The 288,358-nt window shown below is 44.5% G+C and overlaps 5 protein-coding genes and 1 long non-coding RNA gene across 13 annotated transcripts; 3 read left to right on the top strand and 3 right to left on the bottom strand.

Moving 5' to 3' along the window:
• Positions 1-9,873: 9,873 nt before the first annotated feature.
• LOC128348872 (uncharacterized) lies at positions 9,874-18,723 on the top strand. The gene is made up of 4 exons (XR_008318394.1): positions 9,874-10,166; positions 15,062-15,248; positions 15,844-15,913; positions 18,564-18,723. It is a non-coding gene; the product is annotated as an uncharacterized LOC128348872 (long non-coding RNA).
• A 103,781-nt stretch (positions 18,724-122,504) lies between these two features.
• Positions 122,505-128,709, bottom strand: CRYGS (crystallin gamma S). Of its 3 annotated transcripts, none has more exons than XM_053310883.1 (3): positions 128,574-128,709; positions 125,591-125,833; positions 122,505-122,848 (listed from the first exon to the last, which is right to left on the bottom strand). In XM_053310883.1, the coding sequence occupies exons 1-3, from the start codon at positions 128,592-128,594 to the stop codon at positions 122,576-122,578; spliced, it is 537 nt and encodes a 178-aa protein (XP_053166858.1). In that variant the 5' UTR covers positions 128,595-128,709; the 3' UTR covers positions 122,505-122,575. The 3 variants fall into 3 exon arrangements, with proteins under 3 accessions (XP_053166858.1, XP_053166859.1, XP_053166857.1); XM_053310884.1 differs by lacking the exon at positions 128,574-128,709 and adding an exon at positions 128,207-128,231; XM_053310882.1 differs by lacking the exon at positions 128,574-128,709 and having other exon boundaries at positions 125,591-126,369.
• A 7,772-nt stretch (positions 128,710-136,481) lies between these two features.
• Positions 136,482-166,029, bottom strand: TBCCD1 (TBCC domain containing 1). 3 transcript variants are annotated; one of them, XM_053308046.1, is made up of 8 exons: positions 165,837-166,029; positions 163,427-163,778; positions 162,932-163,081; positions 157,077-157,443; positions 149,710-149,896; positions 149,098-149,595; positions 139,786-139,928; positions 136,482-136,955 (listed from the first exon to the last, which is right to left on the bottom strand). In XM_053308046.1, the coding sequence occupies exons 2-7, from the start codon at positions 163,760-163,762 to the stop codon at positions 139,799-139,801; spliced, it is 1,668 nt and encodes a 555-aa protein (XP_053164021.1). In that variant the 5' UTR covers positions 163,763-163,778; positions 165,837-166,029; the 3' UTR covers positions 136,482-136,955; positions 139,786-139,798. The 3 variants fall into 3 exon arrangements, with proteins under 3 accessions (XP_053164021.1, XP_053164022.1, XP_053164023.1); XM_053308047.1 differs by having other exon boundaries at positions 165,823-166,018; XM_053308048.1 differs by lacking the exon at positions 165,837-166,029 and adding an exon at positions 165,548-165,783.
• On the top strand, positions 166,011-192,965 carry DNAJB11 (DnaJ heat shock protein family (Hsp40) member B11). 2 transcript variants are annotated; one of them, XM_053308050.1, is made up of 10 exons: positions 166,011-166,142; positions 169,145-169,301; positions 171,999-172,096; positions 175,871-176,003; positions 180,989-181,131; positions 181,648-181,730; positions 185,339-185,396; positions 186,624-186,735; positions 186,931-187,090; positions 192,445-192,965. In XM_053308050.1, the coding sequence occupies exons 1-10, from the start codon at positions 166,102-166,104 to the stop codon at positions 192,507-192,509; spliced, it is 1,050 nt and encodes a 349-aa protein (XP_053164025.1). In that variant the 5' UTR covers positions 166,011-166,101; the 3' UTR covers positions 192,510-192,965. The 2 variants fall into 2 exon arrangements, with proteins under 2 accessions (XP_053164025.1, XP_053164024.1); XM_053308049.1 differs by lacking the exon at positions 166,011-166,142 and adding an exon at positions 167,869-168,062.
• Positions 192,966-194,945: 1,980 nt separating this feature from the next.
• Positions 194,946-205,455, bottom strand: PROCR (protein C receptor). 2 transcript variants are annotated; one of them, XM_053308052.1, is made up of 5 exons: positions 205,275-205,455; positions 205,056-205,185; positions 199,990-200,241; positions 197,859-198,131; positions 194,946-196,495 (listed from the first exon to the last, which is right to left on the bottom strand). In XM_053308052.1, exons 2-5 carry the CDS (start codon positions 205,114-205,116, stop codon positions 196,383-196,385), a joined length of 699 nt encoding a protein of 232 aa, XP_053164027.1. In that variant the 5' UTR covers positions 205,117-205,185; positions 205,275-205,455; the 3' UTR covers positions 194,946-196,382. The 2 variants fall into 2 exon arrangements, with proteins under 2 accessions (XP_053164027.1, XP_053164026.1); XM_053308051.1 differs by lacking the exon at positions 205,275-205,455 and having other exon boundaries at positions 205,056-205,268.
• A 13,690-nt stretch (positions 205,456-219,145) lies between these two features.
• On the top strand, positions 219,146-284,614 carry PFKL (phosphofructokinase, liver type). Of its 2 annotated transcripts, XM_053309691.1 has the most exons (22): positions 219,146-219,357; positions 231,879-231,952; positions 234,068-234,145; positions 239,616-239,805; positions 241,581-241,746; positions 243,104-243,148; positions 243,374-243,482; positions 244,491-244,586; positions 246,170-246,262; positions 248,981-249,106; positions 250,756-250,820; positions 253,358-253,421; positions 257,305-257,451; positions 257,780-257,850; positions 263,034-263,121; positions 263,890-264,042; positions 271,010-271,174; positions 276,016-276,077; positions 280,645-280,756; positions 281,494-281,593; positions 282,922-283,027; positions 283,545-284,614. In XM_053309691.1, exons 1-22 carry the CDS (start codon positions 219,252-219,254, stop codon positions 283,690-283,692), a joined length of 2,364 nt encoding a protein of 787 aa, XP_053165666.1. In that variant the 5' UTR covers positions 219,146-219,251; the 3' UTR covers positions 283,693-284,614. The 2 variants fall into 2 exon arrangements, with proteins under 2 accessions (XP_053165666.1, XP_053165667.1); XM_053309692.1 differs by lacking the exons at positions 219,146-219,357; positions 231,879-231,952; positions 234,068-234,145; positions 239,616-239,805; positions 241,581-241,746 and adding an exon at positions 242,755-242,823.
• The last annotated feature ends 3,744 nt before the right edge of the window (positions 284,615-288,358 follow it).

Here is a 288,358-nt window from a genome sequence, read left to right as displayed (position 1 = left end):
TTATGTATATTGTATTTTATAGAACTGTGTTTTTTTGTATGTTATTGCTTGTAAGCCGCCCTGAGTCCTATGGGTGTAGGGCGACATATAAATCTAAATAAATAAATAGATAAATAGATAAATAGATAGAAGAACAGGCCCTGCTGGGAGTGAACCAGCATGGCTTCCGCAAAGGTAGATCATGCCTCACAAACCTTTTGGAATTCTTTGAGAGTGTAAATAAGTGTGTGAATCAAGGTGATCCAATTGACATAGTATACCTGGACTTCCAAAAAGCTTTTGACAAAGTTCCACATCAAAGACTCCTGAGGAAACTTAGCAGTCATGGGATAAGGGGATGAGTACATGTGTAGATTGCTAACAGGTTGAAGGACAGGAAACAGAGGACAGGTATAAATGGAGAGTTTTTACAATGGAGGAAAGTAAGAAGTGGGGTCCCCCAGGGATCTGTATTGGGACTGATGCTCTTTAATTTATTCATAAATGATCTAGAAGTAGGGGTAAGCAGTGAGGTGGCCAAATTTGCTGATGATACCAAACTCTTTCAGGCAATGAAATCCAAAACAGATTGTGAGGAGCTCCAAAAGGATCTCTCCAAACTGGGGGAGCGGGCAACAAAATAGCAAATGTGGTTCAGTGTTGGCAAGTGTAAAGTGATGCACATTGGGATGAAAAACCCCAACCAAGTATACGTAGAGGGTATCTGAGCTGTCAGTGACTGACCAGGATGTTGGGAATTCTCTCTGGTAAGAGAATCCCTTTTTCATTATAGCAGAGTGCACAGAGCCACAACACAGCGGAATTTGGTTAGGCATGCGTGTATGTTGAGAGTAAAGTAACTTGGAGCCAGTTCATAGTTTCAAATCAATATATATGGCATTTATTAAAGAACTCCATTCTAGATAGGAAAGTGAGGAGTTAGGATCTCTAATCTAGCTAACTAGCTGGATGCAGATGGATTCTGCATCTCTGCACACATGGTGCAGGGAAAGGAGCTTGCATGTTGCAAGGTGGAAGGAAGAGGAAGACAAGGGAGAGAGGAAGGAAGTGGCTGGAAGGAAGGAACTCCCTAAGATTAGCAATCTACATTCCAAAGGGATAGTGTCAGAGCAGTAGAGAAGGGATGACCAATGTCTTGACCCTCTAGCCCTCTGACTCACTAGTCTGTCCTCCTATGTCACTGAGACAAGAGACAGCGCAAAGTCCTTCGAGGAATATTGGGGTCATGGTGGACAGCTCATTGAAAGTGTTGACTCAATGTGCAGCAGCTGTGAAAAAGGCCAGTTCCATGCTAGGGATAATTAGGAAGGGGATTGAAAATAAAACGGCTAATATTATAATGCCCTTATACAAAACTATGGTGCGGTCACATCTGGAGTACTGCATACAATTCTGGTCACCACATCTAAAAAAGGACATTGTAGAACTGGAAAAGGTGCAGAAGAGGGCAACCAAGATGATTAGGGGCCTAGAGCACCTTCCTTATGAGGCAAGACTACAACACATGGGGCTATTTAGTTTAGAAAAAAGATGACTGCGGGGAGATATGATAGAGGTCTATAAAATCATGCATAGTGTGGAGAAAGTGGAGAAAGAGAAATTCTTCTCCCACTCACATAACACTAGAACCAGGGGTCATCCCATGAAATTGATTGCCAGGAAATTTAGGACCAGCAAACGGAGGTACTTTTTCATACAATGCATAATCTACTTGTGGAATTCTCTGCCACAAGATGTGGTGACAGCCAACAACCTGGATGGCTTTAAGAGGGGTTTGGATAACTTCATGGAAGAGAGGTCTATCATCAGCTATTAGTCTGAGGGCTATCAGCCACCTCCAGCCTCAAAGGCAGGATGCCTCTGAGTACCAGTTGCAGGGGAGTAACAGCAGGAGAGAGGGCATGCCCTCAACTCTTGCCTGTAGGTTTCCAGCGGCATCTGGTGGGCCACTGTGCAAAACAGGATGCTGGACTAGATGGGCCTTGGGCCTGATCCAGCAGGGCTGTCCTTATGTTCTTATGTTCTAAGATATTCCCCATAGGGGATTGGGCTGTAGTTCAGTGCATGCAAAAGACCCCAAGGTTCTATTCCTGGTGTCTCCAGGTAGGGCTGGGAAGCATGTCAATGCAACATTTTCCCTTTGGTTTTTGGCACCAGCATAGAGACTCTCCAAGTAATTCCCCCATTCATATGGTTCAGCTTACAAATGTTATGGCACTCATGTTCAGCAACCTTCACATGGAAGCATTTATCAAGAGTCTTCTTGTGGGAGTGTAAGTTGTGAAACAATTTCCGATGTTATGAATTAGAAAGAGAAACCTATTAGTTTTGCTTTCAGCATTTAGGGAGTGGGAACTCTGGACCAGAATATGGTTAATGTGATGGGGGCACAGACTTCTAAGTCTTGTATAATGACTTCTCTATCTTCTACATCTGCACCTGAAGTAAGTTCTATGATAAGTTCCAAGGTAAGTTCTATGATAGGTCCCTACATATGAGGAATGATAAGTTCTGAGGTCAGTCCTATGATACGTCCCTAGGTATGAGGGATAAGTTGTACAATACATTTGAAGGTAATTTCTGTGGCGAGTTCCATGGTAAGTTCTATGATACATTCTGAGGTACTGTAAGTTACATAATAAGTTCCTAGGTATTAAGGAATGATAAGTTCTGAGGTTAGTTCTATGATAAATTGGTTGATACATTCAAAGGTAATTTCTATGCTGAGTTCTAAGTTGATTTCTATAAGTTCAATAATATGTTACAAGGTAAATTCTATGATAAGTTCCTAGGTATGAGGAATGATAAGTTCCAAGGTAAGTTCTATGATAAGTTCTAAGGTAAGTTCTATAAGTTGTACAGTTAGTGCTAAGATAATTTTTATATATTTCAAGGTATCTTCTATGATAAATTCCAAGATAAGTTCTATGATAAGTTTCTAGGTATAAGGAACAATATGTTCCAAGATAAGTTCTATGATAAATTCTATTATAAGTTCCAAGGGAAGTTCCAAGGCAGGTTATATGATAAGTTGTATGGTAAGCTCTGAGGTAAGCTCTATGATAGCTTCTGAGGTAAGTTCTATAGTAAGTTATATAATATGTTCCAATATATGTTCTATGATAAGTTCCGAGGTAAGTTCTGAGGTAAATTCTATGATAAGTTCCTTGGCATGAGGAATGATAAGTTCTGAGGTAAGTTTTATGATAAGTTCCAAGGTACATTCTATGATAAGTTCTACAATACATTCCAAGATAAGCTCTATGATAAGTTCCTAGGTAAAAGGAATACACTGCAGTGCAGCCACCTAATGGCGCAGCGGGGAAATGACTTGACTAGCAAGCCAGAGGTTGTCAGTTCTAATCGTTGCTGGTATGTTCCCCAGACTATGGGAAACACCTATATCGGGCAGCAGCGATATAGTAAGTTGCTGAAAGGCATCATCTCATACTGCGTGGGAGATGGCAATGGTAAACCCCTCCTGTATTCTACCAAAGACAACCACAGGGCTCTGTGGTTGCCAGGAGTTGATACCGACTCAATAGCACACTTTACCTTTACAAGGAATGGTAAGTTTCACAGTAAGTTCTATGATAAGTTCTGAGGTCAATTCTGAGGTGATAGGTTCTATGGTACGTTCTGTGATAAGTTCTGAATTAATTTCTATGATAAGTTCTATGATATGTTCTAAGGTAAGTTCTATGATAAGCTCCTAGGTACAAGGAATGATAAGTGCTAAGGTAAGCTCTATGGTAAGTTTTGAGGTGATTTTGAGGTTCTATGATAAGTTCTAAGATAAGTTCTATTATACGTTCTATGAGTTCTGAGGTAATCTCTATGATAATTTCTATGATACGTTCCAAGATAAATTCTATGATAAGTTCCTAGGCACAAGGAATGATAAGTTCCAAGGTAAATTCTATGATATGTTCCAAGGTAAATTCAATAATAAGTTCTGTGGTGAGTTCTATTATCAGTTCTATGATAATATCCAAAGTAAGTTCTATGATAACTTCCTTTATGGGAAATTATAAGTTATATGGTAGGTTCTATGGTAAATTCTAAGGTAAGTTCTATGATAAGTTCTGAGGTAAGTTCTATGATAAGTTGCATGGTTAGTTCTATTATAGCTTCCTAGGTATGAGAAATGATAAGTTCCAAGGTAAGTTGGTAAGTTGTGTGATAAGTTCCGAGGTGTTCTATATGTTCCATAGTCAGTGCTATGATATGCTTTGAGGTAAATTCTATGATAAGTTCTATAGTTCTGAGGTAAGTTCTATGATAATTTCCAAGGTATGTTCTATGGTAAGTTCTGAGGTAAGTTCTATGATAAGTTCCAAGGTAAGTTCTGTGATAAGTTCTGAAGTTCTATAAGTTCTATGATAATTTCCAAGATAAGTTATATGGTAAATTCTGAGGTATGTTCTATGATATGTTCCGAGGTGAGTTCTGAGGTAAGTTATATAATACGTTCTGAGGTAGATTTTATGATGATTTCCAAGGTAAGTTCTATTATAAGCTCTATAATAATTCCAAGGTAAGTTCTATGATACATTCCATGGTAAGTTCTATGGTATGTTCTATAGTTCTGAGGTAAGTTCTATGAAAAGTTCTATGGTAAGTACTACATTATCTGAGGTAAGTTCTATTATAAGTTCCAATGTACTGAACCTGATGTAAAGTTCTACATCCTTTTTGAAAATCCAAGAACTGTTTTGTAGCTGCTTTCAGACATAATGCAAAACCATGATTTGTGTAGCTATGACTGAAACCAAACTTGCAGGCAAATTGTGGTTTGCAGGATCTGAAACCATGGTTTGAAGTTGCTTTGCAAATCACTAACTTTTGTTTCAGGTCATGTCTGAATTCACAGCCTAATGATAAACCACAATTTGGGGCTGTGACTCAGCCTCAAGAGGTTTCTGCCCCATTAATTCTGAAACTGAGTCTTGAGCAAATGAAAAAACAAGCAGTTTTACATCAGAGTTTCCTTGTTGTATATTTGGAAGCTCAAACCATGGTTCTTAGTTATGATTAGAATTATTTCTGGTTTTGTGTTATGTCTGAATCCTGCCTATGAGATATTGAGCAGAATCTGAATTCAGAATAATTCATTCCAATTGTATTGATTCACCTAAAAACATGACGTGTGTATACAACAGCTGTTGGATATATATTATATCCAAAACAACATATCCATGATGGCGAAGTTTGATGTGAGTTAAGGATATAAACACTGAACTCTATTCAGTCTACTGATTTCCAAGTGCATTGACCCCCTCCATGAAGCAGTTGGGTATTTCCTTGCTACATGCTCCATGATAGCTATTATTTTGTCCATAGATTAGTCTCTCAGCAATGAATGGTTTTCCATTCTGAGATCTGTACTGAGTCTTCCTGATAGGCCTCCACTGTTTATTCTTGCTTGAGACTCTGCTTGAATGGTTTTCATTCCAAAAAGAGTATATGGCACTATTCAGCCGATCGGCAAAAATCGGACTAGGAGAGCCTAGCCCAATTTTTGCCAATCATAAGAACCACCAGGCTCGCAGCCGAGCCCAGTGGTTCTAGAGCGGGTAACCCGCTCAAGAACCCCTGCCTTAAAACAAAGTTTGCGGAGCGAGTGCTCCGCAAACCTGGTTTTAATTATCATGAGTAGCCGCAGCGCGCCTTCGTGCTGTGCCTACTCATGAGTAGACCGCCGGAGGGGAGGCAAAAAGCCGCCTCCCAGCTCCGGGGGTCTCCCCAGTATGCCCTGCATGCTCGCGAAAGGCATACTGGGGCTTCCGGAGGCCATGCGGCCCCCGAGCTCCCAAGCCGGCTCTGTCTTGGAGCCAGCAATTGCGTGGGTGGCCAATCTGGCCACCCAGGGCTCCCTTCCTGCTCACACCACCCCAAACCGGGTCTCACAGATCGTGAGACCCGGTCCAGTGTGTGTTGACAGAGGAGAGACATTTTCCATTGATTTAGACAAGAACCTTCTATTGGCATCATGCTTTTGAGCATAAATTCACTTCAAAAGAAATTGTGTGCATGGAACACATTTCATACCATACCCTCTGCAAGGTACTGAGTGCTTTTAAAAAGCAGCTACTGAAATCCACAACTAACAATGTAAATGCATGCATCTCTAGAAGAAAACCCCACTTCAACCAGGCTTACTTCCAGGTCAGTGTGCAGAGGATTGCAGCCCTCATGAGACAAAAATTTACTATAAACCAATCTTATTATTATGTAGATCTCTTCAATAAGTGTGGAAATGTTTCAAGAGTCTTAGGAGGTTGTTGTCATTTTTTGATACAAGATATATAAGAAAATCTGTATGATTTTTCAAGAACAGCGGATCTGTTGGGCAAAAATGATCATGATCCAGCCCAGAAAGGAGATGTCGGGGCCCCACCAGAACCGAGATGTCGGGGCCCCACCAGAACTGGGGAATTTACCCCTCCCCAGGGAAGACATGGCACCTGGGTCTTCTCCTTGGTTGGGGCTAGCATGCCAGGCCTGTTTGAGCCTGTTTAGGGGAGGGCTGGCCTGTGATGAGATCATTTCTCCCCAGAGCTGGGAAGGCTGAGTTCCTCCGGCAAGAGGCTCAACTGTGGAGGACACCTGGCTGGAGGAGAAACAGGGTGACTGAACCGCCTCCCCAGTAGACTCTGAGGCTAATACGGGTCAACCCAGACACTTCAATGGTGCTGGTGAGCAGAAAGACCCCAGAGCCACTGACAAGAATACAAATAAGATATATATACCACATTTCAAAAAAAGTTCTCAAAGCACTTTGCAGAGATATAAATCAATAAATAAAATGGCTCCCTGTCCCCAAAGGATTCACAATCTAAAAAGGAAACATGATAGACACCAGCAACAGCCACTGGAGGGATGCTGTGCTGAGATGGAAAGGGCCAGTGGCTCTCCCCCTGCTAAATAAAGCCCAGCAGAAGAGTGAGAAGACCATCATCTGCCCAGCAGAAGAGTGAGAAGATCATCATTTGCTTCCCCTTCAGTGCTGCTTGGGGTGAGAGAGCGAGTGTGTGCTGTTGGCTCCTTCTGCTACCACCTGCCTGCTTCCGCTTCCCCCTGTGAAACTGCAGCCTGCTGCCTCTGGGTAACATCTGGAGAGTGTGTGCAGGACTAGGGCCAGGGGTGGGTGACTCCGCAGTTCCTGGGGTCAGATGCCTAGCTCTGGGCTTTATAGGAACACTGCCTGTGGCAGTGAGCTGCCACCGGCTGGGTCACCACCAAAGGATCAACACCAAAGTGGTTTGTCCCTTTGGGGGAACCACTTCAGGGGGATAACAAGGGAGAGGGCCAGGCTGTTGGGCTCAGGAGCACTTGTGGTGTGTGAAGGTGGGTGGGTGTTTTAATTCAGCTTCTGTCCTGGGCAAGTTGAGTTTTAATGTGTCTGGCTCTATCTGGAGATGTGGAGACAGGGGATGTATCCACTGACTATGGGGCAGCTATTCCAGTGGTGGTGAGGAATTGAAGAAGTAACTTTGACAGGTCAGCAGGCCATTGTAGGGGAAGGTTGATCAGAAACATAATTGCTGTTTCCCCTTCTGGCTGTCCTGCCAGCTCTTTGACCTTGGAAAGCAATGCCAACCAACCACAGAGTCTTGTCTTGCTCATTTGTAATGGCAGGTTGGCCCAGAATAAACCTGAAATCACCCATGATCTGATTCTGGATGAAGGGGCCGATCTGGTATGTATTACAGAGACTTGGTTGTGGGAGGCTGGTGGCCTGGTCTGGTCCCAGCTTCTCCCTCCAGGGTACTCTGTTTAGGAGCAGGGGAGGGGACATGAGCAGGGAAAGGGGTGTAACTATCACTGGGCAAGAGGAGACAGTTGTCTCCCAGCCTGCCACCCCAAAAGGTCCCCCAGAGGCAAGTCACATGACCCCTCCCCAGCACCCAACCCCGACTCCTCAGCGCCCACCACTGGGCTTCTGCCAGGAGAGCTAAGCAGCCTGCTATGGCTCTTCTTTTTGCTGAGCAGCTGCTTCTTCCACTTTCTGTGCCCTAACCCCCTCACCTCCACCTCCCTCCTGACCTCACTGGCATACCCAGCCTCTTTGCCCGGCCTCCAGCTGTCACTCAGGTTTGGTCAGAGTCTCCCGCCGCAACCTCATTGGAGGAGAAGCAGGCTCTTTAAGGGACCTTTCCTATTTTCCAAGCAGCTCTTCCATTGCAGGGAATTGGTTGGAGCTCTCCTAATGCCTCGCCTTCTCCTCCTCTGATTTGGCACACTGCTAGCCTGTGAGTGTATGAGGGTGCTGAAGCCACGCTCTCTCTGGCTTCAGCGAACTCCCACAGTTTAGACAAGATGGCAGTGCGGGGTTGCCTTGTGCTTGGCGTTGGAGTCTCCCAGGCTTGTGGTGCTCAGGGACTTCAATGTCCATTTTGGGACCAATTTGTCCGGGGCAGCTCAGGAGTTCATAGCGGCCATGACAATGATGGGCCTATCCCAAGTGGTCTCGGGACTGACTCATATTGCTGGTCACACACTTTATCTGGTCATTCATTCTGAACAGGGTGGTGTTCCATGGGTGGGGACTCCGGTGATTTCCCCATTGTCATGGATGGACCACCATGTGGTTAAGGTTGGACTCACGACCACGTCCCACTTCCGCAGGGGTGGAGGGCCCATTATGAGGGTCTGTCCGAGAATGTTACTGGATCCCATAGGATTCCAGGAAGCTTTGGGAGGATTTAGTGTTGGCTCTGCTGGTGACCCTGTCGGCCCTCTGGTGGAGAATTGGAATAATCAACTCACCAGGGCAATGGATACGATCGCTCCTAAGCGTCCTCTCCAACCCGCTTCGAAATTGGCCCCTTGGTATACGGAAGAACTACAGGGGCTGAAGCGGCAAGGTAGACAACTAGAGCACAAGTGGAGGAAGACTCGACTCAAATCCAACAGATTATTACATAGAGAGCATTTGAAGGTCTATGCTCAGGTGATTCATGCGGCAAAGAAGTGATTCTTTTCTTCCCACATTGTGTCCGCTTGGAGGAAACTGATCATCTTGACCCATTTCAAACTGACTTTCTGGTGGGCTATTGAGTGGAGACTGCCTTGGTTGGCCTGATGGATGATCTACAATTGGCAATTGACAGAATGAGCATGATTCTGTCGGTCCATCTGGATCTCTCAGAGGCTTTTGATACCATTGACCATAGTATCCTTCTGCAACGTCTGAGGGGACTGGGGGTAGGAGGCACTGCTTTGCAGTGGTTCTGCTTCTACCTCACAGGCAGATTCCAGATGGTGTCTCTTGGAGACTGTTGCTCTTCAAAATCTAAACTTTCCTATAGTGTCTCTCAGAGCTCCATATTGTCTCTGATGTTGTTTAACATCTACATGAAACCACTGGGAGAGATCATCAGGAGATTTGGTGTGGGGTGTTATCAGTATGCTGATGACACCGAAATCTATTTCTCCATGTCAATATCATCGGGAGAAGGCATAACCTCACTAAATGCCTGCCTGGAGGCAGTGATGGGCTGGATGAGGGATAACAAACTGAGACTGAATCCAGACAAGACGGAAGTACTTGTTGTGCGGGGTCGTTACTCGGGAAACGATATTGACCTGCCTGTTCTAGATGGGTTCACGCTCCACCAGAAGGAACAGGTACAAAGTCTGGGGATGCTTCTGGATCCGAACCTCTCCCTGGTGTCCCAGGTTGAGGCACCGGCCAGAGGTGCTTTTTATCAGCTTTGGCTGATAGGCCTGCTGCGTCTGTTTCTTGAGATGAATGACCTGAGAACAGTAGTACCAGGCATGTAACAATGATAGGGCAAGGGGAGACAGTTGTCTGGGGGCCCCACTGCCTGGAGGGGCACCCCAGAGGCACCTCATGTGACTCCCCATTGCCCCCTGCCCAGCCCCATAGCCTCTCAGCCACTTGCCCTCTTCGCCGTCTCTCCTGCTTGTTCTGCTGGCCCGCAATCGAAGCAGCAGGCAAGCTGCAAAGAGCTCCTTTTCTCCCGCCTCTCAGCTGATCGGCGGGTGGGCGGGGCTTCCACGGAGGCCTCCGTGTAGGCCGCAGTGAAGCCTGAACTCGAGTAGGGCCCAAGCAAGCCAGGAAGGAGGAGGCAGCCAGAGTGTTCTCTGCAGCAGAAGACCCCTTGCTGCCCTGCTTAACCCAGACCAGCATTTGCCAGGTAGAGTGTGAACTTCTTTTTGTGGTTACCTTTCCGCCCTCCCCCCCCCCCCATATATAGGGATCTGCTTGCCATAGGGCTTGGCTATTGGGGGGGGGGGACCGAGAAGTCTCTGAATATTTATTTTGAAACAGCTTGGAAAATTTGCTGGCTTAAAAAAAACTGTCTAAAAAGTCCTATAAGTGGCTTGTTTCATGGCAGAAAATTGCAAAAACTTCTGGAACAGTATTTTATTAATTTTATTTATTCATTCATTCATTTATAAATGCACTTATGTTCAAGTTGTTTTGCAACCCAGAAGGTCTGAGTAAGAACTGTGAAGCATGTGTGGTGCTTTTATTTTATTTTTCTTGTGTGTGAACTGCTCCCCAATAACTTGCAGGGACTTCAGGGTAAATCTGGCCAACATGTGAATGCAGCACCTCCATTCCAGAGGAGATGTGTCTTAAAGGGCTTTAAAAGCCTCCTGTGAAAAACCTCCTGCAATCAAACTTGACTGAATTTGTTCAGAATTCTGAGAAAACAAACATAGGTTCACCCTGCATGGTTGAAAGTCTCCTTTGCTAATCTGCAGCGAGGGGCCCATTTTAATAATTCATCTTTCTAGTGTGTTCTAGGCATTAAAAGTAATACAAATGTATAGTACTCAATGTATATCACTATATATTGTGACGTGTGTGTGTGTGTGTATTCAGTGAAATGTATTTGCAGGCAGCATACTTATTTTGGAATATCAGACTTAAATCCTTGGGGGCCTGGGGTGTGCGGAGGCCCTGGACTTTGGGGGGGGGCATTTTAAAATCTTGTCTCTGGGCCCACTCCAACCTTGCTACGCCCCTGAGTAGTACATATGCTGGTAACCTCTAGGCTGGACTACTGTAATGCACTCTATGTGGGGCTGCCTTTGTATGTAGTCTGTAAACTGCAGTTGGTTCAGAATGAGGCAGCCAGGTTGGTCTCTGGGTCATCTAGGAGAGACCATATCGCTCCTGTGTTGAAAGAACTACACTGGCTGCCGATACATTCAAGAGCAAAATAAAAGGTGCTGATTATTACCTATAAAGCCATAAACAGCTTAGGCCCTGGGTATTTAAGAGAACATCTTCGCCATGAGCCCCACTGCCTGTTAAGATCATCTGGAGAGGTTCGTCTGCGGGTACTGCCAACTCGTCTGGTGGCTACTCAGGAACAGACCTTCTCTGTTGCAGCACCTGGACTTTGGAATGTGCTCCCTGTTGAGATAAGAGCCTCCCCATCTCTGGCAACTTTTAAAAAAGCACTGAAGATGCATTTATTCACCCTGGTTTTTATTTAGATCTATGGAGATAGATAGATATTATTATTATTTCTTGTTTACACAGTCAGACAGGTGTTATTGACATCGAGTCCTTCCCAGGGACCTAGGAAGGCTGAATTTTATTGTTAATGTTGTTGCTGTTATAGATATCGTCGCAGAATATAGGCTGTGCTGTTCCCAGTAAAGTTGCTTTTTGTAATTGGCTGATGGTGATTTCTGTGGCCCCTGTGGTGTTGAGGTGCTCTTCGTTTTGGAATTGCACCTAGGGTGTCAATTACCACTAGGATTACTTTGGTCTTTTTCTGCCACAGCCTTTCAATTTCAATTTGTAGATCTTTGTATTTTGTGATTTTTTTCCCATTTCTTTTTCTTCTATTCTGCTATCCCCTGGTATTGCTATGTTGATTATTCTAACTTGTTTTTCTTTCTTCTCGACTACAGTTATATCTGGTGTATTGTGTGGCAGATGTTTGTCTCTTTGTAGTCAGAAGTCCCATAATATTTTTGCATCTTTACTTTCTACCACTTTTTCAATTTTATGGTCTCACCAATTTTTGGCTACAGGTAGCTTGTATTTTTTGCAGATGTTCCAGTGTACCATCCCTGCTACCTTGTCATGCCTTTGTTTGTAGTCAGTCTGTGTGATCTTTTTACAACAGCTGATTAGGTGGTCCACTGTTTCATCTGCTTCTTTACAAAGGCGGCACTTGCTGTTTGTTGTGGATTTTTTGACTTTTGCTCTTATTGCATTTGTTCTTAGTGCCTGTTCTTGTGCAGCCAGTATTAGACCCTCTGTTTCTTTCTTCAAGTTGCCATTCTTAAGCCATTCCCAGGTCTTGGTGATGTCTGATTATTTATTTTATTATTATTATTATTATTAAATACTGGGTTTTAAACGTTCTAAAATTTTTAATGTTTAAATGATTTAAATTGTTAAGTGATTTGATGTTTTAAATTATTTTAATTGTAAACCACCCAGAGACGCATGTTTTGGGCAGTATAGAAATGTAATAAATAAACAAACAAATCAACCAACCAACCAACAAACAAATAAATAAAGAGAATCACCACTTTAAAAAGGTCCATCTTTGCTCAGCAGGGGATATAAATTACATATCAAGCATATCCTTCCTAGATACATGAGAGGGAAGATACAAATTGTTTTTAACATCTTAATGCCCTGGATCACACAATTTCTCAAATCTAGGTTTGATGTGGATTACCAACATTAGCGTGATTTGTAAACCCATGCCAAGGTGGGAATCTCAGATCAGTCTTGGGCCATACAGCACCTTGGCATGGGTTCACACATGCAGGCTATCAGTATGCCACATTAAACCTAGTTTTGAACAACTGTGCAAACCCCAGGCCATTTTATAAAGTTAACAATTAGATAATAATAATCCCTCCAAGGAAAAATAATAATTCCCTAATGTGCTAAATGAAAAGCTGTGGGTGGATGGATGGATGATCCCCTACCCCATGGTTTTGTAATGTACTAAATGAAAAGCTATGGTATTTAGTGTTGCTAGGTTGGGGGGGGAAATGTCAAAAATAAGGACTACAGAGATTAAGCATAGATTCCATTGATATCCATGGTGCTGTATTGTCCCGGCAAAAAAGGCATCTATTATTACATTCCAGAGGCTTTTGGTGTTCTTCAAAATAGAAAGCCCCCTTTAAAATAAGGGACATCTGGCAATCCCAATTATATCCCAAGTTGGCGTGATGCTCTGTGATATGTAAATCAAAACAAAGATGACCCCCTGTTCCCAGGCACAGTTAAATTTAGTGTCCCAGAAGCATTTCATTTAGGCTTAATAAAAGTTATGATGTGTTGATTAAGTACCAGCTGATGGCTGAAAGAGTGTTCAGTAAAGTTTATAGGGCTGCAGGCTGTAAATTTTGTTGCCACCTAATTATTTGGTCTGACGTTAGTATCCAATAACAGGACACAACACATGCATAAGGGGGGAAAGAACAGTGAGCGGGGAGGGTGGCCTGGAACATTTTAAATGGTGTAATGCTGTGTCTAATCAGCAAGTAAGTGATGGTGAAGCCTTCGTGCCCAGAAAGAGCACTTTGAAGCTGTATTTCTGCTTTGTTTGAATGACCAATGGGCAGGTGCAGGCAATGATTTTCCACGAATTCCTCAACAGAAGATGAAAGCTGCACTCCTATGCTCATTTACTTGGGATCAAGCCCTATTGAGCACAGTGCTACTAACTCCTGAGTAAATATGTATATAGTTGGGCTGCTCATTTCCTCCAGCATCCTACCAAGCAGCAATTGATGCCAGGGTCCAAGGCTCATGGCAATGGGTCCCCAGCTGCTTCAGCCTTTGTTGAGCTGGTCATGCGCATGTGCCAATATATGCAAGCCCAGAGTAAGGGCCCATTCAGACATAGTGTGAAACCTCGGGTAGACAAACCTGTGGTTAATCCATGAAACCAGGTATCATCCCGCACACAATCATTCAACTGCGATTTCCCAATACCTGGCTTCTGGGAGAGGACCCCTCCCTCTTCCCAGTCTGCTGAGGCTGCATCCCAGCAAGCTCCATATCATGCATATCACCAGACTGTAGGCATGGTGACAGGACATCAGTAAAGCAGCAACCATTGACCATGATCTTCAAGGGGGCATGCCCAGTGCAATTGTGCCTTTTCGGTATCAATCGCCCACCCTCAGCAGGGAAAATACATTTTAACCCTTTCCTCACACAACTTACACCACTACCCTGGCAAGAGCTCTGCAGCTATACATTCTTACATAAGCAGAATTATTCATACCAGGGGGTGGCAAGGGGCACTAGTTTTCTGTTCCTCTGGAAAGAGATCGTGATGACTTCTTAGGAGGAAATATATATATGAGGGCAGACAAACTATCCTGTGGTCCTCTGTGACAAAGGATGCTCTTGCACTCACAGACCCAAGCCAAGCAGTCCAGGAAGCCCCAACGCACTGTTGCCCCCAGGCTGACTTGTTGGCAGGGATTAGCCCTCTCATGAGAGGGTCAGTCCTCTGGAGAAAAATAGAGGCACCATGTGCTTCAGCTCTCCATTGAACTCATGAGATAGGCCATCCAACTATAGAAGGATGGCTGTAGAGCAGGCCTGCTCAACTTAGGCCCCCCAGCTGTTTTTGGACTACAACTCCCATAATCCCCAGCCACAGTGGCCAATAGCCAGGGATTATGGGAATTGTAGGCCAACATCTGCAGGAGGGCCGAAGTTGAGCAGCCCTGCTATAGAGTGATGGGAGCTGATGTGCAGTTCCAAGAGCCCCTGGTGGCGCAGTGGTAAAACTGCTGCCCTGTAACCAGAAGGTTACAAGTTCGATCCTGACCAGGGGCTCAAGGTTGACTCAGCCATCCATCCTTCCGAGCTTGGTAAAATGAGTACCCAGAATGTTGGGGGGCAATATGCTAAATCATTGTAAACTACTTAGAGAGTTTCCAGCTATAGAGTGGTATATAAATGTAAGTGCTATTGCTATTGCTATTGCTATTGCTATTGCTATTGCTATTGCTATTGCTAGTATCTCTGGTTAATAGGATTCATACTCTGTACCTTCCTCTCTCCAATTAACCCTTCCAGATTCCAAAGAAGTCCAGTCTGCTGCATGTGTCCAAGTGGTTTCGGGTAGGCAGAATTGGGAAAGACTGGGGATGGATACCAAGTCCACAGCAAACAGCCTGGGCTGGGACCAGCATTGCAGCATATGTAAATTGGACACTGCAGGGGCAACCTGGAGCAGGGCGCCTGCAGATTAGAGCAATCCCTGGTAAGCCAATTGGCTACATGGGGCAAAAAACCCCACCCCTGGATATGTGTTGTGGGGAAACCAGACTGTCAGAGGGAACACTTGGACCCGTGGTTAGTGGCAGTTGCCGGGATGGGAAAGGTGTTGCTGGGGTATCTTTCACCAGGGCTTGCATGGAACTAGCAACTGGGTTGGGCATCAACAGCCCCCCAGCCCGCTTGTATGTCTCCATGGCCAGCAGTTGTGGAGCCAGCCAAAAGGCGATCCCTCTAGTGACGCCCTGTGCACATGACATCACACGCATGGAAGCATGGCTCAGGCTACGGAGAGCCCCGAGCGAGCTCTCCAGCAAGGGTGAGAAAGGAAAATAAACAGAAATGACCAGGGGAGAGCTTGCTCAGAGCTCTCTGGAGCCCGAGCTTCACCCCTGTGTGGGCTTTAGTGGCCTTTTTTCATTGGCAGCCTGGGTTCTTAAAACCCTTTTGGCCAGTGGTGATTCTTCCCATGATGGCCAGGTAATCTCATGAGAGAGCGGTCCTTGGGAGAAGGGAATAAGCATCTATTGTATGTTCTATCATCACACAGGCTCTCAAGTTCATTCCCTTTGTCCCATCAGATGGTTCCACTCATGACTGAATGCTTGCACCCCAGGGGAAAGGACTGGGGCCCCCTTCTCCTACAAACTGGTAAGAAAAAAACCAGAAATGTTTGTTATATTGCGTGTTATTTTTTAAAAAAACTTTTAATTTGAATTCTATTTTTATATTCCATTTTAATATTTTTGTGTAATATTTATAGGGGCTGTTCTTACGATCACAAAAATCGGGCTAGGAAAATCCTAGCCCGATTTTTGTGATCGTTAGAACCACCGGGCTCACAGCCGAGCCCGGTGGTTCCAGAGCAGCTAACCCACTCCTGTAGCCCACCTCTTAACCCGGGTTTGCGGAGCGATCGCTCCGCAAACCCGGGCTAACTGCTCGTGAGTAGACGCGGTGTGGCTCTGCGCCATGGCTACTCGCAAGTAGACCCCCGGCCGGGAGGCTTAAAAGCAGCCTCCCAGCTCGGGGGTCTCCCTAGTATGCCCTGCGTGCTCACGCAGGGCATACTGGGGCTTGCGGGGGCCACGCAGCCCCTGAGGTCCCCAGCCCCCGCCGGCTCTGTCTCGGAGCTGGCCATCATGTGGGAGGCCGATTCGGCCACCCAGGGCTCCCTGCGCGCTTGTCTGCAGGGAGAGCGGGCTTAGCCCGCTCTCCCCGCAGTTTTGACAAAACCAGGTCTCACGGATCATGAGACCCGGCTCATAGTCTTATATTGTTGTAAATGTCTGTAAACCATCTTGGGATTTTATAGTGAAAGGCGGTATATAAATTTAACAATAAAACAAACAAACAAACAGGGCCACTGAAAAAACTAGGGCCTTTTATTTAACCCCAATTTAGGGTTATCCCATTCATGGCAGATTTTCCTTTGCTGGTACATATGATACCACACCAGTCTGGGGTATCTCCAAGCTGGGGGGCCAAAGCTGAATCTGTACAGCCTTCAAACCCCGCCCCCCTCTGTGTGTGTGTGTGTGCGTGTGTGTGTGTGTGTATACACACACACACACACACACACACACACACACGGGGGGGGCAGGGTTTGAAGGTAACCCTCTATACAGTTGGAGGGAGCAGTACTGTCCACAGGAACCTTAAAAATAGATACACTTTCCATGCATCCAGGGCAATCAATGGCCCAACTGGACAGCACATTAAACATCTTTGAAAGGATGCCTTGCTGAGCAGCCATGCTAGATCAGGTGTGTTATTTATTAATTAAAGGGTTTCTTGTGCATGTGCCCCTTCTCCTTCCAAAACATTCTATATGGTAATTGTAAGTAAAGGTTCTGCATGCCAGCCAATGCACCAAGGTGTGTGTTGCAGGTTGCTGAAGAAATCCAATCCAATGGACAGAGACAGACACCAGATTTGTGGGGTTACGTGTTGTCTCTTTATATGTCTGGACCACAGGGAAGTTGCCACAGCCAGGGCTTCCACACGTTTATTGCAGATGTAGCATTGATGGGAGCCCCACTGTGCACAGGGACAACACATTGGTATTTCTGCTAAGCACCATGCTACCACTCCCCCAATAGCCTGGTATGTGTGCCCTTTGTGGGGAAACAACCTAGTTGTTCATTTTTTGGTGTTCCTGGGGCTTCATGTGTCTGTGCACATATCTCTGCATTCCTAAATTGCTGGAGACCCCTCTTGTGCCCCCTCTTGTCATCTCATCCTTTTTGTGCAGAGGGACAAGGGGAGGCCCATAAGACGCAGGGGAAAGCAGGCTTTATCCAATGTGGTTCTTTCCATTTAAATGAATGAACACTAGCGGCATCTTTGTTGCCAAGCACTGGCAGGAGGAGTGCAGTTGGCGGAGGACAGAGAAACAGCTCTGAGAGGCAACCAGCAAGAAACGCAGCTGGCACAGAGCTGACCCATTTCTGCTCTGAGCCACCCTCTCTATGGTTTTGGAAGTCACTAGAGCACAAAACCCAGGTTATGGCAGAGGCAGAATTCGGACAAAACAGTGGCCCTCTGGAACCTGAGGTTTTGGTGGGGAAGCTCACTACAATCTGAAGGTTCAATTTCAGGTTTGGAGGTGAAAATGGAACCATGGTTGGATGATGAAACTGCAGCTTCACGCATTTGGATGACTTCAAACTCAAAGCTCTGCCACATTTACTCCGGTTTTGCATTATGTCCAAAGGCGGCCTCAGACTCCATTACATGACTAGTCTGGACACACAGAAAGGGGTAGGGAAGGGAGAGAGTGGCTGACATTTTGATGTCTGTATCTGATCTAAAATTGTAATAAAAAATAAATAAGCTAAAAGTGGTGACATCCAGACTAACTTACTGAATAGTACTAGTCAAAAAGAACAAAATAAATGCAATGGGACTTTTCAGGAGTACCTTAGTATCAAGTTAATCTGGAGTCTTAATCTGACTAGCAAAGCTCCACAAGTGTTGAAGACAAAAGGTGCCTTAAATTTAGAGATGGGTGAAGGCTTTGCTCCCAGCTTCCTTTCAAGCAGTGACTAGGAAAAGAAAAGAAAAACCAGTGAAAAGACTTGAACAAGAAGACTAGGTGCATATTCACAGGGCAATTGATTCAGGGGGGTTGGCTGTGACGAAGGGTTAAAGTGTTTGAAGCTATTTAGCTTAGAGAAAAAGATGATTGGGGGATATGATTGGGGTTTCTAATAATATTTGCATTCTAGAATCAGACAACTTTTTCTCCTTTTATACAATAATTCTGAGTTATCCAGTGAAAGTATTTTATTCAGAACAGGTGGGGAAGGAGAGAATATTTCTTCATGCAATGCAAATTATGGAAGTTACTGCCACAGAATGTGATGCTGGCCATGGACTTGGATGGCTTCTCAATGGAATGTTACAAATTCATGGAGGACAAGTCTAGCAATGGATATTAATCATGATAGCTAAGTGAAACTTCCAAGTACAGAGGTTGAGTTCCTCTGATTATTAGTTGCTGGGAGGCAACAATGGTGGATGCTGTTGATTTCATGTCTACCCTGGCTGGCCACAGTTGGACTAGATGGGCCCTTCATTTGATCTAGTAGGGCTCTTCTTATGAGTTCATAAGGGCACTCCCACATGAGCTCATGCTGCACTGTAGCAGTGTTAAGCCAGTGGTGATCCTCCACCCATTTATACTACAGATAGATAGCATTGTGGGCCAACATGGACAATGCAGCCCACAGCCTCCTTGTCAGCCTTGGGTCTCTAGAATATCTGCCCTGCCTTTTGGGGGTGAGGGGTCTCCTTTGTGATTTAGCGACAAAGCACCAAACTGGTAATGCAGCAAACTCCCCAATATATCTGTCCTAATGCAGAAGAGCATCTCTTTATTGATCTACTATTTTGTACTGCACCATTCTGCAACTCAAGGTCAGCAACAAGCAAGAATTATAAACCTTCACCATTACAAGCCCAGAAAATAACTAAAGTTAAATTCAAGAATATAAGAGATGCCGAAGACAATAAAGCCTTTCACATGAGCATCTTTGGTGGTTTGGTGGAAGGCGGGGAGCTCCTACCATGGCCCTGACAGATGAGCGGAGCCCCTGTTTGTCTTGCCAGCCCAGCACAAACACGAGTGATGCAGCTGCAATCTCCATTTTAGAATCTAGAAGCTGGGTCCTCCAAGGACTGAAAGAACTATCACAGGATGCATCACACTAGCTGGAGACTGGAGCTCCGCATTACAAAATCAGCTGCCTCTGACTGGCCACAAGCTACCCACATTTGAGTGAACTAAATTGGAGGGACTTTTGTGAGTTCACACAAGTCTCCAGACTTGGGCTACATACTTCCAAACTTCATTCTGATAATTGTGTGAATAGCCCCATTGTCTGAGTTAGTTGCTGAGATGTTTATATTTTAAAAGTTTAATATTAAATGAGAAGGAATTCACATATGATGTTGCTCACATGGTTGTAGTTTTTGTGTGACTGAACATGTAAAAATGCTATAGGCTGGAGAAATTATTTAATTCATCATGAGTCAATCAGAACCAAGATAGTAGGCAGACCATTTAGTACAATGACAGTGCTGATCATACAAATGCTACCAAAAAATGTCCCTTTGTGGCAGTTTTAACTAGCATGCTATGTCACTCATTACAAAAATAGGCAGATGGTTTCTAAGTTCCAAGGTTGCAAGAGGTGGAAAATTCACAGTACTCAGGAGGTACTATGGAATGCATGGGGACTCTTCTTATAAATCCAAACCCAAGAACAATCTATCAGTAGGTTCGAAGGTTCACCAGGATCACTTTTTTGTCCTCAGCTTTGGGATAGGGAGATCCAAAAAGTGAAGAAGGGAGTCATATGTACTTGAAGTGTAACTTAGTGAGAAAGGGCTCAAGAAAGCAAAATGGTTGGAGAAATTAGAGGATTGTCCCACTGATTCCCAAGTACAATCAATATATTGTATTATAGGGGTGTGCAAAATGATTTGGGTACAAAATGATTTGTACCCAAATCTGGCCGAGTCAGCTGATTTGTAGACAAAACAAATCACCCCTGTGCTCAATTGCCCAGATTCTGGTAAAAAAACAAATCACCATCAATTCAGATCCAAACAAATGCATTTATTCAGACCTCAATTTTGTGGCCAAAGTGGGTTGGTTGGTAGTGCCCAATGGCTGGATGCAACCACTCAAATTTCAAAGAAATTAGGCAAAGGAGTGATTTTTAAGGAATTCTTGAAGTTGGCATGTCTTGGGGGCAGATTCAGGACAGAAAACAGGTTTCAGGGGCAGAAGAGTGGGTCAGGTGGTAGTGCCCCAATAGATGCCTGCTGCTATCCAGATTTTAAATAAATTGGGTGAAAGGGGTGGCTTTTAAAGAATTTCTGAATTTTGTGTGTCTTTAAGCTTTTTCCCCATAGGGATTAATGACGAACATTGAATCCATTCAATGACAATCACTGAATCCACTCTCATTTCCTACCAGAGAATCTACTCTCAGAACACCTCAGAAACAACAAAACCCAGTGCCCCATGGGCTTGTGGGTTTGAGGGTGGTTGGCACCTGATATGCACTACACCACCACTCGCTCTGGGCCACCCTGGTGCCCCCCAAGTAGAGTTATGGGGCTGCTGTAATCCCCATTATTCCCTATGGCGGGAAAGCTTAAAGACACACAAAATTCAGAAATTCTTTAAAAATCACCCCTTTCACCAATTTATTTGAAATCTGGATGGTAGCAGGCACCCATTGGGGGACTACCACCTGACCCACTCTTCTGCCCCGGAAACCCCCTTTCTGCCCCAAATCTGCCTCAAAGACATGCCAAATGCAAAAATTCTTTTAAAATCACCCCTTTGCCCAATTCCTTTGAAATCTGGGTGGTAGCTTCCTTGCACCCATTGGGCACTACCACCCACCACAACTTACTCTGGGACAGCCTGGTACCACCACCCCATCCCAAGGAGTTATAACTAAGGCTGCTGAAATCCCCCATTATTCCCTATGGGGGAAAGCTTAAAGACACACCAACTTAAAAAAATTCTTTTAAAAGCACCCCTTTGCCCACTTTCTTTGAAATTTGGGTGGTAGATTCCACCCATTGGTCACTACCACCCACCCCACTTTTTTGGTCCCAGAACCCTTTTTTAAAAATCCAAATTGATTTGGATTCGGTTTCAGCAAATTTGGGTACAAATCTGGGGTGATTTGGGTGGGGGTCAGATTTGGACCCAAAACAAATTGGGGGTGTTTTGATTTGGGTACAAATAAAAACAAAAAAAAATTGATTCATGCACACCCCTATTATATTACATTGATTGGCAAACATAGGTTGCATTGCACTTTGTCTTTAGCCCAACTAAGGTGCTGGAAGTGGGAAAGGGCTGGGGACTAGGGCTGGGGGGGGGTGGAGTCAGGGGACTACCTGCCTTCCTCCCACAGGATCTGAGCCTACAGAGGGCTCTGCTGCTTGCATGCCCACATGAGCAGTGCTGTCGCAGCTGGGATATCCCTGGATGCCAGGACATTCCTTCTCCCATGCTCTCTGGTAAGTATGGCTGCTGACAGCCTGAAAGGAGCTGCTAGAAGCGCACTCACCCACATGACCAGGTAATGAACCAAGAGATATGCATGTGTCCTCCTACCTCACTTTTAGCCCAGATTTCAAACCTGGATTACCTGGTGGTGGAGTGGAGTGCTGGGATCGGGAGCAATCCCAGCACTCCTCACAACCAGCCCTACCAGGCTAGCTCTGCTCTACCTGGTCAACCATGCTGATCACACAAATAGCCTCTGCGAATGCACATGCACAGAGGCCATGTGTCTGCAGGTGTCATGCATGGGCAGCTGGGAGATGCCCTGTCAGCACCCGGGCATAGCTGGGGGAGCGCTGGGATGACGACAATGGAGGCAAGCAGAGCAGCAGCATGTATGGACCTGCTCTCCTCCAATTTAAAGGGGCTGTTTAAGCCTTTGGTTTTAAAGGGATGTGCCCCGTCATTTGACAGTTGAATTGCTAGTCCTGGCCACTGTCTGAGATGGGGGTCATGACAGAAATAGCAAAGGCTATTTGGGCAGTGGAGTCCCTTAAGTGAAAAGTGTAATGTGATCCAGTCTGCCATGTCAAGCCCTTTTTCCACAGAACTCAAAATAATTGTGCTGTTGTTTGACAGGTAGTAAAATTCATGGTGAACCATTAAATCAATGGCAGTATAATATGGAACACTGTAGATTAAAAAAAAAAAAAAGCACCAACTCATTCACAAAAGGAAGCTATTGCCAAGGATCTCTCTGGAGTGCCTAATGGGTTTGATTTGTGGTGAGGAAGGCTGATGTGTGCAAGAATGAACAGATATCAGAAAGACAAGAATGAAAGAGGGAAAGATCAGCAAAGGAGAATTAGCAGAGAGGAGAAAGAGCTGACGAAATAGGAAGAAAGAAGCTGCCAACAGCCAACGGAGTCTGCATGGATACCCAAGAACCAGCTCTTTTAGTTGCTATTCCAGTGCTGTTTATCACCACCTTGATGAAGTGCCTCTAAATCAGCAAACGGCACAGCCATTTCTATCAGTTCAGAACACCACATATCGATTATCGCATTAAAGAAGGTGAAATCTTGACCTTTTATCTTTCATTTAACCACAAGGCAAAGAAGGGCCAATCTTGGATGCTTTTCATGTTTAACCTTGCATTGTGGCTCAAGTAGACATATCCACATGTACCACCCCATTCTGAATCATAGGTTAAAACCTAGGAAGGCAGGAAGCCAAAGATTCTAGCAGTCTGGTGCGTGGGATCCCACTCCTCTGCAGGGGGAAATCATAAGGTCTGTTCATCACATATACAGTAAGTCCAATGCTGAAAATTTAAGAGGGCCTTAAGTGGTGTAGACCTTGGGCCCTCCCTCAGCTGATGGATAGATTTCATTCTGCTCCTGTTAACTCTGTACTAGGCGATTGATCACCTTGAGTGTATTTATGCATGCAGGAAATCCCCAAGGGGTTTTAGCCACCTCCCCTTTCCCACTATCTGGGGTCATTGTCAGGTCAATGCATGTTTGCTATGAACTGTGAATGCTACCCAACTCTCTAACTATCCAAGAAGAAACTGACTGTACTGTTGACTACAAAGTTAATGATGTTTGTTATTTCTCTGAAAAATGAAAAGGAGGCAAAAAAGAGGATCTGTTAGTACTCCCCCCTCCCCCTCTTTCATAGATTTAATTCATTTCAGCTTCAGATCATGCTTTGAGCTCATAAGGTAATGGTAAAGTGTGCCGTCAAGTCGATTTTGACTCCTGGCACCCACAAAGCCCTGTGGTTTTCTTTGGTAGAATACAGGAGGGGTTTACCATTGCCTCTTCCCATGTAGTATGAGATGATGCCTTTCAGCATCTTCCTGTATCGCTGCTGCCCAATATAGTACCAGCAGGGATTCGAACTGACAACCTTCTGCTTGTTAGTCAAGCATTTCCATGCTGTGCCACTTAAGTTGACTTGTAAACCAAGGGTGAATTTAAGAGGTCCTTATCTCAGGACAAGTTATCATGTAAACAATGGGAAAAAATAGTTTCCCCCATGGTTTCCAGTAGTAGAGAGAATGACTTGTGTCTTACCCTAAAAGTGATATTGTTCAGATCAGTCAGTGTCGACTTAATTATTAGAAAGTTGTTCAATCTAAACATTTAAATGTCTGAACACAGATCAGTAGTTTTACTGACTTCAAGATATTAGATAACTGTTTAACCTGGGCCGGCTCAAGATTTCAAAAACCCATTGGAAAATGCCCTTCATAGACCCTCTTCTACCTGGATGGGCCCTGAAAGGGTCACCCCACCATCACTACACAAAGGCTATGGATATAGAGGTGGTCTAAGGGATCAGCAGTGAGCAATAATTTGGGGCTTTGGGCAGCCACTGTGAATTTGGATGGTGGGAACTGTAAACCAAGAACACCTGGAAACCCATATTTGAAAACCCTGGGCTAGTGGCTTTGGTCCTGACTTTGGTTCTAAATATCAACTCCTACAGTGGCCAAGATCAACCATGGAGAAAAGAAGAAGAAAGAGATGAAGAAAATGTATTAACTCCACTGATTGAAATATAGAGACTATTAAAAGCAATAGAATGACTGCTAGGACAAGAAGAAATGAATTATCAAGAAAAACCAAAAAATCTACAGTAAGATATTAGGATCTGCAATAAAGAGAAAGGATGATGGACAGTGTGAGGAAAGATCACCCCAAAGGTTCTTGAAAGCTTTGAAGAGATCCTAAAAGATGAGGATGAATGGTACAAGACAGCAGAAGCTAAGATCTCCATCAGGCAGTGCTCTCACATGCACTATGAGGATTAAAGGAAAGAAATTTTTATTATTTATTTATTATTTATTATTTATTTATGAAGTCCAGAATCTGTCTGAGTTCCAGTTGTCCAAACTTACCAAACTACTCATGACCAGCTTCTGCTGAAAATGCATAGGCGTTTAAAAAATAACTAGCTTAACCGGTGCAGAGCATCAGCATGCTAGACTGTATTGTTTTCTTTGCCCCCCACCACAGCCCCCTCACCCCAGAGACCTCCCCACCCTCACCTGAGCCCCAGATCCCTCTGCTCCTCCTCCCCCCTCCTCCTCCTTGCAGGTCTGGAGCAGCTCCCAACTGGACCGCCAATGCTGCTGCCACCACCATCACTGCCTCTGACTGGGCTCGACACCCGCACAGCTCTGCGCTCCGGGCACCTCCAGCATGCCACACATGCATGTGTCAAGCATTGCCTTAGCATTATCTATCTATCTATCTATCTATCTATCTATCTATCTGAGAGAATGCATTTGTCATTCCAATAGTACATTCATTCTTATTACTCTGAGACAAAGTGATATTTAGGATTGTACCTTTTGTTATTGGTTTACTGCTGTTGAATGAGGGATGGAAATTCTCTTGCAAGAGGAAGAGGATAATAGAACATGGTCTACAAGAGACCTTGCTTGAGATATATTATTTTGCAGGCAGAAGGAAAGCATTATTAGTAGCCCTCCCTCCCCCCGCACTCCCGTCCATGTTTGGACGTTGGAGAGAGCGGCCTCTCTGCCATCAGCAAGACTGCAGAGGGGCAGTGGAGCTGGCTGTGCAGGCTTCCTTCTTTCCTAAAGGACAGCCCACACAGCTATTAGCAGCCAGAGCGAGGGAGGAGCTTCCTCCCTCAACTCTAGCTTGGGAGAAGGCTAACAGTGGTGCCACGTTCAAACATACGGCTGCCACTGGCAAACCGGAGGTTGGGACAATGAAACCTAAAGATAACTGAAGGTGACAAATGGAGTTTGGGAAGGGAACCCATGGGTCCATTCCCCCCTTTAATTGTAGTTCCCTGGGTTCGGATGTTAGATTAGTGAACCTGGAGGTGAAGGGACCTCCAGTCTCATATTTCATCTTAACCCAGCCATATAGAAACCTAGTGGTTTGGGCCGGTATAATCACAAACAAATGCAGTGGTAACTAGGTACTATCTAAGGCTCAGGTTATATTCTGCTCCCTCATAAGAGACATACGGGTACTCAGCATGTGACCTCAGGGTATGACTGCCATCTAGTGATTCCTTACACCCCCAGTCTATGATAAACAGGATACAGTGATTGATTTATATTATCAAACGCATCTGGAAACTTGCAGTAGAATAAATCATGTGTTTTAAGGCTGGACTGAATGGGGCTTACTTTTAGCCTATCACAAGTTGCCTCATTTAATGTCTTCATTATGCAGAAAGACAGCCAAGTGTCAGAATTCCTGGACACCAGGAGATTTATCAGAGAGACCTTCTAAATGTTCTCTAGCTACAAACAAACAGACTTATTTGTTGATGAGAGCTATCAGTCATATTGAGCGCTTGCTACCTCCTGCCTGTGCAGTTGGAGGGAAACAAGGCCTGGAGGCTTTGCTCTGATTATAGCACTCTACAGTGGGATTTAACCATAAAAAACACTGGGAAGAAAAATAGTAGACTGATTCACAGCCAAAGTCTTTTCAGTGGGAGAAGAACTCATTAAGCCTATGCAATTTTATAGAGCTTGCCATGTCCCAGTGCAGCATTTACAAGTGACAATCACCTATGTGCATTTCAGTAAACCGTGAAAACACAAATTAATATCGAAACACTCAGTATCCACCCACCTCTCTTCCCAGATGCCTCATTCTTTGTCAAGCACTTCTGTGCTTTTAATAGCTATGTGAAAGGCAAACTCAAAAGGTGCAGATTTCCCAGCATGGAGATTTATATGAAGCTGCCTTATACGGAGTCAAACCATCAGTCTATCTAGCCCAGTAGTCTCTCCTCTGATTGACAATGGCTCTCCAAGTTCTCCAGCTAAGTTCTTCTCTGGCCCTGCTATCCAAGTTGCTCCGACTGGAAACTAAACCTGGGACATTCTGCATGCAAAACATGTGCTTTAACACTGGTCTATAGGCCCTTCCTCATGGAGATATAAGCCCTTTTCACATGGCCGGCCGTATAACATGTGAAAGGGATAGACAGCAGCCTGAATATGGAGGGGTTGCAGGCAGTCCTACCACCATCATCTCATTCTATGTGTTCAATCTGCCCAGACTGGCCATGTGAAATGGTCTATAGTGATGAGAAAAGCTTCAGCTGTGTTATTTCTGCCTTCATTCAGCTATTAGAGGCACAGAAGCCACTGCCAGAAAAAATGGTGGCCATCCTAGCTCAAATCCATGCCTACATGAACTTATTTTATTACAATACAAGCTAAAGCGTTTTTCAAAAAAAGAATTTAAAAAAGAAAGAATTCCGGTTTTTGGTTCTAACATTAACAATATATAGAGGCTATTCACAAGTGCAGAGGAAACCAGGTTAAGGGAGTCCAGCCCGCTTTTCCCTATGCATGTGAACCACCAGGAACTGCACGGCTCCCGGCGGTTTGTCCACTTAATTGCACCCCAAAATGAGGTTAGTTGATCATGAGTCGACATGGCACGGCTCCATACCACTGCAACTCACAAACAGACCCCTGACTGGGAGGCTGCAGCATGCCTCCTGGCCTCGGGGGTCTCCTCAGAATGCCCTGCGCATTTGCACAGGGCATCCAGGGACTTCCAGGAGCTGGGCAGCTCCCAATCCCCGCCACCCCTGCAGGCTCCGTGACGGAGCCAGTGATTGTGTGGGTGGCCGATCTGGCCACCCAGGGCAGGCTCTGTGCTCATCTGCAGGGAGAGTGGATCAAGCCCGTTCTCCCCACAGAAGCCCTGCAGGCTCTCCCCACTGCTCATGTGGAGAGTCTCATTGTGTGACTGTTCTGTTAAGTATGGCCTCCAATTCTGAAATGGCAAAAACCTTCTGGATTGCTTTTGTTTTAGAAAAAGAAACAGAGAGCCTCTTCTCATGAGCAGTGAGAAGGGCTCCAGAGCAGGATACGGGAAAGGAGGGTTAGACTCCCCTTCCCCGCAGACAAGCAGCTCCCCCTCCTTGGGCGGGCGGGTTGCCCACCCAGATGAGCACTGGCTCCTGCCGGTAGCTCTGAGGGCCAGCGGGGGGGAGGCCGGGGCGCATTGCCTCATGTCACCCCGCCCACACGGTGCATTATTGAGGGGACACACACACCCAAGTCTACCAGCTGCAGCTGACACACGACTGGAAAAATGGGGTTAGGAGAGCGCTCACTCTCCTAGCCCTGTTTTGAGGGGAGGCTCCACAGGTGGGTTTGCCACCGTGGTGTCGCCGGGATCAGACCTGATCCTGGCAGTTCACACGTGCATGCAAAACTTGGCCGGGCTCCCTTAGCCTGGTTTTGCACATGCATGTGAACAGAGTGTCAGAATTAAAACTGTAATCACATCCTTAATTATTCAGAAATGTGAAATTTGTTAGAGATCATAGTTAATTGAATCAAGGTGATTTTCTTTTGAGCTGTGTACAGGGACAACAATCTAGTTAAAGTTAAGGCTTATTTTAATAATCAGTCAAGGCATGATCCAATCACATTTTAGCCTTTGCAAGTCCTAATAGCATGATATCCAGGCCATTCATAATGGATGTCAGGGGGGTTACATCTGCTGCTCTTTTTTTAAGCGGGGGGGGTGGCATGTTCCAGTGCTGGGGAGGAGGAGTGAGTGTCTTTCATATTACTTTAGGAGAAATAGAAGAATTCATAGTTTATGAAATAGCAATAGCAATAGCACTTACATTTATATACCGCTCTATAGCTGGAAGCTCTCTAAGCGGTTTACAATGATTTAGCATATTGCCCCCAACATTCTGGGTACTCATTTTACCGACCTCGGAAGGATGGAAGGCTGAGTCAACCTTGAGCCCCTGGTCAGGATCGAACTTGTAACCTTCTGGTTACAGGGCGGCAGTTTTTTACCACTGCGCCACCAGGGGCTCATGGCCGGGTATTGTTGTCATAAGGAGAGGATGTAGCCTTTTTTGATTTCTACAGGTGAAACTCGGAAAATTAGAATATCGTGCAAAAGTCCATTAATTTCAGTAATGCAAATTAAAAGGTGAAACTGATATATGAGACAGACACATTACATGCAAAGCGAGATAAGTCAAGCCTTAATTTGTTATAATTGTGATGATCATGGCGTACAGCTCATGAAAACCCCAAATCCACAATCTCAGAAAATTAGAATATTACATGGAACCAAGAAGACAAGGATTGTAGAATAGAACAATATCAGACCTCCGAAAAGTATACAGTGTACTGTGCTTGATTGGCCAGCAAACCTGCCTGACCTGACCCCATAGAGAATCCATGGGGCATTGCCAAGAGAAGGATGAGAGACATGAGACCAAACAATGCAGAATTGCTGAAGGCCACTAATGAAGCATCCTGGTCTTCCATAATACCTCATCAGTGCCACAGGCTGATAGCATCCATGCCACGCCGCATTGAGGCAGTAATTGCTGCAAAAGGGGCCCAAACCAAGTACTGAATACATATGCATGCTTATACTTTTCAGAGGTCCGATATTGTTCTATTCTTCAATCCTTGTCTTATTGGTTCCATGTAATATTCTAATTTTCTGAGATTGTGGATTTGGGGTTTTCATGAGCTATACGCCATGATCATCACAATTATAACAAATTAAGGCTTGACTTATCTCGCTTTGCATGTAATGCGTCTGTCTCATATATCAGTTTCACCTTTTAATTTGCATTACTGAAATTAATGGACTTTTGCATGATATTCTAATTTTCCGAGTTTCACCTGTATAAGTGCTATATCAGAGGTGGCCAACCTCGGGTTCTGTAGCTGTTGTGGGACTACAAGTCTCATTATCCACAGCTACAATTAATTATGGCTGGGGATAATGGGTGTTGTATTCCAAGCTGGGGGATTTTAATCCAAGCTGGGGAACCTCTGTTTAGCCATTTGCTGGGCTATATAAATGCTCCCACAACTGAGGACTAAATCATAATTTTAAACATCATCTTCTTTATTTGTTAACCATCCCATAACAAATTGTTCTCTGGGCAGCTCCCCAGATAGATAGATAGATAGATAGATAGATAGATAGATAGATAGATAGATAGATAGATTTCACAAAACTTAGTGACAACAACAGGGCAAACAGCAGCTGCAGAATTATCTAGATCAGGACCATGGCTAGGGCAAAGAGTTAAAGCTGACCTCAATCCACACACTATGGTCCCAATCCAGCTCTCTCGCTCTCTCGCTCGCTCTCTCTCACACAAACACACACACACACAGTTGTTGTTGAACTACAATTCCCATCATCCCCAGCCACAATAAATTGGAGATTTGGAACTGAAGATTTGAAATATTAAATGCTCCCTACAGCTATTTGTCAGGGTTGTCTCATACAATTCTTTCAGGCACATTTAACAATAGGAACATATTTGTTATTTCTGGTGTGGTGCCATCCCTTCTGCCTATTTCCATCAGGTATCTTTAACAACATGAGATGTAAAATGAAAATGTTGATTACTCACATTCCATGCACACCTGAATTGTCCCTAATTTCCTTTTTAAAGAGGAAATTAGAGCACAATAATATGCATGTGCCCTCAGCATTTCCCCTTTACAAACTAATCACATCTGACTCCCAAACTACATGTTGAACCTGGGAAGCTTAAAGAGTAGTTTGGGTTGAGAGCTCTGAAGTCACCCTCTGGGGTGTGTGTGGGGGGGGATGGATGTCTGCCAGATCACATAGCTGCCATGTTTAGAAGACAGGAGGTGAGTACTGAGATTGCATCCTGCAATAGCATTTAGTCAGAGGCATTCTTACCCCCAGACCTTGAGGTTCCTAGGTCCGGGGGGGGCTCCAAAGGACGGGGGCTCCTGCAGCCACTCTGCACTGCCCCACTGCTGCTCTCCAGCACACCTTTACCACACACACAAAAAAGCGTGGCACTATCTGGGGGGGGGACTGAGGAGGGGAGAGTTCCCCTTTAAGGAGATGTTTACGGGGGGAGGGGGTGCAGTGGTGGTGGTTGCTGGGAGGGTGGGGTAGTGAGGAGGGGAGAGTTCCCCTTACTCTCCTGGATGGGAGGCGGCGAGCTCAGTCCAGCTCCACTCCTCCCAAATGACGGCCTCTCGCGTCTCTTCTGAGCAACCTTCCTCCACGTGGAAGAAGCAGAGAGGCGAGAGGCCGTCACTTGGGAGGAGGGACCGGAGCTGGATGGAGCTCGCCGCCTCGCATCCTAGAGGGTAACATGAGGGACTCTCCCCTCCTCACCACCCCACCCTCCCTGCAACCACCACCACTGCACCCCCTCCCCCCGTAAACATCTCCTTAAAGGGGAACTCTCCCCTCCTCAGCCCCCCCCCCCCCGCTAGTGCAACTGCAACTGCAACCACAACCGCTGAGCCCCATCCCTCCCTCCCCCTGGGCAAACATCTCCTTAAAGGGGAACTCTCCCCTCCTCATTCCCCCACCCCAGGGGCATAGCTATAATTGAGAGGGTTCAAAGAACACAGGCCACCAGCTCCTGAGGGTCCTCCAGCTCCATCCCTCCCTATTATCTTCATTATCTCCCTCATTCTGGGGGGCTGCCAGAGAAAGGGATGGACACGGGGCCCCCTCTCTCCTAGCTACGCCCCTGCCCCACCTTCCTCGTAGCTAGTGCCGCCACCACACAATGGTGGGTTTTTTAAAAAACAGTGTGCAAAAAGGGGAAATTTCCCCCCCGCCCAACTCCACCATTGTGATGGGGAGGCCTCCGAAGCCCTTCAGGTTCTGGCTCCCAAATGACTTGTGTGCACCACTGCATTTAGTGATTTACCCAATGAATGCATATTCTGTCCTTCTACTGCAGCTCTGAATTACCTTGCTTAAACATTACTGTTGTCAGCTAAGAATTTGTCATCTACCTTGGGTGTCCTTTAACTACCTATAAAATATGACTCAAATAATGAACCCAGGTATTTCACTGGTAATTAAAATCCCAAAGCAATTAGCCTTTTGTTTATTTCAGTGGGGACTCTGACTCAAAGCTGAATGACGACCAAGAAACAAAATCTAAGCCTAGGCATAGGTCCAGATGATGTCTGAATCATGTCCTGATTAAGTGGTACAACGCCACAGCCAAACAGCCATCCTTATATATGTACTTTATTATGAGTTTTGCCGTACTGCCAGTCCTTGTAATTAGTTTCCAAGATCAGAACATGTGGTAATTAGGGATGAAAAACGGCTCAGGAAAAGAAAATGTGGCCTGAAACTTTGCCCAGAGCTTAGAACAAAATGAAGTCCAGTATGCAACGGTATTACACGCAGCAGTGCATCAGATGAGACCGGTGGTAAAATCCAGACACAATCATTCTTCCGAGTTTCTAGTGAATGTTTTAACTCTGCAATAGCCATCACCAGACCTGAAATTTTTGATCAGATGCTCGTAACCAAACTGTGAGTTAGACAAGCAGTCCTCAGGTGAGGAAGGTAATTCCAGATTCCACAGTTGATGCCAGAAGGAACTTATCCAGACAGAAGCATTTTTATACCAGATTTCATAAAACATCATTGATAATAAACAATTGAAATGGACCCATTTCATTCTGCCTTCTAGCCAGGTTTTGAGCTGGAAACTTCTTTAGTTGTTCTGATGGATGACCTCTTCTGGGTAATCAATAAGAAGAGTGTGTCCCTGTTGGTTCTTCTAGATCTCTTGGCTGTTTTGAGCACTACCAACTACAAGATCATTCTGAACTGTCTGGCAGATCTGAGTAGGGAGCACCATTTTCCAGTGGTTCCAATCCTTCCTGTTGGACAGGATCTAGAAGGTTACAGGACAACAGCTGCTGCATCCCTTGGGAACTAAGCTGTGGGTTGTTGCAACATTTCATCTTCTCCCTCATGGTGTTTTCAACATCTACATCAACCAATTGGGAAATGTTTGCATGGATTTGGAGTTTGGTGTTGCCATCAGTATTCTGATGACACTTAGTTATACCTCTCTTTTTCATCAAGTCTCAGTGAGCTGGTAGACTCCTTGAATCAGTGCCTGGAGTCATTGAAAGACTTATAGGAGCTGATAAACTGAATCTCAGTCTAGATAAAACTGAATTGTTGGTGAGTGATCATCACACTGATGTTGGAGTTGGTTATCATCCACTTCTAAATGGGATTACACTCCCTAAAGGATAAAGTTCACAGTTTAGGAGTATAGTACTCATGGACCCAGCCTTGTTGCTTGATTCCCTGGTGGCAGCTGCATACAGGGGTGCCTTTTTTCAGCTTTTGGTGGTATGCCAGATGTGTCTGTTCTGGAGAAATGCAGATCTAGTTATCATAATACATGCTCTGGTCCTCTCTACCTCTGGTCAGGGCTATCTCTGAAAAATGTCCAAAAACTATAGTTGGTCCAGAATGCTGTGCCTAGAGTACAGACTTCCACTAGTCATAGAGATCATATCAATTCTGTTCTCAATTGCACTGGTTATCAGTGAGTGCTCAGGCCCAATTCAAAGTCTTGCTTTTAACCTTTACTTTGTTTGTTTGTTAACATATTTGTATACCACCTAAAACATAAGTCTCTGCATTTAAAGCCCTAAGCAGTAGGTCCTGTTTATCTGAAGGAGGAGCATCTCCTCCATATATCCCTTATTTGCCTCAAGATCATTAGGTAATATCCTGTTATGGGAACTTCTGCTTTCTCGGGTGTCAAAAGTGCTAACTAGAGCAGAGGACCTTCTTGATTGTCCAAGGGAATGGTCTGAGGGCACATGATACTGTGCTGAAATTAAGCAGGCTTAAGTCTGGTCAGTACCTGGATGGTTGACCACCTGGAAACCCTATGTATGCCATTTTGAGTTCCATGATGGACATGATGGAAGAAAGGCAGGATATAAATGTAAATAGATTGTGAGCCAGGTCTCACGATCAGTGAGACCCGGTTTAGAAGGGTGAGCGGGGAGAGCGAGCTAAGCCCGCTCTCCCCACACTTGAGCAGGGAGGGAGCCCTGGGCGGCCAGATCGGCCGCCCACATGATTGCCAGCTCTGTGACTGGGGAGGCTGGGGAGCTTGGGGGCCGCGCGGCCCCTGGAAGCTCCAGTATGTCCTCTGCGAGCACACAGGGCATAGTGGGGAGACCCCCGAGCCGGGAGGCAGCTTTTCGCCTCCTCTCCAGGGGGCTACTCACGATCTTTAAAACCAGGTTTGCGGAGCGCTCGTCTGGGGGTCGTCTGATCCCCGCAGTTTCAGCGAAATTGTGAGACCCGCCTCATTGAATCCACTCTCATTTCCTACCAGAGACTCTACTCTCAGAAAACCTCAGAAACAACAAAACCCAGTGCCCCATGAGCTTTTTGGGTTTGGGGGAGGTTGGCACATGATGTGCACTACACCACAACTTGCTCTGGGCCACCCTGGCACCCCACAAGTGGAGTTATGGGGCTGCTGAAATCCCCATTATTCCCTATGGGGGAAAGCTTAAAGACACACAAAATTCAGAAATTCTTTAAAAATCACCCCTTTCACCAATTTATTTGAAATCTGGATAGTAACAGGCACCCATTGGGGGACTACCACCTGACCCACTCTTCTGCCCCGGAAACTCCCTTTCTGCCCCAAATCTGCCACAAAGACATGCCAAATGCAAAAACTCTTTAAAAGTCACCACTTTGCCCAATTCCTTTGAAATCTGGGTGGTAGCTTCCTTGCACCCGTTGGGCACTACTACCCACCACAACCTGCTATGGGCCACCCTGGTGCCACCCCCCCCATCCCAGGGAGTTATAACTAAGGCTGCTGAAATCCCCCATTATTCCCTATGGGGAAAAACTTAAACATGCGTAAACTTCAAAAATCATTTTAAAATCATCGCTTTGCCCAATTCTTTGAAATCTGGGTGGTAGCTTCCTTGCACCCATTGGGCACTACTACCCACCACAACCCACTCTGGGCCACCCTGGTGCCCCCTACATGGAGCTATAAGGTTGTTGAAATTCCCAATATTCCCTATGGGAAAAAGCTTAAAGACACACCAACTTAAAAAATTCTTTAAATATCACCCCTTTGCCCAATTTCTTTGAAATTTGGGTGGTAGCTTCCACCCATTGGTCACTACCACCCACTCCACTCTTTTGGCCCCAGGAGGACCCTTCTTTAGAAATCCAAATCAATTTGGATTTGGATTAGCAAATTTGGGTACAAATCGAATCTGGGGTGATTCGGGTGCGGCGGGTGTGTGTGTGTCAGATTTGGATCCAAAACAAATTGAGGGTGTTTTGATTTGGGTACAAATAAAAACAAATAAATCGATTCATGCACACCCCTAACAAATCCCTCTCTCCAGTTTTGATTGTTTGTTTTGGTCCAGAATATTGGGAACATCATTTTCTCACTTTATAAAGCAGTTGCACTCGAACTGTCCCCCACCTGAAATGTCCCCCATTTGCACTCGAACTGTCCCCCACCTGAAATGTTCTCTGTTTCATACCTCATTTCTGTTCCACATACAATTTGTATTTTTGTTGCTTCTCCCTCCCACAATCATGAATCTCTGCATCCTCAAGAGTGAGATGGCATGCCCTATCAGTTGCTGTCATTGGGTAAGTTTAATAGTAGCTCTGTGTCCTCTCAGCAGTTCAAAAGGTGGTTTTCCTGTAGTAGAATGAGGAGTAGTTCAATAAGCAAACAGAGTTTCATGGATTGCCTCTTTCCAGGGTTGTTGTTGCATAGTAGCCAGTTGTAAACTTTCTTTCACTAATCTATTCATTCTTTCTTCTAAGTAACTGTGTCCTATTATCACGAGTTCTTTAGGAAGACCTTCTCTCACAAAAACTGCAGCCATGAACTGGATCATCTTGTTTGTAGTAATGTTGTCAGCAATGAAACTTCAGCACAGACGACCAAGCAGGGAGCCCTGGGCGGCCGGATCAGCCACCCACACGATTGCCGGCTCTGTGACAGAGACGGCGGGGGCTGGGGGGAGCAGCCCCAGAAGCCCCAGTATGCCCTGGGCGAGTGCGCAGGGCATACTGGGGAGATCCCCAGAGCTGGGAGGCGGCTTTTCGCCTCCTGGTCGGGGGTCTACTCGCAAGTAGCCGCGGCGTGGAGCCATGGTGCAGCTACTCACGAGCAGATAGCCTGGGTTTGCTGAGCGCTCGAGCAGGCTTGCGAGCCCGGTGGTTCTTACGATTAACAAAAATCGGGCTAGGCTCTCCTAACCTGATTTTTGTTAATCGTGAGAATAGCCACAATGATTGTCATTGAATAGATTCAATGTTTGTCATTAATCCCTACAGGGAAAAGGCTTAAAGACACACAAAATTCAGAAATTCTTTAAAAATCATCCCTTTCACCAATTTATTTAAAATCTGGATGGTAGCAAGCACCTATTGGTGCACTGCCACCTGACCCACTTCTGCCCCTGAAACCCTTTTACTGCCCCAAATCTGCTCCAAAGGCATGCCAACTTCAAAAATTCTTTAAAAATCACCCATTTGCCCAATTCTTTTGAAATCTGAATGGTAGATTCCTTGCACTCATTGGGCACCACAACACGCTCTGGGCCACCCTAGTGCCACCCCACCCTGGGGAGTTGCTGAAATCTCCATTATTCCCTATGGGGTAAACTTAAAGATGTGTAAACTTCAAAAATCATTTAAAAATCACCCCTTTGCCCAATTTCTTTGAAATCTGGGTGGTAGATTCCTTGCACCCATTGGACACTACCACCCACGACAACCCACTCTGGGCCACCCTGGTGCCCCCCACGTGGAGCTTTAAGTTTGTTGAAATTCCCATTATTCCCTATGGGAAGAAGCTTAAAGACGCGTAAACTTCAAAAAATTCTTTTAATATCACCCCTTTGCCCAAATTTCTTTGAAATTTGGGTGGTAGCTTCCACCCATTGGGCACTACCAACCAACCCACTTTGGCCACAAAATTGAGGTCCAAATTAATGAATTTTTCAGATCTGAATTGATGGTGATTTGTTTTGTACCCGAATCTGGGCAATTGAGCACAGGGGTGATTTGTTTTGTCTACAAATCACCTGAATCGGCCAGATTTGGGTACAAATCATTTTGTACCCGAATCATTTTGCACACCCCTAGAATTTGTTCTTGCCTCCAGTTTTGACCTCACAGAGGAGGCTGATGAAAGTGATGCTTTTTCTTGGTACCAGAAAAAGCATCACTAACAGCACCTGTGCCAGAGAACCCAAGAATTAGAAGAAGTGTGCATGACAGGAAACACCTACAAGACTTCAAGACTTTGTCACTTAATTTTAAATTAATTCAATTCTGGTTGTCATAAAGTAGATGGATGTGTTGTATTCTATCCAGCATCTTCTATGTTTTGTTATTTAGAAGTTTGTCCCTGTGGGGATCCTGTAGAGAGTGTGCGGGGTGGAGTCAGAAAGGAAAAGGGCGGGAAAGGGAAAGGAGAAAATGGAGTTGTTGGTTAAATCTACATAAGATTACTTTTTGTTTATGAGGGAAGCAGTTATATAACAGTGAGTCAGTCCCTTGGTCCATCTAGTCCAGTGACTGCTAAAATCTTATTAGTCATTTTTGACAGCATAGGCAGAATGGACAGCATCCAGTCATGACTTAGCACCCTGAAATCAATGAGATACATTAGTCATAATTTCCAGTAGGACTTAGTCATGACTAACTTATTCTGGATGCTGTTCAGTGTTTGCTGAACTGTCTTCCTAATAAAGAGCCTCAGTGCAAAACAGGTTGGGCTTTTCAAATAAACAAAGTATTTTGCTTGCATCGCTGGTTTCTAGTTTTGGTCTTTGATTCTTTCTTTCATAACTGTATAATCCAATTATCTTCACTATATTTCAAACGAGAGCCACTTTGGCAAAAAAAACTTTCAAATGTGATAGTCATTTCCCACTGAGCTGATCTCTGCACAGTACTGCACTTTTCTCAGTGCGGAGAGGGCCATTTAAGAGAGATGGCAGCCTCTCTTAAGAGCTCTGTGAGGAAAAGACTACACTTCCCAGCACTCCATGCACACCTGACCAAGATGGTGCAGGTACTCAAGAGGCTCCATTTCCCTTAAAGGAACCTCACTGGCACTGGGCAAAGTTCAGCACTGCACAGTGTGTATGCCTCCTCCACCTCTGTAGGACTGCACAGAGTATTCAGGTTTGGCCAAAGCTTTCCACAGACCCAGCAAACTATTAGTCAGGGATCAACACTTAGGTCTGGTGGGGGCTGCCATTGGCTCCCAGACCTTACAATGAAGAACACTGGCATAATCCATACTGACACACTGTAGATGATCACTGGTCTCTGGTATCAGAATGAGGAAAGAATGTTTTGCCGAGAGACCAGATTTCTCCAGGCTGCCCAGTTCCCCCACCCCTTCCTGTGGCACTGTGCCTTCACATCCATTTCTACCACAACTAGAACTATACTTCAGGCAGAGTCTTGGTCTGAAGGTGTAACCAGATTGGGGCACTCATGTTTCCCCCTTGAGAGGTCTCATTAAGAGGCTGCAAGCGCACCTTAACCAGGTGAGCAGCTGGAATGGGGTTCAGCCATACCCCAGGGAATTGCTAAAGGCAACATAATATTCATATGCCAAGTCTTTGCTTATATCATGCTTTTTCCAAGGCTGCCTGACAGGCAGTCTGGGGTTTTCCAAGTCCTTACCCTCATATGCCAAACTACCAAATGCTGGAATTTTTGGTAAAGTTGTGGCCTCTTACTCTCCCAGTTCCTATCTGTTGGCTCCCTTATTCTCCCCATCTCCCATTCCAGACACAAAGGCCCATATAGAAGCCCCCAGACTCTGGCACACTACTTTTGCTCAAATTTTATTCTGCCATGCCCTGTCCTTTTCTATTTGCTCCAGCTTTGGGCACCCCTGAAACACTCATTTTACACTTCTCTTTGAAGAAACAACTAGTTTATCCTGTGAAAGGGATAAAGAGGGGGAAAATAAAGAAAATATAAATAAATCCATAACAAGCCAGTCTCAAATCTCCACCCTCTAGAAAGGATAAAATGATTTCAGTTTACTTGTGTTTCATTCTCTTCCCCCGCCCTTCTCTGCCCAGGTGCACAGGCAAATCTGTATAGTTATAGAGGGGTTATTTTTATTATTTAGTTAATATGAATTACAGGCCTCAAGCTCCCTCCTTTCTAAATCTAAAATGAGGAGCTTTCTCTTTTCTCTCTTCTGCCCCCCCCCCTTCTTTCCCCCTTCACCAACACGATTTACATTCTCAATGTAATGTATTAAAAAGTTGACAGGGCCGAAAGGATTCACATGATGTCGGCTAAGAAACCCAATTTCCATGATGAATTGCCCGGAGCCCCTGAATCACAAACCATTTTTTCCGCTGCTCAGAAGTTGATTTTTTTTTTTTTAAATCTTCTTAAAGCCTCTCTCCTAATCTTCGGCTAGAAGAGATGGGTGAAAGGATTTTTTTTTCCTAAACTAAGGGAAGTATTAGCATCTTGGTTGTTGTGCATCAAATTTGAAAATGCAAGGTTAGTAATATTTCAAATCGGCCTCGGTCCAAGCCACTTGATAAGTATTCTCCCCCCCCCCCCGGCTTTCTAAGTTTCTGTTGGCAAGAGTGCAGAGCCATTGCAGTGATTTTGTGTGGGGGGGGTGGGGGGTGGGGGAGGAAAGAGAGCAATTCAGATATCCAATCGTGGGCCCTCCTTATTCTTTCATAGATGCATGGTTTCAAGTATCACACACACACACAACTTTTCACTTGGATGATTAAGTGAATTTAAACTGGGCAAACTGATCCAGATTCAAGCAACACAGTTTACCTTCTAGCAACCACCTGGGAAATGTGATCTGTGCTATTTTAACTAGCCTGGCTTTAGATTTTGTTGTTCTTGATAAAACAACTATAAGGCCTGCTCCGTGTGTTTGGTTTGGGGTTTTTGTTGTTGTTGTTTGTTTGTTTGTTTGTTTGTTTGTTTGTTTGTTTGTTTCAATCTCCAGATTGCCTTATCAAGAATCACTAGCAAAATCTGCAAAAAGACTAATCATTCCTTTGGCTTGACCATCCACCAATACTTTCTTTCAGGTTAATACTAGGCTGGCTGGCTGGCTGGCTGGCTTACATCTACAATGCATCAGATGCACATAAACACAAAAACAATTGGGGCATCACACATGGATTAACATGAAGTTTTTCTTCCTTACTTCTGGAACTATTGACCCAAGACATTAGCCATCAGCCAGTCAGTTAATTCTATACCTTTACTGAAAACTCCTTTTGCCTGCTGAGATGCAGCCCAACCCATGAGATGCAGCCTACCCCAAGTAAATAAATAATCTGAAGTTCAAGCAAGTGGTCATCAGATTTGTCATTGCTCATGATGTCCTGGAGTTGGTGTGACCAACATTGATTTAGACAACACCTACCATGAAACATTGCACCATATCCAGCTACAATCTTGCATTTGTTGAATGAAGCTGCTTTCAAACACTCGGAAGTTGTCCAGGGATTAAACAAGCCCTTAATGAGTTCCAAGTAAATGATATAATGCCATCAATGTGTAACTTTAATATCTGCTTCTTCAGGGGTTCCCAGTCATGGGTCCTCAGCTGTTGCTGAGATTACAGCTCCCGTCATCCCCAGCCACAATGGCCATAGCTGGGGATGATGAGAGTTGTAGTCCAACAACATCTGTGTATCCAAGGTTGGGAACCCCTGTGTTAGTTCAATCAGATGATACGGTTGCTGACCTTCCACTATTGGCATGGAGTCTTTAGCATCGTTCTCTAGGAATGATCGAAAAGCTAAATGCTAATGATTTGATATCCTGGAAAATGTTGGGGGAAATATTAAGGGAGGAAATATTCAGAATTAGCTTCAGTCAGAATTGGCAGCCCTGCAAGATGCCAATCTACCTGCTATCAAGTGAATCCTCATTGGAATAAGGGATGGAATACATACGATGATATACGGTAGCCCCACATCGACTTCAAGAGGACTATAACCTGATATGAAGTATATTCTATTACTTTCAGTGGAACTCACTCCCAAGTTAAATCTGCTCAGGAACACCACATTAGCCATTTTAAGGGTAAATAGCTGTGTTGGCTTCACTACTTTGTGGACTGCATTGTTCACCAGATTGCCCTCTGCAAAATTTCTCTTCATTTCAGGGCAAGATAGTTGCAATGGGCTAACATATAGAGTTCCGGCACTTTTTTCACCATCTTCAAGTGACTCCATACATAAGTTGAACAATGGAAGAAACTACTGCAGCAACAGCAACCTATGAGGTGGTTGGCTGGAAGGATAAAGGCAGCCACCAATGAGCTGGCAATGAGGAGGGAGAGGACCTGACACCATTGTTGGAGGTCAGAGCCAGCCCTAAACCAAATGGCACCCCAGGCAAGGGCTGTTTAGGGCACCCCTCTCCATTTTTTCAACTTCGGAACATTTCCTAGTGCAGTTGTAGCCCCTTGAACAATGCTGATACATGATATGCACGCATGATTTATCCCCCTTGAATAGGACAATACATTTGCATGCATTGATCTGTATACAGGTAGACCTCGTAATCCTCATGTATACAGGTGGGACTCGTAATTCTCGGGGGTTCCATTCTCACTACAAGTGCAGATAACAGAACATAATCCACTTGTGGAATTCTCTGCCACAAGATGTGGTGAAAGCCAACAACCTGGATGGCTTTAAGAAGGGTTTGGATAACTTCATGGAGGAGAGGTCTGTCAACGGCTACTAGTCGGAGGCCCACATTTCTAATTTTAATTAGAATTAATGTGGGCCACCTCCAGCCTCAAAGGCAGGATGCCTCTGAGTACCAGTTGCAGGGGAGTAACAGCAGGAGAGAAGGCATGCCCTCAACTCCTGCCTGTAGGCTTCCAGTGGCCTCTGGTGGGCCACTATGCGAAACAGGATGTTGGACTACATGGGCCTTGGGCCTGATCCAGCAAGGCTGTTTTTATGTTCTTATGTTCTTAACCATGGATAATGAGAAACTGAGGCAATGGAAATTGGTTGCTTAGATTCCTGGAGGTGAAAAAAGCCTTTAAAGAGCTTTAAAAGCCAGAAATTAAAGAAATAATGTACTGTGCCATGCTGTGCAGGGCTCCAGGTGTCCAGCAATGCCCTCCAAAATTCCCAATTCTGCCATTTTCCCATGAAAAATCTGGGAGGGGACTGCTTTCAGCAAAATGGTGGCTGGAAATGACCCCAGAGGTCATTTCTAGCCACCTAGGAACTGCTGGTATGAAGATTTTATCCTTTTAAAACTGCATATATCAATGTTAGGTCTCCATTGTCCAACCATGGATACGCAAAATCGCAGGTATCGGGACCACATGTGTTGAGGTCTACCTATATCTGTACTTATTCATGAGCAAATAAAAACAAATTTTTTTCCTCTAATCTCATAGAAGCTGCTTTATTCTAGGAATACATAAAGTTCCTGGCATCCCAGCCCACTAAAGCCTAGTGCCCCTGGAGTCACATGGGATCCTTATCCCCAAATCTGACTCGGCTGGAGGAGATAATGAGGCAGCAACAGAGGCACAGGGACCTCCAAGGCAGCCTCATCTAATCTTTCTTACATGCTGATCAATCACACAGGCCTCCAGCATTCTGCTTTCTATGGCCATGATCCAGCAACAGTTGGTCATAGAGAAGAATGGAGCAAGGTAATCACAACAAACTAAAACCTCAGTGAGACACCCAGATCTACTTCTCCATATCGACCTCATCAGGAAATGGCATGCCTTACCTAAATGCCTGCCTGGAGGTGGTAAAGGGCTGGATGGGATAATAAATTGAAATTGAATTCAAATAAGACGAAGGTACTGAGTATGGGAAGTCGGGACTTGAGAGATGGTTTAGATCTGCCTGTTCTGGATGGGGTTAAGCTGAAGAGTGCTCCTGGACCCAAAGCTCTTCCTGGTTTCTCAGATTGAAGCAGTGGCCAGGAGTGATTTTATCAGCTTCATCTGATATGTCAGCTACATCCATTTCTGGAGGTAAATGACCTGAAAAAAGTGCTACATATGCTGGTAACCTCCAGGCTTGACTACTGTAATGCACTCTACATGGGGCTGCCTTTGTAAGTAGTCTAAAAACTACAATTGGTATAGAATGCAGCAGCCAGATTGGTCTCCAGGATAACACGAAGGGACCACATAACATTGATTTTTAAAAGAACAGCAGTGGCTGCCAATGTGTTTCTGGGCGAAATACAAAGTATTGGTTATTGTCAATAAAGCCCTTAATGGCTTGGGTCCAAGGTATTTAAGAGAGTACCTTTTTGTCATAAACCCTGCGGCCTGTTACGATCTTCTGGATAAATCCGCTTATGGTTGCCGCCAGCTCATCAGGTAGCGACCCAGAACCACACTTTCTCTGTGACTGCCCCGGGGCTTTGGAATATGCTCCCCGCTGAAATAAGAGCATCTCATTCTCTGTTTGTTTTCAGGAAGACCCTCAAGACTCACCTGTTCTCACAGGCTTTTAATTAGAATTAATTTTAATAATTTGTTTTAATAGTTGTTTTATGTGATTGTTATTATTGTGTTTCATGGATTTCAATCAGTGACTTTTTAATATTGTTTTAAACTTTGTACACTGCCCAGAGATGTACATATCAGGCAGTATAAAAAAAGATGGATGGATGAATGAATGAATGAATGAATGAGTAAATCATGTGTTCCTTTTGCTGGACTGGGCAGGGCCTATGCTTAAAACAGCCTCTCCCTCCCACCATCATTAAATCCCTCAAACCCTACACATCCTAAACTGGGGTGCCTCTAGAACAACTAGTTTAGGGGAGCAAAGGGGGAGCAAATAATGTTAGAGGAGCAAGGATTTTGCTATACACTAAATACTGATAGGGTAATTTATGTTGTTATTTTATTTACATTATTAACAAAGTTTGCTTGGCATTTTCAAACTTATTCAGAAAATGAGCCAGATTCCTCTTAGAAAATACAGTCTGTTTGGATTAGGCCAAACCTTCCATCCACTGTCCATGCTAGTTTTCTCTTCCTGCCCCAGACCATGTGGCAAGAAAGACTTGGGTGGAGAGAGAGATCAATACCAGGATAGCTGAAATCTGTAGGGAGATGACCCTGCACCCTGATGCATACATGGTCTTACCCAGCCCAGTTCCTGTCCAGGAAGGAAGATAAGTGGTGGGCCTGGTTCCTGGGAGGCTGGAGGAGTCTCCTTCCTATGTGGCTGCACGGGCTTCTTTTGCTTGTTCTGCTAAGAGAAGAGTAGAGAAGTGAATGAAGGAGTCTTCTTTAAACAATGGAGGCCTTTGGAAATAATTAATTCAGGCTATAAGACTATAATATATGATGGTATAATATATGATGACACTTTGCTGTAAAGTTACAAACTGGTGGGTGGGAGAGCGACAAGGGGAGCAGGAACTATTTGGGATGGGGGAGCACCCACCACCCCCTCCTACCCCTTGTAGTCATCCCTGATCCTAAAACCTACTTTTGTGTTTCAGCTTGTGCGGAGCTTCTGAAGAGTCTTCTGCATGCAATTTCCAGGCACTGGATAACAATTGCAAAGTTTAAACCCTGACTGAACAATGGTCTCCATGTTTGCAATTTTCAGCTCGTTTAATTATTTTGATGGTTTCCAGAATGCCTCCTTTATATCTCGCCATATGGTTAAGGAACATTTTTAATTTTAGTACAGTAACTGAACTAGTCCAAATAGAGGGCCAGAAGTGCAAGATCTCAATCCTATTTAATGTATTGGAGTAGCTCTCTACAGAGGATGGATGGACTCATGTTTGTAATACATATAGGAGATGTGCATTGTTGCACTGGTGTGGGGTTACATAACACAAATTTTTTATTAAAGGGTCAAGAAATTGTGAGGCATTCTTGCTGGAGAGAATGCCTCACAGCAATGAGAATGCATTGGTAACCTGGCTAGAGTTTGCTAGAGCTGCAAGTACATTTAGTGAATTCATAGTTTTTAAAAAAACAAAACTTTGATTAACTAAGATTGTTAGCTGGGCCTATAATGTAGAGGCATCACACATATGAACAGAAAGGTGCCTTACTTAATCATTGTGCATGTGAGTGTATTGTGTGAATGCACAAGTATTTATAAAAACTGTAGGTGGTACATGCCAACTTAGAAGAAGCATATGTGCATCATCTAAAAACAAAAGAGGACAAATTGTTTTCTTTAAAACAATTGTGTTTTTCTCATTTGCAGACATATGCATATTAAATCAACTGATTAATTGACTAAAACTAATATGATTAGTCAATTAAGGTTTCTTTAACTGGGTGACTACCCTGAGCTTGTGTTATTAAAGGCTGGATTAGCACGCTGGCATCTCAATACAAACAGATGTGGTCAGCCTCTAAAAAGGGCTTCAAAGAAAGAAAGAAAGAAAGAAAGAAAGAAAGAAAGAAAGAAAGAAAGAAAGAAAATAAAACTTCAGAAATTGATTGCAAAGTATAGGATGTCAGTCAGGGAGGAAGTGAGATATGGCCATGATCCAACAGCTGAATCATTCATGCCACCATATTCCACATGGCAGCAATTACCCCTATTTGTGTGCAATCTGGGGCGGGCGGTGGGACCTGCATCTCCCAAGAGGCAGAATATTGACTGACATTTTGGTGCTGAGCCTTATTTATATGATTTAAATTCCACCTTCCCAATTTCAGAAATGCAGCTGGTCAAGATGACTTAAGGTGGCCTGCAAGATTAGAAACACAGTAAACAGCAGGGAGAGAGAGAGAGAAACAAACAATATACAAAATATTGCCCTCCCATCAGAAGACCTACTTTTAGGAATCACATCTGGATCCTATGCCAAAGCTGAACAACTTTTTTGGTGGGGGGGAGACTTAACTCGAAAGGGGTTTGGGTTTGTGGTTTGTTTGTAGTCATTGTAGCTGTATATATTTTGTTGGTTCCTATAAGCTCCCCTTATCACTGATTTATACTCACTGCCATTAACCTCCTCCTTTTCCAAGTTTTATATATTGATTTTTTATTTTTTATTGCTGCTTTCATATCTTCTTTAAACCAGGGTGGCTTCTTCACCAATGCAACTTAAGCATGCATTGATCTCTTAAATTAAGTTTATAAATCCCTGATCAGTTACAAATAGTCTTCATGGGTTGCAGGTTAGCACATCATACGCAAGCACACTCGATTTATCTTGCATTTCACAAATACACTTACAGGGCATAGCATAAGTCAGCAGAACTTTGCTGTTGATGCAGCCAACTCAAACTCCAGTTCTCAATACACTTGTGCCAGAGTCGGGCTACTGAGGCCAATGGCACTACATGGAAAACTGAAGGTTGTGCAGCATGAGTGACTGACACTGCATGATTAGATTTAACAGAATTTCTGCTGCTGAATGGTATGGGGCCTGGATTGTACCCTAAGCATGTCAAGCAGGTCGTTTCAATCTCTCTGACAGCCATATACTGTCCCCAAGGGCCATGTGCTGCTGGCAGCTAAGCACTTGAATGCAAGTTTAGCCTTAACCCTTCTTTGGAATCACCATATCTCTTTAGGCGCTGGTAAATAAAATGGACCATTATCTTCTTCCTTATATCACATACAATTTGATTGCACCAATAAACACAGACAACTTTTTAAAAGTGGAGAGAGAGGACATGCAATTTATCCATGCACTTATTTTTTATTCTTAAAATTGTTGCACTGCCCTTCCACAGCAATATTCAAATACACTAGAACAATAGTACAATAAAGCAACCATAAAAATTACTCTAAAATATGTGTAAGAAGAGCAAAACAAAAAAGCTAATACCTAACCATTACAGAACTAACATATTTTAAAATAAGAAATGTTCCACTAGCCATAGCTGCAGTACCAATGAAAAGTCCCTGCTTGAAAGAGTAGATGATCTTACGGTTTTGGAGCAGTTCTTACTTTGCAGGTCCTAATGCTCAGGCAGATCTGTGCGGAGAAGGCCTTCTATAGGCTGTGGTCCAGTGCATATGATATCCTACCACGGCATGTTGCAAGCAAGCTCTCTCCTTTTTCTTTTCAGTGTGTTTCTGTGCCATTATAAGTACACCTTTAACCCCATTGCTGGGATCGTGTGTCTCATTGGGCACATAGCCTGACAAGACACAGCACCTAGAGTGCTCATCTCACAGGAGAATCCCCCAATGTACTGCACTCGTGCAGTGCATTGTGGGATTCCTCCAGAGATCCACGCTGCCAGCATCAGCGCAGATCATGTGGGCGTGCAATAGTGCACCCGAAGAGGAGGACAGGAGTCATCTGGGGGAAAGGTAAGTTTGGAACAGCCTTCTCTCCGCCTGCCCTCCCACACACCAGGTTGTGTGAATAGGCTTAGTGAATTGGAAAATAGTTATCATGCATTGGCGTCCTGAGGAGATTCTCACAATCCATGACAGTGTTTAAGCCCCCAGGCTCTCTTTTCCAAAATATCTGTAGTATATAGAGTTTGTATGGTGTAGGGGTGGAGACAAGATATCAATTCAACCACAGCAAACTCTAAGAAAACCGAGTGGGAGATAACATCTGCTGATGTCTAAGAGATCAAGATATGAATCAGGAATTCTTGAGTTCCACTCTTCCACTCTGTATCATGTACTCCCTGGGTGGTTTCTCTTAACCGCCATCTCTGCCCCATCTCCATCTACCATTCTGAGTAGTATTACTGACCTAAGTAATATAGTGATGAGAGAATATCAGAATGGGATAATTTATTTGAAGCACTTTGAATACTCAAATAGCTCTAAATAATGCTAAATATTGAAATATGGTAGAGGAAAATACTCAGAGTAGTTGGCACAACTTTGAGTAATTTACTCCATCGTGTAGGCCACTATTACTCATTTCCTGCAAGATCTTATATTTGCCTGCCCTTAATCCTATGCATTCCAAGGCGACGTGTGTCAGAAAAACTGAGCTCCAGTCCCAAAGAGAACAAGGGACACCATTGGAAGGGTTTTTGCTTCAAGCATAAAAATGTCTAACGACCAACTTCAATTGTGACAAAGGAAATATGTAATCAGATCAGATCTTGCAACATATTTTTCTTTTGGTAAGCAGCTTCAGGAGATTTGAACTGGAGCTGCAGTTCTAGGGGAAAGGGGTTGAACCCTTTTCTCCATGCTGTTTCCTAGATTTATATCACACATTTGCCAAAGCTACTATTAACTCATACTGTATATGCCATTACCCCTCCACACCTAATAGCAATTGGAACAGAATGGTCAGAGAAACAGAATGAGGAAGGGTCCTCTTCCCCCAGCACTATGGCCCTGATCCAAACGGGCCCCCGTGGCTGCTTTTAATAAAAGAAGAAAAACTGGGAGATCTGATACCCAAGTCACCCACTTCACAAGGCCAACTTTGCTTTCCCTCTTCCCTAGTGCCAGTTGAGGCTTGTGCTAGAATATACCTTCCCAATTCTACTGGGGCTACATTCATACAGCCACACAGTGGCAGCCCGTGAACGCACCGCTGGGGGCAGTGGGAGGCACCTTTCAGGGTAAATGAATTCTGTGTTTATCTCCGCAGCTGCCGCACCTGAATGCTGTTCAGAGAAGCGGCATGCAACCCAGCAGCCCCTGTGGCGGGGAATTGCCACTGCCACTCACCTGGCCGCTGGCGGGGGCTTGGCTCCATGTAAACAGAGTGAGTCGCAGTGGCGATTCCCCGCCACAGGGGCTGCTGGGCAACATGCTGATTCTCTGAGCAGCGTTCAGGTGCGGTGGCTGTGGAGGTAAGCACAGAATTCATTTCCCCTTAAAGGTGCCTCCTGCCGCCGCCCCAGCGGCGCGTTCACAGGCTGCCACTGCAGCTACAGTGATCCTGGTTAAAGAGTTAACCAGGATACTGAGCCCTGCAGAGCTGATTATAGAAACCCAGAATTTCTGGGCAATCCTTGTTAAACCACATATAACCTTGAGCATTTCCAGATGGGGCTTTTAGCTCGCTTCTCCGGAATGGAGGGTGTGCGTTCACATAGCCAGATTTACCCCAAAGTCCCAGTGAGCTGTTGGGGAGCACTCCACACACACGATTTGTGTTTTTCATTGCCCATTAGAGCATAGCCCGATCTATGTCTGGGAGAGAAACATCCATTTTTTGGTGTCGGTTTTTGAGGGCAAATTCAAACTCGCAGTAAACCCATGGTAAAGCCTGCAGCCTGGAAATGCTCCAAGTTAACTATACAGGTTAAATGGGAGTTAACCACAGCAGTTTGACCAGGATTATCCCAAAATTCTGGATTCTCACAATCAGCTCTATAGGGCTCAGCTATCCTGCTTAATTCTTTAACCAGGATCAATGTGATTGTATGAACACAACCTGGGACAGTTTCCTTTTCTAGTCCAACTTTTCATTTCACAAACCTACACCTTTGCTCCTACATAACAAATCTCCACAAGTTGACCCAGTTTCTTCTCCCCATGAACTTCTGGTTTGAGTTCTGCCTTAAAGCAGACTGTCATAACATAAGCAGGTTGTTCTGTCCTTCTGTTTCTCTTTTGGCTCTGATGGAAACAGGCAAAGGCGAATAGACCCTTTACCTCCTCTGTGTTACCTGTACAGGGCAAGCCTGTTCGAAAAGCACCTGTAACATAAGCAGTTGGTCGTTCAACAAATGCAGCAGCGGCCCCTAGCGGCCTACTGAGAAAGTGCAGCAGCTCATATCATTCTTTCGTTAAGTACTATGTGGAATTAGAATAACAAGTTTCTGTCATTTGGGCCCCAAAAGGTTTTCCGAGGGGACTTCAAGCTGGTATGGATACTTTACTAGCACTCCTTTTGGACAATGGTCAACAAAATGTGCATAAACTTCTTTACTGGATTAATTGAATAGCATTCCTTGGAGCCCTCATGCTTTGAAAATGAAACTAGCATTTTTAGAAATCCAGGCGCTATTTGGATCTTCCACTCAGTTTTCCAGAGGAAAATGATCTTCAGTGTTAATTCCCTGTAAGAGTTACCAGTTCCATTAAATGAATGAATGAATGAATGAATGAATAGTGTAATAATCCCCTACGTATATATGACTTGCCTAGTAAGCAAGAGGTTACTGGTTCAAATCCCCACTGGTATGTTTCCCTGAATATGGGAAACACCTATATCGGGCAGCAGCGATATAGGAAGATGCTGAAAGGCATCATCTCATACTGCGCAGGAAGAGACGGTAAACCCCTCCTGTATTCTACCAAAGAAAAACTGCAGGGCTCTGGTCTCCAGGAGTCGACACCAACTCGAGGGCACAACTTTAACTTTATATAGGAAGTTGCCATTTCCTACATCAGTTCTTTGGACCATCTAACTCAGTATTGTCTACTCTGGCTGGCCATGGTTCCCTAGAAGTCATTCCCAACCCTACCTGGAGATGCCAGGGATTGAACCTGGGACCTTGTGAATGCAAAGCAGATACTCTCACACTGCGCTATGGCTCCAGTTGCATTCCGAGCCTGTGTCTGCACTCTTTTCAACCTGCCGACAAAATTCCTACATTTTACATGTAAGGCCTTCTTGTCGAATTAGGGCTTTGCTTACATAGGTGGCAGACTGTACTGCATAAGGTTTGAATGGTACTGTTCATCCAATTCCAGCTACTATTTCCACAAAGTCTGTTATACACTGTTGCCGGCTTAGCTTGCACTTTTTTGTGTTGGTGGGCTTGAGTTTTGAAAACTAATCTACATGGCAACTTTAAGTCTTAGCAAAATGGAGATTTGTGTCAGTTAATATAGGATAGTAATGATGTGTCCTCAGTGGGATCCACTTAGGGCATTAGCCACTCATCAAATAGTTCTTTTTAACATTAAATCCCGACTTTGCCTTCTTTATTATTATTTTTTTAAAATGTCTATCCAGCCCACCCCTTAAGCTCAAAGTAGGTGACAACCATTTTAGAATACAAAACAAAAATACTCAACTAAAATGGACTCATGGGTGAACTAATTCAAAAAATTAATTGAATCACTCCTGTAAGAAACTACACTACTTTCAGCTCAATCCAATGTATATTTACTCAGAAGTAAGTCCCACTGTGTTCCATGGGGCTTTTTCACAGGAATATGTGTGAAAAATTGCATCCTTCCTTGGCTGGATTTTCTGTTGGACAAGAATTTCAGAATATGATGATCAGTCTATAAGAATGTGGGCTCTTCTTCTCCAAAATGTGCATTGCAGCTTGTTTCTAACAGACATGCATCTTTGCGGGCTTTTTACGCACCAGCTGCAACTGTCCAGAATATCTTCAATATTATACATCCTACACTGATAGTATGTATATTTTGAACACTTGCTATAAGAAGCCTCTACTGAAACCCCACTGTACCCCATGGACTACAGACAGAAGCCCTCAAGAAGTGAGATTTTCCCTCTTGGCCTGCAGAAGTGCTATGGTAGCCATCAGAACTACCATCCACAACTCTGTCACTGGCGGCCAAGGGATGTGACTGTTCCTGGAAAGAACCAGGACTTCTTCTTACATCATCAGTCTTGAATTTGCCATGAGTCCGGTCAGAGAAAATTTGTTTCTAGAAGTGCTGTGAAAGTACAGTGGGTACAGTGGAGCAGCAGTTCTCCAGAGAGCCTCATAAGACATTGGGTAACTTCAGTGCGACCATATCACCAAAACCTGTTGTGGGGGTATATGGAGAAAGGCTTGGAGATTTGCCCACAATGCATCCATGAGCATCCACTATATTTGTGAATGGTTTAAATGGGCTTAATTGTAATCCATTTGCACAGATTCGTCTCATAATCAGCAGATTATGCTGTCTTCCCAGGAAAACAGCCTTGATACAGCAGAGGAATTTCCCATTTCTCAACAAAAAAGTTTGTGTCCTGTTATAAACAAAGGGTAAATCTAGAAGGAGGGGCTTTCAAAATTACAAACCAGAGTCTTAAAAACAGATATCTTTGGAAATTGTTAGCAAAGCAATGTAACCAAATGGGGTAATATGTTTGTTTGTTGTTTCATTTATATACCGCCCATCCCAGAATGGCTCAGGGCGATTTACATCAAAAATCCAAACCATTTAAAATTCAACATAAAATACAAAATAAAAGCAGTTAAAATATTAATATAAAACTCATTTTTAAAATCATTTAAAACCAATTAAATGGTATGAATACAGTATATTCATTCATGCCAACTCTATGTACAGCAGCAATAAAATAACAAGGGATATCAAAAGAAAGTTTGAATGAAATTCCTTAGCTCTGCCTTTGAATGTTCAGAAACTTTCCTGTGAAATCATCACCTTTACTAAATATAAAAAGACTAGTATCAGCAGGTTGAGACATACAACTGTTTCTGATGAATTACATGCAGTTGAAAAGACAGTCAAAATTCCCTAAAACTCCTGTATATTTTGGCTGATTTCAATACAGTAGATTATACCATTCTTTCCAGCATTTGCACGCATTTATATTTTATTTGCATTGTGATATGAACAAGCCATAAACATTTCTTCCAGAGACTAAACAGGTGTTTTGCTACACCATAAAAGTAATTAATGTCCTGAGGCACTCTTTCTATTGCTAATGAGAGATAAATGCCCTATGGGGGGATGACTAGAAGGTGAGAACATTCCCATGAGTGCTTAAGAAACCTGACAAAATAATTGTCAGTTGACGTTAGTGGTTTTTAATGAATAAGACACTTCTTTACGGCCACACAAACTAGTCTATAATAAGCACTATCTGCTTTACTACAGAAAGCCCTTGAGTGTCACTTCACACATTGCATGTTTTAAATATAAACTTGAGAAGATTTAGTAAACACGTATAATTTTCAAGTAGGAATAGAACATGTGTTTGCAAACGGATGTATCATAAAGGTACATTTGTTAGGGGACCAGGACCGTAGAATTCTCTGCAGCAGGATGGGATGATGGCCACTAGCTTGGATGACTTTAGAAGGGGCTTAGACAAATTTATGGAGGACATCATAGGCTACTAGTCTGATGGCTAAAAGCCACATCCAGCCTCAGAGGCAAGATGCCTCTAAATACCAGTTGATGGGGAGCAACAGCAGAAGAGAGGGCATGCCCTCACCTCTTGCCTGTGGGCTTCTCAGGGCATTTGGTGAGCCACTGTGGGAAACAGGATCCTAGACTATATAGGCTTTGGGCTGGATCCAGCATGGCTGTTCTTTTGAAGTTCTCCATGGAGTGTATACTTGGGGGTGGGGAGCAGTAACATTGGATTTGCTGCTGTTAGATATCTGGTTTGATCGCATGGTTTAGTTGAGAGGCTGACCTGACACAAAATTCTTTCGTGGATTTATTGATGAACAAACAAGATGTGCCAACTATGGTGGCAGCCACGTGTTCCCCCCCCCCCGTACCTGTCTGCATTTATATATAAAATGGGGGTTGGTAGGGTGTTACCTACTTCAAAAGGAAAGTGTGGGTGAGGAGAGCTGACACTCTGCACCTTACTCCATGCAGTTCGTCACCTCAGACACACCACCAGACTGAGGGAGGGAAATAAGACAGGCGAGGGGAGAGGCTTCATCTTTCCTCATCCATATGTGCCTTTTGATGTCAACATGACCCTACCAGCCTGGTTTATTTGCAAAAAAGGCAGACATGTAACTGACAAATATGGTTGCTAAAGAAATAACATTTTAAATCTTTTGGGACCAATTTTACTCTCCCCCTCCCCCCGTATTCCCTCTCTTTTTTTGACTCTTTTCTATTTCCCTTTTTTCTCATTCAGACTTCCTTACTTATTTGATTGCCTCTTATTGTATGTATGGAGGAATAAATTGTGCTTGGATATGTAAAAGGCTCATTAAAAAAAAACACAGGCCCACATACTGTACAGTGTCCCACAGGCAGTTTCCAAACCGCCCACACTGCTGTGGGTGTTTAAAACAAAGTTGACTTAATTGTGCAAGAGCACTCTTAATTGTGCAAATGCTGGAAATTGTGCAACACTATGGCCATAGGAAAGAATGGCCTTAATGTTGTGCAACTGCACTGTTTTTGGCATTTGCGCATTACCACTCTCGCACAACTACATCAGTTTTGTTTTAAATGCCCAAAGCAGTGCAGGTGGTGCAAAAACTGCTCTCAGGACACTGTCGATTTGAAACTGCAAGGACTTAGTTGAAGGGAAAGGGGAGAGGAAAGGCTGGGGAATGGAAAACATAAATCTAATAATCTGTTTAAAACTAATATTGTGGGCAAAAATTAATATAATGTAATTTAGTTCAGCTATGGTTGCATTTACTTCTGCTGGAAAATGTACCTTGTCATTTAGATCCGCAGTTGCACACATTATTCAGAAACAAATTTGCCGCCAAGTATACATTCCACAAAGAGCTAAAGTCATTCATAGCTACCTGATTAGCATACCCCTGTGATTCAAGCATAGGCTTTTGCATCCACAATTTATATTTTAGGTGTCCATCTTAGGAACTCACTACGGATTAAGCACATTTATTAATTTAGTATATTTGTATACCACCCCAAACTAAGACTACCAACAGTCCCTTATTAGCAGGGATGTCCCTTATTTTAGCCCCAAATTGTCTGTCCCTTGTGAAATGCCATTTGTCTTTTATTTTCAGCTAATAGGAAGAACCTATGGCTCAGATAAAACCAGTTATTTTCACTAATGAACTAATTGATGAGCTCCAACTCCTTTCCCTTCTCCCTCTCTACCAGAGTACTCTGTGGTTCTGGTGGGCTGCAGGCTTAGGGTTGCCAACAGTCCCATACTGGGGACTTTAACAACATATTATTAACATTAACACCCATCAATGATTGGCTGACTTGGCATTATCCAGGTAACAGAATCATGAAAATCATGAAAGCAGTGACTACTAGATAGTGCTCATGTGTGAAACCTATTTTTACTGGCTAACAACACTTCTCTTTCTAGAAACAAAATTACATCACGCCCAGTTTTGCTAACCATGGTTATATCAATAAGCTGACCAGAAGCAATCTAAGGCCGCCTTCAGACATAACAGCCTCCATTCACCTTGCATGCTCCTAGATGATCATGATCTGCAGTCTGGGAGACTGCAGTCTGGCTGTGCTAGCTTCTGTCAACAAATGAAGGAAAGCCGTGGCAGCCAATCAAATATTTGTTTTGTTTTATTTATTTATTTATTAAATAGAATTTTAATTTTCAAAATAAAAAGTAGATAGATACAACAAAAGTGTTTGAAAATATCAAGCAATACAAATTATGAAAAAGGAAAAGAAACAGCAACCTCTTCCCACACTTTTCACCGCCCATATTTATTTATTTGATTTCTATACCGCCCTTCCAAAAAATGGCTCAGGGCAGTTTACACAGAGAAATAATAAATAAACAAGATGGATTCCTGTCCCCAAAGGACTTACAAACTAAAAAGAAACATAAGAGAGACACCAACAACAATCATTGGAGGTACTGTGCTGGGGGTGGACAGGGCCAGTTACTCTCCCCCTGCTAAATAAAAGAGAATCACCACTATAACAGGTGCCTCTTTGCCAAGTTATGAGGGTGTATAGCAGAGTGGGAGGAGCTTCCTACCCTCAACTTGAGTTTGTGTAGCTAGCACAATCCAGAGAATAAGATGGCAGAATCCAGACGACACAATACTGCTTTTGGACCTGAGGTTTTGGCAGCAAAACTGAATTGCAACCTAAGGTACAAATTCAGGTTTGGGGGGCTAAAACCGACCCATGGTTCAGTGACAAAACCATGGGTTTACACATTTGAACAGCCAAGACCTTCAACCCCTGGCACAGTTGCCCCCAATTTAGCGTTATGTCCAAAGGCGTTCTAAGTTGTAACTTATACCATAGTTTAAGTTGAAAGTGATAAAAACACACATCTCCGGGGTGGTCTACAACAAATATAGCATAAAATTAAAACAACAATTAATCAATTAATTGTCATATCTCTAAACCGCCTGATATGTACATCTCCAAGCAGTGTACAAAATTTAAAATTTAAAATATTTAAAAGTAACAGATTGAAATGCATGACAAAAAACACAATAGAATAAAATAGTTATTAAAACAAGTTTTTTAAATTATTGAAAATTAATTCTAATTAAAAGCCTGTGAAAACAGGAGAGTCTTGAGGTTCTTTTCTTCCTGAAACCAAAGAGAAGGACAGGCACGGAGCCAGAACACCAGCGGCCCGTGTTCGGCCACAGCGGTGGCCTCGCTCACCCTGCCCCCACGTCTGACATCAGACTCTGGGGCTAGCCATATTTTCTTTGTTTTCTTCTCTTTGTTTTCACATTCGACGTTGAACCAGTTTGGTTCGACCTTTCCAAGTTGAACTGAACCATCCCCTTGTTGATCCAACCCTGGACCAAATACCCCCAGGGATTCAGGGAGTTTGTGGACTTTTTTTTTTTACTTACCCCCTTTGGGGAGGTTCCCCCTTCCCCTCCAGCCTCCCTTCATGCCCATACAGGCCATTCAGCCTGCTCTTTGGCCAATTTGGGCCTTCCCCCTCCAGCACAGCAGCCATTTTGGAGCCCGCCACGCTGGAGGGGGAAGGCCCGAATGGGCTGAAGAGCTGGCCAAATGGCCGGTATGGACATGAAGGGAGGTCAGTGTGGGTGGAGGAACCTCCACAGACCACCACCACCCCGAGCCTCGAACAACTCCCCTGAAGGGAGTAAGTTAAAAATATATATTATTTTTAAAAAATGTTTGCAAAACCCCCCGGATCGAACCAATTCAAGGGGGTGCCGAGCTGGACTGGTCCAGTTCAAGTCCATTCTGGACTCGAACCGGAACAGACCGGCTGTTCCATGCACACCCCTACCCTAGACAACTCAGCTGGACATGAATTTGCGGAAGCAATGCGTGCAGAAAAGAACTGCTTCTTTGCTGCGCGCACTGCCAAAGCATAGGTCTTCAAATATGTTCTGTGTTGTGCCTGATCAGACTCACACCGAGTCTTCCTCCACTTGCACTCTAATCGTCTACCTCGTTGCTTCAGCTCCTGTAACTTATCCAAATACCACGGGGCTGTCTTTACAGCAAGTTGGAGAGGACACTTAGGAGCGATTATGTCTGCTACTCTAGTGAGTTTATTATTCCATCTTTGTACTAAAACATCAACAGAATCATTAGCAGAGCCAACCCTAAACCCTTCCAAAGCTTCTTGGAATCCTATTGGATCCAATAACCTCCTCGGGCAGACCAATCTAATAGGTCCTTCACCCCTGCAGAGGTGGGTCATGACTGTAAGTTCTACCCTAACCAGATGGTGATCCGCCCATGAAAATGGGGAGATGGCAGGAGTCCCCACCCACGGAACACCACCCTGATCAGAGCAGAAGACCAAATCGGCTGTGTGACCAGCATCATGTGTCAGACCAGAGACCAATTGGGATAGGCCCACAGTCTATCCCACATTATTCACAGTTAATGAGAATATTTGAACTCTATGGGAAGGAGAAAGCGCCAGAGAGTGTGTCTGATTTGGAGTGGCGGGGGGGAACAGAAGATGGAGGGGGGAAGCTAATTAGTTAATTAGCCTCCTCTGCCCACCATTTTTTTTGTTCTCAATCACTTGCTCTGAACCTGCCTTTCTAAAACAAAACAAAACAAATGACATTGGGGTTTTGAGAATCAAGTATGCATCTAGTATATAGCTAGTCCATGGAGTCCGCATGGCTACCCAAGGGAATACACTTAGGTTCTCAAACTTTTAACTATAAACCGGCTGAATATTTAGACCAGATCTTGGTACCAAAATTTAGGAGATTTCTGACCCTCGCGCAATTGAACGTTCTCCATTCAGCAGTACTTGATGGTAAATTCAAACAACTTCCTTATGATCAACGCTGTTGCCCCTGAGACTCAGGGGATATTGAGTCTATCACCCATTTTATTCTTTATTGCCAGTTTTATAAGGACACTCACACCAAATTTATTGCTCCTATTTTAGCCATTTATCCTGGTCACACAGACGAATTTTATTTGGAAATTATGCTGACCAATTTTAAACCTGTAATTTCAGATAATGTGGCAAAGTTCTGTTTTGTGGCATCGAAGCTCCATAAAGACTGTATTAGTAATATGAACAGTTTGTGATTTTGTAAACTTTGAAATTTCTTGAATTTTCTTATTAATGCTATTAATTGTGATTGTTTGTTAATCTCATCTGTGACCGCAATAAACTTACTACTACTACTACTACTACTACTACTACTACTACTACTACAGCTAGTCCCTGTAGGTTGCTCCAGAAAGAAGGACTAAAACCAGTGGGATAAAATTACAAGGAAGCAGATTTAGGCTAGACATTAGGAGCACTTTCCTAACCGTAAGAGTTGTTTGACAGTGGAACAGTCTGCCACATGCATTAGTAGGCTCTCTTTTTCTAGATGTTTTCAAACAGAATCTGGATGGCCATCTGTTAGGGATGCTAACAGATTTCCCTGGTAACTGGGCATAGAAGTAATTTTCAAAGTGGTGACTCATATTTAGCTGGTGGGAGGCAAGTGCCCAATTCAGCCCAAGCACAGTGTCCCACCAGTGTCTATTGCTGGTGTCCACCTTAGATAGTCAGCACCAGGGGTGTATCTAGGGTAGGGCAGGCAGGGCACGTGCCCTGGGTGCCACTTGAAGGGGGGGCGCAAATTCTTAAAATTATTTTTTTTAAAAAAATGGCCACCAAAAACAAAATGGCCACTGCACATGCTCAAATGGCCTCTGTGAGACCATAGGCTATGCCAAGCCTCGCAGAGGCCATTTGAGCATGCGTGCTGGCCATTTTGTTTTCAGCGGCCATTTAAAAAAACCCAATTATTTTTTAAAAATGGCCACTGCACATGCTCAAATGGTCTCTGCGAGGCCCTAGAGGCCAGCAGTGGGAGGGGTGACCTTTGCAGACCCCCCCCCCCACAGCCCATAGGAAGCACCCCGAAGGGGCTACAGGTTAAAAAATAATAATTTAATATAATATAAGTCACTGTACACATATTCAGTTTGGCACTATGTACAGAGAATCAGGGCTTGTGAATACTGAGCTGAAGCTTATGAGCTAGGATTGTATTCATTTGCTCTTACTTTGCTTCTTATGATAAGTGAGTTAAATGTGGTGTCTTAAAAATATATTTATTAATGGTGAGTGTCTTTGAATCAGTGTGAAATCCTTAGTATTAAGGCCCACTGGGAATTTCTTGCTCTCTTTCTCTCATTTTAACTGTCTTTCTGAAATACTAGAATATATTCCAAGCATATCCTTTAATTATTTTCAGAGTATCTGGGAAAAGTCAAATTCTCTATTTATTTTTAAAACTTATGTAATAGTGATGCTAGTAGATGCATAGTAGAGAATTAGACAGGCACTTCTGTTTAGTTTTCCAAGTACACCTTACATAGTATTTGGGTATTTCATGAGCCCCAGCATACTGAAATTTGTAGTTTTCCAGCATTTTTTGGTCTGGCTACGTCTACTGCTAAATAGTTTTTGAAATTTTAAAAGATTAATGAGCTTGACTTATATTTTTCAGCTGATATTATAGTAGATTTATCTGAAAGATGGGTGTCAGATGTTTGGACATGGGGTGCAATTTCAGTGCTTGCCCTAGGCGCTATTTTCCCTAGATACGCCTCTGGTCAGCACTTAGATAATCAGACAAGGAACCATCTTCTTCTCATTATTCTTTTTCTATTTGAACCACTTTGAGAACTTTTTCATTAAAAATAATATGATGAGGTTGAGGATGATGATAACTATCGCAGATTCAGGAGTTGGACTAGATAGCAGGGATGTGCACGATAAATTTTCGGCATGGCGGGGGTAGAGCTTTAAGGGCGGGGGAGAGTGTACTCCCCCCCCCCGCCGCGTTTCCCCCGCCGGCGCTCTCCAAATTTTAAGCCCCTCGGGGAGGCAGCATTCCTCCCTGCCGTTCCCCCCGTCAGCCGGAAGTGGCCGGAAATCCCGAGCGCGCGTGCGCCCGTCGCGCGCTCGGGACTTCTGGCCGAAGGGGGGAATGGGGTGGCAGGGAGGAACGCTGCCGCCCCGAGGGGCTTAAAATTTGGAGAACGCCGGCAGGGGAAACGCGGCGGGGGGGTGAGTACACTCTCCCCCGCCCTTAAAGCTCTACCCCCGCTGGCGCCGAATCAGCCCCCACACCCGAAACATTTCGGAGGCCTTTACAATGGCCTCCAAAACATTTCGGGCACAAGCCTACTAGATAGTCTCCAAAGTAGCTTCCAACTCTAAAATTCTATGATTCTGTGGTGTACATCCAAATATGCAAATGTGTGAGGTGGACCTGTTGTCAGCCTGTTTAAAGTCTCTGCCTAAACCTTTCTGCTGTCCTTAAGAGCCTAGTTTCTTCCATATCACCACTGAACTACACACACACTTGATCTTAGCCAAAATGCCAAAAAGCTATCATGCTGCCACTAAACTGTATTTGCTTTTGTTCTGAACGCCTCACCTGATTAGCAATGTTTAAAGTAAAGTGTGCCGTCAAGTCAGTTTCGACTCCTGGTGCCCACAGAGGCCTGTGGTTTTCTTTGGTAGAATATAGGCGGGGTTTACCATTGCCTCTTCCCATGCAGTATGAGATGATGCCTTTCAGATCTTCCTATATCGCTGCTGCCTGATATAGTACCAGCGGAACCAGCAACCCTCTGCTTATTAGTCAAGCATTTCCCTGCTGCACCACTTAAGGTGGCAGCAATGTTTAGGTTTTTAAAAAAACTTTACTTTCACATTTTAATAAACTAGTTCATCTGACAAATAGTATTGTCTCACTTGTTCTTGTAGTAATTTAGAGTCCAAGTGGACTTTTGGGGCAGTACATAAGAACATAAGAACAGCCCTGCTGGATCGGGCCCAAGGCTCATCTAGTCCAGCATCCTGTTTCACACAGTGGCCCACCAGATGCCGCTGGAAGCCGACAGGCAGGAGTTGAGGGCATGCGTGCTTTACATGTCTGCTTGTAATTTGTCCCTATAAAGTGGGGATGAGTGTCTCCCTTGTAGAGAGAAAAGAATGCACGGGGAGGGGAGTGAAACCCACCCTTGTTCTCTTCCTTAGCTCAAAGCACTTTTCTCCCTGCCCAGGTCATTTCCAGTTCCAGAGCCAGGCATCAGATCCTAGCAAGGTTAGGTGGGGCAGGGGCAGGATTCACTTTCTTCCCCTGCCCACTTTCCCTGCTGTAAAAAGTAGACACCCCCACCCTCACTTTATATGTGAACAGGGGAAGTGAGTTTAACAAAACTGCATTTGCCCCATTGTCTTGTTTGGTCCTAAATCTGCATTAGTTAGCTTTGGTTCCTTTGTCTTTGTCTTTTAATAGGAGTCAACCAGACGGCTTTACCAAAGCTGAGGATTGCCACAGTCTCTGGCGTGAGATGGCTACATTAGGCTGTTCACAAATACTATTGCAGCACTCTCTTGCTCTCGCTCTCTCTCACACACACACACTTATACTAGCAGCCCTAGTGAAATGAGTGGGAACTGTCTGTTTCCCTGTAGAGTTCCCATGAATATCCCTGCTGGTTTTTTTGTTGGGTTTTTTTTTAATGCTGATGCAGTCTTTAGCAGAACTGCTGATGAAACATTTTTTAAACACACACATTACACAAAAGGAGATTATATTTTAGCCTCTTTTACAGACTATAAAAATCTGATTCACCCTAATGAAACAGCAAATAAAAAGGCTTTCTCTTTTTCTCTTTCAATCTTTTGGCAGTTTTCCTCTTGTGGTTTTATTATTCTCCCTCTCCCCCCGCACCCCGCACTCACATTATCAGTGTTTCTTGCTCATTTCAACTTGGTGACATGTTGCTGGGACAACTAAGTCTGTTAACCTTCTTAACTCTGCCATTGTTATTGCCTGGTGTGTACTTAGGAGGAGTGTTTTAATTTCTTACAGAATACACTGTGTGCCAACCCCAGTGGAAAGATAGTAGAAATCAAGAGAAGGGAGACAAAAAATCTTGTAGTCTTTAATGCGTGCTATTCTAATCATCCTTTCCCCCCTGTTTCCTTTAAATCCATCATTTGTATGCTGTAGGTTACCACTTTAAACCTACTTTTCCATTGCTGAAAGGAATGCTCTATATAATGACGTCATCCACATTCAGACTGCTTTCTCCCCGCCAACTTCTAGAATGAGTGCTTGCATTCACACAGAATGACATATGCTTGATTTACATCTTCTGGGTTTCTGAAAAGTAAATGTTCATTTTAAAGGTCAAACAAGCTTCCTAAGATCTCCTTTTAAAGGTGTATTGTTTTTTTCTTTGTTTAAGTGTATTATTCAGCTAAAGATGTCTCAGCACTTACCTTTATTTTCCAGGTAATGCATTCCAAGATTACTCCATCAATAGCTATACCACTACTGTCCTGTAAGTACTTCATTCTCTCTCAAAGCACTTTGTGTTAACCTTTTAGCAGCCATGGATGAATGGCTGTCCCACACAGAGCTGTCTGAAGGAGGGCTAGGAGGACAGTCATCCAGCGCTGGTCCCACAAATACTTGTAATGGATGAGAGAAAGCAAGTCAGAGGAAAAGACCCTCTCTAGCCCAACTCTGGATCTAGGCAGAAAAAATATATAATTACGTCATCTATCTATCTATCTATTTCTCTTAAATGAACCCGTCGCTAATCCCATGTGTGGCAGCTCTCACGAGAGTTCGCAAGTAAGCTGCCGGGGGCGGGGGTGTGTGAGTGAACAAGCAGAAATGGATACACGAGCAAGAGAGCGGTGCCAGGAAAGTGAGAAGGCAGCGGCAGGGGGATGAAGGAAGTGGGGGTGGTGGGGGGGTGAAGAAAGCAGCACCGGGGAAAGCAGCCGGTTGTGTGTGTGAAGAAAGTGGCAACAGCTGGTGGGAGAAGAAAGCAGCCGGGTGGGGGGGGGCAGAAAAAGCAGTTATTAAGAAATTTCAAGCCTTCCCATATACACTATGCAACTTCAGCACTAGTTAAACAGGTCAGAGTTTATTACAGTTTGATTACACTAAGAATCTAATTATACATGTGTTGTGCATACAATCTCTAGTTATTTCAATGTCAGCTTGATGTCTCCTTGACATGCTTATTGTACCTGGATCAATCCTCTTTTTAACAACTAATTGATCTTTTATTAACATATAATAATTCACTTATTAAATGTAAATTAAAGACTTAATTGAGATGCTTAATCTGGAGTGTCTCCGTATATCATCCTTATAAGCATAATGTATAATTTAATTAATTGAAACAGCTGATAACAGCATGTCATCTGTCACTATATTCACTGACCTGGGAGCCAATTCTCAGTCTGAGGAGTTTGCCATAAATACAGGCATGAGTCCTGAAGACCCATTTATTCATGAATACCATTCTCTCTATTCCAATGGGACTTAATAGTATCAACTTGATCCACAATCAGTTAAGGTGAAGGACATGGATTTAAAGACGTTTAGCCCAATTGATTTCAGTGGAACAAAAGCAGCTTAAGACTGAATACCTACACAGGTTTCACACAAGACTCTAAAAGCAGCTTTGAACCTCTCTCACATTGTGTCATAGTGAATATTGTCAATACAAGATTGAACACGGAAGAAGAATCAAACGTGCATTCTTGCCATTGTAGGTGTTTCACTTATGTTAAAGACTACCTTACCAAAAAGTCATTTTAAGCCTCATGTGTGAAAACACCTATAGACACGGATTTGATTTAAATAGAACCATTTAAAAAGTATTTGCAGATAAAAGAAGTTGTTCTGAAACCTCACCTATATACTAGGACTATGCAAAACTTCAGAGGGCTAGTCAGGTTTGGTTTGAATTGGATCTGATTCGACCTGAATGTAACCACCATCAGGTTCAGATTGGATCAGGTTGAATCAAAAATAATTCATTCAATTTGGCCTGATTCAATCTAAATCTGATTTGGTCTCATAGCAGCCACTGAAAAGACTACAGTACCCAGAAAGCCCTGCATCTTTTCCAGGAATACATGCACACATCTCAGATGAAAAAGGGAGGAAAGGAAGCCTTTCTGAAAGGGAAACAATCACAGCTTCTGTTCCCTTGCTACAGGGAGCAAAATGTAGCATTATGTGAGACTCACAATCTGGTCATCCAGTCTGGATGTTCGGATGTCAACCATTGACACCACATTGTATACAAAAGCCAACAATATCTTGGGTCAGCAGACTTTTTTAGATTTACTCTACTCTGTCAGTGCTATATACTTATAGACCATGCAGGGGCAGTGACAACACACTGGATGGGCATGAATGTATGTGCTCACTCCTCTGTTTGATCAGCTGACCAAAATATCTTCCAGTCTGTGTCCTCATGGTGCACCTGTCACAGAAGGTGGGGGGAAGATGGAATTCATTGCATAGAAGCCATTTACAATCTGGGTTAATGGGCAGGGGCAGAATGGCTGCCATCCTAACAAATGGTGCACTTGTGCAAGGACATTGTGTTCGTGTAAGGCTACTACGCTAGCTACTGGTGCAAAGTTGGGAGCTTGTGTTTCAGAGTAGGGTTGAATTAGCACAAGCATGTTTGGGCTTGCATAACAGGGATGCGACCAGTGGCATGCCTCGCATATTTTAAGAGGAACTTCTGCATACTAGCACAATTTCAAAACTCCTCCTGCTTTCACACAGCTACATGATTTTCTTGCATTTCTCCAACCCTTGCTCATTGGGCAAGTGCACTGTTCGGATGTCAGCTACTGACACCTAAAGTCAGAACTCTCCTTCCCCAGGCTCACTTCTGTTTTCAGGAAATTCTCCACAAAGTAGGATCTTCTTTCCATTCATTCCCGAGTTGTTGAGCAACATTTAAGTGGAGCTAAGTGTTTGCCTTTGTTTCCTTTGGGATTTAATTACTCTGAGGTTACTGCAGATCACAGTACGGTTTGTGCCATGTATATACTACTCCTTCTGCAAAGCGTCATTATCTCTCACCAATGAAGTTGTCACAGCTGGCAAGGAGAATGTTTTTTGTTCTTATTCCACTGTGGCACAGATAACATTTCAATAGTTTTCTGCACCACTCCTCCTTCAGCACATTGAATATTTAAAGTATCCCAATAAAGAACCATCACCTTAAGTGGCGCAGCAGGGAAATGTTTGACTAACAAGCAGAAGGTTGCCAGTTTGAATCCCTGCTAGTATGTTTCCCAGACTATGGGAAAAACCTATTTTGGGCAGCAGCGATATAGGAAGATGCTGAAAGGCATCCTCTCACACTGTGAGGGAGGGATTAATGGCAAACCCCTCCTGTATTCTACCAAAGAAAACCACAGGGCTCTGTGGGCGCCAGGAGTTGAAATCGACTTGACTGCACACTTTACTTTACTCTAATAAAGAACCACTTTGGCTGTGAGCTGGACCATGCCTGAAATAAGGCATTCCTTCCCTAAATGCTCTGCAATTGCCCCCAGGTTACAAAGAAGCTGCACAGTGGCTATAGACTGTATAGATACCACCAACAGTACCAATATGACCGCTTATGTGGCACATGGACAGCAGCAGAGCAGTGTTGGAGACACTGGGAAATGAATTGCCATTTTCAGAAGTTACATAGATCTTATAAATGTAGAGCATTGCTGTGAGAGCAAATGGTAGAGAATGCTCCTAGCTGTCCCCAGCTCCACCAGGGCAGTGATTTGCACACCAGCTTGGGCTGATGCTGTACCTGCCGTGGGTCAAGGTAGCTGTAAGAGCAGAGAGGATATGTTTGGGGCATATATGGGAAGAAACCAATCCCCTGGCCCAGAGAGATTTTTTTTTTTTGAAGGGCAGAGTTGGCCATATTGTTGGTGGCCATATTGTATGTGAACTTGGAAACTGGGAGATGCCAGAGCATGGGCATCATTAGAGGTGGCCCATGGGGCAGGTACTCCCCCACGAATTGCTCAGAGCTCCATGGGCATCAGCCACCTCCTACCTCCATGACCTCTTCCAGAAAGGAAGTGCAGCAGTGGAGGCACTTGCAGAGAGCATGGGAAAGAGAGCTCCTAGCCTCACTTACTGTAACTCTCCTCTGTTTCCACCTTCATAGGTGCTGATGTAAGTTTGGGCGGGGTATAAATTCTATAAATAAATAAATAAATAAATAAATAATACTAAAGACTTTTTAAAAGCATACATAATTATTCTTGAGAGAGGAGGGGTACAATTGAGATTAATTATCCAACGTGGGCTGTGGGCCCAGAACCTGGAACTTTTAAGTACCTAGCAACACCCCTGTAGTGTAGTAGTGTAATGGCTAAAAGTGTGAGCTGTGACCCAGGGCATCCCCCACGGTTTCTTTCCACAGCCATGAACATACTGGATTACCCCACATGAGCCTCTGTCTTTCTACGTCACATGTCCCAAATGTGTAGTGAGGTATAATCATACTGGCCTAGCCTTCATATAGATGTAAGGTTACTGAAAAGTGAATCGCTTTGGGAAATGAGTACCCTAAGGAAAAACACTTTTTTACTCTTTTTTCTACATCAGCATTGACAGTGGTACACCCAGAGGTGCACCTAAGTAATTTTGGAGCCTGGACCTAAAGGCTTTTGGAGCCCCCACCCTCCTGACTGCAAGTTCAGCATCATCCCCCCCCCACACACACACCCCTCAACAAACATGCAGTATTTTTAACACGTGGGTTCTTGGCATAAACAGCAACTGAATTCACAAGAATGTATGAATATAAAACAGGTATATTTATGTAAATATGCATCAGCAGAAACATTTCGACAAACAACATATTCCCATCCCACATGTTTCTTTCACCACTCCCCTCTCTGTCTCTAAAGCACCAGGCACAGGTCACAATCACACTTGGGGGCCCCAGTGCAGCATGGACCAGCAGCACAGCACTATGGCCACACACCCCAGGACAGACCAAAGTGGATTGGGGGGCCCCCAGAGGGTGTGGAGGCCCTGGACTTCAGCCCCAAAGTCCAGAGGTAAGAGCACTTCTGGGTATGCCAACCGACAGTCCAAGGGTTCTCTTCAACTAATGGAAGTTCTGATGTTGGTTGGAGACCATCACTTTTCATCACCCATGTGGCTGATAAGACAATGAAAAGTAGCCTCCATTAAGGATATCAACCAATTGTGATTTAGACAGGCTCCATCTCAAATAGCCATTTGAAAAACATCAGGTTAATTGCATTTAACATATGACCAAGGCTTAGGCCAGCTTTAGGCACAAAGAATCTGCAAGACTGCACAGCAGCAGGATAAGTGCAGCGCCCCAATGGTAGCCTCCATCTGCATTCAATCTGCAATGTATATACTTTGGAGAAATTCCAGACTCTACAAAAGGACACTTGTGAGGCTACCATAGAGAAAGTGGTTTATACAGGGCCATGTGTATGGCAATTAACATAAAAAGGGAACCTGAGTATAATATAGGGAGGAGTGTTGAAAACTGGATACAGGAAGCCTGGTGATGGTTTCAGGCAATGAAGACCCCAACAGGAGCCACTGGGACTTTGCTCGGTGATCTTCATAATGAGGTTTGTGTAACTGGCTTTCAAATGATGGTGGGGGCCAACTTGTAGCAGAGAGAAATTGCTTCACGATCCAGCCAGATGAGACTCTGCAACTTCCTTATTATTTTATACTAGATAAAGTCATACCCCTGTGCCAGTGCCCGAGTATAAGAATTTCCCCTCACACCATCCATTCCTTGGCAATAAAGAATTTCATTTTAAGAACTGAAAGATTTAATTTTCAAATATAAAATAGGAAAGGGAGTGTGTTTTTAATAAAATATATATAATGGTAAAGAGATGATGTTTGGAACAAAATGTTCTTGAAGAAAGCTGTTCCCTCAGGGGTACTTTTTCTTTAAGCTTTGCATATTACAATCTGAATTTTTTGTTTAAAAAAAAAATCCCCATTTTATATTCACACCAGTTGCCTGAATTTAAATATCTCCCTCACCTGAGATTAATACAGGCTTCACCCTGAATTACTTCTCAGCTCTGAAGTACAGTTCCAGAGAGCAGAGCTCTCCACAAATTCACTTCTCTTTTAAAGGCATACAAGCTTATAAAATATATGAAATATTAAAAGTGTGTGTGTGTGTGTGTGTGTGTGTGTGTGTGTGTACATGTGTATCAAGGTGGAGAGAGTGAAGGAAAGCAGAAATGTTGAGGTGATTATTTGCCTTTGGCAGGAGGACATACTTTTACTTCAAGACAATCACATATATTATTTCAGGATTTGGTGATATTCAATTAGATTTTTCTCTTTTAAAATATGCAATTGGAGCTTGACCCTATACATATTCACCAGGAGGAAGCAAGTGCCACTCAGTGGGAGTTACTCCTATGTACATGTGCATAGGATCATGTAAAAAAAATTCAGGGCAGTGTGTATGCTCATATTGTTCCTCTGGTAAAAGAGAGACTCTCTTTTTATATAACATGAAATATTAAATTTCTCAGGAGCAAAACAAGGTATTCACAACAAGTTAGATTACAAACAAAAATGAGAATGCTATCTCCTCATTAGGCTAAATAAGTATTAACAAAACCCACCTGGTTGGGGGGAAATGTCATTTTTTAATAGTTAAGGACCATTAGTTAATTGCTATTTACACAGCACAACCTTTTAAGGTAAGTGTTTAACTCTTCTTAAAGCTGCTGTTTTGTTTTTGTTTTCATTTTATGAAAGCAAATAGATAATCCACAGATTCAAGTTGGCGCTGGAGACTGGACTGAGTTAACATCCAGACTTTGTATTTCCAAAATATGGGGGATGAGGTACAGCCGTTTTGTGATTCTTTTGTCTAAGCAGCCCTGTTTGAATGGAGGGTATTGAACCCCATCTTGCATCATTCAGCGGCTGATCCAAGTCTCCTTAAAAAACAAACCCTAAATTCCATCTTCGAACTTTGAAAACTGAAGACTGTTGGGGCTCCTGCAAAAATCAATCAATCTCTCTCTCTCTCTCTCTCACACACACACACACACACACTTTTGTTTACCATCTGCTTACTGATGAATTGTGTAGGGAAAGCTTGCATTTTATTACTTTGGATTGGCCCTACATAAGCAATTCTCTGATTTTGGATTGTAGATTTTTCTAATGGATCAACATTGGTACCTATGATTTAGTTAATCCAGAGTAATTCTCCTGCTCATACCCCTTAAGAGAGATGAACATGGGCAGGGTGCTTTCCAGATTAGCTGCCCAACCGCAGCAAAATGCTTCCGTTCAGGCAAGTTGCATTTGAAATGTAAACAGTAGGGGGAGCAGTCTCGTGGAAACAAACAACCTAAAAAACCAGCAACTTTTTACACTGCAGCGATTAAATTCGAAACAAGGCATCAGAAATGTGAACAGCACCCTGCTGTCAGCATAGGGACTGCGGTGTCACAACACAGGAAATGTGGAAGCACACTTCCAAGATCCGCCGTGACCTTGTTGCAGTGTGTAATCTGGATTATGTTTCCTGGCATTTACTGTTTAGAAACTAGAACAGTTTAGTATCATTTGACCACCCACAGGATTAACGGCTGCTTCTTGTTTATTATTCTAGAGTCTAGACTCGGAAAGATTCTGATAGACTCATGAAGGCTGCATTTTGCACTGTATCCACCATATTATTTGTTTTAATCCAGCTCTGATCACAGTGAAAACTAACATGGAATCAGAGCTGTTGGCTTCAAGTTTAATACAAACCACACAGAACACTTGGGCTCCTTTAGGATGATTCCAGAAGCTCTTTTTAAGTGGACAGAATGGCATGAAGCTATTTCCATCATTTTAGCCCATGGGTTTGTGGTGTGCTCAGTGGACTCATTAGGAAGTGACAAAGGACCAATCTACATGTTATACTCCGTGAGGTAGTTGTGGTAATCAGTCTCTGTATGGTGAATTATCTGCAACCATGGCTGTAATGTCTCAAGTGGCTTATCACATGAGCCCTGTTCAGACATAACATTCTATATGCCTATAGGTATAATATGTACACATGTCCGTGTTTTGTGTGAATGAGTATGATGCATTCATTTTTAAAATGAGTCAGGTGCTTTCCCAGACAGCAGACTTTAATGTTACTTTGGATTTACTGAGAGGCTTTAATGCACGTTCGAAGTTGCCCCAGAAAACTGACACGGAAGTGGGGGGTTTTTACCTCAGATATAAATCGGGCTACATTCTAACATGTAGTGAAAAACTCGAATTGAGTGTGAAGTGCTCCCCGATAGCTCGCAGCGACTTCGGGGTAAATCTGGCCGATATGTAAACACACACCCTCCATTCCGGAGTAGATGTGAACTAAAAGCTGGGTGTGGAAAAATTCCTGGTTACAGATCCTCTCCAATGAAGAGCACCAGTAGGAAGTGTACTACTGCACTTGGGATGAAGCATACTGTGTGAATAACTGTGCATACGTACAGGTGCATATGCGTATATGCTGTGCACAGATTATACTGGCAGTGAACATGTGAACAGAGCTATAGATCATCACCATCACTTCGAGAGTCTCCATGCCACACTCCATCCAGGAATATTCTGCAGTGGTGTGCCAATCTCACATGAGATGATGACAGCACCTTCCACATAGAAAGACTGTTCTCGTGATTATTCATTCATTCATTCATTCATTTATTTGATTTCTATACCGCCCTTCCAAAATGGCTCAGGGCGGTGAGGGCAGCCCAGCCAGGGTTAGGCTGGTCATGTGCAGCGCAGGGATCTATGCAGATCCCAGCACTGTCCACCTGCCTAACCCTGCTTTCAAGCCCGACTTTTAGCTGAGATTAAAGGTACGAGCACCCCCTTAACCTGGCTACCAGGATTGTGTGTCTCCTCAGTCTGCATGCAGCCTGGGAGACACAGAAATGGGTGCCTAGAGTGCCCGTCTCATGGGGGTATCCTCCAATGTGCCGCGCTCATCCCATGGCAGATTGTGGGATACCCAGAGTCTAGGACAAGAAGTTCTGACCTCAAACGATTTGCACTGCAGCACAGGTCATCTGGGCACACAGCAGCACACTGTCTGTGGGGAAGGTAAGTGAAGTGCAACCTTCCCCCCACCCACACCGCACCTGCCCAGTCATGAGAATGATGTCCTCAGAAAGTATTATATTCTGTGAGCATTAGGGACTTCAGATATTTGTATATAGGAACATAGGAAGCTGCCATATACTGAGTCAGATCTTTGATCCATTTATTTTTGTCTTCCCAGACTAGCAGTGGCTTCTCCAAGGTTGCGGTCAGGAGTCTCTCCCAGCCCTATCTTGGAGATGCCAGGGAGGGAACTTGGAACCTTCTGCATGCACGCATGGAGGTGCTCTTCCAAGAGCGGCCTCATCCCCTAAGGGGAATATCTTACAGTGCTCACACATATTGTCTCCCATTCAAATGCACACCAGGGTGGACCCTGCTTAGCAAAGGAGACAATTTGTGTGTGCTATATCCCAGCCTAGTTATCATGGGTGTTCGGGGGACTTTTTCCAGGGGGAGGGGGGTAATGCTGTAATCCTATAACCATTACCTGGGAGTAAGCCCCATTGAATTCAGTTGGGCTGGCTTAATGCTGTGGGGGGGGGGCACTGTCTCCCCTTCCCTGTGCCAGATAGGAACATAGGCAGCTGCCATATACCGAATCAGACCACTGGTCTATCTAGCTCAGTATTGTCTACACAGCCTGGCAGTGACTTCTCCAAAGCTGCGGGCAGGAGTATCTCTCCGCCCTATGCCAGGTAGCCCATGCTAGTTAGCAACCTATGTAAAATGTGTTTAGAACTTGAATGTTTATTGCTCGCTTTAAACCTTAACTTATTATAAATACAGCATGCCTTGAATTTTTTCCCCATCAGTTTGTACAGTTTCTGAACTATCTTGTATTCTTTGTCATTGCTGACCTAGCTTGCTTGTATTTCTTTCTGCAGCGATGGCCTATGGCTAATGCAGCTTACAAATAAACCCACGATTAAATGAACTGCGTTCAATAAACCTTTATTCAGTAAAGGCATTAAACTAAACCAACAAGTATTTACTTTCGCTAATTCTTTGATAAGACACTGACTGAACCTATCTAAAAGTATACAGGAGAACTTCCATTATGGTTTGCTAGTTGCTGAAGCATTGCCTTTGCCTGGCCAGGAAAGCAGCACAGAAGCACCTAAGGGAGAAAGGAGAAAAAGGTGGGCTCAGGGTTTAATTATCTGAATGGATTTGTGGTAGTTAATGCAAAACAATCTTGCTTTCAGGAGCTCCACCCTTCAACCCAGGCAGCAGGATAGCAGGAGAGGGATTTAAAATGATTAGGATCACAGTTAATGTAACACACTTGCGAAAAACAAACACATCAGATTCTACTCCATTAGCACAGCACGATGGCAGGAAAATGCTTCAGAAATCCTGCCCCACAGCCAGATAGGAAAGGGACTGGAATTATCATCATCATAAGCAATGCAACATGCTTCCCCCTAAAAAAAAAAATCAAAAAAATCATTCACATGAAGATTCACCCCACCAGCACACTGCCACAACAGGAAACTACTTTAGTCATTCCCACCACCCACTACATAGGCAGCTGTCACAGATAGAAGAGAATTGCCACCAATGGGCTGAAGCACCATGGGGGCTGGAAGAACTGAAGCAGCACTGAAAGACAGCTGAACAGCTATGCTGTGAGGTTAGAAAACAAGGATCAATATGACAAATCCCAAGAAAGAGTTGCCAGATCTGTGTATGGTCAGAAGTTTGGTCCTCTTGGTGGTCAGGGGGAGGATTTCCCACTTTCTCCCCACCCCCGCCACATTTATTTTATTTTATTTTATTTTATTTTATTTTATGTTGTGGAGAGTAGAAACCACTTTGACTATAGGCTCATGAAATGGATCTGCATTCATTATGCCAGCCCAAATGTGCTCTATAAACCCAGGCTTTCTCTTCTAGAATTGAGGCCTGTTTTTGCTTTGTTGGTGGAGAGCATGGCCTCAATCTTCAATTTCCTTATGCAAAGCAAATGCTACTCCTGTCCTGACCCATCAGTTTGGCAGACACAAATTCTCGTTCAGTTGTTGGGTGTTTTTTCTTTCTTCTTTTTTGCAAATGTTCTGTGCTTCTTAAGCAAGTAGTGGAATTAACTGAATCGCTGTGTCTTGTAATAATTTGTTTATGATCAATGCAGGACTTTGTCATGGTCTTTTCACTCATGCAGTTGTGTTTTATATGTAAAATATGTATATGGATATATTTATTTACTTATTTATTTATTTGCTAAAAAGGTATCTGCTGTTGAGGAAGAAGGCCATCCTGCATCTGCTCAATTCTTCTAGCTGCAATAAATTTCTTTGCTAGCACTGCTCATCTGAATCAAATACAGTTTATTTCATTTTAAAGAAGTGGGTTTTTTTCCTCCATTTCAGGAAAATGAATGTTAGAGCCAGATAAGAAACTATAGTCTGCTTTCAAGAAGGTTACAAGAAAACTGCATCTTGCATTACTAATCCTTTATCTTTCATGTTAACAAAAAGATTACTGACATATTTTTGAATCAAAGAAAAATAAAATAGCAAATGCATCTAAAGGACTGTGTAACTAAAGAACTGTGTAACTGTGTGGTTGTTAAACGTGGTTTAAAAAAAGAGAAGGGAATGAAGGGAAATTCATAATACGTTTTCCTTTGTAAAGTGAGCAAACCAACTTTGTGCAATAGCAGAAACTACTGGAGGGAGGGAGGAGGCTTCTTTCATAGGATGAATTTATTTCTAACATAGAGGTTGAGTCTGATTGCAATGGAGCTATTGTATAATTGCATGATAGGCCCTGAAAGGAATGTAGGGCCTCTCAAGAGCAGGGTTGTGTGCCTAATTCTGCCAAGAAGGGACACGATTCTCCTGAGAGTTCTCCACACGGCAGGCTTTACCACAGGTTTACTGCCAGGCTTTAATGCGAGTTTGAAGCTGCCCAAAAAACCCAATGCAAAAAGTGGATTTTTTTTACCACGGATATAAATCAGGCTGAACTCTAACGTGCAGTGAAAAACCCGAATTGTGTATGAAGCGCTCCCTGATAGCTCGCAGGGACTTCAGGGTAAATCTGTCTGATATGTGAATGCACAGCTTCCATTCTGGAGGAGATGCAAGCTAAAGAGCTTTAAAAGCCCTGTGTGGAAAACTTCCTGGCATGTGGTAGGCTTCACAAAAGAAGCATAATCACTTGTTCGTGAAAGCTGATCAATGTTTGTGTTTCCAATGTGTGATGAAATTCACACAATCAAAAATTGGGAGCAGACACAGGTCCCAAGCCCATGTAGATCACAGTTTTTGATTGTGTGAATGACTTCTTTGAATTCTTTTGCTCATCATATTATTAATTGGAAGAAGACACTGTTCCTTCATTTTCATGTGGGTTTTTTGTTTTGTTTTGTTTTTTGGTATCACTCAGTCCCTTCCTCGTGAATCTTAAAGGAAAATGTAGCCCAAGTACACTTTTCCCCAGCTTCTTCTGTGAGTTTGCCTGTCCCCATTGCTTTGGCTGACAGTAGAGCTGAGCCTACAATAATTTTTGGCACAAATTCAGGGGGAGAGGAAGGATGAAACTAGGTTTGTGCTGGGAACATCAAGCATGAGGCCAGAAATTTTCCAGTTTGGGGAAGCTGTCAATAGTTCTCAAATATTTCAAAAAGGGGTCTTCCCCAGTCGCACTGGCAGATGCCAGGGATTGAACCTGAGACTTTCTGCATGCAAAGCAGGCACTCTGTCATTTAGCTATGGCCCTGCCTCATTTGGCTTACTAGTGACTGATTGGTCAGTTTTAGTAGGTTCTAGGCAAGAGCGCTCTCAGCATCCAGACACTCACTCACTCATTTGGTTGGTTGGTTGGTTGGTTGGTTGGTTTTTTTATACCACCCTTCTGAAATGGCTCAGGGCGGTTTACAATTAAAAACAGAAACCATTAAAACCAATAACAATTAAAACAAAAATATAAATATGAACACCAATTAAAAAGCATCTTAAAAATAATTAAACTATCAGAACAATTAAAACCCTGAAAACCAGGTTAGCATTAAAACAATTAAAACTAATTAAAAACCCTGAAAGGTCAGGCCAAACAGATGGGTTTTAAGGGCTCTTTTGATGATCAGTAAGGAATTAAGATTGCGAATTTCTGCTGGGAGTGCATTCCACATCCCAGGAGCAGCTACAGAGAAGGCCTGCCTCTGAGTCGCCACCAAATGAACCAGTGGTAACTGGAGATGGACCGCCTCAGATGACCTTAACGTGCGGTGGGGATCATGTAGGAAACATAGGAAGCTGCCATATACTGAGTCAGACCATTGGTCTATCTAGCTCAGTATTGTCTTCACAGACTGGCAGCGGCTTCTCCAAGGTTGCAGGCAGGAATCTCCCTCAGCCCTATTTTGGAGAAGCCAGGGAGGGAACTTGAGACCTTCTGCTCTTCCCAGAGCAGCTTCATCCCCTGAGGGGAATATCTTGCAGTGCTCATACGTCAAGTCTCCCATTCAGATGCAACCAGGGCAGACCGAAGGTGCTCTCTAAGATATCTTGGACCCAAGCCGTTCAGGGCTTTAAAGATAATAACCTATAGATTTTCATCATTTTTTTTCAGTGGGATCTCACACGCAAGTCAAATGGCCAGCAGGAACCTCGTGTGATTTTCACAGCACCACCCAACAGCTAGCTCTTGCTTTCCAAGATTAACTAACCATTTTCAATACTACATTTCTGGTAAATTGGGGAAAGGGTTCTAGAAGACCCTTTTTTCTGCTCTGTCTCTATAGGCAGTGGCAGCAGTGCTTGTAAGTTCTGTGTCACTTCCCAGCAGCTGGCTCTAACTGGTTGCCCTTTTGTTTTGTTTTTCTCAAAATGCCCTGGTAATTACTTGGAGACTTCTGGGGCAGGGGGAATGGTAGGCCCAATGTGGCAGCTTCCAGAGCTCTCCTGAAATGGCAACACATCATGACATAGCATAATTCCTGGAACATTATGGGGGGAAATAAAATGAGAGTTGGATGGAGAGAAAAGAAAAATAGCACTTCCACCACAGCACTGCCACCCACAGAAACACATCAACATACAGTTGTTGTTGTTGTTGTTGTTGTTGTTTTTAAAAAAAGAGTGGGGGAAGGACATGTGATACTGCCAACCAGTGGTAAGCCTTCCTGACAAAATTCTCACACACTTTTGTATCCCCAAAATGCCGAACAGGCTCTGTTACCACATGTGTTCAGATGCATGTCAACGATTGTGGTCTGTGACTATGTTTTTGCTTGAATCAGGGGAATTAGCTCTGAAACTAAATCTGCAAGTGTGCAATAACAGAGGATCGTAGTCTGGGCACAGGCCAAAATCAGTGTGAGAGAACCCCTAGAGGAACAACAGAGGCCAGGCTTTGTGAAACAAGAAAAGAAGTTTATTGAAACAGAAGCACAATGCAAATGGGACTATTTGGTAACCAGAATACAAATCAGTTAAATGGACAAAACGGCAAAGAACTCAAATGCCATCAATACTGACTATGTGAGCAAACTATAAGGGGGGAGGAGCTAAGAAGCTACGGCAGTGATGTCATGAAGGGGAGGGGAGCAAGAGAGGGAGAGAGAACAGAAGAGAAAGTTTGAAGTGGACAAAATAGTTCTGTTTACCTTTCCCATTTCTGCTGTTTGGTGGTACAGTGCCTTAGGAATGTTGAAGGTGCTTCAATAGGTCTTCCCAGACAAAGGTAATGGTGGATGTTCAGGTGTAGGCACAGCACCCAAGACTGGAGCTCTGCGAAATCTCACAACCACCTGGGGGAGCTCTGAGGGTCACTAGCCATCAGGAACAAGTGCAGGACTCATGACTAGCCCACTTCATGAGAACCTCGGCCTCAAAATGGTTCTTTCTGGGTTTTTCTGCTACAGGAAGCCCTGCACTTCTCAGACGGTCAATACATGAGATAAGACCTTGTGGAAGCCTGTTACTGAGAGAGTCCCCAATGGCTGAAGTGACTGAGGACAGCCAGAGCAGTACACAGGGTTCTCTCAGTTGACTTGTTCACATTTACTATGGCCAGGTCCTCACTTTCTCTTGAAGTGAGTTACCTCAGTATGCCAGAAGCCTCATAGCAGACAAGACAAGAGCCCTAGTCAGACATTATGTGGTACAAATGTATAGATGTCTGTGTACAGGTATACATTTTTCTTTGAATGACTGCATTTCGCATTCATTTAAACAACGAACCTGGGTACAGGTCCTTCAAATGCATGTTACAAATAAGAAAGGAACCACTGTTTTTGTGTGCTACATAACGTGTGAATAACTCTATGTACAGAGTTACAGATTTGTACCTATATATACTGACAAAGTGTTGCACATCATGTGTGAAGGCCTAGTGGAGTCACCTGAGCCATTGTAGATTTCACTTTATCTTTTCTGAGCCCTCCAGAATGCTGAGGAAGTGAGGAATTGGTGGTTATATTGTTGTCCCCTCAGCATGCTTGAGGTCTCAAAGGCCTCTGTGCATGCTCAGTGGGGATTTCAAAGTCCATTCTCTTTGCTGCAATCAACTCAGCATCCAGAATATTTTGATCCACTTATCAGCACTGAAGCAGGGCTTCTCAACTGGTGGTCCTCCAGATGTTGCTGGACTACAACTACCATCATCCACAGCCACAATTTATGTGGTTCAGCAACATCTGGAGGACCACATCAGTTGAGAACCACTGCCCTAGAGAATTATCTGAGATCCATTTTGGGAATATGGTTGTGCTTGGAAGTCCTTGATAGTGTCAGCCTCTAACAGAAAGACATGTGGTTCAATCTGAAACAATCTAAGTAAAAGGCAAGAGGCAGCTGATAGACACAGCAGGTGTGGAGAGTGTACAATAACAGTGGAATACTTCGGATCTGTGATGTCCATGTGACAGCTGCCTGCGTAGTGACAAAAATTAAACAGTCATTTCAGGCTTCCTACACTGTTTCCATTTCCAAGGAGCTCCTCTTAGATGGCAGAGACAGCACCGTATTGAGTTTCTCTGTGCTAAGAACTCTAGAAACCAGAGTTGGATCTCTGAGCAGGAAACAAGAGACTCCAGAGTTTGGCCTCAAAAGGCCAAAACAGAGAGGAGGCTACAAGGTCATCAGTCACAGTCCAACAGAGCTAACCCAATCCATTGTTCCATGTTTCTCAAAGCAGCACCTTTGGTGCCAGTACAGATGCCAGCTCTCATCAGATGGAGAGCAACTCCAGTACAGCAGGAAGCAGAGGAGGGCAAGAAGCACAGCTCAGGAATACAGACGGGGGAAGCTTGAGAAGCAACTCCTCGCTTAAATTTTTTTTGCAGAGGAAGGAAAGATGTTTCAGGAAGGGGGATACAGTTACAATATTAAGTCTGATGAGGAACTCCTCAAATGCTTAGGGGGATCTGCATCACTAGCACAGGTTATTTTTGTTCCTTGTTCCTCATGCATTTGATATGCTTGCCTGTGACAATAGGCAACCCCTTTGATTTTCCTCCCACCACCATTGTCTTCTTTACTGTATCCCAGCATTACAAACCCCCACCATCATGTTTCCATTGGACACTGCACCAACTATGTGAGGGTTTTTTTAATTGATTAAGTGTTGTCAAGTTGGTGTCAGCTCTCAGCAACCACATAGATAGATTCTCTCCAGGATGATCTGCCTTCAACTTGGCCTTTAAGGTATCTCAGTGGTGCATTATGTGAGAATACTGTCTTTAAAAAGCATAACTTTTAAAAGCATAAGCAGGCATGGCATTGCCCACTCACTGCATGGAATAGCTTAGAAAAAATAAGCTATTGGTTGCCCCCAATCAATAAGATCTTTGTGGCTGCCTCTCTCCCTGTCTTTTGGAGATGACTGAAGACTGCCCTTTTTATTCAGGCCTTTGGCCAATGAGTGTTTTCCTTTTGGCTGTTTGTAGCTGTGTTGGTTGATTCTGAGTAGGTTTCTAATGAAACCTACTTATGGGTTTTTTAAATTAGGTTGGTTGTTTTGTTAGTTTGATGTTTTTAATTTGTGGTTCATCACCCTGGTGTCCCAGGACAAATGACAGTGTAGACCCGCAGTATCATCAAAAGTACATCTCACTGACCATGAGACCCGCCTCAATGAATCTTTCATAAATACTACAAAACAGAGAAAGTACAGCAAGAAATGTTTTAACAGCCCAATTCACAATCCATTTTAGGATAACTGGGCTTTAGAATTGGCTTGTTGTAATTTTTATAGAAGACCGCTATTGTAGATATTCAAATTGTTTCATGCAAACAATTGAATATCCATGGGGAAAAGTCATGCTTAAGAATATGGCATAAACCAACCTTTCAAGTAAGGTCACTAATATGTGGACTGTACCTTCAAGGTGCATTAACAATACTGCATTGTGAAGTTCAGCCCCAAACAGTTCAGAGCAGAAGCCATGGTGTCAGCAAAGGTCTAACCTATGCTGACCCTGTATGGAAGGTTTCTTTCCATACACATACACAAAAGCCTATCTATAGTATACATCCACAGCTATATCCTTCCACAAGAAATTATCCAGCACACTTCGCAAACACTGGTTCATTGGGAAATCCATAATTGAATTCCCTGGCCATTCAGTTCTTAAACCTCTTTGATCAGAATTAGTTAATTACATTGGGACCAGTGTGTTCCTTGATACACGTTTTGCCATGTCCCCCAGATATGTGACTACACACTCCATCCGTATTGTATTCTTTGAAATGCATTTATGAGCCTTTGAAGCTCTTCCCCTTTAACAATGTATTGTTCATTAATACGTTGCCTGTAACATTTCCCCATTAGGAAATAGCTGTCCGTGACTCACTTTGGGTGGAATATGTAATAATCCAAAGGTAATTGATAATGCTATAGAGTAATGGGAGAATGTATACACTGAGAATGTATTGCCCCGTTCTTCATTTCAGCCCATTACTTCTGTTACCTTTAGAACGCTTTACATGAATCTTTTTTCCCTGCCAGTGTTTGTTCACTCCATAAACACAGAGTATTCTCACATAGTCCTTGAGCACATCCCCAAACAAAAGAGAGCTTGTGCTTCACACTGGCCTTCCTCTACGCTTGCACTCCTGACAGCACACCCTTCTAATGATTGCCATCACTCTGACATTAGGAGATAACTGACAGACAAATTGGGATACTACCAGCTGTTCTTGATGGTGATGGTGTTATTAGTTATATACCACTTTTCAACAAAACATTCACAAAGTGCTTTACATAGCAGGAGAGAGAGAAAGAATGAGGAGATGGCTCCCTATCTCAAGGAGTACATTCAATTTCCAAACACATGTGCAAAGCTTTTTGTGTTTTTTTTAAGGGCACTTTTGCGTGGCTGCCGGCAAGTCTGCACATGGGGGGAATGTTAGGGATCTGTTGGGAACCAACTGAGAGTGTATGCTCCCAATGGGCAATTGGTTTGAACCTGCCCCAGTCTGGTTCCTGTGCTCACCCCCCATCATTCTCCTGACATTTTCCACCTGACTTCAAATCTTGGTTACAAAAGTTGGGTGGAGGTTGGGAGAAGGCGGGTTGGGGAGTCTCAGGAACTGAACTTGGATGGGTTCAGACATCATGCCCACCGGGAGCGCTCACTCTTGGCTCCCAACAGATCCCTAACACTTTCCCCACTTACAGACATTGGCGGTTATGTGAAGCCGCTCACAGTCTAAAGAGAAACACCCGGGGGACACCAGCAGCAGCCACTAGGAGGGAAGCTGTGCAGGGGGCGGGGGGGATACGGGCACTTGCTCTCCCCTGCCACATATGAGAGCCACTGCTTTGAAAAGGTGCCTCTTGCCCAGTTAGTAGGGGGGGGGTGGATATTAATAGCTGGTATTAGCCATACCAACCTGACCTAACCAGATCGTTATACTGAAGATAATGGTGGCGCCCTGGTGGCGCAGTGGTAAAACTGTGCCCTGGTGGTGCAGTGGTAAAACTGCCGCCCTGTAACCAGAAGGTTACAAGTTCAATCCTGACCAGGGGCTCAAGGTTGACTCAGCCTTCCATCCTTCCGAGGTCGGTAAAATGAGTACCCAGAATATTGGGGGGCAATATGCTAAATCATTGTAAACCGCTTAGAGAGCTTCCAGCTATAGAGCAGTATATAAATGTACTATAAGTGCTATTGCTATTGCTATTGCTATTGTTATCAAGGTGCTGGTATAGGGAAGAGCTGATTGGCTGATGTGTGTAGCCCTGTTCAGACATTGAAGCTCTTCTCACAATCAGTGAGAAGAGCTTCTTGGCAGTCTGGGGGAGAGCGGGTTTGCCCAACCCTCCCCCCAGATGAGCACTCACGCGTCACTCACCCATAACTGGATGGGCTGATCGGCCACCAAGGCGAGCGGTGGCTCTCGTGCCTCACCTTGTCCGGCAGCTCCAGGGGTCAGGCACAGGAAAGCACCACCACACAGCACCCTGCTCCCCGGAGCCCCAATAATGCACCGTGCAAGTACACAGTGCATTTCTGGGATCCCCCCCCCCGCCCAAGTGTGTCTGCCATGGCTGCAAGCAGCGGCAGCTGGCACATGATACGAAAAATAAGGTTAATGGAGCACTCACTCCGTTAACCTCATTTAAGGGGGTGGCTACTTAGGCAGGCTTGCCACCGTGGAGCCACTAGGCTCGCCCTTGAGCCCGTTGGTTCTCACGAGTGAGCAAAACCTGGCTGGGCCCCCTCAGCCCAGTTTTGCTCACTCGTGAGAATAGCCTCATTATATTGTTCCTGCATTCAGGTGTCTGAACACATGTGTACTTGCATTCATTTTTCAAGGGAATCTGGGAACAGGCTCCCTGAAACTCAAGATATGGATAGGAAGTATTCTGCTATACCTGCATTCAACGTAACATGAATAACTGCACCTGTGTTCACATCTGTACCTGTATAGACTGTACATAGATTGTATGTGTGTTGAGCATAACGTGTGAATAGGGCTTGTATCTCTTATTTATATATACAGCAAAAACTGATGTACTCATATGATAATGCATTTATATTCTTCTAATTAATTTGTCATTGGCCTTACCTTTATCTGAGTTAAAGACAGTGAAAGTATTCTCACGATCAGTGGAAAGTGGGCTAAGGGCAATTAGCCCGCTTTCCATGGATTGTGGGAAACACCGGGCTCGCAGGTGAGCCTGTTTCCCCCAAAGCCTGCTCAAATAACCCTTCCCTAAAACGGGGTTAGCGAAGCAAGCACTTCGCTAACCCCTTTTTTAAAATTGTGTAGGCAATTTTGTGGCTCTGTGTGGCTCTGTGCTGCGGCAACACATGAGGAGATCCTCGGCTGGGAGGCTGCAAGCAGCCTCCCGGGCTCAGGGATCTCTCCACCATGCCCCGTGCACTCACTGGGGCATCCGGGAACTTCCGGGGGCTGTGCAGCCCCTGATCCCCGCAGCCCCCCGCCAGCTCTGTGACAGAGCCGGCAGTCATGTGGGCAGCTGATCCGGCCGCCCAGGGCTGCATTAGTGATCGTCTGCTGGGAGAGCACAAACCCCCTTCTGGCAAGTCTCATTGATCATGAGACTCGCCTCAGTATATTCTTACCATGAGGTAAGCCAAGGGCACTGAAAGTGTCACCCAGCATGTATTTATTTTTCTGTGTGAACCACATTGAGCTTTTGTTGAAATGTGGCATAGAAATATTAGGAGGAGGAGGAGGAGGAGGAGGAGGAGGAGGAGGAGGAGGAGGAGGAGAAGAAGAAGAAGAAGAAGAAGAAGAAGAAGAAGAAGAAGAAGAAGAAGAAGATCCTACAATGTTGCAGAGGACTCTGGACTGCACTGAATGTGTGTGGAGAAATCAGCTATTCTGCAAAAAATGCATGCAACCATTCTGTATGCAGGGTTGGTCCAAAGTATTGTGGTGCCTGAGGCGCAGTGTCAGATGCTGCCTTGCCTCATCTCCCTGGTGGGGGCCAACTTCCTTCAAAACCGACCCTTGCAAGTTTTGAAAGTGGTGCAGAGGGGAGCGAGGAGGAAAGGATGCCAGCAGCCTTGTCTTTTCTCCTCATGCTTCTTTGCAAAGAGTGTGAGTTGAGGCTATCTTTGCAAGGTTTGCAAGGGTCAGCTCAGTCCCAAAAGAGCTGTTCTGATGGCAGCGGCCGAGGTATTTTGCTGCTGCCCCAGTAATCTGCTACCTGAGGTGACTGTCTCACCTGGCCTCATGAACGGGCCATCCTTGCTTGTGTGTTGCTCCAGGTGTGTCAGCCATTCTGTGAACAGTGCTGCAGGGTTTGCTGTATCTGTTCATGTCAGCCCTGGGAGAAAATGTAATGGCATCCAGCTTTATTGGTTACTCACTAGTGAAATAAATGTCTGCATGTGTGCATGCATACGTATGTCTAAACATGTTTAATATGCATGTTTAATCTCTTAAAATAGATCTTCCGTGCACAACGGGCTTCATGTTCTGGAACAGAATTATCCTTTTCAGGTGCATGACACCTGGCATTTCTTTTGCTAATCTGAAGTGGCAACCAAACAACATGTTGGTTTTTCCCTCTCATTCTACCTACTGGAATAAGGGGGGTGAGGGGTTCATATCTCTTCATACCATAAGATTTATTAACTCCCACTCTCTCTTTTTGAGATCACTTTAAAAAAAAAAAAAGCTAGAATGACTCATTCTCACTCATTGTCCACATGATGCAAGTTTGCCATGTGATGACTAGATGTGCCACAAAATCAGTCCCAGAGCAAACCCCATTTGGGAGTGTCCTGGGTCAAAGTATGCCATTGAAAGTTTGCAGTTAAATAGGAGCCATCTTCAGTCATTCCCCCATCCCATGTTCAGTGACCATGAACATGTGGGGTGGGGGAGAATCTGAATGTGCCAAATACCCATGCCCCCTGCTTTGACATGAAGACTAGCCAAGCCTTTGCAGACATCTTGGAAGAGTATCTAGCCAGCATGTCAACACGGTGGGTATGGCTAGCCGGCACACTTCCATTTGCTTCCCTCTGCACCTATGGCTGAATAGGGCTAGTGTCTGTCTGGAAACAAACTTGTGATCAGTAAGTTTACCAGTTCATTAATCCTGTCTTTGCTAGAAAATCAGCTGGTGGGTTAATTAAACCTGTGGGCTGATAGAGAGTAAGAAAGATGAAATCCTGGGGGATGTCTTAGTCACTTGTTCAAAACCTAAGGGCCAGTTTCAACAGTATGTATAAGCTGGCCCTCCTCACACACGAACCTGCCCCTCTCTGCTACCCTGTTTGCTTTCTCCTAATTGTGTGGTGGGGACTGTCCAAAGCACCCCCTCATGTGTGATCTAAAAATTTCAGGTGGATTCACATGACCCATGGTAAGTTGGGCTGGTAGGAAGGACCAGTTCCCACTCAGTTCTCTAGTGCGGAGTGCTCTCTCTGTGTGAGCCCAAGTTCCAACCATGTTGTGTCAGCCAAAGCTGGTTCCCAAGCAGCACCTTCCTCCAGGAACCCAGCATCTTTAACCAAGATGTGAAGTTGGTTACAGATGTCAGATTTCTGGAGAGAGGTACTGCTTGGGAACCCAGTATTGGCAGCTTTAGATGACATGGCATGGCCAAAAGCTCACACCAAAAGTACACACTCGTGGGAACCAGAGATTCCCACCAGCCAGACCTGCTGCAAGTCGTGTGAACCCGCTCTACATGTATTCAGTACAAGAGTACAGGAGGGACAGGAGCATACTTGCTAGCTCCGCTCTGCCTCAGTGCCCTTGTGATCCATGGTCATAACCCCTGGCATCCTTGGTTCAGTTTGGCTGACAAAGGGCATGCTAAACCCGGGGACATTTCCTTCATGCAATTTAAAAGCCTGGGCTTTATAGGATTCTTGGTTGTGTGGAAAACATTCCCGGGTTCAGCACACTCCCTTTTGCCCTGTATTTGCATACAATACACCTGGTTTTTGAATGAGTGAGGAACAGGGCTAAGATCACATCACTGGGGATGAAGCAGGCATAATATAGTCAGGGACTGGTTCTGGGAAGGGGAAGAGCTGAGAGGCAAAAACCAGTGATGAGCCATTTTGTTACTGTAACTATTTATTCTGGATTCTCTTATGATTTTTCCCCCCTTCTATTAAAATTTTATAAATGCCCTAACAAAATTAATGTTAAAGAAAAGAAAAGAAATGTAAGGAGGCCATACACTTGGGAGTTTATATAATGTGTAAACCTTATATAATCTATAATGGCCTAGCTATTTTTGTTGTTGTTGCTTTTAGTTAACCCTGTTAAAGCTGATAACCATCTTAGCAGCTGTTCAGAACAGAAGTGGTTTGCATTCCAGGCAGGCCCACTGCATTAACAGAGTCATGCAACCAGATAACATGACCCCTCCCTAATTTGTTTTACATTGATTAATACAAACATAAGTATTAGAAGGCCAAATGCTAAGTAAGTGCCAGTCAGCACAGTTCTTCTATTTGTGAGTACTCTTCTGTCAGCATCTTTTTGTCAATCTCCAGGTTAAGTAAAGGTAGCAGTGCCACCATGTGGAAATTTGCAGAATGAAATCACAACACAGGTTGCGGAAGTGTCACTGAAAGGAGAATGGATTGTTTCTGTGGTGTAGAATTGTATCGATCCATCGCAATATCACTTCTCAGACTGCACACCATATGACTGAGTTCTGAGACAGAAAGCAGCTTATAAGAGGGTCACCACACGGAAGCGGTTTGCCTATGCCTGTTGGCTGCTCCATGCAGAGAGCTATCTGGACCTGCTCACCAGACACATTGGCCCTCACCACATGTCCCCATGGTGCCAGGCACTCATGCTAGAAATATTGGACAGGACCATGGAGGCAAACTGTTTGTTGGGGCCAATCCACATAGAAAGCCAGTACACACGAATAGTGTACAGCAACCCTAAGGGGCAGTCGACACATTAGAAATATCACGTGGTACTTCCTAGGCTTCACTTCTCAGGTGGGTTATTGCATGTTTGCATGCCCCCACAAGTTTTTTTTTTTTTTTTTAACCCTCTTGCTGTAGAAAGCTAGCATATCAAGGAACTGATGCTAAAACTCTTCTCCCTGAAGCGGGCAGCATTCAATCATGCAATTTCCTCACCTGCAATCGGAAATGGTGGAGTCCTGGAAGGACTGTACCATGTGGTATTTCTGAAACTGCATAAATTATCTCCACTTCTCTGAGCCAAAGGTATAAACCAGTACATGCAGATAATTTTTCAAAACACCCTACAAAGAATTGTCTCAGATGATACTTGAACCAGTTCACTCTTGTAAACAACTGCCCACCCACTGCCAACACAAAAAATGGGACTTTTAAGTAGTAACGGACTTCCTTCCCACCCCCACTAGACTTAGGAAAGCCCCCCTGCTCCTTTACTGGTAAAGGGGAATCCTCACTGGATTCACCTTTATCAGTATAGCTCCAAGCCTGTTCAGTTCAAACCAGGCCCAGTTTGGTTCGAACTCAGACTGGCCAAGGATGGTCCAGTTCGATCTTGAACCAGTCAAGCCCAGCTCGAACCGAGCCAGCTCACACACCCCTAGCCAGGGGCGGAGCCACCACTGGGCCAATGGGTTCAAAGAACCCGGGCCGCGCCCAGACAGGGGTCGCGCTTCGCGGCCCTGACACACACCCTGCATCTGATGTCAGACAGGCAGTGCTGATTTAGCTCCCAAGTGGGGGCCGCACAGCCCCCGTTTGGGAGTTAAAGGGCCACTGGATTCGCGGCACGGCCAGGAGCGGGCCTCTTCCCTGCAGGGAAGAGCCACTCCGGGCCATGCCGCAAATGCAGCGCCAGCCTGAGTTTAGCTTCCGACGGGGCCACGCAGCCCCTTTGGGAGTTAAACGGCCAGCCCTGCGCCGGCCTGACTCGCTCCCTCCCAACTCCCGAACGGTGTTGCGGGGGCTCCATTCGGGAGCCAGAACACCCCCCCCTCCGCATCTGATGTCAGATGCAGGGGGCAGGGCGAGCGGGGCCACCACCGTGGCCGCACACGGGCCGCTGGCAGTCAGGCTCTGCTACTGCCCCTAGCACCATCACTGCTGCACCACCACTGCCATTATTCTAAATGGCAGCAGTCGTGGCTCTGCAGCAATTATTTCCTTGAGAACCTTGCTTCTTGTTGAAGATGGAGTTCCAGTTCATTGACCTTTTGCACCAACTATCCTAATGACCACTAGGGGCATAAGGAGCATTGGTAGTTAGTGAGGGTCTCCTTACCTGTCCCTGCTAGCCTCTGCTCTATGACCCCTGCTTTGGCTCCTCAGGTACTTCCTGTAGTGAATCAGTCCTCTTCCTTTTCTCCTAGGGAGAAGATAGAAACATCTCTCTCTCCCTACCTACCTATTCATTATGTAGCTGATGGGTAGGATAGGTCTCTCCTATACCAAATGTATTTCACTAATAAACCCATTTAGACTCTACAGAAAGGCTTCTCCCTCATCCCATCAAGTTAGATTGTTAGAATTCCTGATCTGTAGTAACTCAGACACAGATTTGCACTTGTATATACAGGTCATCCCACTACATGGCTCATTTGGTGCAGCCAAAAGTTGGTTCCACCTCCCCAGCCACCATTTTGCATCAGGCTCTGTTGGTGGACCTCAAGCATCAAATAAATAAATGTCAAGGGTCTAATAAAAGTCTGATAAAGGGCCTAATAAAAAAGGGTTAAATAAAAACTAGATTCCACCAGCCTGCAGTCTGCCTGTACTGGATGGGGATGTAGCTCTGTGATAGAGCATCTGATTTGCATGTTTAAGGTCCTCAATTTAACCCCTGGTATTTCCAAGTAAAAAGCAGCTATTTGAAAAGCCTGCTTACTTTTAACTGAATTATGCCCTTTGTTAAGTTTAGAGTTTAAAAGGCCAGAGCTAACTACCACTAGATACATGCTTTGTTACCTGTATTAATTAAAACTTGGCTACTATTAGTCTCTTTCCTTTTATTTTACTTTTCTGATGAAGAACTCTGTGAACTTTGAAGCTTTACACATTTTCCCCAGTACATGTTAATGCAATAAATGGACTAACCTTTATTAATTACTCCTCCCTTGGAGCTTATATGGCAAAAGCAATCCATTACACAAATGTTTTCAACAATGAGAATATTCATTTAGCAATCTTTACGAAGTAAATCAAGACCCCTGGGATTTTGAATGGAAGCTGTGGGCTTTTTCTTAATGTCTTTAATGAGGGGTGCAGATAACTATCAAGAAAACTTTCTCACTTGTATGTGTATGTTGCTTGTAGGGGAGGAGGGACTCAAGTATGCTTTTGGTGCCCTCTGCTGGAGATTTAAAATAGAGGTTATTCTAGAACAGAGGTTTCTCTTGATATGTGGGGGTGGGATGTGCACGCGCACACACATGCTCACACAACCTAGGCTAACTGCAACCTAGGCTAACTGAAGAAGAAGTGCCTACCTGAATAACTGTCACAGCCTCAGGGAGAAAAAAACTACAACCCCCCCCCCCAAAAAATTGCACCTTTCCCAGGACTGCAGGAGAAACATCTTCTAGGTTTCACTTTAAAAATTGCAGAAGATGCTGCACCCTCACCATGCTCTAGAAAAACATACAGGTAAGCCAGCCTGTCTTCTGCCCATGTTGATAAACACCTAGAACATAGGAACATAAAAACAGCTGTGCTGGATCAGGCCCAAGGCCCATCTAGTCCAGCATCCTTTTTCACACAGTGGCCCACCAGATGCCTCTGGGGGAGCCCACAAGCAAGAGGTATGTGCATGCCCTCTCTTCTGCTGTTGCTCCCCTGCAACTGGTATTGAGATTCATTGTGCCTCTGAGGCTGGAGATGGCCCACAGCCACCGGACTAGTAGCCATTGATAGACCTGTCCTCCATGAATCTGTCTAAATCCCTTTTAAAGCCATCCAAGCTGGTGGCCATCACCACATCCCATGGCAAGGAATTCCATAGATTAATTATATGCTGTGTGAAAAAAGAACTTCCGCTTGTCGGTCCTAAATTTCCCAACCTTCCGTTTCATGGGGTTACTCCTGGTTCTAGTGGTGTGTGTGTGTGTGTGTGTGTGTGTGTGTGTGTGTGTGAGAGAGAGAGAGAGAGAGAGAGAGAGAGAGAGAGAGAGAGAAATTTCTCTCTGCCCTCTCCACTCCACGCATAATTTTATACACTTCTATCATGTCTCCCCTTAGTCACCTCTTTTCCAAGGTAAAGAGCCCCAGATGCTATAGCCTAACATCATAAGGAAGGTGCTCCAGGCCCCTGATCATTTTGGTTCCCCTCTTCTGCACCTTTTCCAGTTCTACAATATCCTTCTTAAGATATGGTGATCAAAGCTGTACGCAGTACTCCAGATGTGGCTGAACCATAGATTTGTATAAGGGCATTATAATATTAGCATTTTTATTTTCAATCCCCCTCCTAATAATTCCTAGCATGGAATTAGCTTTTTTCATAGATGCCGTGCACTGAGATGACACTTTCAATGAACTGTACACCACGACCCCAAGATCTCTCTCCTGGTCAGTCACTGACAGTTCAGATCCCATCAGCATATATGTGAAGTTAGTGTTTTTTGCCCCAATGTGCATCATTTTACACTTGCTTACATTGAACCACATTTGCCATTTTGTCACCCAGTCCCCCAGTTTGGAGAGATGTTTTTGGAGCTCCTCACAATCCATTGTGGATTTCACTGCCCTAAATAGTTTAGTGTCATCTGCAAATTTGGCCACTTCGCTGGTCACCCCAACTGCTAGATAGTTTATGAACAAGTTAATGAACAATTCTAACTGGCCCTAACCACTCCCAGCACCAGGGCCGGATTAAGATAATAGCAAATGTAGCATTTGCTACGGGCCCCGCATTTTCTAGGGCCCCGCACGCCTGGCTTAAACGTCTGCCCCTTCTTTTGCACTCTATTTGGTGCTCTCTGCTGACTCTCCTCATTGCCTGCTGCTGCCCATTCTCTCGCCTCCCTAGAGGGCGTTCAAGCAAGGTCTTCCTGGCAGGAAAACATACACACACAGAGTAAAAGAAATAAAAGCAGTTTAGATTTAAAAACAACTAACTATTAATGCCGGGCGGAAGAAAGGAAGCTAAAGAAGATGCTAGTTGAATGTTGCCAGCGTTTTCCGACTGACTGGGTGAGGGTAAAGATAAACAATGAGAATGTGTACCTTTAAGAGGAAAAAGAAAGCCGGAAGTAACTCAGATGCACGGCAAGAGGAGTCTCAAAGTTTAGTGGATCAATTGATGGGAGCTTGGAGGGAGATTATATTATGGTCTTGTTGGGTAAGGTCACTTATATCCTCCTTTAGTATCTAGTGCTGTTGGGAGGGAATTTGTGATCATTGCTTTTCAAGGAACTGCCAAATTTAAGGTGAGCTCCTTTCCTCTCCTCTAGAACTGAAATAACTACTGCTGCGTTGCCAACTTCATTAGCTTTACATTGGGATGCTGTTGAAATTGTCCAAAGATAAACAGAGGCTGCAAACCTAAACACACTTACTAGAGAGTAAGGCTCATTGAGTTCAGTGGGACTTACTTCTGAGTAAACATGCTTAGGGTTGCACTGAATGATTTGTGCATTTCCTCCTTTTAATATTAAGCATGTTAGTGTAATTTAGATTGAAAGAGGCTGCGCCTCCTGCCAAAAGATTGTCTTTTGGATACTTCTGTTTTCATGGAAGTTGCTAATGCACCTCATCATAATCACATTCATTTGCAATGCATCAACTATTTTAAATATACATCTGCTTTCCTGTCAGGCTTGCACAAGAGGTTAAACATATAGTCTTAATATTGTCAAATGGCCCTTTTAGTGTGATGGCTGCTGGGATCCAATATGTTCTGCACACATTGGAATCAAACATCCACTGTTGTGTGCCAAAATTGCTAATAGGTTCAGATTTCTCAAAGTACAGAATTCCTGAGAACCTTTTAATTTAAACATTCAGAGTTTTGTTCCCCACCCACTTTCTCTTTGTGAAAATAACTCCAGAGGAGAACCCATGGTCAGGAGTCACAAAAGTGTGTCTGTGGGGTGTGTGTGTGTGTGTGTGTTTTGCAAAGTTTGTTGACTGGCTGGTTCAGCTGAGTGGAGGCATGAGGCGGTTGGTGGGGGCACACTAGGCAAATGAAAAAATTAAATTACTTTACTATGCAAGTAAATAATTTATGTTTCAATATTTATGTGCATTTTTTTAATTTGGGGCCCCTCATAACATATGCTACAGGCCCCACACTAGCTTAATCCGGCCCTGCCCAGCACAGTACCTCCAGTGACTCTTGCTGGTTTATGTCTTATGTTTCTTTTTAAATTGTGAGCCCATTGGGGACAGGGATCCATCTTATTTATTGTTTGTTTCTTTGTGTAAACTGCCCTGAGCCATTTTTGGAAGGGCGGTATAGAAATCTAATAAATAATAAATAATAATAGATAGAGGGCACTGGTCCCAGTACCAATCCCTAGGGGACCCCACTTCCTACCTACCTCCATTGAGAAAACTGTCCATTTATTCCTACTCTCTGTTTTCTGTCCTTCAACCAGTTACCGATCCACACATGAACCTGTCCCTTTATTCCATGACTGCTAAATTTACTCAAGAGCCTTTGGTGGGGAACTTTATCAAAAGCTTTTTAGAAGCCCAAGTATACTATGTCAACCAGATCACCTTTATCCACATGCCTGTTGACACTCTCAAAGAATTCAAAACGGTTAGTGAGGCAAGACTTTCCCTTGCAGAAGCCATGCTGGTTCTCTTTCAACAAAGCTTGTTCTTCTATATGCTTAACAATTTTGTTCTTAAGTAGGCTTTCCATCAATTTACCCAGCACCAAAGTTAAGGTGACTGGCCTGTAATTTCCTGGATCCCCACTGGATCCCTTCTTGAAAATTGGAGTCACATTGGCTACTTTCCAGTCCTCTGGTACAGAGCCTGATTGTAGGGACAAGTTATATATTTTTGCTAGGAGATCGACAATGTCACATTTGAAATTTCCTTCAGAACTCTTGGGTGGATGCCATCTGGCCCTGGCGATTTTTTTAGCTTTTCAAGACAGTTTGAAACATCTTCCCTTGTTACCTCAAATTCACCCAGTTCCTCAGCCACTTAACTGAAAAACTCAGTTCTGGAGATGGTATATGGTCAGCATCCTCCGCCTTGAAGACAGATACAAAGAACTCATTCAGCTTCTCTGCAATCTCCTTATCCTCCTTAATAATCCTTTTCACACCCTCATCATCTAAGGGTCCAACTGCCTCCCTGGCAGGTTTTCCACTTCTGATATATTGAAAGAAGTTTTTGTTATTCCCCTTGACACTTCTAGCTACATGCTCCTCAAACTCTCTCTTTGCATCCCTTATTGTATCCTTGCATTACTTTGCCAGAGTTTATGTTCCTTCCTGTTTTCTATTTCTTTTTCTTCTATTCTGCTATCACCTGGCATTGCTATGTCAATTATTTTAACTTGTTCTTCTTTCTTCTTGACTACAGTTATATCTGGTGTATTGTGTGGCAGATGTTTGTCTGTTTGTAGTCGGAAGTCCCATAATATTTTTACATCTTCATTTTCTTCAACTTTTTCAATGTTATGGTGCCACCAATTTTTGGCTACAGGTAGCTTGTATTTTTTGTGGATGTTCCATTATTATTATTATTATTTCTTGTTTACACAGTCAGACAGGTGTTATTGACTGGTTTGTTTTATCCAGACATCGAGTCCTTCCCAAGGACCTGGGATGCCAGAATTTTATTGTCAATTGTTATAGATATCGTCGCAGAATATAGGCTGTTCCCAGTAAAGCTGCTTTTTGTAATTGGCTGATGGTGATTTCTGTGGCCCCTATGGTGTTGAGGTGCTCTTCGAGGTCTTTTGGAACTGCACCCAGGGCACCAATTACCACTGGGATTATTTGGGTCTTTTTCTGCCACAGCCTTTCAATTTCAATTTGTAGATCTTTGTATTTGGTGATTTTATCTATTTCTTTTTCTTCTATTCTGCTATCCCCTGGTATTGCTATGTCGATTATTTTAACTTGTTTTTCTTTCTTTTCGACTACAGTTATATCTGGTGTATTGTGTGGCAGATGTTTGTCTGTTTGTAGTCGGAAGTCCCATAATATTTTTACATCTTCATTTTCTTCAACTTTTTCAATTTTATGGTCCCACCAATGTTTGGCTACAGATAGCTTGTATTTTTTGCAGATGTTCCAGTGAATCATCCCTGCTACTTTGTCATGCCTTTGTTTGTAGTCAGTCTGTGCGATCTTTTTACAACAGCTGATTAGGTGGTCCACTGTTTCATCTGCTTCTTTACAAAGGCAGCACTTGCTGTTTGTGGTTGATATTTCGACTTTTGCTCTTATTGCATTTGTTCTTAATGCCTGTTCTTGTGCAGCCAGTATCAAACCCTCTGTTTCTTTCTTCAAGTTGCCATTCTTAAGCCATTGCCAGGTCTTGGTGATGTCTGATTTTCCACTTATATTGTGCAAATATTGACCATGCAGTGGCTTATTTTTCCATTTTTCTGCTCGGTTCTTGGCTTGTTCTTTCTTGTAGGCCTGCTTTGTTTCATTGGTGTTGAATAGTTTCGCATTATTGACCATTTGAAGTGCATCTTCTTCACTGTCCTTGATATATTCTTCAAGGCCTCTTTTCTCCTCCTCTATTGTTTGATGGACTTGCAGCATTCCTCTTCCACCTAAGCTGCGAGGGAGGTATAGCCTATCGACATCACTGCAGGGGTGCAGAGCATGATTGATGGTCATTATTTTCCTGGTCTTACGATCTAGCGTCTCTAGCTCTGCCTGGGTCCAGTCTATTATTCCTGCACTGTATCTGATAACAGGTATAGCCCAGGTGTTTATGGCTTGTATGGTGTTCCCACCATTGAGTTTGGACTTGAGGATTTTTCTAACTCTCCTGATGTATTCACTTCCAATTTTTCTTTTAACTTCAGTGTGTGCAATGTTATCAGCCTGGAGAATGCCCAAGTATTTGTAAGGTTCTTTCTCTTCCAGGTTCTTGATGTTGCTTCCATTGGGCAGTTCTATTCCTTCTGTTTTTGTTATTTTCCCTCTGTTCATTATTAATGCAGCACACTTGTCTAGTCCAAACTCCATTGCTATATCGCTACTGAATATACGGACAGTGTTTAGCAGTGATTTGATTTCTGACTGAGACTTTCCATACAACTTCAGATCATCCATGTACAGCAGATGGTTGATTTGACTTGATGTTTTAGATGTTTGGTATCCGAGGCCTGTTTTGTTTAGTATTTGTGAAAGTGGGGTCATGGAGATTACAAACAACAGAGGGGATAGTGAGTCCTCTTGGAAAATGCATCTTCTAATGCTAACCTGTCCAAGTGTCTCGCCATTGATTGTTAACTGTGTACTCCACATGCTCATTGCTTTTTTTATAAATATCTGAATGTTTTTGCTGACACCAGTTGTTTCTAAACATTTTAGTATCCATGTGTGAGGCAATGAATCGAAGGCTTTCTTGTAGTCAATCCATGCAACACTTAGATTGGTTTTTCTTCTCTTGCAATTTTCTAAAATCATTTTTTCAATCAGCAGCTGGTCTTTTGTGCCTCTGGTGTTCGGGCAATTTCCTTTCTGTTCAACTGGAAGCTGTTTGTTAGTTAATAAGTGTTACATGACTTCATCTGCTATTATTCCAATTAATAATTTGAACATGGTTGGCAGGCAGGTTATCGGTCTATAATTACTTGTAACTGCACCTTTTGCTGGGTCTTTCATGATGAGATGTGTTTTCCCAGTTGTTAGCCATTGTTCAATATCACCTCCTTGCAAAATGTGATTGCACTGTTTTGATAGTTGTTTATGAAGGCTTGTTAGGTGTTTAGGCCAAAAGCCATGCAGTTCATCGTTGCCTGGAGCAGTCCAATTTTTAATTTTCTTTGCTCTTACACTTATTAATTATTTCTTGTTTACACAGTCAGACAGGTGTTATTGACTGGTTTGTTTTATCCAGACATCGAGTCCTTCCCAAGGACCTGGGATACCAGAATTTTATCATCAATACTGTTGGTTATTATAGATATCGTCGCAAAATATAGGCTGTTCCCAATAAAGCTGCTTTTTGTAATTGGCTGATGGTGATTTCTGTGGCCCCTATGGTGTTGAGGTGCTCTTCAAGGTCTTTTGGAACTGCACTCAGGGCACCACTGGGATTATTTGGGTCTTTTTCTGCCACAGCCTTTCAATTTCAATTTGTAGATCTTTGTATTTGGTGATTTTATCTATTTCTTTTTCTTCTATTCTGCTATCCCCTGGTATTGCTATGTCGATTATTTTGACTTGTTTTTCTTTCTTCTCAACTACAGTTATATCTGGTGTATTGTGTGGCAGAAGTTTGTCTGTTTGTAGTCGGAAGTCCCATAATATTTTTACATCTTCATTTTCTTCAACTTTTTCAATTTTATGGTCACACCAATTTTTGGCTACAGGTAGCTTGTATTTTTTGCCAATGTTCCAGTGTAATTATTATCATTATTTATTATTATTATTATTATTATTATGTTGTTGTTGTTGTTGTTGTTGTTGTTGTTGTTGTTTTGTTAAATGTCAAAATGATAACAGCAATGGGCATTTTCCTGGTAGGGTTGTGCGTTTTGTTTTGTTTTGTTTTGTTTTGTTTTTGGCCCAAATCTGAAACACCCCCATTTTGTTCTTTGTTTGAAATCAGCCAATCCGAAACACCCCAATTTTGTTCTTTGTTCGAAATTGCAAAATCCGAATCCAAAACGTTTTGGATTTTAAAAAGTGGCCCCGGGGGAAACTAGTGGGTGGGGGCGGTAGTGTCCAATGAGTGGAAACTACCACCCACATTTCAGAGGAACTGGGCAAAGGGCTGGTTTTTGGTGAATTTTTGAAGTATAGGGTTTTTCCCATAGGGAAGAATGGAGGTTTCAGCAAAAGCATAGCTTCATGTTGGGGGGAAAGGGGTGGCCCAGAGCAGAGTAGGGTGGGTGGTAGTGCCCAGTGGGGGCAAGGAAGCTGCCAGAATTATTTCAAAGGAATTGGGCAGAGGGCTGATTTTTAAAGATGTAATGGAGTTTGCGCATCTGTAAAGTTCTTCCCCATGGGAATGATGGACCTCCATAATTCCTGCCCCATAACTGCACTTGGGGGGCACCAGGTTGGCCCAGAGCGAGTGGTGGTGTAGAGCACATAGGGTGCCAACCACCCACATTGGTTGCTAACCCATGGGGTACTGGGTTCTGTTGTTTCTGAGATGTTTTGAGTGTAGATTCAGATTCTCTGGTAGCCTATGAGAGTGGATTCATGGTTTGTCATTGAAAATCTCATATGCTACCAGAAAATCTACATTCAGAACACCTCAGAAACAACAGAACCCAGCACCCCATGGGTTAGTAACCCATGGGGGAGGTTGGCACCCTATGTGCACTACACCACCACTCGCTCCCGGCCACCCCAGTGCCCCCCAGGCGGAGTTATGGGTCTGCTGAAACCTCCATTATTCCCTGGGGGGGGACCTTAAAGAAGTGTAAGCTTCAACAATTCCTAAGAAATCAGCCCTTTGCCCTATTTCTTTGGAATCTGGGTTGTAGCAGGCACCCCTTGGGGCACTGCCACCCAACCCACTGTTTTCCCCCTCAGGCCCCCTTTCTGCCCCGAATCTGCCCCAAAGACATGTCAACTTCAGAAATTCTTTAAAAATCAGCCCTTTTCCCAATTCATTTGGAATCTGGGTGGCAGCAGGCACCCATGGGGGCACTACCACCTGAACTACTCTTCTGCAACCAAATCCCCCTTTCTGCCCCAAATCCACCCCAAATAACATCACCATCAAACATTAACAACAGCAGAGCTTTGGAAAAAATCAGGCAGATTTCCAAAGGTCATGCACATCCACATCCCCCCCACCCGAAATGCAATTGATCTACACACAACAGTGTGAAAGAACAACAATGAAATGCACACTGTCCCATGCAGTATGCACACTGCCCCACTGGCCAATGAGGGTAAATTTTATCCTTAAATTACCTTAAAAGGAATAAAGAGGCAATTGCCAGCAGATCAGCCCGTTCTTTCTCTGGCCAATCTGCAGGCTCAAAGGGCCAGAAATTCAAACAGAAGTCAAAACTCAAAATGGAGACTGAAAGATAAAGACTTTTTGCAATTGCAAAATGGACTTCCAAAACAGCCGAAACAACAAAACGTTTTGTGTCCGAAACAGGGATGTTTTATTTTGGTTACAAAATTCTCTGTTTTGAGCATTGGGTGTTTTGTTTTGGCTACAAAACAGCCAAAATGGCCTGTTTTGTGCACAAAATGTTTTGTATCCAAAATGAAATGCACATCCCTATTACCTGGTTGTGAGTGTGCCAGAAATAAACCAACCAGGCAGAGACTATTTCTAAGAGCCTTATTGTTCTACAGAACAAGCAAGCTGTGATCCTGCGAAACCAACAGTTCCAGAGCAGGACCCCAACATGGAGTCCGTTCCACACCTTTATACATGGGAGTATAACTTGCAACATATCCATACAACAACCCAGACATGTAGCCCATACATACATCATCAAAGAGAGCAAGAATAAATGCACAGTAAGGTCTTTGTGCATAGAAGATCAACATAGAAGATCAAAGAGCAGCATCAGCCCTTATCAGGGCACATTCCAGCTGGGCAATATTCCTAGACTGGAAGGTATATTCTTGCATACCATGTTGCTAATTGTCAAGGCCCACATCAGGAGACTAAGCTGAGAAGCTTAAGCTAATACAAGCCTCATTGTTCTCTATGAGAAACACAGCTGCAAATACACTCAGTTTGTGCACGCATTTCCAAGATGGCATTAGTCTGGTTCACCCTTGTATCAAAAATAAAACATTAAATAAAAAATTAAAAAAAAGAACAACTTAACTGACAACTGACTCCAGTTACTGGTCCATCTGAGCCTAGGGCTTTTCCAGCTCCACACAGGCTCAGCCACTCAAACATACCTCTGCTGCAAAAGTGAAACTTTCCTCCAGTTCACTTGCATGACCTATCACATCCAAAAGTGTTGGGAATTCTCTCTGGTAAGAGAAATCCCTTTTCATTATAGCAGAGTGCACAGAGGCACAGCACAGCGGAATTTAGTTAGGCATGCGTGTATGCTGAGAGTAAAGTAACTTGGAGCCAGTTCGTAGTTTCAAATCAATGTAAGTAGTATTTATTAGAGAACTCCATTCTAGATAGGAAAGTGAGGAGTTAGAATCTCTAATCTAGCTAGCTAGCTGGATGCAGATGGATTCTGCATCTCTGCACACATGGTGCAGGGGAGAGGAGCTTGCATGTTGCAAGGTAGAAGGAACAGGAAGAGAAGGGAGAGAAAGGAAGTGGCTGGAAGGAAGGAAGTCCCTAAGATTAGCAATCTAGATTCCAAAGGGATAGTGTCAGAGCAGTAGAGAAGGGATGACCAATGTCTTGACCCTATAGCCCTCTGACTCACTAGTTTGTCCTCCCATGTCATTGAAACAAGAGACAGCGCAAAGTCCTTCACTTCCAACAAAAAGCTCCTGGGTCAATCTCTTAAAGAGGCAAAATACAACATCAGTTTTAAAACTCTTTCACTTACTTACAATTGTTTCTTACTTACAGCTGTGGCTGCCCTATACAGTGAACAATTCGTGTGTACCAGCCAGAGGCAGATCCATAATTGAACCAAGTGTGCTCTGCACACAGTCCACCAAGCGGGGCCAAAGTGGAGGAGCTACCATGCTCACCCACTGCTGGCCTCAATAGCCCCCACTTACCACCACCGTCACCACAGGCTTGCCTCCCTTTGCCAGCTACAATGCAATATAATGATGGGCCGTCATGTCTTCCACCAAAGAATATACGAATGTGACAAGTTCCCAAAGCTGTTTACATAGGTAGGTAGGTAGGTAGGTAGGTAGGTAGGTAGGTAGGTAGGTAGATAGATAGATAGATAGATAGATAGATAGATAGATAGATAGATAGATAGATAGATAGATAGATAGGCTCCCTGTCCTCAAAGGGCTCCCTGTCTCCAAAGAACAGCAGGAATTGTAGTCCACTGAGGGTCCTAACTATTTTCTGTATAAGCTCCTGGCTCTCCTCACAGAACTACAATTCCCAGGGGTTGCTGAGGAAGAGAATAATTATTAAACCAACATGAGGCTGTGATGCAGCTATGCCCTCAGGTTTTGTGATGTGGGAGGATTGTTTTCCATGTCCCTGAGTGCAGAATAAAGATATTGCTTTGTCCTCAAATCCACACTTACCTCTACAAACTCATTTCTGCATTTGGTTGCTCTCTGCACAGTGTAGCTAATACCAGAATTCTGTAAGGACAAGCATTCAGCCCACAATCATTAAAACTAGCTACTAAATAGTGTCATACTCTATTAGCCCCACTGAAGCATACAGGCAACCAGGGTCTGGTGGCTGTTAAATTTTTCTTTTTAGAAAAAAGAAAATTGTGCATGTCCTGCTGGGACTATGCAACACTATCTAAGAGCCCAGGCAGAACATCTGCGCACTGATCCCCCCTTTCAAAGATAACCGTGCCCCTTACTAAGCAGCCACCAGGCATCTCTGAAAAGTTACAAATTGACGACATTCTGAGGAATATTCTTCCTTCCCAAGCATATCACTTGCACCCCCTGGCATAAAGCGCATCCTGTCTTATTAATGTCTTCTACGTTTTCTAGTGTGGAAGCCTAGGTGCAATGCTGAATGGGGAATAGGGGGGAGGGAACAGGGCCGAGCAAGCAGTTTCCATGACATTAGAGGGAGAATGGAGCTACAGAGAATCAGTGCAATAAAGTTCATTGTAGATGCTTCTGCAAGATGCAAGTTATCCCAAATGAGAACTGCCTGAACCAAAACAGCACCCCAGAGCTGTTTATCTATCCAGACCCACAAGTACAAAGAGAATGGAGACATCATAATTAAAGGTTTTCTAGAGGCATTAAGGTCATTCACACAATCCAAAACTGTGTTCTATCTAAGTCTGGGAGCTGTGTGCGCTCCCAATTCTTGGTTGTGTGGAAGGTGGGAGGAGAGCCTGGGTAGCTTTTCCTCTTACCTTGCTGCCACACAACCAAAACACTGGGAGCGCACACAGCTCCCAAACCCGAGTAGAACACAGCGAGGCTGCTCTCATGCACAGGGGAAACTGGGCTAAGAAAGCCCAGCCCATTTTCGCCTGCACGTGAGAACCACTGGGAGCCATTCAGCTCCTGGCAGCACCATGGCCGCAAGTCCACCTCTGGAGCCTGCCTCCAAAATGAGGTTAATCTCCCTTAGCCTCATTTTTAGGATCGTGTGCCAGCCCCAGATGCTTGCAGCCAGGGCTGGGGGACTGTGGGGCTCCCAGCCAGCAGCACCACAGGGGATATCCATAACACACCGTACACTTGCACCATACATAATGGGAGTTCTGGGGGATGGGACAACACACCCCAGCGCCGGACCCTCTGCACCGCCCGAGGGGGCAGTTGCACTCTGGTCGTACAGTCTCAAGGCTTCCTCCCCACTTACCCTGTAGCCCTTTCGCACCAATCGTGAGAAAGGGCTCAGTTTTTTATTGTGTGAATGACCTCATTAGAATTTGGGAAACAATGGCTTGGATTCTCAAAGCTGTGACCCGTGTGCTGCTCATGAAACAGTGATTCCAAGCCCCTCCTTCTCTCTGTAGCTTTCAGAAAAGCTGGGGACCTGCTGGAGCAGCATTTGATATTGTGCAGGGCATGGGTGTTGCTAGGTATTTAAACGATCTAGGGCCTGGGCCCACAGCCCCGCTTTTGATAGCAACCAAAAGGCAACCAAGCAATCACACACACCCCCAAGAATAATTACATATCGAGCCTCCTCTCACAATTAGTGAGAAGGGCTCCAGAGCAGACTGTGGGGAAGGCGGGTTATACTGACTTTCCCCGCAGACAAGCAGTTCTCCCTTCTTGGGCGGGCAGATTGCCTGCCCAGATGAGCCCCAGCTCCTGCCAATAGCTACAAGGGTTGGGGTACTGGGGCGCATTGCCTCGCATCGCCTCCCCAAGAACTCCAATAATACACCATGTAAGTGCCTGGTGCATTAAGGGGTTCCCCCCTCCCTTCCCCTTCCCCTCCCCCTCCCCACCGTGTCTGCCAGCCACTGCTGCAAGCAGCCACAACTGACACACAATTAGAAAAACAGGGTCAAGAGACCACTCGCTCTCCTAACCCCAGTTTGAAGGGTGGCAAGGTAAGCAGGTTTGCCGTCATGCTGCTGTTGGGATCGAGCCCAATCCCGGCGGTTCACACGGGCATGCAGAACTGGGCTGGGCTCCCTTAACCCGGTTTTGCGCGCGTGTGTGAGAATAGCCTCCTTGTTTTTAAAGTCTCTAATATTACAGTATAGTGTGTATGAAGGTGGAGGCAGCAGAGAGCTAGCAGCAATCCCACATACTCTCTGCAGGTGCCTCCACTGCTACACTTGCTTTCTGGAAGAGGTCATGGAGGAAGGAGGGGGCTGATGAGATTTGGGGCTCTGAGCAATTCTTGGAGGGTCTGTGCCCCATGGGCCACCCCAATGATGCTTCTAGCAAGGGGGTGAGCAGAGGCGTATCTAGGGAAAATAGCGCCTAGGGCAAGCATTGAAATTGCACCCCCTGTCCAAACATCTGACACCCATCTTTCAGATAACTTTACCATAATATCAGTGGAAAAATATAAGTCTGAAGGTCACATACAAGTCACATATCTGAATATGTGTACAGTGGCTTATATTATATTATTATTTTTTAAAAAAAATTACCTGTAGCCCCTTTGGGGGGCTTCCTAAAGGCTGGGGGGTCTGCAAAGTTTCCCCCTCCCCCCCCGATGGCCTCTAGGGCCTCACAGGGACCATTTAAGCATGTGCAGTGGCCATTTTAAAAAAAAATTCAAAAAACTGCAGCTGAAAACAAAATGGCCACCACAAATGCTCAAATGGCCTCTGTGAGGCCTAGTATGGCCTAGGGCCTCACAGAGGCCATTTGAGCATGCGCGGTGGCCATTTTGTTTTCGGCAGCCTTTTAAAAAACAAAATTTTAAGAAATGGCGCCCCCTTCAAGTGGCACCCGGGGCACGTGCCCTGCCTGCCCCACACTAGATACGCCCCTGGGGGTGAGAGGGTACCCTGGTGTCCCAGGGACATTTGTCCCCCCCGCCCACTCCATTGTTCCTGCACATCTGCCAGCTCCCCATTTCTCCAATCATTCTCAGGTGTTCAAGTGTTCCATTGTTGCTGTATTGCCAAGCCAAGCTTCCCACATTCTGGAGGACTCACCAAGTCACTCCGCATTCTCCTCAATGCCCATATCAGGGTCCAGCAAACATTGCTAGCTCAGCAGCCCTGCGGTAATTGAAGGCATCCCAGCAGTACACAGTCCCAACTCCCACTGAAGCCTTTTCCAGTCCCAAGTGGTTTCTCCAAGCGTGTCAGCACTTTCCAAGGCTGGAGCTAATCAGGCAGCCTCTCTGGACTGCCAGCCTGGGCCAGCAGCATTCCTCCTTCACTTGAAGGCCTGCTCTTTTTCCTTCCTCTCCTGCTGAGCTGGGCCCAGCCTGCTCACCAATCCATTACAAGCTGCTGCGTACGTATCTCTCCTTCTACACATTGCTGTGGAAATGGTATAATTAGATATTCAAGGGCAAAAGCTAAGAGTCATTCTCTATTCTGGAAAGTCTAAAAGAGTAGAAAGGATACTTTTAACCTTTGGTTCATGGTCATACCATACATAGTGTAGTTAAGGCAGCAGGGCACTTTAAGTAGTGTAGTGCTGGTACTTAACACTATATTGGAAAAGAACAAGAGATTACCGGAGGAATAAGTGCAGAGAGAGACTGAATCTTCTACTTGACCTTCTTTTTTGATCCCATCTCTCCCTGCATGGACATTTCTAAACAGGTACCAAAAGCAAAGACAGAATCATTCTTGCAACAGAGCTAGACTAGAAAAATAGATGGATGATGGATTTCAAAGGTGTTCTCAGCAACTCCAGAAATGTGAACTTGGACAACTTAACCTCAGTCCAATAGAGATGTCAGGAGTGCAGTCCTCAATTCAGAGGCAGAAAAGCAACAGAGACAGGAAAGCATCTGCAGACTTGATGCTAAATGCAACTGACATCCTTGTTATAACAAACTAGCAGGGTTGATCAATCTGGGAAGAGCAGAAACCGGTGGAGACATGGAATTACTGGCACAATGCCTCAGAAGAGAGGATCTCAGTAATGTTCCAGCTGCAGAGAGGTTCTACTGTCAGTACTGTGCTGTGCTGGGATGAGGCCGTAGCTCCATGGTAGAGACTCTGCTTTGCCTGCAGACGGTCCCAGGTTGATAGGGCTTGGAAAGGCTGCTCTCTGGAACCTTGGAGAGCCCCTGCCAGTGACTGTAAGCAGAGTTAGATGGTCTGACTCCATATGGCAGCTTCCTATGTACGGTTCTCTGACAGACATAAGAACAGAATTCAGATGTCAGAATCCTGCTGGTAAAGCATAGTATAAGCTAGGAAGTCTCTGATTCAAATCTTGCCTCAGCCATGAATGTACTAGGGGTGCAATCATGCATATTTTCATGTGTGTAAGTCCCATTGAACTCAATTGACTGACAGACTTCTAAGTAAACATGTATAGCAGGGGTGGACAACCTGAGGCTCTAAAACTCTTGTTAAGCTACAACTTCCATCAAACCCAATCACAATAAATTGCGAAGATGGGAGTTACAATGGGAGAGCCTCAGGGTGGTCAGCCCTGATGGATAGGATCAGGCTATAGTTAGTCTTATGCAAATCACTGTCACTTGGGCAGCCCATTGGACCTCCGGACCTCAGCCAAGCGAGTGGCCTTTGGACTGATGGAGGGGGCTGAGTGAGGCTTCAACTCTGCCTCTCCTATCCTGAGTGGTCAATGGCTAGCCCTGTGAGGTGGGCCAGGGGCCATGTTGGAGATGGAGTTCCAGTGCACTGACCTTTTGCACCAACTATCCTAATGACCACTAGGGGCATTGGGAGTAGACACCATGAGTAAGGGTCTCCCTATCTGTCCCTACTCTGTGACCCCTGATCTGACTCCTCAGCACTTCCTGTACTGAGTCACAATCCTTCCTTTCCTCTTAAAGAGTAGATGGAAACATCTATCTCTCTCCTTACCTGTTCATGATGTACTCCTTTAAATTAGGATTAGGTCCTTCCTATCCAAGTGTACTTAACCAATAAATACTTAGTATTTAGTTCTACAAGAATCTCCATGTATTTGCTCTAAATAGCTGCAACAACTAAACTCTGTGCTACCTATAACTGAAGTGTGTGCTCATCCCTAGTGCTCTGCTGTTTACCTACTGGGGGGGGGGGAATTAACGACACAAAACAAAACCAAACAGGCCACACACAGCCCAGTTCCTGGGCGGCCTCCCCACCTCACCCAGCCCTCCTGGCAGGGTTGTTGGTTATTGTGGTATGGAGGGGGAAAGAGCCCTGCATGCATGCCCCCCTGTATGAGCAGAGGGAGGGACCAATAGCTAACTGCAGCTTTCGGGGGGGGGCAGCCCAGAGTAGCCTGGGTCACCAGTTTGTATGGCTTTAAAAGGGGCTTGGACAAATTCATGGAGGGCAGGCCTACCCATGGCTATTAGTCTGGTGGCTATAGGCCACTTCCAGCTTCGGAGGCAGGATGCCTGAATTCCAATTGCAGGGGAGCAACAGCAGGAAAGAGGGCATGCCTTCACCTCTTGCCTGTGCACTTCTCAGAGGCATCTGGTGGGCCACTGTGTGAAACAGGATGCTGGACTAGATGGGCCTTGGGCCTGATCCAGCAGGGCTGTTTTTCTGTTCAGTCAGCCTCAGCACTCCTCCCATATACACTGTGGGGACAATATTGCCATTCCTACCATAGAGAGCTGTCATAAGGATTGCTCAAATAAAATCTGTGAAGTATTTCTGAATGTTTACAAAGAACTCTCTCAATGTTAAGCATTGGCCATTTTTAAATCATGAACAGGAGAATGAAGAAAACAGCAGGTGTTCCTCATTATTTGAAAATCATTGTTGACAGCCCTGTGAAATTCCAACAATATGAACCATTGCTTCACTTTTCTGCCTCAGTTCTCTGAAGTTAGCACAATTTTGGCACGAGTAAAATAATCATTAAAAAACCAACAGATGGACTGATTTACATAAAATTACATACACAGAAACATTACATACACAGAGTCCTGTCATCCTGTACTATATGTGTACCAAATTTCAGAGTTCTCTGCCCATCCATTCCCAATTTAAGATTTTATTTTATTTTATTTTCCCATTTAAGTCTATGGGGAATATTTCTGATTTTTTATCGGATTTCCAGTTGGAAATCTGATAATATGATATCCAGGATTTCTAAGGGTCCCTAAGTCTGATTCCAATATTTATCCTATTAGATCAGATCCTATTAGATCAGATCCTATCTGATCCAATAACTTTGGGTGTGTGCAGACCTATAAATTCAAAAATGTTAGCCTTACAAAAGATTCTGAGTGCTAGATCACAAAATTATTTCATATTATTCTTGATATTATGTTCTATTTAATTGTATGGTTCTTTTCCAGATGTAGTTTTAGTTACAACTGCACTGCTTATCATGGTCACTTTTATTAAGGGTGAACAAACTTCCCATTGGCTCAAGCCACAACTGGCCCTATATTTACAAGCCTACTCAGTAAGTAGTTTTTTAAAAAAATCTTCTCTGTTTACGGAGAGTTTTTCCCCAGCTTGTCATGTTGGTGTATGCATCCATCATATGTCACCTAGGAAGTTCTGCTGTCTGTGACTCCCACAGGAACATAGGAGGCTGCCTTGTACCGAGTCAGACCATTGGTCCATCCAGGGGCATAAGTAATATTGGGCAAGGGGAAACAGTTGTCTCCTGGCCTGCTGCCTTGAGGGGCCCCCCAGAGGCAAGTCACGTGACATGACTCCCCAGCACCCGCCCGGGCTTGACTTCCTTCAGTATTTCCTTCCATTTCTTCCACGCTGCATTCCTCTCTCTCTCTGTCTCTTCCTCCTTCCCTCCTTTCCCCATCTCCACCCTTTTGCCTCGGCTCAGCTCCTCCTCCCTGTTCTGGCCCCGTCTGGCTCTCATTGGCTGGCAGGTGGACGCACACCTTGGCACCACATGTGCATCATCAGCTGGTGCCCCACTGCCCATCTGCTGCCTCTTCTCCTTGCCTTCCTTTCCCTCTCCTCCCACCGGGGGTCCTGCGAGGCACCCCCCCATGCTCAGGAGGGCTGGCAAAGTGAGCTTCCTTTAGACTCCAGGCATGTAGAGAGAGCTGTGAGATCACCGGGATTATAAATATCTCCGTGCCAGCGCCACGCTCTTGGATCGGACTCTCCCTCCAGTGGGCCGACTATGCCTTCCCAGCCCTGCGGATTACATGCCCAGCAGCCCCAAAGGTGCAGCAGCCACCGTAGCAGCAGCCACCACCACCTGGTCCACAAAATGCCCTGTGCATCCCTCCTGCTGGAAGAATGAGCTTGTCCTTCTTTCTCTGCCTCGTCTTCTTCAGCTACCTGAGCCTCCTCACTTTGGTGCACAGGGAGACGCTGCCCCCCCCCGAGTGCAACTTGGAGACGCGGCTCGCCCTCCCCCAGACAACAGCAGCAGCCTCGGAAGGAAGAACACCTCCTCCTCCTCTTCAGCACCTTCTTCTTATTCCACCCTTCACTTCAGGAGTTCAAGGCACTGGCTCTGAAAAGAGTAGTTTTCAGTGGAGCCCCTCTGGGCGCAGAACCAGCAGCCTCTACTGGGGGGTAGGCATCAAATTCCATCTCCAAATCCAGCCTGATGGGAAAGTCATTGGCTCCCACCAAGCCAGTCTCTTAAGTAAATGTGTTTTGCTACTTGCCGGAGTCTGGCGGGGGGGACAGGGGACAAATAGTTGTTTGCATGAAGCCCACGCTCATAGTACCCTCTCATAAATGGCAAGATTGTGCATAAAATATTAACAATATTATATTTCCCTAAGGTTTTGTCCCACCTCCCTGAAGGATAACATGTGCCTTTTACCAGTTACAAGATTTTATGGGGTAGAGATGGTCATGTGAGGGCCAGGAGGGGAGGGCGGGAACCCTTCAACTGCTGATCATGTTAAGGGGGAAACTATGTTGAAGCCCCGGGATTCTTGGGGGGAGGGAGAAGCAAAAGAAGATGGGTTTTATTACGGGTGTGTTTATTTTTAATCCACGCGATCCTCTATATCTATCCAACTTTCCTCCTCCCGTACACTCCCCCCTCTCTAGTTGATGAGTAAAATAAATAAAGTACCCTTGGCATCCCTCATCAAGTCATCAGATCTGGGAGTGGAGAAAAGGCCATACTTCCTGTTATCTCGTCTCCCCAGTGGGACACCGGACACACTCCCTGCTTTTTGCGTTTACACAGAGGGAGTGGATAGTGCTGATGCAACAACAAAAGTATTGTTTAGTAAGGGAATAATTAAAAGATGAGAGTTCAAATTTTCATAGCTTTAGAACGTATAAAAGGATTGAAGATTCTCTGATTGTTTAAGATACAACTAAATGTTCAATAACCAATATTGAGAAAGCCACATTACCAGCTTTTGTTAGTGTAGTTTTGTGATTTGTTGAGCACCTCACTAAAAATAGTGCTCCTTTCTCTTTGGTGCGCCTTTCAGTTTAAGGTATTTGAAATATGTCACTTAATTATCATACGAAGCTGAGCAATGGAAACTGCCAGTTTCTTTGCAAAAGAATAGTAGTACAGAATTCATCACTAAGCAATATCAATCTGTACTGTCTCTCTTGTCCAACCAAAGAAAACCAAGATTCTTTTAGATTTGTTCACCTATTACCTTTTTGAAAACACATTTTATTTCAGAAAAAAAATAATTAAAATGATTCACAGCATGTATTTAATTTCCAATAATATTTATAATTCTAAAAAGGACAGGGTTTATCTTAAACATGATAATATTCCAGGACCATGATAATGATTTATCTATGGGTTAATCTTGCAGAGATGTTACAAACTGCTGAACTTGTAGAAGACAGTGTGCTGAATTTGACTGTTGAAGGCGAGAAGGAAATGAGTGAGTCTGAATTACATCTATCATGATATCTTAGCACTTATCCTAGCTAAGCAGCATAAATACTCTTACCTCTAGTGTTTCTAGTGTGTTCTAGGCATTAAAAGTAGCACAAATATATAGTATTCAATGCATATCACTATATATTGTGAAGTGTGTGTGTGTGTGTGTGTGTGCGCGCGCGCATGTGTGTATTCAGTGAAATGTATTTCCGGACATCAGGCCAGGAGAAGGAGAGGAAGGCAGTGAGGGGCCCATTTTAAAATCTTGTCCCCATTTTAAAATCTCGTCTCCACTCCAGCCTTGCTATGGCCCTGGGTCCATCTAGCTCACTATTGTCTTAACTGACTGGCAGCAGCTCTCCAGACATTCAGGCAGGAATCTTTCGTAGCCCTACAGGGAGTGGACCTGGGCCTACTGCGTGAAAGCAGATGCTCTGCCAGGGAATATCTCTGCCAGAGCTACGGCCTCAGGGGAATATCTAACAAAAGGCAGTGCATTTAGTCACCCATCCAAATGCAAACCAAGGTGAACCCTGCTTAGCTAAGGGGACAATTCATGCTTGCTGCCACAAAACCAGCTCTCCCCTTCTCTCCAGCTCTTATCCAAATTGCCCACGTGGCTGTGTTTTGTTTTGTTTTGTTGGTTTTTGTTTTTGTTTTTAAAGAAAAAGACATTGGGTGTTCTAGTAGTGGAACTCCTTTGTCAAGTCTAGTTTAACATTCAAACTATATCCCAAGTTGGAAAATAACTTTTGAGGGAAATTGTGTTCAAATTGTAGCCAAGCATTATGAATTGGGCAAATTCATATACTGATGCGGGTCATTATGGATTTTGACAGCATAACAGCTTCTATCCCTGGTGGTTGCTTTCTTGCATCAAATGAGTCACCTGATTTGTTTGCTACAAATAAGTGTACATTTTGTAATCAACATTTTGAGCAAGTGGGGACAACATTTTAACTACTGCTTTTGGCAAGTATGTCAAAGGATCCATTCACCACAAGCAAGTACAACCCCTTAAGATGTTGGTTTTATATAGAGCAAGATACTTGATACTGCCCTGGAGTCCTGGCTGGCCTAGTGCAGAGATTTTCAACGTTGGGTCCCCAGATGTTATTGGACTTCAACTCCCATAATCCCCAACCAAAGGCCACTGGGGCTGGGGATTATGGGAGTTGAAGTCCAATAACATCTGGGGACTCCAACGTTGAGAACTCATGGCCTAGTGTATGTAATAAATGGTCTCACAGTCAGGGAGCCCACTGACGGTGCAGATTGTTGAACTAGGGCCAGGGGCCTGAATTCAAATCCCTATTCAGCCATGAAGCTCACTGGGCAACCTTGAGGCAGTCACTCTTTCTCTCAACCTAACCTACCTCACAGGGATGTTGTGAGGATAAAAGGGGAAGGAAGAACCATTTACACTGCCCTGAACTCCTTGGAGGAAAGGCAGGAGATACTTGTCCTAAACAAACCAGCAAACAAGTTTACCTCACTCTAGGTGTTATCACCACCCTACTCCCTGTGGATGTTCTAGCTGTGTAACAAGTAGAAAGGAATTATTGCCCGTAACGCTGTTTTCAGGCAATCATTTCCCTGGAGTAACGGGAGTGCCATCCCATTTTCTGCTATGGTGATCGTCGCCTTGAACCTGTTCCTGTAGCTTGATAGGATAATAGTGCAAACATAATAAATAAATAAATAAATAAATAAATAGATAGATAGATAGATAGATAGATAGAAGTGGGAAGCATCATTGCTACAGGGGTAATAGCTTTGCTGTTGGGGAAGGAAGATCTGTTTACTTCTTTTAATGAACCAGATGTCCATGCTGATGCAGAAGAGGGTGAATGAATGTTCTCCAAAGAAAAGTGGCTTTAAAAAAAAAAGGAAAATGTCCTTGAAGTGGCATGACATGATCGCTGTGAGGGCATGGGCACTTATATGGGATTCCCCCCCCCCCACACACACACACACCTTTTCTTTTAAAAGACTGTGTTAACATTGTGTGGATGCACCCATCCTTTCACACCATTAAAAAAAAATGCTCTAGGCCCTGTAAGAGGAAAACATATTATGTATGAAGAGCTTTATCCAACAGGCACCTGCAATGGAGAGCCCAGCATGTTCACACATCTGCACCAGCACTGATCCTTGCTTCAGGAACCCCGTTGGAGCTTCCCCAGTGTTCCAATCAAAGCCTTGTGAAAACCTCCAGAGCTGTTTTTGACCAGAGGGGATGGTGGGGCACAGAAAAGGAAGATCAGTGACAACCCTCCAGCACTGCCTCCAAGTCTTTGCAAAGTGCCTGTCTCTTCACACAGCCTATGTTGCTCCAGCCCAGTGAGTTTCAGCCCTGGAAAAGATCCCAAGCTCGAGAGCCAATATAAACAATCATTGAGACAAAGTACAGGGAACAAAGCTACATTCAGGTTTCTGCCAGACTAGAGAGCTCCCTGCTTGCCCAGTGGATTAAGGATGGTGGAGGGAAGGAATTAATTCCTTTAGTGTAATTAACAACTGGGCCAGTTCTGGAGGATCTTGGACTGGTAATGAACCATGGCACCACTTTAATTTCTTCCTTGCCCCGCCGTCTTGTTATTAAAACCAAGAATAGGTTCCATCAAATATCCCTTAAAGGGAAAAAGGAAAGAGAGAGGAAGGGAGCCGGATTTGTCTCAATGGAACATGATAAATTAGACTTTGCAGGATAAAGGGAGAAGGGGCTAAGGGGAGGGCATGGACTGTGAATTTTTATATACATTATATGTAGAGTGTGTGTGTATATCTACCTACATATATTCTCTTTCGGAATGACCTCCTTATGCCCCATCCATCAGCCTGGGGTTGGCTTATTCTAACTAGCAGATTCTTTTCTTCTGTCTAACAGGCCCATCAGACACAATCTGCATGCCAATTACTGGAACAGACCCCCTGATACTGAAAAATGGAAATTAGCTGTCAAGGCAAGGCATCAGCTGAGCAGTTCCGACTGCCTGTGCTCTGTCTGTGGCTCATATCCATATGCACTCTGTACTGCGTGCCATTCTAACCAGGGAGCCCCCACTGGAAAAAGTAATCTTAAAAAAAAAATTCCCCCTAAAACACCTACCACACTTTATTGTTATTCGTATTAGTTGCCAACATTGGGACACAATGTGAAATACACCAGAGGGCAAGAGTCGTTTGGAAGGGAGAGAAAGGAACTCTGATAATTGCATTTTGGTGCTAGGCAGATCACGCAATCCAATAAAAGTGCACTCAAAGGAAATGCTAATGTAGGACAAGTGGAACAAGCAAGCAAAATGGCTTCCGCACTCTGCTCCAGTCATATACATATACATGCCTGGCCTAGCTGTCCAACCATATATGCTGTGCAGTGTAGGGCATATGTACAGGTGTACATACAAGCACATGCATTTATTGTTACAACAGTAGCACTAAGATGAGAACTTTTGAGCGGTTAGGTTAGAAGCAATGTTCCCTCTAAGGCATGCTCATGTGTGTGTGCTCACATGTTTTTTGGTATCTGCTCAGTTAATTTTAGGTCCTGCTCAGGTTGAATCAGGACAATCCCACTCTGAATGCTCACACACTGCTTTGATACTGCTGCCCAGAACTAAACTCATTCCACACAGAGATGAAAAAAATTAGAGAGAACACTGGTTAGAAGGATGGGATCTCTCCCGGTCAAGATATAGTATTAGGTTTGTTGGGGTTCATGGGGGACTGGAAGCCTATGGGATTGGTTCCAGTGTCTTGTCTAACTGTGGGCCAGGAAGATACCAGATAAATGTGATATCTCTAGAACAAGTGTAAAATACCTCCCCACATTCAGCCAGGAGCTAGCAAGGTTGGCGTGGACCCAGAGACCAGATTTTAAAATGCCCCCCTGCCACTGAAGCTCAGCTCATGAAGTAAATAAATCTTAAATGAGGCTGAATAGTGGTAACAAGAAGCATAGTAAATATATATATTTATATATATCACCTATGTGCCACAATAGAACATCATCCTAAATTACTTTTTTAAAGGTTTTGTAAACTGTGGACGATGCAAGTCATTTAATGGTCCTAGAGAAAGACATGCTGTTCTGGTAGCTCCAGGTCTTCAAACTCACATCAATTTCGGAGGATGAATACAACTGAAGGAAGCCCGGGCGGGTGTGCGGCTGGGGGAGTCAGTCATGTGACTTGCCTCTGGGGGGCCCCCCAAGGCAGTGGGCCCCCAGTCTCCCCTTGCCCTATTATAGTTACACCCCTGCATTCAGCTATTAAAATACAAGAACCAAAGGCCAGAAATTGGCAACCATAGTCCATATCTATGCCTCTTCACTTTATCTGTGCTCAATGTCTACCCTACAATAGTTACCAGCTTCAGCTCAAACCTGTTGAACTGAACAACTGAATTGCCATGGCTCCCAACAAAGGAACCCGGAGAACTCTATCGAAGGATTCTCAGAACCCTCACAAAACTGCAGCTTCCAAGGTTATTTGTGGAAACTATGGGTAGAGACCAACACGTTATAACAAGGACACTCACAGCCATGGAGTGAGCTCCCAGCTTCTCAGCGGAAAACACAGACCTGTCTACCACGAATAGTATACTCACTCAGCTGTCACTCTTGCCCCTCTTCAATGCTTCAGGGGGCCTGTCTGCCTTTTCCATTTTTTTTTAATGCGCTGCATGTACATTTATCCATGTATCAGTTCATCTGTCACCTTATTCATGTTTTAAACTTTAACTTTTTTTGAATGCAAGATTGCTCTGAAGACTGAAATATTTCTTGGTGGCATCATGTGCCTTCCAATGAATGCTGTGCGCAGTCATCTTCCGTTGCAATGCAAACCAGGTTTGGGGAACCAGGTTTTTCATTAAACACAGCTCATTCCTGGAGAGAAATACATCGGTTGGAGCTGAACTTGGTGCTTGCAACTTGTTCCCATGACTCTCTGCATGTTATACCTGCCTCCTCCCCAGAGCGGTTAAGCCAGTGTAAGGCATCCAGAGTCTTGAACCAGGGACCCAGGCATTTGCTCCCTGCACTACCAGGGCAGGGCTCAAGAACTTACTAACCTGATCTTTCTTGTGCTGCAGCAACATCACTAAGTTGGCCACAGATTATACTGATGCTCATCAACCCTGCTAACTGAGCAGAGGCACCTTTTTAAAGTGGTGATTCTCTTTATTTAGCAGGGGGAGAGCAACTGGCCCTATCCATCCCCAGCACAGCATCCCTCCAGTGGCTGTTGCTGGTGTCTATCTTACATTTCCCTTTTAGATTGTGAGCCCTTTGGGGACAGGGCACCATTTTATTTATTTATTTATATCTATGTACACTTTTTTTGAAAAGCGGTATATAAATATTTGTCATATTCGTATTTGCATTCAACCCAGCTGGTTGACCAAAGATACCATTATTTATTTATTTATTTATTTGTGTGTTTGTGTATTTATTTATTAAATATATATACCATTCCTTCACAAAAAAACAGTCCTAAGGCAACTAACAATATCAAATGCAATGTAATTATAAATATAAATATTTATTATTAATACATTTATAAATAAATATTTATTATAAATACAATCTGCAATTTATTTTTTTAAAAATCTAAAAACACCAGTCAAAAATACAAAGATAAATCCCTCCCCCCCACACACACAAAAAACCTTGAGAGTCAACAACAGTCAGCCCACCAGATTAAAAGCTTTTAAGGGGCCAACACAGCAAAGTTCCCATTCTGCATGACTACCAAAGGAACCTCAACTAGAGGCAGCACACTGAGAAAGCCCTAGCGGTTCTTTTAAGCTGGGCAGATTTATGTGGCTGAAGGTGACCCCTCAGCTACCCTAGTCCCAAACTGCAGCTTGAATTGCACTCAGAAATGAACTGGCAACCAATGTAGCACGTGCAGGCTCAGAGTTCTATGGTTCATGAGACTCCTGGCCTGCCCGAGGGAATTTGCCCAAGGCAAAAGTTGTTCTAACTTCTGAGCCCAGTTCCTTAATCTGATCAAGTTGTTTTGCTTTGCCTTCGTGTGACCCACACTGCCTTGTGTTGCTTCCCTCTCCAGGCCCTGACCAGCCGCCCATTCTCGAGCATGCACTCCGTCTCTCCCTTTTGATTCTCGACTGTTTGACCCAGCACCTGACCATCAGCATATCCTCAACCACACCTTCCACCTGTGGCCTTCCTTGATCCTCATTTGTCTGCTCCAGAACCTGACTCAGGCCTTCCTCAACCATCTCATCAGCCATTGGCCCCTCAGCCCTTGTCTGCCTGCACCAGAATTAGATCGCTTGTTGCAGCCTGCTTTGTTGCTTGGGCCAGGTCTCACCACCAATTACAAGCCCTATTCACAAGTTATGTTCAGCACACCTACAATCTGTGATCCCTGTACGCTCATACAGCACATACAATTCTTCACACTTATGTTCAACGCACGTACAGTAGTACATTTCCCCTCTGTCCCCAGAATTTGAGGGCACCCAAGTTCACTCTTAAGATGAATGCATGTATAGCCATCCACACACACAAACATGTCCATGTGTACAGACACCTGAACGCACATAAAGTCTGAATAGGGTTTAAATTAGGTACGCAGTTTGGGAGCGTTTCTGGATCCATACCTTTCCCTGGTTCCCCAGGTTGAGGCAGTGGCCAGAAGCGCTTTCTATCAGCTTCAGTTGATACGTCAGCTGCGTCCTTTTCTTGAGGTTCATGATCTCAAAACAGTAGTACACTTGTTGGTAACCTCCAGACTTGATTACTGCAATGCGCTCTATGTGGGGCTGCCTTTGTACGTAGTCCGGAAACTGCAATTAGTACAAAATGCGGCAGCCAGGTTGGTCTCCTGGTCATCTCGAAGAGACCATATTACTCCTATATTGCAGGTGTTGCACTGGCTGCCAATAAGTTTCCGGGCAAAATACAAAGTGCTGGTTATAATCTATAAAGCCCTAAACAGCTTAGGCCCACGGTACTTAAGAGAGCATCTTCTTCTGCATGATCCTCATCATCCACTGCGTACATCAGAGGAGGTTTGTCTGTGGCTGCCTTCATGTCGTCTGGTGGCCACCCAGGGACGGGCCTTCTCGGTTGTCGCCCAGAGACTTGGGAACGCACTTCCCGTGGGAATAAGAGTCTCCCCATCTCTAGCAGCTTTTTAAAAGTGTCTAAAGACTATCTTTTTACCCAGGCCTTTTAGCTTTTTAACTTTGTAACTTTTTAAATTTTGGATTATTTATTGATTTGTTTTAAGCTGTTTTTAATATTTAAATGATTTTAAGTTTTGTTTTTATTTGTTGTGAACCGCCCAGAGACCTTGGGTTAGGGGGGTATAAAAATGAACTAAATAAATAATTAATAATTAATTAATAATGTAAGTGTGCTGCCTACCACCCATCTGATCTGTTGCTCTTTCCCCATGTAATTTGCCTACCAGGCTCTTTTCCAACCACCCCCACCTCACCTCACCTCTCAGAAGTGCTCTTGCAACATCTTGTGTGTTTTCTCATATCCCACCCGCCCCCGCCCCCACCACTGCCTGCCCCCAACAAGACTGAAGCAGAACTTCCCTTGGCCCTATCAGGGAGTGTTTCCTGCTTGGACAGTCCCTAATTAATACACTGTATTCACAGGGGCTGTATTATTGTAGCTACTGACAAGCATCACCTACCCTGCCTCATTGCTACATAATAACCTCATATATCAAACTGGAAGAGACTGCAGGGCCCTTGCTATGAAAGTGCACACTTTATACATTGAATATCATTATCCAAAGTCCCCCATTCCCTTGCTTGATATGCAAAAATTCTTAGTTTCCCTTGAGTATCTGGCAGGAAAAAAATGCCCAACAAAACGGACATTTGTTATTTTCTAAGACTTCAGGCATAACATAGTGGGGGAGGGGGGAGATATTGAAATGAGTTTACCCCAAGATTTCATCACATTGTTCTAGGGTGAGGAAAGAAGAGAAAGGCTGACACCTGGTGGCCAAGGGGTGAAGCACCACAGTTCTGAATAGAAAAGTATCAGGGATTCTGGCCACATTCACACGTAACGTGGAACCACGGGTCCAGTGCACCCACGGTTCTGCTCCCTCCTCCCCACTCTCTCCCTCCCAACCAAATTCATATGTAATGGAGAGCTCCCTCTCTGCATGGGGGGGGGGGTGGACTGGCTGCCTGGGCTTCCTTCTTGACTGAAGGACAGCCTCGGCAGCCAATAACAGCCGGAGAGAGGGAGGAGCTTCCTCCCTCAACTCCAGTTATGAAACAGACAGATTGTGGTGCTGCATTAGGAAAAGACGCTGGCACTACTAAACCAGATGGCAAAACTCACTACAAACCAAAGGTACAAATCAGACTCCGGGGAGGGAAACCACGGGTCAATTTTCTTTCAGAACTGCAGTTTATCCACTTTCGGACATCCACAAATTGTAACCAGAGGCCCCTTCAACTCCAGTTCCGTGTGATGTGTGGATGCAGCCGCTGTTTTGAGAGAGAAAGCAGGAAGGAACAAGGTGCAGTCTAGAAAACGTTGCTCTTGTCTAAGTGTTATTCCTATGGGACATCATGGCTAATGTGCTTTAATGACAAGCAGAGCAAAGAAGTTAGGTTTACAATCTTCCTTAAATAAATTGCAGGAAAATCATTTTCCAGTATGATTTGCAGCAGGAAAGCCAGACAGAGGCAGAAGTGATATCCACACTGCAAACTGATATCAGGTTTATCATAGTGTATACTAATCACGAACTCTGGTGGTCAAGGGCCTATCCATTCAGACATGGAATGAAGACACTCAAAATTAAGCTAGTGGTTTCTGCATAGTCAAGACATGGCCTAGGTGTGCAGAAATACTGTATATTCATTTGTAACAAAAAAAATTTTTTAAAAAACTCCAAAAGTGGTGCTCTGATCTTCCTGGACTTATGAGTTTCCATGACCACAACAGAATATTGAGGGAACAGAGGGTTTTAAAAAACTGCTAGAGTACCTGAGCTCATTGTCTGAAGAACTAACCTTTGGGTTCACATTGAATGCTAAAGACAAGAACTCCTGTCTCTGCTGCTATATTTTGTTGGTGGAGGGAAGGACCCTGCTGCCTATTCAGACCTATATTAAAATCCTGTTAAATTCACAGTGGCTGACATGAGGAAAATTACTCAAAGTAGTCCCACTGAAATTTAAGTTGGGCATTGCCTCATGTGCTTTTAATTTCAATGGGACAACCTTGAGTAATTTTCCTCATCCTGTCAGGCAGTTTTTTTTTAATCTGGAAAAAGGATTCTTACTCCAGAAGCAATGACTTCTTACTACATATGAAAGGCTCAAGAGTGAGACTCCTTGTTCTAAGTAAGGAAAATGGTGTATGTCACCCCTGGAGTTATCCATAGTTTTCTATGGGCTGCTGTCACTTGCATTTCAGGGAAGGAAAAAAAATGGGGGAGGGTCAAAAGCAGGCCAACTCAACTTAGGTCCCCCCAGCTGTTTTTGGACCACAACTTCCATAATCCCCAGCCACAGTGGCCAATAGCCAGGGATTATGGGAGTTGTAGGCAACATCTACAGGAGGGCCAAAGTTGAGCAGCCCTGATATAGAGTGATATTTTTGGAGGGAGGGAAGGGGAAAGGACACTTTCCCCCTTTCCCAACACCTTGTTATATAGCAATTAAGTGCTCAAGTTCAAGGCTGGCAGCCAGCCCCAAATGCAACTCCTTCAGCACTATATAGCACAGTTGGAAAGGAATAGTTGTCCTCTGTGGTCCCCAAACAGCACCACAAGTTTCTTCTTTCTATCCTAGATCAAACTCTGAGCAGAAGCACACCTGTTGGGGTGGGTGGGCAGAAGGAAAGACTGTGCAAACTCACCTTCTCCTCAGACAAGCACAAAAATGCTGCTGGGAGCGCAGACCACACACCCAGACGATCCATGCTGTGCCACACAACATGGAGCTCCAGAGGCCAGGATGACATGCCCCAGCCTCTGGATATCCCACAATGCACCACACAATGCACCAAATATCCCACAATGCACCACACTTGATGGGATCCCTCATCAGATGAGCACTCTAGGCGCCTGTCTCTGTGTCTCCTCGAGCTGCATGCACACAATCCCGGCAGATGGGTTAAGAAGCGCTTGCTCCCTTAACCTCAGCTAAGAGCCGGGCTTAGGAGTGAGGTTAGGCTGGATGGGAGCGCTGGGATCCATTGGGATCCCAGCATTCCACACAAGCAGCCTAGACTCCACACAAGCAACCTAGCAACCTGAACCCCTCCCTTCTCACACTTCCAAATCTCTCCTCCTCCATCTAGGCTGCCCTAGCCTGGGCTAGGCTGCTCATGAGAACAGCCTCTCAGGATGCCAGCCTTTGTGGAATCAGGGGGCAACTTGACTGACAGCTAAAGGGCCGGATCCCCAAAGATGGGCAATGACGATGCGGATGACACCCCAAGGTGGTGTGAGAAGGCTCTGCCCCTGAGGAGCATCAAAGCAACCTGAGGATATAACCAATCGGACCCAGATGGAGTTAGTCAGAGGACTAACACCCGCTTTCATTTGAACCTCTCCAACACAGGTTGCTTCACATGCTAGCTTCTCTGCACCCCCAACACCTCGCTCTCAAATCTTGGATTGGTAAGGAAAAGACAGAGACCTGGCCAGTCGAGGTTGTCTTGCATCAACTGAACCGAGCCCCTCCCCCTCCCCTCCCCCTCCCTTCACACCCACTTCCAACTCTCCCCCCACCCACCCTGCCCCCCTATTTTAGGATTGCATTTTATTAGGTTAGCTGGCTTGCTGCCAAGCCTCGTCTGTACTATTTTACACACTTCTCTCGGTAAAATTCACAAAAGACAAACTTGGTTTGGTTCTTGTCTCTCCCACCATAAGCACCAGGTGGAATCCTGCCTATGGAAAGAAATGGGTAAAACTGATAGACAGACTGCTGCTCTGTGGGGATTGGGAAGGATGAGGGCCAGGCCGATTAGCCTTCCTATACTGGAAGTGTGAGGGCCTGGCTTGGGGTCAGGTGAATGATCTCGCAGGGCTCCCACAAGGGAGACAAGTGACTCTGGGACCGAGCCCAGGCATTGGTCACCCACTCCATGCTGTAGCGCTCCATTTCAATTGAATGACTTCCCAGGGTTCCTAGCGGAAGCTGATAAACAGGCAAAACCCTCTTGGCACTCCTCAGGCAAGCCTCCCTCAGACAGGATAAATTAAGTCTGAGTGGCCGGAAGAGAGGGTCGAACCTGGTGTCCGTATAGCCACTGGATACAGTCTGATATCTCATTGGGAGTTGGCTCTCCGGGTGGGCAGCTATCGCCTGACAAATGGTGCAGGCCCTCTGGCAACTCACAGGCACAGACTGGTATGCAGGGGTGTTAAGTTGGCCTGCTGGTAGAGATGGATGCCTGGAGTTGCTGCCCAAGGCTGCCACCTGTTCTGTAACAACATCAGGCAGAGAGTCCCTGACCAAGCTCTGCCCCTAGACCAAATTAAGATCCGCAAGCATAGGCTGGTACATAGGGGGGTTAAGTTGGCCCACTAGTATAAACTGGTGCTTGGGATCACTGACCAAATTAGGCTAGAGGTGGGAATGGCTTGCTCTGGCAGCTCGAGGGGAACCAGCCTGCTAGGGAAGAGCACCAAAGGCTTCATAGGAACATAGGAAACTGCCACATACTGAGTCAGACCATAGGTCTATCTAGCTCAGTATTGTCTTCTCCAAGGTTGCAGGCAGGAATCTCTCTCAGCCCTATCTTGGAGAAGCCAGGGAGGGAACTTGAAACCTTCTGCTCTTCCCAGAGCGGCTCCATCTCCTGAGGGGAATATCTTGCAGTGCTCACACATCAAGTCTCCCATTCAGATGCAACCAGGGCAGACCCTGCTTAGCTATGGGGACAAGTCATGCTTGCTACCACAAGACCAGCTCTCCTCTCCCAGTGACATATCGGTGAGGACTTTGGCTACTCTTGCTTCATCCCCCCCTTGCAGGTTGTTCCTTTGCCCCCGCCCCCCACATTTTGCTCTTCTTACACCCTTGCTCTGTGCTGACACAACCCTTTATTTCCACCCACCCACCTTCCTCCTTCCAGGTTGCCTCCCTGCGCCTGGCCCTAATTCTGCATCCCCTTCTCACTTTCCCTCACTCACTTATCATCATCTGCTCACCCCATTGCTCTTCTCCACCACCCACCGCCCCAATATAAAATGCTCCAAATATTCCACCACCCATGCAAGCAACCCACACACATCCCCACACCTAGAAGTAGTAACCACTTTAAAAACAAACGCAAAAAAACTGGCCCTCTCTCTGCCCCTTGAACAGGAAAGGAGCCTGGGATGCAGAAATGTTAAGAGGTGGAGCTGTTCCCAACATTGCACATTTCCATGCCAGGAAAGCTTCGCCTGCTGAACACTTCTTTGCCTCAGGGAACCACTATTCACAAGGACATGGTCTGCAAGAAGAAGAAAGCGACAGGCCTCTCCCTTGCCACCTACTGTCGCCTCTTTTTCTGTCCCCCTCCCCTTTATTTGCTTTTAAAAAAAATATGCCCTTCGTGCCGACATCACTTTTTGAGCCTGGTATCATTTCTGCCTCCCTTCTCCTAGACTGCTTCCCAGCCCCACAATATATCCCTGAATTTTCCTCCCATTGCCCCCTAATATTCTAAAGACTTATCTTTTTACCCAGGCCTTTTAGCTTAACTTTGTAACTTTTTAAATTTTGGATTATTTATTGATTTGTTTTAAGCTGTTTTTAATGTTTTATATTTAATTGATTTTAATGTTTTGTTTTTTATTTTTATTTATTGTGAACCGCCCTGAGACCTTGGGTTAGGGCAGTATAAAAATGCACTAAATAAATAAAGTAGTAAGTAAGTAAGTAAGTAAGTAAATAAATAAATAAATAAAACCTGACCCAGCAAATACTCAGAGTAGCGACATAGCCGCCAGGGGAAGAGAGAGCCTCCCTGGGATAGCAATAGCAATAGCAATAGCACTTACATTTATATACCGCTCTATAGCCAGAGCTCTCTAAGCGGTTTACAATGATTTAGCATATTGCCCCCAACATTCTGGGTACTCATTTTACCGACCTCGGAAGGATGGAAGGCTGAGTCAACCTTGAGCCCCTGGTCAGTTTCGAACTTGTAACCTTCTGGTTACAGGGCGGCAGTTTTACCACTGCGCCACCAGGGGCTAGCCTTGGCAACAGTCTTGGCAACAGTCTTTAGACTCACTGTACCTTGCCAAGGGAATCCTCAGCAATGTTTTCGAGGTCTTTGGCTGTATTTCAGCTGCCTAGGAATTCCCTCAGGGCAGCATCTCCAAGTTAAGGTGGAATTTGGAAAATACCCACTTGGTCCGTAACAAGAATACGGGTGATATCATGCACACAATGAGATTAAGTTTTCCAAATGCAGTAAAACTTTTAACATGGGAGTGGTTTCATGCATTCTGAGGAAATACTGACCCATAAGAAGGGGCTGGTAGAGGAGAGCTGGTCTTGTGGTAGCAAGCATGACATGTCCCCTTAGTTAAGCAGGGTCCACCCTGGTTGCATATGAATGAGAGACTCGATGTGTAAGCACTGTAAGATCTTCCCTTTAGGGGGTGGAGCTGCTCTGGGAAGAGCATCAGAAGTTCCCTCCCTGGCATCTCCAAGATAGGGCTAAGAAAGATTCCTGCCTGCAAGCCCTGGAGAAGCCGCTGCCAATCTGTGCAGACAATACTGACCTAGATGGACCTATGGTCTGACTCAGTGTATGGCAGCTTCGTGTGTCCCTATTGCTATATGATGTATTGGAATTGGCTCTAGCAGGGGATTTGAAGAACATCATTACAGCACTTCCAGTCCATGCAATCCAAACCCACAGAATTCTTCAGGCAGTGTGAATTCCTATGATTCTACATCAATGACAGGGACAAGCACATGACCCACATAAGTTGTGGTGTTCCTACCGTTAGGCTCCCATAACAGAGAATGATGCTGAGGTGTTCCAGGGAAAAGGTACCTGCTATTCCCTTGTATGTTTCCCACACACCTGTTAGGAAGACAGTAAGGCCTCTTCTGGATAAGCCCTCATCTCAAAAGATTCTAGAGTTTACTCAAGGTGATTCTGCAGCCTTCAGAAGTGTTCAACCATTTCCCATAGGGGAAATGCAATTACATCTTCAGTCCTTGTCTCCAGACTCCCCCTAATCTTACCCACTATAGGGAGGGTTCCTAACCTTGAGTCCCCAGCTGTTGTTGGACTACAACTCTCATCCTTTCCAGTGTCAATGTCCTTCAGTCATTGTGGCTAAGGATTATGGAGGTTGTAGTCCAAAAAGTCCTTGAGGACCCCAAGGCTGGGAACCCCTGGCCTATAGCCTTCTAAGGATAGTGGCTGGCCTACTGTGCAACGTGGGGCATACACGCAAGTTGTGCAAATGCAAAAATTACCAAACTCATTTTTCCAGTGGGCTTACTCTTGCATAATACAAATTGCACAATGTGGGCATTCACACAACTGTGCAACTTGCATGCACGCACCATCACTAAGCTGATGTACCACTGCACAGTATGTCAGCCGGTAGCTAAAGCACTGTTACAAAGAGTAAAAGGAGGCTGAGTCCCTGTCCCAGATGTGAACACTGTACTAAAGTATCCTTGCAACAGAAATCTTGCAAGAGAGCTCCCTTACTGAAAACACTCACTCAGTGCCTTGCCTTCAGAGACACACTTACTAACAAATAACAACAGACAGCATCAAGCTCACAAGTGCTTTATTGAAGGCATCGAGTCAGCTTTCACATCAGCTGCAGGCTCCATGCTACTCATTACTCTGCAATACGGCGGAAGGACTGGACCACTGGGGATGCAGCCCCCCACTCGACAGGTTTACTGTACTCCCCTCTCTCCAGGAGGTACTGCCTGCCACGGAAATTGGGATGTTCGTAGAAAACCCAGGCCCCATCCAGGACTTTGCAGGAGTGGATTTCCCGGAAATGGAACTGCTCCATGACAGAAGGGCAGTCCTCTGTGGATTCGTGCATCTGGCCACTAAAGTCACCCTTCTCAAAGAGCTGAATCTGGTATTTGCTTCCACTGGACTAGAATAAGGAGAGAAAACACAAAGGTTACTCAGGAGCTGAACAGAGGCAGTCCAGTTCAGATGCCTCAGATTCACCAATTAGTTTTTGCTTATTTTTTAAAGATATAAAGCTTTGTGAATATACAAGTTTATAAGTGAATATATTATATGTTTGTGAATACCTACCCCAAACCACAGAATGCATATTAGTTATCTTTAATACATATTTTGTACTTGCACGCTTATAGCCCTGTTGGACGTTGCCCCTTAGTAATAAGGAAGAAGACTCGAACCATCTAGTGGGAAAATGTGTTTCTTCTGTTTCTATGTGTGGCATTCATTTCTTTTCCGATAGTTGCACTTCCATCAGTGTTCACTGATTTTTGGAGGCTGGAATGTGTAAGCTAGGAGTCAACTGGAGGGCCTTGCATTCTGGGAACCAATGAAACCTCTTGCTGTGCTGGAAGGATTGCTCTGCCACTCTTCACTCTATCTAATACTCACTTTGCACTTTTCTTCTCAGCTGCTGACTGCTGTTTGGCAGCAGCAGAGAAAGAAAAGGGTTAAAAAGCAGCCCATGCCTTCTCCCAGCAGCAGCAGCAGCCTGATTGGTCCTCCTCCTGCTGGGGCTCCATCTTATGCTCCTCCTCTACTTGGTATTTGAATGCAGTTGCATTGTGTGTTTTTCTCTTCCCCACATTTATGAACCTTGTGTGTATGTGTGAGAAGGGATGGGGGGGGGGGAGAGAAAGAGAGATGCCACCCCCCACTTGAAAGCCTCCATTAGTGTGTATGTGTTTCTTCCCCACCCCCTTGTTTGTGCTTGGGAGAGATTTTTAACTTTTTAAAAGTGTCTTTTCAAGCAGTACAAGATGGCAAGCATAAGCTAAAACTGTAGAAACTTGTAAGAAAAACTCTCCCCACCCCCACAGTACACTTTCATGAGGAAATTAGTTACTACAAAAGTATTCAACAGCTCCAAAAACAGAAAGAGAGAGAAAAGAAGAAATGCTCTAGCAAAATTGATCTCTTTTTGTTTTCTCGTTCTGCTTTTTGTTTTACCATGTGGTAGCTGCTGGGTTTGAAGATACAGGCTGTTTACTCACTCTAATGTGGCCTGTGGTTCTGTTTTTCTTGTGCCTTTGCCATTATTATTTATTAGAAATCTGTATATGCTGCTTTTTTAGCAGCAAAGTTCTCAAAATGACTTACGTATCAAAAAATATGAGCAAAATGGTTCTTTGCCCCCAGATGGTTCTTAAGATTGTTTGTCTGTGACACACACATCTATCAAAATACATTAATTTTTGGCCTACTGTAATGCACTTGCTTCAAAAAAAGACTGCAAATCAGATCATGGGGGATGTGTTTTAGAGGCTCCCTTGCTCTTGAAATGATTGTTTATCTTTAAATCCTAAGCAACTGGGGTAATTCTACATATACCATTCTGCTGTCCTGTTTAAAATCAGGGTGGTGAATATACAGGTCTACACTGATAGCAAATTGGTGGCTTTTCCTTCTGTTCAGCATGCACTATAAATGCATATGCTTTTTGCTTAAATGTCAGTTCACAGAAGGGATCAAACTGGGCTGCTTACTACTGTGATTTATTTATTTTTTTAAAATGTAGTTTTCATGGAGTTTATATGGTTAGGATTGGTGCATGTAGCTAAAAGTCAGCATAAATATGCATAGGAACATAGGAAGCTACCTTATACCAAGTCAGACCGTTGGTCCATCTAGCTCTGTGTTGTCCACACTGACTGGCAGCAGCTCTCCAAGGTTTCACACAGGAGTCTGCCTCAGCCCTACCTAGAGATGCTGCTTGGAAGTGAACCTGGGACCTTTTGCATGCAAAGTAGATAATATTCCACTGAGATACAAAGGGAATGTCTTACAGTGCTCACAACTAGTCTCCCATTCAAACGTAGACCAGAACGGCCCTCTCCCCCCCCCCCGCTGCCCACCTGCTTACAAATGAAATTAAATGCACCATTTGTCCCAATGGGATTCTGTGATCCAGAAGAGGGAGTGTGAACTGTAGAGAAGGGGGCATGTGTGGTGGCTATCATTTTTTCCCTTACATATGCACCACATTTGTCCAAATATGCAAAATGTACATATATTATGCCAATTAAAATATGCAATTTTAAATGCAAAGTGGAGAGGGTTTGTTGGTGAATAGTGCCCACTATTTCCACCTTTTTGGTGATGGATTTTGGCTGTTTTCACCATCTGGACCTGGAAACCCTACCTTTCTGTCTCCTTCAACACCTGTTCTTTCCTCCCTGTAAAACATCAGCTTCCACGAGGCTAGCAGGGTCGGTGTCTAAATCCAGATAGTCAAAACTAGAAACACTAGCCACCCACACACAATCTTAATCAACATTCAGCTACTCTTAAGGGCCATGTATGCCTCCCTGAGCACTTTGGTGGAAGGGAAGAATACAATTGTAATAAACACATAATGTTGTAATAAAAACATAAAGGGGTGGGGTGGGGGTTTTCCCCACTCTTTTGATGTATGTGGACAGAAGCAATCCTAATCCACATTAGTAACTTTTGACTACAGAAACAATTGCATGGGTGTGATCCCAAGAAAGTGAATCTGGATAAAAGAATATGATAATCTGTACACAGTGAGAAAGGAAATGGCTTTGCATCCTCTTAACTCCCAACACACTCGACTTGGTGCAAAAATATCCCATTCATCCATACAGATTTCACAGATAATCAGACGGGAAGCAAATGTCAGACTTACTAACTGAATGGATTTGCATGAGCTGATGCGGTCATTGAGGCCCATCCAGCGCTGGTATTCAGGATACTCTCCATGAGTCAGCACATACATGTTCCCTGCAAAGTTTGGCCGCTCATAAACAACCCAGGCACCTCCCTCCACACGGATGGAATTGCAGCGACTCAAGTCAGTGTGGAAATCCGAACAGTCCCTGTCACACTCATAGCGGCGCCCTTGGAAGTTCTTGCCTTCGTAGAAGGTGATCTGAAACAAGCCAAGCACAGAGGAAATGTCTTTTCCACTAGGCAGGATGTACCTTAGCTGAGCTACATAATGCATGCTCAAGGACTGCCATGTGAACATAAGCATAAGAATATAGCAAGTCAGGCCATTGAGCCATCCAGCTCCGGGGCTGTCTACATTGACTGGCGGCAGCTCTCCAGGCTTTTCAGAGATCTTTCATAGCCTGGACCTGGAAATGCCAGGGATTCAACTGGGGACCTTCTTCACGCAGAGCACGTCCTCTGCCACTGAGCTACGGCCCCATTTCCAGTTCCCAAGCTGACCAAACCCTCACACATTCCTTTTAGTCAGAGGAAGCATTGGCTATCCACATAGGCATCAACAGATGATTGTCCATAGCAAAGTAGGGTAGTGGGCAGGGAGGGATTGCCCATCAATTATGCACTCGCATCTGAACAAACTGTCCCTTGACCGCCACTTCTTTGGCACCACAATGAGCACAAAATAAACCAGTTTTCCCAGTTCCCGTTCTCAACCATATCTTCAGTGAAATGGGTTCATGGATTCCTATGGCCTTTTCACATGTGGAGTGGAGACAGGGGAACTCCAAACCATCCCAGATCTCCATCCCTTTCAGAAGATGTGCCAGCACTCATTCACACAAGCCATACTCACATATCCAAGGAAATTAATGTTTGGATTGGAGGGAGTGGAATCATGCCTGCTCCCCACTTCTCTATTCATATGGTCCTCTCTAGATGTGAACAGAGCCTATACGCATTCAAGCTGTAAACACACCGGCTACACAGTATTACCTTCCAGATCAAGAACAACTGCTTCCAGGATTGCCAACTGACCAGAAAAAACAAGCTCAGTTGGGGTGGGGTTTGCTAACTTCTGGCCCAGCTGCCAGAACCTTTTGTGTACATGTTGATAAGAATCAGGATAACAAGGGACAAAGTGAAATGTTAAGAACTGCAGCAATGGGCAGTGAAGTAACTAAACCCAAAGTTCTTGCACAGAACGGAAGCCCACTCAGACTTTATGTGCCTTTGATGCTCATGACAGTTCTTGGCTTGGTTTTGGAACTAACAACATCATAGACAATATTTTACAATTGACCGCAACTCATATGCAACCATGCTCTATGTCAGGCATCCCCAAACTGCGGCCCTCCAGATGTTGCTGAACTACAACTCCCAGCATCCCTAGACACAATTTTTTGTGGCTGGGTATGCTGGAAGTTGTAGTTCAGCAACATCTGGAGGGCCACAGTTTGGGGATGCCTGCTCTATGTCATGATCACATTAGCACTGGGTGCAACATCTGGGAAGTGTAACATTTCTCCAGGAACAAAAGATAGATCTAGTGCTAAGAAAAGAAAATATCCGGCAACATGTGCGCCGATTCAAGGGAAGACATTCAAGGGCCACACTCAGCAAAGGAATAACAAATGCACACTGATTGCACCAACAACTGAACATGTGGAAAGGCCCAAAGCGACAAAGATTAGTGTGCAAAGCCACTTAAAGTTGATCTATGCACAGAATAATCACACTGTAAGATTCTGCTGAGATTTGTACCCCTTCAGGCTCCACGTGGTGATTTCTGTTTGAATGCTCGCCCATGTAAAAACAAACACTGCCTGCATGTAAACAAAAAACTAGCACATTAGGGCAAGGGCTAGGCTAGACATTTTCTCCCTGGCATGCTTTTTAAAAACACACATATAAGCAATATTTTTTTGCAAGGAGTAGCACAAAAATACAACCCTCCATCTTCAGTCTGAACTGGTACAGTCTCACCAAGGCTATACCACAGGATTGCTCAGAATGCATATCTCAGACAACCTGATTCCGCGACTATCTACTCACAAATAAGCCCCACTAAGATCAATATGATGTACTCCTAAGTAACCGTGCACAGGATTCTAGTCTTACAAAACAATCCTATGCATGTTTACTCTAAAATATGTTTTCAACAGAATTTACTCCCTGGTAAACACGTGCATGCGACTGCAGTCTTATTGAATCAGTTACAGGCCTAGAAACACAAGCAAAGCCTTCTCATATCTTCCAATCTCCTGGTAAAATCTGGGTAATTGTGAGCTGCCTGCTGAGATTCCCGTTCTGAATTTGTCACCATCCATGGAACAACAGCAGTCTGGTTTGGCAATGTGATGTGAATTAAAGCCGTGTGTCTATGTGGCATTCCAAATCCAGCTGCTGCCTGACTATGCATCACCTATAACATAGAAATAAATACAACTGCAGAGAATGTAGAGAGGTACTTACTCCCCAAATGGTGTGTTGCACATGTCTTACTAAGACAACATGTCATCTCTGCAAGATGATTGTTCTTGGTGCAAGAACAGATCTGCATTTTAAAACTCACCCAAATAACGCCACATTTTCCTTTCCTGATTTCTCTTGTCTTCCACCGAACAAAAAAAGGAAGAATGTTTTTGTCACTGTCAAATACTAATCTTAACTTGATAAAATGTGGTGTTTTCAAAACCACTAACGCTTCTTGAACAAAGGCTAGGGGGATGCTTTGATAGCTACAGGCATTCGTTTATTCTGTAATCTGGTATGTCTTCTTCAAGAAAGGAGCCACCTGTCTCCACTGAGACAGACAGAATATGCTCCCCTCCTATTTTTCCTTAGTTCTTCCAAATTGTGCGAACCTGTCCAGTTAAGAGTTTCATCTGCTTCCCAACAGAGAAGGGAGAGACAGATCCTGAGGCTTCCAGCATACTTACCCTGCTTCCCGTTTTGGACATTATCAATGCTGGGTGTAATACCCCTGGAGGAGAAGGAGATCTAGAAGCAGCTGCAAGAGCCAGAACCTAGAAGCCTCATTTTATAGTGAACTCATTTTTAGAGCAGACATTCGCTTTGTCATGAGAATGGAATCCAAAAATTGAGTCAGTGATTCTAAGCCTATTCACCAGTTCTAGAAAAGCAAACGGGATTACAAAATAAAAGCAGGCTTCATTGCTCCCTTTATTTTTCAGCATTGACTGTTGCATTATTAGATTCTGAATGCTTTGCTGAGTCAGAACACCAATAGCCTGTCAGAAATATTCAAAATAAAAAGCTCTTGTGTCCTCAGTGGAGTGGAGCAACACGGTTCCCATCCCTAGTTTGAATATTATATAATTTTTTAAAAGTACTGGTGAGTTCAAACAATCCACAGGACAGCTCAAAATCAACACAGGATTTCTGATTTTTTTTCCATGGGTCAGAAGGCAGCCTAGGGAAGCTCGTCTTAGCAGAGAGGGAAAGATGCATGGCTGCCGTGCAAAGCATCATGTGAAAGACAACACTAGGAATCTTTGTGGGATAGGAACACTATCTGCCATTGGACAAAGCATCTCCCTTGCTTTTGCATATTAGAGATCAGCTTCATAGACTTGGAATGGGAGATCAAACTAGGGCACAGAACTGCTGTGACAGCAATAATTTGCTAATCACTTGCACTAGATCTGGCCCTTCAAAGGTATCCTTCAATGGCTCCAGAAAATATTGTTTGTGAACCTTACAATGGAGGCTCTTTCACACACAACACATTAGCAAATCTGGGGTTGCAACTGTTTAGTATTTACACACTTGATTTATGCACTGCATTTTTCGTTGGAGACCCTAAAGTGACCCAAGTTATTTATTTATTTATTTATTGTAAGATATGCAAGTAAGGCAGATCTGGCGAGTTACCGATGCCTTAGTCACATTGCTGCTGAATTACTGCAATGTGCTTTATGTATGGCTGCCCTTGAAGAATATTCAGAAACTTCTGTTTGTGCAGAACGCAGCTGCCAGGGCTCTCTCTGGAACTGCTCGCTCAGAACATATTACACCTATTTTGAAAGAGTTGCATTGGTTGCCAGTTTGTTTCTAGATCAGATTCAAGGTGCTGGTTATTACCTTTAATGCCCTTAACAGTTTGGGTCCTGAATACCTAAAGGACTGCCTGCTCCCAATGGTTTTTGCCTGCCCACCAAGGCTGTCAGAGGAGCCTTTGCTCTGTGTGCTGACATGGAGAGAGGCTAAGTTGGTGTGCACATGGAACAGGGCCTTCTTGTTGTTGGCCCCCAGGCTCTGGAATGTTATCCCCATAAATTCTACTCCTTGACATCTGTGGCTGCTTTTAAGAAACAACTAAAGTCCTTATTTGTTCAGGTGTTTACCCCTTAACTTATGAGCTGCCAGGTCTCTCAACTCTCCTGCTTCTGTCTTTTTTATGGTGATGGGTTTGTTTGGTTGGTTGGGGTGGTGGTTTGTGTGTTTTATGGTTTTAACAGTTTAATTGATTTTAAGATTTTAAATGTGATTTTTAATGAGTTCTATTGTATTTTAACTTTTGTAAGCCACTTTGGGATGCCTTGTGAAAAGCAATATCAACATCAAATAAAAAAATGAAATAATAGCAATTCAGTCATAATCGGGCATCTGAAATTCCTGTAGTTTTAAAAAAAACCTAATGATTCAAGTGGTTTGCTTGATTCACTTATCCTAGAAGAGTCAAGAAGAGAATCCGTACATATTGGCTCTTACTTCTTTGATTACTTCCCCATATCACTGGCTTAGTGGTACAGTGCAATGGATAAAAGCTTCAAAAGCTGGAGTGGAGACTCTTTTACATGAATAATGCAGGATGCCATTTTACAGGCATTATAGGTATTCTAACAAGCTCCTTTCTGTTGAGGCCAGTGTTCCAAATGCTCATTGCCCAGGGGATCTGCAAGCACACAAACCTCTACTTCAGAAACTGCCTTTCTGTAATACTCCACAGTCAACTGGCAGTAACTCCTTCCCTTGTGTGGTCTGAGTTGTTGGCAACAACATCTCAACAACATCTTGAGGCCCAAGAAACCCCTGCTCTGCCTTTTCTTTTTGGCATGGACAATGAAGGTCCAAAATGGACTCCCAAGACTGTACACAACCCTTCTCTTGCCCCTTTCATATACAGAGCTAATTTCTCAAATAGAATTTGGGAGCATACCTAGGTTTATTTTCACCAGAGTCAATGATAGTTAAATGCCAAAGCTAGACAGGAAAACCAAGGGAAATTAATATGTAACTAGCTAGGCCGCCTGCCCCACCACCACTGCCGTTTTCCCCCATCGCCATTGTTTTCTCTCCCTCTCACCCACTCCATCCATCTTCTTCCTTCTTCTGCCTGCTGGCCCGCCCCACCAGCCAGCCGCCATTGCCGCCTTCTTCCCTGGCTGCCATCACACCCACCCATCCGCCGCTATTTTGCCTACCTGCGCAGCACCGTTTTGTTCTCCCACTCATCCTGCCATCTGCCGCAGTTTTCTTCGGCTGCCGCTGCCACCGCCATTTTCCCCTCTCCCACCCAACCTGTGGCTGGCCTATCTGGCAGCTCTTTGAACTCTCACGAGAGCTGCCACACATGGGATTAGCCATGGGTATGCCTTTGAGAATTGGATAGATAGATAGATGGGGGAAGAAGGAAAGAGTACATGTAATTCCATAGCTCAAACCCAGTCCTTAAACCCTGGTTCCAGCATTGCACCTGAATGAGGCCTCAGAAGCAGTGTATATTATGTACTACCTGCTATCTAAAGACACTAAAGATTTCTCATGGCAACCATGCCACAGACAACAGGGTTGTACCATTTGCAGAGTAATACTTGATCATCAAAAGCTCCTTCCATGAGACTTGTGCTTACACGAGGGGGTCCTTACATAAACACAATTATCCTTCTGCAAGAAGCTTGGCAGACCAGCACTCTGCCAAGTGTTAGGGTTCAACTCTACATGCATACACACGTGGACAGATGTGTTGGTACTCTTCCATGGGGGAAAACCCCACAATTGTCCCTGAAATAACTTGAAACTGACAAAAGTAATTGGCATCCATCATTGTTTGTTCTGCATTTAACAAAAATCAGACTTTGCTTTAGAGTTTGGATGCAACAGAATATTTCAAATAATAACACAAATGAAAATGGCATGGACAAAAATGATGGGATCCTTAACCTAGTATTTTGTTGTACAACCATTAAAGGCAATCACTGCAAACAAGCGATTCCTGTAGCTCTCAATGAGACTTCTGCACCTGTCAACAGGTAGTTTGGCCCACTCTTCCTGAGTAAACTGTTCCAGCTGTGTCAGGTTTGAAGGGTGTCTTCTCCAGACTGCATGTTTCAGGTCCTTCCATAGATGTTCGATAGGATTTATATCAGGGCACATAGAAGGCCACTTCAGAATAGTCCAGTGTTTTGTTCTTAGCCATTCTTGGGTGCTTTTAGCTGTGTGTTTTGGGTCATTATCCTGTTGGAGGATTCATGACCTGCGAATGAGTCAGAGCTTTCTGACACTGGGCAGTACGTTTCGCTCCAGAATGTCTTGATAGTCTTGGGATTTCATTGTTCCCTGCACAGACTCAAGGCACCCTGTGCCAGACACAGCAGAGCGGCCCCAAAACATAACAGAGCCTGCTACATATTTCACAGTAGGTATGGCGTTCTTTTCTTTGAAAGCCTCATTTTTTCGTCTGTGGACACAGAGCTGATGTGACTTGCCAAAAAGCTCCAGTTTTGTCTTATCTGTCCAAACAACATTCTCCCCGAAGCATTGTGACTTGTCAAGATGCATTTTAGCAAATTCCAGTCTGGCTTTTTAATGTTTTTCTTTCAACAGTGGAGTCCTCCTTGGTCTTCTTCCATTGAGCCCACTGTCACTCAAAAAGCGACGGATGGTGCGATGAGACACTGATGGACCTTGACCTTGGAGTTCAGCTTGTATCTCTTCGGAAGTTGTCCTTGGCTTTTTGTCTACCATTCTCACTATTGTTCTGCCCATTCTGGGGTCGATTTTCCTCTTGCGGCCACGTCCAGGGAGGTTGGCTGTAGTCCCATGGACCTTGAACTTCTTAATCATATTTGCAACTGTTGTCACAGGAACATCAGACTGCTTGGAGATGGTCTTATAGCCTTTGCCTTTAACATGCTTGTCTGTAATTTTCTTTCTGATCTTCTCAGACAATTCTCTCCTTTGCTTTCTCTGGTCCATGTTCACTGTGGGACACATGATGATACCAAACAGCAGAATGACTACTTTTCTCTATTTAAATAGGCTGACTGACTAATTGCACGATTGGAGACATGTGTGATACTAATGAAAGAAAACAGCTAATTTGAAAAATCACTCTAATCCAGTTATTTATTATCTTTTCTAGGGGTACCAACCAATGTGTCCAGGCCACTTTAGAATATTTTTGTAGAATAAGCAATACTTTATCTCTTTTCACACTTGCTTTGCTTTACTCGATGACATATCAAAGGCATGCAGGTATACATGGGACAATTGCTTTTCATTTAATTGTTTTTCAGGAGGCATAAAACACTTTTTCAATGAGCTGTAAGGGTACCAACAAATTTCTCCACGTGTGTATTAAGTGCCAACAAAACATTGCTCACCTGATAAGCCTGATATAGTTAGCACAATATTTGCTAATATGCCAGTTGGCACCAGTTGAAATATGTAATAGGAGGAAGAGACCACTTGACATGCAGTAGCACACACAATTGCTCCTACATTGAATTTCAGTGTGGCACTTAGAACCAATTCACTTTCTGTATAACAATTTGAGCTTTAATTACCTCCCTTTGTGTGGAAAGATAAAAGTTTGAAATTGTGCAGCTCAAAAAATTAGCAGGAAGCTTATGACCCGCCTCATTTCAACTAGCTATCAAAATATCTTCTTCATACACTTGAGACATTATTTAATAGTGAAATCCCTAGATGATTTAAAGGAAATATGAGAATAAGAGAAAAGTATATCAAAAGAGCTGTGACTGCAAAAAAGAAAAGAGTCTGCTCTCTTAGGTAATCTAGTCCAAAGCTGCCCCTCCCTGAGCTGTTACCACTCCATAAACATTTGGGACAGAGAAAGGATACATTAAAGCTTTACCAGAATTCAGCATTCAAGGGGAGATTACTTTCTAGCTTTGGACGGGGGTGGGAGGAGGCAAAGCCATATATAAAGCTGCTACCGGAACTGGGTCTTACAATACATGTTTAGAAAGGCAAAGCATTATTGTTTTTATTCCTAGTGGACTGACTTACCTTCCCACCCCCCTCCCATTCAACCTAGAGAAAGTTTCCACTAAACTGATCCTGCAGCAATTGTCTGCTTTGCATTCTTCCCATTCCCTTGTACAGTCATTCCTTGCCAACCCTGGTTTTACCAACTGCGGTTTTGATTATATGCAAATAGGAAATTGTGACAAGTCTTGCCAACCATGACCCGAGTATCCATGGTTGGTGAAGTTTGTTGGTGATTTTTTTTTTTTTTTGCGGGGGGGAGGTTCAGCGGTCTGCTCTGCTCATTCCTCTTGGTGACCAATACCAATTTAAAATGCCTTTGAGTGATTTGGGGTGGGGGGTTCAAAAAATTTCTACAGGTTCAATCTGTTCATTCTTCTTGGTGACTCCTGGTGATATTACAGGATATTTTGTAATTTTTTTTTTAGCATTTTTATTTGGTGGCGTTTGGTGGCGACACAGAGACGGGCCTTCTTGGTCGCTGCCCCGAGATTGTGGAATGCGCTCTCTGCTGGGATGCGATCCCCCCATCTCTGGCAATTTTCAAAAAACGCCTGAAAACCCTTCTTTTCACCCAAGCTTTCTCAGCTTCCTAAATTGTGGGGGTTTTAATTTCTGGTTTATTTTAAAACTCAAAACCTGATTTCTGGGGTTTTAATCACTGTAATTGTTTAATTGTTGTTTTAAAATGTTTTTAAATTGTTAATTGTTATATTGTTTTTTAATTTGTTTTAGCTCTTTACTGTTTTAGTGGTGTGTTTTAATTGTAAACCGCCCTGAGCCATTTTGGAAGGATGGTATATAAATAAAATAAATAAATTAAATTAAATTAAATTTATTTTTCCCTTTATTTTTAGGTCTTTTTGTGGTCATGGTTCCCCTAACCCTGTTTTTCATGGACTTTAATGCCTCGCCAACCACAAATTTGCCAATGGCAAGGTTTTGCCAGGACGGACTCCTAGCCGTCGACAAGGGATGACTGTACCAAAAGAGCCATGATGCCCTTTTTACAAGACTGCATAGATTTCAAAAGGGGAAGGAGAACAACACTAATATTCCCTCTGAAACAAATGGGATTCCTTCCAACATAAGTAGTGTTGCGTTTGGGTTGTATGCCTCTTCATTCTGGCTTGGAACCAAAATCACACACTTCTATCTGGTACCTTAAGTATTTACACATCCCGAGATTATCTTTTAGTTCATCTTTTGTCTACTAGATTTTCCAACATGGAAATTCCTCTCTCTGAGTAGCAAAATGGGAAGTACCTCTTCTTGGCAGATGCATGCAGAATGGTTAGAATACTTTTGTTTGTCTCAAAGTTGTTGTAAACTTTGAGACAGGGCATAAGTTCTAAGTCTTTCAGACATAAGTTGAATGTCTATATGTCTTTGAGACAAGGTATAACAAAGGTAAATGAAATCACTGTGAATCCATCACTTCAAATCCAGAGTGCTTTGTTTCAAAGGGGTTTCAAACTTGACATAAAAATAGTAAATTTCAATCTGTTGTTGATAGGCATAGGGAATTCTAGTACATTTACTATGTGTTGGGCTTTGCATACCTGTCTTCTACATATTTAAATATTTTAAATATTTTTAAAATAAATAAAATATTTGAACTGTGTGTGTTTGTGTCACTCTCTCTGTGTGTGTGACATGACACATCTGCAACAATTTAATCTACAAAGTTGTATAAATTCTTCCTCAAATGTGAAGAATTACTCTACTAAGAAAGTGTCTGCCACTTTAAATGAATTTGACTTCATAAATGGAAAATTTTAAGATAGCCCTTGCAACACGGTGAATCCAGAGTATTAATGAGAGTTGACATTTGTTAGTATTAGACCAATTACATATGCATGCTTTGAAGTTATTATAGATGAGAAGCATAAAAACAAAGCACTTCTGGGTTTTGGTGGTTTGAAAGACATCCAAGTTAAAAGTCTACATCCCCTGGAGAGCTTTCCCCCCTCAAAATTGAGCTTAACAGTTTTTCAAATGAAAGTAAACTAACAACAGTTTCAAAAAAGGCACCATTTAATTTTGTTTAATTCATGTCATCCATCGTAGTGTCCAAATCTAGACAAGTACAGAAGTTACTTGTTTTGCTTGTATGCACAAACTAAAGCATGATGAAAGTGTAAAAAGAATGAAAAGAAGTTAATGATAAGAAGAAGTTACTCACCAAGGGTAGTGAGATATATCTTGAGACTTGGCACTAGACTTCAATGTATGCTTGCAGAGTTTTCACAAGCAAGTTTGAGTTATGCCATTTCATGTCCTTATCCTCTAGTATCCCTAGGATGAATCCTTCGCCTCACATTATTTGCCTAGACTAGACTACACTGTGTGGTCCTTCAGATAAAGCAAAGCAAGGCAATATGTCATAGGCAGGCAGGTTTCTGTCCACCAGTGAAGAGAATATTTTCCCAGCCCAGAGCAGAATCTGCGATCCTGTTCTATCTGTAAAGCACATTAAGGGGATGGGGAACTGAGCAGGATACCCATTTCTTTTAAAGAGAAACAAGTTACCCTTTTCCTGAAGTGCAAGAACAACTCTTCTCCTTCTTCATTCAATAAAGTTAGAAACATGAAATGAAAACAAATTTAATTAAATGTCATAGTTGAAGTGCTGAACAACTGGTATAAAAATACATCTAGTGGGTTTTATACAAAAGAATAATCAATGTTCAGTTAATAAAAGGTTCGCTCAGCAGTTAGAACTTTGCCCTTAGCTTCACATCAAGATATAACTCATTTTCCAGACACTTGAATACATCCCAGGAATCTAAGATTTGCTTTCAGCTCCGTGGGCAGAAGTGGTAACAGCAAGGGCCTGGCTGGTTGATACTGAGGTTTGCTTCCTGAGAAAAGTGCAACACAAGAAAGATGCCACAACAGCTGTACGGAAAGAAAGTCTTTCATCTCCTCCCTGACAATGACACCAAAGAGATCCAAGTTTCCAATTTCATTAGCAACAGTCACAAGAGCTTTCAATCAACTTGGCCCCAATCTATTGAGGGGAAAACACTTTCAAGTTTGGTACATCTGGTGCATCTCCAGAACTGTAACAAAAAGGAAAAAAGCAAGTTATATTTGTTGAATGCCGTAATCAACAGTCCCACGACTTTCCTATTACACAGCAATAATTCCTTAGACCAGGCCTTACCAATTGTTCTTTGGATCTAGGAAGCAGCCCCCAAATGTAGGAGTTAAACAATGAGCACTTGGCAAAATTACTGGACATAGTAATTACTGGACACTGAGGAGGAGGAGGAGGAGGGTAAATGGGCTTTTCTTTATCCCCTTTACAGGGGGACAAATAAAGATTGCACTATATAACCCGACTTCTGAATATCCTAGTCTAGGTGCCACAGTTAAGTTTCTATGTGCCATGGCTCCCATGTGCCTGGGATTTGTCAAGTCTTGCATTAGACGGTGCAATGGTATCATTGTGGAAAAAAGCATCCAGCTTAGTTCTCCACCATTAGGCAACTAAGGCTGCAGTCCTATACATACCTCTCTGGGAGTAAGTCTCCTTGAATTTAATGAGGACTTACATCTCAGTAGACATGCAAAAGATTGCACTGCAAGAAAACTGATACAGATAAGAACAAAATGAAGCATCAGAAACATTTTCTCAAACGTACTAACGCTCTAACATACATATTATGCAACAGCTATATGTTGGTGCTACACAAAATATTGAAGAGATTAAGCTCATACCTAGCAGCCTTACAATCTAAGTGCACCAATAATGGGAGAGTTAACTGGAACCAAAAAGTGCAGCAGAAGTGGCACCATAGTGGCTCAGGAAAGATTTTGTGAAAGAAGTGTGTTTTGGAGAGGGTTTAGGAGGAAGAGCTTGAAAGAGAGAAAGAAATGCTGTTCTGGGCACTGAAAGCAGCATAGTAGACATTGAAGCTAGGTAGGAGTGGGAGAACAAACAGCAGGGCTTGGGTGAAGTAGACAATATAAGAGGAAAAAGAACACAGAGAGAAGCAATACAGTGTACAGCACAGAGCTTTAAGCAGAAAGCAAGGAGACTGTAGCAAATATGGACAGCCAGAAGAAGCCACTTCACAATACAATCCTATTACTATATCTACACAGCAGTAAATCCCAGTGTGTTCAGTAGAGTTAGTCCTAGGTAAGTATGGATAGGATTGCAGCCTCAGAGACTTGGGCTTAAGGCAGGGGCCCAAAAATGCACTCATCAGAAAAAAGCATAGCTTTTATTCTGGCAATCACATTTGGGACATCTCTCCTAGCCCACAATGAGAAACAAGGATAGACTCATCTCTTCTCATTGGACTTCAAAGGCTTTTGGAAGCTCTGCAAAGCAGCAAGCAGGAAGTTAAGGGGCCACCATGTTTTTCCTCCAAAGTATCCCAGAGTGATGTTATGGCAGGGGATTGTGGGAAATTAATATGACAGTTTCCTGACACAAAGAGGCACACTGAAAGGCATAGAGGTGTTTTAAAGGGAGGCCCAGGATAGGTGTCAGCAGCAGACCCTACTGGGCCCAACAGCTGTCTGAGGATGCCACCTCTCAACACTAGGATTGGTTGGGGGCACTCACAAGTTTCGGATGGCTACCAAGACCAGTCAAAATCTGCAGATCCCTGTTCTGGAATCACCAAATTGCAAAACTGAAAGTAAGAGTGGAGCCTTACAAGTTCCTTTCAAAACATTTGTGAGGTCTGAAAAGGCCATTTGCAGCAGGAACTGACACATTTGGAAGATGTAACCTCAGTAGCCAAGAGAAACTGATTGTTATTTAAGACTCAAAATGTCACCAATACAGCATTTGGAAGCAGGAGTGCCATAGAATTCTCTGCCATGGGATGTGGTGATGGCCACTAGCTTGGATGGCTTTAAAAGGGGCTTAGATGAATTCATGGAGGACAAGTCTATCAATGGCTACTAGTCTGGAGACTATAGGCCACTTCCAGCTACAGAGACACGAAGCCTCTCAATACCAGTTGCAGGGGAATAACAGCGAGAGGTCACCTTTTGCCTGTGGGCTTTCCAGAGGCATCTGGTGGACCACAGGATGCTGGATTAGATAAGCCTTGGGCCTGATCCAGCAGGGCTGTTCATAAGAGTTAGGTGCCTGACAGCCTGCTCTCTATGCTTTTCTTCAGAGAAAGACAAACAGAATCCAGTTAACTATCACATCTGATACAACCTATTACTAAGATTGTATCAAGACCAGGAGAGCTGGTCTTGTGGCAGCAAGCATGAATTGCTCCCTTTGCTAAGCAGGGTCCACCCTGGTTTGCATTTAAATGGGAGATGCGTGAGCACTGTAAAATATTCCCCTCAGGGGATGGGGTCGCTCTGGGGAGAGCACCTGCATGCTTGCATGCAGAAGGTTCCAAGTTCCCTCCCTGGCATCTCCAAGATAGGGCTGAGAGAGACTCCTGCCTGCAATCTTGGAGAAGCCGCTGCTAGTCTGTGTAGCCAGGCTATAATGATGAGCTAGATGGACCAATGCTCTGACTAGATATAAGGCAGCTTCCTAAGTTCCTAACTTATTGTGACATGAACATGGATGAGAGGGTTAGATTTGGCCAGAAGACTCTTCAAAATGTTTCGAACGGGGCGGGGGAGGGGGGGATTAGTTGATTTGATTTATGTACCAGTTAGAGCTTGCAGCCTTACTGAATACCCAACACTTTGAGACAAATCAGGGATACCTCCATCACACCTTGTTTGTGAGCCTTAACTGTGAGCTTTCAAAGGACATCTCCCCAGCAACTGCAGGCCATGGAGTACTAGACCAGACTGACCTTTGGTCTAACAGAGGAGTTCTTATGCTCTCAGCGTGTACAAGTAAACAGGCAGTCTACTTATATGATGTAGTAGGGAAGGCATGATTCTTGAACTCACCTCATCAGCTCTCCTATCCTGCTGCCTGCTTGGAACCTGCAGCAGGAAGCACCAGGCTGTCAAGCTGCTGACGACTGCCTGTATTGACGAGCCACTCATAGAATTTGTTTTCCACCAGCATTTGGAATGTTTTCCTCTGATCCCTGAAATCCATCAAAGCATAGGTACTATAGCACGTGCAATACAATTCTGTACATATTTATCTCCCACAAATCCTTTTTTCAATGGCTAAGAGAACAACTCTTATCAAAAGTGAAAATAAGGCACAGCAGGAAAATATTTGCTCACAAATACATATACTGCCAAGAAGTTCTGGCTAGGATATGCTATTTCCCTTATCTGATTCAGCTATTCATTTTAAGTTATTTATCCCACCACTTGGCTTTGATCAAGGCCTCAGGATGCCTCGCAATATTAAACACAAGACAATTTTTAAAAATCTTTACAACACTAAAACAAAATAGCTAGAAGTCAGTATATCAGCTACCCTTTTTCAGACAAAACAAATTCAGCCATCATCACCAACTGCCTGATACAGTTCTCTGAGGAGTGATTTTCAAAGTAGCTATAATAAAGGAACAAAATGATAGATCCATGAGAGAGAGAGAGAATGCACATCATCATTTGTTCAGAAAAAATAGAACTCTCTCCAGGCCTTCCCAGGTTGCCTCCATCAAACACAAAGATGAAGGTTTTCTGAAAGCGAGAAAGGAAAAGGAAAGAGGAAAAAAGAAGAGATAGTGGCCAACATGCTGCACAGTTCTTAGGACTCCAGTAGAACTTGCAAAGCTGTTGTAGAGAACGGTGGTAGTGCTACCAGCATTGCCTCACATTTTCTCATTCAATACTATGAGAATAAATATAGTATGGGAGATAGCGCTACCACCCGTTCTCTACACAAAAACCACTGCTACAAGGAACTGCAATAGCAGTGCTTCAGGTTCTACCAAAGAACTGAGCGTCGTGTCAGTCATTAAAAGTAAACCAAACATTTTAAAAATAAAACTTCACTTCCGGGTCCAATTAGAATTCTCCGCTTGCAGAGCCAGGATACCTAGGAATCAAAATGTAAATAAAATGGAACATTGTGACTTACCTGAAGAGTCCATTTTCAGCAGGGAAATGGAGTGCATCCGACAGTGGGTTGCTCCTCATTACTCACTCTTAGACAGGGCCAATCAGATGTTAAATGCCCCCCCCCTTTCCCTCAAGTAGGAGGAGCATCCCCTGGAATCCCAGGAACGACTGGCTTAGCCAACGTTGCGTACAATTAAGAACTTGAACCACAGAAAAAGAACAATGAAGGAACCACCCAGAAGAACTCAACCCAAAATAGGAAGAACATTGGAAGGAATCTCTAGGAAGGAATGCCTTGAACCATGTTAATGAGAGAAGGCGGTGAAGAGAAAAGGGCAGAAACCCCCAGAGAGGGGCAGATACACTCCATTTCCCCGCTGAGAATGGACTCTTCAGGTCACAATGTTCCATTCTCCAGCAGGGAAGGAATGTATCCAACTGTGGGGCCTACATCAGCTTCAGTTCCACTGGCGGGGGTGGGGGGCGGTTTGGCTTTTGCCAATTACATCCCAATTACCTGCTGTAGTACTCTTCTGCCAAAGGCTGCATCAGCAGACGTTAGAGAGTGTAGCTTATAGTGATGAACAAAGGAAGAAGGCAAAGCCCAAGTGGCTGCCTGACAAATATTGATCAATGGGGCTTGTGTGGAAAAGGCAGCTGATGTGGCAGGACTATGTGTAGAATGAGCCAATACTCTTGAAGGTGAGACCCCTGAGGTAGAGTATGCCTGTAGGATGCCTTAGGACTCCGATTGCTGGAGATCCTTGGTACACATAAGATAAATTTTAATGCCCCACCTAAGATCAAGGGTATGCCATGATTTTTTCTCTGGAGTTGGAAGCATGGGGACAAAAGGAAGGCAGAAATAACTCCTGAGCTCTATGGAAGACTGAATTGACTTTAGGAATGAATGATGGATCGGTCCTGAGTAAAACATAATCCGGAAAAATAAGGCACAATTCTTTCCTGACTGATAGTGCCCCAAGCTCAGAAACCCTCCTGGCCAAAGTAATGGCAACTAGAAAGTGGACCTTCCACGTAAGGAACCTGAGCTCCACTGACCTAAGTGGTTTGAACAGTGGTTTTGTAAGGGCCTGAAGGACCAGATTTAAATCCCAGGTAGGGAGTCTATGAACAACGGGGGGACTAAGGAGCGCTGCCCCTCTTAAGAACTTCTTAACATGAAGATGAGTTGAAAGAGAAGAGTGACTGGCCCTCAGAACAGATGAAAGGGCCACTACTTGTCTTTTCAAGGTATTGGGCCTTAGACCCTTATCCAACCTGCTCTGGATAAAATCAATAACAGAGGTGATAGAAGCCAAAAATGGGTTTATGCTCTGCATTTACACTAACTGGGAAAAGTTTTCCAGGTGGCCTGATACATACTTTTAGTGGAATCCCTTCTAGAAGCCATCATGGTGCGTAACAGCCTTTCAGAGTACCCTTTTTTCTTTAAGGCTTCTCACTCAACCTCCAAACCTTGAGACACAACCTACCTTGAACCAGATGAAGAATGCTACCTTGAGACAATAGATCTGGGCCCTCCCCCAACGGAAGAGGAGATTCTATAGACAACTGAATCAGGTCCAAGAACAAAGGCCAGGTTGGTGTTACCCGAACCACCTCAACTGTGCAAAACCTGAACCTTTGAATTGTTTTGTGTAAGATTACCTATGGCAGAAAGGAGGCCTGATGGCCAAATACTGAACAAGGCATTCATGCCCTCCGCCCGAGGAGTATTCATGAACCCTTGAATAGAACATGGGAAGCTTGGTGGGGAGGCAAAGAACTCCAAAGATGGGGAGGCAAAGAACTCCAGCTCCATCTTGCCGAACCTTTGACAAGTTTCCCGAAAAACCCTGTCATTGAGGGACCATTCCCCTTGATCCAAGTTCTGGGAGCTAAGCCAGTCCGCTTAAACATGCTCAACTCTGCACACATGCTCTGCTCAGATTGACCATAAGTGGATCTCTGCCCAGCTGAACAGGAGTTTGGCCTTTTCCATGAGAGATTTGGATCAGATGCCTCCCTGCCGGTTCACATGAGCTTTTGCTGTGGCATTGTCTGTCCTGATTATTACATACTGTTGTTGAATCAGTAACTGGAAGGCCAGGAGAGAGAGGCATATCAGCCAGAGTTCCAGCCAGTTGATGCTGTGAGATTTTTCTTGCTCAGAAAACTGATCCTGAGCTATCCTGAACTGCAATGACCACCCCATCCGAGAAGATGCATCTGTCATGATCTGCATCTTCTTGGGATAAAAAAGGAAACCTCTACGACCTAGCAATGAGGGCATCCACCAAAGAAGGGAGGACTTGACCTGAGGAGTAAGAGGAATAGGACACCATGTCTTGGATGATATCCTGTCCTGCCAAGGTAAAAGAGCCCTTTGAAGAATGTGAGAGCAAAACCTTGCCCAAGGCACTAGATCAAAACATGCCACCATGCTGCCCAGAAACTGAGTGAGACTGGCCAGGTTGAGTTTCTTGAGGCCCCTCACCTTGCAACAGGTGGCTATTATTGATTTCCTCCTGGCCTGAGGTGCTGGGGCATCATTCTTGGTTAAAAATCTTGGTTACCCAGTTGCAAAGAACAGGTATGTAGGAAAATGCAAACGCACACTTAAATGCATACAGTCTTTTACTATGCCCTAGGTGTATGGAGCATAGACTATTGTTTCTTATTTCAATTACTTTGTAGGTAAACTATAATAGAACAGTATCAGGAATATGAAACACAGAGAGAGAGCGGGGGGGGGGGGGGAGACAAAAGGCATATAACATCTAACACAAAGTCTTACTAAACACCCATCTGGTATGCTGATTGGATGAGCCCTGGAGTTCACCAGTCTGTCAGTCAAGACAGGGTTCATTTCCAGTTCTATTTACGGGGAAGGGTGGCTGATCACTACAGATGTCTATAAGGTGTTGGATAGCTTCTAAGACTAAACTGGGGTTTCTCCTTTGTGGGACCTTGGAAATGGTGAGAACCAGCCAAAAGGCTGAAGAGTTAACTCTAAATTGTAACCTTCTTTGATGGTGACTAAAACCCATGGATCAGACATTGGACCAGGTCTCACGATCAGTGAGACCTGGTTTCTTCGAGTGTGTGTGGAGACTGGGCTAAGCCTGCTCTTCCCACACATGAGTGGGGAGGGAGCCCTGGGGGGCCGGATTGGCTGCCCAAACGATTGCCGGCTCCGTGACGGAGCCAGCGGGGGCTGGGGGGGAGCAGGGGCCAATTGGCTCCTGCAAGCTCCAGCATGCCCTGCGTGAGCGCACAGGGCATGCTGGCGAGACCCCTGGAGCAGGGAGGCGGCTTTTCGCCTCCCCTCTGGGGGTCTCCTTGTGAGTAGGCATGGCACAAAGCTGCACCACAGCTACTCATGATATATAAAAGCAGGTTTGCGGAGCGCTCACTCCTCAAACCTGGTTTTAGGGCAGGGGTTCTTGAGCGGGTTTATCCATTCTAGAACCATCGGGCTCGCAGCTGAGCCTGGTGGTTCTTACGATCTGCAAAAATCGGACTAGGCTTTCCTAGCCCGATTTTTGCAGATCGTGAGAATAGCACCATTGTCTGCTCCCAAGCATGGTAAAAGAGCTGCAGACCACCCCTGACCAGATGACAGTCACTGAGACTAACCAGAGTGCTTGAAGCCTTTAGAGGGTTGTTGGGTTTTAGTGGAGATGCCATCTTTACTGGAAGCCTTGGAACAGGACCAGTAAAAACTGTCCTGTCTGAACAGTTTGAACTTAAAGAGGGGCAGGAAGGATGAAAAGAAGAGTTAGCCTTCTGGAAACCTCTTTTGTCCTCCTTGCCTTGAGTAGAAGACATAGCCTTCTTCTCTTTGGTTTCTACTAGGACCAGCTCCAAGTCATCCCCCCAAACAGTTTTTCTCCCCAAAAAGAAGAGAAGGCTAAGCTAGACCTAGACTTTTGATCTGCCTTCCAATTCTTCCACCACAAAGTCTACTGAGACATCCTCTGCCAGTGCTTTTGCTGCAAACTGAAAAGAGTCAAGGCTAGCATACGCCATAAAGCCAGAACCTTTGAGTAACTTATTAAGGCCTTGGCGAAGCTGTGGATTGCCCTGGGGAACCAAGTGCTGCTAGCTTCGTGATCCATAAGATTGGCACCCTGGCAAAAATAGAAGTGGCCATGGAAGAACGCATAGCTAAGGCGGAGGCTTCGTGTGACCTACGCAAAATGGTGTCACAATGTTTGTTCTCAAAATCCTGATAAAGTTTTCTCCATCTTTGGATAAAACAGCAACAAAATAGTTCCATGAAATAATGTGGAACACTGTAGAAGCACTTGGCAGAGATGGAAGGTGCCTTATGGGGCCCCAGGCTTTTCCATGTCTCCAAAAATGCTTTTTTGAAAAATTTTGGGCAAGGAATATGCAGACCTTCTTCCCTTGAGAAAAAGGGGAAATCTCCTGTTCTCCCTCCTGCTGCTGTTCCGAGCTAGTCTTTTGGGACTGAAAATTGGAGCAGCTACCAAGTTTCAAAACTCTGTGCACCTTCCAGTGAAGAACTGCAAAATCCTCTTGTTTAAAAAGCCTATGAGAGGGAGTGGAACTAGACTAGACAGCCTCCTCTGACAACTCCCCGCATTCCTCAATGGCTCTGTCAAGATCGGGAGGTGAAGGGGTGAAATCCGGATTAGCATCTGAATTTTGCCTCATCCTGGGCCAGGGGGTGGGGATGGGGAGAGTTTGGAATGACCAGACTAGGATCACCAGAGAGCTGGACTGACAATCTCAGCAGTTGGGAGAAGCCCTATCTGCCCCCTCAGAAGAGTGAGAACGAGGGTAGGATGGACGGCTAGAGAAATCTGTGTCCTGAGCTGCATTGGAGCTGTTGATGCCAAAACTAGAGGACTGTGGGAGGAAAGAGTTCCAAGAAGTTGAACTGTGCTCTCTATTTGCCCAAAGACTTAACAGCAACCAGAAAAACGCCTCTCAATCTCCTTCAACACCATTCACCTCAGTCATGCTCTAATATCATTAGGAAGGGACTTGTCTCCTGTGAAGGGATCTGCAAGCACCCTGGTTTCTTCAGGAATAGAATTGGAATTAGGGTGAGCTGCATCCTCTACCTTGACTTGGACTGCTAACTGGTTGAAGGACAGGAAACAGAGGGTAGGTATAAATGGAGAGTTTTCACAATGGAGGGAATTAAGGAGTGGGGTCCCCCAGGGATCTGTACTGGGACTGGTGCTTTGTAATTTATTCATAAATGATCTAGAAGTAGGGGTAAGCAGTGAGGTGGCCAAATTTGCAGATGACACCAAACTCTTTTGGGTAGTGAAATCCAAAGCGGATTGTGACGAGCTCCAAAAGGATCTCTCCAAACTGGATGAGTGGGCGACAAAGTGGCAAATGTGGTTCAATGTTGGCAAGTGTAAAGTGATGCACATTGGGACGAAAAACCCTAACTTCAAGTATATGCTGATGGGATCTGAGCTGTCGGTGACTGACCAGGAGAGGGATCTAGGCATCGTGATGGACAGCTCGTTGAAAGTGTCCGCTCAATGTATGGCAACTGTAAAAAAAAAAAGGCCAATTCCATGCTAGGGATCATTAGGAAGGAGACTGAAAATAAAACAGCTAATATTATAATGCCCTTATATAAAACTATGGTGCGACCACACTTGGAGTACTGCATACAATTCTGGTCACCACATCTAAAAAAGGACATTGTAGAACTGGAAAAGGTGCAGAAGAGGGCAAGCAAGATGATCAGAGGCCTAGAGCACCTTTCTTATGAGGCAAGGCTACAACACCTGGGGCTTTTTAGTTTAGATAAAAGACGACTGCAGGGAGACATGATAGAGGTCTATAGAATCATGCATGGTGTGGAGGAAGTGGATAGAGAGAAATTCTTCTCCCTCTCATATAACACTAGAACCAAGGGTCACACCATGAAACTGATTGCCAGGAAATCTAGGACCAACAAACAGAAGTACTTTTTCACACCATACATAATCAACTTGTGGAATTCTCTGCCACAAGATGTGGTGAATGCCAACAACCTGGGTGGCTTTAAGAGGGGTTTGGATAATTTCATGGAGGAGAGATCTATCAATGGCTACTAGTTGGAGGGCTATAGGCCACCTCCAGCCTCAAAGGCAAGATACCTCTGAGTACCAGCTGCAGGAGGGTAACAGCAGGAGGGAGGGCATGCCTGTGGGCTTCTAGCGGCATCTGGTGGGCCACTGTGTGAAACAGGATGCTGGACTAGATGGGCCTGGGGCCTGATCCAGCAGGGCTGTTCTTATGACCTGAGTTCATGGCTGTCCTGAAGCACGCCCAGGGATGGGGTAAACTGGCGATCCATCGGGATTGTGGGGGGGGGGTAGAAGTTGCAGTCATGCGCAGGCCTCCATCCCCGTCTAGCCAAACCCAATTCCTGCACTGCCAGAGCCCTGGCACGTGACGAGGAAACCGAGTCACTCATCGTTTTCGTCTTCTTGTGTGGCTCCACACCTGTAATTGGCTGGCGAGGTTCGCACGAGATGGGGGGAAAGGAGGCAGCAACCGATAATAAGCCATCTGTAGCAGGGAAAGCCTCCCTGGTCGACATACTCCAGTTGGCCACAGAAACTGTCAAATGGTTGTTTTTTGGCTGGCCAACAAATAAAAATCAAGCTGAACTCCCGTTCTCACCCATAGTAGGTAAAGAGGAGGGACAGAATTGAAAGGGGAATAAAGAGATAATATAGAGCACCATGGCTACCCTGCCATTTTGGAGCAAGACAGGGCAAAACTGTGATTCCAGGGGAAGCTCCTGCTACTCAAACATTTAATGTTCTCTGATTGGCCCTGTCTAGGAGTGAGTAATGAGGAACAACCTGCTATCGGGTGCACTCCTTCCCTGCTAGAGAAGGGGGGGGGGGTTAGAGGGACACCATTTGATCCTCGTTTGCAGCCAATTACAGGTTTCTGGATTTGTATGAAATGGCAAACTATGGTTTGCCACAACTCAAGAATGAAAGTTTTAAGTCTCAGCCTGCAAAGATATGAATGGAAAATGAAAACATGCTCAAGGTGCATGCCTATTTGTGCTTGTATCACTAAATCATGGCTCAGTGTAGCATCAGAACAGCTGCTAAGTGTCTCAAGCAAAATCAACCCAAATCACAAGCTCCTAGTTCTCAAGAGTCACTATATAATTTCTCAATGACATTTGCCATTTTGGAAAACCACTCCATGTGAAACCTTGCTACATGCAATATAAGGCACAATATTGTAGAAGGAAGAGTAACTAAGTTCAGAACTCTTATTACTTAAGCTAATGGCCATGTCTGCCCACCCTGGTTTACTTCCAGTTCTTTCAAGCCAAATACATCAAAAGACATAGAGCCGGGTCTCACGATCCGTGAGACCTGGTTTCTTCGGGTGAGCAGAGAGGAAGCCCTGGATGGCCGGATCGGCCGCCCACACGATTGCCGGCTCCAAGACGGAGCCAGTGGGGGCTGGGGAGCTCGGGGGCCGCGCAGCCCCCGCAAGCCCCAGTATGCCATGCGCAAGCGCACAGGGCATACTGGCGAGACCCCCAAGCCGGCTTTTCGCCTCCCGGCTGGGGGTCTACTCATGAGTAGGCACGGCGCGAAGATGCACCGTGGCTACCTACAATGTTAAAAAGCAGGTTTGCGGAGCGCTCGCTCCACAAACCTGCTTTTTACCAGGGGTTCCAGAGCGGGTTTGCCGCTGCAGAACCTCCAGGCTTGGCTGAGAGCCCGGTGGTCCTGACGATCAGCAAAAATCGGGCTAGCAGAGGCTAGCCCGATTTTTGCTGATCGTCAGAATAGCCCCATAATCAAACTAAAGAAAGAATAAAGAAATAAATCACATCCAAGCTCAGTCTATATAACTGCAGGTCAATAAAATGCAGTTGTGCTTCTGTATGATACTTTTAAAAATAGAGTGTCACATGTGTATGAGAAACAGCAACAGATTTTACAGTATGTTAAGTGGTTTGTTCATAATTAATTGTTATTTTCTGTAGACTGACTTTCAAAAACCATTAGCAGACAGATTGACAACTTTGAACACCAGATTAACAAAATGGTCCACAGCTGTATTATGGAAGAATCAGAATGGGAGAGAGACTTAAATGACATATACATGGTGACATTTAAGTGATTATCCTTTCTGTGAATATTGCTACATTTTGCTCCAAAGCTGCTACAATAACCAATTCTTCCCTCCTCAAAGACAACTGTTACTTACTTGGTCAGCCCTGCCTCCTTCACTGTCTTCTGCCAGATATGTATCCTCTGTTCTCGTTGACTCAATGCCTTTTGGTATGCAGGTGGCAGCCCACCAGGTATTTCTGTAGTATCTCCTTCCATTTCAAAGGGAACAACAAAAGGATAAAACTCGGAGGGTGGGAGGAGTCTGAAGACATTCCAGTCACAGTTCTCCTTGCATACCAACACTGGATTGTCCCAATAGTTAGGCACTGTAGCCAGACCAGTCCTGCCCATGTGGTCTTCAAGCATTGGATAGTGTGTATGGAAGGGGGCAAAAGTTATTCCTTGGTTACCCAGTAGGATGAGGGGTCTAGTTGGAGTGAGAATGTGCAAGGTACAACTGGTGGTAGAGGACAGAGACAGACGACGACAAACCACAATAACTTTGACATTGTCACAACTATGGAGGTGAACTACAGTCTGCACTGGGCCCAAGACAAAGATGCTATTCCTGCACTTCTCTATCGTCACAGATCTGAAAGAGTGAAGAAAAAGCAATCAGTTCAAAGCAGGAGGGAAAGGGGAAAAGAGAACAGGTCACATACCTCTGAAATAAAGTTGCAAAGGCTGACTGGAAAACTCCACTCACCTCAGCGGAGACAGCAAATAGATGAAGGATTCACAGCAACGATGAAGCCTCACATGAGAATCTTCTAGGGTATCTGAGCTCTTTGCCAATGTTTGCTTGTAAACTTGGCTCATCACAACTATGCGGTGTGCTGAAGGGACCATATGAGTATTGCAGGCTATTTTGGCTCGCTTGGTTGTTCCTTCAACTGCAAGAATCAAGTTAGTAATTCTGCTTAAGTCAATATGCCATGTGACATCGACATGAGTGCCTCATTTTCAGACAATCTCAAAACAAATAATCAAAGAGACATTCATTCCCTGATTAAGGACTATCCAAAAGTAAGTTCAATTCATTCAAAGTTTCTTCCTGATATAGAACACAAAACCAACAGAAGGGATTTTCTATCAACCTGAAAACTGAAGCAGACTACACAATTTATTACTGCAATAACGGCACATGGATGTTCCCATGCCATCCAATTGTCCACAGCTTTATTTGGGGGGGCAGACAAAACAGCTTTATTTTGGAGACAGAGAGCACCCCACCATATGCTTGGAACTGTGGGACCATAGCTTCCATTTTGGATACCTGAGTTTGTGGGATCATGAACTCAACACATGCTCATATTTGTCAAGACTTCCTACTGGTCACTTAGCATAAGCAAAACATGGGGCAATGCTACCTGAGAGATCATAACAACAATTAAGACTGGAAGGGAATCATCCTCAAAACCTCTCTTTCTCTCTCTGTCAAAGAGAAGGAAGCTGGCAGAGTAGGCTTACAAGTCAAAAACACTCTCTAGGGAAGTGACAAACTCCCTTTCACAAGAGAGACAGCATGAGCTAATCTTCTCCTCAGTAACTCAAGATAAGTGCAGCAACTCCCCACCCCACTGTTAACACCTAATGAGCTGGCTGTGACTAGGAGATAAACTCATTAAAACTTAGGAAATTTATCTTGTACTTGGAGAGAGATCTCCTGCCCAGATGAGTTTTGAAGACACCCATTCAAAGCTTCCACGTACATTTCACTCAAGCCATTTACACCCAACTTGACTAGTTTATGTAACCATGACTTCCATTGTTCAGCATGGGTTTCAGCCCCTCCAGTGAGGGAGTGTGACGTATACATTGCCTCAGGCTAGGTTTTAGAGTACAAATATCCCTGGCCCAAGCACATGGCCTTGAGATCTGCATGGGAGTCCAACCGGACCTTTACCATGCTGGTTCTCAAGCTTGCAAGTGGTAGCTCTATGCCACTTGCCATTTTTCTTTTCTGCTTTTCTGCTTCCTTCCCCCTTATCAGCTGCCCCTCTACAAGTGTACCACTACCAGATTAGGATCAGTAATGCTAACCTCCTGCCCCTCTAAATCTCCTTGCCCCCTTTACTCTCCATTTCTGCATCCAAGCCCTTTCTACAATAAGTCTTAAATTGATTTATTTACAATTTGGACTTTATGCTAATATTCCTCTTAGTGAGAGTCTTGTTAAGACTGTTAATTAAGATTTTATTGCCTGCCTAACCAACTTTTACTTTCCTGTACTCCAATTTCATCCCAAATAAATCTGTTGTACTGCATTTACATTTCCTCATTTCCAAAACCAAAATTCTGCTCAAATTAATACTGTAATAGATTGCTCCCCAATAGTCAAGCTAATTTCCCTACACTAAGCCAAAAGTATAGTTGGAGTGTCCTAGCCAAGCACTCCAGAGCAAATCTATTAACAACCTGCACATCTTGCGCATATGCACAGTGGCACAGGATGAAAGCATAAGACAGAGTGGTTTCCTCCCACCCAGAAGTCTATACTTGGGTCTCACTGAATGTGCAATATGACTAATCAATAAATCTTTATTATGGTCTCAGACCAGCACAAGGCAAAAGGAACATTTAACAGGTGATATTAAAAGCAATTAAAAAGGATACAAAAGCTATAGAATCTGTGCCTATTAGCATAAAGACAAATCCCCATTCAACCATGATACTTGCTGGGTGACTCTAGGTCAGTCACTTTTCTCACAGCCTAAGCTACTTCATAGGGTTGTTGTGAGGAGAAACTTAACTGTGTACACCGCTCTGGGCTCCTTGGAGGAAGAGCGGAATATAAATATTAAAAATAAAAATAAAATAGAAATTAAAAAATAAAATGAAAAACTATGAATGTCTGTAAAAAGTGATAAAGGAACTATAAACCTGCTAAAACAGTAGCATGCAAGCTTACTATGAAATTAATGTAAGATTAAAAGTTATGAATGTAGAAAGCAATAAAAGAGCTATAAAATTGCTAAAACAGTAGCATATGGAGTCATGGTAGGGCTTAAATCAATGAGATGGTGTTGAAAGTTACATGCTATAAGCTATAAATTGTTTTAATACTAAAATCTGTAAAAAAACAGACAGACTTTAAAAGCAGTATGGCTGAATGATTGAAGTTAGTTCTTGCTGGTGGTCAAGGCCCAGCAATTCTGCATGCTGCCACGTGGAACTTGGCAATATGGTATGTTACAAATGGATTATAGTCAAAGTAATAGGGAGACATTGTATTGGCCCGAGTCTCCTGGTGGCCTGTCAAGAAGTGAGAGAATAAGGGCATTTTGTACATCTCTGTAAAACAGGCAGTAAAGGAGGACATGCTCAGTAGTTTCAACTTGTCTCAAGTCACAGGGGCACAGACATTCTGGGAAATGTATCCTCCTTCGAGGACAGCCAAGGGAAGGGCATCACAGCAAGCCAGGGTAAAGGCCCTTCTGTGGTTAGGTACTTCTAGCCGTGTAAGGTATCCAGGACGTATTTTTATGTGCCTTAGACTTTCAGAGGGAAGAAAGTTTGGGGACCTATCTAGGTCAGTTTGGCATTCTACATCCATTATGCATGGTTTGATAAATGTTCTGGCCGACTCCTAACCCAAGGAAAGTAGGTGCGGAGGGAAGAGTCTAAGTAAGGATAGTTTCACAGATAAAGATTGCTTCCATGTAGATTGGACACCGTCCAGCAATGTTGAGGGGGCTGGGCCCACTGGGAGGAGGGATAGTCTCAGCCAGTAGTTGAGTATGGACAGCCAGACTTTGGCCTCCACTTTCACCAGGGCTGCCTCCAGTCATAGAGTATCATTAGAAACACAATGGGGGACTTGCCAAACAGCTCTTAGGCATTTGTATTGGACGAGCTCTAGAAGGGCAAAGCTGGGAAAGCGGCAAGCTGGGCAACCTATAGAAGTTGTGCCACCAACTTAGCTTCAAATAGCTTAAGGGCTGCAGGTATGTATTGGCCCTCTTTTGATGGGGAGAATTTTAGAATGGCAGTGGCGCTTCCCTGGGCATTTTGGGCAACATAGTTGTCATGAGCCTTCCTAGTCCCAGAAGCGTGGAAAACCACCCCCAGGTATTTGAAGCATGAGGACTGGTTGGTGTCATTCCCCTGAATACGCCAGGAGTGTGTCCTAGGTCCAGAGTTTCCTCTAATTTTTAGCATCAGTGAGTGGAAAGAGTTTTGTTCTGGACAGCAGTATCAAGGCAGTGCGCACACATAAGTCTCTCTCTCACTCACACACACTCACCATATCAGGAAATAATCAATAAATAAGCAAATAAAAATTTACCTCCCCTGACACAGTCCCTCTAGCTACACTCCTTTCCATCCCCACCCCACACATCTCCCTCCACACCAGCATTCCCTCTAAGGCGTGCGCATGTGCACACATTCACATATTTTTTTATGCCTGCTCAGTTAATTTTAGATCCTGCTCAGGTTTAATCAAGAAGGCTCTATTCTGAATATACGTGTGCACACACCACCTTGATACTGCCACCCAGAACAAAATTCATTCCACACGCAGATGAAAAAAAATGAGAGGGAACACTGCTCTACACACACACACTCTCTCTCTCTCCCTCTAGCTACACTGCCTTCCTTTAAAAGTTGGGGACCAATCTTGCTCTTTCAGTTCCCCGGTCTTCCCTGTGCTGCCTCCTCCACGGCTGCTGCTCCTGAGTCTGCCCTTTTGCTACCGCCGGCTACTGCTCCCGTCCTGAACCCCACCCCCCAATTGTCGTGTGGGCTCCTGCCGCAGCAAAATCGGGGGAATACCTCCTTGTCTGGTCCTCTGCTCAAAATATACTCACCACAACAACGGTTTTTTTGAAGAGAATGAAAGCTGATCAGGGCCCTGCTACACGTGGGCTGTGCCACGGCGGCAGAGGGATATATTCTCCCGATCTTGCCACAGCAAGAGCCCATGTGGGGATGGGGGGGGAGGGCAGTGGCATCAGCAAAAGGGCAGACTCAGGAGCAGCAGCCACGGAGGAAACAGCACTAGGACGACTGGGCAGAGGAACATTTGTGACAGCAGACGTTTTCCAAGTGGCAGTGAGTGCAAGATTGAAGTGAGCGGCAGTTTGTGATAGCTGTGCAGGGGGTGGGCTTTGTGCACACGCCTGCACAGCCATGCAACTTAGAGGGAAGACTGCTTAGGCCTCTTAGTGAAGACCATGATTTTGGTTCTATGCTAACTGATTTCCAGTAGGTCATCATCGCAGAATTGGGGTGAGGACCCTCAATGCCCTTTTGAGTTCTATGGGGGTCCTTGAGGGGATTGCCATGTCGTTGGCATACAGCAGGGTGGAAATATATTTCTCTGCCAACTTGGGGGGAGTGGGTGGAAGTCTGGGTTATCTGTGGCCCACCATGTTATTAATGTAGAAGTTGAACTGGAGAGGAGCAAGTATGCAACCTTGTTTGATGCCCTTATAGGTTGGCATGGTGTTACATAAGCGTACTTAGGGGTTGCATCTAACTGTCAGAGATGTATCATCATGCAGAGTACGAATGAGGAATAGCAAGTGTGGTCAATCGAAGAGGCTTCCAGTTTTTCCCCATAGTTTGCATTGTGAGATTTAGTCAAAAACAGATTTGAGATCAATGAGAGCTGCATACGGGGAGACTGAGTTGCAAGTGGTGTATTTTTCAATTAAGTGCTATAGTACAAAGCATTAGTCAATCGTGGACTGTCCTCCCTGAGTCTGCTCCTCTGTCAGGATGTTGTCTTGTTCCAACCAGTCCCTTAGTTTCCAGTAAAGATGTCTGGTGCAGAATTGACCAACTGTGATGAGCAGGCTGATAGATTTATAGTTGGCTGGGTCATTCTTCCTACCTTTTTAAAAAATGGGAACCATGACTGCAAGTCCCCAGTTCTTAGGGATACATATATACTTATTGATGAATGTGAACAACGCAGCCAGAATGGAAGCTTACCATGTTGGGTTGTTTTATATCATCTCAGGGGAAAATAGGTTGTTACCAGGGTCCTTACAAGGTCTATGCTAAGAGTTCAGATCCATGATCTCAACTGGCACCATCGGCAGCCATGGGGACAGGTCCTCTGCATCTTACTGATGGCATCTGTGGTCCATTTCCATTTGTAGTAGCACCTGGGGGCTTCGAAGTACATGCACTGATTTAGATGAATAGGTTGTTTTTGGAAGCCTAGCATGTATCCTGTGTGAGATTTTGGCCAAGGCCCCAGCTGGAGCTAAGGAGGGCCGGGGGCTGTGTCTGGAGGTTTAGTTGTATATTTTTGTAGAACAAATGCATATTGTGCATTATCTACATTGTCTACTTTTATCGAGATTGTGTTTAAATGCCCTAGAATTTGTATGACTGTTTCTGCTGTAAGCAAACATTTGTCTCCTAAACATTTTGGTAGGGGGCCGTAGGAGTGGCCGCAGCGATGTCTGGCTCTCTTAGGTCCCCTTTCTCTCCGAGCCGGAGTTCTTAGATAGCGAAAGGAGATGGCTGATGTAATGCAGTCTCGCTTGTAGCAGACTCTTTGAGGGGTGAGGGAGGGTTTTCCATGCCTAGGGCCATAAATCTGTTCTTGGTAGGGAGTGTGGAGGTTGTACTCACAACTCTGTTGCTGGGAAGGTAGGAATCAATCCTCATTTGCTTCCCTGCCTTGGCTGAGGGAAGGGCTGTTCCTATTTTTTTCTCTTCTTGCTTTTATTTGTCATGGTTGAGATTTGTGTAGATTTGCTAGAAAGTTTCCGCTCCAATGAAGAGAAGTACAGTTTTGAGGCCGGAGCTCATGAATGCTGCTAGCTAGTTGCCATCTTGGCCCCTCCTCTCCAATATGACTAATGCAGGCAGTACAGATTCGTAACATGTATCTGTATTTAACACAGGGACAAATAAACAAATCCACATTGGCAGCAGTGGGCTCAAATCTGTTTCAGGCTCCCTGAATTACTTTGGACAAAGTATTAAATTGTCCATTTATGAAATGAGAACAGCAGTGTTACAAGGACAGGTACGTAGTGAGGTCAGTTACTGAAGAGCACAACTGAATAAGCAAATGTTGAGCAGTCATCTAATTTACCACTCCTAACATGGAGTAGACATCTAGTGATACTATCCTGGCCTACATACTAAAAATACCTTAAGTGCTGACATTCGTTAAACATCTAGGGAAGACAAATATACATCAGATGGTAACCTCCAGGCTCGACTACTGCAATGCACTCTACGTGGGGCTGCCTTTGTACGTAGTTCAGAAACTTCAGTTAGTTCAAAATGTGGCAGCCAGATTGGTCTCTGTGGTAACCCAGAGAGACCATATTATGCCTGTCTTAAAACGGTTGCACTGGCTGCTGATATGTTTCCGGGCGAAATACAAAGTGCTGGTTATTACCTTTAAAGCTCTGAACGGCTTGGGTCTGGGCTACCTTAGAGAGCGCCTTCTTCAGTATGATCCCCATCGCTCGTTGAGTTCATATGGAGAGGTCCATCTCCAGTTACCACCGGTACGTCTGGTGGCAACTCAAAACTGTGCCTTTTCTGTAGGTGCTCCTGGCTTATGGAATGCACTCCCGGCAGATATCTGCAGTTTAAGCTTGCTTTCGGCCTTTAAGAGAGCCCTAAAAACGTATTTGTTTGGCCTGGCCTTCCAAGGTTTGTAAAGTGGGTTTTTTAAAGTATTTTAATTGGTTTTAAATGGTTTTGGTTTTGAATTGTTTTTAGCACTGTGTTTTGAATTGTGTGGTGTTATGTCTTTTTAACGTTGTTGTACACTGCCCAGAGCCTTTGGATGGGGCAGTTTATAAATGAAATAAATAAATAAATAAGGATTTTAACTAACATATGAAGAGGCAGATTTTAATTAAGAAATCTGCCAACCACCACTTCTTCAGTCCAACTGTGCTGCAAGGTGGTTGCTGGGGGTGGGGGTGAGAGTTCTATTCAGCCAATTCAACAGGTATTAATGTTTTAAAGATACAATCTTACAGCATAGGAAGCCCCCTGGCTTTCTGTAAATGAGAGGAATAATTTATTTATTTTTTTGCTTAAGTGAAAAAGGCCTGATGACCCGAGACAAAAAAAAAGTAATTATACCTTGCTGTGCCCATGCAAGCTTCTTGCCGGACTTGAGGCAGGCTGATGTTCCAAATGGGTTCCCAATCAGGCAAGCCCTCAGCCAGGACTCCAGCTTGGGGAAGGAGAAGGCTTGGGAGATCTTGGAGAAGCCACTCTTTGAATGCAACGACTGCCAGAGTGCAAGCTCATGCAGAGAGTGGACAGTCTTGTTTTTGTTTATACAGCCTTCAATTAAGAAGCTGAGAGCTCGGACCGCTTCAGGTGACACCAGGCTACTGTGAGTAGAATGAGAGGAGGCAGTGAGCTGATCTGGATCCAGCAATAGTTCCAGAAGATCCTGGAGGTGGTTCTGGACAAAGTCTTGGTGGTAGTTGTCATTCCAGTTCTTAAACACAACAGAAAGAAAAAGGGAAATCATATAGAGGATGAGTTTTCACAAAACCAAAATCATAGGCTGTACAACCCATCACAATTACATGAACATCTAAATTCCCCTTCTGTTCAAGTCTTGATGGTTTGCTGTGTTTCAAGACAGCCTCACCTACACTTTGGAAGTTTGCATTCAGCTTGAACCAGACTGTAGGCAGAGAGAGAACCTGATGGATGGCTTCCATTTTAGGTCCAAACAAAGGTCCAAGAGCCTGTGCAAAACACCTGGAAGCAGCCCTCACTGTTTACATTCTTAATTATGCTAAGTTTCCATTTGGAGTAAACAGAGGTCTTTAGGACAAAAGACATATCCCGAGCGACTAAGCAATTGCATCCTAAAATGTAATCAAATCAAGCTCCAAGACAGAAAATTAAATATTTCTAGTTATTTCTCCCTTTCTTGAACTTTCCTGCCTTTGCCTTGTAGGAGATCAAGTCTAGAGCTCATTAGATCACTGAGCATCACGTTACGGCACCATCCGATTCAAACAGCGCCATAATGCATGACTGGGGTGGGACTTTCTCCCTGCTTTGCCCCTCACAAGCTGCACTCACTGTTAGGATTTATAATGTCTAAAGAAGGCTCTTGTTGCTGACTCCATTTGCCCCTCTGGGTTGTTCTAATGCAACATAAGGCTGCCTGGACTGTGATCTATATATCAGCCACACTTGCAGTTTTGATTTTGGTACCAAGGATTTGCCCTTAGCTCTAAAAGTATAGTGACCCTAGATACGCAATTGAGGGTGCAGACAGGTTATAGCACACAGCTTCAAGCAAGTGTGGTAACACCTATGCACTCCAGCTAGGCACTCAATATAAAAGGAACCAGAAAGCAGCAGTTCATTTTCCCTATTTTGCTATGGCCAAGTCACAGAGGGCATGAGCTTTAACATAAACTTTAAAAAGAAGATAGCAAACTAGCAATACTTAAGATGAATATTACACATATGTAAAAAGGTACAAAAGAGACATTTAGAGGAACAAAACAATTCAGTGTGGAGCTTTAGTAAAGGATTATCAATTTACAGAACATATGCAAAAAGCTGTCTCCATTAAGAGAGCAAGACTCACAGATTTGGCATGCACTGGATGAAAATCCAAAGAGTAAAATACATGCTGGATGGCAATATCTATATATTTAATTCTCTTACAGCCAACTGAGTAGGGAACTGCGTGGGGATGCGGGGATGCGTCTGGATGCCTGCTGGAACTCTCAGAGGTCCTGCAAGAGTTCTAGCCATTGCCTTGGGAGGGAACGGCAGCCAGGGAGGCAGGCGGGAGAGAGGAAGAAGAAGCAGAATTGAAGGGGAACAGGCAGAGTCAGGGGAAAGGAGGGAGAAAGGAGGAAACCAGACCCGTTGCCTTGAGAGGGAATGGCGGCATCGAAGGCAGTGAGACACCAGGCATCCACTTTCAATGGCGAGAAAACAGAGGAGAAGGGGCCAGAAGGCAGGGGGCCGAGCAGACTGGGGCAGAAGGGGGCGGGAAGAGAGGAGACTGGAGCAGAAGGGGGTGGGGGAGAGGAGCAGATGGGCTAGAAATAATGGTGGTCAAGCAGTTTGGCGGGAGATAAATAATGGCGGGTGGCGAGAAAGCAGAGGAGACTGGGGCACAAGGGGGCGGGGGAGAGAAGACTGGGGCAGAAGGGGCTGGGGGGGAAGAGAAGCAGGTGGGCTAGAAATGATGGTGGCCAAGCAGGTGGGTGGGAGATAAATAATGGTGGCAGCAAGAAAGCAGAGGAGACTGGGGCACAAGGGGGCGGGGGAGAGAGGAGACTGGGGCAGAAAGGGGCAGGGGTGAGAGGAGACTGAGCAGCACAGGTGGGAGATAAATAATGGTGGCGGCAGCGAGAAAGCAGCGGAGACCGGGGCAAAAAGGGGGGGGGGAGAGGAGACTGAGCAGCATGGACGGGAGATAAATAATGGCGGTGGTGGCGAGAAAGCAGCGGAGACCGGGGCAAAAAGTGGGGGGGGGAGAGGAGACTGGGGCAGAAAGGGGCAGGGATGAGAGGAGACTGAGCAGCACAGGTGGGAGATAAATACTGGTGGCGGCGGCGAGAAAGCAGAGAATGGACCAGAAGGTGGGGGGCCGAGGAGACTAGGGCAGAAGGGGGTGGGGGGGAGAGGCGTGGGCAGGCTAGAAATAATGGCAGACGAGCAGGCGGGTGGGCGATAAATAATGGCGGTGGCGAGAAAGCAGAGGAGACTGGGGCAGAGGGGAGAGGAGACTGGGGCAGAAGGGGGTGGGGGAGAGAGGAGACTGAGCGGTGCGGGCGGGAGATAAATAATGGCAGCAGTGGCGAGAAAGCAGAAGATAATGGGGCAGGAGGCTGAAGAAAATGGGGCAGAAGCAGGCAGGGGGAGAGGAGCAGGTGGGCAAGAAATAATGGTGGCCAAGCGGGCAGGAGGGAGATAAATTATGGCGGCAGCAGCAAGAAAGCAGAGGAAACTGGGGCAGAAGGGGGCGGGGGAGAGGAGACTGGGGCACAAGGGTTAGGGGGAGAGGAGACTGAGGCACAAAGGGTTGAGGGAGATGGGCAGGAGGGGGGACTGTATTGCCGCAGAGATGCTCTATGCGGGTTCAGCTAGTGACTGAAAATTTTGTTTCTGCAAGTGATTCAACTTTATCAGATAACTACTGAATTGAAAGTATGTGCATGCAGATGCACAACAGCCTGTAGCATTTTGAATTTTATAGATTTTTACAAGACATTGGTTTTGACAGAGGCACTATGATGAATGAGAAGGTAATGGACAGCATCCAAATTAAGTAGTGATTATTAAGGCCCGTTGAAATAAATGGAACTTCAGTTAGTTATGACTGATTGGACAATGGTGCTTAATCATAGCCAACTGGCCCTGGATGTTACATAGTCTGCTGAACCAGGACACAAATTAGAATGCTTTGGGTTTTTTAAAAAAAAATCAACTTTTGGGAAAGAGTTTATTTTAAGAAGTGCTCTTAGAACTGGTATAAAGTCTTGAAATGCACTATATGTTAATGAATTACTTTCTTTCTATCTATCTATCTATTTGTCAGCTTTGTACACCGCCCCAAACTTTCGTCTCTAGGCAGTTAACAATAGCATAAAACAAGCTAAAAACATATACAAAAACTTAAAACAATTTAACAACTTAAAAACAAACCAGAGATTAAAACCTAAAAATTTTTAAAAGCTGAGAAAGCTTGGGTGAAGAGGTGGATTTTCAAGTGCTTTTTAAAAATTGTCAGGGATGGGGAGGATCGTATCTCAGTAGGGACCGCATTTCACAGCCTCAGGGCGGCAACCGAGAAGGCCCGTCCCCGTGTGGCCACCAGCCAAGCTGGCAGCAACTGGAGACGGACCTCTCTAGATGACTTCAATGGGCGGTGGGGCTCATAACGAAGAAGACGTTCTCTTAAATACCCAGGGCCTAAGCTGTTTAGAGCTTTATAAGTTATAACAAGCACTTTGTATTTTGCCTGGAAACCTATTGGCAGCCAGTATGACTCTATCAGCAAAGGAGTGATGTGGTTTCTCCGAGATGACCCAGTGACCAACCTGGCTACAGCATTCTGTACCAACTGAAGTTTCCAGACTACATACAAAGGCAGCCCCACATAGAGCGCATTACAGAAGTCAAGTCTGGAGTCTTACCAACATATGTACCACTGTTTTGAGGTCTCAAGAAATAGACACAGCTGGCGTATCAGCCGAAGCTGATAAAAAGCCCCTCTGCCCACCGCCTCAACCTGAGATACCAGGGAGAGGTGTGGCTCCAGAAGTACTCCCAGACTGTGAACCTGTTCCTTTTGGGGAAGTGTGACCCCATCTAGAACAGGGAGATCAAAATCGTCTCTGGAGTTCTGACCCCGCACAATAAGTACCTCCGTCTTAGCTGGATTCACTCTCAGTTTATTCTCCCTCATCCAGCCCATTACAGTTTCCATGCAGGCATTTAGGGAGGTTATGCCATCTCCTGAAGAAGTGGACATAGAGAAGTAGATCTGGGTGTCATCAGCATACTGATAACACCCAGCTCCAAATCCTTTGATGATCTCTCCCAGCGGTTTCATGTAGATGTTGAAGAGCATTGGAGAGAGTATGTCCTGCCATACTTAAGCTCAGATTCTGAAGAGCAACAATCTCCAATCGACACCATCTAGAATCTGTCCGAGAGGTAGGAGCGGAACCATTGGAAAACAGTGCTTCCCAACCCCCTCAGACGTTCCAGAAGGATACTATGGTCCAGAAGGATACTATGGATACTATGGTTTTGATAGTATCAAAAGCCGCTGAGGGGTCCAAAAAGACCAACAGAGTCACACTTCCTCTGTCAATTCCCAATTGGAGATCATCCATCAGGCCGACCAAGGCAGTCTCCACCCTATAGCCTGCCCAAAAGCCAGCTTGAAATGGGTCTAGATAATCAGTTTCCTCCAAGACCGCCTGGAGCTGAGAGGCCACTACCCTCTGAATTACCTTGCCCAGCCATGGGAGGCTGGAGACAGGCCTATAGCTGCTCAACTCCAAGGGGTCTAATGCAGGCTTCTTTAGAAGAGGCCTAATAATTCCCTCCTTAAGACAAGGAGGTATCCTTCCCTCCCTCAGAGAAGCATTTATGATTTCTACCAGGCCTCCTACAACAGCCTCCATGCTAGATAGAACAAGCCATGTTGGACAAGGGTCAAGAGAACAAGAGGTAGGCCTCACTGTTCCAAGCAGCTTGTCCACATCCTCAGGAGTCACAAACTGAAACTGATCCAGTCGAACCACATAAGAGGAGTTGCTGGACACCTCCAATTCACACATCAAATTAATTGTGGAGTCTTCATCTAAGTAAGCCCGAATCTGAGAGATGTTATCTGCAAAAAAATATTTAAACACATCACAGCAGATAACTGATGGCTCCAAATTCTGATTCAAGGAGGGAGGCACATACTAGCCCCCTCACAAGCCTGAATAACTGCGCTGGATGTGAACTTGCAGATGCAATATGGGCAGAAAAGAACCACCTCTTTGCCACACGTATTGCCTGAACATAGATCTTTAAATGTGCTCTATGTCGTGTTCTGTCAGATTCGAGTCGAGTCTTTCTCCACTTGCGCTCCAGTCGCCTACCTTGCCGCTTCTGCCCCCGTAGATCTTCCGTATACCAAGGGGTCAGTTTTGAAGCGGGTCGGAGGGGACGCTTAGGAACAATCATGTCTACTGCCCTGGTGAGCATGTTGTTCCAGTTCTCCACCAGGGCTTCAACAGGATCATCACCAAAGCCAACATTAAATCCCTCCAAGGCTTCTTGGAATCCTATAGCGTCCAATAACCTCTTCGGGCAAACCATTCTAATAGGCCCACCACCTATTAGAATATAGAATTATATTCCTGGCTTTTCCCTTCAAACAGGAGCTCAGCAGCTCTTTTACAGTGGGAACACTTTGCAAAAAGAGCAGTTCAAAGCAATACCTTAATTTGATTGGTGGATTCTCCATTCAAACTGTAAGACCTGGATCTTGGACTTGGCCACTCTTCTCCAACCAGAGATGTCCTAAGGGAAACCTTGTTTAGTTGCTGGATATAGAGGAACAGCAGGAACTGCAGAGTGTCCACAGACAACTTGAAGTAGAGAGACCAGAAAAAGTATAAATTTTAAACACAAAATATTATCATTGAAAACCACACTATTTATCAAGATTGTCGTTTTATATTCAACATTACGGTCAGTAAGGAAGTAGAAGACACACAAACAGACCATTACTTAATGTTAAAAAGAAGAGGTGATTTCAATTGACTTTAGTATACCTAACCTGTTAAGACTGTGGGCTACATGTACCCTGCAATGTGAGAGAACAAAAATTATTTTTCATACTGTGTACATGAGAAGTCCAGGCCAAAGACATTGCTATAAAAGGTATATACCCAAATGCCTTATACTGAAAACTGCAAGATAACATTCCATACCTTATTCCTCTGCTTCTCTGCTTCCTCCTCAGTTGCACAGTTGGATATCACCTCTGCCCATTCCAGTCGCTCCTCTGAGGTCCGTTCAACAAGACTATCAAATAGTTCAAAGTACAACCAAGCCAGGTCCTTCTCCAGCTGCAATTTCCCACAAGCAATATGTCGCCACATAGGCCAATAAAGGTATGGGTAATACCCTTCACTGGCACGCATCCGGACATATGTGGACATCTTCCGGAGATAACGCACGCTAAACTTGGATGGAGGTGGGATTTGCAAGGCTCCCACTATGAAAGGTTCCATCTTCACCCATAGATTGATTGTGGGTTGATCCATTTTAGCCAGCTCACATCTGTATTTTCAAGAGAAAATACAGTAAGAAGACCATTAAACCATCTGCAAAATACCACAAGCTTTCAGACACAACAGTTTCACAATAGGTATCAATCGCCTAGTTTCCCCCCTGCCATTATGCCTTTGGTAGATTCTTATTTTGTATTTAAATATTTATTTATTGACACCAATAAACTAATTCTGCATGGTAAGGAAATGTATTTTTTCCAGTTTAACTTCCAAACATGTTTGGTGGGTTGTGCTAGCCATGGGAACACATATAGCTTTGGCTGGCAACTCAGTTTTAACAGAAGCAATATTTTCAATTGAGCATAGCCTCAAGGGTCAACAATGGCTCTTTGATCCACTCTTCCCCAATATGAACAGCAACGGCGGCTTTGGCAAACCCACTCCCTTATTCACCTCTACTGCTCCCTCCCATCTGCCTTGACTCAGGAGAGAGCAAATTAGGTGCCTTAGGGAGAACTCAAACAAAGCCTCTTTCTTGGGGACCAATCCCCATACTTATTCAGTAGTGACTTTGAACCACAATGATTTGCCCATGTCTCATGGAAGCTAAATCTGCTGAACACAGTCTGAAGGAAAGCAATGAATTACCAGACTCTATACCTGGAACTGGTAGCTTACATCATTTGATTGAGGAGTCTGAACCAACTCACCAGCCAGCCACAAATATTTGCTCTCCGAAGAGTCTGTATTCAATAAGGCAAAAGGGAGGCATTCCAGGGTGCCACAATATATGGCTCCTGACCAGAGACTGGCCATCTCTCACTGGCCTGATTTTTCAAATTTGATCAGTTTGCCACCTCCCATCATTTCCAAAGCCCCCAAACACAGTTTAAGCAGCCAACAGTTTGTATGTTCAATTCCTTTTGTGTGGTCCTGACTACCACAAACAATACCAATTTCCCTGAATACTTTTTGACAAGAAGAGTTTTGTGAATCCCTTCTGCTGCTAAGCAGACATTTTCTCAAGCTCTAGTTCATGACATCACTTATGTGTTACTATTTTCTAACTAGAGTTCCCCCCCCCACCCCACCCTGCATGTCCTCCCTTACACAGCATCACTAAGCATTTGTCAGCCATCCATTGAATGGTTCTCATCCCAAAGATGAATGGATACCTCTGGCCATTAGTAAGGTTTTCCCTGTTAAAGCGCGCAATCTGGGACATTCAAGACTGATTTCCAATTATGTGGACCTTTGTGACCATTAAGCCAGCACTATTATTCTCCCTCTCCTTGGGCACAGGTCTAATGAAGACAAGTGACCAGTCTTCTATGGCTTGTATATGGCTTTGGACAATGAACCTTTTAATTATAGAATCCTGCCACTATACAAGTACTTTCAGCCCCAAGGAAACAAGATATGTTGCTGCTAAAACTGGGGGGCAAAAGGGGTGTCTTGGTTCAGGAGCAAGCAGCTGAAACATATAAAAGGGGAAATTTTGAAATCAGGGGTCATGTTTGGGGGTAGGTGGGGTTTCCAAGTGTCTCCCTATATGCTACTCCCTAACTCAACATAGGAAAAGCCTATCAGACAGGGTACAACATACAGAGAGGCCAGGCAGTCCTCCTGACTTTGACGATTAAAGAAGACTGTTACAGCAAGGTGGGAGAGGGGCCCAACAGGCTTCTACTCTCCACAGTTAATGGCGGGGTCTACACTCAAGTTTGGGAGTAGAAAAAGGGGAGAGTGACAAGGCGGACACCTTTTTCTGGACAGAGCCTCTGTGCTTTTAAAAGACAATTTGCAAGCAAAGCTTACAAAGCTTTCTCCAGAGAGGAAGCAAAGAGCCGGTAACATCCTTTCGTTTTGACAGGTACATTAGAAGGTTAGGAACTCGGCGCCTCTGGAAGGGGGACGCGAAGGACCCCAGAGCGGCGCCAAGCGCTGAAAGGGGAGTGGGAGCGCGTGGGGGGCCAGGAAACCTCCAGAAGGGCACACCATCCTGTAGCGGTTTGTGTCCTCGGAGAAGGCGGCATCCTCCAATTCTTCCCAGTCTGGGGCGCCACCCTGAGGGAGGAAACAGGAGCGCCTACCCGCCTCCGGTTACCTGCGCGCCCTAATCGCCGCCTCTCCGGATCAGGCTGTGTCGTGTCACGACTCGTGTAGACCGAGCTGTTTTCGAACACCCGCTACTTCCTCACACCGCGCATGCGCACAGACTCCGGTCGGCCTTGCGTCTGCGGCAGCCAAACACACTCAAAAGAGACGTTTGCCTAGACCGACCGGACCTTGATTGTGTACAGCTGGGAAGTAAAAAAACAGACACTTTTGTCCTTTTCTAATCTCTATGGTTCCCGCGCATTCCTGTCGAAATGGACACCACAGAGGCGGGGATGCAGCAGCGTCCTCTCTGGTGAGGAGGAATCCCGCAAGGGAGATGTAGTCATATGGCGGGGATGATGGTCCCCACGCTCTGTGAAGACCCGAGCGTAGCCTTACCGTGATTTCGGGGGCAGGGGAGGTGCAACGGCTCACATTTGTCTAAAAGCCATAAGTTCTGATCCCGGAAGTCCCCCTCCCCGCGTCTTTAATTGGTATGGGAATAGGTCAGTCAGGGAGGCAGCGCCTGCTGTATTCTAATGCTAAGTCCTGGTTTTGAAAATAAGTTCTTTGGGGGAAACCCTGGTGAATTTTGGCTCAAACGACACCCTCAGTTCCGAGTCCAAGCTCCAAAACTAAAAGGCCAAGTACAGAGTGGAAGCTTTTGTACTCCACAACATGTATTTTGATTCACAATCTCTTGGGTATGAGACAGGGTGGTTTGAGAACTACACTCCTTTTCATATTGTACTGTTGCAACGTTTTAAGATTTAGGCTGGGAAATGCCTGTAATCCTGTGCATACTTACGTGGTAGTCAATCCCATTTCGCACAGAGGGACTTGCTTCTCTGAGCAAGCAAGCATAGATCGGGCTGCCATTCTATCCAGTCCTTGACTCATTGCAAACCTTCCCCCACAAAAGTGATAAAGGTATTCCCAGCAGCATCCTGCTCTTCAGGGAATTCAGTTGTTCACAACTGATAGTGCGACAGATGTTCATAACTGAATTCTGTTAACGTAGGCTGGAGTGCATTTGCTAGAAATTATTGCTGTTGCTAACATGGAGTTCTCCATGGTCACAAATCTAAACATGTCATGTGCCGGATTATAGGTAAGAGCAATGACGGCCAGCCTTTTTGGCAACTATGTTGTCAAAAGTCAAATTCAGACAGCGCCATCTAAAGTGCGCTACAACGCTTATAGATCCCACCCCCATTTCGGCTGCCTTGGTGTGATTTTGCCTCAGGTCTACGTAGCAGTGGGAAAGCAGCAGCAGGCAAGAATCTGAATACATGCTATAGCCAGACTCGCAGGCCCTCCCACTTCTAGCCAGATGTGCTAGCCCATACCCCACCCCGCCAGTGCCACTTACGCTGCCGATTGACCATCCACGTATAAGAGCATAACTCTTTCAGCTCGGGCACGCCTATAAATATAGACTACAGGGTACAACTTTGACCCTATTCAAGGCATGCATTAATTGGCATGAAATCCTACTTTCCTAGATTTTGGTTTATCGTATTATTTACGATCCGCTAAAAGTTAAGTGGATCAACCCCTGGAAAATAATACTATGGAGGTAGAAGGGTTCCACCTTCGGCTGCTATGTACATCCGACTGCCATGGAGATAGGAAAATATTATACATCTAACATGTAGACATTCAAATAAAAGCCAGAAGTGGGAGCTGGCTGGGAGTGACTCCCAACGACGGACCGTTACCACAGAGGACCTCATTATTAACAGATTTTAAAAGGAAAAAAACAGAACACCAAACAACCTCAAACACTTCGTGTTTGCAGCGAATCCACCAGCAGGAGTCGCAAAGAAAACATAACGTTTTCCTAAATCTTTGAGAAAGTTAGTGCTCCTCCCTTTTTAGGTACATGGGAAAGACGTCATTAGCGCACTCCATGCTACGATTGGCCAACTCCCCCTCTTGAGCCCCCCCATTCGTGCGTCCCAATTTGTTGACGTTTCAAAACATGGTTGGTCGACTCGGGCCGGGTCGCGGGTGAAGTGTGCAATTTTGATTTGCTGGTGGAGTGAGCTGTGCAGGGCTGTGATTGGCGGGTTTGCTTCACCGGGTGCTGCTCTTCCATGCCTCTGGTTACCGGCGGATGAGCGAGGTGGGGTGTGTGGAACTTGCTCGACGAGACCCCCGCCATGTCCCCTCGCTCCCTTGGCGGGCTCCTTCTACTGCTGCTGTGCCTGCTTGGGGCCGCCGTCGCCGGGTGAGCCCGTGGGGGAGAGAAAGGGGGAAAAAAGAAAAATCTCGGTTCCTTCTCCTGATCTTCCTCCTCTGGTGGCTGCGTGGAGCCTCACTATAGGGTGGAGCCCCCCCTCCCCGCCCGCCCAAGGCCCGTGAGGAGTGGCCGGGATTGTGCTTCAACGCGCCCCTCCTGCGTGGCACCTGCCGGCTTCTCAGTCCCCTAGGATTGCTCTCTTTTCCTCCCGTTCTCCTTCCCCTTCCCGGATGTGGACGAGGGCAGGTTTTATATGCCTTTCATAGCTGGTATTGACGGGCATTTGAGAGGTGCTGGCTGTCATGCCAGAGCGCTGAAGGGAGTTGAGAAAAGCTCTCTCTGCTGACATTTGCTCTTCTATGCAGATGTTAAAAGACAAGAACTTGTTATCTGTTGTGGTCCTCGCCGGCCTGCCTACGCACACTGGCTCTAGAGTCAGTGCTAGGATCTGTGAGCCCTGGGACAAAAATGTTGGTTTGCATGTAACTCTCACAACCTTTGGCCTGCCTTCCCTTTAATGTTGGGTGAGAGATGGTTATGCTGGTCAATGTGTGCTGAAAGGAAATGTCTTCCAGTTGTGGCTAGTAACACCTTTTGGTAACATCTCTCACTTGCTTCCTCACTACATTTACTATGTAGTATTCTGGTAGTATTTCTGCTAAGGCATTCAAAGTGGTTTAAAGCATGGGGGGGGGCAATATTCTCTCATGTCACTAGTGGTCTTTTGATATCTGTTCTCTAACTCCCTCTCTCGTGCTTCTTGGGACACAAAGGTCTTCAGTAGCACTTGGAAGATGTATGTTAGTCTGCATGCAAGACAATTAGTACATTTAGTGCTCATATAGTGTTTGTGTTCATATTAAAACAGTACCCCCTGAACTTGCTGTGTCTGGCTGGCAGTCCTGATGCTGCCTTGTAGGCACTATACTGCTACCCCCTAGATGTGATAGTTGCTAGGCTTACTGTGATTGTCCACATCAATGCATGAGGAAAGGGAATTGAACTCTCCTGCTGTCCCATAGCATGAAGAGGGCACAATGATGAACTAGCTTCATGTGTGTATTTTACAGGAGAGATTTCTACAAGATCTTGGGAGTGCCTCGCAGTGCATCTGTTAAAGACATTAAAAAAGCCTACCGAAAACTGGCCCTGCAGCTTCACCCAGACCGGAACCCTGATGATCCACGTGCACAGGAGAAATTTCAGGATCTTGGGGCAGCCTATGAGGTCAGTGCATTTATGAACAAACAACTTGTGCCCAGAACCTGTGCACCTGCTGCTCCTGTATCATTATCTCTGCTTTTTAGTGAAACCGTGGTTGAGTTGGCATTAATTGAAAGCTGTCAGAAAAGAAAACTGTTGTGGTGAGGAGGATGAAGTAGGGGTTAGGGGGAAAGGGAGGGTCATTAGGATACTTTGTTCCTGAGAGGCCATCATTATCTCCTCTCCGATTTATTATTTGTATATGAAAATGATTCTGGTGTGGTCTTAAACTTGATGGATTTTTGCAACTCTGTCTTCAGATATGCCAGTTTGAGGGGGGAAAGTAAATCTGTCAGTTAATGGGCAACTTTCTGTATTGTAAACAAACGTATAATAATAGTTTTTCCAAGTATAAAACCATCTGTTAGAATACTTTATCAGTGTTTAATTAGTATGTTCTTTCAGATGTGTTTAACTAGTATAGTGAGTTAAACACCTTAAAGTTAATGATTGATCAACTAAAACTGAAGACTGGTGGATGGCTGAACTTAGACTACTTTGAGAGCCACATAGATTGTTGATCCTTAGACCAGCTGACAGCTCCTGGGAGCCCAGAGTGAGCTCTCTTCCTTAACCCCTTATTGCTTTGGCAAATCTCTCTTGTTATGGCAAATTCTTGCGTTATTTTTATGAATGCAAGATGAGGCTCATGTACAAGGATTTATATTTTAATATTGGGGGGGGGTGTGTCATCCTAATGATTGGTTTCTCGGTGTCTCTTCCTAGTTGAAAACTCTGGATGAAAACTCTCACAGCAATTCATATGACACACAAATCAAGCTCAGGACCAGCAAATTATTTGACTGGGGCGGCGGGTGGTATTGAGCAGAAGTTTCTAAACACTTTCCGCATTGTTCTTATCACCTGTATCAGCTTTTTCTAAATCTCAGAGGTATTCCTCTAATGTGAACTGGAGAGAACAGGACTTCCCCTTAGTGGTTTTTCAGCTGCCCTTGTGGAATATATCCTTTAAATGCTTTGTTTAGTGTTTAAATGTTATACCACAAAATGTTTTGTGATATAGTTGGACAACAAACTATGCTTCAGAAAAATCTGGGCTAAATTACCATAATGTATTGTATGTTGGACTGCCCTTGAAGACCAATTGGATCAACTGGTACGAAATATGGCAGATTAACTGGGACTGAGAAATGGGACATGCCAGAATTGAAATAGTTTCCTTGGCTGCTAGTTTCCAGGTTCAGTTTCAGGTGAGGGTCTTGGGCTTTAAAGCTCAAAGACCGGGACCAAGGTATCTTACTGAATAATTATTTTCTCCCACATAAATATGCCCATTAGTTAAGATCTTCAAAGGCCCTTCTGCAGGTACCCCTACCTTTGGTATGGGCTGTTGGATAGTGACTAGGAGGGCCTTTTCTGTGGTGGCACCCAAACTCTGAAACTCCCTGACGTGCACTTTTGGCACCTTTTTAACTATCTTTTAGGCATAAGGAAAATTCCCCCAGTTCTTAATGGCACCTAAGGGCTTCTTATGATGGTTGGTCCCTTCCTTTTAAATGTATTGGATGTTGCTTTATAGACTTTTTGGTGGTGGTTCCATCTCATTGCTTGTGGCACTTGTTTTCACTGTTTTTATATTGTATTTGTTAGATGCCTTGAGCAAAAGGAAGGACATAAATCCCTCAAATTAAATAAATAAATGAAATAAGCAAAACTTTTAACAGGTTGTACAGATGATGGGGGTGGGGTGGGGGAAGCTCTACAAAAATAGGAATGTCTGCTGCTTATGCTAAAATGAAGTTCTGCTCTAAAACATTAAATTTAATTATGCCGAGCGTAAGCCTTCTAATGTGAGACAAAGGCTAAGCACAAATACCTAATTCAAAGGCACTGTGTTTTGCAACCCTGCCTACTATTTTATCACTGTGTTATAGGTTACACTTGAACATGTAGTCAGGGACAAACATGCTTGCACATTTTTTGGAAGCTGTTGGCTCCTGACTGTAGTATCTATGATACTACAAGCATTAATTAATAAATTTTATGTCCGGGGCAGGGGATGCTATGCCTGGAGTTAATATTCTTCTCCATTCAGCTAGTCCAAGAATAACTGTATTAAAAATCTTCCTTCTGACAATGCCCTCACACTTATATTAGTCTGTTCATTTTAGGATGCAATGAGGCCTTTATTTGGCTGGTCATAATAGATGGATCTAAGGCCTCTGTTGCAGATATTCTCCTGGCAGAAATCTGTAGAACATGCTTCCACTTAAGTACTTACAGCCGCTGTTCCCTCTAACTGGGATTCTCAGATGTTGCTGACTACAACTCCCAGCATCCCCAGCTGCAGTGGCCTTTGGCTGGAGATTCTGGGAGTTGTAGTCAACAACATCTGGGAATCCCTGTTAGAGGGAACATTACTTACAGCGTCCAGTGTGGGTTCGGAAGTCTTGCCCTGGCACTTCTCTGGTATGCCAGATCACCCTTCTACCTGCACTCATCACGCTTAGGGCATTTGTCCAAAAAGATGAACCACAGAGGCTTTTAAGACTGAACAGGATATAAAATGTGGACGCATTTAGGATCAGGATGTGAATTCTAGAAACATACCAAGCTAGCTCTATGGGAAATGGGAGCAGTGTAGTTGTTCCCCTTGGAGCTTTGTCTCATCCACACATGGTATGCTATTATCTCTTGCAGGTGTTGTCGGATGAAGAAAAACGAAAGCAGTATGATGCATATGGAGAAGAGGGATTAAAGGAGGGTCACCAGAGTTCCCATGGAGACATTTTTTCACAGTAAGTCTGCTTTGATCTTTCATATTATTTTGCACAACAGAGAAAGCTGTGCCTCAAACATAGCGTGAAGATATTAGTATTCCTTCACTAATGCCGGTATGATTACTATAGCTTATAGCTTTTATCTTGTATCCTGCAGTTGTATTTCATTCCTTGCCTCCGGTGGGCAATTTAATTATTGGAGCAGAGAAACTATTAGCGATTGGCTCCTTGAATGGGATGCCAGTAGAGATGCTGCTGCGGTTCAAAGTTCCCATCCTGGTACTGCCTTTATAAGAAATATAGAAGTCTCTCACAGTATCTGGTTAATATTATCAGTGCACCACTGAGAAGAGCTTTTCCTGCTTTCTGTTACCAGACTATGCTCTCAGCATATCTTGAAGGGAGATTTTGCAATCTCCCAGTGGAACAGCGCATTTGTCCTTGTGGCGCTGGTCAAGTGGAGAACATCATCCACTACGTCCTTTATTGTCCTATTTACAAAGTGATCAGCGGAAAACACTGATGATAGATAAACTTAATGGGTCATATGTAGAACGTTTGAGCTATCTTTTTGTGGATGAGATTCCATATGTCAGTTGTCAAGCTGCCACCTTCACTTTGCTTTCTTTTAAATTCAAAGAAATTTATATTTTCTAAAACGTAGCTTTGGTTTTAGTTCAGCCTAAATGATGTAACTTTTTGGTGTCTTGTATTTTTTCTTCTATTATTTTACAACCTGTGATCACAACAATAAACTTATTACTTACTTACTATAGCTTACGTTTACCATGTGATTCTCAGGCCTAGCCAAATATATTAATCTGGTTGAACATGCACAATTGTTAGTGGCTGACATACCATGTGGGCAGCTGCAAGCCAGCCATGAGCCCGTCCTTGCCTCCAGTGGAGGCAAGGGAGGCACTGTGCATACTCAGCCATGCGTAATCGCTGCTTCACCACAACTGTCATTATTCCCAATGGCAGTATTGGCAGAACAGGGATTTCTCACAGCTGAGTGTGCACAGAGCCTCCACTGCCAACAAGGATGAGGTTTGGGCTGGCTTGCAAGCTACCCACATGCATCCCTCTTGGATGGGCAGCATGGTATGTGTCTGACTGAAAGATAAATCTGGAATGCATTGCCCTTTTGAACGTTATTTACATTTTAGAAGTTCATCAGCCACACTTGGCAAATGTGAACATGCTTCCCAGATGCTCTAGGTTTATGGCATCTACTGAAAAGCCACTTGTTTATGATATTGGCTTTTTATTTTCTTAAAATAACTGAACCATTTATTAGCTTTGTTAATGAATGCAGAATCTTTGGTTAAAACTGTACTGTTTGACTATATCTGTATAACTACACAAAGTTTGGTTATGTGTTTGCAACTCATCAGTTGCAGAGTATAAACTAGGAGCCAGGCAGTCTTGAATTCACAACAACTTTGCCATGAACACACTGGGTAGCCTTCCATCTGTAATATGAGGATAATACTATTTTACTAGGTTGTTCTGCGATCACTGAAATGTATATGCTGTGAGCACATAGAAAAAGCATAAATACTAAGTAACTATAATTATGAATTTCACAGTTATGAAGTTCATAACTTCCTGAATCATAGTACTTGGAATCAGAATTGGAGGAGATCCAATAGGTTGGTTGGTCAATTGGTTGCCTTAAGTTAGGACAACAACCTGAAAGAGATTGAAACTGTTGCTGGAGTGAAATAGGGTCAAGTTTGGAAAAATATAATGTTGTAACCACATTTTTAGCCAAAAATATATTGATCTTACTGAATGGGATCTAATTGCTTGGGGAGACAAGAGTACAGTGGTGGTATTATCGGTCAAGGGCATAGTGGGTTTTTAACCTCTCCTTGGCATTGTACTTGGATAATTTTAGATGTCTTGGATAGGTTTTGGGGCTTATTCGGAGTATCATTTATTATGTTAGTGGTGTGGAGTGTAAAAAGTTGAACATCTGACTGTTCTGGCTCTAAAGAATGTGCTTATTGGAAAAGTCAGCTGTTGCAATTGAGTGTTGGGATTTAACAGGTACTAAGATGCCAGTCAGTACACACTCAAGCTTGCATTACAAGTGAAGGTTGTAACATGTTCTTATGGCATTAGATCCCTTTACTCCATTGAACAGACCTATATTGAAGCCATACTGTTCAAGTGACTATAACATTCTCGTTAGGTAAGTGTTAACTCTTCTGATGCAGATGGTCAGTCCATTTGGCCAACCAAATTTGCTTCTCCTTCCTGAGAGGGGTTCACTCCCACTTCTTGCTGATCCCCCAGAGGCAATAAAGCCCATCACGTTGCTCAAATGGAGGGTGGTTCCCAACTTCAGCCTGTTCATCAATTTTATGGCTAATATCTAGATCTAGATAGCAGAATCTAGTTCTAGATTTTAGAACCAAAACGTTCTAAACCCTCATCAAAGCCTTGTTTGAACAAGGCTCCTTGTATCTAGCAACTCACCTGGAAAGTGATATTCCTAGCTGTCACCTTGTAAGCCAGAAGTGTGAGTGAGCTAGGAGCTCTGTCAGTGAGAGAGGAGCCCTGGATCTTCTATGCAGATGGGGTGGTGGTTGTGACTGGATATAATTTCATTAATTCCACAAGAGCAAGTCCTTCAAAACCTATCTCCAAAATCTTTGCTCCCTTAGGGCCATCAGTGACACCTTCTAGGCGTCTGTAGGTCCTTGTAGGTTTCCCTACTTGTCACCCTCCAGGAGTCCAGGGATCTAGGGTGTTCTCCCATCCGTCCATTAGGAGACAGGTTCTTTCAAGAAGACTTGCTTGGATATGAGCTAGGAGGCACCTCCTACTTCCTCTGTGCACCATTCTTTCTCCTGCCTGCAACCTGTTGGATGTTTACAAGGCTTTGGAGACTTACATTGAGAGAACAGGGATATCAAGACATTCTGATCAAGCAAAAGGCTCAAGGACCTAGGGTACTGGAAGTCTGTGATTAGTAAATAGGTTGGGAAACATATGGAGCTTGCTGAGTGCTCCAATGGCTGTAATAAATATTACAGCTCACTTTCCAAAGTACAGAAACCTCCACCAGTGCTCAAATCAAGGACGTCTGCAGGGCATCCATGTGTATCTCTCTTTGTGCACTGTTATAAAATTGACACATGCATTTCTGCAGACACCTTTCATGAGCTGTATCTAGTAACAGATCCCCTAAACGTGTACCTGTGTGGGCATGATCACTCAAAAACCCATACTGTGATGTGAAGCAGCATTTGAGCATCCCTTTCCTGCCTGCTTTCCTATCACTGAATTGAGAAAGGGAAGTTGGATTTACTGTGAGGTTCTCTTCTGTTCACTTGGAACAGAAAATCAGGCAGACTCACCTGGATGGAGGTTAGGCTACGTTTACTGAAGGTGTGGGCGGATGAGGTTTACTGTCTGTGCCGTTCCCCCTTGAGAGTAAGCTGCTGGATTAGGGGCCTCCTAAATATGTCATTGCTGCTTTTAGTGTCTATATCCTTTTTCTTTTCCATTTTTGTAATTTGATCATTGTTATCAGTGCAGTCCTTACTCAGTTTGGATCTGCCCTAACAAGTAGTTACTATTCCTGTTTTTATTACAGTTGTTTCTTAGCTGAAGTTATTTCTAAAAACTGAAAGTGGGGCTCTTCTCAGGAAGCGGGCTTGGTTAATCATACTTGCTTAAGAAGGAGTTAATTTTTTTGACTATGTTCTTTCCAACCAAAGAAACTTCATGTGTCCAGTCTCCCCTCTTATTACTAACTTATCATTCACTGCTTTATAGTTTCTTTGGAGACTTTGGCTTCATGTTTGGAGGCAATCCTCGTCAGCAAGACAGGAACATTCCAAGAGGAAGTGACATCGTTGTGGACCTAGAAGTTACACTGGAAGAAGTGTATTCAGGAAATTTTGTGGAAGTAAGTGTGTCATCCTGCTTTTTGGTAAAGTATGCTAGCCCGGTTTTTGTTAAGAATAGATGATTTTGACAGAGTAATTGAGATGGAACATACAGCAGTCATGAATAAGAGCCCACACTGAGGCTTTGCAGCTGCTAACATTTTAGATACAATGTTGGACCATGTTCAGCTTCAGACTTGTGAAAGTTCCTTCCTGTGAACTGCAAAGCATATAGGAAAGTGATTAATTGCTGTCATGTTTAGATCCTTATCAAATAGAACCTGAGCTCAAGACTGGTTCAGAGAAGGTTTTTTTCAGTGAACCAAAACTGAACCCGAACCTAAAATCTCTTGGTGGCCTTGAACCTGAACAAAAACCAAACCCCTAATTTTTTTTTAAGGGTAACTGATTCAAAAACCAAGCACCCAAGATAGTCTTTTGAGGAGTGGTAGGAGCTCCTGTTTGCTCTAGATGTATTTGAAGAAGCTATATTTCCCAATGAGCCATCTGAAAAGAAGGTGGGGTGGGAGAACTTTGTAGTCAGGGTCTTGGATTGGCAGTCCTCCTGGTGCTTAGGGGGAGGCCTGCCCATGTGCAGTCTATCGTCCAGCAACAAGTCCTCAGTGTGGAGGATTTTTAAAGTTGGGCTGGAAGATTCTTGTTATCTTAGCTCTGCAGTTACTCCTGCCATTCATCCTAAACAAGGCATTTTCCTGTCTTTTTTAAAAATCTCATTATATATGTATTTGTAAATACCTAAAACTTTTTCTGAGTTTTAAAAAACTATTTCACTTGAGCAAAAAATTATCACCATAGTCATTTTTAGTGTTTTGTGAAAAGGAACTCTGTGTGATCCTGCATGAAATGTATCTAAAGCAGCTTTGTTAGTAAGCCTCCCCGCCCCTAGAAGCAACTTGCTTCTCCCACCCATACTTGCCTACTCCATGATGCTAGTGGGGAGGACAGTGTTTTGTATTGTTTTATAATCTACTTCACCACAGTGAAATTTGCATCTTCAAACAGAACCTGGAAGTACTGAGAATGGGTGCTGCCGAACCTTTGGGGATGGGACAGGAAATCTAGAATGAAACAAGAAATTACCCTGGGTCATTTCCCATCTCATAGGCTTTTTTTTTTTAAAGGTGGTTGCTGATTTTTTTTGTTTGGTCTTTTTAAAGACTGGAAAGGGACAGGCTCACTTACAGACTAAACAAAAGGTGAAGAGATGCACTTGGATGCCACAATTGTTCTTAGTGCATCTAGGCAGTGTTAAACCTACTGGTAAGGCAAAATGTTCTTTTTTAAAAAAATAAAAAGCCTTATTCTTAAAACGTTCTAGGTCACAAGTGGCGACCAGGCAAGTAGATAGGGACAAGACTGTTTCAAAGTGTCTGAACTGGTTACCAAGCCACTTCTTAAAGCTAGTATCCAAATCGGAACTGGATGGAAAAGTTTAAAAAAAAAAAAAAAAAAAAAGCTGATGAACCAGAATGGAACTCCAATTTTTTTATGGTTTGATTCCCTGATGGCAACTGAGGGGTTGCAGTCTTCCAAAAACCACTTGTGTGTGTGAAGGATCCTGAGCTGAACCAATGTGCTTTGCTTGTGCTGATATTTGTGTCTCTGACAGGACACACAGTGTTGCCTGTTGTTTTTCCTTCAGTTACTAGTGCTCTGGTCTTGAGGGTATTAACAGACAACAGGTGGTGGGGCTAATGTTCTGATGGAACAGCTGCAGCAATGGATTGTTTTAACTAAAGCTTATGCTAATTGAGCTTCCTGCCTTGTATTGTTATCAAGCAGGCATCTTTCAACAAAATAGCTGCTGCTGAGTTAATTTAGGTTCAGATGCAGTAGTCTAGTTGTTTGTTGACTGATTAAGTGCCATCAAGTTAGTGTCCCCGTGGATGTTGTTGGGGAGCCAGGTGACTTGCGCTTCTGAATAAAAGTTCTCAAGTAAGCAATCTCTGAGCTATTTTTGTCTTGCTAACCAGATCAAGATATTTGCAAAGTTCTTGTATGTATTCAGCGTTGGATAATGCTGAAAGATGCAATTTTCAGTGTATGAGTGCAAGCATGCACTAATAGGTGTGCATTCATGAAGAAATATGTAATTATGGTAGCTTAGGAGATGTATTCTCCTTACAACAGTGTTTTTTAAACCATAGAGCAGGCCAGGTTGTAGGGGTGGGGGGCGGTGGCACAGGGACATCTGAAGAGAGAGAGACCACATAGATAGATTCTCTCTAGGATGATCTGTCTTCAACTTGGCCTTTAAGGTCTCTCAGTGGTGCATTCATTGCTGTCGTAATCGAGTCCATCCACCTTGTTGCTGGTCCTCCTCTTCTCTTTCTCTCAACTCTTCCCAGCATTATGGACTTATCAAGGGAGCTGGGTTTTCTCATAATGTGTCCGAAGTATGATAGTTTGAGCCTGGTCATTTGTGCCTCGAGTGAAAATTCTGGATTGATATGTTCTTAGATCCATTTGTTTGTTTTCCTGGCTGTCCATGGTATCCTCAAAAGTCTTCTCCAGCACCAAAATTCAAAAGCATCAATACTTTTTCTATCTTGTTTCTTCAAAGTCCAGCTTTTGCATCCATAGAATGTCACAGGAAAAACCATTGTCTGAACTATTCTAATCTTTGTAGGTATAGACACATCACAGCATCTAAATACCTTTTCCAAGACCTTCATTGCAACCTTACCAAGTGCTAGTCTGCAGCGTATTTCTTGACTGCTGGATCCTTTACTGTTGATGGTCGATCCTAAAAGGAGAAGCTATCCATCACTTCAATGTTTTGTTATAGCTCTACCAGTGTTGGTTGTTATGGCTCTAGAAACCCCCTTGCCAAGTTGCAAATTCTGCCAGTCCCTCTAGCAGGCTCTGCTGTAAATGCAGAGAATGAAGGGAAGGGTGTATCTATTTTTGTACTTACAGAAGTTATCAGCATGAGAAACTCACTTTATTCTGCCTTCGGTATGCCCCATGTAAAATCCCACCCCCTGGTTTTCTTGCATGTGCAGATGACATGGTGGGAGGGGCGTTATCTTGTTTCACCTTGGGCAGAGCTTTGGAGCAGTAAGAAGTGAGTGTGTCCTCGCGATTTTGCTCTTCCCCAGCATAGTTGCAGGAGGGGACTGTGACAAGGTTTTTCTGAGCACACACTTCTTGTGTGCTCAGAAGCCCATGTGAGATAAAACAAGACCATCTTCTCCCCAATCCTCTATGTGAGCCAGAAGAGTTGGGAGTGGGCTGGGGTCTTATTCCATGTGGAACTCTTTCAGAAAACATAAGCAAGCAATCTCCCTCACTGCTTCTGCCTTAAGAACGTAAGAACAGCCCTGCTGGATCAGGCCCAAGGCCCATCTAGTCCAGCATCCTGCTGCTGGAAGCCATAGGCAGGAGTTGAGGGAGTGCCCTCTCTCCTTCTGTTACTCCCCAACAACTGGTACTCGGAGGCATCCTACCTCTAAGGCTGGAGGTGGCCTATAGCCCTCCAACTAGTAGTCATTGATAGACCTCTCCTCCATGAAGTTATCCAAACCCCTCTTAAAGCCATCCAGGTTGTTGGCTATCACAACATCCTGTGGCAGAGAGTTCCACAAGTGGATCACGCGTTGTGTGAAATAATACTTCCGTTTGTTGGTCCTAGACCTCCTGGCAATCAATTTCATGGAGTGACCTCTGGTTCTAGTGTTGTGTGAGAGGGAAAAGAATTTCTCTCTCTCCACTTTCTTCACACCATGCATGATTTTATAGACCTCTATCATGTTTCCCCGCAGTCTTTTTTCTAAACTAAAAAGCCCCAGGTATTGTAGAATTGCCTCATAAGAAAGGTGCTCTAGGCCCCTAATCATCTTAGTTGCCCTCTTCTGTACCTTTTCCAGTTCTCCTTTTTAAGATGTGGTGACCAGAATTGTACGCAGTACTCCAAGTGTGGTCGCACCATAGTTTTGTATAAGGGCATTATAATATTAGCTGTTTTATTTTCAATCCCCTTCCTAATGATCCCTAGCATGGAATTGGCCTTTTTCACACCTGCCGCACATTTAGTGGACACTTTCAACGAGCTGTCCACCACAACACCAAGATCCCTCTCCTGGTCAGTCACCGACAGCTCAGATCCCATCAGCATATACTTGAAGTTGGGTTTTTTTGTCCCAATGTGCATCACCTTACACTTGCTAACACTGAACCGCATTTGCCATTTTGTCGCCCACTCCCCCAGTCTGGAGAGATCCTTTTGCAGCTGCTCACAATCTGTTTTGGATTTCACTACCCGGAAGAGTTTGGTATCATCTGCAAATTTGGCCACATCGCTGCTTACCCCTGTTTCTAGCTCATTTATGAATAAATTAAAAAGCAGCAGTCCCAGTACAGATCCCTGGGGGACCCCACTCCTTACTTCCCTCCATTGTGAAAACTCTCCATTTATACCTACCCTCTGTTTCCTGTCTTTCAACCAGTTAGCAATCCACACATGTACTTGTCCCCTTATCCCATGACCGCTAAGTTTCCTCAGGAGTCTTTGATGAGGAACTTTGTCAAAAGCTTTTTGGAAGTCCAGGTAGACTATGTCAACTGGATCACCTTGATCCACACACTTGTTGACACTCTCAAAGAACTTGAAAAGGTTGGTGATGCAAGATTTACCTTTGCAGAAGCCTCTCCCAGCAGGGCCTGTTCTTCTATGTGCTTTACAATTTTATCCTTGAGGATGCTTTCCATCTACAAAATCAAAGCAAAGGGTGCTGGATTCCTCCAGTCCCCCCATTCCTTTTATTATGCACACATTGGCAGCAACCAGAAATTCATTATTGGGCCAGAATTTTTAAATTACTGCTCAGATCGTTGCATATACTTTGGACATCATTGAAATAAATGCTGGCTATAGTTTAATTCAGCAAAATGTCAGAAAGAGAAGGCCAAGAATGTTGCTAGGTGACCTTGTTTTTTGGTATGTGTGTGTTTGAGATAGAAAGGTTCTGTGTCTCTTTTGCAGGTGACTCGAAACAAACCAGTAGCAAGGCAGGCACCAGGCAAGCGGAAATGCAATTGCCGGCAGGAGATGAGGACGACCCAGCTGGGCCCAGGGCGTTTCCAGATGACCCAAGAAGTTGTCTGTGATGAATGTCCCAATGTCAAGTGAGTCTGAGGTTCTTAGGCTATTTGTGATATGAGTAGTTGCTAATCATTTATGGCTCTTGAGGGGAGGGAGTGGTTTCATTACCAGTATGAGCCACATGGTGGTGTAATTGATTGCTAATCTATAAGAATAAAAGCAGGAAAGAGAAGCTGTTTAAATGGAAAAAGCTTCTGGATTACTCATTCAGCTGGAGCTTAATAGCTGCCCCATCGGGCATCTGTACAGCTTCCTGAAAGAGCTTGTCCTGCCCTCTTGGAACTTGTGAATGCTCCCTGTAGTATTCTTGCAGAGGATTTTTTGAGTCACTTAGAAATGCCCTGAGCCTGGCTGGGTTTTGGAGGAATGATGGAGTTGGCTCAGCAGCACTTTGCTGCAAAGCATGCCCTACAGGTACACAGTGTGGCCTGAGTGGGGAAGGAAAGCAAGGAACTCTTGACAGCCCAGTCACTCTTTGGGAAACTCTTGCTTCGTATAAGTGTGTTTTCTGTTTGCTACCTTTCTCTCCTGTTTCTCAGACTTGTGAATGAAGAGCGAACCCTGGAAGTGGAGATAGAACCTGGTGTGAGGGATGGCATGGAATATCCCTTTATTGGGGAAGGTACAACATTTTCTTTTTTAAAAATTTTGTTTGTGGTGTTGGAGCTGGGGTGGTAAAAAGCCTCAGGGCAATTTTTATTTATTTATTTTATTTATTTATTTTTGCATTTATATACCGCCTTTCATTAAAAAGATAACCCCAAGGCGGTTTACAAAAGTTAAAAACATACAATAAAAACACAATAAAAACATCATGTTAAAAGTACAAAAACATATAAAAACAGGCATAAAAACAACACAACAAATAGGAACACAGAGAAGCCGCAGTAAAAAACAATCATGTAAAAGCCTGGGTAAAAAGCCAAGTCTTTAAAAGCTTTCTAAAAGCCGTGATGGAGTCCGAGGAACGAATGGCCACTGGGAGAGCATTCCAGAGTCTGGGGGCAGCAACAGAGAAGGCCCTGTCCCGAGTGCACGACAACCGGGCCTCCCTCATTGTCGGCACCCGGAGCAGGGCCCCCTCAGATGTCCTCGTCCAGCGGGCAGCAACCCTTGGGAGCAGGCGGTCCCTCAAATACCCTGGGCGCAAACCATTTAGGGCTTTAAAGGTCAAAACCAGCACCTTGAATTGGACCCGGAAACGAACCGGCAGCCAGTGCAGCTCTTTCAAAATGGGGGTGATATGTTCCCAACGGGCAGCTCTGGATAAAACCCTCGCTGCCGCGTTTTGCACTAGCTGCAGTTTCCGGATATTCTTCAAGGGCAGCCCCACGTAGAGCGCGTTACAGTAATCCAGCCGCGACGTGACTAAGGCGTGGGTAACCGTGGCCAGATCTGCCTTCTCGAGAAAGGGACGCAGCTGGCGCACCAGCCGAAGCCGTGCAAAGGCACCCCTGGCCACCGCCTCCACCTGAGCCTCCAAAAGCAGAGCCGGGTCCAGTAGTACCCCCAAGCTGCGTACTTGCTCCTTCAAGGGGAGTGCAACCCCATCCAGAACCGGTAAAATCTCCTCATCCCGATTGGCTCTCCTACTGACCAACAGTACCTCCGTCTTATCCGGATTCAGTTTCAGTTTGTTAGCCCACATCCAACCCATCACGGCCTCCAACCCCCGATTCAGGACATCCACCGCCTCCCTAGGATCAGATGACAAGGAGAGATAGAGCTGAGTGTCATCCGCATATTGCTGACAACTCAGTCCAAATCTCCGGATGACCTCTCCCAGCGGCTTCATGTAGATGTTAAACAGCATGGGGGACAAGACCGATCCCTGCGGGACCCCACAGGCCAACGGCCACGGGGCCGAGCAGTAGTCCCCCAGCACCACCTTCTGAACCCTCCCCTCAAGAAAGGACCGGAACCACTGCAACGCAGTGCCTCCGATTCCCATACTCGAGAGGCGGCCCAGAAGGATACCATGGTCGATGGTATCGAACGCCGCCGAGAGGTCCAGCAGAACCAACAGGGACGCACTCCCCCTGTCTAGTTCCCGGCGTAGGTCATCCACTAGAGCGACCAAGGCAGTCTCAGTCCCATACCCGGGGCGGAAGCCAGATTGAAAAGGGTCCAGATAATCCGTATCATCCAAGACCCTCTGCAGCTGGGACGCCACCACACGCTCCATCACCTTGCCCAAAAAGGGGAGGTTAGACACAGGTCTATAGTTGTCCAGGTTGGAGGGATCAAGGGAGGGCTTTTTTAATAGAGGTCTTACCACCGCCTCCTTGAGGCACGATGGCATCCTGCCCTCCCTTAACGAAGCATTAACGATCACCTCCAGCCATCTACCTGTCCCCTCCCTGGCAGCTTTTATTAGCCATGAAGGGCAAGGGTCAAGAGCGCACGAAGTCGCCCGCACACTGCCCAGGATCTTGTCCACATCCTCAGGCCGCACCAACTGAAAAGAATCCAACACAACGGGACCAGATGGTACCAGAGGCACGTCTGCCGGAACTGCCAAAACTCTGGAGTCCAGGTCAGCACGGATGCAAGCGACTTTATCTGCAAAGCGACAGGCAAACCGATCACAAAGAGCCGTAGATGACTCCTCCCCCATTGTCCGGGGGGATGTGTGGAGCAATGTTTTCACCACACGAAACAGCTCTGTTTGCCTGCACTGAGCAGACGCAATGGAGGCGGAGAAAAAACATTTCTTCGCCGCTCCCACCGCCACGGCATAGTCCCTAAAATGGGCTCTAGCCCGTGTTCGATCGGATTCGTGACGACTCTTCCTCCAGCGTCGCTCCAGCCGTCGTCCGAGTTGTTTCATCGCCCTAAGCTCCGAGGAAAACCAAGGAGCAGAACGGGCTCCACCAAGCCGGAGAGGGCGCTTGGGGGCAACCGTGTCAACAGCCCTGGCCATCTCTCCATTCCAGAGATCAACCAAGGCCTCAACAGGGTCACCAGCTCTGGACACTGGAAACTCCCCGAGGGCCGTCTGAAATCCAAGCGGATCCATAAGCCTCCGGGGGCGGACCATCTTAATCGGCCCACCACCCCTGCGGAGGGCAGACGGAATTTATAGTGCTTTTTAAAAAAAGCTGGTATAATTAGCTCTCTTTGTTTTGGAAACGGTTCTGGGTGTAGAGTCACTGTAAAAGCTCACCACCTCTTGTCCTGATTAGTTTAAGCAGCCTATTATTCTTACACATTCCTAAAAGAATGTTCAAGGCTCTTGAGATATCATATTTCTGCTCTGTTGCTTACAGCAAAATACAAAACAAGAAAAAAATTGGGGTGGGATCTCTGAGGAATAAGTAAACATACAAAACAACATTGTCTGTAATTGGCTCTGTTTTGGATTTTATGTCCCACTGATTTTTCAAGTATAGTTCCCTAGTGCTTGCGTCAGTTCTGGAGAAAAAAGAATGTGCCTCATGTACTGGAGGCTTGAAAATGTCAGCTGCTCTACAAGCTCTGTATGTTCTGCATCCCATTGTTTGTGATCTAAAAGTGGTTTCCTTGCAAATTCATTTTCTCTTAGTTGTGATTTTTTCCCCCATTTTTGAAAATGCAAACATCTAGTCCTTGGGGTTGTAGAAAACTGATTCTGAAAAATGGGGGTGTACTTGTCTGTCACAGTCGTTTGTCCTCATGTCTCCTTCTCCCCCATACTGCCCATGTTTGCTCCTCTTCCTTGCTGAAATATTCCCAATTCTGTGTGAACCTATGTATTAATCAGAGTGAAAATATATTTATGCGAATGTTTGCTCTTTAGACAAGTTATTCCTGCCATGAAACCTTGCTCTTTGGACAATAACTCAGCCATATCGATATGCATTATTTGGAAAAGTGTGTGTGTGGGGGGGTGACATGCAAATTATTTTACCAGCTATCAGATAACGTTTGTTAGCCTTTCATACTCAAGCAAACCAATTATTTATTTATGCAGCACTTATAGGTTTTATGACGATCTCAAATCTGAGCAAGACTGAGTGGCCTGTACTTGTGTCCTCTGCGGTAGCCATATACTGGATTTTATTCAGAGATAAGGCCAGGCTCCTTGTCTGAGGAAAACCATCTACAGATGCTTTTCTTTATAATGGTAGAATATGTGCCTGATAAAAAGCTTTTAGGGAGGGGTTAGTTTTGGCATTTGCTGTTGAGAGAGAACAAATCATTTTTTTTAAATTGGCATAACATACCTAATCCATATCCAAACTTTCTCAGGTGAACCTCATGTTGACGGGGAGCCAGGTGACTTGCGCTTCCGAATAAAAGTTCTCAAGTAAGCAATCTCTTAGCTATTTTTGTCTTGCTAACCAGATCAAGACATCTGCAACGTTCCTGTATGTATTCAACGCTGGATAATGCTGAAAGATGCAATTTTCAGTGTATGTGTGCAAGCATGCACTATAGGTGTGCTTTCAAGAAGAACTATATAATTATGGTAGCTTGGGAGAAGTATTCTCCTTACAGCAGTGGTTTTCAAACTATAGAGCAGGCTGAGGGCAGGGTGGGGGGGCACAGGGACATCTGGAGGGAGAGAGAGTGAGTATAAAGTTCCAAGGAAAGATAAGGTTCTGAAGCAGGTGGAGCCTTCCCTCCCCTACCAGCTGGGAGCTGGGTAAGTAGAATGATTCCTAACAGAGGGTTTTCACCAATCTTGTTGCATCTGTGAGGGTCACTGCAACCTAGTCCCCTATTGCTTCAATCACATTTGGCAAGGAAAAAACCCCCAAGAAGTTCTGTGTGTGGCTTTAGGATAGAGACAGTGATGTCTTGTTACATTGTTCTCCTAACGCCAGTGTTGGATTAGTGCCCCAATCCACAGGTCTTCACATGTAATAGCAGACTGTGCAGGATTTCGTATGAGGATCTCAACACATTCACCTGTGGGCCAGTTTTTTGGGATTGGGGAGGAAGCATGTAGTAAAGTAAGATCAGAAAGGGCACCCAAGTCAGAGAGAGAATGCCTTGTGACACTGTTAATACAGAAGAACTCTCTTTGGATGACTAGAGGGAGACTAGCAGGCTCTCCTCATCCAGCCTCAACCAAGCCTACAGCTTCTGGGGAACACCCAGGCTAATGCCCCACTCAGCTACTAAAAGGTTGAAGAGTAGCGCCGGAAACTATTTCCCTGCCAAATTTTGGAACAAACTCCACAATTGCAGTGGCATCTGTTTATTTCTAATCCTTATGCAAAACTGCTTTACATCTTGGCAAGTGGACATTTTTGTATAGGGATGCAAAACTGCCCTGAGATGGGTGTTGAGGCAGTCAAAATTTGGGATAAATTAAAACTAATTTGTGAAGACCTTCTGCAAAGTCTGGGATAGGTTGAGTGACTTTGGAAACTGGAGTAACAAAACTGCAGAATAGTTCCTAACCCCTCACTCATTTGTAAGTTCACATGCTGTTTATAGATTGGAGCTCTGCAAACGAATATATTGGCCACTGAAGAGGAAGTAACCAGGAGTAAGTATTAATGTTCCTGTATCCTCTTGTCTACAGGCACCCAGTCTTTGAACGAAGAGGGGATGATTTATATACAAACGTAACTATCTCTCTGGTCGAGGCTCTAGTGGGCTTTGAAATGGATATTGCCCATTTAGATGGGCATAAGGTAAGGCAGAAGATTACTTTTATTTGAAGATATTCTACATTATTTTCATGATGCTTGCATCTGTTTGCACTAAAATATGTGATTGTCTTTTGTGTAACTAATCTGTAGAACAGAACCTATTTTAAAATGCTAATCTTCTTGTAACATCTCTCCTTTCCGCTCCTCCCTGGCCCCCACCTGGACTTCTTCCCCCAGGTCCATGTTGCCCGTGATAAAACTACAAAGCCTGGTGCCAAGCTGTGGAAGAAAGGAGAAGGTCTTCCTAACTTTGACAACAACAATATTAAAGGCTCTCTAATAATTACATTTGATGTGGATTTCCCCAAAGAGCAGCTGACAAGTGAACAGCGGGAAGGTTTGTAATTTAAGTACTCTAGACCAGTACTATGATGGCAAGATTTCCCAAATGATTAATAATGGCAGTTACTCATGTATGCTCTTCAGCTGAGAGAGGAAAGTTATTTTGTCCTCCACTATGTCCATCCTGTGTGTTCTGTCAGAGTTATTTAGGAGCATCTGTTTGGATCACCTTCCGTATTTAGATGATATGTTCAGGAAGACATCAGATCTATTGAACTATGTCAGTTTTATGGGTAGGAGGTATTGCTAAAACCAATTTTTTTGTAGGCTATCTGTAGAAAGAGTCAAGGCCAACCTTTTTATATTGAGGCAAAGTGGAGCAGTCACCTCAGGTGATAATGGGGAGAGGCAGCAGATGGCAGTGCTGATCTCCCTGCTCATCCTTTGGTGTGCAAGTACAGTCGCAGGCTAAGACTCAGCGGTGGGTTTTTTGTATTTTGAGTTGTTTTTCATCTTTTCCCTACTGAGTAGGGGTGAGTTATGTACATTGACAGCCCAGGCCAGTCTTGGCTGCTTCCCTCCTCTTCTCCATTTCTCAAATTGTGTGTGTAGCAACAGCAATCTGGCCCATGTAACAAAGTCAGTGTGGGCCTGCCAAATGCAGACACAGCACAGTGGCAGTGTGCACCTCCTTCCCCCTTGCCTGTAATTTTGTGGAGTTGAGCAACAGTTAGGCAAGAATGTCCTGCTTTCCTCCTGCCTTCCTAGTTCATTCTGTTTTCTCCTACCTTGTTTCCAGTGCAGTCCTATGCATGTGTACTCAGAAGTATGGTACCCACTGGGCGGGCCTAATACCCAGGAATTTGCACGAGTCTTTGCCTTGGAGTTTAGTGAGGAAGTAGAAAGGGATGATTACTTAGCATTATTTTAAAATGACGGCAGGAAAAAAGAGAAAATGAGTCTTCCATAAGAGCAGCCCTGCTGGATCAGGCCCGAAGTCTATCTAGTACAGCATCCTGGGGTTGTGGTGGACAGCTCGTTGAAAGTGTCGACTCAATGTGCGGCAGCTGTGAAAAAGGCAAATTCCATGCTAGGGATTATTAGGAAGGAGATTGAAAATAAAACAGCTAATATTATAATGCCCTTATACAAAACTATGGTGCAACCACACTTGGAGTACTGCATACAATTCTGGTCACCACATCTTAAAAAGGACATTGTTGAACTGGAGAAGGTGCAGAAGAGGGCAACCAAGATGATCAGGGGCCTAGAGCACCTTTCTTATGAGGCAAGACTACAACACCTGGGGCTGTTTAGCTTAGAAAAAAGATGACTGCAGGGAGACATGATAGAGGTCTATAAAATCATGCATGGTTTGGAGAATTTGGAGAGAGAGAGATTCTTTTCCCTCTCACACAACACTAGAACCAGAGGTCACTCCATGAAATTGATTTCCAGGAGGTCTAGGACCAACAAACGGAAGTACTTTTTCACCCAACACGTGATCCACTTGTGGAACTCTCTGCCCAGGACGTAGTGACAGCCAACAACCTCGATGGCTTTAAGAGGGGTTTGGATAACTTCATGGAGGAGAGGTCCATCAATGGCTACTAGTCGGAGGGCTGTGGGCCACCTCCAGTCTCAAAAGGCAGGATGGCTCTGAGAACCAGTTGCAGGGGAGTAATGGCAGGAGAGAGGGCACTCCCTCAACTCCTGCCTGTGGCTTCCAGCAGCATCTAGTGGGCCACTGTGAGAAACAGGATGCTGGACTAGATGGGCCTTGGGCCTGATCCAGCAGGGCTGTTCGTATGTTCTTTTCCCACCAGATGCTTCTAAGAAGCCCACAGGTAAGAGGTTAGGGCATACCCTCTCGCCTACGGTTGCTCCCCTGCAACTGGTATTTAGAGGCATATTACCTCTGAGGCTGGGGGTAGGGATGTGCACGAACTAGTTCGGAGGCCCTTTTACGGTTCGATAGACGGCGGTTCCACCAGTTTGAAAGTAGGGGGGCCATAGGTTTAAGGACTGGGGAGGGTGCACTTACACACACACACTCTCTCTCTCTCTCTCTCTCTCTCTCTCTCACTCCTCTGGCGGTCTGTGTAAAAATAGTCCAGCGGGGTGGCAGCATATCTCCTTGTCAACCAATGATCTTCCCCCCTCCCCCCAACCAGAAGGCGCCTACTAGCCCACAACAAGCACTTTTTGTTGAAAAGCAGTGTATAAATTCTTAATAGTTCTTGCCTTCCCACGATCAAATCAACCTGATTAAAACGAAGATGTAAACTAAACACCAAACCTTTCCCTTCCTAACTGCAAACTGCATGCTTGTCCATTGTTCTTTGTTCAAAAAACTCCAGGGATGTTAGAGAAAGAGAGTGAGGAGTCTAACTTCTGCCTCTAGCTGTCCATTCTCCTTTCTGTTGCAAGTCTCTAGTCTAAGACCCAAATAGCATGTCAGAAAAGCTAGACCAGCTATAAGGGGACTTGGACTCTCTTCTTTGTTTAATATCCCACCCTGCAGGGCTTTGAGGTTTCCTCAAGGCCCTTTGGTGCATTAATCAGGTATAGAGCACATAAGGAATGGGGTGTGGGGCAGGATGGGAGGGAGCGAGAGAAGTTTAAGAGCTGCAAACAGAATGCCATATAAGTATTTTCTGGATCCCTGAAGGATGCTGTTAATCACAAAAAATAGTATAAATATATTGTTGATTAACAAACAGATATATAATTTGCAAAACACTTCAGCTTCTCTCTTCAGTTTCTGTGATGTATGAAAGGTACAGTGGTTGCAGTAACAGTTCTAGAATGTCTGTGATGGAGTATTCGGCAGTCTAGGATTGGCTGCTGCAGACATGTCATGTGCTGTCTTTGAGGTTGATTCTTGCTGGGGTTAGTGGCCTGAGAGGAAGTATCAAAAAGTTCTCTCTTGCTTCTAAGAGAGAACTTTTGGCTCCATGCTCTCAGGCCACTAGCCCCAGGAAGAATCAACCTCAGACAGCACATGACGTGTCTGCAGCAGCCAATCCTAGACTGCTGAATACTCCATCACAGACATTCTAGAACTGTTAGTTCCACTGCATCCAGTGGCATCTCTGTTGCAGTGACTGACAAGTCAGTGTGTGTGTGTGTGTGTGTGTGTGTGCCAGTTTTAAAATGTTTGGCTACAGGTTGGTCTAACTTCTTTTTTTGTTATAGTTGCAGACTTTTGATTACATAAGCATGTACAAAAGTCATTTGTCTTGCCCACGTACTGAAAATGGCATTCTGATTGTTTGCACTCAGTCAGGTAGATCACATTGCAAGATCTGCATGTGATGTTTTGTTTCATTTCATACATTCTTCCAGTTCTAGTAGTCTTCAAAGTAGATATGTAACAGATGGATACTGGTGACACATCGTTTTGACTTGCAGTGTTGTGATCCTGGATTCCTGACTGGTGGCTTAATTACAGCTCTCACTAGCAATCTACACAGATTTGGGGACTGATCCAATGCTACCATAGGTGGTTTGTTGATTCCTTTAGAAAGACATTCAGAGCTGGCTAAAATTGGGTAGCTTTCTCTTATTGCCCTGTGATAATCGGGAGAAGCGGGAAGGAAATTAACCACAATGGAATGCATTAAACTTCATTGCTGGTTATGTTGCCATTGTGAAGAGGAGTCTCACTGATTACAATGGATGCTCGGTGGATGTTCAAGTCCAATTACATGTGCAAGATTCTCAGCAGAATATGTCTTTTAAGTTCTTTGGTTCTTTTTTTGTAATTTTGTTACAGATACATTTGATTCTATGAGCCAAGCTGTAGACTGTTTCTTTTGATATGTTTGGGATAACAGGATTTCTAGTTAAGATAGTTATGGACATCCATAGGTTGGTTTGTACAGATCAGCTATTTTGTTGTTGTCAGTAGTGAAGAGGACATCAAGGAACAGAGTGCTTGGATTTTCAGTGGCCCTGTTAAATGTGGATTTGATTGTCAGATGGATGGAGTTTATATGGAACAAACTTAATAAATTAAATATTAATTTATTAAATTAGAGATGCAGTGAAATTGGAAGCAAGAAAGCACTTTTGGATCAATGCACTTGGGAGTTGGGACACCAGCCCTAGGAGGCTTCAGCCTAGAAGACGGCACATGACCTGTCCACAGCAGCCAATCCTAGTTACATTCTATAACTGTTACTGCAGCTACTGTACTTTTCATAGAGCATTGGAGCAACTGAAGAAGGCCGAAGCCAAAATGTCCTGCCCACTGTATTTTTGTTTATTATGTCAATAAGTTTGCACTACTCTTTTTTATTAGCAGCATCCTTCTGATCCAGAAAATAATTGTATGTAGTGCTGTTTGAAGCTCTTAAACCTCTCTCTCACTCGCACATGCACTTGCACACACACCACTTTAAAGAATTGTGGTCTATGTGATCCACTGGGGACACAAGGTGCAGAAGATCTTAAAGGTGTGTGTCCTCAATGACATAAAGCACATGAGCTGTTGACACTTTTTACCTCACACTTCCTCCTATCTCGATGCCTTGCTCAGTCTAAACTTCAGTTACACAGAGTAACACTTTTCTTAGGACTAGCTAAAATATCAAACAATAGTGAGCAGCTTTCTTCATGGGGCTGGTTGTTAAGCAAGACAAAGCAGGTGGGGGTAGCATTGACATTTGGGCATAATGAAGAACCCCCAAGGCTTTCTCAGTTTTCCTTCACATCCTGGATCCCAAGCAGTTCTAGATGATAGAGGGTTTATCTGGGTTTGTATAGCATCCAACAGTGAGTAGTGGCATTCTCATTTTATTAACTGGGGAACCAGCCTTACCCACATCTGTTATCCAAATTTAAAGCTGGCTGCACTTATTTCTTGTGTGAGTTTTCAAACTCATTGAAAATAAGGAATGGGAAGGAGTGCCACTTGGCTCTTCGCTTCAGGTGGCAGAATGCCCTGGGTCAGCAGTGGAAAGTACTGCCCTGTTCTTTTCCATAAACTTTTTCACAGGCTGACTACATCATGACTCCAATCCATATCTGCTACAAAAATTATGAGGCAAGTCCCAGAATTTCCATTGCTAAACAGCCATTGCTGCTTGGCGTAACTTTTAAATATATGCAGCTCAAACTAGGCAGCAGCAAACACTGAGCCTGGATTGAAAGCTGGTCAGGCATCTTTTCAAGATGTTTGGCTTGTTTCTGGTCTGGTTTAGTTAGTTAGCCAAGGAAGTACCATTGCCCTTGTGGCTAACTGTTTGGGAAGTATTTATATAATTGTGGGAAGCTGTGTCCCTTTCTCTTAACACTGTTTTGTGAGACTCTCTCAAAGTATTCGGTGGAATGAATGTGCTAGCTGAGAATTGGAACAGTTTGACTTCAGTTTAGTTTTTCCCCCTCCTGTCTTTTTCCCCCCAGATCTCAAGCAACTGTTGAAGCAGGCATCTGTGCAGAAGGTGTACAATGGACTGCAGGGATATTAAGACCAGTAGAATGGACATGGACTATATTGCAAATGAGTGAAATCAGTGCTGTAAACTGCAGTCTCTTCTTCTGGTCATTCTAGAACAAAGCTGAGGGATGTTGGAGACCACTGAGACCTCTATTTTTACAAACAGTAAGGATAATTCTGGGATGGATCAGAAGATGGTAAAAGAAACGTCCTTATTCAGGATGCAACTGGTGCTGCCTACTTGGAGCAGTCAGGCTCCAGAAGCAAAAGATGTGAGGGGTTTTAACAAAAGTACCAAGTTGAAATTCTGGTTTAAAAATATATTTTGTTGTTGTTTTTCCTTGCCCTTCTGAATGAATTTTCATAACGTTTGTTTTTACTGTCCCTCTATTTTCCCTGTATCATTTGTTTTGTCATTGCACTTCATGGGATGTTTGCTAAAAACATTTTGGCTTACTGCGTTGGTTAAAACAATTTTCTAAACCTCCTGATTTTGTCATCTAAGAAAAATCCCTTGTCTTCGATCTCTTCTCTGGGAGTTGACACAAGAGAGCCTTTATCTCTGCATGTTTCTATTGTTACCTTCATCATCCTCTTCTTAGGGTTCTGCTAAATGTTGGGTGCTTCCTGTTTGCACTGTGGAAGTGTACTTTAAGGCCTTGCCATGACCCAAAGGAGCATTGAGTTCTCCACAAGCATTGCTACAATTTCTGGCACTGCCCATGGGAGTTTGGTAGCTTACTATGCACCTTTATGACTGGCAGCAGCACTTACCATTGAGTTTCCTTCATAGACTGTAGTGAAAGTTGTATGACTTTGTAATCCATTGTATCATAAAACAGACAATCCAGCAAGCAAAGACTATGCAGTCCCTTAGGTGGAGCAATTCGCTCTGACATATGGGTAGATGAAAGTGTTTGTTCTTTTTGACTTATGGGTTGGCAGAAAGAAGATGCCCCTCCATTACTTTGTGTACTAAGGACAGGAGTCCACAAACTCTGGTTCAGTGTCCTAGCCAAAACCCTTATTTCTTGCCATTGCCACGCTTTGGCTTTCCTGAATTCCTGTGGCATGTGCAGACAACTTGGAAAGGGAGAGGTCTCTGCTCTCATACTGGGTTTCTGCAGAAGGGGCAAGCAGCACCTTGCTACAAAAGGCCAAAGGAGGTGGGCACAGAGGAACATTCCCTCCTTTCCTCCCCCAATTTCTCAGTGGAGAAAAGGAATAGTCTTTTCTGTTCCCACTGAGCTTTTGTCAGAGGAGGAGGCAGCAGCAGCAGCAGCAGCAAAGAGCTCAACCCATAGGAGAGAAACCATCTCTCCTTTATTCTTTCTCCCACCTCTGTTGTGGAAGGAAAGAGTTGGTTTTTCTCTGCAAGTTGGACTTCCACAGAACACACCAGCAATGCCTTGCTGTTGCTTCTGCTGCCGCCACCAGCCCTCCCACCTGTAAAAGTCCATCAGGAAGGGAAAGACTAACCCTTCATTCCTCCATGGAGAATGGGGCAGAGAGGAGAGGTAGCTTCTTCCTCCTTGTATGGCTGTTGCCTCCTGCAAAAACCTGACACTGCTGGTGCTTTTTACAAAATCTGAACTAGCAGGAGAGAAATGTCCTCTTCTTTCCTCCATGGAGAATGGGAGGACAGAGTTTCTCCTTCATGAGTGGGGCATGTGCTGAAAGTGGAAGGGCACTTCCTGGGTGAGGTAGGGACACTTGCCACTGGCAAGCATGCAAGCGGATTTATGGAACCTCAGCTAAGAGGCCGTTTGCTTGTATTTACAGAGAGGAAGTGCACAACTACTGTGTTTGGGTTTTTTACCCCATTTTTTAAAAGATACAAGCTGTATTTTCACGAGAAACTTCAGAGCCAGTTCATGTTTTCGCAAGTGTGTCTGCAGCAGTTAACAAAGGGTAAGGTAAAGGCCTATACGCAAGGGAGCAGTGGGCACTTGAGGCTTCCTCTATATTTACAAACCATCATCTGCATCTCGCACTATAGGATATTGAATTGCTGCAAACACGCCTGTGTATAAGCTGTGAATTTGCATTTAGGTAGGTCTGGCTGCTTAGTAAGGCTCTCAGAACTTATTGGTTCTCCATCCATTGATATAAGAAATGATTCAGAATGACTGGAAAGGTAAGCAGTTTTTCATTCAAGTAATCTCATGACTAACATGCACAGGAATCTTGCACAATCCTAAATTTGTCCTGCAGCAAGTTTCATGGGTGTTGCAATACTGCTGTGCTGATGCTTTCTTGTGAAAGGTTGGCAGGAATGTCTCTCCCCTGGTGATGGTGACTTGCAAGCCAAATCATGCTTATGTTCTCTGTTAAAAATGCTGTACTTGTGGCTGCTACTATCTGAACACTGAAAGCCACTGAGTATTCTACAGTACACAATACAACACAATACTTGGATTAGGAGTGGGACCACCTTTTTCTATGTGAACAAAGTAGCAGCAAACTATTTACAAATTGAAGTCATTTTATACAAAATATCCAGCATTTGATACATTCAGAAAACAATCCACCTCCCACCATTCTCTTATTCTTCTTGGAAATGTTCTTATGGGCTTGGGTTCAGAAATAGACACCTCAGTTGCAGGGGCTTCAGAAACTACTTTTCAAAGCCCCTGCAACTTCACAATGGAAAAGCACAAGTCTGCTATTCTGCAAAGTCGAACATACCTTGGAACAGCTTGACTGACTTGAGCAGCTGCAAAGGTTATGTAGAACCCTTGTGGATTGTGTGCAGGGAGCTTGTTTAAACAATTTCTAGCTTCCAGCTCTGTTTCTGTCCTGGATCCATTTAACTAAAACAGGCCTCTCTCCTACTCTGAATTCCCCTCAAACTCCCACATAGCCATCAAGTACTCCTGATACACTGGATGATCTGCCTTCATTGAAATTTGTCACTTTACATCATATAGAACTGTGATCTTCACTATTTAAATGGGGGTTGCTTTGCGAAACAAAAAACACCCTTTGATGTGAGAGCCATTTCCCACCATGCTGGCCTTCGCACAGTGCTGTGTTCTTCTCAGCGGCTGGGCCTTCAAGGGAAACTGAGCCCTGTCATGCCCCAATGCCATCTTGTAAGGCTTACCCTAAAGCTTTGGTGGAAAGAACTACACTTCCCAGCACTCTGTGCTCGCATGGCCCTGGGACTTGAGGGCTCATTTTCACTTAAGGGCCCACCAACAGGTGCAGTGGGAACAGCTGCCTCAGGGCCATGCACCCACCCACCCGACCTCCGACTTTGGCCCCCTCAGCATCTGGTGCCATGCTGCCTCTGAACATGGAGGTTCCATTTAGCTTTTCAGGCTACTGGCCACTGATAGTCAACTTCTTAGAGAATAAGCCTAACCCCCTTCTTAAAATAGTTTAAGCCAATGGCTATCGCACCATCACATGGCAGTAAATTCAATTTTTAAAACTGTACACGAATCCCATCTTAATGCTTTTCACACTGTTTGAATGAAATACATCTTAAATCGTTGCAGTAATCCTTCCCACTGACCGGGTGCGTCAGTGGCAAGGGAGGAGGGTGGAAATCCCCAAAGAGCAGGAAGAGGTCCAGCAACGTGTATGTTATATGCTGTCCTCTGAAACTTGTGTGCCCTCTGCCCATTAATATGGTTGGAGGGGCAGGGGGCAAAGGCTTTTGGAGAGCACATTCATAGGAGAAGCAAAGGTCCCTGTGATGGTGGTTGTCATGTTACTGTCCTAGAGCTCCTCTTACAGGTAGGTATGAAGGAAGGAACACAGGTTAGTACAGATGTCAGTTTGTTTCTTCATAAACAAATTAAACAGAAGCATCTGGGTCTGCATCATTCCTTTCCAGTGAGCTTGGCTAAGGTCACTTGGGGAGCTGCTGTTCCACATAATGTTGTTGTCCTTGGTGCTATCTCTTTCCGCCTGTGCATATGAAGATGCAAACAGTGAGGCCCATTAGAGCAAGGGCACCCAGTGTGATGCCCAGGACCAGTGAGGTGTGTGAGCGTCCCTTCTGTTTCCCTGTAAGGCAAAATGAAAAGGTTTGAGAGCTTTTCAGGTCTTGGTGGCCGGGGCTGCCATTCTTGCAAGTAGTGCTGCAGCTGTTTAAGTAGGTGGATGTAAGACTGAGTCCTTTTGGATCCAACACTTCATGTTTTTGCTCTGAACTAGCTCTAAAAATATTGTAGATTTATGGAAGATGCTATGGAATCCTTGAGGGCAGTTGTCAATTAGGATGCTATTTATTTGTAGTGGCCTATTAGGGATGTGTACAAACTGGTGTTCGGCAGCAGGGGGATTACCTTTTTAAGGAGCAGAGAAGGTGTCCATCCTCCCCACCACATTTTCCCCGCCTGGCGCTGTTGCCAAAACCGGTGCCACAGGGCTGCTGCATACCTCCTTGCAGCCTCGTTCAGAGTCGTACTAGAAGGGGCTGGTACATGTGCATATCTCTTTAAATATCAAGAGAACTGGGGTTCCCATGAAGCAGTTCTGCACCCAATTCCAACTTCTGTTCTTATGTAGTACTAGCCGGCCCACACAGAGCATCTGCGCGCTCTTTGGGGCTGGCTGTTCCCCTCTCCCTCCTGCCCCACTCTCTCTTGCCTGCCCGCCCTCCCCATCCCACCCCTCTCTCTTGCTCTCCTTCCCACCCCTCTCTCACCCTCCTGCTCCACTCTCTCTTGCCTGCGCTCCCTTTCTCGCCCACCCTCCCCCTCCACCCACACTGAGCATTTTACAGTGGCCGGCAGCCATTTTTGGCCAGACCTCACTGCCGCCACAGGCCCTTCTTACCGGGCGGCTGAAAAGGGCCCCACCGCTCCTCCTCCTGGGCGGCGAACAGGGAAGTCCCACCACCCATTTTCCTCCTGTCCCAGCCTCCAACGGGCGCCTCGCCTCCAGTCGGGCCCACCAGCGACCAATCCTCCTGGGTGCCGGGACACATTCCAAGGCACACCCAGGAGAATATGTAGTAAGATTATATCCCACCCCTCCAGTACAATACTGCTTGGGGCAGCTCACAACCGTAAAACAAAAAATACAAATAACGCAATGTAGAATAAAAATGATTAAAACAAACCTAATTCAAAACCCATCAGGCTGTAGTAAAACACATTAAAGACCCTCTCTATACAAGCAAGCTTTAAGATTCTTGTTTAAACCCTAAGGGAGGGAGCATGGCAAAGCTTTTCTGGGAGGCTATTTCAGAGTTAAGCAGCCACAGCTGAAGTATGAAATTGTAGAATATGCACATCCCTGCCTACTGGAATTTGTGGGCAAGAAAGTTGCAAGGATTGTCTAGCTGTTTTCTTCCTTGGAAATCTAAGTAGCCTGGCTAACAGCAAAGGGGGTTCCTTCTCAGATCATAACTAGTTTCACATACCAGTCAAGGATCCCTTCACATCTGTGTGCTCTCTCAGAAAGCCAATACATGTTTCCTGTAGGAAGTGCTTTATGCTGATGGTGGTCTCATTGTATTTGTTCAGCCAGCTGCTGGCAAAGCTGGCCAGAGGAGTGTCCTGCAAAGGTATCCAGCTAGCACTGTCTGTCTGGAATCTCAGGAAGCCAATTCCATTGAGTACAACCCTGGAAGAGCTGTTGGTGGCACCAGTGTTGAAGAGCAGGCACTCTTTGGTGCACTGTACCTGTAATGGATCTGCAACAAAAGTGGAAGTGTGAAGCAGATACCCACTATATATAATATCCTCGCACCCACAAGTTGCCCAAGAAAGCATTGCCCCTGTTTGGACACCTTGTGAAAGTAAGTACTGTACTTGGTCCACAGGGTGATTTCTTGCTAAAAAGCAACAAACCCAGGTTGCCACTAAGTACATACTCAATGGGGAACTGCAGCCAGTCCTGGCTTTCCAATGTATGTACCTGATAATTGTGTTTCCAAGTGGCTGTTTTTCACTTTTTTAAAAAGATACCCAAGGTTTTGTTTTATGAAGACTGAAATCTGCCTGCAAGGTGAAGCAGTTTAATGACTTATTTGTTCTGAAGTTTATAAACTGCTTCTGTGTGTATAAGTGTAAGCACACCAAAATAATCAAAGCGAGACACAAAACAAATTGCCACAGACCAGGCCTGCAAAAGGAATACTGGCTGACATACTCCACATTATGTCTGCCTTGTGATGGAATGTGTGCACAGTTGCATGGACAGCCATTGGAAATAGTGGCCATTAATCACGCAACTGCATTTGTGCAATTCTTGCATTTTGCGTGAGTGCTTTTATGCAACTGTGGGCACATTCCACTACAAGGCAGATGGAATGCTGCATGGTATGTCAGCCACTGAACAGAGTCCCTGTGAGATACGGAGGTCTTCACTAACCTCCCAAGAACAGCTACTGAGACCAGATATGCCTCATGAAAGGGAATGCCATAACTGGGCTGTGACAGTGGAGAAGGCCTTCTCCCAAGTCCCCACGAGCTGCACCTGGGCTGCCCAAGGAAGCTGGAGTAGGGCCTTCTCAGATCAACTGGTGGGTGGATTCATATGGAGTAAGGCGATTTCTCAAGTATGCTGGGCTCTGGTTATTGAGGGCTTTAAAGGTCAACACCAGCACTTTAAATTGGGTCTGGAAGAAAGATACTAGTGCAGATCAATCAAAACTGCAGTAAGATGCTTCCTATAGCAACCAGACAACATTCTGTACCAGCTACAGCTTTTAAACATTCCTTAAAGGCAGCCCCATACAGAGCATGCTACAATAACTGAATGAGGATGCAACTAATGTATTGTAACAATGGCCAGCTCTGCCTTCACCATGTGCACTCCTGGCCACAACTGCAAGTATTCCCAACACAGTGACTTCCCCAGCTGTAATTATGTGTACTCTAGGAAATGGCATCCTAGCCTCAGCACCGAACCAGACTGTCAGTGAATGGCATTTATTTGTCTACAAACCAGTGGTACATATGCTGGTAACCTCTAGGCTGGATTACTGCGATGTGCTTTCTGTGAGGCTGCCTTTGTATGTTGTCCTGAAACTGCAGTTGGTTCAGAATGTGGTGGTCAGGTTAGTCTCTGGGTCATCTAGGAGAGACCATATCGCTCCTGTGTTGAAAGAACTACACTGGTTGCTGATATGTTTCTGGGCAAAATACAAGGAGCCGGTTATTACCTATAAAGCCCTAAATTGCTTACGCCCTGGGTATTTAAGAGAATGTCTTCACCATGAGCCCCACCCCCTGTTAAGCTCATCTGGAGAGGGATGTCTGTGGCTACTGCCAGCCCATTTGGTGGCTACTCAGGGATGGGCCTTCTCCGTTGCTGCCCCTGGACTTTGAAGTGTGCTCCCTGTTGAAATAAGAGCCTCCCCATCTCTGGCAACCTTTTAAAAGGCACTGAAGAAATTTATTCATAGATTTATAGTTAATTTTTAATATTGGTTTTAAATGATTTTAATGTTTAAATGATTTTAATTGTAAACTGCCCAAAGATGCAAGTTTTGGGTACTATTAGAAATGTGTTAAATAAATAAACCCCTGAATCACTTCATTACTCACATGGTACCTTCCTCTCCAAAGTCAGCACTTGGACAGTCTGCTGGAACTTCTGCAAGTATTGACTCAAGTTGCTCACTCTCTGCTCCCAGACATGTGAAGGCTCCAGTGGGTGTCGCTGGCTCACATTTAGCTGCTCATTTCCCCCCTCCATACTGTGGGTGAGCTTCCCATCCAGGGTGGCATTACCTATGAATTCCACAAAACTACTGTTTGGAAAGTGGGCAAGATAGAACATGGTGAAGGTGTGAGAATCTGGAAGAGAAAGCAAGACGAGAAGAAATTAAACTCAAAGCAGCAATGTGGAACTTAAGATTTGTACTCTACAGCAGGGCTGCAAAACCTTGGCCCTCCAGCCGTTGTAGCACTACAACTTCCATCATCCCCAACTACTGATCACTGCCATGGGATGATGGGAATTGTAGTCCAGCAACAGCTGGAGAGCCAAGGTTGTGCAGCTACAGCTAGCCCCCTGTTTGGGGGATTTATGACATCTGACCCAAACTTTTGCTATGCCTTACCTGTAAGCAGCAGTGAAGAGGAAATGGCAGAGAGATCTTCTTTCACAGTGTCTAATCCTCCTCTCTCCCTTTGCTTATGGGTAACCACAGGCAAAGAGAGTTGCCAGAGTTAGCTTTGTGCATTCAGGAAGGAAGGGGTTCCCTGCTTGGCTTTGTTCTCCTCCCAAGGGATACGCTCTTAATCACAGTCCTAAATGCTGGCAATGATTGACTGGCTACCCTCACATTCTGTCTCCCAGTCTGAATGGCACCAGCCTTTCCTGTGGCCCCTTGGGCAGCCCTGGTGTAGTATCACTTCATTCTATCCGAGTCATGCACTGTAGGGTTTTCTGACAGGCTAGTGCCTTATTCTCCCCTACCACATCAGATTTCACGACTTCCTTCGGCGAAGTGGCACTACACCGGACCTCTTTTTGTTAGAGGACAGGAAATGCAGCTAAGCACGAGCTGAACCTGCTACTGTATTTCCTCCTCTCCAGATGGAACACGCACCCTCTTATAAGCAGAGAAATGCTGCATAGAACCTCTTGCCATTATGAAAACCCAGCACTTCACGGTTGGCCTTACTTTCTTACTGAGAAGCAAGATAAAGCAGTTGCTGTAGGAAGCAGATTTCAAAAGGAATGTTATTCTCTTGTTTTCATTCTCCTCATTAAAAGCGGGGGGGGGGGGATGACTTTGCTTCAAGTGCAAAAGTGCCAAAAGCCAGCACTGTGTGGTCAAGCCTGTAAGGACTGTGCTGAGGTACCTACTGTAGGATTCCAGGGTTGCCAACTAATTGAAACTCTTTCTGGAGATTTCCCTCCCCATAATATTCCAAGCCATTAAAGTTCTCAGGATTATTTTCAATAGTCATCTGGAGATTAATAAAGATTTCTGGGGAGTCCAGGCTAATCTTACCAGTCACATCAAACTGCACCTGCTGGTCACAAACTGGTAGGAGTCACATCAAACAGCAGCCACCTGCCTGCTTTCGCAATGATGCCAGAAGACATGGCAAAACTGAGTCGCTGGGCCCTGCTCTAGAGCTGACAGTCCAGAGCAAGTGTTACAAGCCATCTATGTGGAGAACCTACCCTCTGTGTCACATACCCCTGAGCACAGGGTCTTGACTGCAATAGGCCACACTGCATTAGACTCAAGTGCCCGAAGTTGATATTTAATGGCAAGGAGGAAAGCTCAAACTCTGGTGCTTGATGGAGTAGGAAGCGAGCAGGGCTGCATTGACACGTAGCCCCAGCTGCCACCATGATGGGACATTTATTTATTGTGAAATCTGTATACCGCCTTTCATTAGAATAATCTTAAGGCAGCTCTCAAGACATTTAAGACAATATAAAACTATAAAAATTGCACAATAAAAATTAAATTGGAATATAAAAATACAAATCTAATTAGAATGTGTTTTTAAAAAAGAAACATGTGCAATATAACTATAAGATACAAAGCAGTAACACCTTAAGTAGCACAGCAGGGAAACGCTTGACTAACAAGCAGAAGGCTGCCAGTTCAAATTCCCGATGGTATGTTTCCCAGACTATGGGAAAAACCAATACTGGGCAGCAGTGATATATGAAGATACTGAAAGGCATCATATCATACTGCATGGGAGGAGGCAATAGTAAACCCCTCCTGTATTCTACTAAATATATTTCTCTGTGTAAACCACCCTGAGCCATTTTTGGAAGGGCGGTATAGAAATCAATAAATTAAATTAAACCACAGGACAGGTATATGAGCCAGGATTCAAAATCGACGTCACAGCACACTTTACAAAGTAGTAGAAACAAAACACTAACGTAAAAGCCTGGGTAAAAAGCCAAAATGTGATGGAGACTGGGAAGCGGGTGCCCAGTGGGAGAGCATTCCAAAGTCTGAGGGCAACTGAGAAGGCCCTGTCCCGTGTGCATGAAAGGCAAGCCTCCCTCATTGTCAGCACATGGAGCAGGGCCACCCCACCCCAATGACTTCATCAAGTGGGCAGAAACCCTTGGGAGCAGGCGGTCCCTCAGGTATCCAGGACCCAAACCGTTAAGGGCTTTAAAGGTCAAAACCAGCAATTTAAATTGGGCCCAGAAACAAATTGGCAGCCAATATCACTCTTTCAAAATGGGTGTAACGTAATCCCATTGGGCAGCTTCAGATAATATCCTAGCTCCCACATTTTGCATTAGTCAGTTTTCAAATATTCTTCAAGGGCAGCCCCAAGTAGAGCACGTTGCAGTAATCCAGCCACGGCGTGATTAAGGTGTGGGTAACAATGGCCAGATTTGCCTTCTCAAGAAAGGGAGATGGCAGATAGTAGCTGGTGCACTAGCTAAAGCCCTGCAAAGGCACCCTTTTCCACTGCCTCCACCTGAGCTTCCAAATGCAGAGCTGGGTCCAGTAATACCCCCAAGCTGCGCATCTGCTCTTTCAAGGGGAGTACAACCCTATTCAGAAATGGTCAAGTCCCCTCATCCCAATTGGCTCTCTTACTGACCAACATCACCTCCTCCTTGCCAGGATTCAATGTCAGTTTGTTAGCCCACATCCAACCCATCCTTGCTGCAGCCCTCGATTCAGGGCATCTTGTGCATATGGCCTAGAGCAGTGACCTTCACTATTTTACAAGCAGGGGTCACTTTGGCATAACCCTTCAATATGAGAGCCATTTCCCACTGTGCTGAGCTCCTCACAGTGCTTTCTCAGTGCTGGGAGGGCCCTTTAAGAGAGATGAAGCCCTTCCTTAAGAACTCTGTGGGGAAAGTGTTGGGAAGGGCTCCATTTCCCAGCATTCTGTGCATGCCTTCCAAGATAGTGTACAGGTGCAAGGGGACTCAGTTTCCCTTAAAGGAGACTCACCAGGGCTGGGCAAAGTGCAGCACTGCACCAGGAGAAAGGTCGCCTCCACATGGTGCCAGAAGGACTATGCAGTCAGGGAACCGTGATTGAGATCTTGTCTCTGCCGACATACAGGACAAGGAAGAATGGTGCAATACAGAAAACTACTTGATAAAGCCTCATGGCTGAGGTTAACAGAGTGGATGTGACCCCACCACAAAGTACTAAAACAGCATTTGCTGGTGAGGCAAAATTGGAGATATATGCGTGGCTTGGGGAAACCAAGCTGGGAGGCAAATGGATTGCATCTTCAAGCAGTGCATAGGGAGGTGTGGGGTTTTTTGCTGTATCTTGACCATCCAAACTGCTAGTGGATTATTATTATTATTATTTATTTTATTATTTCTTGTTTACACAGTCAGACAGGTGTTATTGACTGGTTTGTTTTATCCAAACATCGAGTCCTTCCCAAGGACCTGGGATGGCTGAATTTTATCATCAATACTGTTGGTTATTATAGATATCGTCGCAAAATATAGGCTGTTCCCAGTAAAGCTGCTTATTAATTATATTATTATTATTATTATTATTTTAAGGAACTCTGGGTTTAGGAAAGCAGACTCTAATCCATTCTCACAAGACAACCACAAAACTTTCTTCCACACTGCAGAGCCAGAGTCCTGCTCACAATAGCAGGTTGAGGAGGAGGAGAGTAGATAGCTATCCTACCACAGCATCAGGGAGGAGAACCCCTATCCATTGAATATATTCTGCACCCAGAGCTCTTAATAAAGCAGGAGTTGCATTCAACACTGGGAGATGGCAATCCTTGTAAAACAGGACAGGGGATGGGCAGCCAGGACATGTGCATTGGGAGTAAGGGTGTATGGGAGAACATGAAGGATATGAGACATTTGGGCGTGCAAAAAAGGAATGGCAAAGATGAATCTGAGGGAGGGGCTCTCCTTGAAAGGTCATTGCTCAGGGTGCACTCTGAAGCGGCATACCAAACTTGTTTATAAGACTTCTCTTAAGGAATATTTATTTCAGAAAACCATCACCAGCACAAAATGACAATTCTGGACTATCTTAAACAAAATCAAGTAAGTCTATCTGATTGGGCTAATAAGAGCTGTTCCTTAACAGAGTCTCATCAATGAGGCTGAAGTTGGCTCCTACTTATTTATTTATTACATTTTATATCCCGCTCTTCCTCCAAGGAGCCCAGAGCGGTCTACTACATACTTAGGTTTCTCCGCACAACAACCCTGTGAAGTAGGTTAGGCTGAGAGAGAAGTGACTGGCCCAGAGTCACCCAGCAAGTATCATGTCTGAATGGGGATTTGAACTCAGGTCTCCCCGATCCTAGCCCAGCACTCTAACCACTACACCACGCTGGCTCTACTAGTGCCCAAATAGCAGTTCCATGTCCCCTACTACTGCTAGTTGTTCCCAGTCGCTTTGCAGTTTTAATCTAACAGAAGCCAGTACCCCTTCTTCTGAACTTTTGAAAAAGAATCAGAATACATAATCCTGTTGATACTTTTGTAAATTAGACACAGATGGAGCACTAAGCAATAGCCAACATCGCTGTCCCTCCACACGACAAATACCATCCACTTCTTGAAACCGAGCTGAACATAACACCACTCCCAGTTTTAAGTCTGCCCACGGGACAGACGCCCTTCCTCTAGCAGCCTTCAAGCCCCAGGCATTTCCACTTACCTGCACTGTCTGCCCAATGGCAGAGAAGCCACGGTAGGAGCAGCGCTTGGAAAAGCAGCATCCCCACAGAATGAACTCTGGACTGCAGCAGCCAAAAGACTTCAATGCTGAAGGTGCTGGGAGACGGAGTCTGTAGAAGAGGAAAGAAGCTTTTAGTGACGATGCAGGGTTCTTTAGGGAATGCAACAGCCACAGCCAGAGATCCAGCTCTCAACTTACTCAGCCCAGCCAGGATTGGAGAAGGAAATCCAGGGTTGGCTGGGAAGGAGAAGTGGGTGGAGCAAGCTGTTTCCTCTTTCTTCCTTTTCCCTCAGAGGAACTGACTCCTTTTCCTCACCGCCCAGCCCTTGTCTCACAGCTTACTGCGTGCCACATCGTATCTGGAAAATGGTTTTAAAAGGCCAAGCATTTTCCCTGCTACTGCCAAGTTTTTACAGTCTAAAATGTGGGGTGGTGGGACCAGAAACCAACACAATACAAGAGCAAAAGGGTTTGTTGTTCTTCGTCAGAATGGGGCTTTGTGGGAATATCTAGCCAAAGGACTATTTATTTACACAGAGGAGAAAAGCAAAGCAATGTCTCTGACATGGCTTTCTGGGTTAGGGTGACCTCTCTTGCAATTAAATCAGAGAGGCTGAAGGAGCAAGGGGAAGGATGTGCAAAGCGGTTGCACAGCTTGAGCAATGAGAAATGTCAAGGACAGTGCTTCCAGGTTTTGTTTCCTTTGGATAAGAGCCCTGGAGACAGAAGCTTCCTATTCTTTGCTTTATCTACAAATACACAAGCGGAGCATAAGTGGTGGAGGAGAGGCACTCCTAGAAGGCAGCAGATTTTCTACACCAACCATATCAGATCCTCGGAGAGAGAGCTTGCACCCTCGAGGTGTTTCATCTGCAGCTAACTCAGTGTTATTCCCATCTGCCTCTGTTTCCCTCAAACCTGCCAAATACTGTTTTATACACACACGTGCACAAACACCTTCCTGTCTCCCCTCAGCTGAAGAAATGTCATTTTACTCAAGTCCTGATGGATATTTTGTTCAAGAACATGAAGACATTTCCAGCTATTACAAGACTATGTCCTAACATTGGCTCTCATGAATGAAACATCTGCCAGCCATACATTATCCATCTTGTAATTAAGAGTTTACTACAGAATCTCTTAAAATAGGGCAGAGAAAGCTCCAAGACTACAGTGTGTGGGTTTAATGCAAAATACAACTTATGTTGCATCAATTAATTTTTAATTAGATATTTTTATCAAAAAAATTATACAACTTTGTTTATTTTCTTTACATAGCACACTTTGTGGCTAACATTTCAAAGCATTTGCAGCTCACACATGGGTTTACAATCTCGAGCTGACATACCTTTGTCCATCTAGCTCAGTACTGTCTACACAGACTGGCAGCAGCTTCTCCAAGGTTGCAAGCAGGAATCTCTCTCAACCCTATCTTGGAGATGCCAGGGAGGGAACTTGGAACCTTCTACTGTCAGTATCTGGCCACCTGGTATCAAACAGAGCTGCAGAAACAAGAGACGGCTGGCTCAGACACAGTTCTTCTTCATCAGGCTTGGCTGCAAGCTGTCCACAAGAAAGTTGACACACATTGCTTTCCAGCAGTGAATAGAAAGCTGGTGACGTAATTTACAGTACAAGCTGAGAGCTCCCAGCTAGCAGGAATTCAAGGCTTATCAGCCCTCTGCAAGAGGCGTTTACTCCTCCTGATAGTTTCAAGCTGAGTTCTTCGCCTTGTGATCCGCCTCTGTTGTGGAGTCAGTGGAGGTTGCTTGCATAGCTCCTCTTCTGATTGGTCCGTCACGGTTTCTGCTGTCTCAGGTTGTTGTGCCTGCTCTGAATCATCTGCCTCAGCCCTTTCTTGGAAACTGACAGCTAGGCCCTGCCCCTCAGACACCCCAGCATCGGCTGAAAAGTTGACAGCTTCCCCCTCCTCGCTGTCTGAGATCGAGGGCGTGACATCTACATGCAAGCATGCAGGTGCTCTTCCCAGAGCAGTTCCATCTCCTAAGAGGAGTATCTTACAGTACATACACACGTAGTCTCCCATACATATGCAACCAAGGCAGACCCTGCTTAGCAAAGGGGACAATTAATGCTTGCTATGGTTGCCAGCTTGAATCTCCGCTGGTATGTTTCCCAGACTATGGGAAACACCTATATTGGCCAGCAGCGATATAGGAAGATGCTGAAAGGCATAATCTCATACTGCACAGGATGAGGCAATGGTACCCCCCCCCCCCGTATCCTACCAAAGAAAACCAGAGGGCTCTGTGGGCACCAGGAGTCGAAATTGACTCAACGACATACTTTACCTTTACCACAAGACCAGCTCTCCTCCCACCAGAAGAGCTGGCAGCACACTCAGATGAACCTCCCCTGAAGATCTTAATAGGCGGCAGGGTTCATAACGAAGAAGGCATTCTCTTAAATGCCATGGGCCCAGGCCATTAAGGGCTTTATAGGTAATAACCAGCACTTCGTATTTTTCCTTGAAACCTACTGGTAGTCAGTGGAGGTCTTTGAGAATAAAAGTAATATGGTCACTACGGGACATCCCAGATACCAATCTGGCAGCAGCATTCTGCACCAATTACAACTTCTGGACTATGTGCAAAGGCAGTCCTACATAGAGTGCATTGCAGTAGTCAAGCCTGGAGGTTACCAGCATGTGCACCACTGTCTTAAGGTGACTCACTTCCAGGAAAGGACACAGTTGATGAACCAGTCAAAGCTGGGGTGAAAGCACTCCTGGCCACCACCTCCACCTGAAGTATCAGAGAGAAGGTTGAGTCCAGAAGTACTCCCAAACTGTGAACCTGTTCCTTCTGGGGGAGTGTAACCCCATCCAGGACAGGCAGATCTATCCCATTTCCCAAACTGTGGCTTCCTACAGTGAGCACTTCCATCTTGTTTGGATTCAGTCTCAGTTTGTTATCCCTCATCCAGACCATTACTGTCTCAAGGCAGTTATTTAGGGAAGTTATGTCATTGCCTGATGAAGCTGTCATGGTGTAGTAATGACCAGCCTCCCCTCCCCCTTAAGAGATAAAAGGGAGTGAATCCTTGTCTTGACTGATATGCTGGTGAACTCCAGGGCATCCAATCAGTACACCAGGTGGGTGGGACCTAGAAAGTAGTTGCAAGGAATTCTGGGAACAAGGGCAGTCTTTGTTGGAGAGAAGTGCATGTGGAAAGGCTTAGTGAGGTGCAATGGAGTTTATTCCCTCATGGTCAAAGCCAGCATGGAGGTTTCTGTCTTCAGCATGAAGACAGGAGGGCAGGAAGCTTGAATTTTCATCCAGAGTTTGGTGAGTTCAAGGAAAAGGGAGGTTTAGTCTAGGGAAAAGTTTGTTTAGTCAGACTTTGCATTAGAATTTCTATTTCTTTGGTGTGTGCACTTTTGCATATTCCCGATACTGTTTTATTTCAGTTTACCTGTAATACAATTGAAATAAAAAAACACCATCCTACCTAGGGCATTGCAAGAGACTCTATAAGCATTTAAGTGTGCATGAAGACAACCTATTTTTGTAACCTACTATGTCTTTTTAACTGTGTTTAAAAGCTAAGAAAGCCTCAGATGGAAGTAGTCTATAGTAACTGAAGAAAACCTTTTTTGGTCTTTTCTTTTTACAAGCCTCCCCAAGTTGGTTTTTAACTCAGGAAAAGGGGAGGGGGGGTGAAGGGGAAGTTCTCTGGTACAAGCACATCCTCAGACATTCAGCAGATAAACTTGCACATGGAAGATTTTTGTACTTATCCAATAGCAAAATAAAGAGAGTTTTCCCTTGGATTCCACCCCAAGCCCAGGGAGGTTCACACTCTGTCAGTAAGAGGGGTGGTGGTTGCAGCCTTTTGAACCTACCGATATTACAGAATAATTTTAGGAGAAGCCTAGTCAGGCAGCTCAGCAGGGATGATTCAGCATTTCTTTCCCTCTTGTTAGCTTGCTCTGAGACAAAGGATTTAATCCACCACACGTGGAGAAGTAGATTTGAGTGTTATCAATGCACTGATAACACCCTACACCAAATCTCCTGATGATCTTTCCCAGTGGTTTCATGTAGATGTTAAAAAGCATTGGAGACAAAATGGAGCCCTGAGGGACACCATACAAAAGCTCTCGCTTTGTAGAGCAGAAGTCTCCAAGTAACACCTTCTGAAATCTGCCCGAGATATATGAGCGGATCCTCTGCAAAGCAATGCCTCCTAGACCCAGTCTCTGCAGGTGATCCAGAAAGATGCCATGGCTGATAATATCGCAAACGGCCAAGAGATCCTAAAGGACCAACAGAGTCACACTCCCTCTGTCAATTCCTCTTTGGAGATCATCCATCAGGCCAGCCGACCAATGCCATCTCTGCCCCATAAACCACCTGAAAGCCGGACTGAAATGAGTCTAGATAATCTGTTTCATCCAAGACTGCCTGGAGTTGAGAGGCCACCACCCTCTCAATCACTTTGGCCAACCATGGGAGATTGGAGACAGGCCTATAATTGCCTAAATCTAAGCGATCCAGTGTAGGCTTCTTTAAAAGAGGTCTAATAATTGCCTCCTTTTAAACAAAGAGGAATCCTACCTTCCCTCAGAGAAGCATTTATTATCTCAATCTCTCCCACCGTCTCCCTGCTTGATAATATAAACCATGTTGGACAAGGGTCAAGAGAACAGGTGGTAGGACTCACAGTTCCAAGCAGCTTGTTCACATCATCAGGAGTCACAAACTGAAACTGATCCAATATAACCACACAAGAGGAGTTACTGGATACCCCTGATAAAGACTCTGCACAAACAATGAAATCCAGGGAGGGAGCAGGTCAGTAATGGGCAACGTCCTTCAGCAGTCACACTCCCAAAATAAATATGTTTTATTACAAGAGCAGAATCTCCCCTGATATGTTTAAATGTTTTTAGGAACTTTTAGGAATTCTGTGTATTTTTATTGTTACTTTTGTTTTCTGTATTTGCTGGTCAGTGACTGAAATAAAAATTACTACTACTACTACAACTACAACAAGAGCACAATACAATAACTGGTACTGAGTATTGATTGCAGTAGTGATTCTGAAGGCTGTTCCAAGACAGAGAAGGGGGAAGTAGGCAAGCAGGAAAAACAGAAGGAAGAAAGTAGTATGCAAGAAGCGGGAAAAGGAAGAGCAGAGTATACTTCTCCTAGCCTGCTGTAGTTGGAGAAATTGATCTCAGATTGGGAGATCCAGGGTCCTACACCACAGCAAGTCTTTCATTCTGAGGCAAAGAGGCATCCAAGGCTGCCAGGCAGGAACCTCAAACCAAAAACCCAAAGTTCCTGGATGCTGAGCTGGGCTGCCTGTACCACATACCAAATCCAAAGAGTAGGAGTGACTGTGCAAAGAGAGGCATTTGGCTGGGAGGATCTAGGTCAGTAATGAGCAATGTCCTCCAGCAGTCACTCCCAAAAACAATTCTGGGCTCTAGCTGCTTAGGGCAATTTTAGGAATTGTAGACTGTAAGAGCGCAGGCTCTCCTGCAATGGAAACTTCAGGGGCGTAAAATGCTAGGAAGTAATTATACCAACAGTATGCTTTGAGAGTCAAGGGAGCTAGCTCATCTTTATTCGGCAGGGCACTAGTTATGGCATTTCAATCAATGGCTAGGAGTTGCTCTCGGTGCATTAGATGTGGTTGGTCGTTCAGTTGCTTTCATTGTTCCAGGACCTTTACTTGCTGGCATTTTAGCCCCATCAAATATGCAAGAGCCCTGGGCATAGTTCCCACCTTTCCCATGCTCAAAGCACAGTACTCCTGCCTATCTGACCCTCTGCTTGCCTGTATTGGAAGCTTCCCTCCAGTGGAGGCTTCTGCAAGGCACAAGCCAGAAGCTAAATTCCAAAGTGTGCAGGAGGTACTCTGGAAACAGAAGGTAGTAAGTATCAAAAACACTGCATCACAGTAAAAGAGATCTGGCAATACGCAGGTCACAGAACAGCAGCGGACCATTAAACAAAAATCCAAAAGGCCAAATACCAGGAAGGAGGAGAGATTTCCTCTAATTGTCTGGAGGAGGTGGGGGGTGGGGAGGAATTCAATAATATGCATTTAGCATAAAAGACCAAGAGAGCATGGTCTATGGATTCCAGAGCAAGTCAGGAATGAACTTGGTGGCAGTGTAACAAATATATTCACACAGCCATTCTGCACACTTTGCTGGTACAGATCTAGATACACATTCCCATTGGCCTTGCAGTGCTCTTCCATTATTGATTGGCTAAACAAGTCTTGGTGTGAAAGAGGATGTACATTTCTAGACACCAGCTGGGATGTCTGTGGCTACACTGGAGCTGAGCTATGATGAACTGAACCTGCCTCAGACCATACATGTACAGCTTGTTTTAGGATTTTTGTTTCTTGCAGTTTTTCATGTGCTCCAACCCTGCACATACTGCAAAATGTTTTCTTTAACAGCAGTCTGATCTGCAGGCATTAGCAGATGATAATAATCTCTGCTGATTTCCACAGATCATTGCTGTTAAAGGCACAAAACCAGACTAGGCTTAAGGAAAGTAAGCTTATGAGTCAACCTTGAGCCCCTGGTGGCGCAGTGGTAAAACTGCCACCTTGTAACCAGAAGGTTACAAGTTCGATCCTGACCAGGGGCTCAAGGTTGATTCAGCCTTCCATCCTTCCGAGGTCGGTAAAATGAGTACCCAGAATGTTGGGGGAAATATGCTAAAATCATTGTAAACCGCTTAGAGAGCTCTGGCTATAGAGCGGTATATAAATGTAAGTGCTATTGCTATTATGAGATCACCTGGCATTATGTGTGTGTCCGTGTGTATGTGCTCCCACCCCGCCATCAACTTTGCAATGCCTGGACCAATATGAACCACATTGGGTACAGTTGTATGTACACATAGGCACACCTCAATGGCATAGTTTGTGATGATGTCATCCACCCCGATTCAAGATTTATTTATTTGATTGATTGATTGATTGATTGATTTCTATACCGTCCTTCCAAAAATGGCTCAGGGCGGTTTACACAGAGAAATAATAAATAAATAAGATGGATCCCTGTCCCCAAAGGGCTCACAATCTAAAAAGAAACATAAGATAGACACCAGCAACAGTCACTGGAGGTACTGTGCTGGGGGTGGACATGATGGCGGACATGTGAACATTTGAGGTGCAAGTGGGAACTGATCTGGACCAGATTTGGTACAGTTGAAGAGACACATAGGCACACCTCAATGGTGTAGTTTGTGATTATGTCATCCACCCTGATTCAAGATGGCAGACATGTAAACACTTGAGGCATAAGTGGGCTAACTTGTGAACCGCATAATCTATTTTTACCAATTTTTCTACTGCTGTAGGGACACATAGGGATGTCTCAATGGCATAGTTTGTGATGATGTCATCCACCCCAATTCAAGATGGTGGATGTGTGAATGTTTGAGCCACTTAGGCTAATGTGTGTACCATCTAACCTATTTGAACCAAATTTGGTAAAGTTGTAGGAACAAATAGGGACACTTCAACAGCGTATTTTGTGATTATGTCATCCACCCCATTCAGATGGTGGTCACATGAATGTTTGAGGCATAAGTGGGCTAACTTATGAACCACCTAACCGATCTGAACCAAATCTGCGACAACTTTAGGAACACAGAGAGATGTCTCAAGGGCATAATCTGTAATGATGCCATCCACCCCAATTCAAGATGGTGAACATGCGAACATTTGAGGCGCAAGTGGGCTATGTGGCAATTAGCTAGTACACACTGTCAATCAAAAGGAATTTAAACTTAGGAACCTCCTCTGGAGATAATTCCTAAGGGAGAGGCTTTGGAATGGAGTGAACAGGTGGCTATAAAATTCAGTTGGAGTTAATGGGCAGATTCAGATAGAGATGGTTATGGCTAGAGGGGAGATCTCTGGTTAGCATCTCTAGAGCAGGACAGAGGGTGGAATTTGGAGGTTGGTGGCTAGGTTGTACACACCTGGAAATACCTCTGCAAACCAAGTTTGACTATTACTTTGTGAATTCTGTGAGTGTATGGTTGAATACACAGGTTATATAGCCAGGGAGGTTGTGTCCAGGGAAAGGAGTTGAAAGTCTAAAGAAGCTTGTTTTACCTTAATAGACACCTCAGTAGTGTTACAGTAAAGCCTTTGTTGGCACACTGACACAATCTTAAATAAGTACCAGAGTTTTGAATATCAGATTTAAATATAAGAAGTGGTGCACTGACTGGCAAGTAAATACTAAGGTTGTTAGTTTGTTCCAGAAACCTTACGTGTGTGACCCTACATTGTAGAGAATAGAAACCACTGATGCTATTGTACCACAATAAAGTTATTTTCTTTGGTTTAAAATATTAAAACTATTTCAACTGTGTCTACTTCTCCCCACGTTATCACTTGGGCACAATATGAAAATTAGTGTTTAGAGACCCAAATTAGGATTTAATTTGTTGGTGGCAGCATAATAAACAAACAAACAAATAAAGGGTTTAAAACAAATCAAAGAGGTCACAAACATATTGCTTATTTTATCATCCATATATTTAAACACTAATCTTTCAGTCCCAGCCTCAGGTGGGTCCTGACAGGCTAACTTGTAGACCACCTAATTTGGACCAGATTTGGTGCACTTGTAGTGAGTGACTCAAAGGGACACCTCAATGGCATAATTTGTGATTATGTCATCCACGCCAATTCAAGATGGTGGATTCATGAACTTTTGAGGAACAAGAGGGCTAACCTGTGATCTGCCTATCTGATTTGAACAAAATTCCACTGTAGGGACACCTCAATGGAGTAGTTTGTGATGATGTCTTCCACTCTGTTTCACAATGGTGGATGTGTGAACATTTGAGGTGCAAATGGGAACCAATTTGGGCTAAATCTGGTACAGTTATAGGGACACATAGGGACATCTCAGCTGCATAGTTTCTCTATGTGGCAAGATTCAATGATTCAAGGGCATGTGATATAAACAAGCATTCAAAGAGATGATACCAACATCCATTTTTAAACTATCTGAATCACTAAGATCTATTAAACTGGCTGTTTTCAAAAAATTTAAGGCAATGATTCTGCCAGAGCATTTCCAGATGAGGCTTTTAGATCAGAATGGAGGGTGTGCATTCGCACATCGGCTGGATTCATGCTGAAGTCCATGTGAGATATTAGGGAGCACTTCACACACATGAATTGGGTTTTTAATTGCACATTAGAGCCTAGTCCAATTTATGTCCAGGGTAAAAAAAATCCACTTTTTGTATCAGCTTAAAAACAAAAAACAAAAAAATTGTAGCAAAGCCTCGCAATAAACCTATGGTAAAGCCTGCTGTCTGGGAAAGCTCCCAGTTGCCAAAGGGTAACCTGATCTTCCACAGGTAACATTCTTACAGAAGCTGCATTTGAACTGCTTTGCATGCAAAGCTTCTTCTATAGTTGGCATTCTGCAGTGTGAACTATTTACTTCTGCAAAGGATATCCCAGGTAAGTCCAGACAAAGAAAATCATAATCTGCTTCCTATCTGACAACTCAGTTAAATACTGTTTCTATTAATACACTTCCAAAACAGGTCTCTATGATAGTGTATAGTTACCAGAGCACATACTGTGTGTGTGCATATGCGTATGCATGCATGTGCAGTTGTACGAATGAGAGAGGTGGGGGGGGAGATGCTAGCATGTTTCACAATGGCTGAAATTACTAGAATATTTAGCATTGCTAAACTCAGTTGAATAGTATATTGCCTGTGTGTGTGATCATTTGTAAGCAGCAGGAAAGCCCTCCCCACTCTGTACCTCTACTTTGCAGAGAAAGCTGAACTCATTGTGGCCTCAGACCTGGTGTGGGAGATGCACAGCTGGAATTTCAGATATGATACTGTGCCAAACCCAGAATCAAAATAACATAATTGTGGTCAGAATATTTTTGATTGGGAAATGAAAAGGTCATGTTCCAGGTCACAAAACTCAGAAATGCCATGCATTTTAAACTCCATGTCTGTATGGCTGGAGCTGGTAGATATTAATATTAATGTAAGGCTGGAACCTCTGAATGTGAAAACGATGTCTAAAAACTTTTTGTAAGTGAGATTATTGACAGAAGTAGCTCAGTAGTTAGCTGAATGTAGTTGTATATCTGGCTGGGAATCAGGCGATAGAGTTCATAGTATCTTCAAAATATCTTCTATGCATCCTTGAACAATTTCAGCATGTTTCTTTTCTTTTCAATGTATATATCTGGCTAAATGGTGAAATTGGTCATCTCGGATGGAACATAGGAACATTAGAAGCTGCCTTATGTCATCTAGCTCAGTATTGTCTTCACTGACTGGAAGTGGCTCTCCAAGGTTTCAGGCAGGAGTCTTTCCCAGCCCTACCTGGAGATGCCATGGCTTGAATCTGGGACCTTCTGCTAAGGATGTTCACAGAACCGGCAGGGGCCGGTTTGAAGGCAGGGTGGGACAATGTTAAGGGTGGAGGAGAGTGCACTTACCCCTCCCTCTGCTTGTCCCCCACCTGCGCTCCATTTGTAAATATTTCGTTGGGCCAGCAACATACCTCCCTGCCGCCCCATTCCCTCCTTGGCCAGAAGTGGTGGGTGTGCATGCGCATGCTGGGTGTGCACATGCACATGTTGTGCTCCCTCATGCGCATGTTGGGTGCGCACATGAGCATGGTGTGTGCACACGTACTCGGCACTTCTGGCCAAGAACGGAACAGGGCAGCAGTGAGGTATGCTGCCATCCTGATGGAGTCTTTACAAACAGTACACTGGCGGGGGGAAAGCAGAGGGAGGGGTAAGTGCACCCTCCCCACCCTTAAAGTTGCCCCCCTTACTTTCAAGCCTCCCAACTGCACGGTGTTCGAACCTGTTTGGAGGCCCATAAAAGGGCCTCCGAACAGGTTCGTGCACATCCCTACCTTCTGCATACAAAGAAGATGCTCAACCACTGTGCAGAGTATTCAACTTTGGCTGCAGCTTTACATAGGTCCAACAAACAATAAGGGAGCTGAGCCACACATAGAGTTTATCGGGGTTGCCACTGGTCCTTGGGCCTTACAATGAAGAACACTGTTATAATTGGTTAATATCTAACACTGTTTCTGCACATTCTTACTTGCACTTTGCCCAGTGTCAGGGGCTCCTCCAAGGGACATGGAACCCTCTCATGCCCCTGCACCATCTTGGAAGAGTCTACCTAGAGTACTGGGAACATAGGAAGCTGCCATATACTGAGTCAGACCATAGGCCCATCTAGCTCAGTACTGTCTACACAGACTGGCAGCGGCTTCTCCAAAGTTGCAGGCAGGAGTCTCTCTCAGCCCTATCTTGGAGATGCCAGGGAGGGAACTTGGAACCTAGATGCTCTTCCCAGAGCAGCTCCATCCCCTAAGGGGAATATCTGACAGTGTTCACACATCTAGTATCCCATTCATATGCAACCAGGGTGGTCCACTGAGACCCTAAGACTAGCAAGACTCAGAAGCGATTGAGTAATGGTGGCTACAAAACCAACAACCTCCTTGAGACTCCAGTTGGAGCAGGGAGCTTTTGTTTCCAGCCATATGAGTACAGCAGCCACATGTCATTTTCAGCCACAGCTTACATTCCTGATACATAAATCATCTCATCCATCTTCCACAACACTATAGTCCTTCTCCTCTATTTCTTCTCTCACCCTCTTGTATAATCTTCTTTTATGCAATCATCATTATGAAAATATGTTTCCACTTTTCAAAATGTTTAGTGTGGAATCTGCTGGATGTCCTAAACTATGATTCATGTAAAGTGTGTGGTCAATAAATAAAAGAAAATTGATGGAAATAGCCAATAAAAGGGAACAATAACATTTAACCATTTTCCAGCCAAAATGAAATGTTGGTTGGGAACAGGAAAACACCTCCCCCCCCCCCAAAGCTCTGATGGTTTTTCAAGACTGTTTCGCTTAGGTCTTTTCCCAGTCCATATTTACCCATCCCCATCTTGATGAAAGCTGACATCCTGACTATTGAAGCACTTGCATAACATGAAAAGTTGCACTAGCACAAGATCACATATCTGCACTAAAACAGGAATTTCAGCAGACAAAAGTTCACCTTAAAACAAATGAGTCATGCCACAGTTGTGCAAGCTACAGTAAATACAGTACTTGTGTTACAGACTTAGCTCAAGTAGCTAGCACAACAGCTTTACACTACCACCATTTCCTTCCACAAGTGCTTCATGACTCAGGATGTCAGTCTATGTTCTTACCCTCCATGGTACTCTCCCAGTCTGATATGATGTGCTATGCAGAGTTGGGCACAGATAAATCCATTGATTTCAATGGGCTTAAAGGTAAAGTGTGCCGTCAAGTTGATTTCAACTCCTGGTGCCCACAGAGCCCTGTGGTGTTCTTTGGTAGAATACAAGAGGAGTTTACAATTGCCTCCTCCCACGCAGTCTGAGATTATGCCTTTCAGCATCTTCCTATATCGCTGCTGCCCAATATAGTAGCAGCGGGGATTCGAACTGGCAACCTTCTGCTTGTTAGTCAAGCATTTCCCCACTGCGTCACTTAAGGTGACTTCAATGGGCTTAGGTGCCCTTAATTCTGTTGGAAATGCAGATAATGATGACATCAACTCTTAGTACCATCAACTCTATTGACCACTAGGGGCATTAGGGATAGAGACAGCCAGTAAGGGCATTCCCTCTCTGACTACGCTTTCTCTACTCTACTTGTCCTTTGTTAGACTGATAGTCTCAGGTTTCATTCTCTCACCTGGAGAGAGAGCCTTCCTTACCTTCTTTTCTCTCTCCCTCTTCCTGTATGTAGCTAGCAGCAAGGCATGTACAGTAGGTCTTATCTATCTCCGATGGATTTCCTGAATAAACTGCTTAATTTAGAACTTTAACTCCATGTCTCCAGACAATATTAATTAGCAGTGCTCTCCTTACCTGTGCATTTGTGTTGCAGCTGGGATAGATAAAGAAATCTCAACTGCAAGCTCTCTAACAATTTCTACATTGGATAGGGCTGCTAGGCTACTTATAGTGGGCACCAGGAGTGTAGCCACCATTGTGCAAATGGTTCAAAGAACCCGGGCCGCCAATGGTAGGGGTCGCTGAAGCCCCCAGGGGTGTGTGGCTCGGGCTCCAGAACAGCCCTGAACGAAACCTCCGTTAAGGAGAGTAGCAACTTGCCACTGACAGCAGCTGCTCGAAAGCAAGCCGCAGAGAACATTATGGCCTTCAGGAGCTGCTGGTGAACTTCAGTGAAGCATTTGGCCGGCTAGTGTGGTAGGTCTGATGCTGGAAGAAATTGATTTTTAGTCTGATTCAGCAGGCCTCTTTGTGTTTTGTTTTGTAATAGTAGTGTGTAAGATGTTGCCTGGCCCATCCTTTCTCAACGGGACCCCTAGGGTTAGGAACATAGGAAGCTGTCTTCTACCTAGTCAGACCATGGGTCCAGCTAGCTCAGTATTCCCCACCCCCCAGGCTGGCAGCGGCTTCTCCAAGGTTGCAGGCAGGAGTTTCTCTCAGCCCTATCTTGGAGATGTTAGGGAGGGAACTTGGAACCTTCTGCATGCAAGCATGCAGGTGCTCTTCCAAGAAAGGACCCCATCCCCTTAGGGAGAATATTTTACAGTGCTCACATGTAGTCTTTACTACAGGGTCGTGAACTCAAACTGAAGGTACTGCCAAGAGGTGTTTTGTTTTTTGTTTTTTAAATCCCCAACATAAACATTGCTTTTAATACTCTCCTGGATATTGTTGCTGGAGGCTCCAGACCAATCCTGAAGAGTTGGAAGATTATTTTACACGTAAGAGAACCAGCCTGTGCAAAAAAAAAAAAAAGGGCACTGCCATGGGAAAGCAGTATAAAACGTGGATAAAAATCGGAGCCTCTTTGCTCTCCTTCCGAATCTGCATGTCAGGAAACTCGGCCAGGGCCAGCTTGAGCAGATTGCAAAAATAGAAGGGAATATGCAGGGTTATTGGGAGGGGCCATATGGTGACGGGGACCTTTGAGCGCAATCGAAGTCGAACCCGGGGTGGCCCTACCCTTATGGGCGGAGCCAGCAACTGAGGGCTGCAGGGGGCGGGGCTTGGAGGTAGCCGAAGTCCGGGTGCTGCTACTGACTGTCATTCCGTCTGGGTGCTTTGGTTTGGACAGAGCTGCGGCAATGGCGGGAACTGGACTGGGCTCAGTAGCGGTGGATCTCGAGAAGCTGCGCATGGCGGGCGCCGGCCTGGCTTTGGCGGTGCTCACCAGTGGCGGCGATGCCCAAGGTTAGTCGGGGGACGAAGGAGACCCTCCCATCCCTTCGTGCACCTTCTTGCTCTCTCCACCTCCCCGTCCCTCCAGAAAATGGTCGCGTAGCGTTCCCCGTGCTCGAGAGAGACCCAGGTAAGAGGGTCACGTGCTGCCAAGTTGAAACGTGCAGACCCGCACGGCTAGGAACAGCAACTAGCTAGGCCTGGGGGTGGGGTGGGCTCAGTGTGTAATCGATACCAGAGAAATGAATGGCGACTTTGAAAGAGCCAAGCCCCGTGCCCGCCCTTGAGGGTCTGTTTCAGCTGCAGCAGCCATTCAGCATGCGAGATCCTCCCCCGTCTCCATTCAAAGATCAGTGGGGCTGTATCATGTTTTTCAAGTGGATGCCTCGGAGCTGGGCTCATGCAACTGAGGATGGGGTGTTTATGTCGCTGTCTTTCTTGTGCCTGGCTCACATCCTCGCAGTGTGTGTGTTGAGGACAAGGATTAATCTGGATTATGGACCCTGCAGGGCTCGATTTCAGAATATGTGATGCAAGAACGGATTATCTTTGAGCACATGAAGAGTGCATTCCTCTTCGACACTGAATAGACCAGGACTGGCCAGCCTGAGGCTCCCCCGCTGTTTTTGGACTATAGCTTCCATCATCTCAAGCCACAATAAATTCTGGCGGAGGATCATGGGAGTTGTAGTCTAGTCAGAGGTGTGCATAGGTAGATTTTGGAGCCCCTCCCCCCACTGCTGCACGTTAAGCATCATCCACCTACACATGCACACCATGTGACAAACAGTATTTTTAACACGTGAGTACTTGAGGGTACAAAAAGCAACTGAACTCACAATAATGTAAGAATATAAAAAGGTATATTGCTGCAAATATGCATTAGCAGAAACATTTCAACACACAACTTAACATATTCCCATCCCACATATTTCTTTCCCTACTCCCCACTCTTTCTCTGAGTCTAAAGCAACCAGCGCAGGTCACAATCGCACTCAGCCACCTAGTGTAGTGTGAACTGGGGATGTGGTGCAGCAACCACACCACCCAGGTCAGACTAAAGAGGATTTGGGGGGGCCCAGGAGATGTGGAGGTCCTGGACTTTGGGCGTCTCTGAGTCCAGGAATAGCTGAAGAACCATGGGTTGGCCACCCCTGGAGTAAACACAAGCAGACCCCCACAAGTCTGGGATCAAGGGGAGGGCTGTCATTTGAGAGCCAGTTTAGCTAATGGCTAAGAGTGCAAACTGGGAAGTCCATGGTTCCAGTTCCTTCTCAGCCACCAACTCACAAGGTGACTTTAGGCAAGCTGTCTCACAATAGGTCCCACCCCCTTCCTTTCCATTTGTAGTGTGGGGTAATGCTGACCTTTCTTACAGGGTGGTTGTAAGGATTACTGAGAAAATATGTAAAATGCTTTGGACACAAAAGCACATGCACTACTATTTTACAGATGAAGCACAGGAGGGGAGAGGTCAGCATCAAGGAGGCTATACCCCAGGTGTTGACCCACGGTAATGGAGCCATTGGGCTCAAACTATATTTTCTGCCCATTGCATAGAAATAAAGCTGACCATGCTAATTTTCATATTTTTCACCTGCTAATTTAGACAAATAGGTTGTAGAAATGTAACTAATAACTAAATGGAGTTAACCTGAAACTCCTGATTCCAGAACCTGTCCTTGAAACAGTGCTAGTTATGAGGTAAACCAGGTATGCCAGAGTGGCGTAAAGGCCCTTTCACTTCCAGTCCATTTCAGCTGAACTGTGTACATGTTTCTAAAGGTCTGGACTAAACCTGCCTTTTTTGCTGTGTGTGCTTCTTGGCTGTTATCTCAGCAGCAAGCTAGAATGTATCTCAATTGTTACGCTTAACTCTTCCAAGAATATTCTTTCTTTAACTGCATTTGCAATTAATTGGCTATTCCAGAACATCTGGATTCATTCTTCTGTTGACAGTTACATTAGCAGAAGTGCATTGCTGCTGTGTCAATGCTTTAATGATTGTTTTTTCTTGTTTACTTAGCAAGGTCATGTGCAATGTCAGATCAGATGGTCCAGCTGTGACAGTCATAGAAATGCAATAGAAATACTCTAGATCAGCTCTAGATCAATAAACTTAGCCCTTTAGGAGACAGAGCTGCCTTTTGAATTTGTGTAGTGTTAAGTGGAGAAGAGGGGATCATGATTGGGTGAACATAATACATTTTTTTTATATTTTTTGATGGCAAATAGTTAACTGGAACCAACCAGGTGAATTAAATGCATTTTTTCTATTTTGTTTTCAAGTTTATCTTTCCAGCCATTTCAGCAGTAGTGATCTACAATGGAATGTAACAAAATCAAAGAAACTTGTAATGTACCCGTGTAAAGGCTCAAATTAGTCAGTTTAGAGTCAGTTTAATTGTCACATTGTAAAAGGTTCAGCTTGAGAAAGAGAGGAAGCCTGCAATGAAAGGGGCATGTTCTAGAAAAATGGAACTTGCTGGATATTTGGGAGTGGTGGGAAGAGAGATTCTGTAACAATGTTTTACCCTTGCACAGCTTTCTCTTTGCCCTTATTTTCTGTTTAGTAGTTTCTGTGGTCATTTGTAATCTCCAAGTCAGATGGGGGGTGGGGGGGAATTGATACAGATCTTGCCTGTGATGTAAAATACAATATTACAGCTCTGTAGAAATCATCAACATAATACTCCTTATGTGCCTTTAAAACCATTCCCCTCTTTGATTAATGAATTGCATGTTTCAAGTTGTTGGGACTATCACATTCCCTCATTAGCAATCTGTTGGCAAAGATTGATTATTTATTTTAGTTAGTTAGTTAGTTAGTTACTCTCTCTTTAGTCCCACTAATTACTCCCTTGTCTTCTGTATGATTTGACTTCTGTTGGCATCATTTGTGATTCATATACATAAACATGTTCAGATGTTGAATACTTTACCCTGCCTCTTCAGGTGGAAATAGATGAGTATAGCTGCAGGGAACTATCTCCTGCTAACTTGGCAAAGTGGCACCTTTTAATGTGGTGATTCTCTTTATTTAGCAGGGGGAGAGTAACTGGCCCTATCCACCCCCAGCACAGTACTTCCAGTGACTGTTGCTGGTGTCTATCTTATGTTTCTTTTTAGATTATGAGCCCTTTGGGGACAGGGAGCCATCTTATTAATGTATTATTTCTCTGTGTAAACTGCCCTGAGCCATTTTTGGAAGGGCGGTATAGAAATCAAATCAAATCAATCAATCAATCAATAAAACTTGAACCAGCCAAGAATGTGATCCATATAGTATGGAAAAGGAGATAGAACTGTGCTTTGATTCCTGGGATCTGTGTCCACTCGGGGCTTTTGGCAGATTCTTGTGGAAGTAAATATATATAGCAAACCCCTCTTCCAAAACAATTCTGAATATTGACCAGCTTTCTGTGTGGGTAAGCCCTGTATTCTATGCCTGCTATCAAGAACTTGCCCATGTGTTTGCCCCAAGGGGGCAAAGAATGCAGCATATTCACCTTTTTCATGAGCTGTGTCTAGTAACAGATCCCCATGCTACCTGAGCAAAGAGACATCTTTTCAAGTCGTGATTCTCTTATATTTAGCAGGCAGAGAGCAACTGGCCCTATCCCCCAGCACAGCATCTCTCCAGTGACTGTTGCTGGTATATGCCTTATGTTTCTTTTTAGATTGTGAGCACTTTGGGGACAGGGGACCATCTTATTTCATTATTATTATTATTATTATTAATGATAATAATGTAAACCGCTTTGAGAACTTTGGTTGAAGAGCACTATATAAATATTCGTAGTGGTAGTAGTAAAGGTAAAGTGTGCTGTTGCATTGGTGTCAACTCCTGGTGATCACAAAGCCCTGTGATAGTCTTTGGTAGAATACAGGAGGGGTTTACCATTGCCATCTCCTGTGCAGTCTGAGATTATGCCTTTCAGCATATTCCTATATCACTGCTGCCTGATACAGGGGTTCCCCATAGTCAGGGAAACATACCAGCAGGGATTTGAACTATCAACCTCTGGCTTGCTAAAACCTATACCTTTTTTTTTTTTTTACTCTTGCTAGGGATGGAAGTGGTGTCATCTCCAGAATTTTGCATGCCCTTAGGCAAGGTACCTCCATAATTTTATTTATATATTTAGCACATTTTTATACCGCCCAAAATACAAGTCTCTGGGCGGTTTACGACAATACTAATGAGGCAGGGTGTGCAAGATGAAAACTCTTTCTCTCTGCCTCTTCTTTCTTGGGTGCACTTAGTAAAGTGAGAGCAATGGCACTGTTGAAGTGGTGGGCCCTTTGCTAGGTTCAGAGCCCTGACAAATGCCTGACCTGGCTACTATGGAGCAGAGTGCTAAATGAAACAAATTGGATGCTGAAACTAATCCCTAAACCAGGGCTGCTCAACTTCGGCCCTTCTGCAGATGTTGGCCTACAACTCCCATAATCCCTGGCTATTGGCCATTGTGGCTGAGGATTATGGTAGTCCAAAAACAGCTGGGGGCCTAAGGTGAGCAGGCCTGGATTACACTCTGCACATGTATTTTATCCACTTTAGGGTTCAAAGGATGCCAGCTTTCATTCAGATTTAGTCTTAGCTTCTGTGTTAGCTCAGTGAATGATTCTGCAGCCATCGTAGCCTAAAATAGTGAGGTTGAAACTGGTTGATGATTTAGCATATGTGATGAATGGATCAAGATGTTAATTTATCTCACTTTAAACAAATTGGCTCCAGTTGGACTCTGGAAATAATGTGGATTATGGTAACGGCTAGATTGATCCAGTGGACAGAGCCTTGAATTTGGACATGAGAGAACTAGGTTCAGAGTCCAGCATACCTGGATTTTGTCAGATAATTAATTAGCTTTAAGAGCATGCTCCAGCTTTCTATTTTCTTTAGAATTACTCAGTGATAACCATTTTTTTTAGTCCAAGCACACAATTCTGACGTGATAGAATTACTCTGTTGTATGCTCCCACTAGTACTAGTGGGAGCATACAATGCTGTCCCATATTCCCATGGAGAAACTTTTAAAAACAATCTGTTCTCTTACTATCTGTTCTGTTACTCTTATCTTCCACACCCATCTCCTTTTTCCTCTTTTATTTTTTAGTCCAGGAATGGCAGGGCTTTGCAATTTTTGGGATTATTCTCCAGATACCAATGACTCTAGAGTTTATGTATTTATTTAAAAGATGCATACTTTTCCATTCAGGTTAAAAACCTCCCAGGGCGGTTAACAGCAATAGTCAAAATGCAACAAAACATCAATGGCATTCATAGCTGCATTAGCTAGTTCACCATTCGTGAACATATTTTTATTCTAGTGAGATTCCTCACTCTTCTCCAGAGCCCAGAGAAGGGTGTGGGTTTCCTTAGACCTCACTCTGACCAGAAAGGGTTGGAAAGTTGTGTATAAACTTGGCTACAGTACTGATTACTTTTGAATTCTAATCACTGATGAATAAATTAAAATAGTTTGGGTCCCTTGAGGGACTCCATACTTCCTTCTCTCTACTGTGATAACTGACAGTTTATTATTTCTCTCTGCTTTCTGTTCTTTATAACCAGTGACATCCTCTTCTCCCATGACTGCTAAGTTTATTCAGGAGCCCTTGCAGGGTTTTTTTTTTGGTCAAAAACATTTTGGAAGTCATCACACTGATTGGGATCCTGAAGACCACTGTGTTCTGCTTCTCCCCACTCTGCCCCAGTGTCGGTCTAGATCTCACACATACATACCCTGAGGCACCCCACCCCACTTGGGACTCAAGTTGGGGGTGTGGATTGTGGCCCCTTGCTCTACCCATCTCAGAGACCACCCCCCACCATTCCTTGCTTCAGCCTCTCCACACGCACAAGAGGGTGGGATTCTCTGAGCTCCTCAGGAAGAGCGGGATATAAATGTAATAAATAAATTAATAAAATAAATTACAAAAAGAACATCGATTTCATTTATTCCACCTTTCCTCCAAGGTGATGTACATGGTTCCCCCTTCCCATTATTCATCTTGGGGTCAATTAGGCTGAGAATGAGTGGCCGACCCAAAATAACTTCACGATCTTTGTGTCTGAGCAGGGATCTGAACCAGGGTCTTCCTAGTTTGTGTCCAACACTTAGAGCTATGCCACACTGGCTCTTAGTGTTGCAATTGGCCAACTTGCTATTGTTATGGTACTTCTTTCTTACATGCCTACTGAAGGAGCACATTATATAAGAAGAGAGTGGGTGATTCCATTTCTTAAGGATCTACTGAAAAAGAAAACAATTCTGGCCAGAGCCCTCTCCAATGTTAATATGCAAGTTAGATATGCAAGTAATATGGAGTACAAGTCAATTCATTTTGCTTTTGTGTTTTTATGTGTATCCTTGACCCATTGTCTCTAGTGGGGAAATCAGTATATGTTTGAATTGCACTATGAAGCAGGAACCTAAAAGCCAATATCTCTTGCTGTAGGCTGCTGATACAGTGTCCCCTGTCAGAGGGGTCAAGGCAAAGAACTGTGTTCTTATGCATGGTTTCATATTTAATTACATGTAATAAACCCATAAACTGTTTGCTTTCCCTCCTGCAGACTGATTTATGGGTACAGTCAATGGATTCGGTAAAACTGGATTCTGCTGAATGCAGAATTTCTTACAAAAGATTGTGTGCTGGTAGAGCACAGAATATTAAGCTGAACTGAACAGATTCCAGTTTGTCTTGGTTAGTGGAAAAATATCCTATTTAATATGCATAGGAGTTGACTTCAACTCCTATGCCTATGTATATTAATTTGGCTTCAAGAACATATATAAGCATTGGAGTTGAAGATAAATTAATAAAGGTTGAATATCCATAATCCGGACATCCGAAATCCAGAATGCTCCAAAATCTGGAAACCACCATGGTGTGCGCAGGTAGCACCGACTCGTTGCGGCTGAGCACCTCATAACAAAACAAAAAACAAAATGCCTCAGCTTACTCGCTCACTTTGGCACTAGAGACTTTAAATAAAAAATAAAAAAATAAAATACAGTGTACAGGAACCTTTCATGTTTAGACTTGGATCCCATGCCCTAGATATCTCATTACAATATGCAAACCTTCTGCTGTTTCCAGAGTGACTCCATCCACTTAGAGGAATTATTTATTATTTATTTGATTTTATAAGGTATTCGGGAATATCTTAAAGTGCTCACACTTCTAGTCTCCCATTCATATGCAACCAAGGCAGAACCTGCTTAGCTAAGGGAGCATGTCATGCTTGCTACCACAAGACCAGCGCTCCTCTCCAGTAACCAATACTGCCATGAACAAAGTACAGTACAGTGACAACTAGACAGATGGCCAGTTGTGATTACTGCCTTTAATCAGTTAAGTCACTGCATGTGCTCCAGCACACCTAATCCCATTCCCAACGTTTTAAAAGTTGTGAGATTTTAAAATTTTGTGGTGATTTGCATTCTGCATGTGCAGCCTGGTGCAGGTTTCCAATGAGCATGGAGAAAATCCCACATATTTGAAAGAATAAATCCACAAAATTCAGCAACCATCTGGTTTCTTTTTGGTTTTAGAGGTTTTGATTGTGGGTTGTTTTTTGCTTTCTGGCTTGCTTTTTTTTTTTTAGTCATAGTTTTGGTATTTGTTTGTTTTTTGCACAAACCATAAATGTGTTGTGTAATCAGTGTATCTGAGTACAGGAAGGAATATCCATTCACTGCTAGGTTTATAGCCCACCTGAGGTTGTGGCTACTAAAGTGTCCCTTTGGAGATGGAACAATTGACTCTTTTTAAAATCTAATTTTACATTTGCAGAGAATGATCTGGTGGCTTTCCACATGTAGTGAACTTGCATTGGTCTGCATGCTCAGAAGGCCAGTCACTGGATCTGCTCCCCCCAACTCCCACATGCAAGATCCCATGTGATCTTTGTTCCACATGCACAGTGACCCCATTGCTCTCTTAGCAGGAGTCTCAAGATCAGGAGAGTTAATTGGTGCCGTGATTGCAATGCTTGCAGATAACATATGGCTGTGATCCTAAGCAAATATATGTGGAAGCAAGCTCCATTTAAACACGGACTTGCTTCCAGATAGAGATTTATGTTTGGGCTGCTTGCCAGTTAACTACTGTTTACTAGTTAGCTTGAGGATACTTAAAGGTAACTGTTTGTGATACAGCAGCCAAGATGTAAAACATGATTTACATGATTATTTATTTATTTTATTTATTTTTACATCCCACTTTTCCTCCAAGGACCCCAGAGCGGGGTACATGGTTATGTTTATCCTCAAAACAACCCTGTGAGGTAGGTTAGACTGAGAGATGTGTGACTGGCCCAGAGTCACCCAGTGAGTTTCTTGGCTGAGTGGGGATTTGAACTCAAGTCTCCGCGGTCCTAGTCCAACACTCTAACCACGATACTATATATCTCTCTTTGCAGCCAAACATACACTTAGAGACACTTGCTGATTCCAGTGGGATCCAGATACCTTTAGTTATTTTCTAGGTTGCAGCCAAGGTTTATGATGCTTTGGAGCTGCCTAGTGGGACTTGTGCAAGAATGACTGAAAAGGCAGGGTGTGCAGCCTCGCTTGTTAAGCTATAAAAATTGTAGTGCACTTTGACAAAGCTACCTTTCTAAAAGAAAGTATTGTCCCATAAAAGTTTATTCTAGCCTATGTTCAGATACCTGCTGAACGAGCTGGCCTCTCACCTGATTACTTTGCTTAAAGCCATGTGGTTGACAGACTGCTATTTACTTTCTAAAATGTGGCAATTCCAGGCTCGACAGTGATTATTGTGAACCCATGCAAATACTAGACAGCTGACTTTCATGGTGTTTTCTTTTAAAGAAAATAGATTTGGGGTTTGTTGGGATTTTAAGGCCTATTATAGCACACCTAGGCAACAGGTGTTGTTGTTTTTTTTGCCACCTTCTGTTTACTTTTCTTTCCCTCTAGATAAGGGATCTTGATAGAAAGTATCTTTGTTTTCAAGGGAATGCTGACCCACTTCCATCCCTGTCAGGAATGGGCCCAAATGGTCAGCCTTTTCAATGTGGTGGTTTAGTTTTTTGTGTAGAGCTGACAATAGTCTCTGCTGACAATGAAGTTTTCTGCCTTCCCTTAATTAATTAACCCCCCCCCCCATTTTATAGACTGCCCCCAAACTCTGGCTCTGGGCAGTTTACAACCACATAAACAGATTAAAAATGAAAACCTTAAAACAGTTTCAAAATTATTATGTAGATGGCTTGGGCTGTCTCTGGGCTGTCTCTGTGGCAGATCAGGAGTGGGGATACTCACTCTTTGATGGGCAGGATTAATATGGCAAACTCTAAACCATATGGTGATGAATGTAATGTCCAGATCAATTCTAGTCTAGAAGAGAGAGGTTTGATCATCAGCCATCTTAAAGAGAGCCTTAATTTCTCTGGGTGTCCCAGGGCAAATACTGCTTCTCCTCTTCTGCTTGCTAACTGGACAAGATTGCAGTTGGAGCTTTCATTTCACTTATGCCTTCCGCTCCCAAAGCCCTAACGTCTTTAAGTAGCCATAAATATCTGTAGAATCTCTCATTTCTGGCCCACAACTACTTTTGCTCTGTCAGCTTCATGTCTGTTGGGGTGTGCGTGCGCACACACACCCTGCAACTCAGCTGATCAACCATTGCTGCTTCCTTGTCTCCCAGTTCTTGCCAGCTCTCTCCTGGATGCCCCCAACCAATCTATGGGCAGGGAGGAGGTAATGGGACAGTCCAATGCTGTGCTTCCCTCTGGAAGAAGAGCCCAGATGGAGAATTTTCCAAACTGTCCAGGGGCAGGTCCAGTCTTACACTTAATGAAAGTCTAAGGAAATAGTTGTAGATAGATAATTTGAGGTAATCTCTTTGAGGTATTGCCTCCTCTTGATAGTTGTTGGACTGTTTGAATACAGAATTAATACCACATCATTCACTCTGAGAGTCAAGAAAATCTCCTGGAGAAAGTACAAAACCCATTGAATGTATACTGCCAGCAGATCGTCTTCTTGCATGACCATCTCGTAAAGAAATCACAGAAAATTCCCTGGGATGCAGCGAAGATTCAGAGTGCATACAGACATAGTTTCAGTGTGCTGTAGAAGTACACTCACTGTAGTTTCAAATTCACACACCATCTTCTCTTCCAGATTGAGTTCAAGGGAAACCCATTTATTTGTTAGCCGCCCCATAACAAATTGTTATCTGGGTGGCTCATAATACATAACACTAAAAACATCCAATTAAAACACAGAACAAAATAAAGATAATGAGAAGAATAAAAAGGGAGAAGGGAGGCTTGAAGGTTAAACCTGAATAGTGGAGACCAAAACAGGGCCATAAGAGAAAAAGATACTAGTTGATGACATGTCCTTAGTTGAATGAGTGAAGGTGTCAGCAACCAAAGAGAAACATTCTGCAGAGCTGTGGCTTATTTTCAGTGGTGTAGTGCTGCAGGGACACAGTCGTGGTATCTACCCCCACCGGCCACTTCTCATCAGGGACGCAAAACCCTTGGCTTTCTATACTGGGAATAATGTGCTGCTATTGCTATTCTAAGTGCGTATTACCTTTCTCCCTGTCCTAGGTTCCTAAGACAGGGAGAAAGATCCTAAAGGAAGTTGCATTATATTGAGTCAGACCACTGTTCCATCCAGCTCAGTACTGTCTACACTGACTGGCAGTGGTTCTCCATGGTTTCAGGCAGGAGTCTTTCCCAGCCGTTCCTGGAGATGCAGCCAGAGATTGAACCTGGGACCATCAGCATGCAAGTCCTATGGTGGACTAGTGTCAGGACATCCTAAAATGAATGACAGGGAATGCCCACTGAAATGCACTGGTCCTTTCCAAGTGACCATGGAATTCATTGAAATTCCATGCATTCCGATGGCCATTTGAAAGGGACTGGTGCATTTCAGTGTGCATTCCCTATCATTCATTCAAGTATGTTTCCTAGTGTCTACATGATCCTTGACTTAACAGAACCCTCCCAATTATTGCATCTATCTACATGAGGAGTGTGGCCATTGGGATGGGCATGGTAGTCATGGTGGGTGTGGCTAAGGGGGCTGGCATGGATAGGGCCTGCACTTCTGAATTTGTGACTATATCATTGCTTATTGTTTCTCTAAAGGAGAAAGAGAGCTGTGGCTTTTGTTGGGAGGGGGGTTATTGATTCAAATTTCCTGGTTTCTAGAGCCTTTTTATATCAAAGAGGGTAAGCAGTCTTTAAGAGTTCCAGTTTTTCTGTACAGAAGGAAGGATGATCTATGGAACCAAAGTGCATTGTTTCTTTATTGGGAGATTGTGCTGTGAGGGACAGAGTTGAAGGGGGTTTTAATATAATGAAGTCAAGATTTGCTGCTCAGCCATTTACGTGTTGGGTAGCCTTATGCAAACTGCTTCAGCTCTCCTCCTTCAATTTAAAATATGAGGATAAAATAATAGCAGCCTACCTTGAAACATTGCTAAGATTACTTAGATCACCTACTTGAAGCTATCTGAGCACTTCTGAAAGACACAATATGAATACAGTGTTTCGCTTTTATAATGCTGAGTTACATGAAAGGTTGGCAAATGACACTGTATAGCTAGTCCAAATGTTACTGAAGTCTGAGTCCCCAGTGGGCATCTCTTTCTATGTTGCGTCTCTGCTACTGCTTTTGGGCACTGTTGCTTTTTTTTCTAATCAAGAGACCTCTGAAGAAGCTCTATCCTGTTTTCACTGTTCTCTCAGCACATGCATACCTGCTGTTGTTTTTGCAAAAGTCTGACAAGTCTCTTGGTTAACTTTTAATGAATTTGGGTTAATATAGTTTCTGTTAGACATGAGTTGCTCCTTCCCAACTGCAATACTTTTGGTCAGAGGGGAGGTCCTACGCAACCTTAAGACACATTTTTTCAGCCAGGCTCTTAGTAATCTGAATGTTTTAAAAAAAATTAAATTGATGTTTTTTAGTAGTTAGTTTTATTTTTCTTGCATTTTGTGAACCATCTAAAGTCTTTAGAGTCAGGCGGTATATAAAATAAATACATAAATAAGATGAAAAATAAAATCTTTGGGATTTTCTTTTGACAGCTGAGGTGTAGTAAAGCTACATACATGGCTAAGTCTGGCAAATTGATTTTTCTTATTTGATCATTCTCAGTGATGCTTTCATCATTTCCCTGGGATTTCATACACTACCTTCTACTTCATCTTATACTTTCTTTTTAATCTTCATTTCTGCATTTATTAGCTTTTCTGTGCAAGGAGTTTTTACCGTGTTACTGATAACCATGTCACTAAAGCCATTTCTGACCTTACTGGATCTCGTTCATGCAATCCAAGGCTTCTAAACATGTAATCTGTGTTCTACTAAACAGATGACTAGGAAATATTTTGCACAGTGTAACTGGTCCCATTGGAACTACACAGTAGCAATGCTAGCCACAGTTATTGCTTCATAAAAGTGTGCAGGGTATTCGACCAGCTTGGCTCAGGATGGGGCCATTGTTTACCTTGTGCTCTGTCTCTCCAGGAATGAATGCTGCTGTTCGAGCTGTGACTCGCATGGGAATATATATTGGAGCTAAGGTGTTCCTGATCTATGAGGTTTGATTTTTCTTTTCCTTCAGATGATTGTCTTCTGTAGTGTTCGTGGTTATTGGTACAGTCTTGTCTTTAAAAATGCTGTACAACTACTGGGAAACTTTTGAGGATAGTAAAACTGAAATTGAAACCCAATTTGGACAATACTCTCCCTTTTCCCTCCATGTGTTGGGGAAACAAGATTGTGCCTTTCCACTGTGCCCACCTGGCATGCCTGTCTCAGGACATCATACATAAGTTATGTTTGAATAGAGTGTAGGTGTATACAATTTACAATGCACAGGCCCAAATTACATGGTCAATTCCCAGATTTTGGGTGGAGTGGAAAACAACTGTAAAATTGGGGTTTATGCACATAGGGTTTCTTACATGATCAAACAGCGTACATAAATATTTCCTCCCTATTCAAACATTGTACTCCTGTATGAATATCTGGGAGAGTCAGAGGTGGATCATGCATTCTTAGCAGGCACAACAGGAAGGCTCAATCTAATTTCCCTTCCACACATAGGGAGAAGGTAGCAGGGAATATCATCCAAATGGGGCCTAGCTGACATAGGGACAAAGCTTCAGGTTGTTTCTCTGAAAGTCTGTGCTCAGAAATCACCCTGGCAGGGATGTTTTATTTTTGGTTTGTTTGTTTATCAATCATATTTTTATACCACCAAATATGTACATCTCTAGGTGGTATAATTTAAAATAATAATTAATTGCACATCCAAAACCTACCAAGCAACCTCCCCCACCCCCAAATGAACCATAAGAAAAACCAGTGCCATTAAACTGACTTGTGAATTTTGAGGAATGTAAAGTTTGACAGTTCCAGGGATCAGTTCTAAAATAGATACACAGGTACAAAAATTGTGTTTGTTTGACTGCCAGGATCCTGGCCACTGCTGACACCTTTTAAACTGACCTCCCATAATGCTTTAGGATTAGAAACTTGGTGGTTTTTTGAAACAGTGAAGCCTTTAGCTTTCCCAGGTATCTGATCCATGACCAAAACAGCACATTGGAAGCCAAATTTCACAGTTCACAGCACAATTGATGCTCATGGGGGTGTAATTGTGTCCCAATTTGACCAACAATCACAAGAATAGGGCAGAGCATGGTATTACTGGCAGCCCCTGCCCAGGAATATGTGGCAGGAATATGTGACTATTAAAAAATTAAAGCAAATATCAAATTAAAGAAAATATTACCCAAGATCACCACTACATAAAGAGTGAATTAAATGGGAGTGCTCTGTTATACAAAAATAATAGCAGCATAATAATAAAATGTACATTACAAAAACAAATACTTTGTACATTAGAATATTTCTACAATAGCACAGCATTTAAATAAGTTGATGAACCCTCAGGAGCGGATTAGGAGGCCGTACAATGGAGGGGGAGAGAAGATTGATGAAAATCATTCCATGAGCAAGTGGACCGTCTTCTGCTTGTGGAAGCACTAGTTAGGATGCTGCCTGTTCATCATTTTACAATACAATTGTTTCTATAGACCTGTGAACTTTCCATTTAATTGTCAGTCTTTGTGTAGAAGACAAGATCTTTGGAATATGGAAAAGAGCAACAGCATAGTAGTTTTGTCTGACAACTAATCCCAAGGCATTTTGAGAAGTCCAGTTTAAAAGGTGACAGCAGTGGCCAGAATCCAGGTAGTGAATGCACTTGGTCCATATCTCAAACAGGCAGACCTAGCTTGTTTCTTTTCTTAAAGTGTGTGCTGTCAAGTCGATGTCAACTCCTGGCAACCACAGAGCCCTGCGGTTGTCTTTGGTAGAATACAGGTAGAATTACCATTGCCTCCTCCCATGCAGTATGAGATGATGCCTTTCAGCACCTTCCTATATCACTGCTGCCTGATATAGGGGTTTTCCATAGTCTGGGGAACAGACTAGCGGGGATTCAAACCGGCAACGTCTGGCTTGCTAATCAAATTATTTCTGTCTAATAGCCCTGTTATATGTAGTAGCATTTTAAGAGGTGGGAAGGACCACTTATATATTTCAAGGGACCCTCATGATGCTCTCTGTGCAGGATTTTAATGCAACATGGAACAGGTTTCTGTGATGCAATGGTGTATTTACATTGCTTTCTCCCTCCTTTGCAGGGTTATGAGGGGCTTGTGGAAGGAGGAGAAAATATCAAGCAGGCAAACTGGCTGAGTGTGTCCAACATCATTCAGTTGGTAAGACTTCCTGCTGTGTATGTAGATAGGTCTCTTTATGTGCCCCCCTCCCACCATCTCAGGTTTATCTGTGGCCACTTATGCCTCCTGGAGCACAGAACTCTTAGTTCTCTACTGGTTTGGTTTTGAAATATGTTTCTAAGTTTGAGGGTTAATATATATGTATTATTTATATACCACCTGATATGTGTATTTCTAGGTGGTGTACTCAATTTAAAACACAACAAATATAAAACAGGATAAAACAATTTCACAGGATAAAAACAATTAAACCGTTTAAAGTTAATTTCAGTTGAAAAACTGAGAAAACAGGTATGTCGAGGGTTTTTTAAAAGCAAGAGATGCTTTTGACATCTCTGATTGAGATGGAGCTTTTGTCATATGATGCACTTATTTTGACAGGGAGCTTATTCCAAAGCTCTGGGGCAGCCACAGAGAAGGCCCGGTCCCAAACGAGATGGTGGTGACCGTAATGGGACCTCCCCATATGATCTTAATAGGTGACAGGGTTCATGACAAAGAAGTACCTTGGACCCAAGCTGTTGAGGGCTTTTTAGGTAATAACCAGCACTTTGTATTTGGCTTGGAAACATATCGGCAGCCAGTGCAGTTCTTTTAAAATTGGTGTTATGTGGTCCTTTCGTGTTGTCCCAGAGACCAATCTGGCTGCCGCATTCTGTACCAATTGTAGTTTGCAGACTATGTACAAAGGCAGCCCCACGTAGAGTGCATCACAGTAGTCAAGCCTGGAGGTTACCAGCACATGTACCACTTTTTAAGGCCATTTACTTCCATAAGTGGACGTAGCTGACATATCAGTCAAAGCTGATAAAAAGTGCTCTTGGATACTGCCTCAACTTGAGAAACCAGGGAGAGCTTTGAGTCCAGGAGCACTCCCAAGCTACATACCTGATGTTTCAGGGGGAGTGTAATCCCATCCAAAACAGGCAGATCTAAACCATCTCTGTGGTCCCTACCCCCACAGTCAGTACCTCCGTCGTATTTGGATTCAACTTCAATATGTTGTTCCTCATCCAGCCCTTTATCACCTCCAGGTAGGCATTTAGGGAAGCTATGCCATTTCCTGATGAGGTCAATATGGAGAAATAGATTTGGGTGTCGTCAGCATATTGATAACACCATGCACCAAATCTCCTGATGATCTCTCCCAGCATCTAGGTGAGATGGACCATCTCTCCCACAGTCACATTTTCTGAAAAAGAGGTAAATGTAGTTAACTGGTCAAGGGGCTGGGAGGCAACGCAGCTTACTCAATCTAAATGACTTGGATCACCAAATATGGTTTATTTGAACCACCATAACTTCATATACTCTTTATTAGCAGTAGAGGTGTGTACAAATCATTTTTTGTTATTCAATTTGACCTCAAATCAAATTGCAAAAATTCAAATAGATTCATTGAACTTGCTGGCTATTGCCAGCTGGTTCAACTCCTCAAATTGAAAATTCACCTAATAATAATAATAATAATAATAATAATAATAATATTGCAATTCATCCATAGGGGAACTTAAATAACCCCATTGTTCCCCATAGGTAGGTCCTGGGGACATCAAAGTGGATTGGGTGGTAGGACATGATGGATGCTATGTACTACTCAACACACAAAAGAAATGGGCAAGCAGGCAATTTTTAATTTTTTTTTTCAACTTAAAAAACACAAAACACCATAGGATCCTATGGGGTTTAAAATTACAACAATTTTAAAAATTGCCTGCTTGCCCATTTATTTTTTGGGTTGGGTTGTAGGTAACACCTATCATGCCATACCACCTAACCCACTTTGGTGTCCCTAGGACTTACCCTTGGGGAACAATTGGGTGATTCGAGTTCCCCATTGTTCCCTATGGGCAAAACAAGCAGAGTGCACTGTGCACACATTTTGCAAACCTGCCGTGAAAAACAACACTGCAGAACAGAAACAGCACACAAAGTCCCTCCTAACACAGAACAACATATTTTGCCAAAGAGACAGTCCAAATATGGCCAAAAAAAAATCACTGACCCAGAATCCAATGCCAGCCAGAGTGCCTGCACTGCAGTAACATCATTGGCAGAAGTTGCTCTCTCACACACAATTATGGCACCATCCTTACTTGCAACAGCTGCCACAGCACAACAGCACCCTTAGCAGCCAGCAAGCATAGCCATAAGCACAACTACATTTTGACTGAGTACACTTCACAATGCAGATTACAGAGCAGTGAATGAAGCACAAGTTACTCTCAAGGCCAGACATGGAACTCATCCCAGCAGTTACCAAGAAATATTACACACACACACACACACACACACCCCTGAGCTGCCGCTGTCCATTTCTTGCCACAACACCATCTCACAAATAGACCAAAGGACAACTCAAGGAAGGCAGGAAGGTATCCAAATTCTGCCTTTGTCAATCTGAGATTCAGCAAAACAGTTATAGTAGCAATAGTATACTCAGTGCTGAGAAAAGAAAACTACAAAATCAAACCAAAATCAAAACTACAAAATCCCTCCTCCTGTTCTAATGATGTATCCTCTTCTTGTATAAGGACTCTCTCTCTCTGCCTCCCAATCCCTTTGAATACATTTTCAAATTCCCTCCAAAAGTGTTCCCCGTCCCCCGCAGCCAATGGAGGTTCAGTTGCCCATGCCAATGCTTGATTTTAATGACAGCCAGTCAAGCAAGAAGATCTCAAGCCAATTGGAAGCCAGAGCCAGAAAACCAATCAGCAAGGGGAGAAAGCCCACCAAAATGGCCACATGAATTAATTCGGGCCAAATCAGGGCTGATTCAATTCAACCTCAAATCAACCCCTTCATTTAAGGGGTAATTCCATTTGTGGATTGAATTGCAATCAGCGGATCCGCCCCCCCCCCCGATTTGACATGAAATGTTTTGTGCATGAATTGAATTGCACATCCCTAATTAGCAGCATTGCTCTGAGAGGCAAACCTGCTTCCAAACTCCTTATTTGAGAAGCTCCCAGGCAGTTGTCCTCCTAGGAGGTTCCATGTGAGAGCGGACGTTAAATCATCTAATTTGCTTAATAGGTTCCTTGATGCAGTTTTGTGAAAAGCAGGAAATAAATAAAATGAGTATAGGCTGATTTGGGGGCAGTCCAGTTTTGTTTCTGAATTGTGTATGACTTGGAATGAGTTGAAAAAGAGTCAGCAGTTCCTGCTTCTTGATTCAGCTTTATCAGGACTGAAAGAGACAAATCTTGCAAACCATCCTAAGGCTATCTCTCATAATTGGAGTTTGAAATTCCATTAATGACTTGCTAATAATCCGAGCTACCCCTCAGCTGGCTGTATCTAAAACACTATGGAATTCATTGTTGAGAATGTGGGTTAAAAAAAAAATTCAGGTTGATGATAATTTGAGATAATTACCTCTACATTTTTGTGAACTTCATAAGTGGCTTCAATCTCCTTTGCAGGGGTGCAGGTAGAAGGAATACCCGAGGAGCAACTCCTCACACCTTTTTTGTGGGGGAGAAGAAAGACACTCATGAGGTGGGGAGACATGGATTATTAGGCTTGGCGATGAAGAGATACGGATTATTAGGTTTGGTGGAGTAGTTCAGTAAAATTGGGGGGGAATTCCCCCAATAGTTGGGGGAGGGATCTGCACCCCTGCTCCTTTGGATTGGCAAACCCAGTCCTGGCTTCTCTCTTTCTTGCAGCCTGAGTTCTCCTCCACTGATTCTGGCCATCTCAGAAACATAGCTTTAGCCCGACTCTAATTCAGCTTTTTAAAATTCATCTGGTTAGAATCATTCGGTCTGGGGCAGTGCTGCAATTCACACTCCATTCAAGTGGGATTGGAAGGATTGGATTGTCAGGAACATGTCTGAACTGAAGCCACTCAGTCCACTCAAAGAGTATTTCTGTTGTCTTCCCCCTTCTTAGAACTTTACTCAGTTTGACTGGTGTGTCTCCTTTCCCTCAGGTAACAGTTTGTTGCATGCCCCTGCAGGATTACCCTCTCACGCTTCCTGTCTGTATGCGGCTGTTCTGCAGCTGCGGCCTCTGATGGAGATAGGCTTAAGCAAGGCTGGCATGCTGTGTGCAGTGCTTTGTCTTCTTGCCCATGCAGACTGTCCTAGAACCTTGCTCTGAAAGGCCTGGACAGCACCCGTGCCGGTTTCCTGCGTGCACTTGCACCTCCATAACATGTTTTGACAGGCACTCCAAACAAGGAGCTAGCTGTGCTAACAGCATGTTCTCCCTCCCCAGACCTTTCCAGAGCATTGCTCTTTGCATTTCCAGTTATGTAAGCAACATGCAGCTATCATCTTGGTCTTTCTTGACCCTTCTTGCTTGCTTTCTCCCAAGTGGTGCTTACTGGTAACACTCCAAAGTTTAGCTCGATGGGCGTAGGTTTGTTGTGCTAATCCCGTGACTGCCATCCCTTTTCCAAAGCAGATAAAGGAAAGTGTTGTTGTGAACCAGGCCTGATTTTGTGCTCAGGAGCTAGCAGATGAAATTAGGCTGGCTTCACCAGTGTCACAAAGTGACCAGTTCTTTTATATGGTGACCATGTAGGATCTGGGCACATAAGATAGAAAGGAGATCAAATTAATCCTAAATGACTCAATGGGCTTTATTGAGTACAAAAGAATAACAACATCAATCTAACTGAGCAGAAAGCAGAACAATCTATCAGAATTACTAACAATATTTCAACCCTAGCCAGCAACAACATTCACCCAGTGTTCCTAACTATCATATGTGTGTGTATTAAATCCTCCTAGAGCCTAATATAATTCAGATATAGGCAGGAAAAGCGGGGGGGGAAGGAAGGTTGAGGACTGGCATGGGTTGGGGAGATCAGGAATTAGTAGAGGGAAGAGGGGAAAGGAGAAGAAGGGGAAAGGATGGAGGGATCCAAGGCTTGTGGAGCAGCATATTACCAGGGTTAGAGGCTTGAGAGCGGTGGGGCTTTCAGCTGAAGGAGAGAGGCTGTAGCTGGAGACAGGAGCTTGGGAGCGATGGTCAAGCAGGCAGTTTGCTCAGAGCGAGGCAGAGAGTGAGAGCTCCATGGCTGGGGAAGTCTTGACTTCTCACTGCGCAGCAGAAGCATGGCTTGCCAGAGAAAGAGGCTACCTCCCTGGCACATGAGCTTCTCTCACAGTCACTTCCCATGGCTTGGGAGATGGCACTTCTCCTCATACCTACTAGTCCTGATGTCCCACAGGTGTTCTGATGGCATCACCAGTAAGAGTCTCTTCTTGGGCCTGCATGGCACGTGCCTTCTACAGCTGGAAGATATGGCAACCCATTTCTGCTTGAATCTGGGAGTACCAACTTTCAGAATTCCTCTGTAAGAAGTGTCCATGTTGACCTTCCTTTGGAACAACCAGACTTACACTGTTGACTTGCGGTCTCGCTTGTGGATCCGTCTGTCTAATTTTGGTTTGTCATTTGAGCTTCTTTTCTTATCTGACTTGCTTGTTTGTAGGGTGGCACCATCATTGGCAGTGCCCGCTGCAAAGCTTTCACCACACGGGAGGGCCGTCTTCAAGCTGCCTACAACCTAGTGCAGCATGGCATCACCAATCTGTGTGTTATTGGTGGGGATGGCAGCCTGACTGGTGCAAATATCTTCCGCACAGAGTGGGGTGGTCTTTTGGAGCAGCTGGTCAAAGAAGGTATGTGTGAGCCTCGGTTCCTTTGGTAACTCGGTATTGATGCCAACCTCGTGCCTGTCAGACAATTTCTATACCATTCTTGGGTGTTTTATGCATGTGCTTATTGATTTCCCACACATGGCAGAATATATAGGGATTTCAGTGAGAAACTGTGAAACAATCAGGTAGAATCTGCTTTATTGGTTTGCTTAGGGTCACTGAGGGGCATCCTAAGCAAACATTGTAACTGTGGCACAAGGCACATTTTAACTACTGTGCTCTGGCTCCTTCAAGTGACTTTTCAGTGACAGTAGCATGCTATCCTGCCTGCACATGATAGGTAAGTGGGAGGATGCACACTATGGCAGCCATTCCTTTAAAAAGAAACAAACCAAAATCTTGCTAACTGTGCTCCCTTGGATGGGAGTCATATAGCAGAAAAGTACACAGTAATGGTGTTATTTTCCCACTGGAAATCTGTGAACCCACCTTTTCACTTCCAAGCACCTTTTCATCTATTATTGAAGAGTGTGTTTGTGCAAAATAAAATCATACTTCCCGATACACAACCCTGCCACTTCAATTAGCTGAATGCACTACTTTTTACACCGCAATATGCCAGGGGAAAGGTTTGAATGCCCTTTTTTAGAAGAAATTTTAAATATAATCACCATATTTTAACACTCAATAATCAAATCAATAATTCCAAAACAATGACATGCCCAAGAGAAGCAGAATATCTTTCTTGGATTCAAATGTACTGTATTCAAATTTACTATATATGGCAATTATTCAATAAAAAAATAATGTTTGAAGTTGAAATCCTACACATTTAAAACTGCTCTTTTACTTCCCTTTTGCAAACACATTTATGAAAAGTTTTGTTACATATCTTTAATAACTTTCCTATACATGTAATCTACACAAAATGACTTTGCTTGGTCAACAATGGGCTTCAGCTACTAGTTATTTATATTTAATTCAAAATATACATTAATTTGAAAATTGTTCAAAACAGTTTTACACGCAAGTTTTTATCCACATTTTAATTCCCAGCTTCCCTCCCTATCTTTTCTTCCTTCAACATTGTCCCTACAGTTTCAGCCTATCTGAAAAGGATTTTCACTTTTAGGGACTTTGGATCTTGTTCTGAATCTTTGCAGTCATGAACTCTCACACCCATTCATACCTTCAAATGCACAACAAATACAAAAATCAAATTAAAAGGGCAGGACAGAAATAAAAGAGAAGAAAGCAAAAGAACATTAAGTGCAAGAGATACATGCAAAGGGACATTGAGCCTCCTTGTATTTATGCTTAGAAAGCTTTCAGGCTCCATTAAATCAATATAAACTTGATAAGTAGGGATTGTCTTCCATCTTGTTCCTTCTTTAAATTCTTTATGAGTTCTAAAAACTGATTCTACAATCAAGCTAAAATCAGTGACAAAGAACAACGTGGCTTACAATTTACCAAGCTGCCATTACAAATCAAATTAAAAACCCAGTAAGATTAGAATCTCATATTAAAAAGGGGGAAATATAGTTCTATAGTCAAATTAACAACCATTTCCAGTTGGTTTAACTCCATCTTGTACCTTGCTGTAGGGCAGTGGTTTCCAGCCATCGTCAAAGTCCATTGTGGACCCAAGGCTGGGAACCCCTGCTATAAATTTTTGTTCTTTAAAATTGTCTTTAGAAGTAGGCAATTGAGTTGTGATATTACTAGACACAAGCTATTACTAGACACATATTAACTCTTTCTTTCCTTCCCTCCCCCCCCCCTTCCTTTCTCAGAGAAGATCACTGAGGAGGTATCTCAGACGTACTGTCACTTAAACATTGTGGGTCTGGTGGGTTCCATTGACAATGACTTCTGTGGCACAGATATGACCATTGGCACTGACTCTGCACTGCACCGTATCATGGAGGTGATTGATGCAATCACCACTACTGCCCAGAGGTGAGCACGTGATTTCTCAGTTCTTTCTTCCTATCTTAATTCACACAGGGATGCACATGCTTTGGATCAGCTACCTGCAGTTACTTCCTGCTTTGCAGTAGCATTGTTCCTAGGTGTAGGTAGATGTATGATACGGCTTCTCTGGGTCTGGTTCCTGTTAGAGCCTTTTCAAAGAATTGTTGCTTTTTGTTCTTTTGTTTTGGTCAAAGAAAACCATCCATTGCAGAGGACTCGGATGTCTACATCTGAGTTAGTACTATTGTTGCTTAGACATTATATTTCCCCAGCACTCTTATAGAACATTTTGCTGAGGTAATGTAATGACCCCACTACCACCACTGTTGCCCCCCACCCCACACACACACACACAGTCTTTGTTAGCTGTCTGATTTAGACAGTACTGGTGAGTACTGTCTGATTTAGAGCTTCAGTTCTGTGCCCTCGTGTAGCAAAGTTTGGGAGTTTCCTCCCAAAAAGGATTGAAAGCAGGAGCTATTTTGCCATTCTTTTTTTTAAATCCTTTTTATTCAGTTTTTCACAACATAAGATACACACACGCACACACAAAAAGAAAGAAAGAAAGTAACACAAACAAACAAACAAAAACAACAACATGAGGACTTCCATCTCATCATTAGAACAAGTATCAGTTACAATACCCAAGTCTTGCCTGTAATTTAATCGTTCTCCCCCATCTATTTTGCCATTCTTGACTGTGTGGATTCATAGTTCTAAGGAGCACTGAAATTGCCTGAGCCATGCAGCCACTGCTTCAGCAGTCTTCCACTTCTTCCTCCAGTTGGTGTGTACTTTCTCCTTCCTGGGCTTGAGTGCACAACTTTACCCTTTTTCAGAGGTGGGGCAGCAGCATAGCATTCTCCTTGGGAGGCTATTCTTCAACCTGGAGTCCACACATTTTGGCTGGTCTTGGTAGTTGGCCAAAATTGATGTGTGACACTGACCTTTGCTTTCCCCTCAGGAGGAAGGATGGAGTCTTGATTGCAGTGACATGCTGAGTGTTTCCAAGGCCCAGCGTGCCTGCAGGGGCTCCACCCTGTCACACTGAGTCTCTCTAAGGTTTGTCACAAGTTTTGGGGAGTTTCCCTGCCCTGCTCCAAAGTATGGGACCATCTTGCTGCTTTCTGAACTTTTCTAAAGTCTCAGAGATCCCCCAACCCTTCTTTAGCTCAGGATAAGGTTGGGGCATCTTGCCAAATACAAAATGTGCTCAACAGTGGTGTGCTCTCCCTTGCCCAGGTAATAGGCTTATGAGTATTGTGATAACAGGAAACTGCAATTGAGGTATTTATTGAATGATCAGCTGAATGAGTCTTTACTCTTTTGTTTTGCTTTGCAGCCACCAGAGAACATTTGTGCTGGAGGTGATGGGCAGGCACTGTGGGTAAGAAAACAGTTCTATTTGTACTTTAAATTGAGAGAGGTTTGGGTACTACAGTTTGCAAGTTAGGACATGAGATCTAAAGAGAAGTGTGTGTATCCTATGGACTGTTCTGCCTGCCCCCAAATCCAGAAAGTCCTGCATTACTTTGGATCCATGGGCTAACCCTTTCATCTTGACTGATGTCCAAGACTGTCATCCACAAGCTTGACTTCTCTGCTTTTCCAGGTACCTTGCATTAGTTTCGGCTTTGGCTTCTGGTGCTGACTGGCTTTTCATCCCTGAGTCACCTCCTGAGGATGGCTGGGAGGATTTCATGTGCGAGCGGCTTGGTGAGGTGGGTGTGGCATTGCCTGTGGATATTCAGCAAAAAAGAACTATGTATTCTCAGAGACCAGATAAAATAGTTGGATAGTTCAGCTTTATTCTCTTCTGCCATGAGGTGTCTAGTAGGCTTGAGCCCGAAATGTTTCGGAGGCCATTATAAAGGCCTCCAAAATGTTTCGGCTCCGAGGGCCATTTCGGCCCTGGCAGGGGTGGTCCTTTTAAGGGTGGGGGAGGGTGCACTCACCTCCCCTGCCACATTTCCCCCGCTGGCGCTCCGTTATTTTCAAGCCCCTCAGGGCAGCAGCATTCCTCCCTGCCGCCCCGTTGCCCTCATCGGCTGAAAGTACTGATCGCGTGCGCGGTAGACAGGCACGCGCACACGCACAATTGGTACTTCCGGCCGATGAGGGCAATGGGGCGGCACAGAGGAATGCTGCCACCCCGAGGGGATTGAAAATAATGGAGTGCAGGTGGGGGAAATGCAGTGGGAGGGGTGAGTGCACCCTCCCCCACTCTTAAAGAACCACCTCCGCTGGCACCGAAGCACGTTCGGGCACATCCTTTTTGTCTAGTTGAAAGCCCCACTTCAGTTAATGGGACCATATTTTTCAAAGCAGAAATGTTCATATATTGTGCACCAGCTCAAATCAACTTTTCTTTAAGAAAAGTTATCTGTGTTGCTCACCTGGAAAACCTTCCTTTGTCTATCTTCTGCTGTGCATTAGTGCAGATGGTGCTGGGTAACAAAAACTGGAGAATAGAGAGTTGGGGAGAAGAATGGTCCTGAGAGAGCTGAGAGTTTCAGTTGTAAAGGATACTGGACCACTCAGCTGAGTTTTGGCATCCTTTCCCCTATCTTTCATCAAGGAGGTTGAAGTTTCCTCATGCTGCAAGAGAGGAAAGCCCCTGGATGTCAATCCCAGCAAATTAATGTTAGGATTATGAGGGGGAGACAGTCAGTGCAGCCTCTGCCTAAGATCACCATCAGTCATTGGCTTCCATATTTTTATTTGGGTAGGCACGGAGCAGAGGATCCCGACTGAATATTATCATCATTGCTGAAGGTGCCATTGACAGGAATGGGAAACCCATCACCTCAAATTACGTGAAGGATGTAAGTGACAAATGTCAGATGTAAGGGACAAATGAATAGGGTGGGGTCAGAACAATGAAAATACTTATCAGTGCACAGATCATAGACAAATAAAACTGCTGGCATTTTCAGGCTCCAGAAATGTTCTCAGTACAAACTTTCCTATAAAGCTTGCCATGTTTCCATTTTCAACTGGATTTCTTGTCTGTCTTCAAACTTTGGATCAATGCAGAGAAGTTTGAAGTGGACATTGAGGAAACATGGTTTTTTGTTGTGTCTTTGGGCAAGGATGTTGCTTTGGCTGGTGGCTGGATGGTGATTTTTGGGGTTTTACTTGTGGACTGCAGTTTTATTTCAGATACAATGTTTCTGATTTTGTTTTTCTTTGTTACCTACCTTTAGAGGCGTATCTAGGGAAAATGGCGCCTAGGGCAAACACTGAAATTGCGCCCCCTGTCCAAACATCTGACTCCCATCTTTCAGATAACTTTACCATAATATCAGCTGAAAAAAGTCAAGCTCATTAGTCTTTTAATATTTCAAAAACTATTTAGCAGTGGACATAGCCAGACCAAAAAATGCTGGAAAACTACAAATTTCAGTATGCTGGAGCTCATGAAATACCCAAATACTATGTGGGCTTGGAAAACTAAAGAGAAGTGCCTGTCTAATTCTCTACTATGCATTGTAGCATCACTATTACATAAGTTTTAAAAATAAATGGAGAATTTGACTTTTCCTAGATACTCCCAAAATAATTAAAGGATATGCAGAGTAAACTGTGTCACTGCTTGGAATATATTCTAGTATTTCAGAAAGACAGTTCAAATGAGAGAAAGAGAGCAAGAAATTCCCAGTGGGCCTTAATATGAAGGATTTCACACTGATTCAAAGACAAACTCACCATTAATAGCCATTTTATTAAGACATCACATTTAACTCACTTATCACAAGAAGCAAGGTAAGAGCAAATGAATGCAATCCTAGCTCATAAGCTTCAGCTCAGTATTCACAAGCCCTGATTCTCTGTACATAATGCCAATCTGAATATGTGTAGAGTGACTTATATTAATTTGTTTAAAAAAAATTACCTGTAGCCTCTTTGGGGGACTTCCCAAAGGCCATGGGGGGTTCTGCAAAGGTTCCCCCTTCCCCCTCTGGCCTCCAGGGCCTCACAGGGACCATTTGAGCATGTGCGGTGGCCATTTTTAAAAATAATTTCTAAATATAAAATGGCCGCTGAAATCAAAATGGCCACCACACATGCTCAAATGGCCTCTGTGAGGCCTGGCATGGCCTAGGGCTTCACAGAGGCCATTTGAGCATGTGTGGTGGCCATTTTTTAAAAATTAATTTTAAGAAATGGCGCCCCCCTTCAAGTGGCACCTGGGGCACGTGCCCTGCCTGCCCTACCCTAGATATGCCCCTGCCTTGGGTTACCTTTAATAAGAATGGCAGGATATACATCTTTTAAAATAATAAGTAAGCTTTAATAGAGATACTTGAAAACACTTCTGACCTACAGGCAGTCCTCCAGTTTACTTTAGGAAGAGGAATCTGATGGGGGGTATAATTGCATCTGCTTTCCCCCACTTTCTGATTAGCTGGTAGTGAAGCGCCTTGGCTTTGACACTCGTGTAACTGTTCTTGGCCACGTGCAGCGCGGTGGGACCCCATCAGCATTTGATCGTGTTCTGGTAGGTATTATTATTAGTTCTGTCTTTTTCCTGGCTTAGATTTGTCCATGTAGCAGCTTCCCACTCTTTCAGTTCAGATGTTGTGAGCCACCCCAAGCAGTAGTGTACTAGAGGGGTGGAATATACATATTTTGAATAAATAAAGTATTGTCTTGCAGCAGAAAGTCAAGTCAGACCTGAATGCCTTGAAAAGGGGAGCTTTCCCCCTCACAAATTGAAAAAGCCAAATCCTGCCAAGCCTGTACCAATCCTGCAATAGCTCCTCTCTGCATGATGCCCCTCTGTGTATAAGTGGAGATTTAACTCATCATGAAAGGCAAAAATTGCTAGTATGTTGAGCTGCAGATGTGCAACCACATAATTGGATGCACACTTGTGCCCTTTTGAAGTGATTGCGCAGATGCATTTTGTGCACTTGTATACTAGACTTAGTGGGCGAGAGTGTTTTGCGCACACTGAATATCTTTCCGCCTGTTTACATTCAGCTTGGTCAGTAGCAAACAAATAGGAGAAGTGTCAGGTTTTGGAAGAGCTGGTGTCATATCCAATGACCTTTTACACCTTCCCTTGGGTTAGAGCAGGGCTGCTCAACTTCGGCCTTCCTGCAGATGTTGGCCTACAGTTCCCATAATCTCTGGCTATTGGCCATTGTGGCTGGGGATTATGGGAGTTGTAGTTCAAAAACAGCTGGGGGACCTAAGTTGAGCAGGCCTGGTAGAGAATGGAGATCCACAGTTGTGACTTCAGAGTAATTGGTTAGCAGTGGTTACTGGTATAGGCAGGGATGGGGAGCAGAAAATGAGTCACAGCTGTGACAATCCCCAACCTGGTGAATACCAGCCTGCGTGCCTCAATTTAATACCATAGTGAAGTGAGGCAAGCTGCAGCTGAGGCTTGTTTTCCAACACACACGCCAGCCCCAACTGTACCAGCTGCCACTGTTAGTTAGTCTTGTCTTAGCCATAAGGCAAGTGTAATAGAGTCTTCTCTATGTAATAGAGACAGCCCTTCCTTCAGAGTATATAATCCATAGTCTATTGCTAATCTTGTAATTTTCCAGGACTGCAGCGTACTTCTGTGGTGCCAGGATGGGGACAGTCTTCACTTTTGAGTTAGTGCCATCACCTGGTTTCAGGCAGGGTCAACTTGCAAAGAATCTAAGGATAGAACCTTCCTCTGGAGTTCCAGACTGGTCCTACTCAGTTATCAGCAAGCAGGTTCTCAACAGAGCTGCTGTTACTACTACTACTACTACTACTACTACTACTACTACTTGTATATCTCTTTTCAACAAAAGTTCTCAAAGCAGTTTACATAGATAAATAAATAAATCAAAAATAAAGATGATTCCCTGTCCACAAAGGGCTTGCAATCTAAAAAGCAACATAAGGTAGACACCAGCAACAGCCACTAGAAGGAAGCTGTGCTAGGATTGCATAGGGGCAGTTGCTCTCCCCCTGCTTAATATAAGAGATCCACCACTTTAAAAGGTGCCTCTTTGCTCAGTTAGGAGGGAGCTCCATTCAGAGTTCAGGATGCTTGAAGATTTTGAAAAATTATTTCTTCCTCTTCTCTTCCATTGCTTTTAGTTAGTGGCTTGGAGAGAGAGTGGTTTTGCTAACTCCTCACTAGAAGTTTTTCCACATTCTTGGTGTTGCTGGGAAGGAAAATAAAAACAAGGAATGGGAGATCACAGAAAGACCTGAATGAATACATAGTTGATCTTTCTAGATTTGAAGGAAAAACCAGAATTGAAGAAAAAGACAGTGTGGGACAAAGGCCTGTCCTCTTCTTGTTTTCTTTTTTGGAAATGGCCTAATGGGGATTATTTAATCATATTGTTGCAGCTGGTCAGATGGGTGTTTCTAGGGCTTTGTAGTCTACAAGTTTATTCAGGTTGGGAGGGGTTCTTCTGCAGCTTCTGATAGTCAGGAAGCTCCCTTGATATCTTTGCAAACTGACCCTTGATCAAGAGGAAGTACTGCCCCAAAACATAAAGACTGTACCACCCGGGCACTACCGATAACAGGAAGGAATTCCCAGGTAAGACTAATTTCCCTTTCTTGATGAGACAGATGTCCAGCCTAACTGGATATCCGCTTGATCATATCTCCTTTCCTTTTGAAGGGGTTATTCTCTGGGTCTGTTAGGGGCTGCTCTCTGTCTTTAGCACTGAGTAGAGTATGCTAATGACAGAGATAATAAATCTCAAAAGAACTGCTATTGTGAGCAAGTAGCATGTGATGTTGCCAAATTGAATTGTGGGAAGAGGGAGCAGTTTTTTGCCATCCATTGGGCTCCTTCTAATGTCTAGAAGAAAACTTGTTTGCAGAGGAAACTTTCAAGTTGGCTCTTCCACCAGCCCAGCTTATGCTCCCACTGCAGCACGTTTTCCATCCTGAATCTCCCTCCAAGACGGATCTTTTCCCATTAGTTCTCCTTTGCAAGTCTTGCTTCTCGGAGATTGCCATTTGCAATGCAAGTGCTTCAGCTCTATGTTGTCCCTGAGGTTATGAAGTGCAGACCACACACAGGCTCCTTCACATCTACCCCCCAAGGTGTGCCATGCTACAGAATTGCAAACTTACCTAGCATGCGGCTAAATATGTGGCTTCTATGCAGCTGTCCATTTTATTTATATGTTCATGCAATGGTAGCACCCCTGGCCACAATCCAGTAAATGCCAGTCTACTCACAAGAACCTTGTGTGCCTCCCAGAGCAGCAAAATGGGCATGGAAGCTGTGATGGCATTACTTGAAGCAACACCAGACACTCCGGCCTGTGTGGTGAGTCTTTCCGGGAACCAGTCAGTGCGTCTGCCCCTAATGGAATGTGTGCAAGTGGTGAGTATTTTGCAAGAGCACAAAAGCCAAGTGGTGGCGCGCAGGGGCATTGTTCATAATTGTTTTTAAGGTCAATGTTCATATAAGGTTTAAGGTCTCTTATTTTATATATGGATAGTGAGTTTGATGAGGATAAAGAACAATGACACATGATGCCAGGATGATACAACTGCAGAGGGAATAAGGCATCTGAGATGGACTGCCAAGTGTCTCGTCATCTAGCCTATATGATGGCATGAGGAACTTCAAAGTACATTGGCCTGGTTCACACAATTGTCAAAAACTGGGTAGAAGCTGGACTACCCAAATTTGCATGATTGTGTGAACTCACAAAAATCCTTCCAGCCCAGGTTGCTCAAAGCAGGGTAGCCCAGCTTTCCTAACCTGCTCTTAATTGCAGTAGAAGGAGAGGAGAGCTCTCCTACCGTGAGTCTCTGGTAGTATGAATCCACTCGCCTCTTCTACCTGGCCACCGGACCCAGCAGGTCCACCTTCACATGGAAACAACAGAGAGCTGTGGCTACAGGGGCTGCCATCCATGGACGTGCCACTCTGCAAGGCACACTCTATGATCCTGAAGCTGGAGCAGTTTCTGCAAGGTTCTGTCTGCTTCCTGCTCCTTCATGGCAATTTAGAGATCAGCCGCTAATATCTTGAAGTGTCCCAGTCTGCTGGCAGTGCAAAACATACTGAAAAGACATGTGAGGGCTCGGAGGACTTTTAATGGAGGGGCAGGGCTTGTAGCTCCCAGTTTTGATAATGGGTGCAGTGTCTGGCTTAATTGTGTGTTTCCTGGGTTTGCTGATCTGAACAGGGGTTCTGGTTGTGTGATTGAGGTAGGAGCTCTCCAACCCACCTCCAAATGGTCATGTGAACAAGCTAGAAATAGAAAAGAGAGATTGGGTAGATCTTTCAGTGGGCAGGAGATAACTTAGGGCAGATGTCAGCCTTTCCCCATGGACCCCTGGCCACATCCCTTTGCCCCTTCAGTTGAATTATTTAGCCTCATCATTTCCCATGAGTTCCAGCCATTTGTTCCTGATTCTTAACAAAACCAAACTGAACTCATTTGTTGTTTTTGTAACAAAACCGTCCCAAAATTCATTGTTCAACTGAGCAAAAAAACATGCAGATTTGCCCAGGTTTTTTTTTTTTAAAGTCACACAATTTGGAGTATAGAGTTTTGGATTTTTGAACTCAAGACTCCCCTTACTGTTGCTGAGGAACTGATGAGCTAATGTTTTTCTTACTGTGTGTAATCCTAAACAGCTGGGGTCTGACTTGCATGAAAGGACAAGTTGGGCTGGGCGGCACTGCCAGAAAGGAGGGGAGGGTGGCTCTCTTCCTTGGCCAGGCCTCTACTGAGTGGAACTTAAGAGGATGAAAGGCGATGCATCTTCCCAGGGGCCAGTGCAATCCACAGACTCTTTATCCCCCCCCTCTTTTTGTTTGTTTTTGCTTTTCTTCTCTGTTCTAACTGTCCTGGACATAATTTGGAGGTTCCTGAATAGGAAATAACAGAACATGAGTTAATCTCTCTGTAGCTTGGTTTTATTGTTTTTTTTTGGTGTGTGCATGTGTGTGTGTGTGTGTGTTTTGTTACAGGTTTCTCTCCATAAAAACCTCACCATAATTCTTTATCTTTATAGACCAAAGATGTCCAGAAGGCAATGGATGAGAAAAGATTTGAGGAAGCAATCCAACTCAGAGGGAGGTGAGAGAGATCTCTGGAATTTGAGAGGAAATTGAATTCCTGTTTGTATTATAAGCTCTTCAGCTTTTTTAAAAATTAAAGGTATTAAAAAAATGTTTCACACTCATTTAAAAACTCTTGATATGTAGTAGCTAAGACAGGAATTTGCCTTGCTGCTCATATTCCCCCCCACCCCCCAATGCTGTATTCTTCTTATTTCCAAGGTGGTTTGAGTACTAAAAATTGCTAGGCACGCTTTTGACATGAAATTTGAAGGCAATTAAAGAATAATTGCATTTTAGACTTTCTGTCTCCCCCCGCTCTCTGTAAAGCCCTGACACATAGATATTCAGCAGTGTTTTTGAATAGGTATCATCCACAGCTAGAGGAATTATCTGGATGTTGCTGGATCTGTGCTGATTTGCATCTTCTGATGGCCAGGCCTGTTTGTTGTGAGCCAAACTATCAGAGTGATAGTTAATGTTCCTTCATGCTTTCTAGCTGCACCCAGCATGCCCATTCCCATTGCTTGATTACTCCAAGAAGAGATACTCTCAGCAACACAGGCCTATTTAAATACCGGCTATATTGACTCTGGTTCTTCATTGCTCTCCACAATGGAAGAAACTTCACAAATGCTCCAGGTTGTTAACACCCAGTTTTCCATTTTTAAACCCCGCCTGCTATTGCAATGGGGGTGGTGGTGGAGGAATGTTCTAGCCATGCAGAGAGAGAGAGAGAGTGTGTGTCAGACAGTGTCTTCATAGCCGTATTATAACTATTAACATTGGAATTAAAATGTCATGTCTGACTCATGCTCTGATAATGTCACTCTTAAGTAAATTCTTGTTCTCCTGAGGAAAGAACTACAAGCCAAGGCTATTTCCTGTCATAATAAACTAACAGCACTATGGCAGTCATAACAGACTGAAGGCTTAGATAACTTACCAGCCTGATTAGTTAGAAAACATGTACTTGGGAAATGCCTGACACCAGTTGCAATGAAATATGACAATAATTGGTTCAGGATCCTATTATGATCTTTCTGGCAAGGGAACTTGAAAATAACAATTCAAACCTTGTTTTTGAGAATTGCAAATGCTTGTAAAAAAAAAAAAATCCATTTAAACAAGTATGTACTATAAGATCTGAGGGTTCTCTGACATGCACACTACAGATGTGCACTTGCCATAATAGAAATAAGTAGATATTTTTTCATAAGTCAGCATTTTTCATCAAAAGTTAAAACAAGCTTTACACAGGCAATGCACCACATTGACTGTACATTCTCAGACAGACAAATCTGGAGATTCACATTCCACATGACCTTCAGTGTGTCTTGCCCAAAAGAAAAGTAGAGAAAAGTGAGACACCTGCCTTGATTTTGAAAGTGACTGTGAGGTGCCAAGGATGAAAAGTAGCCAGTTCTTACATCATGTGGGCAAGCACACCCATGTTCCATAGGGCATCTTTTAACTAAAGGATAACCAATGTGTGGAAATGACAGCAATGCAGGTAAGAGTGAGACCAGTCTTAAGAAACTAAACACTTAATTTATTAAAACACAATCAAAATAAGCTTTGGAATGCACTCCCTTCTGAAATAAGAGCCTCCCCATCTCTGACAACTTTTTTAAAGTCCTTAAAGATGCATCTGTTCATCCTTTTAATTAAATACTGTTTTAATAGTTTTTAACATTGTTTTAATAGTTTTTAACATTGTTTTAATGTGTTAACTTTTTCTGTTGTCATTTGTATTGTTTTATTGTAAACTGCCCAGAGATGCAAGTATTGAGTATCTCTATCTCCACACATGTGCATGCGCACACACACACACAAAGAAACACACACAGTGTCTCCCTCTCCCCCCTCTCCTCCCCCCTCCCCCCTCTCTCCCTCCCTCTTCCTCCCACCTCTCTCTCCCTCCCTCTCTCTGATTGGGGAATTAGAAAAACAAAACATTATCATGAGAAATCAAGCATAATGAACTATTTATGGAACTATTTATGGAAATATTAGCATTGGAAAACAATACATTCAAGCAATGTCACTGAAATACATGGAAATGATAAAACCATAGAGTTCTGGGAGACGGAACTTCTCCATAGTCTACCTAGCAATTTGGATTGGTGCTAACTAAAATGGCTGGCAATTGTAGGGGCTGTGAGAGACATAGATCCTAGAGCAGGCTGTAATGAAGAGGAGAAGAGAGCATAGATTGACATAGGAGATAGTGAACCAGACAGGGGGATTGCCAAGGGGGGAGGGAATAGGCAAAATGCAGACATGCACTGCCATTTCACTTCACATGCACTGCTAGATTAGATGTACTTTACCTGTAGCTATGAAGCAGAAGCTCAGAAATGAAGGGGTTGGTTTGAGCAAGAGGAGATTTGCAAGGGGTCTAGAGAACCATGAAAGTGAGATCAGCTCTCTTTTTTTTGGCAGAGATTCACATAGCCAAGAATCTCTGCAGGCACACCTACCAGTTTTCTCTCTGGGTTTTTGCAGCAGCGTGTGTCTGCCTTAACAAAATATAATTGTAGACTTGTTTTACAGAAGTTTTGAAAACAACTGGAACATTTACAAGCTACTTGCGCACCAGAAACCAGCACAGGAAAAGGTGAGGAAGCAACCATTCAAAAGGCAGTGGGTTATTTGAGTGTTTGTTTTGCAAGTGTCTTGCAATAGGCATGGCTGTAATCACAAAAGGAATTTAGCTCATTTATCTCAATGGTATTTGTGTGCAACTAAATGCACATGTGCAAGAACACAAATAAAACTCTCAAAGCAAGCCCCAGGGGCATAGCTATAATTCAGTGAAAGGGTTCAAAGAACATGGACCCCCAGCTCCTGAGGGCCCTCCAGCTCCACCCCTCCCTATTTTCTTCATTATCTCCCTCACTCTGGGGGACTGCCAGGGAGAGGGATGAGCAGGGGCCACCTCTCCCCTAGCTACGCCCCTGGCAAGCCCAGGAATTGCATTGTGTAACTTAATTATGGTGTGCTTAAAAGTATTGAGCAAATCTCACTTATCTGCCTCTTATCTGTTCAGAAAGTCTGTTTGCAGACTTTCATATTCACTAAGCAGTTGCACGCCCAGCTCTTTCTACTAGAGGCTGGATGTATCCTTGCAGATCAGTAAAGAGCTACCGTCTGGTTTGTGGCCTTTTCTGCTCAAGTGACACGACATAATGCAGAAGCAATCCATCTAGATAGGTTGTTAGGCAGTGCTGGGGAGGAGCCAGCTGTCGTGGTGCACGTTGGCACCAACAAAGTTGGGAAATGTCGTTGAGAGGTCCTAGAAGCCAAATTTAGGCTGATAGGTAGCATGTTGAAGTCCAGGACCCCCAAGGTTGCATTCTCAGAAATGCTGCCTGTTCCACGCACAGGGTAAGGTGAGATAAGCATTGCTGAGGGGTCTCAATGCATGGATGAGCTGTTGGTGCTGTGAGAAGGGTGTAGATTTGTTAGGCACTGGGATACATTTTGGGGTAAGCAAAGCCTGTACAAAAGGGATGGGCTGCACTTGAACCAAGATGGAACCAGCCTGCTGGCACTTAAAATGAAAAAGGTCACAGAGCAGTTTTTAAAATGACACTTGGGGAATAGCCGACAGGAGCTGGGTATTATCCAGTCTGGCAAATACCATTCCTGAAGGTGAGAGGGTGTAAAAGATTCAGATAAAACAGAAGGGGACAGAATAGAACTAGGGATGTGCAAACGGTTCGAATTTAAACCGGTTCGGTTCAATGGTTCGAATTCAAACCGAACCATCCATCAGGTTAGAGCTGCAGGTTCAAATTCAAACCAAACGGGGGGGGGGGGGGGTTTCGATTCGAACTGGTTCAAACCTCCAGAAGTGGGTGGGGTGGTAGCTGGCACCCATGGGTACCTACCACCCAACCCCCGAAGCAATTGGAACACTCGTATGATTTTTTATGAATATTTGAAATTTATTTATATTTTTTTCTCATAGGGTATAATGGGACTCGAACCAGCCCATTATCCCCTATTGTGGAGCACCTAGGGGCACAAAAGGGGGGGTAGGCACCCAGGGGTGCCTACCACCCATGAAATCCCAAGGCAATCAGACACTCCTCCAATTATTGATGAATTTTAAAAGTATTTTTTAATTCCTCGCAGGGAATAATGAGGATTCCAGCAAATGTATCGCTTCACGTTTGGGGGGAAAGGGGTGGCCTAGAGCAGAGAGTGGTGGGTGGTAGTTCCCAGGGGGGGCAAGGAAGCTACCAGAATTATTTGAAAGGAATTTGGCAAAAGGTTGATTTTAAAGTGATTTTTGAAGTTTACGCGTCTTTAAGGTTTTTCTCCATAGAGAAGAATTGCTGTTTCAACAGCCCCATAGCTGCACTTGCGGGGTGCTGGGGTGGCCCAGAGTGAGTGGTGGTGTAGTGCACAGAGGGTGCCAACCACTCCCATGGGTTGCTAACCCATGGGGTACAGGGTTTTGTTGTTTCTGAGGTGTTCTGAGTGTATATTCTCTAGTTGCACATGAGATTGTCAATGACAAACCATGAATCCAAACCTTGAAGTCCGAGACTTCAGCCATGGCTGCAGTGCCTAATGTCGGAGGCTTTCTGCTGTCATGGTGGAACTCGTGACAGCCGGCATGTCAGTCTGACATGTCTGTTCAGCACACCACAATGCACAGTGCTAGTAATCCACGGAGAGATGCAGGGAGATGAAGGGGGAAAGTGGGGTCAGGGCCTGAAATAGCTGTTGTTCATAGCTCTGAACTGCTGCTTATGCAGATTGGAGCAACCATGAGAGTTCTTTAGCCTGTATTATAGCTAAACTTCTACAGAGCATTGGTGAACTATAACTGGAATGTGGCTACTGTGATCTCCCATTTTGTCACTTCTTTTAGATGGCTGTTGGGTAAAGGGGGAGAGGAAGCACCCCTTAGTAGGAACATAGGAAGCTGCCATATACTAAGTCAGACCATTGGTCTATCTAGCTCAGTATTGTCTATACTGAGAGTATTGTCAAATACTGTTAGAGATGAACTTCCAATGCATCGACCTTTTGCACCAACTGTCCTAATGACCACTAGGGGCATTGGGAGTAGAGACAGTCAGTCAGGGTCTCCCTATCTGTCCCTACTCTATGACCCCTGAACTGACTCTGCAGCACTTCCTGTGCTGAGTCACAATCCTTCCTTTCCTCCTAGAGAGCAGATGGAAACATCTCTCTCTCTCCTTACCTATCCATTATGCAGTCCTTTAGATTAGATATAGGTCTTTCCTATCTAAGTGTATTTAACCAATACATATTTAGTGTTTAGTCATACAAGGATCTCCATGTGTTTTCTCTAAATAGCTGCAATATCCAAACCATCCTCTGCTACCTACTCTGTAACTGGAGTGTGTGCTCATTCCTTAGTGCTCTGCTGTTTTACCTATTGTGGGTAAAAATCAACAACCTCTAACAGATTGGCAGTGGCTTCTCCAAGGTTGCAGGCAGGAATCTCTCTCAGCCCTATCCTGGAGATGCCAAGGAGGGAACTTTGAACCTAGATGCTCTTCCCAGAGTGGCTTCATCACCTAAGGGGATTATCTTACAGCAGGGTTTCTTAATCTTGGGCCCCCAGATGTTGTTGGACTACAACTCCCAGAATCCCCAGCCACAAAGGCCATGTCTGGGGATTCTGGCAGTTGTAGTCCAACAACATCTGGGGGCCCAAGGTTAAGAAACCCTGTCTAACGGTGCTCACATGTAGTCTCCCATTCAAATGCAACCAGGCTGGACCCTTCTTAGCTAAAGGGACAAGTCATGCTTGCTACCACAAGATCAGCTCTCTTCTCCTTTTGGAGAGTCTTCTTGTTGTGTATGCCTAGAACTCCTAAAATATTCCTCTGAAGTATTGCAGGGCATTACAGAAATGCTTTAGCACAGTTCACTTGTGTACAAATAGAATTTCTAGACAATTTGATATCACAGACATGCTGCACTTTGTTTTACTTGGTTTTGGAAACTGAACACACTTTAGTAATAACTGCAATTTTTCATTATGTGATTTTTCTTTTTTAAATGTCGCTTCTATAGAGTGTTTCCCAGTTATGTTTTGTGAGTCTCTCCTGCTGCTCAAGGCCACCATCTCTCCTGCACTCCCCTGTTGCTTCCAGTGCTCTGATTTTGGCCATCACGATACGACACATGCTGAGAAAAATGTAGCCAAGTTTGAAATCCCTATCTCCAATTCAGTTTAAAATGATAAAAGGAAGAGAATATAAAACACAGTGGTTTCCCCAAAATGCTTCAGTGGTTGTACCAGAAAGGCTTCCTTTAATTGCAGAGCATTGTGACTTTGGAGGGCATGGTAGGCGGCTGTGCTTCAGATTCCTCCTCATCCACCACTTTCTTTTTAGCACAGCTTCTCTTGAATAGCTCTGCAGAGCCCTGAGAGTGTAAATCAATACTGCAGTAACTCTTTCACGCTCTGCGCTGACTGCTCACTATCATTTCTTTTGCCTTCTGGACAGAGCAATTTCAGCATCGCCATTCTGAACGTGGGAGCCCCGGCAGCAGGCATGAATGCAGCGGTCCGGTCGGCTGTGCGCATTGGAATTTGCCAAGGTCACACAATGTATGTGGTGAATGATGGCTTTGAAGGCTTGAGCAAGGGCCAGGTGAGTGTCTCTGATCAGGCAGAGGGGTTGTTCCTCCTTGTGGAGCACCAGTCACATTCCTGTTGTTTTGTATCTCTGTATAAGCCAACATTAATTGTTTATGCTGTTAACTAGTCCTGTTCAGAAGGGCTTTGGAGTTTCTCATAGGAAGAGGGAGCAGATAAGGTGGCTACTAATAGGCTCTTGGGCAACAGAAGACCACTGTGACTTGCCCCCACAAAATGGTATTGTCTTTCTGATCTGGTAGAAAGTCCAGAAAACAAATGGTTTGTTTTTCAAAAGCAGAACAAATTCACAAGGGAATCTAATTGAATTTTTCATCCTATAGATTCGAGAGGTGGGCTGGCACGATGTTGCAGGCTGGTTGGGCCGTGGTGGGTCCATGCTGGGAACCAAACGGTAGGTGCCGTTCAAGTCCAGAGAATGGTTCTTTGTGGACAGGGAGCAATTGTAGAGCTGGGGTCAAGTAGGATCAAGCTGAAGCTTTCCTTAAAACTAAAGTGTGTGGATGACCTAGTCCATCCTTGGTCTAAGAGAGATTCTCTGAACCTCTCCTGCAGTCTTGCTTTCTTGAAAGCAATCAGGGAAGGACATTCAACAACTTCTGTGGTGCTACTTTATTGTTGAGCTATGGAGGAGCGTCTCCCCCGCCCCCGCTCCTAATGCTGATCTCACATCTGACTTCCTGTTGTGGAAACTCACTGTTTATACAATACATAAACAGTTTTGATGTGATTTCTTTTTTAAAACAATTCCTGTCCGTTTCAACTGCTTTCTATGAATCTTTGCTTATATTAATCCCTTAAACTTAGCTTTTCTACAAGTTAGCACATATGCTTCACTGTTCTAGTCCTTTCCTTGGCATGAAGAACTCCATTTCCTGACCACCTTCTCTGAAGGCCTTTATGATCTAGAATCATTTTCCCCCCTCCTGTTTTTTTTGTGTGTTTTTTTAAATCAAGCTCAAGATAGCCAAGACTCATCTCTATTTTTTCAGCTGGCTGAAATGGAAAAATAGCCTCAGTGAATTCCAAAAACTTCTTGGATAATCAACAGGCTGCTGTGTTATCTTTATAGAATCTTTCATCATTGTTAGTTCATGGCCTTTGGATGCTTTTCTTCCTTTCTCACAGAAAGCTTTATCTGCCTGCATTCTGTGATTTTGTAGGTATAAGAGATTACCACAGTAGGATATCTCCTCCCTCCATTCCCCTTCATCATCACACTTGGAGACAATTCTTCATCTCCTCATACTGGATGCCCTTTCTGTTCCATTGCCTGCCCTCTCAGAATAAACTGTAACTTTCAGTGTTGACCACAGTCCAGTTGTGGAATGTCAGCAACACCAAACTACATAAGAACAGCCCTGCTGGATCAGGCCCAAGGCCCTTCTAGTCCAGCATCCTGTTTCACCCAGTGGCCCACCAGATGCCCCTGGGAAACCCACAGGCAAATGCTGATGGCATGCCCTTTCTCCTGCTGTTGCTCCCCTACAACTGGTATTTTTGTATACAGAGAATAATTATTAAAATAATTATAGAATGTCAGGAACACCAAGGTATTGAATCTGCCACGTTTTAGTCCTGACAGAGAGTGGGTTTAGAACCAAGAAGTACAGAAAGTTCTAACCCAGACCCATCAGCCAGGCCTATGCCAGGAAACATCACTTTATTTAACTCTCTCTCCCCCATCTAGTAATGCAGCAAGAGGGGCCTGCTGTCCTGTACTTTGCCTTATTATTTATCCCAGTGAGCGGTGAAATTTTCTGAGGATGAAATATGATGGCTGTGGTGACATTTGAGTCTGGGACCCAATGGACTCTGTGCACACACAACCTCACCTTTACACTGCAGTGGTCCATTAAATGTGTTCTGGAAACCTGGATTTGGCCCCAAGTTGTCCATCCCTACTGCATACCCTTGCCATAAACTGCAACTCAGTCTCACAGGCAATGCTGGCATCAAGCACACCATCTCCAGAAGAAGTTAATTTTCATTAATAGATGTTAAATGCAAAAGCCACCCCTGTCACAGGCAAGGATTTGGGCTGTTTTGCCAGAGGAAAAAATGCCTGTGGAACTCAGACCTCACTAGACTGGGCTTAGCAGGCTGAGCTTCTTTCTTGCAGCCCTTAACTTGAGCTGTGCTGTGGCCACTGTCATGCCAGATCATCTGCTCACATAAGAACATAAACAGCCCTGCTGGATCAGGCTCAAGGCCTATCTAGTCCAGCATCCTGTTTCACACAGTGGCCCACCAGATGCCTCTGGGGAGCCCACAGGCAAGAGGTGAGGGCATGCCCCCTCTCCTGCAACTGGCATTTAGAGGTATCTTGCCTCTTAGGCTGGAGGTGGTCTATAGCCACCAGAATAGTAGCCATTTATAATAAGAAATTACCCTGTTGCCTCATCTTATTGCAGTATTACAGTGGGACAAAACATCCCAATGTATTGCTGGATCCATTGCGCATTGCAAGTGCATGGGAGCCCCTGGTGGCGCAGTGGTAAAACTGCCGCCCTGTAACCAGAAGGTTACAAGTTCGATCCTGACCAAGGGCTCAAGGTTGAATCAGCCTTCCATCCTTCCGAGGTCGGTAAAATGAGTACCCAGAATGTTGGGGGGCAATATGCTAAATCATTGTAAACCGCTTAGAGAGCTTCCAGCTATAGAGCGGTATATAAATGTAAGTGCTATTGCTATGGCAGAAATCCTGTGACAGGTTTTATTTATTGATTTGTTTGTTGCATTATTATTATTATTACATTTATATCCCGCTCTTCTTCCAAAGAGCCCAGAGCGGTATACTACATACTTGAGTTTCTCTTTCACAACAACCCTGTGAAGTAGGTTAGGCTGAGAGAGAAGTGACTGGCCCAGACTTACCCAGCTAGTATCATGGGTGAATGTGGATTTGAACTCGGGTCTCCCCGGTCCTAGTCCAGCACTCTAACCACTACACCATGCTGGCTCACGTTGCCATTGCCATTCATAAACTCTCATAAACATTGCCATTCATAAACTCTCATGGCAATTTACAAATAAGGAATAAGACAATAAACAACACAACAAAATTAAGAACAATTAAAACAACTAAAACAGCTAAAATAATTAAAGCCATTAAATTCGAATCAACCAAGTGCCTGGTTGAACAGGTGTCTTTAGACTCTTCCTAAAGACCATCAACTTTGAACTTTGATCAACTTTGATTGAACTTTGGTGCTGGAGAAGACTTTTGAGGATACCATGGACAGCCAGGAAAACAAACAAATGAATCATAGAACAAATCAATCCAGAATTTTCACTCGAGGCCCAAATGACCAGGCTCAAACTATCATACTTCCTACACTTTATGCGAAAACCCAGCTCCCTTGAGAAGTCCATAATGCTGGGGAAAGTTGAAGGAAAGAGAAGAAGAGGGCAACCAGCAGCAAGGTGGATGGCCTCGATTACAATAGCAATGAATGCACTACTGAGAGACTTTAAAGGTGAAGTTGATCATCCTGGAGGGAATCTATCTATGTAGTTGCTAAGAGTCTACACCAACTTGACGGCACTTAGTCAGTCAGTCAGTCAAAGGCCATCAGAGACGTTAGATCTCTAATTCTTGCAGGAATTAGCTCAGAGGTAGATAGAGCTCAGATATAGCTGAAAAAGTTCAGAGGTAGATATAATGAAGGCCTATCCTCAAGTCACCACTATGGAAACCTCCCCAGATGACTTTAATAAGCAGTGGGGATCATGTAGAAGAAAGCATTCCCTTAGAGGATTTGCATGTTATATTTTTCCTCTGTTCTGTACAGGCCTTGTGTCATTCGTGTGATAGAACATTTCTCTTAAAGAAATATTGCAGACGAAGTCTGCCCTGCAACATGCACAGCTGTAGTACTCAACTGAACTTCATTTATGCAGAAGATAATGGCCCCCTGCTGCAGGCAGACCCCTCTTTGCTTAGGTCTGGAGCTGAGAACAGGCCACAATCCTTTATGATTAGCTAGCGGCTCTGTGCCATTGAATGCCTGTTTATGTGAACATTCAGGCCTCTTCCAAGGCCTAGAGACAATTGAAATGAAACTCTCCAGTTGTTCGCTTGGCTGAAGTGGGAGCAAGTCAGTTCAATAAGCACACTTCCTCTTTTCCTTCGTTGGTCACAAGGCCATCCATCTGTCAGGAAGCAATACAAAGAGCACAGTCTGCTCAAGTGGCTTGCCCTTAGCCTTATGTGGCAATCTGTCTCTGCTTCCTTGGCAAACATAGAATATAAGAACAGCCATGCTGGATCAGGCCCAAGGCCTATCTAGTCCAGCATCCTCTAGGGAGCCCACAGGCAAGAGGTGAGGGCATGCCCTCTTTCCTGCTGTTGCTCCCCTGCAACTAGTATTGAGAGGCATTGTGCCCCTGAGGCTGGAGGTAGCCCACAGCCACCAGACTAGTAGCCATTGATATACCTGTCCTCCATGAATTTGTCTAAGCCCCTTTTAAACCCGTCCAAGCTAGTGGCCACCACCACATCCCATGGCAAGGAATTCCATAGATTATGTGCTGTGCGAAAAAGTACTTCCTCTTGTCAGTCCTAAATTTCCTGACCTTCAATTTCATGGGACGACCCCTGGTTCTAGTGCTGTGAAAGAGGGAGAAAAAAATTCTCTGTTCTCCATGCATAATTTTATACACATGTTTTTTCAAAGACTGTCTCTGGTGCATCTCCTGCCTTTGTTTCATACTACTGGTTAGAAAGCTCTAACAGATCTTTAGCAAATGAATTCATAGAAAATGAATGTGGAAGATTTCAAACATTATTTCTCTACCTGCCTCGTGGACTTAGCAGACAGGATAAACTAAGTTAGTCATGACATAGCACCATTGAAATAAGTTAGACATGACTAACTTGTGTCCCATTAATTTCAATGGAACGTAGTCATCACTAGAAAGTTGCCTTATACCATGTCAGACCATTGGTCCATCTAGCTCAGAATCTACCTAGCGGACTAGCAGTGGTTTCTCCAGAGTTTCAGGCAGGAGTCTGCCAGCCCTACATGGAAATGCCAGGAATTGAACCTGGGCCCTCTCTCCTGGGAGATCTGGTCTTGGGGTAGCAAGCATGTATTGTCCCCTTTGCTTAGCAGGATCCACCCTGGTTTGAATGGGAGATTACATGTGAGCTCTGTGAGATATTCCCCTTAGGGGGTGGTGCTACTCTGGGAAGAGCACCTGCCTGCTTGCATGCAGAAGATTCCGAGTTCCCTTCCTGGCATCGTTAAGATAGTGCTGATAGAGACTGCTGCCTACAACCTTGGAGGAGCCACTGCCAGTCTGTGCAGAAAATACTGAGCTTAGATGGACCAGTGGTCTGACTCGGTATAAGGCAGATTCCTATGTTCCTATGACCTTCTCCATGTGAAGCAGAAGCTTTACCACTGAGTTATAGCCCCATTCCTTGAAACCTGGTCTGGATCCTACCTCCCCTTTTCCGTTCACTGTGCTAAGGCAATAAACAAGTTCTAGAAAACAAAGATATGAAAGGTAGAGGCAGGTACTATGTTATTATGTTTCTAATAGCCTGGGTTTTTTCCCCTTGTTTGCCAGAACTCTCCCAAAGACGTGCATGGAAAAGATTGTAGAAAGCATCCGGAAATTTAACATCCAGGCACTGATGGTCGTTGGAGGATTTGAGGTGTGGAGAAGCTTATGGGGGCCCTTCCAAGATTAAATGAAAAATGCATCTCTCACTTTTCTAAAAGGCTAGGCCAGGCTATTTCACACTGAGATTAGCACTTGAGTGTGACTAGAACAGATACAGTGGTGAGAAAATTCTTACATGTGGTCTTTGTTGCTCCTTATGTTCACAGCCTTTCTGCTGCACAGTGCTTTTTGCTGTCAACAATTGCAATCGCAGCTATTTAGTGAACTTACTGTATAGCAGAGCGTAGGTTCACTTATTAAATGACTAGGATTGCTATTATTGGCAGCAGAAGAATTTTGGCCCAATATCTGAACAGGGCAGGCTATATCTGCCTTGAATAACAAAACCCAAGTATTTGGGAGGCTGGATAGGACATTTCCAACAGCTTTCTCTGTCATTTCAGAGGTTTAATTAATACATAGTCACCTAGACTATATGTCAAATAATCCTCTGAACAGATAAGAGGGAGATGTTGGAAACATTCTATCCAGCCTCCCCAATACTTACACGTATCTTGAATAAAAAAGTTCATCTCACACAGCTCAGAGATTGGGCCAAAATTCTAGTTAAGACACTGAATGAGATCCAGACTAAATTACTTCTCAGTAGTCCCATTGAAATGAATGGGATAAGTTAGTCAGGACTAATGATACTTTCGTCTGGATGCCTGCAAAATGTACCTTTCCCCTATACTTTCTCCAGCCCAGTGTTTGGGCACAGCTGTGTGGCTTGTGTTCCTGACTCTCTTGTTTTTTGCAGGCATATGAGGGAGTACTACAGTTGGTGGAAGCACGTGGACAGTATGAAGAGCTTTGTATCATCATGTGTGTGGTACCAGCTACCATCAGTAACAATGTTCCTGGCACTGACTTCAGCCTGGGGTCAGATACAGCTGTCAATGCTGCCATGGAGGTGAGCTAGAGATATCCATAGCATTCAGGGAACAAGAGGATATTGGGAGATGAATTAAGTCATTGTTCTTGAAGCAGTATATTTCTTCTGTATATATTTGGAATTGTGGCAAGAAACTATTAACAGGCGCAGCACATTTTCAAGCACTTTCCCCAGCTGTACGGGCTAGACATAGTCTGACATGCTGTGCAATGGTATGTCAGCCTAGTAACATTGCATGTGTGCCAGTTGTGCCATGCACAAATTGTGAACATGATGTTACTCAACAGCTGGATCAGGCCCAAGGCCTATCTAGTCCAGCATCCTGTTTCACAAAGTGGCCCACCAGAAGCCTCCTGAGAAGCCCACAGTGTGCCCTCTCTCTTGCTGTTGCTCCCCTACAACTGATATTGAGAGGCATCTTGCCTCGGAGATTGGAGGTGGCCCATGGATTTGTCTAAGCCCCCTTTAAAGCCATCCAAGCTAGTGGCAGAGAATTCCATAGATTAATTATTCACTCTATGAAAAAGAACTTCCTTCTGTTGGTCCTAAATTTTCTGACCTTCAGTTTCATGGGATGACCCCTGGTTCTAGTGTTGTGGGAGAGGGAGAGAAATTTCTCTTTGTCTCTACTCTATGCGTAATTTTATACACCTCTATCATGTTCCCCCATAGTTGCCCCTTCTCTGCTGCTGGGTGAGGACATCTCATATGGGTTATCCTCCCAGCATGCTCCAGAGGGCAGGACAAAAACTAATTAGCAAAGCTTATAAAAGAGTTGGAGCATTTAATTATCTTAAGCATTTAATTTCCTTAGAGGAAAACCCCTCCCAGTTGTGTTTATCCTGCAAGAGCTCCAGAGCGGTCGACTTCACCTAGCTTAAGTTAACCCCTGCTAACTTGGCAAAGAGGCACCTTTTAATGTGGTGATTCTCTTTATTTAGCAGGGAGAGAGTAACTGGCTCTCTCCACCCCCAGCACAGTACCTCCAGTGACTGTTGCTGGTGTCTATCTTATGTTTCTTTTTAGATTGTGAGCCCTTTGGAGACAGGGATCCATCTTATTTATTTATTATTTCTCTGTGTAAACTGCTCTGAGCCATTTTGGAAGGGCGGTATAGAAATCAAATAAATAAATAAATAAATAAATAAATAATAGCTTCTAGCTCATCTCCTTTACTCATTTCTCTTCATACACTTCCTTCCAAGTTCGTCCCTCCTTATCTCTCCTCCTTAAAAAAATTTTTTTTTTCCAAACTTCCTTCCTACTTTCCTCCCAGGCCTTCCAACTGCCCTTTCGCAACAATTTTCGTCCCAGAGACAGAGACAACAGGCCACAACGATTGGCCTGGAACAGGCCCACATTCAACAACTGGTCCAACGCCCCAAGACAACAATCTGGCCAACAACCTAGACTCCATCAATCCTCCTGACTCGCCTGAAATGGGAGGCTGCTTATCTCAATACTTTCATTCCTGGGAGGCTTCCATTTCAGACAGATGGGTCCTAGACACAGTTCTTCATGATTACAAGATAGAGTTGACAGCCCGTCCCAATGACCGATACTTACCAACACCCGCTCCAACTCCCCCAACAAACACGCAGCACTATAACAGGAGATAGATCACCTTCTAGCCATATCAGCCATAGAACCAGTTCTGAAACACCAAGAGCATTGAGCATCTACTCAATCTTGTTTACCGTGCCCCAAAAAGACACATCCTTCAGGGCAGTCTTGGACTTAAAATACTTAAAACAAATGGGTGAAATTTGCAGGAGATTTTGCATTGAAACTCTGCAATCCAAAGCTAAGGCATTACACCACTCAGACTACCTGGCATCTCGTGACTTCACAGAATAGTATCTACATATCCCCATCCACCGGGACTCCCAACATCTCTTTTGTTTCACCTACGCCAGCCAACACTACCAATATGCAGTGCTCCCATTTGGTCTCTCATTGGCCCACAGGGTCTTTACCAAGGTCCTGGCACCCCTAATAGCACATCTCAGACTCCAATGCATCAGGATTTTCATCTTGGACAATCTCATTCAAGCACATTCTATACAATCTGCTATTGCAGATGTAAACCTTCGACATCCTCAAGTCTCACGGATTCTTGGTCAACTCAACCAAAAGCCTGCTCCAACCCACACAGTGGATATACCACCTGGGAGTAATCATAGACACCATTCAGGACAAGTTATTTCTCCTGGAAGAATGCAAATCAAAACTCACTGCTCTCATTTGACATATTCTGACTACCCAAAGGGTCCCGATCCTCACTCTAGCCCAACTCCTAGGGCTGATGGTCTCTGTCTTGGAAGCTGTCCCCTGGGCACGGATCCACCTAGGCCACCTAGAGTGGTTCCTCCTACCTCATCAGGTGCTAATTGTGCGAAGAAGACACAAGATGGTCTCCTTGCCTCATTCTGTCAGAGCCTCCCTATTCTGGTGGCTACACCCCGATCACCTGGCCTGGGGCAAGCTGTTCCTCAACCCTCCTCGGATAATAGTCACAACCGATGCCAGCCTAATGGGCTGGGGTGCACACTGCCAATCCCATTCAGTGCAGGGCACCTGGTCTCAGTTGGAATCCCACCACAGCATAAACTGGCTGGAACTGAGAGTGATTCGCCTCACCCTCATAGCTTTTCAACACACGGTTGCGCACAAGGATGTATTAATTTGCACCTACAACTCAACGACAAAGGCGCATGTAAATCACCAAGGTGGCACACGCTCCCAGTCACTTCATCAGGAGGCATCCCTGCTAATGGGCCGAGTCCCACCTCCCGTCCCTCCTAGCACACCACATCAGTGGCTTTATCAGTTTTCAAGCGGACTGGCTGAGAGGCCAGGAATTACACCCGGCAGAATGGAAACTAGTCCCACAGGTCTTCTCTCAACTTTCACTAACTTTCACTAATTCTGCTCAACCGAAGGTGGCCCTATTTGCATCTCGCCTCAATGCCCAGCTTCCGCTCTTCTTTTCTCGGTTCCCGTGTCAACAAGCGGAAGCAGTGGATGCCCTGTAGTCTCCGTGACCCAAGGAGCAACTCTACGCCTTCCCTCCAATTCCAGTCCTCGGCCATCTTCTCTGCCGTATCCAGCTACTGAATGCACAGGTCATCCTAGTAGCCCCATATTGGCCATGTCACCCATGGTTTGCGGAAATACTTCACCTCGCAGTGGACGGTCCTTGGTTCCTACCAACAACACACAACCTCCTTTCCCAAGGCCCCATATTCCACCAAGATTTTTATTTATTTATTTATTTATTATCAAATTTGTACACCACCCCAAACTTTCATCTCTGGGCGGTTTACAATAACAGGTTTACAAGATCCAGCTTGGTTCAAGCTTGCCGCCTGGTGACTGAGCGCAACATTCTGAGTAGAAAGGGGTATGACACTTGAGTCCTTGACACGATCCTTGCATCCAAGAAAACATCAATAAATAGAATTTCTCAAACGACATGGTGCGTTTTCTTATGCTGGTGCAGAAAACACAAACATGCCCCGAACATATGTGAAATGCCAGAACTCTTTCTATTACTGCAAGACAGGTTAGACAAAGGTCTCTGGGCCAGTACCATAAAATGACATGCCGCAGCGTTGGCGGGCGTCCTCACACCCTACAAACACAAGCCCACAAGCCTCTAACCTCTCACCCACACCTTGGACATTTTCTACAAGGGGCCACCCTCTCCCCCTGCCAGTCGTCCACAGATTTCCATCATGGGACCCCCATAAAGTCCTGAGTTCTATGTGCTCCACCATTTGAGCCCACTCTGCTCTGTTCCTCTTTGCATCCTACCTATAAAGCTGGCCTTCCTAGTGGCCATCACCTCTGCGAGACGAGTCTCCGAACTCAAATCGCTGTCTGTAAAGCCAAGGTTTTGTGTCTTCACACCTGACTCATTCACCCTGATTCCAGACCCATCCTATCTACCCAAGGTGCCATCAGTTTCCATCAATCACAAGACGTCGTGTTGCCCTCCTTCTGCCAGAGACCTTCCCATCCCAAAGAACAAGAATGGCACAAGAATGGACGTCCAGCGTTGCCTAAAAACCTATCTCTTCAGAACTTCATATTTCCGATCCACGGATGCGCTCTTTGTTTCCTTTCTACCATCCACTATGGGGCAAGAGGTATCCTCTGTCACCCTTGCACACTGGATCAAGGCATGCATCTCCCTCGCCTACGAGGTCCAAGCCCTGCATTTTTAAATTTTCAGTCCCTTTCCTAATGATCCGTAGCATGGAATTGGCCTTTTTAACAGCTGAACCTTCACTGTCAATTAGCTGTCTACCATGACCCCAAGATCCCAATCCTGGTCAGTCACTGACAGCTCAGACTCCATCAGTGTATATGTGAAATTTGGGTTGTGGGGTTTTTTTTGGCCTCAATATGCATCACTTTATACTTGATTACACTGAACCGCATTTGCCACTTTGTTGCCCACTCCCCCAGTTTGGAGAGATCCTTTTGGAGCTCCTCACAATCTGTTTTGTATTTCACTACCCTAAATAGTTTTTCATCTGCACATTTGGCCACTTTGCTGGTTACCCCAACTTCTAGATCATTTGTGAACAATTTAAAAAGCACTGATCCAAGTACAGATCCCTGGGGGACCCCACTTCTTACTTTGCTCCATTTAGATAACTGTCCATTGATTCCTACCCTCTGTTTCCTGTTCTTCAACCAGTTACCAATCCACACTTGAACCTGTCCCTTTATCCCATGACTGCTAAATTTACTCAAGAGCCTTTGTTGGGGAACTTTGTCAAAAGCTTTTTGGAAGTCCAAGTATTCTATGTCAACTGGATTGCCTTTATCCACATGCCTGTTGGATAGACTCTAAAAGGTTGCTGAGGCAAGACTTGCCCCTGTAGAAGCAATGCTGGTTCTCCTTCAGCAAGGCCTGTTCTTCTATATGTTTAACTAGTTTATCCTTAAGTATGCTTTCCATCAATTTACCCAGCACAGAAGTTAAGCTAAGAATTTAAGCTAAACAGCTTGTAGTTTCCTGGGCTCACCCTGGATCCCTTCTTGAAAATCGGTGTTACATTTGCTACTTTCCAGTCCTCTGGTACAGAGCCTCATTGTAGGGACAAATTACATATTTTTCCTAGGAGGTCAGCAATTTCACATTTGAGTTCTTTCAGAGCTCTTGGATGGATGCCATCGAGCCCTGGCGATTTATTAATTTTATTTTTTCAAGACAGTTTAAAACATCTTCTCTCATCACCCCAAATTTGCCCAGTTCTTCAGCCTCCAAGCCTGAGAAGTTCAGTTCCAGAGTGGGTATATGGTTAGTATCCTCTGCCATGAAGACAGATGCAAAGAACTCATTCAGCTTCTCTGCAAATCTCCTTATCCTCCTTAATAATCCCTTTCACATACTCTCTCATCATCTAAGGGTCCAACCACCTCCCTGGCAGGTTTTCTGCTTCTGATCTATTTAAAGAAGTTTTTGTTAAGATTAATCCCACTGGAAACCATGGACTTACTCTTGATTGATTAAATGCTGTCAAGTAGGTGTCGATTCTTAGTGGCCACATAGCTAGATTTACTTACTCTTATGTAATTTGCACAATTTGCATGCATGCAACCTTACTGAGCTGATGTACTGTTGCACAGTATGCTAGCCAGTGCTGCTGAGGAAGCCAAGTTCTGTGCCAGGCTGCCCAGCTCAAGATATAGGATGTTCATGGGATATTCAGGCATTCACAGTCTTTGGCATTTCATCTCCTAGTTTTTGGAGAACCAGCCGGGAGTTGAAATGTGTCATGGGACCTGACTCCTTACAGCTTGCTTTTAGCATAATAGTAACTATATTAAATAAAGTAAAACTCTGTGTATCATGTGACTGGGACAAAAGTGAATAGGCAAGTACTCTTAAACCAGTGATCGGAAAACTAGGTATTTTTCTTCCCTCAAAGCCCAGTGGTTACTCAGTGAAGCTAATTTAAATAAGTTGAAGTCAGACAAAAGCAAATCCTTCTTCATGCGGCAAGTGATCAGCATGTCTGCTTATCACATTTCTATCCAGCTATCCACTCATTTTGTCTTCACAATAATCCTATAATGGAAGTTGGGGAGAAAGGGGGTGACTGACCCAAGGTCACTCTATTAACTTCATACCCAAGTAGGGAAGAGAACCAGCGTGGTCTAGTGATTAGAGTGCTGGACTAGTGGGAGACCCGAGTTCAAATCCCCATTCAGCCATGATACTAGCTGGGTGACTCTGGGCCAGTCACTTCTCTCTCAGCCTAACCTACTTCACAGGGTTGTTGTGAGGAGAAACGCAAGTTTGTAGTACACCGCTCTGGGCTCCTTGGAGGAAGAGCGGGATATAAATGTAGTAGTAGTAGTAGTAGTAATATAATTTGAACTCCTGATTGTGCTCCCAGCACTCTATGCTGGCTCTCCTTTACAATCATAACTTGTGATGATAGCAGGTCACTAGCTCCTACAGCATTTAAAGGAGACCTCTTTCTGAAGGATAGGTCTATCAGCAACAGTTATCCACAGTGGCTGAATGGAGTCTCCTGTGTTCATAGTTAATATTGCTCTGAATACTGCATTCTGGGACCTAACAGTGGGGCATGGCTATCATCCTCATGCCCTGCTTGTGAGCTTCTGGGGACATCTGGCTGCCAGGCATGTTTTCCATTTATGCTGAATCTGGTGAGCTTTCAGAATTTTCATAGACTATGTCCCTAGAAAAGAAAGCTTGACAGGGACTCCTGAATGGTCCGTCCCTACCCCACCCCAAACCATTCAATATGGGGCAAATACAAGCCACATCAATCCCAGTTTCTTTTGGGACTGGAGCTTGCTCTGCTGTGATCCCTAGCAAAGATTGATTTCCATAAGCAAAGGCCTTCCATGACCCAGCAGTGTGAAGTTGCAGTCCTTGCAGGGCCTGGGCAGCTGAACATTTTTTGTTTCCTTCCTCTTTCCTCCCCTGCTACTCTAGAGCTGTGACCGTATCAAACAATCTGCTTCTGGCACTAAGCGGCGTGTGTTCATTGTGGAAACTATGGGAGGCTACTGCGGCTACTTGTCGACGGTGACTGGCATTGCAGTAGGAGCTGATGCTGCCTATGTCTACGAAGAGCCTTTCACCATTCATGACTTAAAGGTGTGTTGATGATGAAACTCTACATGTATGTGATATGTTCATGGATGTGCTGCTAGTAGAAAGAGGGTGGCCAAGAAAGATGGGTTCTCTGCATTCCTTGACCATACACAGAGCAGGATACTGCATAGTAATAGGTGGGATGGGGCGAAAGCCTGGAAAAGAGGATATATCTTGCTGAGGAAATCTAACCTGCTGAGAGGATCTTACTGATTGTAAATAGATACTGATTAAGAATTTGATCTCACAATTGCCGTGTGTGTGTGTATGTGTTGTTTTGCAGCCTTGTAAGTGGCTTTAAGCAATGTTTGGAAAAGCAGGTTATAAATTACATACATAGTTACATAAAATATTAACATCTTGCCTTCCAAATCCTGTTCCTCTGTTGGAAGGCTGAAGTGCTATCAGTGAATCTTGCACCCATTTGGATATTGGAAGGGCAAATGAGATTAACTGGCTGAGAGACAGGAAACAGTAACTTCCATCATGGAAACTCTGATATGACCTTATAGGGCAGATTAAGAAGGAGGCAGAAAAAATCCCACGTCCTTGTCACCTTTCCCTGCAAATCATGGCTCTAAAGCCCAAGATAATGGATTTCTGAGTTGGAAATGAGTGAGAGAAAGGAATTCCCCATAAACATCTTCTAGTAAATGAAATGTATTCATACATAGATGTAACCTAGAGTAGCATGGGAGTAGCCCCCTCTTCTTCTGCATGGTCTGTCTCTGTGAATCACACTTCAGATTTTGCACATGCACAAAGCTACGGAACCAGCATGTTTAGAGAGGATGCACTGTATGGGTTCAAAAGACAATGTTTGTGTTGGGGAGAAGAAGACATTCGACTTGGACTTTTTCTCGCAAGCTAATTGGGGAAGTAAGCTAGAGTGAAAGTGTGACAAGGTACTCTGATACCAGTCAGCCTTCTGTTAATGAAATTCACCACACAAACAAATTGCCTTATTAAACAAAGACACTCCTCCTGAAAAGTGCATTTTATATGGAAATCATCCACATACATACTTCCAGAAGCTAAAGTGCATAGAGGAGGCACCCTCAGACAGTACACTCCTAGTTGCAGACTGCCACTCCTCACTGCAAATTGTAGCCACTGCTGCCTATACTGACACCAGTGTACCTGTACTTGATGATGATGATGATGATGATGATGATGATATTCTGAAAAAGCTTCCTTGAATTCCTTGTCCTGTCCTCCCAACCCCTCCAAACTGGCTATGGGAAGTAGACTGCCTGTTTTTACATACAGGAGGACACAACATTCAAAATGAAAGCACAGCAGATGAAAAGAGTGGGTGGGGGGAGCAGATAAATATGTCTTATTCTCCCCAACAAAGGAAGCAATGTTAAAATAGAGTATATACAATTGAAACATATTTTATTTATTTCATTTAATTTCTGTACCACCCCAACATTGGTCTCTAGGCTGTTTACAACCACTAAAACATCATCATCATATTTTATTACAGTCACTGACCAGAGATGATAATTAAAGCAGTAATTACAGTAAATTAAAACAGTTAAAAACACAACAATTAACGACAGCTAATGGGACACCTGAATTAAAAAGCATGTTTTAAAGGCCCTCTTTAAAGCTGACAAAGAAGTCGAGCCTTGCATCTCAGCAGGGAGTTTGGAATAAACTCAGGGGCAGAGATCAGGGGCAGCTACAAAGAAGGCCCAACCTTGAGTCACTGACAATCAAAACAATGGTAGCTGTAGGCAGACCTCCCCAGCTAACAATAATTGGTGGGGTTTGTACTGAAGATGGTGCTTTCTTAAATACCTCAGGTCTAAGCCATTTAGGGCTTTATAGATAATTATCAGCACCTTGTATTTCACCTGGAAACATATTGGCATCCAGTGTAATGCTTTTGAACCTGGAGTAATATGGTCACTCTGAGTTGTTCAAGAGACCAACCTGGCTGTCAGGTTTTGCTCATTACAGTAGTCAAGCAAATGGTGCACCTCATATCCCAATAGTAGTTACACTGGTGAAACCTAGTTATTCCTATGATTGCTTGTGAATTCACAAGACAATGAGCATGACAAGAACAGCACAGACAGCATTGGGGACTGACCAGGCCAAGCACTATGCCCACCTGGCTGACTCCTGAAGCTGTTACCTTCACCCAACAGCCAATGGGAGCATCTCAAAGATCCCTATATCATCATATGACTTCTCAGATACACTCCCATTGGCCAATGGGGAGCGTAAGAAGGGAGAGCTGCCACACAAATCTTTTGGTTAAGAGACCTGCATGCCCAGCTCCCCCTTCTCCAGCCCTCCGCAGTCTCCATCGGCCAGTAGGGTAGAATTGATGCAGTGATGGCTCTTCTTTCTCCTACCATCCAAAGGTGAGAAGGGGAGGAGCTGCCACTATCAACAACTCCTTTCCCAATTCTCGAGAGGGGAGGGCTCTAGAGAACAAGTTATCACTTGGTGGTGAACCCTTCTCTCAATGTGACTAATTCCATTTCTGAATTTTTCAGTCCTTGTTTTGAATGTATTTATTTTATTTAGCAAATGTATTGACCGCCTGACTTCCTTAGACTCAAGGCAGTTTACATAAATTAAAACAACAATGAAGACAAGAGAAGAAGGGGAGGAAAGTGGGGGGGGAGCGAAAGAAAAAGACCCCCCCACACACACACATACACATACACACATGTTAAAAACTAAAAGCCTGGCAAAATAGATAGGTTTTCAGGAGCTTCTTAAAGGATAGAAGAGAGGGGGCATTATGAATCTCAGGAGGCAGAGTGTTCTATAAGGAGGGGGCTGCAACAAAGAAGGCCCTACCATGAGCCCGGGCCCCATGTACTTCCCCTGGGCCTGGAACTCTGGGAAGACTCACCTGAGATGACCTCATGGGGCGGGTCGAAGTTGGATGGGAGAGGCGGTCCTGAAGGTACACAGGCACCAAACCCTGAATGGTCTTATAGGTGATAACCAGCACCTTGAATTGGACCCGGAAGCAAGCTGGCAGCCAATGCAGTGACCTCAGCAAAGGTGAAACATAAGCAACCAGGCTGTGGCATTTTGGGCCAGCTGACGCTTCCGAGTCATCTTCAAAGGCAACCCCAGGTAGAGCGGATTGCAGTAGTCCAACCAAGAGGTGATGAGGGCATGAGTTACGGTTGCCAGGGCGTGCTGATCAAGGTAAGGTCACAGTTGGTGCAACAGACAAAACTGGGCAAAGGCTCCCCTGGCCATGGCTTCCACCTGCTGTTCCAGCAAAAGCCGTGAGTGCAGGATAACCCCCAAATTGCGAGCCTGATTTTTCAAGGGGAGTGTGACCCCACCAAGAAAAACACTCAAAACTGGAACCTGGCCAGATCGAGAACTGAACAAGAGCAACTCTGTCTTGGAGAGATTAAGCCTGAGCTATTTTGGCCCATCCAAACCCTTCCAGCCTCTAGACACTGAGGCAATCTAGGGGGTTTGTGGGGAGAGCAGGCTTAGCTGGCTCTCCCCACAGATGATCACCGGAGCACCCCTGGCCGGATTGGCCACCTACACGACTGCCAGCTCTGTCACGGAACCGGCAGGGGCTGTGGGGATCGGGGGCCACGTGGTCCCCAGAAGTTCCAGGATGCCCTGCGCGAGTGCATGGGGCATCCTGCAGCCTCCCAGCCAGGGGTCTCCTCATGTGTTGCTGCGGTGTGGAGCCACGCCACAGCAACACATGACCAAAAACCCAGGTTTGCAGAGCGCTTGCTCCACTAACCTGGGCTAAGGGGAGGGGGAATTGGCGAGGTTTGCTGATGGGAGCCATGCGGCTGCCATTGCAGCATATGACCATCAAAAAGCGGGCTAGGCTCCCTTAGCCCGCTTTTTGGTGGTTGTGAGAATCGCCTCACTGGGTCAACACATTGGCGGCATCCCCGGATCGGCCCAGAGTGGTATACAGATGATACCTCACCCTAAACCAACAGATGACCTCACCCAGCGGCTTCATATAGATGTTAAAAAGCACGGGAGCAAATACTGAGCCCTGCGGCACTCTGCAAGAGAGAGGCCATGGGCTACAGCACTCACCACCAATGCAAACTGTTTGAAACCATCCACTATGGTAGGAACGGAACCACCACAAAACTGTGCCCCTGATTCCCAACCCCCGCAGACTATCCAGAAGGATACATGGTTGCTGGTATCAAAAGCCGCTGAGAGATCTAATAGAACCAAGAGAGGCACACTCCCCCTCATTGAGGCTCCAATAGAGGTCATCCACCAGAGCAACCAATCCCATTCCCATGCTGTATGGAACTTCTACTTTTGCCATATGTGCCTGGGAATGAAGATACAAGGTAAACCCATTGGCTTATCAGGCCTGCTCAATTTTGCCCCCCCCCCCCCGAGATGTTTTTGGACTACAACTCCAATAATCCCCAGCCATAGTGGCCAATCACCAAGGATTATGGGAGTTGTAGGCCAACATCTGCAGGAGGGCCGAAGTTGAGCAGGCTTGGCTTAGATAGAAGTTTGTTCCATTGATACCAGTGCAACTGATCTTCATATAAATATGTTGAGGACTGAGAACTGTAGCTTTTAGATTCCAGGAACCAGGGTTTGAACTGTGACCTCTGTTTCTTGCTAGAATTTTCTGCTTCCCTCCTGGCTAAGTTCTGCCTGTCAGTTGTTTGTTATACGATTGGTTCTAGTGATACTGTACGTGAGCAAAGCGTGTATATTTTTATCTAATCTCATTCTCACTGTCGCTCCAAAGTGACATTTCCTTCACCTTTTGTCTGCAGAGCTTAGTTTTTTCTTCAGTTAGCAGTAGTTGGTCCAATAAAATCTGTCACTTTGTGTCTTTCCAGGCAAATGTTGAGCATTTGACTGACAAAATGAAAACAGACATTCAGAGAGGCCTAGTACTACGGTAGGTCATGGGGAAAGGCTCTGACATGGCCATTGTACTGGAGAATATAAATAATCTATATACTTATTTCTTGTAGACGGGCCATGCGCGGTGACGTGGTAGGAAGGAGGCGATTGGCTGAGTTTGCAAGCAGAAGCACCTGATTGGGCAGTGGGGATTCCATATCCAGATAGGGAGAAGGAGCCTGTGAGAGCAGAAGCACCATGGTGATTGGGCAGTGGGGATTCCCTATGCAGATAAGGAGGAGGGGCCTGTGATGGTTAAGGTCAGTTGGAATGCAGTTGTTACTGGTCGGAAGATGTTCATGATATAAAAGGATAGCAGGCAGGGGTCTGCAAAAAGGCAGGTCCTGAGGGAGGAAAGAGCCCCTTCAAGAGAAGGAGGATGCTGTTGTGTAAATGAACAAAATCTGTTAACTCAGGGAGGGAGGAATAAAAAACATAAAGGGAGGGGGAAGAAAGAGTGGAGAAGAGCGAGTGGAGGAGAGAGAAAGAGAAAAAGAAGGGAGGGGGAAGAGAGACAGAAGGAAGGGCAAGGGACGGGCCTGAGCCTGTCAGCAGCCTGAGGGGAATGAGTGGCCATGGTGGCACTAGCAGCAAGGAAGGGCCCAGTCAACCACTACTGCTGTTTGGGGCTACCGAGGCCATTGTCGCAGGCAGGCAGGCAGGCAAGGAATGGACCCAGGCCTGTCAGCAGCCTGAGGGGAACGAGCGGCCATGGTGGTGGCAGCAGTGAGGAATGGCCCGGTCAACCACTGCTGTTGCTCCTGAAGGGAGGAGCAGGAGCGGGGCTCAGGTGAGGAGGTCTCTGGGGATAGGGGGCTGCAGCTTGGCCAATAGGCAGCAGCAATGCTGCAGCTACAGCCAAGAAGGGTGAGGGGGATGGAAGCAACAGGATGGAGGAGGAGCAGGAGTGTGGCTCAAGTGAGGGTGGGGAGATCTCTGACGTGAGGGGAGCAATCAAGTACTAACGCGCAGATGCTCTAGAGCTTGCAAGAGTTCCTCCTTGAAGCGGACAGAAATAATGGCAGCTGTCAGGATGCAGAGGTGGAGGGCCGGCAGGTGGAGCTCCTCCGGCCAGAAGAGGTGGGTGGACGGTGGGCGAAGTCCCACCGGTCAGGAAGAGGAGGCAGTGGCGGGGAGAAATGATGGCAGTGGTGAGGAGGTGGGCAGACGGCGGGCGAAGCCCTACCAGCCAGGAGGAGAAGGTGGAAGGCGAGCAAGCTGCGGGGGGGGGAGCAAGTGAGCGAGCTGCGCGGGGGAGCGAGCAAGCTGCGGGGGGAGCAAGCGAGCGAGCTGTGGGGGGAAGCAAGCGAGCGAGCTGCGGGGGATGTCACAAGCTCAGTACACAACTGCACAGATGCTCTGTGGGGGTCAGCTAGTCCTTAGGTAATTCAAGGATGTAAAGGTGATAAGCTCCAGAACTTCTGAATGCACTGTCTTCTATATATTTAATTCTCTAAGGCATACCCATGGTTAATCCTGTGCCTGGCAGCTCTCACAAGAGTTCGCAAGCAGAAGCACCTAATTGAGCAGTGGAGATTCCATATGCAGATAGGGAGAAGGAGCCTGTGAGAGCAGAAGCACCATGGTGATTGGGCAGTGGGGATTCCATATGCAGATAGGGAGGAGGAGCCTGTGGCACCATGGTGATTGGGCAGTGGGGATTCCATATGCAGATTAGGAGGAGGAGCCTGTGATGGTTAAGGTCAGTTGGAATGCAGCTGTTACTGGTCAGAAGATGTTCTTGATTGTAGAGGAGATTAACAAGACCTGTTAACTCAGGGAGGGATGGAGAGAGAACATGAAGGGAGCGGGGGAATAGTGGGGAAGAGCAAGTGGAGGAGAGAGAAAGAGAAAAAGAAGGGAGGGCAAGAGAGACAAGGGTGAGGGACGGGCCCTAGCCTGTCAGCAGCCCGAGGGGAATGAGTGGCCATGGCAGCACCGGCAGCAAGAAGGGGTCCAGTCAACTACTTCTGCTGTTTGGGGCTACCAAGGCCATTGGCGGAGGCAGGCAGGCAGGCAAGGGATGGGCCCGGGCCTGTCAGCGGCCTGAGGGGAACAAGCAGCCATGGTGGTGGCAGCAGCAAAAAAGGGCTCCTGTGGGGAGGAGCAGGAGCGGAATGGGGCTCGGGTGAGGGGGTCTCTGGGGAAGGAGGCTGCAGTTTCGCCAATAGGCACCAGCTATGCTGTAGCCATGACCAAGAGAGGTGAGGAGGATGGAGTAAAGGGATGGAGGAGTGATCAAGATGGGTGAGGGGGATGGAAACAGTGGGATGGAGGAGGAGGAGCAGGAGTGCAGCTCAGGTGAGGGTGGAGAGATCTGCGGGGTTGGGCAGTGGCGGGGGGGCTGTGGTGGGGGTGAGGGGAGCAATAAAGTGCTAGCACACAGATGCTCTGCTCAGGTTAAGCTAGTTTTAAATAAATGTGCTGATCTTGTGGCAGGTGCTGTTTAAGGAGCCTAAGATGTCTCTAACAGGTGGTAAGATCAGAAGGAAATCTTGGACGCGTTCTAAAAAAACAGGTTCATCCAAAAACGTTCCATCCAGCATTGGAGAAATAAGGGAGCAAACATTGCACTCAGCAGAGTTAGGAAGGCCAGTTTTCTGTGCAAGACCGTTGGAGAGGCATGGGCTTGATAGTGTAGGATGCCATCACCCACTGGGTCACAGGGCAGGCTGTGTGTGTGCCTCTGCTGACCCCATTCTTGGAGTGCTGCCAAGACTTGCCTCTCTATAGAGTGGCTGAATAGTGATTCAGCACATATGAAGGAACTGCAGCCTAGAAGCCTCTGAAACACTGAAAAGCGATGGAGCGCTTAAAAATGTGATGAGGTTGGGTTTGGCTCCCTGCCGGGGCAAGGCCCTAATAAACTCTAAAACAGTCCTGCAGGAAATGGGAGGAGGAGATACCGCAGCAGCAAGACTCACATTGTGCAGGCCAGGGCTGTACAACTTCATCCCTATATCTGTTGTTGGACTACATATCCTATCATCCCTGAATATTGGCCACTGTGGCTGGAGATGATGGTGGTTGTAGTCCAACAGCAGTTGGAGGGCCAAAGTTGTGCAGCCCCATTGTAAGCCATGGTTCTGCCAGTGCTCAGTGGCTGGTTTAGTTGCAATGTGTTTTTCTACAACGTAGGTTTTTTGCCCACTGCTCCTCAGACCTAGTTCCCCATGTGGGGTTGGCAGGACAAAAGGTTGGCAACATGTCTGCATGCATCTGGGATTATTAATGACTTGTCCAAATGCGCTTATCTTGTAATCTGTGCAAACAGCATGTTAATTTTACTTTATTTAAAATATATATTCTTCCTGACTTTGGAACTAAAATCAAGGCAGTACAGTATACAGAATTTACAATGTAATCATGCATTCAATACTAAACATTTTATCAACAATTATATAATAAAAGTGCAGCATTATCATGAAATAAAACCACCCCTTCTTTCCTTATTTCATTTGATTCAACTTTGGCCTAGAAAATGATTATCTCCTAACCAGTTTTTCCTCTAAGGCATGCGTGTGCATGCACGCTCACACTTTTTTGATGTCTGCTCAGTTAATTTTAGATCCTGCTCAGGTTTAATTGGGAAGGTCCCACTCTGAATGCATGTGCACACAGACTGCCTTGATACTGCCACCCAGAACAAAACTCATTCTCTACACAGATGAAAAAAGGTTAGAGAGAACACTGTTCCTTACTTGAAACCTCTTCACCTGAAACTTCATGTTTGTGTTTCAGGATGTTTGAAGACTTTGCAAAGCTAATTAATCCATTTTAGCTAAGTTTGCTCTTGCTCCTCAAACATAAGGATTAGAGAAGGAGGTTTACATAGAAGGAGTTTATTATAAATCTGAGTTACAGTAGCAGTACAACAATGTAAAATATCAGCGTGACAAGAAATGTTGTATTCAGAGGATTGGAAGATGGTGCATTTGTCTTAGTTTTCTGCTTGCTCGTGAGAAATTTTAAGATGAAAATGTAGAAATTTAGATGGAAGTGAGCTTGCTTTATAAGCACTTCATCTGTTACAGTTTGTAGGTATGGCTGTGCCCCTGAAACTATGCTCCTTCAAATCACTTTTCATATCAAGCCCTTTGATGTCTTATGCTTTGTCTACATATATGGTCTATATATACTAGAAGCCCTGTAGGTCAACTAATGAAAGAAGAAGCAATTTATTTGCCTTCAGAAGGTTAGAGTGACCAACTCGTGTGTGTTTCTATTGGGTGTTGATACTTTCCATGGTTGTATTGTTACTTTAACTCAGGTTTTATAACAAACTCCTTCCATGTAAACTTCCTTCTGTAGTCCTTATGTTTGAGGAAAGAGAGCAAACTGAAGCAGGGGCCCTCCTTATGAGCAAAGAGAGCAAGAGAGTCCATCTGGATAGAGCCACTCTCTGAAATACACTGGGCCAGCCATTGAGGGCTGCAAAGTCCAACATAGGCACCTTGAGTTGGGTCCTGAAGCTAATCAGCAGCCAGGACATTGTGTGCAGCAAATGCAGTCTTGCTTGCTTAGTGTGTCAAAGTGCCTTCTTGCCTGTTCTTTCCCCTCAGCAACGAGAAGTGCCATGAACACTATACCACTGAATTCCTCTACCATCTGTACTCCTCAGAGGGGAAAGGGATATTCGACTGCAGGATCAATGTCCTGGGCCACCTACAACAGGTAAGTGAGGCTAGATGGTGGGTGTCCAAGAGGCAGTGTCAGCCTTTTGAGGGGGGTATAGGCGTCTTCTAGTTAGAAGATTTGTCCTGGGGGAAGGGAATCATGGCAACCTGTTACCTGTGAAGAGAGGTCTTGTTTGAGATACTTTTAACCTGGACATCTTTGTGGTAATCGGGAGCGGCAGATGGGGGCAAAGGAGACATAGCTGCCTTTCCTTCTCAGAGTTCCCTTTGCTCCTCTCTCTCCCATCCTGCTCCACCCTAGTGTTAATGAGAGCTGTGCTGCCTGCAGACTGGTCATTCATCAGGTAGAGCTGCATGGGGTGGTTCATCATTGATCAGCCTATGCAGCTCTACCTCTTGAATGGCAGCATGCAGGCAGAAAAGCCCTCATTAATGCTAGAGAGGGGTGGGAATGGTGGAGAGCGAGGCAAATAGAGCTCCAAGGAGAGGCAGCTGTGTCTACTTTGCCCCCTGGCCCCCCCTTCATTAGGATGAGCCACTCCTGGTGGCAGTCAATACCTTCTTGCACTTGGGACTGTGAAAGCCCCCCCCCCTTTTTTTTTTTGCACCCAACATCTCCCATTTGCCAAAGACTGGTGCATGTGGAATGGCTGCTTTATAAAAGAATGATGTCCCTGGCCATATGTATAGAGCTCAGCTTGACCTCTCTTGGGAGCTGGAGTGGCATGGCTTACCCTTTTGGCTTTGCTTTCCATTTCCTCTGTCTGACTCTAGGGAGGTGCTCCAACCCCCTTTGACCGCAACTATGGCACCAAGCTGGGTGTGAAAGCCGTACTGTGGATGTCAGAGAAGCTGAAGGAAGCTTACCGGAAGGGTATGTTGGGAGAACCATCTCTGGGACTGAAAATGCTTGCTGCAACATTCTGGGGTAGGGAACATAAGAACAGCCCTGCTGGATCAGGCGCAAAGCCCATCTAGTCCAGCATTCTGTTCCATACAGTGGCCCACCAGATACTGCTGGAAGCCTTCAGGCAGGAGTTGAGGGCATGTTCTCTCTCCTGTTGTTACTCCCCTGCAACTAGTACTCAGAGGCATCCTGCCTTTGAGGCTGGAGGTGACCTATAGCCCTCCAACTAGCAGCCATTGATAGACCTCTCCTCCATGAAGTTATCCAAACCCCAAAATGCTCGAGAACTTCAGCAAAATGGGCTGAAGCTCCTACGCACCAGGTTGTAAGCCCTTGACTATCAGCCAGCCGGGCAGCCAGCCAGCTAGTTTCACTATTATTGCACCATGCACCCTTGCTAGTCAGCTCTGAACAGAAGGATTGAGGAAGGCTGGTAGGATAGCTACTTGCAGGGGAAGCACGACTGCACATGGCCTGGTGCCACTGCTCTGAGACTGATGCTGATGTGCCTCTGAGTTTTTCTTCTTCTTCTACTGCCATGAGGAACAGCCCACCCCACTCCCGACAGCTTACCCTCCTGCTGTCCCAGCTGAGGAGAAGAGGAGCACAGTCAAGTTCTGTTTCTGTTTGTAGCAAATACTGGCCTGGCTGTTGTGTTGCATCCAGGCAGGATTCCAACACTCTCGCCAAAGCCTGGATATGGCAGCTGATGTCTTGTGCACTCCCAGTTTCCTCTGCCCACACCAGTCCTCCTTGCTATAGCAACAGTGCCCCATCAGAGTCTTCTCCCATCACCACTCATGTGATAATCAGCTAACCTCTGCACAAGGGACAGATGCCTTTGGGGCAAAGCTCTAGTAGCTCCCTTAAAGCATCCTTTGTGAAAGGAAGACATTGACCCCTGCCCTCGAAATGAACAGGGCAAACCATTAATAATATTCAGCAGAGTAAAGCCATGACAGCATAGGGTTGTGTCCCAAGGAACCATGATAATTTTGAGGCACCTCACCTACATCCACGAGGATTACCCCTTGGCATGCCATGTGTGCTGATGCTGTAAAGCAAATGTGTGCCTCTGCTGGACTGCTTCACTGTTTGCCCATGCATGCTGTAATTTCCCCTCAGCCCTGCTATTTGCCATGGTTGTAGAAGCCTTTGTGGCTGCTGGCTTTCAGCCACAACCACTGTGTGACTTCCTGGGTGGCCACATCCAGGCACCCTCATATAACGCAGGGCTATTGGTTTGATACAGGAACTGCCCATCACTGTAGGTAATAGCCCTTTTGTTTCCGCAGGCCGTGTATTTGCCAATTCTGCAGACTCTGCCTGTGTGATTGGTCTGAGGAGGAAGACTGTGTCCTTTAGCCCTGTGACTGAGCTCAAGAAAGTCACTGATTTTGAGTAAGTAGTACTCCTTTCACCATCTGGCAACATATTCTGCCAAAGGATGACAGACTTCATGAAAAGGGCAACTAGGAAGACTGGCAATGGGGTGTTATCAAGATTCTCTCAGATGCAGCTCCATTTTGTCTTTGCTTTCTGAGGGTAACATCCAAATGTCCTGATCACCTGTGCTGACCTTCCTTTCTGTTTGATGTTGCACCAATGTTCGTGTGTCTTGGAAATTTTGTAACAGCTTACCACATGGAGTCTGAGGGTGAGCTGGGAGGCTCCTTGCCTGATTGATGCCAGCCTCTCTCGTGACTAATGCTTAGCTCCTAAAAAGAGATGTGCTTCAACTTATGCTTCCTGGAAGTTCTGCTCTGGGACCCCAAATGGGTGGAGGCTGGCTCTGACGGAGAAGTACACTCATGCTCCCAAAGCAACACACTCTGTTAATTTCATCACCTCTTCCATGGGCTGAGCCTTGGCTCAGATTCAACCCTGGCATTGAGACAACTCTTTCCTTCTCCTGCAGGCACAGGCTACCCAAGGAGCAATGGTGGCTGAACCTGCGCCTTATGCTGAAGATGTTGGCCCACTACCAGATCAGTCTGACTGAATATGTGACTGGGAAGATGGAGCATGTCACCCGACGCACACTTAGCATTGAGAAGGGATTCTAACCACCACCTTCCCTTCTCTGTTCCCCATCCTCCGTAGTTCCCTCTCTTCCTGGCCTTCTCATGCCTTTTGAGTGCAGTGCTGGTGCCACTGTGAGCCTGCAGGAGTGTGACTGAGGACTGTCTGGCTGACATGTCAAATCACTCTGCGGCCAGGGCAAGGACTCGTTCTCCCTGCCTACAGAGAGGGGGTGCCCCCTATCTGCAGCTCCCTCTCTCTTCCCCCAGACAGCAAAGGGTGAATGCAAGGATAGGAGAGTACACAGTCCCTTACTGGGCAGGGTCCATTCCTATTTCATATGCTGTCATTTTATTCTAACACTATTTAAAGATGTGTGCACTGATTGTCATCTGGACAAAATAATGTTTTTAGAGTTGCTCTCTGGCCAAGTAGCATGGAGAATGCAAGATCCCAGAAAGGGGTCTGCTTCAGTTGGGAGCCACAGAGAAAGTTGGGTCCCCAAAAGTCTCCTCAATGTAGGTAGGGAGTGCAGTAAGACAAGAGAGGCCCAATTTAGGACTCCCAGATTTCTGTTGCCATCATTTTTGTCACCCAGGAACGATCCTGTTTTGTCAGAAATAAAAATAGTGGTAAGCAGCAGGAGAGTTCTTCTCCCTACTCTACACTCCTTCACTGAGGTTCCACATCCAACCAGTAGCAAGCAGTATGTCTGAATGCCAGGCTGGGAATGCCAGTGTCTCATGGTTTTGCATGGAGAAGCCTCTTCTCCGTGCCATCGGGCGGGTGTGTCTGATTCATTGTCCCTGGCAAGAGCTGTGATGGTGGTGCCAGCTCTGCAGCCATGCTGTGTCTGTGCTCTTCCTGATGCACCTCTGTGAACTCAATGTCCTGTATTGCCTGTATTTGTCCACGGCACGGCTTGTGTCCTCTAGAGATTAAAAAAGAATCATCCACTGAACCAAACTTGTGTGTCTCCAGCTTTATTGCAGTCCTGCTACTGTTTGGGGCCACCTTCCGACCTCACAGGATAGGATGAGATAACAGGAGTGATTCTGTCTTGGGCTGAAATTTCAGCCACGTGTATCCTAAGTTTTCCATAGCATGAGATCCTTCTTGGACTCATGTGATGCTAAAAGGATAAAAAGTGGAACAGTTCGCAGTGACGCATCTTCTGCCTCGGGCTTGTTCTCTGGGTGGGGGGGAAGTGTCATTCTCTTAACTTTCCCCCTACTCCATGGCATGCCATGCTTGCTTTCCACTACAGCCAGAGTACTGTCTGTTTCACTGAGAATGTATAGCTTGCAAGATGATTAGTATTAAATTCTGCAAGATGGTGCTAAAGCCAAAATCATTAAATTATTGCCCCATTAGTTAAGGTGAGTAGGGAGGAAAACATTTCACCATTATAGGCCTCAAAATTATATTGCTTATAAATATGACAACTTGGTGTGTGTGATCTACAGATGTGCCTAATTTCAAGGAGATCTGATAAAAATTACCATAGCTACAGCAAGTTAAAAAGTGCTGAAAATTGACACTTTCATCCTTCTTTTCTCCAATCTTTAGAGCAGCATAGCAAACTTCTTTCAATTTTTGCTGAAAATGACTGATGTACTCTGGAAGGCTAGCTTAGGAGAACTGCCTTTTAACAGTTTGGTGAAGTTCCAAGCAGTGACTCGAGCAGTGGCATTGGGCTCAGCAAGGTTCCCGGCGGCCAGGGGACAAATCGGAGCTATGGGGCCTCTGTCACACACGCAAAACGTCCAACTGCCCCAGTGCCCAAGCCACGCCCCGTGTCTGATGTCAGGGGCAAAGGGTGGAACAACCTAACCTTCCTCCCACAAGCCTTCCCCTCTGCTGGCTCACCACCTGTGCAGAGCGGGAGGGTGGCCATCAGCAGCGCCGGCTCGGGGCTGGGCACAGGGCCCCTGGGGGTCACCATCCTCTGCAAGGGGCGGTGGCAGCGAATTGGGACTGGACAACATGGCTGTGGTGGCCAGGAGCATCAAGGGTGGCTCGCTGCCTGGGAGGAAGAAGTTGTGGGGGGAGCCCAGCCCCAGTGTGCTTCTTCTCTTCCCATCATGCTCAGAAAGAATATGCGTGCCCCAGCTGCAGGGCACCCTTGTCCAATGCTTGGGGGCCTTTCAAACCCTGTGGGCCCAGGTGCATTTGTCCCTTGTCCAATGGAAGCTACAACCCTGAATGGCATTAAGGTTTTCCTGTTCCATTGAAGCCTATGGGAAGCAAGTGCTGGCAAAGTTGTGCAGAGCATGACTGGGTTGAAAATGGGACAAAAGCTGGTCTTGTAGCAAGCATGAATTGTCTTTTTGCTAAGCAGGTTTGCATTTGAATGGGAGACGTAATGCACCCTGGTTTGCATTTGAATGGGAGACGTAAGGTATTCCCCTTAGGGGATGGGGCCACTCTGGGAAGAGCAGAAGGTTCCAAGTTCCCTCCCTGGCATCTCTAGGATAGGGCTTAGAGAGTCTCCTGCTGTAGCCTTGGATAACTCTCCTATGAGTTGACCCATGACTGTTTGTTGTTTACTTCATTAGCTTGCAGGACAGGTTATGCAGCTGGGAGGGGGTCTTTGTTTTATGGTGCACTCCCATGAAGGCTGGATGGCACCATCTGGAGGTTATCCCAAGCTTAGGAAGAAAGGTGAGTAGATGCTCTATCACTGGCTTGCCTCTCTTCTGTTGGGGGTCAACTGACAGGAGAATTCCTCTAGCAATACAGATGCTTCCTAAGACAGTACAGGAGCCGGATGACATGGGGCATCTTTGCTTGTGCCAGGCACGCCATCCTCCCCATCTTGATTTGGACCTCAAAGACCAAGAAAAAGTGTGAGTGCATGGAGGGCAAGTTGTAAGCGAGCACTATTTATGACATTGCACATCATTACTGATCACATGGCATGTCTGTTAAGGCATTAGCCTTAGGTTCCAATTTCCTGGCTTTGTAGCCTGAGCCAAAATGAGATCACCTTAACCCAGCAGAGTTTTGTTTTGTTTCTATCTTGTATATAGAATTTAATGCTCAGTGCTTGCTTCAATCCAAGTCCTGAACATGTGCCCCCTGCACCCCTTATTCATCTTTCCAGGGATGGAATGCAGATGGCAGTACCCAAGATGTCAGGGAAGACAAGGCAGGCTTTAGATGCTGGTGAGATTTCAGTGTAGCATGCAGGCTGGCACTGCTGGGGTACAGGACACCACATTGGGATGAGGAAACAGAGCTTCTAGAATTTGGGATGTCTAGTGCAAGGACAGACACCAGCAACAGTCACTGGAAGTACTGTGCTGGGGTGGATAGGGCCAGTTACTCTCCCCCTGCTCAATAAAGAGAATCACTCCATTAAAAAGGTGCCTCTTTGCCCAGTTAGCAGGGTTCAAGTATATGTGTGTGCCTGTTGGTCTTATAAAAGGTATAGCTGTCTTACTAACCTTGTTCCTTAGAACCACCACCTCCTCTTACTGTTCCCATCCCAAAGCCTAATCTCTTGTCTTTGCTGATTTTTATATAGAAGAGGATAAGAGCCCATCTGCATAGTTTTGCTATCAGTCAGGGCCAATTACAGAGATAATGGCTTCACATGAATAAGCTAGCAATCGGAAATCTCTTTCCTATAGGCCAGGAAACCCTAAAATTTCAGGTGCACCTCCAACTGAAATTAGACCTCATTTACATCTGGTAAATTATTTCACTTCTGGGCTGTTCAGTGTGAGTTACAGAACAGCCCTGCTAGATCAGGCCCAAGGCCTATCTAGTTCAGCATCCTGTTTCACACAGTGAGTGGCCCAACAGATGCTTCTGGGGAGCCCACAGGCAAGAGGTATGTGTATGCCCACTTCCCTACAACTGTTATTGAGAGGCATCTTGCCTCTGAGGCTGGAGGTGGAATTCCGAGTGGCTTAAACTATTGCTGATCCTCTTTGCTTCTCCCCCATTCCCCAATGCTCTGTTTAATAAAAGCAACAGCTATCCTACATTCCTCTGTATCAAGAAAGGGAATATTTTAGATGCTGCTTTTGAAAGTGGTTCAAAAGGAGAGAAATAGGTATGCTGTACTCAACTAGCTGCAGTCCCTGTAGTCTTCCAGCAGGCAATAAAAAGTCAGCAATGATAGCACTAGGTTGAGCAAAAAATACAAGTCCAATCCAGTCAGGTGATGACTTTGCCCCAAATGCAATCAGACTAGACTTACTACACAGAGGTCATTCACACAATCAAAAACTCTGTTCTACCCAGGTTTGGGAGCTGTATGTGCTCCCAATTTTCAGTTGTGTAGAAGCAAGGTAAGAGGAAAACCTGGGTAGAAGTGTGAAATGTCCAACCGCAAAATTAAGAGTTACTAGCTGACCCTGCACAGAGCATTTGTGCGCTCGTTTGGGCCAGCGGTTACCTCTCCCCTCGCCTTCTGCCCCAGTCTCTGCTTCTGGGCCCAGCCACCTCTCCTCCCCACTGCCACTTCTCCCCCCCCCACCCCACCCACACTTTCTTTCCCCCGTCCTGGGCCTTGCCTCCATGGCTGGGCTGGGCCCGCCACCTCTGGGCCGCCGCTGTGGCAACCAATCCTCCTGGGTGCACCTCAGCCAATCAGCTGGGCTCTGGGACGCACATTCCAAGGCACGCCCAGGAGAATTAATATAATAGATCTTGGTTATCCCATCCCAAGCCCAGAGAGTTTCTGTAGACAAAGGGGGA

Source organism: Hemicordylus capensis, chromosome 3, assembly GCF_027244095.1.
Source record: "Hemicordylus capensis ecotype Gifberg chromosome 3, rHemCap1.1.pri, whole genome shotgun sequence".
In the NCBI taxonomy this organism is placed as follows: domain Eukaryota; kingdom Metazoa; phylum Chordata; class Lepidosauria; order Squamata; family Cordylidae; genus Hemicordylus; species Hemicordylus capensis.
The sequence above is the reverse complement of the archived record's forward strand: the minus strand, read 5'-3'. Positions and strand labels throughout refer to the sequence as shown.

Bases quoted from the DNA above. Each gene is read 5' to 3' on its own strand.
- PFKL (XM_053309691.1), top strand. From the start codon at position 219,252: ATGGCGGGAACTGGACTGGGCTCAGTAGCGGTGGATCTCGAGAAGCTG. The intron at 241,747-243,103 runs GTGAGCACGTGA...TTTGCTTTGCAG, and splicing joins ATCACCACTACTGCCCAGAG to CCACCAGAGAACATTTGTGC. The intron at 263,122-263,889 runs GTGTGGAGAAGC...TGTTTTTTGCAG, and splicing joins TGGTCGTTGGAGGATTTGAG to GCATATGAGGGAGTACTACA.
- TBCCD1 (XM_053308046.1), bottom strand. From the start codon at position 163,762: ATGGATCAACCCACAATCAATCTATGGGTGAAGATGGAACCTTTCATA. The intron at 149,897-157,076 runs GTATAATTACTT...TGATTCTTGCAG, and splicing joins GCTTGCATGGGCACAGCAAG to TTGAAGGAACAACCAAGCGA. The intron at 139,929-149,097 runs GTAAGTAACAGT...GATGGATTTCAG, and splicing joins AAGGAGGCAGGGCTGACCAA to GGATCAGAGGAAAACATTCC.
- CRYGS (XM_053310882.1), bottom strand. From the start codon at position 125,938: ATGCTTATGTTCACATGGCAGTCCTTGAGCATGCATTATGTAGCTCAG. The intron at 122,849-125,590 runs GTAAGTCTGACA...TCCTTATTCTAG, and splicing joins CATGCAAATCCATTCAGTTA to TCCAGTGGAAGCAAATACCA.
- DNAJB11 (XM_053308049.1), top strand. From the start codon at position 167,995: ATGTCCCCTCGCTCCCTTGGCGGGCTCCTTCTACTGCTGCTGTGCCTG. The intron at 168,063-169,144 runs GTGAGCCCGTGG...TGTATTTTACAG, and splicing joins CTTGGGGCCGCCGTCGCCGG to GAGAGATTTCTACAAGATCT. The intron at 181,132-181,647 runs GTGAGTCTGAGG...CCTGTTTCTCAG, and splicing joins GATGAATGTCCCAATGTCAA to ACTTGTGAATGAAGAGCGAA.
- PROCR (XM_053308052.1), bottom strand. From the start codon at position 205,116: ATGCTGCTTTTCCAAGCGCTGCTCCTACCGTGGCTTCTCTGCCATTGG. The intron at 198,132-199,989 runs GTGAGTAATGAA...CTTTTGTTGCAG, and splicing joins TTTGGAGAGGAAGGTACCAT to ATCCATTACAGGTACAGTGC. The intron at 196,496-197,858 runs GTATGTGAAACT...TTTGCCTTACAG, and splicing joins TGTGAAGGGATCCTTGACTG to GGAAACAGAAGGGACGCTCA.